Source organism: Somniosus microcephalus, chromosome 33 (genome assembly GCF_052327205.1).
Source record: "Somniosus microcephalus isolate GS21.2 chromosome 33, FLI_Smic_1.0, whole genome shotgun sequence".
NCBI lineage: Eukaryota > Metazoa > Chordata > Chondrichthyes > Squaliformes > Somniosidae > Somniosus > Somniosus microcephalus.
In genome coordinates, this window is record NC_141019.1 from 30953078 (window position 1) to 31241435 (window position 288358).

Genomic DNA, 288358 nt, shown 5'->3' on the forward strand with positions numbered 1-288358 from the left:
CCTATTCTCGTACTGTATACCATACGAAATCGAGTATTTTCTCTTTCTTTAGAAGGAGACTTCAATGTTTCATCTTGGCCCATTCACTGTGTGTTGAATGGTTTACAAAATTGTACCACAAGTTGGAGGTACGTAGCTTGCACTGGAGTGGAAACCATTTTGTGGATGTCAGCACTATGTAAACGACCATTTCACAGCTTGTTCCTGCACATTGAACCCATGGAGCAAAGGTCAAAATTAACCTTTTCTTAAGCACATGGATCACTGTGCTGTATGATATAATTTCTCCTATAAACAAGCTATTGCCTGCTGTCCTATAACAGCCTAACAGAACGTCACCACAGTCTAGTTTACTACGTACAGTGCTCTGTTTACTACACACAAAACCGGTGACCTCACCAGAAAATCATTTGTTTTTTAGCTCGACAAAGTGTACCATCCGAATTCATGAAGACACGTTCTTCGCCTGTCTGGCATTTTTTAACTGTTTACTGACTGGTGACTCCAGGATCCCATTCCAAGGCGAGGATTTCCATTTTGACCTAAAGAGAGCCTATTCATTGTTGAATATATTTGCCCTCGGGGGAGGTGGGCAGTGCTGCTCAAGGCCGCATTTACTGCCCTTCCCTAGTTGCCTTGAGATGGCGTGGTGGGCTACTGCCTTGAACCACTGCAATCGTTGTAATGATGGTGCTCTCACGATGGTGTTGGGTAGCAAATTCAGGATATTGACCTAGTGACTATGAAGGAACGACTATATATGTTTAAGTTAGGGGGATGTGTGACTTGGAGGGGAACTTGGACCAAAATGAGTGGGATTCCTGGTAATCTACTTTAAAACCAGCCTTTTTAAAGTACAGTAATAGTTCCAATTAATCTGGCTTTGCCATGAAGGAACTGCACATTCTGTAAAGTGCTAACATAATATTTGTGCCTCGGAGTTCTGTTACTCCAATCTGATGCTTTGGAGATTAACCTCCAACAGGTTCCGACTGAATTTTGTGATTGTGGGTCTCTTGGACTGATGGTTATGTTGTGGATCCCCTGGAACAGTTTAACCTGGCTGCAGCAGCACCTCTTTAACGGAGCAATCCAATGATCGGGATGCTTCTAGTTCCAATGGTTTGGTTGTATAGTTTTTAGGTTGACGCAACACCTTGAGTATTGTGCACAGTTTTGGTCGCCTTATCTGAGGAAGGATGTTCTTGCCATGGAGGGAGTGCAGCGAGGATTCACCAGACTGATACCTGGGATGGCAGGAATGACTTATGAGGAGAGATTGGGTCGATTGGGCTTATATTCGCTAGAGTTTAGAAGAATGAGAGGGGATCTCATTGAAACATAAAATTCTAACAGGACTGGACAGACTAGATGCAGGAAGGATGTTCCCGATGGTCGGGGAGTCCAGAACCGGGGTCACAGTCTAAGGATAAGGGGTAAGCCATTTAGGACTGAGATGAGGAGGAATTTCTTCACCCAGAGAGTGGTGAACCTGTGGAATTCTCTACCACACAAGGCAGTTGAGGCCAATTCATTAAATATATTCAAGAAGGAGTTAGATATATTTCTTAAGGCTAAAGGGATCAAGGGATATGGGGAGAAGGCAGGGACAGGGTACTGAATTTGGATGATCAGCCATGATCTCATTAAATGGCAGAGCAGGCTCGAGGGGCCGAATGGCCTACTCCTGCTTCTATCTTCTATGTTCGTGGGGTTTGACTGCATTGTAACATGAATATGCCAACACTTTGAATTATTCTCTGTAAACCTCTCTGATGTCCTGTTTATTCCTGGAAAAGATCCAACTTTCAAGAGTTGAAATGGCCTGTGTTATGCAAAATCCTAGTCCTCAAAGGGGAACAAAATGATACTCTCTCTCAAAAGCGAAATACTGTGGATGCTGGAAATACTCAGCAGGTCAGGCAGCATCTATAGAGAGAGAGAGAAACAGAGTTAACGTTTCAGGTCAATGACCTTTCATCAGAACATTCTGACCAAAGGTCATCGACCTGAAACGTTAACTCTGTTTCTCTCTCTACGGATGCTGCCTGACCTGCTGAGTATTTCCAGCATTTTCTGTTCTTATTTAAAATGATACTCTTACCAGGTATTTGTTATATTTTTAAAAAAAAACATCAGTGCTATGAAGATCCTCTGGTCCTAATTAGGGCCATTCTGGTGACATCCATTCTTGTGTTCATTCCTGTGTGTCCTGGAATGGCTCCATTGCAGACAATTCGAGTGAGCTTCAACTGAGTCTCAGGGCTGCTCTGGAGCTGCCCAGCCAGCCCTGGGAACTACACTACAGGTTGGCAGTGCTGATTTCCTAGCCTGTAATGTGCTTTCCTGGCATTGGGTCAGTCCAGAGCAGCTCTCCAGGTTCTCCTGGAAATAATAACATTGACGTTTTTTAAAAATAAAGTGGTTAACGATGTTTGACTGAAAAGTCCCCCCCTCCGCACGCACTTTCCTTTCCCCCTTTTAATGTGACTTAAAAGGGATCCTGACAGTGTTACACTCTTTAAACAGTCAAATGCTTACAAAGGGTTTACAAAAGTGAAGGTTGATTTGTGTTTTTTTTTTCATTTTCAGGATTTTAAACACAACACTGTTTGAAAGTTGGGAGATCATTGGGCCATACCCGTCTTGGTGGTTCTTCAATTTTCTGTTGCTCACACTACAGGTTCTACACGGCATCTGGTCATATCTCATTATACGCATCGCATTTAAAGCTGTCGTCAAGGGAAAGGTAAATTTTAAATCTTTGAAAGTCGACTATTTTCTCTTCAGCCGCCTCTTGCGAGAGCCCTCAGCTCAGGTTCATGGTAACCCACCGTACTCCTGACCATCAGTTGCTGCTTCAAGTCCCAGGCCTGGACTGCTGAGAAACTCCTGTGCTGCGACCAACTCTACTTCTCAAATTCCCCTAAGCTTTGCCACTTACTATAAATATAAAATCCAAATATTGTATTAAAACACCAGAATATATGACTAAAATGGGGTTTGAATTACATCTGTGCACACTGGTCCAATTATCCCCCATACTCTAACCCCATTTTACCTGAAGACTATATTTGGTCTGGATTCTCTGTCTACAATGCCACAGGAAGTATCTTAAAAAAAGAAAAAAAAGTTCTCCCATCTTTTCCAAAATAAAATCACATTTCTTACCTCAGTGAAGCCCTTCCCTCTTGACTGCCCCAGTGACATTACTGAGCTGGTGGAGCCATCTGCGCAGTTACTCTGTGCATTTCCCATTGTCCAGTGACTCTCTGCTGGAAGTGTGCATGTCTGGCCAAGATCTGGCTCCGTTCTGATTTACCCCCCCCACCCCAATTGATTGTTGCAGCCTGCCTGACCCCCTCATTGGGCTCACACGTCTCAAATGGCCACATGGATGAGGTACCAAAGGAGTGCCAGCACCCATTGAATCATACTCCGTCAAGAGTTGGCCTACAGGAAAGGAGGAAGGGAAAAAAAAACGATGTACGTTCAGATTGGGTTTCAGCGCGAGTTTTTTTTAAATTAATGGGTTGAGGTCTCTGCTTTCTCTGCAAATCCTGCTCAACCGATTGCAGAATCAATAAACTTCGAACCAGAGTAACAGCAGCCTGGTTCTGAATGGTATGTTGAGGGAGTATTGCGCTATAAATGTTGTTAATACTGTCCTGTGCGCTGACGGTTCATTCATTTTCAATTGTAACTTCATTAGAGAAATCTCTCCACTTTTAGGTGACGTTTAATTTTTGTTGCATTTTCTGGAGGTATTAATGATGGGTTTGGGTGAAAACTGACCGTCTGTTATCATGTGACCCAATTATGATGCTGATTTAAACACTGGAGACTTTTGGGTTTGTGATTTAACGTTCCCTGACGTTTGATACAATCTTGGCCTTTAGCGGGTACATAAAGTACAGGGCTAAGAAGCCGCACCTTTTGCATGAATTTAGCACTGAAATGAGCAGGCAACTGTGGGCATACTCTCCATGTGAGGTACTCCTAGTTGCTCTGTTAAAGTTGTGCCTTTACTTTAGTTTTCCTCTTTTTTTAAGGATCTGCTTCAGTGACATTGTACGGGGGCTGAATCTCCAGCAGAATGCACCTGTTACCCAACACTATCGATTGTTTCTTCCCTCAGTGGACAAGTGTGTGTGTGTGTGTGTGTGTGTGTGTGTGTGTTTAAATATTGGACAAGAACAGGATGGGGCTTGGCTACGATTGCCCTCGTGATTGAGTTCTTCCGCCGTCCACTATCTAGGCCGAGGTACTGCAGAACCGTTTGTACCCATCCTCAGCATGGTTCTCCCTTCAGGAGAGATGGGGAGAAAAGTGGAAAGAGCAAACTGGGGGCGGGGGGGGCATATTCAAGAATGTTCTAGAACACACTTGCCCTATAGTTAATGTGCAAGATATTTTCTTTGTGATGACATTTGCATGTTTGTGTTCCCGCCGCATAAGTAATGGTGTTTCACTGATTTCTTAACTTTCTAGTTCCCTGGAGGATAGGGTAGGAGGGGTGTGATTCTTTCTCAATTCCACTTTCACCAAATAATGACATCCAGCACTCTCGTAAGATATTTAGAACCCGGATCTGACTTGAGAAAATCCCCCCCCAACCCCCCTGATGATAAATCGCAGCTGAACACCAACAGCCATATGACTGTTGCGTCTCTCACCCCTCTATTCCTCCATCTTTTCTGAGCTCGGTTTCTCAGTCTGCCAATTGGATGAACTGTTTCGTGTGGTGGACTCGAGTCCACTGCCAGCTCGAGTGCCAACATTTTCTTCAGTTCCGATGGCTTCAGAGAGGGGATGGAGGTCTCTCGCGCTCTCTCTCTCTCTCTCTCTCTCTGGCCTGGCGGGTCATGATTCGAAGGGGCTGGGGTGGGGGGGGGGGTCTCGCTCTGGCCCGGAGTATAATGATTAGAGACTCGAATTTAGTTTTGAATTTGAACTGATTCACCTGGATGTCAATTGGTGATTTTTGCAGTTACTGAAAGGTAATGTATTACAAGTTTTCGAAGCGAAACGCGGGAGGGGTGGAAGCTATAGAGAATGAGCTCGATGGTGACTGAATTAGTGATACACCACCTGTGCGTCCAGATCCTGGTGCTGCTGCTGTTCTTGGTGTTGTTCTGTTCCTCCTGTGTGTCTGTATCCATGTATGTGTGTATATGCTCAAACAGTCCAAATGAAGAATTTCTTGACTCTTTTCTGTGGTACAAGATTTGGTTTCATTTTGTTTCTTGTATTTTTTTCCCCTTGTCTTTTATTCTTTCTGTCTCTGTACACCGGGAAGTCTGGGAAGTGGGACCTTTTGCTTGTAAGTGTTGCAACTGTTGGAGTCAGTCGTCCGACACTTTGCCTGATTTATTTCACGATGTGCAACCCTTTCTGCTTTTGCATGGGCTCGTATGCTCTACGATGCCATCACCCCCTTTTGCTTTGCATGATGTCAATAACCTACGCATCGCAGCCTGAAATAATCGCACGATAACCACTTACCTGCATATTGTGCACGAAGGGGCTGCAATTATTGCCAGTAAATGACATGCTCCCTACCACTTGCTGCCTTAACCAGCCAGCAAGAATGAAATCCTGCAGATATTCCAGCCCAAGGCCATAAAAGGCATTCAATATACCTTTATATACTGTCATGCTGTAAGTTCAGGAAAGAAAGGCTTTAACTGCAAGGGATGTTCCGCACTTGGGACTTACTCATCCATTAAAAAAAAATACTCCTTGTGAGCTTTCCCGGGTCTTGGTTGATAATTCCACTGCCTCTCTCTCTGGCGTAGTCCTGTCTCGCACACACCAGGAAGGCTCCAGATTCAGCTCCTAGTTTATACTGTTAGCTGATCGCCAGTGAGGCAGAAGGCACGGAGATATGATGCGAGTGGGTAAACTTGGCCTCCGTTCCTGGAGATGAAGACGGTTAAGAGGTGATCTGATCGAGGCATTTAAAATAACACACGGAGTTGACCGGGGTAAATGGAGCAATGACTCTGCCCTCTAGAATCGAGAACAAAGGGACAGAATCTTCGAATTTGAGCAAAAGTGAATTCAGGAAAAACTTGAGAATGCGGAGTGCATTGTTCCAGAAGGCCACAGATGCAGAATCAATTGTGATGTTTACTCGGGAAGAAAGGCTATTGGGGTGGGGTTGGGGGGGAGGCGAAAAGGCACGGATTTCAGATTACAAGCAAACAATACTAATTTGGCTAACACCGTAGCAGTCAAATGTTCTACTCCTGTTGTTAGATTAAGAATGTGCGTCAATCTGGAGCCCCCAGATATAAAGGTACATGCCGGAGTCAAGCGATCAATCAATCCCTAAATAAAACATTGTGCAAGCAATTCATTACCTCCCTCCTGCCTCCTGCCTCCATGCTTCTAGCACTGTTGGGCAGCACATGTACAAGTCATTGGAGAGTTACGGAAGAGAAGAGTGCTTTTATGGTGATTTATTTACAATGGAAAGGGTGCCTGTTCTGTTGGGACGTGTGAACCATTGCTTGTTCACCCCGCTCTTTCAGTTGTTGGTTCTCTTTAGGTGTTTAAACTCACCAGGTGATCTGTCTGTATTGTGCAGCCACCATCCGGTGTGATTTGAACAAATGGGCCTTGAACTAGTGAAAGCACTGGCCAGCTGGTTTAATCTGCTGTCATAACATAGAAACATAGAAGATAGGAGCAGGAGTAGGCCATTCGGCCCCTCGAGCCTGCTCCACCATTCAATGAGATCATGGCTGATCATCCAAACTCAGTACCCTGTCACTGCCTTCTCCCCATATCCCTTGATCCCTTTAGCCTTAAATATATCTAACTCCTTCTTGAATATATTTAATGAATTGGCCTCAACTGCCTTCTGTGGTAGAGAATTCCACAGGTTCACCACTCTCTCTGGGTGAAGAAATTCCTCCTCATCTCTGTCTTAAATGGCTTACCCCTTATCTTTAGACTGTGACCCCTGGTTCTGGACTCCCTTGCCATCGGGAACATCCTTCCTGCATCTAGTCTGTCTAGTCCTGTTAGAATTTTATAAGTTTCAATGAGATCCCCTCTCATTCTTCTAAACTCCAGCGAATATAAGCCCAATCGACCTAATCTCTCCTCATACGTCATTCCTGCCATCCCAGGTATCAGTCTGGTGAATCTTCTCTGCACTCCCTCCATGGCAAGAACATCCTTCCTCAGATAAGGCGACCAAAACTGCACACAATACGCAAGGTGTGGTCTCACCAAGGCCCTGTACAACTGCAGCAAGACATCCTTGTTCCTGTACTCGAATCCTCTCGCTACGAAGGCCAACATACCATTTGCCTTCTTAACCGCCTGCTGCACCTGCATGCTTGCCTTCAGCGACTGGTGCACAAGGACACCCAGGTCTCGTTGCACTTCCCCTTCTCCCAATCTATTGCTGTTAAGATAATCTGCCTTCCTGTTTTTGCCACCAAAGTGGATAACCTCGCATTTATCCACATTATACTGCATCTACCATGCATCTGCCCAATCACCCAACCTGTCCAAATCATACTGGAGTTTCTCTGCATCCTCCTCACAGCACACACGCCCACCCAGCTTTGTGTCGTCTGCAAACTTGGAGATATTAGATCTAGTTCCCTCGTCTAGATCATTAATATATATTGTGAATAGCTGGGGTCCTAGCACCGATCCCTGCAGTACCCCACTAGTCACTGCCTGCCACTCGGAAATAGAGCCAGAAAAGAAGCTGTTTTAACTTTCAACTTGACTAAAAAAAAATCTCCCTCTCTTTCTCCGCTCCGCCCCCCCCCCCCCCCCCCCAAAAGAAAGTTCTATGTATTTGGGGATGGGGAAAAGTGAAAACCCTGAGGTTTCTAAATGTGATCTAATGTTTAATTTGAATGACTACTTTTTTGGTTATCTTAATATATCATGTGTAAATATATTTTCTCTCGTATCTTAACATTGCTAACAAATGTAACTAGGCCGGTTTTTTTTTTTTAAAGATAATTTTATTTAATCTGGATTGCAAGAACTAATACACCAGTACAAATATTCACTGATTGGGAGGGGATAGAGAGAAAGGTACCTTTTGCAGTAGCTTACCTTTTTTTGTGGGGATGCCATCCCGCTGTTCTATCTCCTTCCCCCCCCCCCTCCTTCCCCGGGCTGTTTGAGCCAGGCACTGAGTACGGGCGGGGCTGACAGCCCCAGCTCGCCACCCACCCTTGGGCCGTGCCGAATAATTCATGCCCTCCCTTTGCTTCACCTTTTGACCTTTACCCTTCCTGTACTAAATGTTGACCTGCGTTTCTGAAATTAAAAAAAAACCACGAATTGTACTGTATTAATGAATAGAACCTCCTTAGCTCTTCAAAAGGAGCACGCTTCCCAAAGGCAGATCGTATCCCAGCTGTTGTCTAACAGGGCTGGTAAGCTACTCTCTTGACCAATGTTTTATGCATCACTTTTTTTTAAAAATTTGTAAATCAATAGTTTTGTGCTTGGTGCCTGCATCTCAAAAATTTGCTCATCCAAAACTAGATGATGTGCACGGCTGTGGTATATTGGCGTACGATTGGATACAGAGCCCTCTGCCGTAATTTAAAATCACCGCATTTTCTTGATTGTTACGCTCAGACTATATGTTTTTACATTTAAAAGAAACTTTGAATATGTTCGCGTGGTGGTAACAGCCTCTTCACTGTTCTAAAGATAGCTTTCAGGAACTGGTATGCTATTCATGCAGGTTCTTTTCTGAAGCAAATTTTTTTTTTTAAGTTTCCCTTCCGCTGAGGAGTTGGAAGTTTTAACATTAACTCTTCATTTCTTATTTATTAAGAAAAGACATGAAGCATTCGTTCCTTCGAAACTGGGAGATTGTGCTTCATGTTGTGCAAACCAGGACATTTTGCAGTGGGTTTTCCGATTGCTTGCAAGAAGCGCTGTTTATATATTCGGTCACCAGTAAACCAGAAACACATGTTCCTGGAGGCAGGATGACCAAGAACCAAGAGTTACAATTATCAGCAGGGGGAGGGGGAGAACCACTTCCCACAAGCGGGGCCTTTTGTTGTACCTAGTTTTATTCAAAGCAACTTCTGAGATGCTGACTCTTGAGGCGCGCTTTCTTTGCAGCATTGCCACTGTACTGTTGACCAGTTTTAGAGTGCCACCTGCTGGGTTATCTGGGAGTTACGACAATGGTGGAAAAGTACCAAACAACGGGTGGGGACTCTATGTACTGCTTAACGATTTGCTGTGGTTCGTGTTTGCCCTTTCAGGAGCCAGCGGTGACATGAATTAATGAGGGTTTTGAGCTGCAAACTGTTTATGACCTTTTCTGTTTCTCATCCTGCCGAAAAGCAAACCGAAGCTGACACATTGCAGACTTCTGCCATACCAACTTCAATGATTTGCTCAGAAGTCGGTTTGCACTTTAAGTGACTAAATTATATATTTTTTAAAAAGTGGTCTGATTCCACTTCATCATCTTTTGGAAAACTGGCTTTGTCTCCCTACTCTGTAAAGGATTATATATTCCTGGGTTTTTTTGGCTGGTTTTGCTTATTTCAAATCACCGGATTCCCAGTAATCTTAGCTGAGCCACTAGGGACAGAGGAGGAGCTCTGCACTGGGCAAGGTAAATATTCCGAGGGCAACTTGTCGCAAAGCCTCGCTGGCAGAGGCTCGGGAGTAAAGCATCCACTCGGGCTCTCGGCTGGCAATTGCTGGGTGTTCTCCCCTGAGGGTCACCCTAGACCTCGCAGCCCCGTGTCCGAAAGGGAAAGCGCATCGTGCTCTTGGGGCCTCTGCTGCTGTGACGTGGTTGCTAGGAGACGGGCAGCATCAGCTCTGGGCCATTGTTCTTTAGGGGGGAAAAAAAGCCAAAATATAAAATGAGAGCAGCTGTTGGAAACTGAAATCCCACGGAACAACACGGGCAGCTTCCAAAGCTACTACATTTGGGGAGAAAGTAGGTCAATAATCTGTAGTAATTATAGTAATGACTTCTGCAATGGAGAGCTTAACTTTTGCCAAGTCTGGCAGCAGAACTTCAGGGCCTCCCATCACACCAGTACGTAACTTGTATGAACTATTTAAAAGGGTGTGAAAGTGTCCCAGAGTTGACCTGCCCTCAACACCCAAGCACATCTAGTGGAAGAGCGCCCCTTCCTATATTATATATATCCAGTAACATCACCAGAAAACCACAAGCTTTTTTCAGCGGCAGTCTCGCCATCGGTATTACTTCTTTAAAATTGCAGTATTTACAAAGAAGTCTGATTTCATTTCTTTTGACGTTCTGTCTCGTTCATTCCATTTTTTGTTTGAGGCCAAACCCGGCAAAGGGAGCTGAATTAATGTCGTTTTGCAAGGACCCCCTTTGCTGAAGAACAGCCCAAGTCCCTAAAGTTAGACTTGGTAGCTCCTGCAAAGTTCCCCGATGTCATCAGCGCTTGCAAATTCAAACACAAGAATTCAAATTGAACAGAATAAAAGTTTAATCTTGGTTTTCAATTGTGCAACTTTTAAAAGGGGTCCTGATGGTGAGACTCGATCTTTAATTTACTTATGCGTAGTCTTGTCATTTATTAACATTGAGTTCTGACTCTAGTCAGATTTATTATACAATTAAGCACTTCATCCCTGTCCAGGAGAAGGTATTTTCCCTTGTTTTTAACCACTTTACCTTGCATACCTAACCTTTTGCAGAGCCCGAACACTAGAATTTATTTAGTGATTTACTGGCGTGAGGCTGGGTTTTTATTCAGAGTCTGCAGATGGTGGTCTGGAGCTAATAGATGGCACCACAGAGTGGATGAATACAGCTTCAAATCTCCTTCACTCTCCACTCCACTGAGCTCCTGATCTCAGTCATGCTGCCACAGCCTGAAGCCAAATCCCTCCCCACAGGGGGTCATCACAATGTCACCACTCGGCGTACACCTCCAACCGTCTGCCGGACAAACTACCAGTCGGCGAGACCTTGGAGCAAGGCAGCTACTTGCTCTCTGTGGCACCGTCCGTACGTGGCCTGGGGAAAAACACAATTCTGCAGAAATCCATTGAAGGATTAATGGGAATTACATTTTACAGTTCCTAGCTTCTGAATGTAGCAACTCTGCATTTGGGGAATCTTGGAAGTTTAAGTTTATCCTTTTCCCTATTTTTTTTCTTTTGATGTATGTTTTCAGTTAATCCTGCCTCTCCTTGAGCTTTCTGATCTTGTGCGCCATTCCCAGAGTCAGGCGGTGACCGCCTCCCAATGGACCAGTGCTGGGGACATGAAAATCTCCAGGGTGACTTGCCCTCTTTTTCTCTTTTTTTCTTTTGGGGAGGGAGGGAAAGTGCCTTGTCTCAAGCTTAGCTCAGCACCTTCCCAGCATGGACCTGCTGTGATCAGGAACTTGTAGAGGATTAGCCCAGACCACTAACTGACCCTGTGTGGTGCTACATAACTAACGCAACATTCTGTTTTCAACACACCTACTGCACTGGGTGGGGAGACAGGAGTTTGACCCAAATGAGAGCTGTGATTTTGTTATACGATTCCAGCTTTGAAAGTGAGAGTGACGGGCAAGGAGGCAAAGTGCATCGCTACCTGATGATGCGTAAATATAATGTAACTTTTCTCTTCAATCCAGGTCTCTAAGGATGATCGCAGTGACATTGAGAGCAGCTCCGACGATGATGATTCCATAACTAACGGCACAAAACTCCATCACCACAGTCCCTCCAAAGGCGCCAACAGCACGAACGGGACCAACGGGCACCTAACCACTGGAACATGGGCGGGGGATCATTAGATGCTGTCTCCGTGAACTGTGTAACATGGGTTAGGCACAGACAGGACAACCTTACGGAAAACAACCGAGCACTGGACAGTTTAAAAATAAATAAATAAATAAAAATAAAAATAAACTGGGTGTTGCTGCATGGGATCTGAGACGGCCTGCCTGCTCAGTAACTTGCACCTGCAAAGCACACAGGCATTTTTCTTTTTGTTTGTTCTATGTGCTTTAGCAATATGAGAAATTGAAGTGCGGCTTTGAATGGGAACGGATGGAGCTAGACTGTGGATTCTATAGACCCATCCGATTCCATTTAACAACCTGGCACTGCTTTAAATGGGTTTTGTGCAATTTGTCGAATTGCTAAAGGTGTGGTTTACATTTCAGGCCTGTGTTATTGTCGTGTTTCCTCGTCCTATATTTTGTAATTCGTTGGCACAATAGCAAAGTGACATGGAGCCGAGTGAGCGAGACGGAAGACCGCTAAAACCAAGAGGATTGTGTAATCAGTCTTTTGGGGGGGGGGGGGGGTGCGGGGCGGTGGGGGGGTTTCAAATTCATTGAAGGAGTAAAGCAGGTAACTTCAGATGGGAGAGCTATCATTTGGTGTTTGAATCCTCACCATCCCTGGCACGTTGGGTATTTTATATAAAAGAAATTGAGTAATCTGTAAACCCAAAGAATCAGGAGTTATGGGCAAGGTTCCAAATTGTCATTTTTGTGGTGTCATTCCACTGTTGACCCAAGTATTGAAGCGCAGCTTTGTATTAAAACACTAGGTTCTAGTGAGTAGCTGAGTGAGTGTGTGGTGTGTGTGTGTTGTAAACCCTCTTTAGAAATTGGATGTTGAGGGAGAGAGTTTCCCTGTTAGCCTCTATATGGTATTTTGAGTGGTCAGTTCATTTATTGCTGTTTAATACAAAGTAATTGCATTTGTTAACGAGCTGGTTTGCAGCTTACTACATTACTGAAATCGGGCAGTCGACAGCGGGCAAATTCCAGGTGGCCTTCATTTAGCCATTTGTGAGCGAAAGCCGGCAGTCCTTGTGTTACGGCAGTGGATTGAAGTGCTGATGACAATCCCTTTCTGTTTTGAGGAGCAGAAGGAGGGGATCCTCTGAAGTAAATGTTTTAGTTTAGTTTTTATTGATGGGGAGGGATTGAAAACTAAATCCCTCCCTCCCCAACCCAGTGATGGCTCAAGGTTAGAAAGTTATAAAGGCCCTACATTGTTTTATCCCTCTTCTTGTAGGAAAGCAGAGATTGTCTTTTTTTTTGGCTGGTTAGGTTCCAGTCAAATTAAAGCTCAATGAGTTGGACTAAATTGTTTCTTTTAATTACATTGATTTTTTAAAAAATTGCCTTGCAAAGTAAACCACCCAAATGTCTCTGATTTTTTAGAGACGGTGTTGGACGATGCTTTAATCTGTTGCTGGGGCTTACTGAACCCTGGTGTGTTCCTGGAAACGAGACTGCTTTTAAACTTTTCCAGATTTCCTGCAAAAGCTGTTAACGGGTCTCGCTCCACGAAGGTTGTCTCGAACGAGAATTTGTGTGGAAACCGTTCCGAAAGGTTTGTTTACAAGTTGCAGAGTTTGTCTTTTTTAAACTTTAAAAAAAAAAAAATTCAATTTTTTGTGCAGTAGTTTCAGCTACACAAACTGTTTTTTCTTGAAAGGAAAAAAAATTGTCTTTTACCTATGATGGTTCTGTGGAGATCCTAGTGGTATACCTGACAGGGCCTGTGTAAATACTGGTTCAAGGGAGATGTTTCAGTGAGTTGAATTTCTGAGCCCTGAATGTTTTTTTTTATTTTAAAGACATTGATTATTATATTGATGTAAAGCAAATTCACAATACTATGTCATTTGGTGTATTTTTGTTGTGTGTTTTTTTTAAATTCAGAGTCGGGCTCTGGAAGCCCAGGAGCAATTTTTGAATCTGTTGTCCCCGGCCCACCCTCGCAGCCTTAAGCTTCTTTAGATTTTTCCTCTTCAAATTTTAAATTTTTACGTGAGACTAAAATCCTCCTTTTTATTTCCCCCTCCCCTCCAAAACCGGTCTGTTGGTTTGCAGCTGAGAGAATGGGAGGGTGAGCGCGATTGCGCCCACAACCCCTGGCAATGACGCTGTGCTTTGGGGAGGGCTGAGGCCAAAGTTCAAATGGTCAGTCTGTAGCTGACATTTGGCGCAACCTTCCACGTCCATTGTTTCATCACTTCCCCCCCCCCCCCCTCCCCCACCGATTTTTATTCTGTCCTGAAGCTGCTGGCTCTTGCTGGGGGCACTGTTCCATGGGTGCTAGCAGCCTTTGTGTATGTCGCCCAAGTAGTCCCATTTCTTTTCTGGACCTCGGGTTCGGCTGCATTGCTCTCCTCCTTCCCCCGCCCCCCCCCCCCCCCGCCCAAAACTTTGACCTCGCCTGCTGTCCACATGCAGGGGTCACTGGAAGTGCAGTTAGGAACAGGGAACTTTCCTTCCCCCTCTAGCCTGGAAACTGAAGCCAGTTGCAGTGTTTCTCCCCCCCCCCCGCTAATCTGGCTGAGATCTGCTAACTCAGCACAGATCTCCATCCTCTGGAGACTCCTTTTGTCGTTGTCAGAGAAAACCTTCATTTCTCTGAGGGTTCGATCTTTTAACCAAGCTTTTTTCTCGCGGTGGTAAAGTGTTGGTCAGAACATACTTGATGGTAATAGATACATCTTGTTCACTAATGGCGTGTTTGATTGCATGATTTAAAGCTGGCCAGTAGCACAGCTAATGTACAGGGCCAGTACACTAATGAAGTCACCTGTGCCAACAGTGTTGTCGATGGTTTGTAAGGGTTTTGGTGCAGGCACTTGCTCAGTAATGATCTCCCCTACACTGCTATTCAGTTAGATCGATCTTTATTTTTAAAGCACAGGATAACACAATATAAACATGACTTCTGGCCAAATGTTGTGTCCACGTTATTCAAGCAATGGGTCATTTAACCAAGAGGGATGGCATCTGAAGTGTTCTGAGTTAAGGGATTGTTGCTTACCCCTCTTGCTCTCTCTTACTCCTTTTTTGTCTGTCTCCTCTTCCCTCCCCAGTCCCATCATTCATTTGGAAACGGGAGACTTTTTGAGTAACTGTTTGTTTGCAGACCTCCACCAATGTCATTAGCTACTCTGAGGTATAGGGTACTGCCCCTATACACCCCCTCCCCACACCAGACACGGTGACACCACAGCCTGATGACTTCTTGCCTGACAGCTCAAATTGATGATGGCTGACTGGTGGATTGAATCTCCATCCTGGTGCTGTGCATTACTGCCCAGTGCTCACTGTGTCTAAAAATAGGTCTGTGGCAAAGAGTAGGGTAAAAGTCTGAATTAAATTGGCACAGTTAAGTACTGAAGTTTATTAAAAGGATGTAATCATCCATATTGCTTAAGCAATCTGAAGCCCTCGATATTTTCTTGTAAACCATGTTATTTGAGTTCAGGGCTGAAGATTTAATTGTAATCGCTCGCACCCACACACTCTTTATTGTAACAAGCAGTGTAACTCACCGATACTACCTGATCTGGAGACTTGGACTGTTAAAGCACCGAGACCCTGTTAACAGTGATTTGGCTATTGGGTTCTTGAGGTTGTAGAAGGGGTGCGGGGAGGGATTTTATTTTTAAAATGATGTGGGTTAAAATGTTGGTCTAAAACCGAGCAGGATTTATTTTAGAACACTGTTTATGCAGCAACGATGGGTTTATACATTGAGAAAGAGAGAGAATGTTGTTTGTAAGTCAAATTTGTCTCGAGTGGCTTGTGCTATATTTAAACCCTACAGGCCGAGGTGCCGCCTTTAAGGATGTGACCTCCGTGTCCAGTTTGTGTTGATTCCTGGAATTTGAAGTCTGTTGAAAGGTCCCTAACGTGGAATGACCATAAAGGTGCCAGTCTGAACTTTTCAAAGAACTTTTCCTTTTTTTTCCCTACAGAAAATGAGACTCGAGTGAGTTCCATACTGTTTGACCCACAAAACGATTCTTTTTCGAATCTGCCTAAAAATCCTTCCCATCTGCTGTTGCTCTTGCTGACAAACTGCAGGGGATTGTGGGAGATCCATGTGCGGCTTGGCCGGAACTTGGAGCTGTGTCCACTGGTTCTACTTCCATTTCGATTGGTTAAGACTGCACTTTAAATGGTCTTGTCCCGAACACACGATTATTAAAGTACATGTTCTAATCAGCCCTCTTTTCTCCCCCCTCTTTCCCCCCCCCCCCCCCCCCCCCCCATGTAACCTAGGGGATTCTTTTTCTTTTTCTCACATGGCATAGCTTTCTGCCAACCAGGTTCGCAAGTGTCACAAAATGGTTCTTAAATAATTTAATCTTCAATACATGGGGTATAAAATGAATACACTGTAAAGGACAGAGGTTCCCTGAAATATACAGCCTCCCATAATGTTGAGATTCCATAATCACCCCCTGTCAGAGGTATGGTATAGTTGTCGCATCTCTCTGGGCTATATTGTAGCAAACCCCATACTCTGGTTTATCTTGAACTGTAACTAGAAGTGATGCTGCGAGGCCGGTTCGTGAATAGCTTACTGGAGAGGTGGGAAGGGAGCTCCGAGACCATAAGTGTAGTTGAGGGCATTTTGAATTCTGTCATGACTTACTGAGGCTCGAGCTGTACACATTCTTCATTTTAATATTCTCCATCGGCACTGGTGAAAGTGCCAGCGCCAAAACTGAATCGTTGCAAACCACACCAGTCTGCTGAAGTGGGATCAGCAGATCTCTGGCCAGCAGAAATGTCGCACAAGTCGCCCAAAGGCATGGACTGTGTTTGTATCTTTAAAGGGGAATGTCATTCTAGGGGAGAGCAAAAAGTACTTTCAGTGTGAAGTACTCCTCGAAATACTTCTAAATTTGGTATATATCCTGCCTGCACTGAGATTTTTTTTCAGTGCAAAAGCAGCCTAGTAGGGACCTGCATGGTCAGGTTTTTTTTCGTCTAGCCAGAGAAGACCCAAAGAGAGGATGTATCCCTGGTCTAATTTGAGGCAGGCTGCCAGCTCGGCTTAGTCCTAGGTGGTGCCAAGCTTTTGAAGTAGATTCATCAGATCCATAATCGATGCGTTCTGGCTGGGAAGCCTACTTTAGCAGGCCTGACTAGGCTGACATAGACTGGCACAGCTAGGAGCCTCCCCTCTGAGGAAAGACATAAGTTAGATGTATATCTTTGCTCAAGCAGTCTTTTGGGAGGAAGAAGAGAATAGTACTTGAATACTTTTTTTTTTTCTCCCCTCACCTCAAAATTCCTTCTATCTCTTTTTATAATGTATGTACAGAATGTTGCTGAGTTGTACAAGGGAGGGGAGTGGTATTGCAGTAGCAGTCAGGTGATGCTATAATCTTCAGTGTGTCTTTCACTTTTTAGTACCCTTTCAGCCTCTATGGTTCTCATTGCATTCTTTGTATTTTTATTAAACTGCTGACTATTGTAAAAGTAAAATGTCTGAGCTTAAAGAAATAATTAAATCGGAGTTCTGCTAATCGAAGGGGACTGGGAGGGAAACCCAAGTCTGAATTAATACAAAAGCAAGATACTGCGGATGCTGGAAATCTGAAATAAGAACAGAAAATGCTGGAAATACTCAGCAGGTCAGGCAGCATCTGTGGAGAGAGAAACAGAGTTAACGTTTCAGCTCGATCAGGACTGGTCATCGACCTGAAATGTTAACTCTGTTTCTCTCTCCACAGATACTGCCTGACCACCTGAGTATTTCCAGCATTTTCTGTTTTTTATCCCAAGTCTGAATTATTGTCTTCCCTTCACTCTCGTAGTTTCGGACTTCACCTGAGCCACATTGCTTGAACTTTAGCCTCGTAACTCTCTGCCAACCATTTATTACCGTGTGTGTCTATTTATGTTTGAATACTAGGAAATTCCCATGACCTTCACTTCCACACTCATTCTCTGGAGGATTAGCAAGTTCACAGACATCAATGATGTCAGCAAGTGTATATAGGTGTGTTTTATGACCTACGCAGATGCATGTTGGTTATTGCATCACATGACTGATCAAGTATTATGAGGATATTTTTAAAGTTTACAGTGAGATACTGAGCTACTCACTGCATTGTATAGTCTAAAGTTTCCTCCGCACCCTTTGAACATGATGCCCTCGTCACTGGCATGATTGTGTGACAGAATATGTTCACTTTTATTCTTTAATTTTGGCAACTGTTACTACATGCCACTTGATTACCACTGTCTGGCTCCGCTGTCTGGTCAACTCACCCAGGGTGTGACTCCTGTTGGTTTTCCTTTAGCTTGTGGGGTTGGGAAGGGGGAAAAAAGTACCCCTTATATATTCTACAAAGTCATTGTTGTTCCAGGAATTCACTCGAGCCATTTTTTTAGTTCTGGGCATGACCCAGCACTTCTGCTATGCCACTCTTGTGCCTACACTGGCACAGATACCAATGTGAAGAGCCTGTAGACATCCAAGTCATTATTCTATGTATAATGAATTTGATTCGGGTAGACTACACTGACTCAGATGCTCGCTGTGTAATGCAACAAAATGTGTGCAGGCTAGAAAAGTTGGGATGGGGTTAAGACCAATGGATCCTCTGGCTGTGCTGGCGATCACAAATACAGTGGCGTTGATTTCAAAATTGCAAACTGGATAGAATTTTGAATAAAGTGACTTTGTCTATGTAACATTGCTTACTTTATTAAAAGCTTTGCAATTTCCATCATTCTATTGAATGGACTGATCTCTCTTTCTTTTTTTAATTTTTGGAATGCCACACCGGACCAGTCATGGAATGTGTAAAGTTATTTGAGAGATAACTGTACATGATGTGTAATATTTACCTCCTCTTGATAGTTTGTTATCATTCTGGCTGTGCTGTTTCATGGTAGTTAACTGTGGTTTAGCACTGAATAAACTTGCAGCAATTATGTTCTAATCGTTGATTCTTCAGTGCCGGTATTATGGCATCAATGACTCCCCACTAGAGTCTGCGGTGCCAGAAATTTAAAAAAAAAAACCAAATTGATCCAAAATGGAATGAACGAGTGAAATGTGCTGATTATGTCCTTTTCTTAAATAAAAAGCAACCCTAATGACTCAGTTGGTGACATTACTACCTGGTGTGGAACTGAGACACAGACCAGGAAGATCCCAGGTTCAATCACTGGGGGTGAGTTTGCTGATCTTATTAGTGGGGGGGGGGGGGGGCACTACAACTGGTGTCTTCTGGCCTACAAAGGAGACCGAGGAACACAGCCAGTGTTTCCACTTGACTGGTAACCTTTGAGCCCGGCTGGCAATTCCTGCGCGTGAGGAATGGCGACTTGTGTGAGGTACTGGAGGGTGGGTCCATTGTGTGAAACTGTACCCGAGCGAGAGTTGTCACCTTCTGGTGGTGGGGCGGGAGAAGAGACCAACACCCACCACCCTGGAGTCCTCAAAACAGACATCCTGGAGAATTTGCTTTTTATGGGGAGGTGCTAATTGTTGGGAGCATCAAGAAATCATCTTGTGGTGAGACTCCTGTCTTGCTGTTGGACAGTTTAAAGTGATTGACTATAATGGGTGCCTGAACTGATGCATGGGGGAATGCCAATGGGGCTTTGTCTTTCAAGATTGTTTTGTTGGATGAGGCACCCCCCTGTTTCGGTTTGTTTTCATGTTGAACTGTTATTACTGTAGAATGTTATGTTGCAGCTTGATTGTGCTTTTTTCAGACAAACCCTGCAGCGTTGTGGCTGAGTTTTTCAGTCCCGGCCAGGGACTAGATGGAAGATCGAGAGAGGCTCTGCCCCAGAAGGAGGCAACGCCGAGCCACAAACATCCCAGTGATTAGATCTGAGTGGCTTTAGCAACGGGAATGATTTAGGGGAGGAGGACAACCTTTAATTAATAATTACCAAAATAAACTTTGTCTTGCATTTTAAATCAATGCATCAAAATTTCTGTCAATACAGACTGTTTGCAGGATGACAAGCTGTGGATGTGTTAGTGGAGGTTCTTCTGTTTGTTCTTGTTAATTCAATGTGTTTTTTACTGGATACACTGCAATAAAGGTGTCATTAAATATTTTTAATGGAATTTCATTTCACCGTTGACTGAAGTGAAGGTGGCACAGACCCCAGCCTGCGATTCTGTATGTTTGAAAGCCCAGTTAATGTGAATCGAGACAGGTGTAGGTGCCCAAGCCTTTTAGAAGGAATATAAAGTCAGTTCAACTTCTAAAGAAAGACTTGCATTTTATGTAGCACCTTTCACGACCACTGGATGTTCCAAAGCGCTTTGCAGCCAATGAAGTACTTTTGAAGTGTAGTAATGTAGGAAACGCAGCAGCCAATTTGCCACAATGTGATAATGACCAGATAATCTGTTTTAGTGATGTTGATTGAGGGATAAATAGGACACCTGGGAGAACTCCCCTCATGATCTTCAAAATAGTGCCATAGGATCTTTTACATCCACCTGAGAGAGCAGATGGGGCTTCGGTTTAACATCTCCTCCGAAAGACAGCACCTCTAGACGGTGCAGCGCTCCCTCAGTACTGCACTGGAGTGTCAGTCTAGAGTTTTGTGCTCAAATCCCTTGGAGTGGGGACTTGAACCCACAACCTTCTGACTCCGAGGCAAGAGGGCTACCCACTGAGCCCCAGCTGACACTTGGCTTTCATGAACTTCTGTCATGAAATGTAATTTCAGAATCTAGCTCGCCCAAGCTCTGCAGTGGGTTGGACATTTAGGTAGATTTTGTGACCTGGACGACTGGCTGATTTTAATATAACATTTACTTTGAGGAAAAAAGCAAGTTTAGAAAATCTGCTCTAAGTTTTCAGTAACTGAAATCAGCAGGGGCTTTGGGCACATAGTGATGTGACGCTGCTTGTGCACATGACTCAACCTCAGGTTAGAGTCGTGCTTGTTGAGATTCAGTTTCTCTTTATTTTCTGTTCCACAGTTCAGGTCCTTTCCTCCCCCTCCGAGTGCTTTATATTAAAAAGTGAGTGGCAGCTTCAATAAATTCTGAAACCAGAAAATGCTGGCAACAGACAGGGCAGCCAGCATTATAAAGCAACAGGTTAATATTTTGGATGTGTACCCTTTTATCAGAACTAAAACTGAAAGGACTCACTGGGGCTATAATGAATATTTATTGAGGTATCAAAGGGTGACCTGGAGCCCACAGAACGGCGCACGAGCAAGGAATCTGCTTTGAGGGTGGGGAGATTTTTATCAAAAGGTTTATAGCCAATTACAAGCCTTGGTCTTTAACCTGCACATAAACGATTACTTGGACACTAATACTTCTGGAATCATTGAATAGTACAGCATAGGAGGCCCAGCGAGCCTGCGCTGGCTTTTTCGAAGGATATTTATCGAGATTTACAATTAATATTGTGCAGCTAGGTGAAATACACACCAGTGCCAATGTGTCTGTACATGAGCAGTAATACTCCAGATTTTGGAGCAGGCTACAATGCTGTATATTTTTGATTTTCAGTATGAGTAAATAGATCCCTGCTGCCACTGTCCTTGGCAATTACAGAAGCACAATCAGCAGGTTTGTTTTCCAGGCAAAATTCCTCTTCCACTGCCAGTCAGTGATCAAGGGAAAATCCAGACTGCCACACACACTACCTGCAGCACTGCCATTTGAGGTGGATAAGTGGTTTTTAACTAGAAAAAATATAAATTTATTGTGGCGGGCATAATCTCGTCACTTCACAATCCTCTCCAACTGCAATCTAGATCCTGTACAGATCAACAACCAGGCCTCTGTAAATGGGATTGTTCATCTTATCAGTTATTTAGGTGTTAAATGAACAAGTCTCGCTCTATCACACCAGCTGCTGAATTTACCTGCTTGGGCACCAGGGGGCAATTATTTTAAATTGTGATCTTGTTCCAGTCAAAACAAATTGGAGAGGGCGGGGGGGTGGAGGAGGAAAGAGGTAAGGGTAAAAGAAAGGACAGCCGATTGTGTGGTGGGGGCATGTATCTCAAACTAACAAACTACTCGGGTCATTCTTTTAAAAGAACATTTACGGAAATGTATTACCTTTTCAAGTGCAGGGAATCAAGGCTGCAATTCAGTATTCTGGTTAAAGAAACATTAGCCAGCTAAGCTATCAAAACTTAAATAAACTAATGACAAAAGATACACCACACAAAAAGCTCAAAGCAGAAAATAATTTTCAAACAAAACTATTTATCCACATCTTAATTTTCTAATGAATGGATTAAAAAAAAAACCAGTTGATTCACCAAAAGTCTGGTAGTTACATACTCAATGTTAAATATCATTCACTTTTGTTTGCCAGGGTAGGGATGGCCGTTAGTCCTTTATCATTTCACTGGCAAGACCTTCAGCCACTGGTTTGATCTTCAGCTGCTGCCTTTATGGCCCTTTTCTTCTGGAAGAAGCGGTACGCACGGACACTGCACAGATAACCACCGTATACCGTCAGTAACATCATTGATCCAGAGAACATCTTGTAACCCACGTCGGCCAGCCTCTTAGAGGACATCATTGTGACAGCTGAAACACAAATACACCAGTGATTTTGATTGGGGAAAAAATACGAGAAACAAACTGTTACCCATCTACTTGCCATGGCATATGCCAGTCCCTCATCAAGAGGGAGGTCGACTACTTTTTCAGGTGGGTAAGAGTTGCTGGTACATACTGCTTTGTTTTCCAATTGTCTGCTCCTTGCCAGGAATGCACTTCATCTGTACTGAATACCATAATGTCCCATGTGAGAGATTATGTGCACAAATCCACAGTGCACTGGTAAACCAACACACACGAGCCAGAGTGCGTGTCAAAAATGAATCTTGATTTTAATGACTGGCAGGAGATAAATGATTACAAGCACAAGACAAAACCAGGGCAGTCTGACTTCAACAATACCCATGCCCCGCCCCACCCTGCAGGTGCTGAATCTCACTGCTTCCCTGGAGGGGAAGGGGGAATGTGGAGACCCTCCATCACCTCACTAAAATGGCCATGAACCCAGACAGTGAGAGTGGGGAAAATCACAGCCACAGGGTACAGTGGCCTATTCTGTGCCCCTGTCACAGGCAAGGTACTGAGGCCAACTGCAGTGCCCCGGATCAGTGACTCCCGTCACAGGCAGGGTACTGAGGCCAACTGCAGTGCCCCGGATCAGTGACTCCCGTCACAGGCAGGGTACTGAGGCCAACTGCAGTGCCCCGGATCAGTGACTCCAGTCACAGGGAGGGTACTGAGGCCAACTGCAGTGCCCCGGATCAGTGACTCCCGTCACAGGCAGGGTACTGAGGCCAACTGCAGTGCCCCGGATCAGTGACTCCAGTCACAGGGAGGGTACTGAGGCCAACTGCAGTGCCCCGGATCAGTGACTCCCGTCACAGGCAGGGTACTGAGGCCGGAATCGCGGGCTGAGCGGCTGTATAAAGGCTCCAGAGACCCAGGTAAGGCCTCAGTGCGAGAATCGGCGGGCTGAGCGGCTGTATAAAGGCTCCAGAGACCCAGGTAAGGCCTCAGTGCAAGAATCGGCGGGAATCGCGGGCTGAGCGGCTGTATAAAGGCTCCAGAGACCCAGGTAAGGCCTCAGTGCGAGAATCGCGGGCTGAGCGGCTGTATAAAGGCTCCAGAGACCCAGGTAAGGCCTCAGTGCGAGAATCGGCGGGCTGAGCGGCTGTATAAAGGCTCCAGAGACCCAGGTAAGGCCTCAGTGCAAGAATCGGCGGGAATCGCGGGCTGAGCGGCTGTATAAAGGCTCCAGAGACCCAGGTAAGGCCTCAGTGCGAGAATCGCGGGCTGAGCGGCTGTATAAAGGCTCCAGAGACCCAGGTAAGGCCTCAGTGCGAGAATCGGCGGGCTGAGCGGCTGTATAAAGGCTCCAGAGACCCAGGTAAGGCCTCAGTGCAAGAATCGGCAGGAATCGCGGGCTGAGCGGCTGTATAAAGGCTCCAGAGACCCAGGTAAGGCCTCAGTGCGAGAATCGCGGGCTGAGCGGCTGTATAATGGCTCCAGAGACCCAGGTAAGGCCTCAGTGCGAGAATCGGCGGGCTGAGCGGCTGTATAAAGGCTCCAGAGACCCAGGTAAGGCCTCAGTGCAAGAATCGCGGGCTGAGCGGCTGTATAATGGCTCCAGAGACCCAGGTAAGGCCTCAGTGCAAGAATCGGCAGGAATCGTGGGCTGAGCGGCTGTATAAAGGCTCCAGAGACCCAGGTAAGGCCTCAGTGCGAGAATCGCGGGCTGAGCGGCTGTATAATGGCTCCAGAGACCCAGGTAAGGCCTCAGTGCAAGAATCGGCAGGAATCGTGGGCTGAGCGGCTGTATAAAGGCTCCAGAGACCCAGGTAAGGCGTACCAATCTCCAGTCTCGGACCTCAGAGGGAAGGAGAGAGGTAAAAAGTAATCCAAGTGTGACGTCACCAGAAAGCGGGTAAGTGATTGGTTGGTGAGTATTTCTCTCTTTTTTAAGCTTAAACTCTGTGGTTTATAGTTTCTAAGGTGCGAATCGGGGCAGAGGGTATTTAAGAATAATATTAATAAATTTAATTAATTACATAGAATGGGAGATCAGGTGATGTGTTGCTGCTGCAATATGTGGGAGCTGGTGGACACCATTGATGCTCACGGTGATCACATTTGCAGTAAGTGTTGGCTGCTCGAGGAATTCCGGCTCCGTGTTGAAGAGCTGGAGTCCAAGCTTCAAACACTGAGACACATCAGGGAGGGGGAGAGTTACCTGGACTCTGTGTATCAGGAGGTAGTCACACCAATTAGATTAATTAATTCAGATGTAGTCCGTGGCCAGGGTCAGGATGGTGTGACTAGAAGTGAGGCAGATACGGGGATCGAGGAGGTAGTGTTGGAGGAGCCGCAGCCCTTGCTCTTGTCCAACAGGTTTGAGGCTCTTACTCCCTGTGAGGATGGGAACGGGGACTGCGGGGAGGATGAGCAACCCGGCCACAGCACCGTCAAGTGGGGGGAGATAAAAGAAATGTAGTGGTAGGGGATAGTATTGTTAGGGGGATAGATAGAGTTCTTTGCAGCCGAGAGCGAGAGTCCCGAAGGTTGTGTTGCCTGCCCGGTGCCAGGGTTAAGGACATCTCCTCTGGGCTGGAGAGATACTTGGAGTGGGAGGGGGAGGATCCAGTTGTCGTGGTCCATGTTGGTACCAACGACATAGATAGGACAAGGAAAGAGGTTCTGCTGAGGGAGTTTGAGCAGCTAGGGGCCAAATTAAAAAGCAGAACCACAAGGGTAATAATCTCTGGATTACTACCTGAGCCACGTGCAAATTTGGCTAGGGTAAATAAAATTAGAGAGTTAAATGCGTGGCTCAAAGACTGGTGTGGGAGAAATGGGTTTTGCATCCTGGGACACTGGCATCAGTACTGGGACAGGAGAGAGCTGTTCCGTTGGGACGGACTTCACTTGGCCAGTGCTGGGACTAGAGTCCTGGCGAATCGAATAACTAGGGCTGTAGAAAGGGTTTTAAACTAATTAAGTGGGGGGGAAGTTTTAGGAGAGCGAAAAATAAAAATGACAGCGGAGAAGGCAATAGAGCAAGGTAGCAGTGGGGGAATTAAAAACCAGAGCGTGTCAGGAAGGGACAGAATGTATAATGATAAAGGTAAAGTAGTAAAAGCAGGAATAAATTGTCAGAAAACATATTTGAAAGTTCTTTATCTGAATGCACGCAGCATTCGTAACAAAATTGACGAGTTGACGGTACAAATAACTACACATGGGTATGATCTGGTGGCCATTACGGAAACATGGCTGCAAGATGATCATGACTGGGAACTAAACATACAAGGGTATTTGACAATTAGGAAGGACAGACAGGAAGGAAAGGGAGGTGGGGTTGCTATGTTAATCAAGGATGGAATCACTGCAATAGTCAGAAATGATATTGGGTCAAAGGATCAGGATAGTGAAATAGTTTGGGTGGAGATAAGGAATAATAAGGGGAAAAAGTCACTAGTGGGCGTAGTCTATAGGCCTCCTAACAGTTGCAACTCTGTTGGTCGGAGTATAAATCAGGAAATAGTTGGGGCTTGTAATAAGGGAACAGCTATAATCATGGGGGATTTTAACTTTCATATTGACTGGACTAATCAAATTGGGCATGGCAGCCTTGAGGAAGAGTTCATAGAGTGTATTAGGGACGGGTTCCTTGAGCAGTATGTAACTGAACCAACCAGGGGGCAGGCAATCTTAGATCTGGTCCTGTGTAATGAGACAGGATTAATAAAAAATGTCCTAGTAAAGGATCCCCTTGGAATGAGTGACCATAATATGGTTGAATTCCAAATTCAGTTTGAGGATGAGAGAGTTGGATCTCAAACCAGCGTACTGAGCTTAAATAAAGGAGACTATGAAGGTATGAGAGTAGAATTGACTAAAGTGGACTGGGAAAATTTGCTGGAGTTCTTTGAGGAAGTAACATATAGGGTGGATAAAGGGGAACCAGTGGACGTAGTGTATTTAGACTTCCAAAAGGCATTTGACAAGGTGCCACACAAAAGATTATTGCTTAAGATAAAAAAATCACGGGATTGGGGGTAATATTCTGGCATGGATAGAGGATTGGCTATCTAACAGAAGGCAGAGAGTTGGGATAAATGGTTCATTCTCAGACTGGCAATCAGTAACTAGTGGTGTTCCGCAGGGGTCAGTGCTGGGTCCCCAACTCTTTACAATCTATATTAACGATTTGGAGGAGGGGACCGAGTGTAACATATCAAAGTTTGCAGATGATACTAAGATGGGAGGGAAAGTAGTGAGTGAGGAGGACATAAAAAACCTGCAAGGGGACATAGACAGGCTAAGTAAGTGGGCAGAGATTTGGCAGATGGAATACAATACTGGAAAGTGTGAGGTTATGCACTTTGGCAGGAAAAATCGTAGAGCAAGTTATTATCTTAATGGCAAGAAACTGGAAAGTACTGAAGTACAAAGGGATCTGGGGGTCCTGGTGCACGAAACTCAAAAGGTTAGTATGCAGGTGCAGCAAGTGATTAAGAAGGCCAATGGAATGTTGGCTTTCATTGCTAGGGGGATAGAATATAAAAATAGGGAGATAGATGCTTCAGTTGTACAAGGTATTGGTGAGACCGCACCTGGAATACTGCGTACAGTTTTGGTGTCCATACTTAAGAAAGGACATACTTGCTCTCGAGTCAGTACAAAGAAGGTTCACTCGGTTAATCCTGGGGATGAGGGGATGGACATATGAGGAGAGGTTGAGTAGATTGGGACTCTACTCATTGGAGTTCAGAAGAATGAGAGGCGATCTTATTGAAACATATAAGATTGTGAAGGGGTTGGATCGGGTGGATGCGGGGAAGATGTTCCCGATGATGGGTGAAACTAGAACTAGGGGGCATAGTCTTAGAATAAGGGGCTGCTCTTTCAAAACTGAGATGAGGAGGAACTACTTCACTCAGAGGGTGGTAGGTCCATGGAATATGCTGCCCCCAAAAGCTGTAGAAGCTACATCATTACATAAATTTAAAACAGAAATAGACAGTTTCCTAGAAGTAAAGGGAATTAAGGGTTACGGGGAGCGGGCAGGAATTTGGACATGAGTCTAGGTTCGGAATGGTCATGGCCCTGTGGGTAGCGGAGCGGGCCCAGGGGCCGTGTAGCCTGATCCTGCTCCTATTTCGTGTGTCTAATTCTGTTAGATTCAGGAGATGGTTCTGTGATAGTGGATTGGCGGTTAGGATCAGATCAGCCATGATCTTATTGAATGGCGGAGCAGGCTCGAGGGACCGATTGGCCTACTCCTGCTCCTATTTCTTATGTTCTTAAAACAGATTAAAGTGTAAGACGGTACAAGAGCAGTGGTCTACATTCAAGGAGATATTTCACATCTTTCAAGATAAATATATTCCACTGAGGAAAAAGGGGAATAAAAGAAAAGATAGCCATCCGTGGCTTAGTAAAGTAATAAAGGATAGTATCCGACTGAAAACAAGGGCATATAAAGTAGCCAAATCTAGTGGGAGGATAGAAGATTGGGAAGCATTTAAAAGCCAGCAAACAATAACTAAAAGATTAATTAAGAAAGGGAAGATAGATTATGAAAGTAAACTAGCAAAAAATATAAAAACAGATAGCAAGAGTTTCTACAGCTATATAAAAAGAAAAAGGGTGGCTAAAGTGAACGTTGGTCCCTTAGAGGATGGGACCGGGAAACTAGTGGTGGGGAACATGGAGATAGCAAAGACGCTGAACAAATATTTTGTATCAGTCTTTACAGTGGAGGACACTAAAAATATCCCAACACTGGACAAACAGGGGGCAATGGGGGGGGGGGGGGGGGGCGGGGGGGAGCTAAACACGATTAAAATCACTAAGGAGATGGTACTCAGTAAAATAATGGGACTTAAGGCGGATAAATCCCCCGGACCTGATGGCCTACATCCTAGGGTCTTGAGAGAAGTGGCGGTAGGGATTGTGGATGCATTGGTGATTATTTTCCAGAACTCCCTGGACTCAGGAAAGGTCCCGGCAGATTGGAAAACTGCTAATGTAACACCCTTATTTAAGAAGGGAAGTAGACAAAAAGCTGGAAACTATAGACCAGTTAGCCTAACATCTGTGGTTGGCAAAATGTTGGAGTCCGTTATTAAGGAAACAGTAACAGAGCATTTGGATAAACATAATTTAATAGGACAGAGTCAGCATGGTTTTATGAAGGGGAAGTCACGTTTGACAAATTTGCTCGAATTCTTTGAGGACGTAACATACAGGGTGGATAAAGGGGAACCAGTGGATGTAGTGTATTTGGACTTCCAAAAGGCATTTGACAAGGTTCCACACAAAAGATTACTGATCAAGATAAGAAATCACGGGATTGGGGGTAATATACTGGCATGGGTGGAAGATTGGCTATCTAACAGAAAACAAAGAGTTGGGATAAATGGTTCATTCTCGGGCTGGCAATCAGTAACTAGTGGTGTTCCGCAGGGGTCAGTGCTGGGACCCCAACTCTTTACAATCTATATTAACGATTTGGAGGAAGGGACCGAGTGCAACATATCCAAGTTTGCCGACGATACAAAGATGGGAGGGAAAGCAGTGAGTGAGGAGGACATAAAAAACCTGCAAAAGGACATAGACAGGCTAAGTGAGTGGGCAGAGATTTGGCAGATGCAATATAATGTTGGAAAGTGTGAGGTTATGCACTTTGGCAGAAAAAAATCAAAGAGCAAGTTATTATCTAAATGGAGAGAAACTGCAAAGTGCTACAGTACAAAGGGATCTGGGGGTCCTGGTGCATGAAACACAAAAAGTTAGTATGCAGGTGCAGCAGGTGATCAGGAAGGCCAATGGAATCTTGGCTTTTATTGCGAGGGGGATGGAGTATAAAAGCAGGGAAGTCTTGCTGCAGTTATACAGGGTATTGGTGAGGCCACACCTGGAATACTGCGTGCAGTTTTGGTTTCCATATTTAAGCAAAGATATACTTGCTCTCGAGGCGGTTCAGAGAAGGTTCACTCGGTTGATTCCGGAGATGAGGGGGTTGACGTATGAGGAAAGGTTGAGTAGGTTGGGACTCTACTCATTGGAGTTCAGAAGAATGAGAGGCGATCTTATCGAAACATATAAAATTGTGAGGGGGCTTGATCGGGTGGATGCGGTGAGGATGTTTCCACTGCTGGGTGAGACTAGAACTAGGGGGCATAATCTAAGAATAAGGGGCTGCCCTTTCAAAACTGAGGAGGAGGAGAAACTTCTTCACTCAGAGGGTAGTAAATCTATGGAATTTGCTACCCCAGAGAGCTGCGGAAGCTGCAACATTAAATAAATTTAAAATGGAGATAGACAGTTTCCTAGCAGATAAGGGAATTAGGGGTTACGGGGAGAGGGCAGGGAAGTGGACGCGAGTCTAGATTCGGATCAGCCATGATCCTATTGAATGGCGGAGCAGGCCCGAGGGGCCGTATGGCCTACTCCTGCTCCTACTTCTTATGTTCTTATGTAACTGCAGTGCCCCGGATCAGTGACTCCCGTCACAGGCAGGGTACTGAGGCCAACTGCAGTGCCCCGGATCAGTGACTCCCATCACAGGCAGGGTACTGAGGCCAACTGCAGGGCCCCGGATCAGTGACTCCCGTCACAGGCAGGGTACTGAGGCCAACTGCAGGGCCCCGAATCAGTGACTCCCGTCACAGGCAGGGTACTGAGGCCAACTGCAGGGCCCCGAATCAGTGACTCCCGTCACAGGCAGGGTACTGAGGCCAACTGCAGGGCCCCGGATCAGTGACTCCCGTCACAGGCAGGGTACTGAGGCCAACTGCAGGGCCCCGAATCAGTGACTCCCGTCACAGGAAGGGTACTGAGGCCAACTGCAGTGGCCCCAGATCAGTGACTCCCGTCACAGGAAGGGTACTGAGGCCAACTGCCGTGCCCCGGATCAGTGACTCCCGTCACAGGCAGGGTACTGAGGCCAAGTGCAGGGCCCCAGATCAGCGACCCCCTCACAGGCAGGGTACTGAGGCCAACTGCAGTGTCCCGGATCATTGAACCCCGTCACAGGCAGGGTACTGAGGCCAAGTGCACTGCCCCAGATCAGCGACCCCCTCACAGGCAGGGTACTGAGGCCAACTGCAGTGTCCCGGATCATTGAACCCCGTCACAGGCAGGGTAGTGAGGCCAAGTGCACTGGCCCGGATCAGTGAACCCCGTCACATGCAGGGTACTGAGGCCAAGTGCACTGGCCCAGATCAGTGAACCCCGTCACAGGCAAGGTACTGAGGCCAAGTGCACTGGCCCGGATCAGTGAACCCCGTCACAGGCAGGGTACTGAGGCCAAGTGCACTGGCCCGGATCAGTGACTCCCGTCACAGGCAGGGTACTGAGGCCAAGTGCAGAGGCCCGGATCAGCGACCCCGTCACAGGCAGGGTACTGAGGCCAAGTGCAGTGACCCGGATCATTGACCCCTGTCACAGGCAGGGTACTGAGGCCAAGTGCACTGGCCCGGATCAGTGAACCCCGTCACAGGCAGGGTACTGAGGCCAAGTGCACTGGCCCGGATCAGTGAACCCCGTCACAGGCAGGGTACTGAGGCCAAGTGCAGTGACCCGGATCAGTGAACCCCGTCACAGGCAGGGTACTGAGGCCAAGTGCACTGGCCCGGATCAGTGAACCCCGTCACAGGCAGGGTACTGAGGCCAAGTGCAGTGACCCGGATCAGCGACCCCGTCACAGGCAGGGTACTGAGGCCAACTGCAGTGTCCCGGATCATTGACCCCTGTCACAGGCAGGGTACTGAGGCCAAGTGCACTGGCCCAGATCAGTGAACCCCGTCACAGGCAGGGTACTGAGGCCAAGTGCAGTGACCCGGATCAGTGAACCCCGTCACAGGCAGGGTACTGAGGCCAAGTGCAGTGACCCGGATCAGTGAACCCCGTCACAGGCAGGGTACTGAGGCTGAGGCCAAGTGCAGAGGCCCGGATCAGCGACCCCGTCACAGGCAGGGTACTGAGGCCAAGTGCACTGGCCCGGAACAGTGAACCCCGTCACAGGCAGGGTACTGAGGCCAAGTGCAGTGACCCGGATCATTGACCCCCGTCACAGGCAGGGTACTGAGGCCAAGTGCAGTGACCCGGATCAGTGAACCCCGTCACAGGCAGGGTACTGAGGCCAAGTGCACTGGCCCGGATCAGTGAACCCCGTCACAGGCAGGGTACTGAGTCCAAGTGCAGTAGCCCGGATCAGTGACTCCCGTCACAGGCAGGGTACTGAGGCCAAGTGCAGTGACCCGGATCATTGACCCCTGTCACAGGCAGGGTACTGAGGCCAAGTGCAGTAGCCCGGATCAGTGACTCCCGTCACAGGCAGGGTACTGAGGCCAAGGGCAGTGACCCGGATCATTGACCCCCGTCACAGGCCCGGGACAGAAGCCGAACCTCTCCCGGGCTGGTGGGGGACCAGCGGAGCCGCCACTGCGGGACATTGAAGTTGTTTGACCGGCGCACAATCACCGAGAGCCCCAAGGCCAAGGCCCCGGAACCGAGACAGAGTCAACCCGATCCAACCGAGGCCAAGGTTACTGAGTCCGAGTCCAGGCCCGACTGCTGGAGTCCCGGCCTCAGGCCCCGGCACTGACCGAGCTCGAAGGCCGCGATTCCCGGGGTCGGTGAGACAAAGAACGAGCGGACACTGGGGTTAAACCGGCGGCTGCGGCTTGTTTCCCGAGAACTTACCGCGTTTCTGAAGGAAAATCCTGCGGAATCTGCGCCAGATTCTTGAGAGAGGAAATAAAATGGAGAGCGCGAGAGGTGAAAGGTCAGAGCGCTTTAACATTAACATTAATATTAACCCTCTCGCCACAGAATCTGCGGAGTCTTTCCAGCATTTTCTGTTACTATTCCAGATTTCCAGCATTTTCTGTTTATTTTCCAGATTTCCTGCATTTTCTTTCCAGCATTTTCTGTTACTATTCCAGATTTCCAGCATTTTCTGTTTATTTTCCAGATTTCCAGCATTTTCTGATTATTTTCCAGATTTCCAGCATTTTCTGTTTATTTTCCAGATTTCCAGCATTTTCTGTTAATTTTCCAGATTTCCAGCATTTTCTGTTAATTTTCCAGATTTCCAGCATTTTCTGTTTATTTTCCAGATTTCCAGCATTTTCTGTTAATACTCCAGATTTCCAGCATTTTCTTTCCAGCATTTTCTGTTAATCCAGATTTCCAGCATTTTCTGTTCATATTCCAGATTTCCAGCATTTTCTTTCCAGCATTTTCTGTTTTTCCAGATTTCCAGCATTTCCTTTCCAGCATTTTCTGTTAATACTCCAGATTTCCAGCATTTTCTGTTAATACTCCAGATTTCCAGCATTTTCTTTCCAGCATTTTCTGTTAATACTCCAGATTTCCAGCATTTTCTGTTAATACTCCAGATTTCCAGCATTTTCTGTTAATACTCCAGATTTCCAGCATTTTCTGTTAATACTCCAGATTTCCAGCATTTTCTGTTAATACTCCAGATTGCCAGCATTTTCTTTCCAGCATTTTGTTTTTCCAGATTTCCAGCATTTTCTGTTAATACTCCAGATTGCCAGCATTTTCTGTTAATATTCCAGATTTCCAGTATCCGCAGTGTTTTGCCTTTTTCTAGACCAAGGACTGGCCCGCCTCTCCGAGTGCTCACTGTCGCTGGTCTTGCTGTGCTCCCGGTCCCGGTTTGAAAAGTGCAGAATAACAAGACTTTGTATAGAAGGATATGGTGCTAAACCAGCATGGGCCTGAGGGGCCGAAAGGCCTGTTTCTGTGCTGTAAAGACTATGTAATTGTCTCTTCCATTCTGATGCAGCTAACCTATATATTGTGAACTAGTTGTAATCTGTTAACTGTTTAATGTTGCTTGTGCAGTAACAACTGGCGTTGCCTGGGACGTTTTACGACGTTAAAGGTGCTATATAAATGCAAGTTGTTGCCTTCAGCTATGTCAGATCACACTACTAAAGGTAATAATCCTGAACTGCAGTTTCACATCTCTGAAAAATAAAGCTTTTCTTTTTATGATCAATAGTTTTAAAGGAGTAGATTTTAAGCACTTTTTAATCAACTTACTTCCTATGCTAATGTTCAAAAATGAATCTAAATTTTTCCATTTGCCAAGGCCTGTCATCAGTCATGGTTCTCTGGGCTGCTGCCAATGACTGACTAGTCCAGTACCTTTCTAACAAACCCGTGAGGGGATCATTAGGGTTTGACCTAATGGGCTCTAATAAGGACCCATGGAGGTTGGAAAAGCTGGCGGAGTGTGCTGCACAGATTGAAAGTTTTAATGAACTAGTTCAGTGGGAAGAAATAGACTCCACATTGTGCCACTTAGTTAAAGGTTGGGCAGTAGGTATGGACGGTGTTCAAGTCCGATTCCTAAAAGTTGCTCTAGACGAACAGTACAGGGAATCGACTCACTTCGGAGTCGCCCCTCTGAAGAATAGGATTCTGTTTGAGGCACGCATACCCTCAGTGTTCCAGAGTGCAGTTATGATTTCCATCCACAAAAAAGGGGATAGGAGCAGGAGTAGGCCATTCGGCCCCTCGAGCCTGCTCTGCCATTCAATGAGATCATGGCTGATCATCCAAATTCAGTACCCTGTCCCTGCCTTCTCCCCATATCCCTTGATCCCTTTAGCCTTAAGAAATATATCTAACTCCTTCTTGAATATATTTAATGTATTGGCCTCTACTGCCTTCTGTGGTAGAGAATTCCACAGGTTCACCACTCTCTGGGTGAAGAAATTCCTCCTCATCTCTGTCCTAAATGGCTTACCCCTTATCCTTAGACTGTGACCCCTGGTTCTGGACTCCCCCGCCATCGGGAACATCCTTCCTGCATCTAGTCTGTCTAGTCCTGTTAGAATTTTATAAGTTTCAATGAGTTCCCCTCTCATTCTTCTAAACTCCAGCGAGTATAAGCCCAATCGACCCAATCTCTCCTCATACGTCATTCCTGCCATCCCAGGTATCAGTCTCGCGAATCTTCGCTGCACTCCCTCCATGGCAAGAACATCTTTCCTCAGATTAGGTGACCAAAACTGCACACAATACTCAAGGTGTGGTCTCACCAAGGCCCTGTACAACTGCAGCAAGACATCCTTGTTCCTGTACTCGAACCCTCTCGCTACGAAGGCCAACATACCATTTGCCGCCTTAACCGCCTGCTGCACCTGCATGCTTACCTTCAGTGACTGGTGCACAAGGACACCCAGGTCTCGTTGCACGTCCCCTTCTCCCAATCTATTGCTGGTCAGATAACAATCTGCCTTCCTGTTTTTGCCACCAAAGTGGATAACCTCGCATTTATCCACATTATACTGCATCTGCCATACATCTGCCCAATCACCCAATCTGTCCAAATCATCCTGGAGTTTCTCGGCATCCTCCTCACAGCACATACGCCCACCCAGCTTTGTGTCGTCTGCAAACTTGGAGATATTACATCTAGTTCCCTCGTCTAGATCATTAATATATATTGTGAATAGCTGGGGTCCTAGCACCGATCTCTGCGGTACCCCACTAGTCACTGCCTGCCACTCGGAAAAAGAGCCGTTTATTCCAACTCTTTGCTTCCTGTCTGCCAGCCAGTTCCCTATCCTAGTCAGTATCTTGCCCCTAATCCCATGTGCTTTAACTTTACACGCTAATCTCTTATGCGGGACCTTATCGAAAGCCTTCTGAAAGTCCAAATACACCACATCCACTGGTTCTCCCTTATCTATTCTACCAGTTACATCCTCAAAAAATTCCAGTAGATTAGTCAAGCACGATTTACCTTTTGTAAATCCATGTTGACTTTGTCCGATCCTGTCACTGTTTTCCAAGTGCTCTGCTATTACATCCTTTATAATGGACTATAGCATTTTCCCCACTACCGATGTCTGTAATTCCCCGTTTTCTCTCTACCATCTTTTTTGAATAGTGTGGGTAACATTAGCTACCCTCCAATCCATGGGAACTGTTCCAGAATCTATAGAATTTTGGAAGATGACCAGCAATGCATCTACTATTTCTAGGGCCACTTCCTTAAGTACCCTAGGATGTAGATTATCAGGCCCTGGGGATTTATCGGCCTTCAATCCCATCAATTTCCTTAATACCATTTCCCTACAAATACTGATTTCATTCAGTTCCTCCCTCTCATTAGACCCTATGTTCCCTGACATCTCTGGGAGGTTATTTGTGACCTCCTTTGTGAAGACAGAACCAAAGTATGTATTTAATTGGTCCGCCATTTCTTTGTTCCCCATTATAAATTCCCCTGATTCTGACTGCAAATGACCTACGCTTGACTTCACCAATCGTTTTCGCTTCACATATCTATAGAAGCTTTTACAGTCAGTTTTTATGTTCCCTGCAAGCTTACTCTCATACTCTATTTCCTCCCTCTTAATTAATCCCTTTGTCCTCCTTTGCTGAATCCTAAACTGCTCCCAATCCTTAGGTTTGCTGCTTTTTCTGGCCAATTTATATGTCCTCTCCTTGGATCTTATGCTGTCCCTAATTTCCCTTGTTAGCCATGGTTGAGTCACCTTTTTTGTTTTATTTTTATGCCAAACAGGGATGAACAAATTCTGTAGCTCATCCATGTGATCTTTAAATGTTTGCCATTGCCTATCCACCGTCAACCCTTTAAGTAATCCATCCTACCCAACTCGCGCCTCATACCATCGTAGTTTCCTTTATTTAAATTCAGGACCCTAGTCTCTGAGTCAAATACTTCACTCTCCATCTTAATGAAGAATTCGATCATATTATGATCGCTCCGCCCCAAGGGGCCTTGCACAACAAGATTGCTAATTATTCCTTTCTCATTACATCATTACAGCTATTCACAATATATATTAATGATGATCTGGACGAGGGAACTAGATGTAATATCTCCAAGTTTGCAGATGACACAAAGCTGGGTGGGCGTGTGTGCTGTGAGGAGGATGCCGAGAAACTCCAGTATGATTTGGACAGGTTGGGTGATTGGGCAGAAGCATGGCAGATGCAATATAACGTGGATAAATGCGAGGTTATCCACTTTGGTGTCAAAAACAGGAAGGCAGATTATTATCTAAATGGCAATAGATTGGGAGAAGGGGAAGTGCAACGAGACCTGGGTGTCATTGTGCACCAGTCGCTGAAAGTAAGCATGCAGGTGCAGCAGGCGGTTAAGAAGGCAAATGGTATGTTGGCCTTCGTAGCGAGAGGATTTGAGTACAGGAACAAGGATGTCTTGCTGCAGTTGTACAGGGCCTTGGTGAGGCCACACCTTGAGTATTGTGTGCAGTTTTGGTCGCCTTATCTGAGGAAGGATGTTCTTGCCATGGAAGGAGTTCAGCGAAGATTCACCAGGCTGATACCTGGGATGGCAGGAATGACCTATGAGGAGAGATTGGGACGATTGGGCTTGTACTCGCTGGAGTTTAGAAGAATGAGAGGGGATCTCATCGAAACTTATAAAATTCTAACAGGACTGGACAGACTAGATGCAGGATGTTCCCAATGGTCGGGGAGTCCAGAACCAGGGGTCACAGTCTAAGGATAAGGGGTAAGCCATTTAGGACAGAGATGAGGAGGAATTTCTTCACCCAGAGAGTGGTGAACCTGTGGAATTCTCTACCACAGAAGGCAGCAGAGGCCAATTCATTAAATATATTCAAGAAGGAGTTGGATATATTTCTTAAGGCTAAAGGGATCAAAGGATATGGAGAGAAGGCAGGAACAGGGTACTGAATTTGGATGATCAGCCATGATCGCATTGAATGGCGGAGCAGGCTCGAGGGGCCGAATGGCCTACTCCTGCTCCTATCTTCTATGTTTACATAATACCCAGTCTAAGATGGCCTGATCTCTAGTTGGTTCCTCGACATATTGGTCCAGGAAACCATCCCGTATACACTCCAGGAATTCCTCCTCCACAGTATTGTTACTAATTTGGTTAGCCCAATCTATATGTAGTAAATTAAAGTCACCCATGATAACTGCTATGCCCTTATTGCACGTGTCTCTAATTTCCCATTTAATGCCATCCCCAACCTCGGCATTACAGTTTGGGGGTCTGTATACAACTCCCACGAACGTTTTCTGCCCCTTGGTATTTCTCAGCTCTACCCATACAGCTTCCACATCATCAGAGCTAATATCCTTCCTTACTATTGTGTTAATTTCCTCTTTAACCAGCAATGCTACCCCACCTCCTTTTCCTTTTTGCCTGTCTTTCCTGAATATTGAATACCCCTGGATGTTGAGTTCCCAGCCTTGGTCACCCTGGAGCCATGTTTCCGTAATCCCAATCATACCATATCCATTTACATCTATTTGCGCAGCTAATTCATCCACGTTATTACAAATGCTCCTCGCATTAAGACACAAAGCCTTTCAGGCTTGTTTTTTTAACACTCTTAGACCTTTTAGAACTATTATTTACTGTGGCCATGTTTGATTTAAACCCTTGACTTCTCTGCCTGCCACTTTTGCTTTTCTCCTTCCTGTCTTTTGCTTCTATCCTTGTTTCCCATTCCTCTGTCTCCCTGCACAGGTTCCCAACCCCCTGCCATTTTAGTTTAAAGCCTCCCCAACAGCACTAGCAAACACTCCCCCTAGGACATCGGTCCCGGTCCTGCCCAGGTGCAAACCGTCCAGTTTGTACTGGTCCCACCTCCCCCAGAACCGATTCCAATGTCCCAGGAATTTGAATCCCTCCCCCTTGCACTATTCCTCTAGCCATGTATTCATCATAAATATCCTTCTATTTCTACTCTGACTAGCACGTGGCACTGGTAGCAATCCTGAGATTACTACCTTTGAGGTCCTATTTTTTAATTTACCTCCTAGCTCCCTATATTCAGCTTTTAGGACCTCGTCCCGGTTTTTACCTATATCGTTGGTACCTATATGCACCACGACAGCTAGCTGCTCACCCTCCCCCTCCAGAATGCTCTGCAGCCACACCGGGACATCCTTGACCCTTGCACCAGGGAGGCAACATACCATCCTGGAGTCTCGTTTGTGGCCGCAGAAACGCCTATCTATTCCCCTTACAATAGAATCCCCTATTATTATAGCTCTCCCACTCTTTTTCCTCCTGTCCTGTGCAGCAGGACCACCCACGATGCCAGGAAGTTGGCTGCTGCTGTCTTCCCCCGATAAGCCATCGCCCCCAACAATATCCAATATCTGTTTGAGAGGGGGATGGCCACAGGGGACCCCTGCACTACCTGCCTGCGCCTACTACTCTGCCTGGCGGTCACCCATTCCCTTCCTGCCTGTGCAGCCTTTACCTGTGGTGTGACCAACTCCCTAAACGTGCTTTCCATGACGTCCTCAGCATCACGAATGCTCCAGTAGATCCCAGTGAGCTTGAAAACTATTTGGTACCAGTGGCTTTTAAAGTGATGGCAACAGACCTATCAGCTGCTTTGGAGACCCACTCAGTAATCAGAAAGGAACAGGCTGGGTTAAACTCTCATGAGAAATGTGCAGGACAGGTTGTGGCTTTATAAAAGATCACAGAGCATTTCGGGCTCGGGAACCCCATTTACGTTGCTTTCATTAGTTTACAAAAGGTAGTTGATCGCGTTTCTCTGCTACCCTCGTGATGAAGCTGGGAACTATGGGCGTACATGGCCAAATCTTGGATTTTATGAGATGTGTACTCCAGCTCTTCGATGCTGGCCTGAGCGAGAACACTGACGTTGGTGCGCCTATCCTGCCATTGGATTTGCAGGATCTTGCGGAGGCAGCGTTGGTGGTATCTATTGAGGGAGGGGAGGGAGGGAGGGGGGGAGGTGGAGGGCAGGGCAGTACTGTGTGGCGGGGGCAGGTTGGTAGAGGACCTTTGTCTTACGGATGTTTAGTGTAAGGCCTATGCTCTCGTACGCTTCGGTGAAGGTGTTGACGATGGTTTGGAGTTTGATCTCCGAGTGAGCGCAGACGCAAGCGTCATCTGCATACTGTACCCCAGCATCGAAGCTTTGACCACGCTTGATCAGCTCCGATGGACGGGTCACATCGTCCGCATGCCCGATACGAGACTCCCAAAACAAGCGCTCTACTCGGAGCTCCAACACGGCAAGAGAGCCCCAGGTGGGCAGAGGAAACACTTCAAGGACACCCTCAAAGCCTCCTTGAAAAAGTGCAACATCCCCACCGACACCTGGGAATCCCTGGCCCAAGACCGCACAAAGTGGAGGAGAAGTATCCGGGAAGGCGCCGAACACCTCGAGTCTCTTCGCCGGGAGCAAGCGTAAGGAGCGCACGTCAACCCAAGCACCCCACCCACCCCTTCAACCACCGCCTGCCCCACCTGTGACAGAGACTGTAGGTCCCGCATTGGACTCATCAGTCACCTGCGAACTCATTTTTAATGTGGAAGCAAGTCAGTCTCGGTTCTGAGGGACTGCCTAAGAAGACGACGACTCCAGCTCTGTGTAGAGGTCGACGGTAGGCTCACTGAATATACTTCTCTCAAGTGTGAGGCAAGGTTGTCCACAGGCACTCATCCTCTCCTCAGTTTTTACGCTTTGCAAACCATTCCCGAGGGTGATTAAACCTTGGTAACATAACACGGCAAACACAAGTTTAAGCATTCACCCAAACCTTTGTGTTTGGCAAATTAGCTACAAATTACAAGCCATTGAGTGTGCTCAAAGTTAATTGATGAGAAATAAATGTTTAAATTTGATTAGTCCTGTAAGCTCTCAATATTGTTGTATAACTTTAGAGGATTGAGGTACATTTTGCAAAGAAATTCATTACATAAAGAACAACATCTGAAAACCGCTTTAAAGAGCTCTGTAGAAATGTAAGTTGTTTAGATTGCTTCCCTCAGTGTTTAGAAACCCTGAGCATCTTTGGAGTGTACAGAACAAGCATGGGCAGCAGTCATTCTTCCAATACACAAAATCTTTTAATGAGATTATAGAAATGGAAAAAAACAAAGTCTTATTTAGATTATTCCCGAGGGGTTGCAGAGATGCCCTTCACCTGTTCTGCCTCGGAGCAGGTAGTTGCTGTAAATATCACCTGTGTCTGGCCACACATTAATGTAATAAACACCTGGGGGGGAATTTTGCCAGTCCTGGGGAGGCGGGACTGCCGGGAAAATGGCAGAAACTGGGAGCGGGTACCGAACCCACCCCAACCCGCCTCCGTGTCATCTTCCCAGGAGGTGGGTCCCCGACTCGCGCTGGGACCCGTCTCCTCGAGGCGGGAAGGGGATTACAGCCAATTAACTGCCTGTTAACAGGTAGTTAACGGGCGGTTAAGAAGTTTATCCCCATTTTACCCACACAAGTGCGGGCTTCCCGACGTCGAGAAACCTCACCAGGGTCAGCGAGGCGAGCAGTGGGTCAGCGGGGGTGAGAGGGGTCTAAAAGTGCGCTGTGGAGGTGAGTGATGGGTGCAAGTGTGGAGAGGTAAGTATGGGAGGTGAGTGAAAAGTGTTAGAAAAAGTTTACTTACCTTTGCTTCTTCCTGCAGGCTGCAACCGTTGGGGATCCGGAGGTGCCTCATCTCCACGGCAGAGATGACAGACTGGCTGCTGCATTCTCCGATACAACAGCCATCTGATTTCTGCTCAGGAAAGAGGTTTGGTGAGTCTCGAGTACAAGGACTCACCAAAGAACAGAGAATGTCAGTGTTTGACAGCTTCTCTAAGCTGTCAAACGATGACAATTCATTTGTCAAAAAATTGACAGATGAAACGTCATACGCTGACGTTCTGGCACCGGCTTTCCCTTAATTGACCACAAGGTGGCTTAACAAGGTCAGTCAAGGGAAAATAGTGCGGGCTGGCTGGACGTTGTTGGGGGCGGGACTGAAACCTGACAACCAGCAGTCCCGCCCCCCAACGATAAAATTCCCCCCCTAGAGACCGATAGGGCAATGGGATCAGCAGCCTCCAAGATAAAAGGGAACGAACGGGTGAGCACCGGTATCTCCTGCCCTGGTGGGATGTGCTCTTGTTCCAGAGCTAGAACTGTATCCACTAACTCCTCCAAAGTGGCTTCCGACTGCATTTAAAGATCTGCCCAAACTCTGACACACATTTATTTACCGAGCCATACAAGGGAGGGGTACGAGAGCTTTCTAACCCAATGTGCCATCCCGCCTGCTCCCAACCAAAAATAATAGATTTCTACCTGTGTAGGCCACTGAGCTAAAATGGTGCAAAGAATAACATTCAAAATATTGAGCCCCAGACTCCACTTGTTTCTCAGTATAATGTGACTTTATTTAACTCACAATATATTCTACAGTTGCACTTGCATTACAACACCCGTCACAGCATGATTCAGAGAGGTTCTCTCTTTTAATAGCTTCTTTTTAGAAAGGTTGTTGGTCCTAAAAATATATAGAAACAAATGAACTTTCAGTCACAAAAAAAACTGTACATTATAAAACAGTCTCAACAGCAAACGTGGTCATATAAAAGGGTGTTCCTTTAGGTCAAAGGAATAAGGAATGGGTTCTTCCATATGCAGACCAGTCCAGTTTCTGTAAGTGACTGATCCTACTGGCCTCATTTCCGTGTTGACTCTTAAATTATTGTTTTTGAATATCGTTTTTGATGGGTTTTCTCAGTGAAGGTTGATAGTGTTTGAGAATGAGATATTTTCCCGCCCTTCTCTTGCCCCTCACTGTTTATTAAGTGTTGCTTACACCCAGAGGTCAGCTGAGAGTATGGATGGGTGTGAGAGAGAGAGAGAGTGGATGTGTCAGAGAGAGCGAGAGAGAGGGAGGGAGAGTGTGGATGGGTGTGTGGCTGGGTCAGAGAGAGAGAGAGAGAGAGAGAGTGAGTGTGGATGGGTGAGTGAGAGAGAGTGGCTGGGTCAGAGGGAGAGAGAGAGAGAGTATGGGGTGTGAGAGTGTAGATTGGGGTGTGAGAGCGAGCGAGAGTGGATGAGAGAGAGAGCGAGCGAGTGTGTGGATGGGGGGGGGGAGGGAGAGAGCGAGCGAGAGTGGATGGGGGGGAGCGAGCGAGCGAGAGTGGATGGGAGAGAGAGCGAGCGAGCGAGAGTGGATGGGAGAGAGAGCGAGCGAGAGTGGATGGGAGAGAGCGAGCGAGAGTGTGGATGGGGGGGGAGAGAGAGCGAGCGAGAGTGTGGCTGGGGGGGGAGAGAGAGCGAGCGAGAGTGGATGGGAGAGAGAGCGAGCGAGAGTGTGGATGGGGGGGGGGAGAGAGAGAGCGAGAGTGGATGGGAGAGAGAGCGAGCGAGAGTGTGGATGGGGGGGGGAGAAAGAGAGCGAGAGTGGATGGGAGAGAGAGCGAGCGAGAGTGTGGATGGGGGGGAGAGAGCGAGCGAGAGTGGATGGGAGAGAGAGTGTGGCTGGGGGGGGAAGAGAGCGAGCGAGAGTGTGGATGGGGGGGAGAGAGCAAGCGAGAGTGTGGATGGGGGGGGAGAGAGCGAGCGAGAGTGTGGCTGGGGGGGGGAGAGAGCGAGCGAGAGTGGATGGGAGAGAGAGCGAGCGAGTGTGTGGCTGGTGGGGGAGAGAGAGCGAGCGAGAGTGTGGATTGGGGGGGGGGAGAGAGCGAGCGAGAGTGTGGATGGGGGGGGAGAGAGCGAGCGAGAGTGTGGATGGGGGGGGAGAGAGCGAGCGAGAGTGTGGATGGGAGAGAGCGAGCGAGAGTGTGGATGGGGAGAGAGAGAGCGAGCGAGAGTGGGGCTGGGGGGGGAGAGAGAGAGCAAGCGAGAGTGGATGGGGGGGGGAGAGAGAGCGAGAGTGTGGATGGGGGGGGAGAGAGAGAGCGAGCGAGAGTGTGGCTGGGGGGGGGAGAGAGAGCGAGCGAGAGTGTGGATGGGGGGGAGAGAGAGAGCGAGAGTGTGTGGATGGGAGAGAGAGCGAGCGAGAGTGTGGATGGGGGGGGGGAGAGAGAGCGAGCGAGAGTGTGGATGGGGGGGGAGAGAGAGAGCGAGAGTGTGTGGATGGGAGAGAGAGCGAGCGAGAGTGTGGATGGGGGGGGGAGAGAGAGAGCGAGCGAGAGTGTGGATGGGGGGGAGAGAGAGAGCGAGAGTGTGGATGTGGGGGGGGGATTGGGGTGTGAGAGCGAGCGAGTGGATGGGAGAGAGTGTGGATTGGGGGGGTGTGTGTGTAGGTGTTTGTGTGTCTATGTGTAGGCGTGATGCATTTCCAATCGTGGAAACACTAGTCAAGGACCAAACAGATCCCAAAGTGTTCACGTACGTCGACAAGTTCATGTAGGGGCCCTGTCCATGACTGTCTATTTTCACCAGTACGCTGGAAAGGGAGTTAATGCTTTTTGTATACCACCTGATATATTTATAAAATGATCAGCTTTCACCATTAGCTACATACACATATGGGAGAGGGAGGCAAAGAGAACATTGCTTGCACTCGTGTTAAATAAAAGACTGTTTCTGGAGGGCTTCTTGCTGCTGTACTGTCACTGCCCACAATACCTGCTCTCGAGTGGGATGGGATGGGACTTTAATAAAGCTTCCATTGCTATTGAGCGTACACATTATGACGGATCCTTTATGGGGTTAAATATCGCACATTATTTTGGCCTTTGCAGGGCTGAATCCTACTGGTTGAAACTCCCTCCTCTACGGATAATTCATAAATTCTTAAACGTTCAGCCTTTCAGCCAATAGAGACCTTCAGCAGACACCTTTGTCTGGGCATTGGTTCTGAGAGGTGAAAGGCCAGAGTCTAACCCACCTCCTTTAACCAGATCGATCACGGAAACTGTGTTGGAACGACCTGATCTCTCCTCTAATCTCTCCGACTGACTTGCCACTTTTTATTTTCCAGATCCAATAATGGGCAGTCAGTTGCCATGTACAATAAATGATTGTTTTCCATGTCCCCATCTTAAACCAGTGGAATTTTCACTCACCATCTACTGCCACAAGTGTGTCACACAAGCACAATCGAGATGTTCACTAAAAACACACCTACTCCAAAGCAGATAACGCAATCACATCGATTTTGCAATATGCGTCAAGCGGTGCGACACAGATTTAATCAGGAGCAGTCTGAAAAACCTACAGGAAGTTTACGGCGCACATTCAAGCTTCCTTTTATTAAACCGGTTTCCCTGCTCCCAACAACCTGGCAGTCACACACGACCTAATCACCAGTAAATCGCACAATGGCCGAGACCTATTGAGGTCCAATGTTGCCACAGTTTGGCCTTTCCGGCAACCTGTACTGAATCCACCCTAGTGAGTATTCTGAGGAGCACAAGAGGGCTACATGTTGTGATTCAGTACAAGGGGCCCGGCTCAGTGTCACTGCACCACTCTCTCATTCAGTTTGCTTTTGTTCATTTGCAAAAGGGTGGGGGGGAAGAAAATGTAGTGAAAGAAAAGAACATGGATTCCACTACTCCTGTATATATCCAACGTTGAGCGTGAGGTATGGCATTCATATTCATCCCTGGGAGAAAAAAAATTATTGCTATATTGCTGCAGATGAAGCCTGGTCAATCTATAACTAAGTTTCCAGGAATGGTTATGGTTGGCCCAGGATTTCAATAGAACGGGAATTACTGGCTGTCATTTTGATGCCTGGATTGGGAACTCATCAGTCCAGACTCCCCTTGAGCATATAGTACAGTACTGTAGCTCAGTGCAAAATTAAGAAAAAACATAAATAATATTTACTAAAGGTCACAAATATAAATAGATAATAGTGAAGTCTGGACGCTACAGGTAGATACGTCCCTTACAAGTCTTTGTACTGCTTATGTCACTTGAGTGATGATGTCTGTCTCATTTGTGAAATACACAAGGTGTGGGGCAGGGAGAGAGGGTCAGAACACCAGGAAGATTCAATGAGTTTCTGGAATGCTGTTTTTAGATGAGTTTTTATGGGGCGACTCTGTTCCGCAGAGGTGGAATGCTTCCTGCATGACCTTGGGCAACATGAGTTAAGAGTCAAACTATGTCTATGGCACACAGCCCCTGGCTGTCACTGTATTGTACATTTGATTCGTCACCTCCCTGGCCCCTACGTTTACTCACAGGAGGAAGCTTTGTCCCGGCCAATTGAACAGCCCACGCTGTTCAGACTAAACGAGTGCTGAGCTGCCATGTTCCCAAAATAGACACAACGTCACTGTCATGAGTCAGCACAACAAACATTTCAATGGGGAAATAAGTGATTCTCTTGGGTTGAGGGGGCAAGTACTTAAACAATTTAGTGAAAGCTCGTGGGGCTGAGCGCTGGAGCGGGAGCGGGAGAATGCAGCTTTAAATCCCACTCTGCACTAATTGAGGAAATATTTGAGGAACTGCAATGAACATTTAATATAATTAACCTGCTACTTTCCCAGTTTGAAATAGCTTGCCCCCAATTGTTCTCACCCCTATTGAAATTAATGAGTGGCTGCCTTACACCAAATGCTGATGAACTGCGATGATCTCCAGCAAAATCTAATGGTATCAGGAGGTCTATAGAACACCCCTTGTTGTCCTGTCCATTCCCCACATATTCAACCTCGGCATCTAAAAGCTAAGACTGACACATTAAGGATAGGGTTTTTTTTTTTTTTTTTTAAATACTGTGGATTCAAATCCATCACAGAGCCAACAGAAACTGCCAAAACCTATTTTGTTTCCAGTCCTGAGCAGCCAACAGTCAAAGGTGGCTATTGTCAATTCACACCGAGCTCGGATCATACACAGAGCTCCAGTGGTGAGGGGCAATGTTACTGGGCCTTAGCATTAACTACAGTGTCTCCTTTTGCCCCAATTTCCTGGTGACTCTAGCTCGAATGATAAAACTCGGCCCATCGACTCTCGAAGAATTTCCTCATCACGTATCCTGCCCGTCCGACCTCGGAGTCATCTTCGTTGAAGGTCACGCAGTTATCGAACACCAAGGTAGTATCTGCGGCAAACTCCTTGCAGCTCAAGTATCTGTGCGGAGAAACCATTTTGAAACATTCAGTACGCTTTGAAAAAGAGCCATCAGCATTCTCCATTATTTTCCGCTGTTCCACTCTATGGCTGTGTATTTCGCGGCTCAGTTGGCAGTGTGGTACTAAGGCACACAGATCAGGACGGGTCCGAGGCTCAATCCCTGGTCTAAGCTGAGTTAGCCAATTTCTGAAAGGGCAGTGATCAGTTGGCCTCAGCGTCACCAAGCCAGGGAGAGGGGGGGGGGGGGAAATCAGTTGGTCCTTTGCAGATCTCTGTCCAGTGACCCCTGCTGGAATGTGCATGTGTGTGGCTAGAATAGCCTGCTGACACTGTCTAGGTTCGCAGATGTAGACTGGCCACTTGCTACTGGAAGGTGACCAGTGCCTATAGAACCAACCGTACCCGAGCAAGAGTCAGCAGCTTCAGGACTGGAGAAAACTGTAGTAAAGAAAAACAGACTGCTCCCGAGTGAAAATATGATGTTCTCAACCAATTTTCACCCTAATTTTTTTTTTGGTGCGTGGCCCCTTTAAGGGGCTGCAGGACCCATTCACAATGGGAAAAGTCGGTCCTGCGCAGAGAGCTGCACAGTCGCGCACCTTCGAGGGAACGTTGTTCTCAACTAGCAAAACTAAAACAGATTATCTGGTCGTTACCACATTGCTGTTTGTGGGAGCTTGCTGTGCCCAAATTGGCTGCCGTGTTTCCTACATTACAACAGTGACTACACTTCAAAAAGTGCTTCATTGGCTGTAAAGAACATAAGAATTAGGAGCAGGAGTCGGCCATTCGGCCCCTCGAGCCTGCTCCGCCATTCAATAAGATCATGGCTGATCATCGACCTCAACTCCATTTTCCCGCCCGATCTCCATATCCCTCGATTCCCCTAGAGTCCAAAAATCGATCGATCTCGGCCTTGAATATACTCAAAGACTCAGCATCCACAGCCCTCTGGGGTAGAGAATTCCAAAGATTCACAACCCTCTCAGTGAAGAAATTTCTCCTCATCTCAGTCTTAAATGGCCGACCCCTTATCCCGAGACTATGACCCCTGGTTCGCGACTCTCCAGCCAGGGGGAAACAACCTCTCAGCATCTACCCTGTCAATCCCCTTCAGAATCTTGTATGTTTCAATGAGATCACCTCTCATTCTTCTAAACTCCAGAGAGTACAGGCCCAGTCTACACAATCTCTCATCATAGGACAGTGCTTTGGGATGTCCTAAGGTCGTGAAAGGTGCTGTAGAAATGCATGTCTTTCTTTTTATCAGCTGTCCTGTGCTAGGGGGTGCCACAGGAGCACTGGCAGTGGCTGAGATGCAGTCAACAGATGGCTAGTCCTCCATGGCAGCATCACACCAAGCGTGATCCTGTCCTCCCCTGACGTCTACACACATGCACGTCTGGGAGAGCCAGTTGTCGAACGGTCAGGAGCGAGAACTGCGGCTGATTTTAACCCCTGGCTCGCCCAGGGATGCCAAAGCCAGTTGCAGGAGGCCAGCCGAGATCAGCTAACACAGCGCAGGCTGGGGATCAAGCATGGGACACTGGACTCTGCACTCACGCTAACTCAGCAATCTGTGGAACCCAAGGCAGTTCATTCTTAGTCAATTCTTGGACTTTTACAAATAAAAAGGCGCCTCTCACATTTCCGTTCAATGAAAGAACAAAGCCTTGCATTTCTATAGCGCCTTTCACAACCACTGGGCATCTCAAAGCGCTTTACAGCCAATGAAGAACTTTTGAAGTGTAGTCACTGTTGTTATTTGCCAATTTGCACACAGCAAGCTCCCACTAACAGCAATGACCAGATAATCTGCTTTATTTGGTTGAGTGAAAAGTATTGGCCAGGACACCGGGGATAACTCCCCTACTCTTCTTCAGAATAGTGCTACGGGACCTTTTATGTCCACCTGAGAGAGCAGACGGGGCCTCGGTTTAACGTCTCATCCGAAAGACGGTGCAGCACTGCGCTGGAGTGTCAGCCTAGTTTTATGTGTTGAAGTCTCTGGAGTGGGACTTGAACCCACAACCTTCTGACTCCGAGGCGAGGGTGCTGCCCACTGAGCCACAGCTGACACTTAGATCAGGAGACAAACACAGATGCGATCCACAGGCTGGTTTACACTGTTGGGACATTTTCCATTCAGGAACTTACAATTATTGGAGAAAAATCATTCGGCAACTGATCACATTCATTTACACACGTGTGGGAGTTAAAAACATTAACAGTAGCCAGCAATCCCAGTCATATTAGTGTCAATAATCTTGCAAATATGTGACAGACATTTTGAACAGATTTTTATCCTGTTTTATATAGCAGAGAAGTGGAAAAAGATCTCATTCCAGAGATTCCTGTTTGACATAGCTCGCCGCCCACTTACTCTCAAAATGGCCGCTTCCAGCTCAAAGCTATGAAGTCAAAAAATTTATATTGTATTTCCTCTGTGTGATCTGTGTATGTGTTCCACCCAGGGATGCAGGGGGTATATGTTAGTATATGGGATTAGTTTCTGATTTCAAAATAGTATTTCACATGGGAACTGTCAAGTTGACCAATACTGGGCTCTCCTGATGGATCACCTAGTATAGTGCTGAGCCATTTGGGCCAAAATTGTCCCACTTGACAGGCCCCAGTCTCTAACAGAGGTTGTAGAGAACTGGGCTAGAGTTTTCCGAATGCTCATTAAGAAGGTCTAGTCCGTCAGTGGGCATCAGCTCGGGAAAGTAAGAATCCTCTCATCAAACAATCGTAAAGACTAGGTCCACCTGGGGCATACCCTGCTCCAACATCAGTGACTTCTGATAAATTCCCACCCACAAATACAGGTGACGAGAAACACAAGGTCTCTCTCTTCCTGTTAACCCGCCCCAAAAAAGCCCCACCCAGACACCATTACATTTGACTGTTACTCCCTTTAACCTCCAACCATCACTGACCCTCTAGACAATGATACTTACTTCCCACTAATGAGCTTTCCCCTGATGGTGGCAAAGTCCATGGGTTTTTTGATGATCTTCCTGTAGCCAGGCACCAATCGTGGGTTCACCGGATGCAGGAAGGGCCAGGCATCCTCGTGGGATTCCATTTCCATGAGGATCACCCTGCAGGGAACAATTCTCAGCATTAGATACAAGATTGCAGAGTGTGCCATCTTCTGTTGGGCAGTAAGGGGCAGATGGGATTACCCAGCGTGGCGAGTGCCAGTTCTTGCCTGGAGCTTGGGGGAAGGTCACAGTGTGGGAGGAGCTCCTTCTCTATCTCCAGCTCCTGAGACAGAGAGAAAGTCACACCAAGCCACAGTCACACATACAACGGTCAATTATAGAAAGATAGTGGCAGAGGTCCACACGTCCATGACTTGGGCACAGCCTGGACAAAGAATAGCACCTGAATCCTAGAATGGTTACAGCACAGAAGGCGGCCATTCGGCCCGTGCCGGCTCTCTGCAAGAGCACTTCAGCTAGTCCCGTTCCCCCGCCCTTTCCCCGTAGCCCTGCACATTTTTTTCCTTCAGGTACTGATCCAATTCCCTTTTGAACATCACGATTGAATCTGCCTCCACCACCCTCTCAGGCAGTGCGTTCAGGATCTTAACCACTCGCTGCGCAAAAAGTTTTTCCTCATGTCGCCTTTGGTTCTTCTGCCAATCACCTTAAATCTGTGTCCTCTGGTTCTCGACCCTTCCACCAATGGGAACAGTTTCTCTCTATCTACTCTGTCTAGACCCCTCATGATTTTGAACACCTCTCTCAAATCTCCTCTCAACCCTCTCTGCTCTAACTGAAAATATCAGTTCAAGCCCTGATCTGTGCTGAGTGCTGATCACAAATGGCAGCAGCTGGTCTCAGCGTGCGGGGGGCAGGGGAGGGGGGGGGAGAGAGAATCAGCCAGGGTTCCCACTCCTAATCACTAGCTGGTGGCAGGTGGGATTTGGTGCTAATGCCTCCCACAGTTGAATAGGCTGGTAACACTCGTGGTCTAAGCTCATGCATGAAGGATGACCACTAAGATGAGGCAATGCAGGGGGTCTGGTGCTGTGGAACCATAGCCCAGCACAGACACGATGGGCCAAATGGCCTCCTTCTGTGCCATAACTTATGATTCAATGAAGACAACACACCTTCAGGAGAGGAGAAAAACTGGAAGAAGAAAATCAATGTTATTTTACTGACATCATGGAACATAAATCAGGAACGGTAGTGTATTGTGACTGGACTAGTAATCCAGAGGCCTGGGCTAATGATCCAGAGACGTGAGTTCAAATCCCACCGCGGCAGCTGGGAATTTAAATTCAGTTAATTAAATAAATCTGGAATAAAAAGCTAGTATCAGCAATGGTGACCATGAAACTATCGGATTGTCGTAAAAACCCATCTGGTTCACTAATGTCCTTTTAGGGAAGGAAATCTGCTGTCCTTACCCAGTCTAGCCTATATGTGACTCCAGGCCCACAGCCAATGTGGTTGACTCTCAACTGCCCCCACCTTCGAGGGCATTTAGGGACGGGCAATAAATGCTGGCCATGCCAGCGACACCCACATCCCATGAACGAATAAAAAAAAATATGGAATTAGTTGAAGGGGTCTGTAACGAATCAGCCTTGTGCAGGGTGTCAAGGACCCCGACCCCGACCCCTCCTGGTTCTTACTCGCATAGCGTGAGGTCACTGGACTGGTTTCTGGTTAACATTTTCTTCCTCTTGGCAGCCGGCGTCCCTCCTCGCGATAGACACTTTCTTCTTTGTTTCTTCATGTATTTTCTGGGGCAGTGGACGACAAAACTCTCAGCGCCACTGACTCTGTTTGCAGAACGCCTTCCGTCTCTTCTCGGTTTGCTTGGTCTCTGGAACGCTCCACTCCTGACAGACCGGCTGCTCGCCTGGAAACAAAAACAAAGCCCCCGTCACAGTGTCCCCAAAGGCCGTCACAGTGACCAGCACCACGGAGAGCAGGACGCAAGTCCCTACAATCTTGAACGCGTTAGCTGCTAGATGGCACAGAGGGGGCGCGGGAGATGCTATCCCAGTGGGTCCAGTCACCCTGGACGTTCTTGCACTACGTTTGAGTGTCCATAGCGGTATTAGCAGATGCCTGGCAACAGGTTGCCTGGATACCTTCTCAATGTATGAGGGAAGTATAAAATAAGTTTCCCCCCAAAATGTGGTGCTGGGCTCAGATTGAAGACCGACTCAGTCAAAAGTCAACTGAGTTCTTGTTTCTACGAGTGAGAGTTTGCCTCCACAGTATCTACTGTCTCAGCTCTCCTCCAGCACAAAATTCAATCCATGGCCTGCCCGGTGTGGTAGTGAGCCACACAGATCGGACGGTCCTAGGTTCGGGATGGCTGGGCTGAGTTCGCTGGTCCAAATGGTAGAATTCTCTTCAGCATCCCTGGGTTCTGAAGACAATTAGAAGGGAGGCCAGGATTCCTCCTCTTGATCACTAGCCAATGATTCCTGGTGGAAGTGTGCGTGTGAGGGCGTCGGGAGAGGACAAGGGCGGGCCTGGCTCGGGTTTCCTCTGAAGAATGGGCCCCTGGCCGAGGTACTGGAGGTGGCCTGGTGTCCATGGAACCGTTGCCCAGGAGAGCTCGATGCCTTCAGGAGAGGAGGGGGGGCGGAGGGGCAGATTGGATTACCCAGGGTACTGCACTGGATACTACAGCAATAAAAGGAATACTATAACTTTAAGTGTTTTTTTGAAGGAATTTACTAAAAGACAGTGTCTGACCCTGGGAACCGACTCAGAATCTAGGTCCCATCAAACTGTAGCTCCTTACCTCGGTGATGCAGATCGGACAGAACCAGTCTCCCTCCGGGATCTCAACAATCTTGGGCTTGAGGCAGTAGGTGTGGCATCCTTGATCACAGTTGTCACACAGCAGCAACAACTCATCTTTGTCTCCCTTTCGACAAATCTGACATGACTGCAAAATAATAGATTCATAGCATCATAGGAATTTACGGCACAGAAGGAGGCCATTCGGCCCATCGTGTCTGCGTCGGCCGACAAAGAGCTATCCCAGCCTAATCCCACTTTCCAGCTCTCGGTCCGTAGCCCTGCAGGTTACGGCACTTCAGGTGCAAATCCAAGTACTGTTTACCCCGGCAAACAAAGGCAGGAAAGGACAGGGTTTCACAGTTTTAATCCAGTCGTGGATCCGGGCTCAACACGAGGCATTAGTGAACGAGGTGTTAAAGGGGACCGGTCGTCCTGATCCAGGGATTTGCACATTAGTTTCCCCGGCCTGGGAACTGAGGTTGTCTCCAATACAGATTCAGTACCTGCTACAGCGCGAGTTTTCAAAGCTTGGATCTGCTTAAAGACGCCCCAAGGATCAGTGGGTAAACACAGTGTGCACTTGGGCCACACATACCAGCAAGGTCCCAGGTATGACTTCTGGTCTGTGCTGAATTAGCTCATCTTGGGCGAGGCAGCAGGACAACCCAGGGCTGGGCTTGGGGGGGCAAACTCCTCCAGTGACCCTGCTGGAAGGTGTGCGTGTGCAGGGCAGTATCAGGTGAAGGCAGGATCAGTTTTAATCCCCCTTCCAGTCAGATCCAGCACTCGGTATCCAAGGTCACACACAATAACCGTTCAGGAAAGGTGAGCCTGCGGAATCATATTCCAGCACCTGAGTCAGCGCCTTCAGGAGAGGAGGGGAGAGAACTGAAGGAGAAGGGGCTACAGTATAACGTGACTAACATGATCAGTTTCTCAACAAGCAGCACAAAGCGAGAAGCCTCGGTTATCCATCTCCTGTACCGGATGGGTAGGCGACCACTCCGATTTACAACAGCAGTGACCGTGTGAAGAACATGGACACACTGCCGTGCACAGTGGTGGGACCCAGGCCAACCCCGGGTACCCAGCCTGGTGAGTCTCAATATCAGCCATGCTGAAGGAGTGCCAAAATGGAGGTGTGCTCCCGAGGAGGGAGGCAGCAAGGGATGATCAGGTGATTTGCTGTTGGCAGAGGCCTGAAACAGGTTGCCCGCCCACGTGTCATTTTGGGGGAATAAAAGATACAAGTTAGAGAGAGACAGAGAGAAGGCATAATGGTAGATGGGCGGGTAGAGGCTGGTGATAAAGATAGACAAGTAGGTAAATGGATAGAGACAGGGAGACAGATGCAACAGTGTGTCATTAGATAGATGTTAAGATGAGCTGCATTTACTATAGCACTGAAGTATCACGCTTACCACTTTCATTACAGATTTCTCCCAGGCAATGGCCCTCTCGAGCTGTTGGATGCACATGAATACCTGAGCAGCGTTTGTGCACTTCAGTAAGGTTTCCCGCCACACACTCAATCCAGGAGAGGTGTGACCTTCATTACTGTTTGAAAGACACAAAGAAAGCCACTCAGAATAAGATTGTTCACAGTATGCTGCCCACAATGGTGCCATTCTTGTACCACAGAACCAATTTGAAGGTCCACAAATGACAGCAGGTTAATGATCTCCCCTCCAATGATTTGAAGCATTATTATACAACCTCCACAGCTCTCCAAAAACAGGCGTGTACAACGATAAGAGATCCCTGGGGTGGCGGGGGTCCCGGGGCGGGGGGGGGGGGGGGTCCCTGGGGTCTCTTGGGGGGGGGGGGGGGTGGGTCGGGTCCCTGGGGCGGCAGGGATCCCTGGGGTGGTGGAGGACCCGGGGGTGGTGGGGATCCCTGGGGTGCCAGAGGTCCCCGGGGTGTCGGAGGTCCTTGGGGTGACTGAGGACCCGGGGGTCCCTGGGTGGCGGGGATCCCTGGGGTGCCGCAGGTCCCAGAGGTCCCCGGGGTGGCAATCTCCCTACTTGGGTGGTTGGAGTGAGGCGGCCTAGGAATGTCCTCCTCTGCCTCTATAATGGTCTCACAGACTTACCTACAGAAGGTTTCAGCCCAGTCCGAGGCCTTTGGTCTCTGGGGCACTTCTGCCCCTTTAATTGTGACTCCTTCCTCTACCGGTGCTGCAGCAAGGCCACATTCCCCTCCTTGGTAATGGCAGGGGAAAGTCTGCCGGGAGCCTTCCCTGCACATTTAATGAGGGCCTAGGAGGAAACAGGGTCGGGGAGGGGTGTGGGGGGCAGGAGATGGAAGCCAAGCTCTGAACCTCCTCCGGGAGGCAGGAGGAAGATCCAGGCCATAAAGTCAGCGAACTCCTTGAAATATCAGAGCTTCGAACACACCCTGAGGTTGTTATCCGACAGTGAAATGGTGAGAAACTGCAGACAGGGCTCACAGTGACTGTCCCATACACAGTGGGCAGCAGGTGGGGTCCTGCACTGCCAACACGTACTTGGGAAATTTAGGCCAGAATGTAACTACATAATTGTGGCCAATCAGAAACCCAATGCAAGTAATTACAATGTAAATTACCAGTACTGTTCAGCATCATTGGCACACTCTTCAGGAGCAGAGCTCACTGTCCCTGTGCTCTCCAGTTTCCCCGGGACCGGGATCCACAGCGGTTCCTTCAGATATCGCCGCTCTACGTTTAGCTCCAACATCGCCAAGCGCGTTACGGCCAAATCCAGGGGGTTGTTATTCCGCCGCATTAATTCCATCTCTTCCTCGTCTTTCATTTTCCCGTCGCCCAACATGAGCCACTGCTGATCGAAATACACCAGGTCGTCCCGGGTGGAGTCAGTGTCGGGACTGGTCCAGCCCTGTGCAAATCAGAGGCATCGCTCACTGCTTATGTGTAAATACAGTGGAGGCCAGCGAGTGTGTTATAGGGACAGTACAATCCAATGACATCATGTACTGCGAGAACAAAGCTCAAACCGGTCTCAGTACCTGACCCATGGCATCATGTTCCAGTTACAGATCGTACTCCGCACTTGGGGAATTGATGGTGCAAATCCATGTCCTGTAACGCCATATAATGTGAACTCATAATAGGTGCCTCCATATTTTTCTACCCACTCCATTCCATCATGTCAAGGAGTGACCAACTCCCAGAGTCCTGCAATCATTGCAGCATCCCCTACTCTAATAAATTCTTTCCCAGGGCCTCTAAACTGTGGAACTCTTCACCTCCCTCAGTCTTCCCTACAGTCCACAGGCTCTTAAAATCATGCTTGCATCACATAAGCACTATTTCCTCATTGACTTTATCTTCTGTTTATTCACTAGGACACCAAGGGCTTTGACCCTTCAACTAGAACACCAAGGGCCTTGACCCTTCAACTATGACACCAAGGGCCTTGACCCTTCAACTGGGACACCAAGGGCCTTGACCCTTCAACTAGGACACCAAGGGCCTTGACCCTTCAGCAGGACTTGTCATCAACAAATTACTGCTGGGTGCTCGTCTGGTTGATTCGCCTTCACTGTGCACAACCTCATGGTGCAGTGTGGTTGAACCAGAACTTTTTGCAGCTCAACGTTGTCAAGACTGAAGCCATCTTGTTTAGACAACTTGACCAGAAACTCTGCACCTCAGCCCCTGATTCCATTCCCCTTCCTGGATGCCCACTCAAGCTCAATCTAACGGTGCACAACCTTGGTGTCCTGTTTGACCAAGAGCTGAGCTTCATCCATCAGCAATATCCTATTCATCAGTGATATTGTCTACCTCAGAGACATTGCCCATCTTTTTCCTACCTCACCTCATTGTCACTAAAACCATGCCATTGTGACCGTCACACTCGACAGCGCTCTCCCTCTGTCCTCCTGAGCTCCACCCTACACTACTCAACTCATGCAGAACACCGCCGACCCCATCCTATCCTGCACCTATCACCCTGATCCTTGTTGACCTCCATCCCTCACTACATCGACTTCAAACCCCTAAGCCTGGTCTACAAATCCCCTCACAGCCTCACTCCGCCCCACCTCTGCAACCTCCTCCAGCCCTACGTCCTTGCTCGCACCCTCTGCTGTGTACCCTTGCTCCCCTCCACTATTGGGGCAGAGCCTTCAGCCATCTTATCCCCTGCACTCTGGAACTCCCTCCTCCTAAACCCCTCCGCATTGCTACGTCGCTCCTCGGCTTCAAAACCCTCCTTTAAACCTACCTGCGACGGTGCTTTTGGCCACCTCCCTCCTCCTGCTGGGGTCTGACCCTCAAACTGTGAAGCACCGTGGGATATTTTGCTACGTTAAGAGGTGCAAGATAAATGTGAGTTCTTGCCGTGTGGGGAACATGTAACTTCTAAACTGGAATTCCCAATTACAGTACTTAACGGTTTCATTATCTCTCTGTCCGAGTGCAGCAGAAAGACTTTCATTCCGTACACTGGTATGAGGACAGCACAGTGTCAGTCAGTGTGTGACTGTTCTGTGTGCCCATGGGCACAGTCTATTCTCCACTCGATGATACCCAGTGATTGTCAGCACTTTCTTACCTTCACCTGCAGACTTGCGGATATCACCCTCTGCTCCAGCGCCTCAAGGTATCGCAGGGCCTCGAGGTCGACTGGAAACGCCCACTTCTCCGGCTTCCACTTCTCCACCATTTCCTTGGTAACTGACTGCTCCTTATTATTGCTAAAGATGGAGTCTGAGAAAGGAGAGAAATCGGGGCAATCAGCACGGAGTTAACAGAGCTCAGAGGGGGCGACTATTGAACTCAACACCTGCGCGTTCGGGAGGGGGGAAATCAGCTAGGAGTTTAGCTACTGACTGCTGTTCAGTCCCCCCTGCTGGAAAATGCATAGTGTGGGTATCAGCTGCGTACAGGACTGGACTCAGCTGTGATGCCCTCCCCAGTCAAATAGGCTGCCAACACTCACTGTCCAGATTTGCATATGAACAATGGGGAGTTACCCGAGACACTTGGCAGCTGCGGAACTGTAGCCCGTAATAGTCAGCACCTTTGGAAAGCTATATATAAAAAAACTGCAGAGACAGAGCTTGCAAGCTATATGGATACTTCTGCTGGTTGAGGCAGAAATAGCAGCCAACAAGTAGGAAAATGTAAAGCTTGCCCTCAAGAAAATGGCACCTTTTATCATCACGGTAAACCTCTCTGTTTTGCGGGAGAATTTCAGTGCAACAGGCCCTCTACAATCCCGCCCGGCAGTCAGATAAACAGAACCCTACCTGTTTTCTCTCTTGTACAAGCTTGGCTGACGTAGTCCATGTGTTTGAGGATTTGTTTGTGCAAGGCCTTTTCCCGTACCCCCCGGGGATGGAGTGCTTTGAGCAGGAAATTTAGCTCCTCCAGGCTGTCAATGCACCACCAGCCTCTCTGCATCTCTACAAAAGATTTTAAAAAACACATAATTAGTGAATGATTGTAGCGGCAGATCCGAGCTCTTCGAATCGTGGGACAAGCGTTGAAATGTTGCCCTTCAATCCTAATGCTTCTGTGTGCTGTTTAAATTGTAAATAAATACTACAGTCATTTTAGCTTTCAAAATCAAATGTATCTCAAGTTAAAACAGGTTCTGCCCAGTTTTCTGTAACATCCAAGATGGCTAACAGGCTCCAGTCCATCTATCAGATGTTTTCAGAAAATGGGGTAGAGTGTGAACTTATGTAGGGCTGTCCTATGAGGAGAGATTGAGTAGATTGAGCCTATACTCTCTGGAGTTTCGAAGAATGTGAGGTGATCTCATTGAAACGTACAAGATACTGAGGGGGATTGACAGGGTAGATGCAGGGAGCGTCTTTCCCCTGGCTGGGGAGTCTAGAACCAGGGGTCACAGTCTCAGGATAAGGGGTCGGCCATTTAGGACTGAGATGAGGAGGAATTTCTTCACTCAGAGGGTGGTGAATCTTTGGAATTCTCTGCCCCAGAGGGCTGTGGAGGCTCAGTCGTTGAGTATATTCAAGGCTGAGATCGATAGATTTTTGGACTCTAGGGGAATCAAGGGATATGGAGATCGGGCGGGAAAGTGGAGTTGAGGTCGAAGATCAGCCATGGTCTTATTGACTCGAGGGCCCGTATGGCCAACTCCTGCTCCTGTTTCTTATGTTCTTATGTATAGTAAGGGGGAGGAGTTGGTGAATGGTGAGTAGTTTAATTATTGGCTGTCACAGCTAAACAAACACACGAAGGTCCCTGATGAAGTTCCACATTAGCACTCTAAAGTGTTTTTTTGTAACATTGTACAGTATTTTAGGGTAATATTAGGAGGGATCGTATCATTGTTACATGTAAAAATCTGATTGTTTCCTGGCTATGGCATTAAAGACAATTTGAGCTTAATGGCCCTTTGGCTGGAGAAGAGATGATCTTGTAGTCATAGAATCACAGAATCAAACAGCACAGACGGAGGCCATTCGGCCCTGTACCGGCTCTTTCAAAGAGCGATCCAATTAGTCCCACTCCCCTGCTCTTTTCCCATCACCCTGTAAATATTTCCCCTTATCCAATTCCCTTTTTCAGTGTAGGTGGAGTTTTGGAGATACTTTTAAAAAACACAAGACTATTTCTGCTGGAGAAAAGTGTTCACAGCTGCTCAGTGCTTTAATGGACTTTTGATGTTATACATATGAGGGAAGTATTTTGCTTCGTTTCAGTCCTGATGCTTCTGTGTGTTGTTTAACTTAGAAATAAATACTGCAGGAAGTTTAGCCTGTAACTGCGTTGTTCCGTATGTTTGGTTACTGAGCAAACTGAAGACATATTGCTGTAGACAATTTACTGCAATTGTGTTCATTGCATGGACTCTGCAAGGGAAATACTGTATGACATTCGAAAGAGAAAATGATCCTTTAAACACCAAAGTCATAACCAGTGGCTTAGTGGTAAATAGCACCAGGTGTGGTGCTGAACCGTACAGACCAGGTTCGAGCCCCAGTCTGCGCTGCATTCGTTGATCTCAGGCAGGACAGCAGCTGGGGCACTGCAATCGACCTCAAGTATCCCTGGGATAGGGAGGGGGAAAAAATCAGTCCAAGTTCCCCCTCCTGATCACTACCGGAAGGTGCATGTGAGGGCCTAGTGTTTCCCAACTGACATACATTAGGAACAGAAGGAGGACATTCAGCCCCTCAAGCCTGCCCTGTCATTCAATGAGATCATGACTGATCTGCGATCTAATTCCATATACCCGCCTTTGGCCCATATCCCTTAATACCTTTGGTTAACAAAAATCTATCAATCTCAGATTGAAAATTAACAACTGATCTAGCATCAATTGCCATTTGTGGAAGAGAGTTTCAAACTTCTACCACCCTTTATGTGTAGAAGTGTTTCCTGATTTCACAGTCCTAGAATCCCCAACCAGCGGAAATAGTTTCTCTCTATCTTCCCTATCGGTTCCCCTTAATATCCTGAAAACTTCGATCAGATCACCCCTTAACCTTCTAAATTCTAGGGAATACAACCCTAATTTGTGTAATCTCTCCTCGTAACTTAACCCTTGAAGTCCGGGTATCATTCTAGTAAACCTACACTGCACTCCTTCCTAAGGTGTGGTGCCCAGAACTGCTCCCAGTGCTCCAGGTGTGGTCTAACCAGGGCTTTGTACAGCTGCAGCATAACTTCTACCCCCTTGGATTCTACATTGTAAATTCTGTACTGTTTCTCGAAGCTCTGAGCGACTCTCCTGTTTCCAGTCAGTGTCAGAACAGCTGGCTGTTAAAGCGCTGCAGTACCACTGCTGTCCAGTAGAGAGAGTTCCAACAACAAGTATTTCCAGTGATTGCAGTGCTGGGCTTGGCATGAAGCATTAAGTTGGGCTATTTTTGAGAATTAAGCAAATTCATTTCAAGCAAGGCAGATTAAAGAAATAACTCCATATTTTTTTGTACAAAATTCTGTTCTACTGGCTGCAAATTTACAGCGATGCCGAAAAGTGCAAATAGATTTTTCAAATATATATTTATGTAATGTATACCAGATGATCACCCATGGCGATGCTCACAGTGAGTCAGAGGATACGCTGTTATATCATAACAAAGTATGAAGGATAGTGTGACACAGGAAGTGCGTGTTAGGTGCCAGTTGTGGCTTAATGGGGAGCACTCTCGCCTCAAAAGGTCAAAAGGTTGTGGGTTCAAGGCCCACTCCAGAGGGCAGAGCACAAAATCCAGTGCAGTACTGAGGGAGTGCTGCACTGTCGGAGGGGCATCACTGAGGGAGCGCCGCGCTGTCGGAGGGGCAGTGCTGAGGGAGTGCCGCGCTGTCGGAGAGGCAGTGCTGAGGGAGCGCCGCGCTGTCGGAGGGGCATCGCTGAGGGAGCGCCGCGCTGTCGGAGGGGCAGTGCTGAGGGAGCGCCGCGCTGTCGGAGGGGCAGTGCTGAGGGAGCGCCGCGCTGTCGGAGGGGCAGTACTGAGCGAGCTCTGCACTGTCGGAGGGGCAGTACTGAGGGAGCTCTGCACTGTCAGAGGGGCAGTGCTGAGGGAGCGCGGCACTGTCGGAGGGGCAGTACTGAGGGAGCGCGGCACTGTCGGAGGTGCCACCTTTCGGATGAGACATTAAACCGAGGCCCCGTCTGCTCTCTCAGGTGGATGTAAAAGATCCCATGGCACAATTTCGAAGAAGAGCAGGGGAGTTCTCCCCGGTGTCCTGGGGCCAATATTTATCCCTCAATCAACATCACTAAAACAGATTATCTGGTCATTATCACACTGCTGTTTGTGGGAGCTTGCTGTGCGCAGATTGGCTGCCACGTTTCCTACATTACAACAGTGACTACACTTCACAAAGTACTTCATTGGCTGTAAAGCGTTTTGTTACGTCCTGAGGTGGTAAAAGGCGCTGTAGAAATACAAGTCTTTCTTTTAACATAGATAGCTACAGTCATTCTACAAGGCTCTGCTCCCAGTCTGCAGCCTTGCCCTTGTCGGATGTGAGTGCAGGTCACAGAATTGGCACTATAGTGTTATACCCCTATCTCTGTCCCATGCTCCTGTCTGGAGAGGCCCTACGCTCTGAATGGAGCCGTGCAAGATTACTCCCATTATGTAGACTCATTAGCCATAGAGCGTAGCTGAATAGCAGCATAATTCCCTTATCAATCCTTTGGTTAATAATTGCTTTATTCTGTAGCCTCTTAGTCCTTAGCGTGATTTTCTAACTTGTCATTTTAGTGAAACCACGATATATTTTAATCGAAGATATCGAGTGGCTGGGAGTGAGCAAAAGGCTGTAATTTAATGTCACAAGTTGTCTACAAAGCAATCGACAAGTGTTCTCATTGTTTATGACACCATTTAAACCCTGAAGTTAAATGATACCATAACTATTGTTCACTCTCAAACAGAAGGACAGGGTGGGTTGAGTTGAAGGAGGAGGGCAGTGTAGGGCACGGATGGATGTGGGGCAAGTGGGCAATATTGAGGTATTCAAGAGGCAAATGGATCTGTGCAAAGAATAAATTTATGTCTAATTGGGAGATTTGTAAATTGTGGAAATAAGTAATCGATATAATCCCTGGGGTCACCTGTAAGGGACACTCTCATAAAATGGCCTCGTATCTCTTTCTTCCTTGTGGTCTTTTGACCTCAGTTTATTTAGTAGCTGAGTTCAAAGGTTGGAATTAGAACAAGGTCTACAGGCCCACGATTTCCTCTCCAGCGCTCCACACAAGCACCACTCCTTACTGGGAGCGCTCGGCCCGCGAATCAGCCCTTGAGTTTACAGCAATCTGACTTTGTGGCCTTAAAAGGATACGGCAGAATAATCCATCCCGCATTTCATGGTGTAACTCCTCCCCTAATAAAACAGAGTATTGTTCAACTTAGTGTGAGCACTATTATTACCAACGAATCTCACCTGCTGGAATAGGCTTCAATTGCCGCTGATTAATCTCTTTCAGCAATTTTGATGGTCGCCCACGGCGCCTAGGTATCCGTGGCAACGGGCTTTCATTCTGAGGAGCACCGTCAGACTGATGAGATTTGACCTTTCCTTTGGTTGCAGTGGGGCCAGCTCGGAGAGATGCTGCGATTGAGGTCCCATAGTTAGCAACGGGATTCAGTGAGCCCGCGGATTGCGCATCAAACGGAATGTCCATAAATGGCATAAACTGTAAGAAAAAGGAGCGAATGAAGAGAAGTTATGTTAAACCTGTATCGAACCTTGGTTAGACCACACTTGAAGTACTGTACACAGTACTGGTCGCCATATTATAAAAAGGATATAGAGGCACTGGAGAGGGTGCAGAGAAGATTTACAAGGATGATACCAGAAATGCGAGGGTATACATATCAGGAAAGGATGAACAGGCTGGGTCTCTTTTGAAAAAAGGCTGAGGGGTGACCTAATAGGTCTTTAAAATGATGAAAGGCTTTGATAAAGTAGATACAGAGAGTTTCCACTTGTGGGGAAGAGCAAAACTAGAGGCCATCAATATAAGATAGTCACCCAGAAATCCAATAGGGAATTCAGAAGAAACTTCTTTACCCAAAGAGTGGTGAAAATGTGGAACTCGCTACCACAGGGAGTGGTTGAAGCGAATAGTATAGATGCATTTAAAGGGAGGCTGGATAAGCATATGAGGGAGAAGGGAATAGAGGGTTATGCTGAGAGTTAGATGAGGAAAGACGGGAGGAGGCTCGAGTGGAGCATAAACGCCGGCATGGACTGGTTGGGCCAAATGGCCTGTTTCTGTGCCGTATACCCTATGCATGAGACAGTCAAGCAGAACCATGCACTGCTTGAATGCACTCTACGGAAAAACTAGGCTGAACCACTGAGCACAGGCCCCAGACAAGGGGCCATCAGAACACTCAGTCATACAAACCAGAGGGCCCCAGGTTCGGTTCCTGTTCTATATTGAATTTCAGTCAGGGCAGCAGTTGAGGCCTCAGTGCTCTGGGCTGGGAAATGGAGAGGTCAGCCAGGGTTGCCACTCCGGATTGCTACGCAGTGACCCCTGCTCAAGGTCTGCCATGGCTCAAGAAGGTGGCATTCTTCAGGCAACTAGGGATGGGCAATAAATGGGATTTGCCAGTGTGGCCCATATCCTTTTTAAAAAGTGGGTGTGGGTCAACGTTCCCGCTAGCAGCGGTCTGGAGGAACCGCGCATATGCGAAAATTTGAATGGATCGTGCAGGCAGTTAAAGGGACCGCGCACAAAAAAAAAATTCGAGGGAACATTGCTGTGGGGGAAGGGCAGGATCAGCCATGACTGCGAAGCTGTCCATGGTGTTATAGCTTGCTGACACACACTGCCTGAGGAACTGGGGCTTGGGTGAATGATTGTGGAACAGCCAGTGCCTTTGCAACCACTCTTCAGTAGGGAGTCAGCCTTCAGGAGACCAGGAGAAAACACTGTCAGAAAGAAAGCAAACCATCAGTCATTACTGGGAACTGTAACACTTTCCAATTCCTTTATCCCAGTGCCAGCATGAAGCATTCCCAGGCCAGGTGTACCACGCTTTGATGTAGAGTACACCAGCAATGGGCCAACCCCATTTTCACACGAGCACTCCCTGCCTCTAATGTGAACAAACTACTTAACAAGCCTTCCAAATCAGTCTTGCATTTCCACCCCTGTCCCCTCTTCATCTTTTCCTGTCAACTTTCTCCCCTTCCTTCCTCTGCTCGAGGCGCGGCTCTTTGCTGGGTTCCTGCGCCATGGTTGATCGGTTCCCTCCTGTACTTTGCTCAAGTGGCCATTCTTCATTTGGGACCTTACACAGTGAGGGGTCGGCAGACAACTCGAGGGGTGACAGGCTCGTAGCCAGCAACAGAGCGACAGAAACCGGAGGTCATGAACATTAATTAATTAATCACATTATAGGAAGGATGTGATTGCACTGGAGAGGGTACAGAGGAGATTTACGAGGATGTTGCCTGGACTGGGGAATTTGAGCTATGAGGAAAGATTGGATAGGCTGGGGTTGTTTTCTTTAGAACAGAGGAGGCTGAGGGGAGAGGGGCCGAGATAGAGTGGATAGGAAGGACCTATTTCCCTTAGCAGAGAGGTCAATAACCAGAGGGCATAGATTTAAAGTAATTGGTAGAAGGATTAGAGGGGAGTTGAGGAGAATTTTTTTCACCCAGAGGGTGGTGGGGGTCTGGAACTCACTGCCTGAAAGGGTGGTCGAGGCAGAAACCCTCACCGCATTTAAAAAGTATTTGGATATGCACTTGAAGTGCTGTAACCTACAGGGCTACGGACCAAGAGCTGGAAAGTGGGATTAGGCTGGAGAGCACTTTGTCGGCCGGCACAGACACGATGGGCCGAATGGCCGCCTTCTGTGCTGTAAATTTCTATGATTCTACGAAATCCTCTCATCACCCAAAGAGCTGGCATAGGCACGATGGGCCGAATGGCCTCCTTCTGTGCTGTATCATTCTCTGATTCCATGATCACCCAACATCGCACACACTTTCCAGCAGGGGTTGCTGGATCGCGACCAGGAGCTGGAACCGTGGCTGATTTTCGGTTCTCAGTGTGCTGAGTGCTGAATCCAACCAATAGGTCCCCGTCCTGGCTGAGACCAACTAACTCAGCAGAGGCTGAGGATCGAATCTGGACCTTGTATTGCTCAGGTATTCACTGCCTTAACCAGCTGGACCATCAAGATAGACACCAGGCAGTCTTACTTACATAACAGAATTCCCCATGGCAACAGTTGTTACCCATACTCCTTTGTGGTTGTGCAACTGCCCTATAATCCTGATAACGCACTGGCCTATTTAGACTTCAGCACTGCTATTAATATTTTCTCATAAAATCCCAGACTTGACAGCTTTGAAATGCTGCACTATGTACTGTATGTGATCATTTCTATTATAAGTAACTTTTTTGGTTTTTTTTGTTCCAATTAAGGTAAAAGGCGTCAGTGCTGGGGGTATGGAACACTTTCCATTTTTTGTCCCCCATGTCAGTCTACATCAATTACGTCCAGGTTAGGTTTGTACGTCACAGTTACGCAGAGTAGAGCTCCCTGTACTTTGTCCCAACAATGCACCAGTGTCAGCCGTGGCTCAGTGGGCAGCACCCTCTCCTCTGAGTCGGAAGGTTGTGGGTTCAAGTCACACTCCAGAGACTTGAGCACAAAAATCCAGACTGACACTCCAGTGCAGTGCTGAGGGAGTGTTGCACTGTCGGAGGTGCCGTCTTTCGGATGAGACGTTAAGCCCAGGCTCCGTCTGCTCTTTCGGGTGGATGTAAAAGATCCCATGGCACTATTCGAAGAAGAGCAGGGGAGTTCTCCCCGGTGTCCTGGCCAATATTTATCACTCAATCAACATCACTAAAACAGATTATCTGGTCATTATCACATTGCGGTTTGTGGGAGCTTGCTGTGCACAAATTGGCTGCCGCGTTTCCTACATTACAACAGTGACTGCACTCCAAAAAGTACCTCATTGGCTGTAAAGTGCTTTGGGATGTCTGGTGGTCATGAAAGGCGCTATAGAAATGCAAGTCTTTCTTTTTATCCTTTACAGTCCCGCTACGGATTTTCCAGTTCCTGCCATCATTCTGGCTTTTCTGAGTGGGATTGGTCACTTAGTGATATTTGTGCTGAAGTATGGGTGATTAAAGCCCACTAGGAACTGCATTGAGACAGCCCAAATTCAGTTTACCTGGCACTCTGGCAGCCATCAGTCTGTGTGGCTTTCAATCCAAGACCTGGAGGTGAAAGGGCACCTCTGAAAGAGTCAATATGATGAAGTGCATAGTTTAAAAATCCCAATTTAACCTTTTCCCTCTGCCACCCAAGAAAACAAATCACATACCTGTGACGCTGCAAAAGCAGCTGAGGGAGGCAGCTTTAGTGGACTGCGGCTTAGTTGATTCAGATCTGAATCCAGTCTCTGGGATTGATTCAGCAATGTCTGTTGTGAGGAAAATGGAAGCTGGGTAATCGAAGAGGAATCACAGGGCATTCTGGGTAGAAGGCTGAACCACTGTCCGTGTTTTTCGGCACAATCTTTGACCTTTTGCTCCGAGTTGGGGACACTGAGATCAAACAGCTTCCGATTGCTGGCCAGCAGCATCTCTGGGGAGATGGCACTCGGGCCGTCTTTGCTGGTGCTGCACTGAGGTGTAGGAAGCGGGAGGTTTGGCACAGAGTTCTGTAGGAGGCTCAACCACGCTAAAAAAACCGCCGACTGGTCAACGTTATGATGAGTCTGATTGGTGGAATGTGTGTCTTGTGCAGTGCCACTGCAATGTTTGGCATTCGCAGCAGCTCGGTGCCGCTTTGGGTTCTCGGGGTTGACCAGTTCTGCCTCACACTTCCTACGCCGGTTATCCTTTGGCCTACCCGGAGTGTTTGGTTTCTCATTCGGTACGTCCCTCGGCTCCACTTTAACTGGGGCAGTCTCAATGGGCTTGAGTTGGTTCTTTTCTGCATCCAACTCTTCAGTACCTGGTGGAGAGGAATATCAAAATTGAAGTACAACATTTCCTCATCAAAAATACGTTGTACAGATCAGAATGCTGAGAGGTGAATATTCTCTATTCAATATGCCCAATAAATGTAGAGTTTCAAAACCCCAAACTTCTCCCCTCCCAAGCCTCCCATTTCTTTCTGTTCCTCTTGAGTAGATTGGGCCTATACCCACTGGAGTTTAGAAGAATGAGAGGTGATCTCATTGAAACGTATAAGATTCTGAAGGGGATTGACAGGGTAGATGCTGAGAGGCTGTTTCCCCCCTGGCTGGAGAGTCTAGAACTAGGGGGCAGTCTCAGGATAAGGGGTCGGCCATTTAGGACTGAGATGAGGAGGAATTCCTCCACTCAGAGGGCGGTGAATCTTTGGAATTCTCTGCCCCAGAGGGCTGTGGAGGCTCAGTCGATGAGTATATTCAAGGCTGAGATCGATAGATTTTTGGACTCTAGGGGAATCAAGGGATATGGAGATCGGGCGGAAAAGTGGAGTTGAGGTCGATGATCAGCCATGATCTCATTGAATGGCGGAGCAGGCTCGAGGGGCCAAATGGCCGACTCTTGCTCCTATTTCTTATGTTCAATCGTCTTCCCTCCTCTCCTAAAAGCAGTGACTCATGCTGGGGCACATTTCCATGGGCAGAGTTCTTGGAAAATACGTGTGTGTGGAGATTGGTTGCAGTCAGGATCAGGCTCACTCTGATGCCCCCCACAGTCGAGTATTCTGCCAACGCTCACCGTCTTTCGACCCACATATGGAGAATGGGCAGAGGGGTGAGGTGCTGGAGGCCTGAGGAACCGTACCTCAGCAGGAGTCCGTGCCTTTGGCAGGGGGAAAGAGAGGAGGAAAGGAGAGAAAATTGGGGGGGGGGTGGGGTTGGGGGGGGGGTGGGGGTGGGGGGGAAGTTAGGGCTGGTGAAATTATGGATTTTGGTGGGGAATTTACAGAAATGCATCCAACAGCATCAAGGTAAGAAATTCCCTAAAACCAGTATGCATTATGGGATTGCACTTACTTGACCGTTTACCACAGAACAGTTGGCATTGTTAGTCTTACCTAGTGATCCCTCCGAGCCTTCCACAAACACCCCGCTAAGGTGTGGGAAAACCCAGTAGCGACGCCTGAACCGGTCCTGCCCCAATAACAAGGCACGTAGTGTCTGGGAGACTTGAAGCAGCTTTCGTGCAAAAAAACTTTGTCGCTATGGAAACAAGCAGTCGAGGCATTGGTTACCAAACAACAACGACATACAGTGCTATTGCGCTCCTGTGTAAACATCTCAGAGCACTTTACAGGGAGGAGAAGGTGGACAACAGGCAAGAGAGATAAAATTCAGTGTGTGTGGGGCGGGGGAGCATTTTTAGGAAGCTCATGGAATTTAGGGGAATGCAGTCACATGGATCAAGAGATGGTCAGAGGGCAGATAGCAAAGGGTAGGGATAAAGGGAAGTGTTTCAGACTGGAAAGATGTGACGAGTGGTGGTCTGCAGGGCTTTGTGTTGGGCCTGCTGTACTGTAGTCATTTACTGTACACACAATTGATCTAGATTGAGAACTAAGGGAACAATATCAAAATTTGCTAATGCTACCAAAATTGGGGGATTTGGCAAATTGTGACCATGACTATTAAAGCTTGTAGAGGACATGGATAAATTAGCAAGATGGATTATATGGAGTCATCCATTTTGGAAGTAAGAATAGAGAAAGGAAGTATATCTCAAATGGTAAAGAGGAGCAGATACACAGGTCATTAAAACATTGCAGCACAAGTAGATAAGGCCACAAAAAAGACAAACACAATCCTTGGTTTTATATCTAGAGGTATAGAATACATAAGCAAAGAGATGATGCTGAACTTGTACAAGACCGTAGTCAGGCTGCAGTTGTAGTTTTGGACACCCCATTATAGGAAGGATAGAGAAGGTGCAGTGTAGATTTACCAGGGTTGACGGGTTACAGGTATGAAGAGAGACTTGAGAAGTTAGGGCTGTTTTTTTTTCCACTGGAGTGTTGAGGGGTGACCTGATAGAGGTCTTTAAGATTATGGAGGGCTACAATAGGGTAAACACTGAGCTTGTTCCTCTGGCTGGGTGATTAGAATGTGGAATTCTCTGTCACAAACCGTTGTTGAAGCCGAGTCCATGCATTCTTTTAAAAGGGAATGGGATAGCTGCTTGAAAAAGAGGAATATTAAAGGGTATGGACAGCGAGCAGGAGGGTGCGATTAGACTAGGTGGCTCACATGAAGACAAACACAGACACAGATTTAAAGGGCCAAAAGGCTGGTTTTTGTGCTGGACCATCCTATGATTCTACGATCACTCACCTTACTGAGCTTCTCAATCTGCCGATTTAGTTCAGCCACACTGGCAGAAGGGTGATCATCCGCCTAAGAAGGGCACAGCGTACGTTAACAGCAGGAACTAATACCCACACCAGCTTATTCATTGTTTTTACAATCGATTATTTTGCTATAGGTTTTTATTCTTATTCTCCTGACCTCTTCTTTCTCTGGACCATGTACCAACTATGACCAAGAGGCCAAGCAGGTAGCCTGCTCCCCAATCTCCATCTATGCTGCTCATGAACTGACCATGAAAAAGTGGCCAGAAATTCAGATTAAATTTACAATCTCATTCCCGCAGGCCAGAAGGATGGTTGGTGTGTGCACAGGAAAAATATTACATTGGTGCATGTGGGGGTGTCCTTATCAGGTTAGGCTTCAGGCACATTGTTAGGACAGTGTAGAGGGAGCTTTACTCTGTATCTAACCCGTGCTGTACCTGCCCTGGGGGTGTTTGATGGGACAGTGTAGAGAGAGCTTTACTCTGTATCTAAGCTAGTGATGTACCTGCCCTGGGAGTGTTTGATGGGACAGTGTAGAGGGAGCTTTACTCTGTATCTAACCCGTGCTGTACCTGCCCTGGGAGTGTTTGATGGGACAGTGTAGAGGGAGCTTTACTCTGCATCTAACCCGTGCTGTACCTGCCCTGGGGGTGTTTGATGGGTCAGTGTAGAGGGAGCTTTACTCTGTATCTAACCCGTGCTGTACCTGCCCTGGGAGTGTTTGATGGGACAGTGTAGAGGGAGCTTTACTCTGTATCTAACCCGTGCTGTACCTGCCCTGGGGGTGTTTGATGGGTCAGTGCAGAGGGAGCTTTACTCTGTATCTAACCCTGTGCTGTACCTGCCCTGGGAGTGTTTGATGGGACAGTGTAGAGGGAGCTTTACTCTGTATCTAACCCGTGCTGTACCTGCCCTGGGAGTGTTTGATGGGACAGTGTAGAGGGAGCTTTACTCTGTATCTAACCCGTGCTGTACCTGCCCTGGGAGTGTTTGATGGGTCAGTGTAGAGGGAGCTTTACTCTGTATCTAACCCGTGCTGTACCTGCCCTGGGAGTGTTTGATGGGGACAGTGTAGAGGGAGCTTTACTCTGTATCTAACCCGTGCTGTACCTGCCCTGGGAGTGTTTGATGGGACAGTGTAGAGGGAGCTTTACTCTGCATCTAACCCGTGCTGTACCTGCCCTGGGGGTGTTTGATGGGTCAGTGCAGAGGGAGCTTTACTCTGTATCTAACCCTGTGCTGTACCTGCCCTGGGAGTGTTTGATGGGACAGTGTAGAGGGAGCTTTACTCTGTATCTAACCCGTTCTGTACCTGCCCTGGGGGTGTTTGATGGGTCAGTGTAGAGGGAGCTTTACTCTGTATCTAACCCTGTGCTGTACCTGCCCTGGGAGTGTTTGATGGGACAGTGTAGAGGGAGCTTTACTCTGTATCTAACCCGTGCTGTACCTGCCCTGGGAGTGTTTGATGGGACAGTGTAGAGGGAGCTTTACTCTGTATCTAACCCGTGCTGTACCTCCCGTGCTGTACCTGCCCTGGGAGTGTTTGATGGGACAGTGTAGAGGGAGCTTTACTCTGTATCTAACCCGTGCTGTACCTGCCCTGGGAGTGTTTGATGGGGACAGTGTAGAGGGAGCTTGCCTCTGTATCTAACCTGTGCTGTACCTGCCCTGGGGGTGTTTGATGGGACAGTGTAGAGGGAGCTTTACTCTGTATCTAACCTGTGCTGTACCTGCCCTGGGAGTGTTTGATGGGACAGTGTAGAGGGAGCTTTACTCTGTATCTAACCCGTGCTGTACCTGCCCTGGGAGTGTTTGATGGGACAGTGTAGAGGGAGCTTTACTCTGTATCTAACCTGTGCTGTACCTGCCCTGGGAGTGTTTGATGGGACAGTGTAGAGGGAGCTTTACTCTGTATCTAACCCGTGCTGTACCTGCCCTGGGAGTGTTTGATGGGACAGTGTAGAGGGAGCTTTACTCTGTATCTAACCCGTGCTGTACCTGCCCTTGGGAGTGTTTGATGGGGACAGTGTAGAGGGAGCTTTACTCTGTATCTAACCCGTGCTGTACCTGCCCTGGGAGTGTTTGATTTGAATCGCTCCGCCATTGGTGGCCGTGCCTTCAGCTGCCGAGGCCCGAAGCTCTGGAATTCCCTGCCTAAACCTCACCTCCTCTCTACCCCTCTTTCCTCCTTTAAGACGCTCCTTAAAACCTCTCTCTTTTGGTCACCTGCCCTAATATGTCCTTATGTGGCTCGGTGTCACATTTTTGTTTGATAATCGCTCCTGTGAAGGGCCTTGGGACATTTTACTACATTAAAGGAGCTATATAAATACAAGTTGTTGTTGTTGTTGATGCTGACACTGGGTGCCCAGTGGAGAGTGTTCCATTCGCAGCCCGAACATCACTTACCTTGATGAGCGGAAAATGCATATTTATTTTTAAAGATTATCCGGCCATTATCACATTGCTGTTTGTGAGAGCTTGCTGTGCGCAAATTGGCTGCCGCGTTTCCTACCTTACAACAGTGACTGCACTTCAAAAAGTACTTCATTGGCTGTAAAACGCTTTGGGATGTCCAGTGATCGTGAAAGGCGCTACAGAAATGCAAGTCTTTCTTTTCTTTTTTTAAGATCGAGATTGAATTAAAGGAAAATGGCTTAATCAAATCTAATTCTCAAATGCAGCCCACATTTGATGTCTGGTCGTCTGACGTTGTATTACCGGAGTTACTGAGCTTCTAGCCCTCATCGCTGCCAGAGTTCTCCAGTGCAAAGACCAACATTAACAAGACTTTGAATCACCAACGTTTGGAAGAGGCTAGGGCACCAATGGACTTGCGTCATGGAGTGGCACGGGTCATGGGTCGGCATAGGTCATGGGTCGGCACTTGTTACACATGTGGCTGAGCATCAAATATCTGCCAGAGTGATCTGCAGAGAACGATGACTTTCGGGGTCGGGAGAGTGGCTTTACTTCACTCTTGCATACCTCACAGCATCAATCACAGAGGGGCACACTTGAGGAAGTGCTCCTTTATTTGCTGGATCAGGTAGGGAATATACATGACACATACTGGGAAGTTAGACAAAGGGGAAAAAATAATTGGTGGTTAAAAGAAATAGCCTGAAACATCATTTACCTTAATTCCTTCTGTCCTTCTTTCTGATGATTTCTCTTTCGTTTCCTCCTTCACACTCTCCTCGTCCCCATTGGCCACTGCAATACTGTTGTGGTCTTCTTCGGAACTGAGTCCTTGTTTCCTTCTCCTGCCCTCCACAATGCCTTCGGGCTCTCTAATTCCTTTCTTCTTTGCCAGAGCTCTCTTTAACCTACCGATCACCAGGAGAAAGAAACCACACAAAATAAATGCCTTTCACCTCAGTTTGTGTCCCCTTAAAGATCTGCAGATAGTCATAGCCCAGAGCGGAGAGATTCTCCTCAGTAACACCTCCTGCAGCTTGGCAGGAGTGAACAAGCCTTTTACTTGTAGCGAGGCTGAGAAACAAAGCAATTTGCTGTATGCAAATAACTCCCACACAATCTTAGGCCAGAGAGAGGAATCTCATAAAAACCTTAAATCTGGTCCCAGGTTAGGGGCAAATCGTCCACACCTGGAGGATGTACAGAGGTTATTAGACTGCGGAGGGCATCACAGTCAAACCCAATCTTTGGTCACCTGATGCCAACACACACCAAAATAATTATAAACCCTGGCTGGTTTCTCTGTCCTGACCCAGAGGCTGATTGTATACACCCACTCCTGCCACCCTAGCTGAGATTAGGTAACTCAGGACAGACCTGGGATTGAGCCAGGAACCTTTTGGTGTATCTGGCTCAGTAAGCCACTGAGCCAGCAGGAGCACAGTGATTGTGATTTACACTTTGATGACATCCTGGGGAAACAATGGATTGGAAGGGTTACCGAGCCTATGAAACAGCCAGTCTTGCTTGGTTAAGGAGTGTGTACGTACTAAAGTTAGTTCAGCTCCCTCACAGTGAGCTTTCAGAATACCTTGATGATGTCAGCATTCACAGCTTGAAAAACAAACAAAAAATGGCCAGAATGAACAATGCCAGGCACCAGAGTACGATCCAGGTTCATATTCACAATTCACCACTCTGCTAAGGCACAATCTTAGTTGTGTCACTGTGGGAGCGGTATGGAGTGCCAGAATGTTTCCCACACCAAGGGGTTGGGGGAAGATTTTTTTTGTAAATCAGAGGAAGAGTTATCACCACCTCACTCTCGCACGTCCTTCTGATGAGCTCAGACACCTGGGTGTGTACCACTCGTTCACCTGCTGTTAATGCCACAGTTGCCATGTTGCCTGGGGCGAACAGGAAAAAGGGATGGAGGAGATTAACATATTTGGTCTCTAGGAGGAGTCCCCGAGGTCCAGACTCGCTCTTTAAATTAAACCTTCTTTTGCTTCAAGTCAACAGGAAGTGGAATGCCTTACCTCCTCAGTTTGCCTTCCACAATCCACTTGTTCTTCCGAATATTGGCTCGATGGTCTATGTTTTTATCGATTTCCCTGCACAGAGTTAAAACAAGTTGAGAGACATGCTTTAATATCAGCGATTTCTTCACAGGAATGTTTTGTATCTTGTCTTTGAATCCTTTTATCCTGGTTATTTGCTTTCTTTTAGGTTCTCCATTCCCATTGGTTGGTTCAGAGGGCAAGGTGACCTGGTGCAAGGCCTCTGCCAAGACTGCCCCCAAAACAGCTACGAGGAGTGCGGCCCAGGCTGACTCATCCTTCAGTTTGCGCCTACCCCAACTCACGTTGGAAAAGGATACGGGTTCACACCAATGTTCCCTCTAATTTTTATTTTAGGTGCGCGGTCCCTTTAACTGGCTGCACGGCCCATTCAAATTTTTTGCGCATGCACGGTTTCTTCCATTGAAAAGCCGGTGAGTGGCCTGGGCAGGACCTCCAGACCGCTGAGCGGCCGCGCAGCTTAGCGAGAACGTTGGTTCACACCCTCAATTTTCCGCTCCGATTAGTTCCCAATCTTAACCGTATTGGCACCAACTCGGAGACAAAGTGGAAAATCAAATGAGTCACCCTGAGCCTGGTTTTAGACACACATGAAGAAAGATTCACAGCTCCACAGTTGTGGTAAGTCATGTCAGAGCCAGAGAGAGAGAAAGCGACTGAGATCAGCTAACTCAGCACAGGCCAAGAACTGACCATTCCTCTTTTCAGTGTTTCAGCGGAGCCAGTATTAACTACATTCGATGGCGGTCTCTTCTGTAAGTTAAGCATGTTGCATGTTTTGTCGCTTACCGTATTACCACGCTGCTCCCCAGCAGCTCATTGACGAGGAAGGCCAACACTGCTGCCTTTTTGTCAGAACAATGTGCCTGGAATGATTTGCTTTTCAGACCTTCACACAACTCGGTTTCAGCACCATAAGCCTCCAGGAAAATCCGCAGCACTTCTGACACATTCTCCCGGTTAATTCCAATGTCACAGATTCGCTCCCCGAGAAATGTTACTGACTAGAAAAGTGAAGGATTTGATTGGTTATCTTTTGCTCAGGATTGTAGAGGTATGGTAACAAGCAACACATGTCAGTAACACACACGTCAGTGACATACGACACGTGCAGGCGACACGCATGTGCAGGCAACATGTAACATACAAGGCTTTTTCCAGTTCTACAAACAGCAGTGGTATAGCAAGATTCTACTGTAAAGAGATTGCACAGAGGATAACACATAGGGTGGAAGGCGTTACATGTGGAATAACACAGTTTGAAGATTGCTATATAGAGGATAACACACAGGCTGGTATGTTATATTGGATCATACACAGACTGTTTCACACAGGCTGCAGTGTTTTATATACACAAAGCCCAGAGACAGATAGGGAGACAAAGAGACGTACATTTAGACGCTGTATTTCACAGCCTCAGGATGCTCCAAAGCACCCCACATGGATTGATTGCTTTTGAAATATAGTCAGTGTTGTTAAGTCGGCAGTCACACCTTGATGTGTTGTTGCCTTGAAACATATTCTTCCAGCCCAGGTTATTCTTTCTAATGCTGGAGTTTGTGAAGGGTACAGTTTCATTCCAGATTCAGCAAATTGTTTTTATTTTCCTACTGGAGGGGTTTGTGAGTGCAGTCTGCTGACTTACACAACAACAACTTGCATTTATACAGCGCCTTTAATGTACAAAAATGTCCCAAGGTGCTTCACAGGAGTGTAATCAGACAAAAATTGACACCGAGCCAAAGGAGGAGATAGTGGGAAGGGTGACCAAAAGCGTGGCCAAAGAGGTGGGTTTTAAGGAGGGTCTTAGAGGAGGAGAGAGAGGCGGCTAAAGGCACGGCCACCAGTGGTGGGGCAGAGGGAGCCGGGGGGGGGAATGCACAAAAGGCCAGAGTCAGAGGAATGGAGAGTTCATGGGGTTGTGGGGCTGGAGGAGGTTACAGAGATAGGGAGGCGATTTGACTCCGTGATTTGAAAATTCCCAATCAGAGGGAATAATCTATTCACCTGTCAAAACCGTTCATAATTTTAAAAACCTCAATAAAATCTCCCCTTAGTTTCTCAAGTCTCTCCTCACAACTATAGTTTCTCATCCCTGGCATCATCCTGGTGAATCTACGCTGTACACTCTCTATGGCTTTAATGTCATTTCCATAATGGGGTGGCCAAACTGCGCACAGTAATCTAGCTGTGGCCTAACCATTGTCTTCTACAACATATTACTTTTTTTGCCTTTGTACTCTATGCCTTTATTTATAAAACCTAAAATGCTAAGGTTTTTTATGGCTTTACCTACCGACACACTAGGGAGTGATGGATGTGAATCTCTAGGTCTCTCTGTTTATTTGGGTCATCCACCCCCTTTCCATTGATGGTATATTCCCCATCCAAAATGATTTACCTCACACTTCTCCACATAAAACTGCATCTGCTACCTGCTCGCCCATTCTGTTAAACCTCTCTATGTCTTTTATAGTCCTTCTCCCTGTTTGCCAAACCCCCTACCTTTGTGTTGTCCGCATATGTCAATATCATACTCCCTACACCCAGTCCAAATCATCTGTATATATTGAGCACAAAAGTGGACCCAGCACTGACTCCTGGGGTACAACACTTCCAACCCATCTCCAATCCGAGCAACGCCCATTAACCCTAACCCTGGTTTTCCTGCCCGTCAACCAACTTTCTTTCCGTGCCGCTCCATTTCCCCTTGTATGGTTTTCGCGGAGCATTTGGAGCACATTTGTCAGCACTGGTTCAGGTTCCGTACCTGGTATTTATGAGGCAATCCTGGATCGACCACTGCAATGTGGAGTAATCTAATCAGCAGGTCCTGGAGATCACCCATATTGTCTCCAACGTTCAGCAGACCTTCCTGGAGTGTGTTCAAGGTGGGCACATCCTTGCTGGTATCGAAACCGAGCACCTTGCCATAGTTGTGCAGAAACTCAATGACCGTGAGACAGTCGGAAAAGGCACGGCCAGAAAGTACCAGGCCTGGAATGGGGACAAACTCTGGTAAAGGCTGTAAGAAAAAATGGCAGGAATACCTATTAACATAGCGGAGTTCCACCCACCGTACCCTAGTTATTATAGCATCTGCATCACAACATTGCTAGTTGCCTGGGGCAACCTACTGTAATATATAAAGCCAAGTTAAACAGCTACCTAACTAGTTTGACTTCCCCGCCGCCCACCCCTGAATTTACTCGTCCCCTTTCTCCCCTCCTTCCCTGAAGGTGCTGACCTTTGCTGGGGTACAGCACTCTGGATTGCTCAGGAGTCTCCAGGAATGAAAGATTAATCTCCAGGACACTGCAACACGCACCCCTGGAGAAATATCCTAGCATTAAAACAATTGTGGGTCGTTTTTTTCTCCATTTTCTTAGAAAAATGTCATTTATTAGTTATCAAAAGGGGGATAAAGGCTGTTTGACTGGATGGGGGGAGGGCTGGAGGTCATGTGAGGAAATCTCCAGTTAGCAACTACCTCTGGTACCTCACCCAAGTGGCCATTCTCCATATTTAGGCCTCGATAGTGAGTGTTTACTGAATTCTCAACACGGGAGCGTATCACAGCCAGGCCCAATGCTGGCCTCACGTGCATAGCTTTGAGCATTGGGCCAGTGGGTGGTAATCAGAGTGACTTGAGTTTTTCACTCCTGAGCTCCGGGGCGCCGAGGTCACTTGTACCACCCCAGATCAGCCAACTCAGCACAAAGCAGCGACTCAGCGACTAAACGCACTGCCTGGTGTGATACTAAAACCCCATTAACTAGAACGCACCCAGGTTTGATTCCCTGGTTTGTGCAGAGTTACCTGATCTCAGCTGAGATGCCAGTGCGGGTACGACATCCTCATTACTATAAAGTGACTCTCACTGGGAGTGTGTGAGTGTGAGTGTGTGTGTGTGTGTGTCTGTCTGGGGGTGTCTGTGTGTGAGAGTGTGTGTGTCTGTGTCTGAGAGTGTGTGTGTCTGTGTGTATATGAGTGTGAGTGTGAGTGTGAGACAGGATCAGGCTCAGTTGAATGGCCCAGTGACACTGCCTATCTAAGCTCCCAAAGGAAGCACGGACACTTGGTTGAAGTACTGGAGGGTGGCCGGCTCCCAGAATAGCACTTTGTGGAGAGGTGAGAAAGTTGGGGGTGGATGGGGGAATGAACGTTGGGATCTATCGAAGGAGTATTGTGTGTATTAAATAGAACGTATTGTGAGCCTGGGGGGAAAAATTCGGTTGGTTTGTGACATGAATCTTGTCCTTCATGTGGAAATGACTTATGAAATGATACTTGGCGGCCTGCTGGTGGCGCTGTCCAGGGAGAGTGTAAATACTCGGGCACGGGCCCAGCTTGCTCAGGACATTCTTTAACAGGAACTAGTGAAGGACACAACTAGATCTCCATGTTGAAAAACAGTTGATTAAAGCCTTGTTTAATACTTAGACCAAGTGCCTAGTAGTTTTCTTAAGAGGGCGCTAATGGGGCGCAAAGCAACTAGCGCCCGTGCGCGATGATGTTTGCGCCGCTCACGAAATTAACTAGACATTTTGCGGCGGCGCTAAACACTACCGCCACGATCTCCTGCGCCGGCAGATCATGACGTCAGTCGAGTGTGCAACGCCCCGGACCGGATATTGAGTGGCGCTCCCTGCCTTACCGCCTGCCACTAGCAACGACAGGTTGAGGGGAGCGTTTTGCAGTTGGGATGGGACTGGGGGAGCGCTATTTAAAGGCAGCCGCTTCCTGCCTTTTTTTGTCGGCGAAATTTTTGCACCACGCATTCTGAGTGAGAGAGTGAGAGAGAGAGAGAGACTGCAGGAGATATTCAAAGCTGTGTTGAGGAGTTTTGGGTACTGAGCAGCACTTTGCAGGTTCATTCTGATTTGATCTTCCTTGCATCGATTTAGAAGAGACTATGGGGGCTGCACTCTGAGCTCTTTCCCTGGGCCTCTCCATTGTTCTTTCCAGCAGATTTGATGTACAGGTCTCTCCAGGCTGAGATTCAAGGCTGCAATGAGTAGGGTGTGGATGGAGAGCAAGATCGACCCTCCCCTCTAAGAACTGGCCGGCGCCAGTGTGTCTGTGTTCCATTGCTGACTGACATCACATGAGCTTCGCCAGCGCTCTGAGGTAGCGCCTCGCTCCTCGGCCTTTGCGCGTTAAGACAGGTGTGTAGCGCCTGATTTAGCGCTCCAATCATCTCCAGGGGCGATAAAAGCTAAGTTTGTAGTCGGAGGCGATAATTAGCGCCAGGCGCTAAACTTTGCGCCCGGCCGATAATTGCGCCCCAAATGGGGCGATACTGAATTTCTCCCCCCTGGCCTTTTCCTTTAACAGTTACTCTTTGGGTTTGGCCCGTGGTGATGGCTTACCTTGTGATCAGTCAAATACAGGTCTTCGGTGGGTTTCCTCATCTCCTGTAGGAGCTGCAGCCTCTGCTGCTTCTGTTTCAGTCTCTGCTGCCTCTTCACCTGCTTCTCCTTCGGATTCTTTTTCACCCTTTGTGCTCTTTGTATCTTCGGTCCTGGTTTGAGTTTGGCCTGTCCCTGTTGTAAAGGAGGGTAAAATGTCAGGGGAATCATGGCATCTTTATCTTGACAATTTTCACCCTCCCGAGGGTGTTGGCTCCTGCTGGTGTACAGTTCCATGCACACTCTCTGGCCATAAGTCATAAAATTTAGACATAAAATATAGGATTAAATTGTATGTGGAGTTTCTTGTTTTTTTCTCTATAATGGTTTTGAGTAGCTGAACCAACCAGCTGAAAATCTTAACTTGAAAGTGCACTGATTTTAAACATAAAAATCTGTTTAATTGCATTCCTTAATTTAGTGGTGGGAATATTAATGGTGTGTGGGCCTAGACAGTGAGGCTGGAATTTTACCAGCGCTCAGAGGGCGGGTTTGGAGGTGGGTCCGCAGTCAAAAATCACAAAGATTGACAGTGGGTCAGTATCCCGCTGTAAACCCGCCTCCTCGTCAGTTTCCCAAGTGTCGGGTCTGTCATCCCTGAACAGACCCGACACCAAGCGGCGGGTCAGCCAATTTAGTTACTTAAAAGCTTGTTAAAAGGTAGTTAAGCACCATTTTCCCATGTACTTACCATTTTACCAGGTTTTTAACAAGGTTCCCGGAGAGCGGGTATCACGTCAGGTAAGTATGTCATGTTCTCAATGACTCTCCATTGCTCTGAATAGGTGACAGCTGCAAAAGTGGTATAAAAGCTACCATTTCACAGCTGTTCACTTTCCAATCTTAGAAACTTGAGCCTTCAGGATTTGGAATACACTTTTCAGCTTTATGCAGGTTGGAAGTGTTTGGAGTAAACTCTCTATCCATTGTCACCTCCTTGCAGCAACCTCTCTCACCACTGACAGATCGCTTCTGTCATCTCAACCTCACCTGCCATCTATTCCAGCAGCATCGGTGCCCTTGAAAAAATCTCACCTCGGTCCTCAGAATCCCACCACAATCAGCCCCAACACCAACATCACCGGGCACACCAGCATCACCAACCTGCTCCGCAATCACCTAATGCTGCACAGGACACAGGGCATCAGCACCCGACACCAAGGATGGCCTTGCCATGGCCAGATTTACTTCACTTGACGCTGTACACCCTGGCTGCCACATGATGCGCCAGGTTGGCACCACCCCACACCAGCACCATAAAGCATCCCTGCAAAGCCCAAACCATTCCTTTCACACTCATCACCATTGCGGAGGGCACTGTTATGTCTCACCATTCACTGCAACTCACTAAGCCACTTCCAAAGGTGCACACAAATCTGCCCAAGAAGGCAAAGTGTGGAAAATAAAGATTTCAATGTTTAGCAACACATTAACAGAAACTTTACATGAACATTGGTGAAAATACCCAAGTGCCTACCTTTGTGTGTTGTTAGTTGGTATGATTGGACAAGGATGAGGGCGAGTGAGAGGAGTGGCTAATGATGATGTAGATAGAGAGAGGGGGATGGGTGGAGGTGCAAAGTAAGTTGGTGTGAGTAAGGATGTGCAGGAGTAGGGTAAGGAAGGCAGAGTGATGGGGACGTGACGAGCAGGATGAGGTTGAGTGTGGGTTTGCAGTAACGTTTCGTGATCTACTGAGATCATTGAAAGGTTTGTGCCACTGCAGCCTGGTCATCCTGACCACATCCCTGCTTGTGTCCTCCTGTGCAATGTATAACCAGGCTGTGTTGATTTCCTGGGGAGGTCTCTTCCGCCCATGGGAAGGGAAGAGAACCTGCCTGCGTGCTGTGACTCCCTCCATAAGCATATGCAGAGAGTCATGGGAGAACCTGGGTGTAGCCATGCACCTTTGTGCAGTGCTCGTCAGTGTCTGCAGCACCTCAATGCAGTAGAACAATGACAGCACAAATATCAAAATGAATGTGGACGCGGCCCCTTTAAGGAAACCGGCTGATGACGCGTCATCAGACCTGCTTCCTTTATAATTGGCCGGGATCCTCGCAGGTGGGCTTAACAAGCCCAATCAATGGAAAATTCTTCTCACAGAGCGCAATGGAACCGGGGTCACCGTCTGCCACCTACCTCGGCCACACTTAGCCCGCCTCGGTAGGCAAAATCACGGCCCGAGTGTCAGCAGGCTACACCACACTTCAAAGCCAAACCCAATGCTGTCCTTACTTGACATCCACACACATTCTCACGTTGCAGCATGAGTCATCAGGAGCAGGAACATTAGCCGATATCCCCTCTTCTTAACTCAAGGGGAACTTGGAGGTGGTCGTGTTCCCACGAGCCTGCTGCCCTTGTCCTTCTAGGTGGAAGAGGTCGCGGGTTTGGGAGGTGCTGCCGAAGAAGCCTTGGCGAGTTGCTGCAGTGCATCTTGTAGATGGTACACACTGCAGCCACGGTATGGCGGTGGTGGAGGGAGTGAATGTTTAAGGTGGTGGATGGGGTGCCAATCAAGCGGGCTGCTTTGTCTTGAATGGTGTCGAGCTTCTTGAGTGTTGTTGGAGCTGCACTCATCCAGGCAAGTGGAGAGTATTCCGTCACACTCCTTACTTGTGCCTTGTAGATGGTGGAAAGGCTTTGGGAAGTCAGGAGGTGAGACACTCGCTGCAGAATACCTAGCCTCTGACCTGCTCTTGTAGCCACAGTATTTATGTGGCTGGTCCAGTTAAGTTTCTGGTCAATGGTGAGCCCCAGGATGTTGATGGTGGGGGATTCGGCGATGGTAATGCTGTTGAATGTCAGGGGGCGGTGGTTAGACTCTCGCTTGTTGGAGGTAGTCATTGCCTGGCACTTAAGTGGCAAATAACATTCGTGCCACTTAGCAGCCCAAGCCTGAATGTCGTCCAGGTCTTGTTGCATACGGGCATGGACAGCTTCATTATCTGAGGAGTTGTGAATGGCACTGAACACTGTGCAATCAGCAGCGAACATCCCTTATGATGGAGGGAAGGTCATTGATGAAGCAGCTGAAGATGGTTGGGCCTAGGACGCTACCCTGAGGAACTCCTGCAGTGATATCCTGGGGCTGTGATGATTGACCTCCAACCACCACAACCATCTTCCTTTGTGCTAGGTATGACTCCAGCCAGTGGAGCGTTTTGCCCCCCGATTCCCATTGACTTCAGTTTTACTAGGGCTCCTTGATGCCACACTCGGTCAAATGCTGCCTTGATGTCAAGGGCAGTCACTTACCTCACCTCTGGAATTCAACTCCTTTCTCCATGTTTGGACCAAGGCTGCAATGAGGTCTGGGGCAGAGTGATCCTGGCGAAACCCAAACTGAGTATCGGTGAGCAGGTTATTGGTAAGTGCCGCTTGATAGCACTGTCGACGACCCCTTCCATCAGTTTGCTGATGATCGAGAGTAGACTGATGGGGCGGTAATCGGCCGGGTTGGATTTGTCCTGCTTTTTGTGGACAGGACATAACTGGGCAGTTTTCCACATTGTTGGGTAGGTGCCAGTGTTGTAGCTGTTGTACTTTGGTACGACACAGATTTTTTATTAGGTAAGGGTATCGAGAGATATGGAACAAAGGCGGGTAAATGGAGTTTTAGGTACAGATCAGCCATGATCTAATTAAATGGGGGAACAGTCCCGAGAGGCTGAATGGCCTCCTCCTGTTCCTATGCCAATGTTCTACTGGGCCTCTTCAACTATGACATTATGCCAGCAAATGCAACAGGATCAGCAAGGTAAAACCAGCCAGCAGTATATTCCACTTTCTACAATTGTTACAGGGCTAATGAATGATTGTTACAGCAATGAAATGACATCGAATGTACAGCACAGAAACAGGCCATTCGGCCCAACCAGTCCATGCCAGCGTTTATGCTCCACTCGAACCAAATTCTCATCAAAGGTAATCCTCTGGATCTCCCCGAGCCTCAGGGGGGTTACTGCTGTGGTCGATACACTGTCTGGTACAGTACTGAGCCACAGAGAGCAGGGAAGTCCCCAGGTCAATCCCTGGACTGTGCCGAGTTAACTGATCTCAGCCGGCGTGGCGGTGGGGAACGCTTCAATTGGCCTTAGTATCTGTACACTAAAGGAGAGGGAGAAACAGCCAGAGTCCCTGCTCCTGATGCAGTAACAAGTACACATGTCCAGGCTCATACATCAAGAATGGACCCTTGAGTGAGGTACCAGGGAACTGCTGGCACCCGTGGACCTGTATCCCAGCAAGTCAGGACCTTCAGGAGAGAAGGTAAAAGGTAATCCTTATTTAAGGTGTCTAGGTTCTGTCAGCTCCTGCTTACTGTTTAATTTTCTCACTGTGCATATGCCAATCAAAACTCTTGAGTGGGGAAGAGAACTAACAGCTAAACATTCTTCCTCTTTGCACCCAGTGTCAGACCCAGGCACGGGTTAGATGCAAGTCAGAGCTCCCTCTGGACTGCCTTAACCCCAATCTCAGAAAACGCCAACATCAGTGTGGCAATCTACTGCACAAGCCGCCCTTGCAGCCTCTCTGACGAGCTTGGCCAATTAGTGTCAATTAGCACTGAATTATGTTTTATTTCCAGCGTACTCAGGTCTCCAGGCAACTGGGTTGAAAACCCACCTAAGCTCATTTCATGTCGAACTTTTAGCAGCTGTCAGCTGAGAAGGCCTTTATCCCCAGCAGCCTAGGCCGCACTCAAACCCACTACCAGCCCCCTGTGTCCTGTATCCCTGCTGGCTGAATTCAAATGACATTTTAATGAGGTTTTCCATTTCAAATACCTTTTGCTTCAATTTATTCATCAATGCTTTCAGCTTCTGCTTCTCTTTTTCATTCAGAACAGCTAAAAGTAAAATCACAAAGAGAAGTGGATTAATCAATCAGCTTTCAATTATACTGTGTCCAATCGAACCAGAAAAAAACAGGGGGAGCAAGTAAATTCAACTCTGGCAGGGTAGGGTGAGGGGGGGCAAAACGGGCAGCCTCAGAGCTGCTGCCAGTTATACACCCGCCCAAATCGGATAACGGGCAGCCGATCTGATAACGCCTGTTTTATGCCCCCCGCTGTGCAAAAACATCTGCTTCCCGTGGCAAAACACAACTGTTCTATAGGAGGAGTGGGGGAGACTGCCCTATTTAAAATGTCACGGGTCTGCGCCACTCGCCAGCTGAGAGGGCTGGGCATATAACCTGCTCCCAGCCCTCGGTGACCAGTCTCAAAAAGGTGGAAGGGAGTGGGCTACACCCAATGCCTCTTCCCCCTCTGGGCAAGCAACTCACCCTAATCGCCCTGGTAAGATAATGAACAATCAGGAAGCATGTGAGTGTAATAAAATGTGAGCTATATTTCAGCAAAGCCAAACCACAATTCAAATCAGCCTTAATTATAAATAATCTATTTACTGGGCTTCATTGTGAAATGCTGGACAGACTGCGGAAGGATCCATTATTGAAACCCCCAAGGGAGCCTCTCAACACTCAATACAGTTTCACCTTTACCCTGGTAAATGAGCAGAAACCCCACAGGATTAGCAGGATCATTCCTGCGCCTAGCATTAAAGCCTCACTTGCCAGGCGCTTATTGGCTTGCAAGCAAGAAAAGACAGGGGAGCGGCGCAATCAGCGTCACCGAAGGCAACATTGTTACATCAGCTTCCTTATATGGCTAGCCGTGCATTCCTAGTGCGGTGGATGACACTTGGCCTGTCTCGATATGGGAACTGTAACTTGGGTTGTTGCAGGTCCTGTACACCTGCGACAAAATGACGGACAGGATCACACGGAATCTTTCAAGGAATTCTCCAAGGTAAGGCTCTATTCCCACAAAAATACACTTGCACTTATTTAATTTTTTAAATAAAAATAAATCGTTCATAAATTAAAAGTTACAAATCTTGTCATGCACCAGCATCTTTGCATCACTTATGAAGCGGGATTTTTTTTTTTTTTTTAATTCATTCACGGGATGTGGACACCGTCGGAGAGGTGGTGAGCCGTCTTCTTAAATACAACCGAGTGGCTTGCTCGGCCATTTCAGAGGGCAGTTAAGAGTCAACCACATTGCTGTGGGTCTGGAGTCACATATCGGCCAGACCAGGTAAGGACAGTAGATTTCCTTCCCTAAAGGACATTAGTGAACCAGATGGGTTTTTACAACAATCCACTAGCTTTTTATTCCAGATTTAATTAAACTGAATTTAAATTCCCCAGCCCTCTGGATTACTAGCCCAGTAATATAACCACTATGCTACCATGCCCCTAAAGGTGAAAGGTGATGTCTCAGTGGGCAGCTTTGCCCCTCCCAGTCGCTCTACTGAAATCAATGAGCAGTGCAGGGTGCTGGGAACCAAGGCTGTGTACCAAAACATCCTGTTACAGAATGTCTCGGCTCGCCAACAGTGTAAAGATGGCAACTCTGGAGGCCAGCAAGAATAGTCTTCAAAAAAAAGGAACCAAGAGCTTGGTAGGATTCAGATTTTGACTGTAATTCTGCTCACAGTGAAAGAAAGTCTTGCATTTCTATAGCGCATTTCACAATCTCAGGACGTCCCAAAGCGCTTTACAGCCAATGAAGTACTTCTTGACGTGTAGTCTGTTGTAATGTAGAAAACGCGGCAGCCAATTTACACACAGCAAGCTCCCACAAACAGCGATGTGACAATGACCAGATAATCTGTTTTAGTGATGTTGGTTGAGGATAAATATTGGCCAGGACACCGGGGAGAACTCCCCTGCTCTTCTTCTAAATAGTTCCATGGGTTCTTTTTATGTCCACCTGAGGGGGCAGACGGGGCCTCGATTTAAGGTCTGATCTGAAAGACGGCACCTCCGACAGTGCAGCGCTCCCTCAGCGCTGCACTGGAGTGTCAGCCTGAATTTTGTGCTCCAGTCTCTGGAGTGGGACTTGAACCCACAACCTTCTGACTCAGAGGTGAGAGCGCACAGTGACTTCCCAGTCCCAGTCACTTCATCAGGGGACGAGCTGAACAGAGACAAACAAACAATCCGGGCCTGTTGACAAACACCCCGCCTAAGGTCCGCTCAAGGATAGAATTGGTGGAAGCTTGGGAACAGGACACTTAACTACGCTCTTGAATGGGGAATGGTATGTGGCCAAGAGAGACATAAACAGAAGAGGAGAAGGGGATCCTCCAACGGTTCAATGAATAATCTGGTGTGGTACTCGTTGAAACTTATAAAATTCTAACAGGACTAGACAGACTAGACAGACTAGATGCAGGAAGGATGTTCCCAATGGTCGGGGAGTCCAGAACCAGGGGTCACAGTCTAAGGATAAGGGGTAAGCCATTTAGGACAGAGATGAGGAGGAATTTCTTCACCCAGAGAGTGGTGAACATGTGGAATTCTCTACCACAGAAGGCAGTGGAGGCCAATTCATTAAATAGATTCAAGAAGGAGTTAGATATATTTCTTAAGGCTAAAGGGATCAAGGGATATGGGGAGAAAGTAGGGACAGGGTACTGAATTTGGATGATCAGCCATGATCTCATTAAATGGCAGAACAGGCTCGAGGGGCCGAATGGCCTACTCCTGCTCCTATCTTCTATGTTTCTATGTACTGAACTAGGAAGCTTCGATCCTCGGCCTGTACGGAGTGGCTGTAAGAGGACACTAATTGGCACTGAGCTAGGGAGGGGGACAAATCAGCCAGGGTTCCGACGCCTCATTGACATCTAGTGCCCACGATGCCAATCACTGCAACGTGCACACACGTGGAAGGTGGGTGAGAACAGGATCCAGCTGTGATTCACTGAGTTCACATATGAAGAATGGCTGGGGTGAGATACTGGACCGCACTGGCACCTTTGGAACACCGCCCCAGCATGCGTCAAGGACCTTCAGGAGCAGAAAGGAGGAAAATGGAAAAATAAAGTTGGGAGAGGAGTGGGAACTGGGAAGGATTAGAATTACAAAAATGTAAAACATGCACTTTATATTGATAAATAGTGTCACGAAGGAACTAGAAACGGGGTTATATTGCTTTAAAAAAAGGAATGAAATCAGATTGTACCTTGAGATTCGAGTTTTTTCATGAGTTTGGCATCCGTGTTGTTTAGCAATGTCACGGTCTTGACCTTTGGTGGCCTTCCTTTACCTCGCTTGACCTTTGGCTGTTTTTGGGCTCGCTGCTTGTTCGGATTTGGTGGCCGCCCCCGCCTGCCCATCATGGCTTTAATCCGTAAAGGGATTTCTTCCGCATTGAGCTTACACCACTGCCCATCCTGAATAAGTAAGACAAAGAGCAATCGCTGCTTCAGACGGACACAAAAAGGGACAAGGCGGAGAGCTTTGTGTGAGGAGCGCGACAAAAATGCAACTTGTTGTGCTGCCCTTTAAGGTATGTTCAATAGGGGGAGATGCCAGGGGTTTGCAATGCCAATGGGCAGGGAGTGGCAGGATATGGGCTCATGCCAACCATTCCTTGCATGTCCTGTTCCCAATCTTGACTGTCAGGGAGAAGTGCCAGGTGATAGGCAAATGGTTCGACAGAAGGAGAGGGAGGATCAACAGGCAAGTGACCCGCCTCCGAGTTCCCCAAGCTGAACTGCACAGGCACATGGGCTGAATCTTGGGTGAAGACTGCATCTTCACTCGTAACATTGGGGAACAGTAGGTGGTGTAGAAATCTTCCTCAAAGGCTCTTGCTGATGTAAATTTTTGGTTAAAGTTGGAAGCAGGGCACTAAAACCTGAATGAAGGTAAATAAATGAATGAATTTCCATTCTGGAACAAAAGCCTATACAGACCTCAGAGGAATCTCGTGCTTCAAAAAACTCTCCCACGTTCATCCTGGGACTGAAGCTGAAATGTTCCCGACTGACTTCAGTCACTGCGTTTCGGACCAGGTACTGAAAAAGAACAAAAATAATCCTCTTATCGGTTTCCAATTGACAGTTCGTGGCTTAACTCTGTGCCGTGAAATGAAGGGTAACTAGATAGAATCTGACAGGGTTAACTTTTACAGCCTTTCACTTCTGCTCAATCACTCTGCTGTTAGAATTCTCACTAGAATAAGCACAAGCTTTCTACAATTTGTAAAATGTCAAAACCCCAAGAGGTTTAAAAGACCTCGTCACATTACAATTTAAAGCAGGAAGGCCTGGTGATCTCCTTGGGGAAGGCTGGTCATTAGTCGAAAGACACTGAAATACTTTTCCATCACTAACAGGGTTTTAACACTCTCCAGTAAAGGACATAAGAAACAGGAGCAGGAGGAGGCCATTTGGCCCCTCAAGCCTGCTCCGCCATTCAATAAGATCATGGCTGGTCTTCTAACTTAACTCCACTTTCCTGCCCGATCCCCATATCGCTTGATTCCCTTAATATCCAAAAATCTATCGATCTCTGTCTTGAACATACTCAATGACTGAGCCTCCACAGCCCTCTGGGGTAGAGAATTCCAAAGATTCACCACCCTGAGTGAAGAAATTTCTCATCTCAGTCCTAAATGGCCGACCCCTTATTGTGAGACTGTGACCCCTGGTTCTAGACTCCCCAGCCAGGGGAAACATCCTCCCTGCATCTACCCTGTCAAGCTCTAAGAATTTTGTAATTTCAATGAGATCACCTCTCATTCTTCTAAACTCTAGAGAATATAGGCCTATAGTCTACTCAATCTGTCCTCATAGGACAATCCCACCATCCCAGGAACCAGTCTGGTGAACCTTCGGTGCACTCCCTCGATGGCAAGTATATCCTTCCTTAGGTAAGGAGACCAAAACTCTACACAATACTCCAGGTGTGGTCTTACCAGGGCCCTATATAATTGCAGTAAGACGTCTTCACTGTTATACTCAAATCCTCTTGTAATAAAGGCCAACATACCATTTGCTTTCCCAATTGCTTGCTGTACCTGCAGGTTAACTTTCAGTGATTTGTGTACAAGGACACCCAGGTCCCTCTGAACACCAACATTTCCCAATCTCTCACCATTTAAAAAATACTCTGCTGTTCTATTTTTCCTACCAAAGTGGATAACTTCACATTTCTCCACATTATATTCCATTTGCCATGTTCTTGCCCACTCACTTAGCCTGTCTATATCCCCTTGCAGTCTCTTTGCATCCTCCTCACAACTTACATTCCCACCCAGCTTTACACCATCAGCAAACTTGGATATATTACATTTGGTCCCCTCATCCAAATCATTGATATAAATTGTGAATAGCTGAGGCCCAAGCAGAGGACTGCTAACGTGGTACCGTTATTTAAAAAGGGAGAAAAGGATAGACCGAGTAATTACAGGCCAGTCAGCCTAACCTCGGTGGTGGGAAAATTATTGGAAAGAATTCTGAGGGACAGGATAAATCTTCATTTAGAAAGACACGGATTAATCAAGGGCAGTCAGCACAGATTTGTTAAGGGAAGGTCGTGTCTGACAAACTTGATTGAATTTTTTGAGGAGGTAACAAGGAGGGTCGATGAGGGTAGTGCGTTTGATGTAGTTTATATGGACTTTAGCAAGGCTTTTGATAAGGTTCCACATGGCAGACTGGTCACGAAGTTAAAAGCCCATGAGATCCAGGGCAAAGTGTCAAGTTGGATTCAAAACTGGCTCGGAGACAGGAAGCAGAGGGTAATGGTTGATGGGTGTTTTTGTGACTGGAAGGCTGTTTCCAGTGGGGTTCCGCAGGGCTCAGTACTGGGTCCCTTGCTTTTTGTGGTATATATCAATGATTTAGACTTGAATATAGCGGGTATGATTAAGAAGTTTGCAGATGATACTAAAATCGGCTGTGTGGTTGATACTGAAGAAGGAAGCTGTAGACTGCAAGAAGATATCAATAAATTGGTCAGGTGGGCAGAACAGTGGCAAATGGAATTCAATCCGGAGAAGTGTGAGGTAATGCATTTGGGGAGGGCTAACAAGGAAAGGGAATACCCATTAAATGGTAGGACACTGAGTAGTGTAGAGGAACAAAGGGACCTTGGAGTGCATGTCCACAGATCCCTGAAGGTAGCAGGCCAGGTAGATAAGGTGGTTAAGAAGGCATACGGAATGCTTGCCTTTATTAGCCGTGGCATAGAATACAAGAGCAGGGGGGTTATGCTTCAACTGTATAAAACACTAGTTAGGCCTCAGCTAGAGAACTGCGTGCAGTTCTGGTCACCATATTACAGGAAAGATGTGATTGCACTAGAGAGGGTACAGAGGAGATTTACAAGGATGTTGCCGGGAGTAGAGAATCTTAGCTATGAGGAAAGACTGGATAGGCTGGGTCTGTTTTCCTTGGAACAGAGGAGGCCAAGGGGAGACCTTATTGAGGTGTATAAAATTATGGGAGGCACAGATAAAGTGGATAGAAAGGACCTATTTCCCTTAGCAGAGAGGTCAAAAACCAGGGGACACAGATTTAAAGTAATTGGTGGAAGGTTTAGAGGGGATTTGAGGGGAAATTTCTTCACCCAGAGGGTTGTGGGGGTCTGGAACTCACTGCCTGAAAGGGTGGTAGAGGCAGGAACCCTAACCACATTTAACAAGTACTTGGATGTGCACTTGGGATGCTGTAACCTGCAGGGCTACGGACCAAGAGCTGGGAAGTGGGATTAGGCTGGATAGCTCTTTGTTGGCCGGCGCGGACACAATGGTCCGAAATGGCTTCCTTCCGTGCTGTAACTTTCTATGATTCTACGATAAGCACTGATCCTTGCGGTACCCCACTAGTTACAGCCTGCCAACCTGAAAATGACCCGTTTATTCCTACTCTCTGTTTTCTGTCCGTTAACTGATCCTCAACCCATGCTAGTATATGACCCCCAATCCCATGAGCCCTAATTTTGTTTAATAACCTCTTGTGTGGCACCTTATCAAATGCCTTCTGAAAATCCAAAAACACCACATCCACTGGTTCCCCCTTATCTACCCTGCTACTTACAACCTCAAAAAACTCTAACAGATTCGTCAAACATGATTTCCCTTTCATAAATCCGTGTTGACTCTGCCCAATCATATTATTACTTTCCAAGTGCCCTGTTACCACGTTCTTAATAATATTCTAGCATTTTCCCTACTACTGATGTCAGGCTAACCGGTTTATAGTTCCCCATTTTCTCTCTCCCTCCTTTCTTAAATAGTGGGGTTACATTTGCTACCTTCCAATCCGTGGGAACCATTCCAGAATATATGGAATTTTGGAAAATGACAACCAATGCATCCACTATCTCTATAGCCACCTCTTTTAAAACCCTAGGATGTAGGCCATCAGGTCCAGGGGATTTATCGGCTTTCAGTCCCATTAATTTCTCCAGTACTATTTGTTTACTAATACTAATTTCTTTTAGTTCCTCATTCTCACTAGACCCTTAGTTCTCCACTATTTCCAGAATGTTTTTTGCATCTTCTTCCGTGAAGACAGACACAAAGGGCTGGATTTTCATTGGGCCATGGAGTTGGGATTGGAGGCGTGTGGGGTTTAAAACCCCGAAATCGGGGGTCCCGACCCCATCCCGCCCCCAACCTGCCTCCATGCCAGTTTCAAGGGAGGCGGGTACCCGCCCCGCACTGGGACCCGCCTCCCCGAGGCGGGAAGGGGATTAGTGCCAATTAACTGCCTGTTAACAGGTAGTTAACGGGCAGTTTTTAGCCTAATCCCTATTTTCATTGTTGAAATGTGGGATTCCCAACGGCTCCAAACCACGCCAAGTTAGCGAAGCGGGCCGTCGGGATGAAGGGGTCGAGTTGTCCGGTGTTCAGGTGAGTGATGGGTGCATGAGTGCAGAGGTAAGTGTGGTTAGTCTGTGTAAAGTGTTTCAAGAAGTTCTACTAACCTTTACAGCCTTCCTTCCTTCAGCTCTCGGGAGTCCCTCATCTCACCGGCACAGAAAGCAGAATGGCCGCGATCTGTCAAAATCTGCAGCCTCTACTTTCTGTTCTGGGGAGATCTCTAAATCATCCTGAGAGGAAGGAATTAACCTGGAGTACAGATTGTCAGTGTTTGACAGCTTCAAACAGCTGTGAAACGCTGATATTTCATCTGTCAAAAGGTCTTGACAGATGACATTTCAATCTGTGACGTCACCTGTTGCCGGGTGGCCCTTAATTGACCTGCTGAGCCTGGTCAATCAAGTCAAAATCACGTGGGTTGGCTAGAACTCGATGGAGTTGTAGTCCCGCCTCCTCAATGAAAATCCAGCCCAAAGTATTTGTTTAATTTCTCTGCCATTTCCTTATTCCCCATTATAATTTCTCCTGTCACAGCCTGTAAGGGACCCACATTTACTTTCACTAATCTTTTCCTTTTTACATACCTATAGAAGCTTTTATGTCTCTCGCTAGTTTACTCTCATTCTATTTTCTGTTTCTTTATCAATTTCTTGGTCCTCCTTTGCTGAATTCTAAAATCCTCCCAATCCTCAGGCTCACTACTCTTTTTGGCAACATTATAAGCCTCTTCCTTTAATCTAATACTATCTTTAATTTCTCTGGTTAGCCACAGGTGGACCATTTTTCTCCGTGGTGTTTTTATTCCTTAAAAGGAATGTATATTCGTTGTGAATTATGAATTATTTCTTTAAATGTTTGCCATTGTTTTTCTACTGTTGTATCTTTTAATCTAGTTTCCCAACCTACCTTAGCCAACTCGCCTCTCATACCTACGTAGTTTGCTTTGTTCAGATTTAGGACCCTAGTTTCGGACTGGGTCCAAAAGCGCATGATGGGCCAAGGCAATCCTGGACATTTTAGCCATGCAACATTGGGCTCATTAAAAGGAGACGGTCAAATGTCAGCCACTGAACGAGGTAGCCTCTTGGGAAAGTCTTGCTGATTCTCGGTCGCACCATTACCTGGAGTGTCTCCCACAGGGGGACCCCCCTCCCATGGGGGTACGAGTGCCGCCTGGTGGCCAAAAGCAGCAGCACTGACAGTGAAGATGAAAAAGTCTGCTGTAGTTAGTTCCACCTTCCTGGCTAAGGAAGGACAACATGGCAGTGGCGAAAATATAAAAGGACCAATCCAGTTATTGGTGAGAGGCAGGTACACCACACTTTGGAATGATCATGCTCAGAGATCAGTCTCAGTCTGCCTGCTAAAAAAAATTCTCAAGAATAAAATAAAAATAAAGGTGGGAACCAATTATCCATGAAGCTTCTTATGAGGGTAGAACAATGTTCTCTGGAATGAAACTGCTTTTTAAAAAATAATTCCCTTTATTTTTCTCAACAATTTTTTCCCCTTCCTTCCTGTTCCTACGTCTTATGTTCTTATGTTCCTCACATGAAGGCCCAGACTCCTTGCTGGGGTCCAGTTTCATGGGTGCTGGCTGCCCTCTAGTATCTTGTCCAAATGGTCAGTATTCATATCCAAACCTACAGAGTGAGTATTGGCAGGCTATTTGACCATGGGGGGGATATCATAGCTGCCCGATCCTCTCCTCACCCAATGTCTACCTGCCAACTTTCCAGTAGGAAGCACTGGATAATGAGCAGGAGCGTGAATCCTAGCTGGTTTTCCTCTCTCTAACCCAGGGGGGCGTTGAGGCCCATTGTAGCATCAATACCACCCTGGCTGAGATCAGCAAGCACAGCACAGACCAAGGATCAAACCTGGGAATGTCCAGTCCTAGTCTGTATACCTTCTACTGACAGGATTAAGAGCAGGACTGACAGACAGAGGTCTGCAAACAGTGTGAGCATCCCTACCCGCACACCAAAGAATGGCAACTAGTAGAAAACAACGCCTCCAATGGCTCGGTGTGTAACTGCACCATCTGGTGTGGTATTCAGCCAGAGGTGCTGAGTTAACTGATCATGATTGAGGCAGAAATTTAGGTGCTTCAGTGTCCCTGGGCTAGGGAGGGGAAAATCAGCCATCGTTCTTGCTCCTGATGACCTCTGCATGTGTGGGGACATTGGGCGAGGACAGGATTTGGGCTCGGGTGTGCTCCCCCCACCATGTTCAAACAGCCCCGTGGCACTCACCATCTAGGCTCACAGAGGAAGAATGGCAGAGTTAATAAAGGGTGGCACCAGTGGAACCACATTCCAATAACAAGTCAATGCCCTCAGGAGAGATGAGGAGAAACCCAGGCAGGAGAAAAACCTTTATTGTTGTATCTCCCAAAGGCAACTTAAGTTATTATACACTAGAAAGTTTTTCACATTGTGCAGTGTTTTTTTTTTAGGTAATTACCTTAATAACTTCAGGGAACTGACGTAACCTCTTTCCACAGGGGGCGTAATATGTGGTTTCCCCGTGCAGGCGGCTCCCCACAGTCTTTATTCTGATCTCACGCTTCCACCTGACAAACACAATATCTTTATCATTTGGGAATCAAAAATCAAATTGAAATTTATTTTTAAAAAAGGCATTTATCTTTTTTTTCCGCCCCTTTCAGCTTATGATGTACCTCTGAATCATGAACCATTCCAGTTGGAAGGGGCTGGGCAGACAGCTTGACCCCTGACCTCTGCCTAGGTCGCTCTTCAACTGCCTGCTAGAGCCTGGATGTGAACGGCCCCTTCTGGAGGTGAAAGAGGTTGGCCCCTCGCCTCGACTTCATAGAATCAGACAACACAGAAGGAGGCCATTCGGCCCATCGTGCCTGTGCCGGCAGTAATTTGCCCTCCTTTTCGATGGGGAAGTGCCTGGCCTTCGCTTGCCACCTCCTCAAGGTGAGATTAAAAAAATGCACCAGCAACCATTTGCATTTCGGGTGGCTCTCCTTGTGTGCAGAAAGAGCTCTCAGAGAATTGAACAGTGCAGAGAAAAAGCTGCACATTGAGCAGGGGGACGAAAGGAAGGAAGTGAAAGCATTGTTGAAGTGAAGGATTTTTAAGGAGGCTTTTGAAAATAGGAAGGGGAGGTGGCAGGGCGGGTGGATACAGGGATGGAATGCAAGAGGATGGGGAGCTAGTAGTTCAAAGAACAACCAGTAAAGTGGGAAGTGAGGAGCAAACCGGTAATGGCGGAACAAAAGGTACTTGTGTGGCCATTTGGTTGGAGTAGATCACGGAGGTGGGGTGGGGCAGGGCGAGGCCACAGGAGATCTGAATGCAAGAATGGGCAACTTAAAATCAAGTGACTGTGGCACAGAGAGCTAGTGCAGCTTAGCAAGGGCAGGGGTGAAGGGACTCCAGGACTTTGTGCAGACGGATACAGGCCACAGAATTCTGGATGAGTTGTAGTCTACGGAGGGTATAGGTGGGTCACAGAAAAGGAGAGTGTTGGCGCAATTCAGCTCCTGCAGGTCTTAATGTCGTTTGGGTAGTTTGAAAGCGCAGCGACAGCCTTGGAGTTGGAGAATTGGAGCCGGGGGGGAGAACAGTGTCAAAGGCAGTGGAGCAGTTGAGGAGGCTGGGAAGAGACAATGAGTCCCATCCAATGCCATGCGACTTTGACCGGTGCAGTCTCAGTGGTGTGAGCCGGGCAGAAGCTGATCTTGAATAGGGAAGAGATGGGAGTGCCATTCTGAAGCATTGATGTGTTCCAGGACTTTGGAAAACAAGGGGAAGTTGGAGATAGGGCAGTAGTTGGAGACAATGGAGGGATTGAGCTTATTTCTTTTGAGGTGGGGGATGACAACAGCAGTTTTGAAGGAATTAGGGGCAGTGCCAAGAGGGTAAAGATAGGTTAATGATGGCAGTGAGCATGGGACTGAAGAGGGAAAGTAGAGAGAGGATCGAGGGAGCAGGGGGTAGGCTTCATGGACAAGATGAATTTAACACAGGCTGAGGGGTTTGGGACAGGCCGGGGTTCATTTAATAGAAAGATGAGGAAATGATTGGAGAGAACCCTGTGGGTGACAGACAGCTCTAATGTCAAGGCCATACGTTGAAGGAGTAGGTGTGTTGTAGCGATCAATGTGGAGAGCGAGACTGAGGGATGAGGAAAGCGGAGGTGGAGGAGGATGAGCTCAGGTGAAGCTAAAACTTTTGAAAATAAGGAGTTGTTCAGTGTAGAGGCTGAGGGCAGACAAGGGGCAGGGGAGAGATTGCAGTGAGGAAAGTGCTTGGAGGTTGGCGAGTGGAGGTGGCAGACACAAAGTATCTCAAAGGAGAGGTGGAACAGAGTGAGGTGTTTGAACATGGAGAAAGAAATGGAGGAATGAGGAGATAGGCTAAGGCTAAGGTGGGATCTGGGGATACGCATGACACACCACCAGTGATTTGGACAAAAGATATAGTGGAACGTGAAGCTGGGAAGGAGGGTGGCCAGTGATGGAGAAGGAGGTGCCATTGGTGAGTCAGGTTTCAGTCAAGCCCAGTATGTGCATGTGTTTCTATAGGAAAAAGGGGCAGTGGATGGGGAGGATCTTGTTCGTGAGAAGCAGACATTTTTAAAGGGCGTTGCAGAGAAGAAGGGTGACTGGAGGTTCAGTAAGGGGGTGGGAGCAAGAGAAGACTCGCTGGGGCTAGAGGGAGATTCAGAAGCGCACAAGAGGAAGGAGGTTGTTGGGGGAAAAGTTTGAGAGATTAATCCCCGAGAGTGCCTCTCTCTGGGACTCTGGTCGTTGCGAGAGAGGAATACAGCAGTTGGGCAACGACTAGGGTAGAGGTACCAGTATGTGCCATGATGGGGGTGGTGAAGGATGCCCAGTTTGAGGCAGAGGAAAGCTGTAAGCCTGTTTGGAAGGGGTGAGTGCACTGTGCCAGCAGAGAGAAAGAAGTGCAGCAGGGGTTGGTGATAGATTGGGCTGGGGAGCAAGGAGAGAGTCGTTTTCTTTTAATGAGATGGGAACGTAGAGGAGAGGAACTGGAAAATGGGAGGAGAATGAGGTAAGTAGGGTAGAGAGGCAGAAGAGCTTTGTTCAAGGGCAACATCCATTATGTGTGCGCAGGGGAACAGAAGCAATAGTGGTTACAGAATTAGCAGAGGGTGGTGACACAAGTTGTGGTTGATGTTTCAGGTCAAATAGGAATTGAGTTAGGCCTGGTGGGAGGTCGAAGTGCAAGGCCTGGTGGGAGGTCGAAGTGCAAGGCCTGGTGGGAGGTCGAAGTGCAAGGCCTGGTGGGAGGTCGAAGTGCAAGGCCTGGTGGGAGGTCGAAGTGCAAGGCCTGGTGGGAACAACTGCAAATGCCAAGGTCAACAACGTTCGAAGTAAAGAGTATATACAAACCATAAGAATAACCTGTACATGGCTACAAAGTCCTTTGAATAGAGGATCGAGAAAGACAACTGGAGTCCGGGGCCAGTCTGACATTTAAGGTCTGGGGGTTGCCAGGCGATTGGGGTGGTCCTGGGATGGGCCGGAGAGTGTGGAATTAGCCTGGGGATTGGAGGGACTGATGTCAGTTTGGGGGGACAAAGATCTGGGTGTAGTCTGGAGGTCAGCGATGTCCAGGCTTTGGCCTGGAGGTTAGAAAATTCTGCTGATAACACTGGAGGTCAGAGCACCTGGGATTTGCATGGCAGTCAGACAGTCTGTGTTGAGCAAGATGGGCCAGGGCAGCAGCAGCAGGAGAGCAGCCATGGCCAACAGCACCAGCAGCAGGAGAGCAACCATGGCCAACAGTACCAGCAGCAGGAGAGCAACCATGGCCAACAGTACCAGCAGCCGGAGAGCAACCATGGCCAACAGCACCAGCAGCCGGAGAGCAACCATGGCCAACAGCACCAGCAGCCGGAGAGCAACCATGGCCAACAGCACCAGCAGCCGGAGAGCAACCATGGCCAACAGCACCAGCAGCCGGAGAGCAACCATGGCCAACAGTACCAGCAGCAGGAGAGCAACCATGGCCAACAGCACCAGCAGCCGTAGAGCAACCATGACCAACAGCACCAGCAGCCGGAGAGCAACCATGGCCAACAGTACCAGCAGCTGGAGAGCAACCATGACCAACAGTACCAGCAGCTGGAGAGCAACCATGGCCAACAGTACCAGCAGCCGGAGAGCAACCATGGCCAACAGCACCAGCAGCAGGAGAGCAACCATGGCCAACAGCACCATCAGCAGGAGAGCAACCATGGCCAACAGCACCAGCAGCAGGAGAGCAGCCATGGCCAACAGTACCAGCAGCAGGAGAGCAGCCATAGCCAACAGTACCAGCAGCAGGAGAGCAACCATGGCCAACAGCACCAGCAGCCGGAGAGCAACCATGACCAACAGCACCAGCAGCAGGAGAGCAACCATGGCCAACAGCACCAGCAGCAGGAGAGCAACCATGGCCAACAGTACCAGCAGCAGGAGAGCAACCATGGCCAACAGTACCAGCAGCAGGAGAGCAGCCATGGCCAACAGTACCAGCAGCAGGAGAGCAGCCATGGCCAACAGTACCAGCAGCAGGAGAGCAGCCATGGCCAACAGTACCAGCAGCAGGAGAGCAGCCATAGCCAACAGTACCAGCAGCAGGAGAGCAACCATGGCCAACAGCACCAGCAGCCGGAGAGCAACCATGACCAACAGCACCAGCAGCAGGAGAGCAACCATGGCCAACAGCACCAGCAGCAGGAGAGCAACCATGGCCAACAGTACCAGCAGCAGGAGAGCAACCATGGCCAACAGTACCAGCAGCAGGAGAGCAGCCATGGCCAACAGTACCAGCAGCAGGAGAGCAACCATGGCCAACAGTACCAGCAGCAGGAGAGCAACCATGGCCAACAGCACCAGCAGGAGAGCAACCATGGCCAACAGCACCAGCAGGAGAGCAACCATGGCCAACAGTACCAGCAGCAGGAGAGCAACCATGGCCAACAGCACCAGCAGCCGGAGAGCAACCATGGCCAACAGCACCAGCAGCCGGAGAGCAGCCACGGCCAACAGCACCAGGAGCCACAGCAGCACGACCAGGAAGCAGTTTTTAGTACAGACTACTTGCAATTGGAAAGAGAAAGATTTTCTCCTTTAACTTTTTAGTTTCCTGCTGGGTCTTGTAGCAGGAGATTCCTTAGGAGGATTTAGGCGACAGAGTAACTCACTGCCTTTGGAGCCACATCATTGCAGTTCTTGAGAGGAATGCTGAAAGGTGCTGGAGGAAGAAGAGCAGTCTGAAGGAGCTATTATGATCATTCCATTGAAACTGCTGGCAAGAAGGATTACGGAGTCTGGTACACAGAAGCAACAGGAGGAATGCCATCTCTGACAGCCAGATGGCAATGGATTTTGGAAATCCACTCCAGAAGCCGTACAGTGCGCGCTAATCAGAAAACCCTCATCCAAAAATCCATTTCTCCCTCTCATTGCAGGTAGCTTTATTCTAGTAAAACACAGCAAAAGATTACGCCCCCCACTGCCGCAATTGGTAAATACGGTGCATGGTGCGGTACTGAGCCATATAGACCAGGAAGCTCTCGGGGACGATTCCTGGTTTGTGCGGAGTTCGCTGACCTCAGTCGGGAGGATAGCAGGGGTGCCACAATCCGCCTCCGTGCCAGACTGAGGAGTGCATTTACCTATTGTACCAGTGGGGAAGAACAGGCCTGTTCTGAACCAGTGCTGCAGGCGATGAGCTCCATTGCTGAAAGCAGATGATCAGTAAAGATCCGAGGGCAAGGACACACTCGTAGCTTCAATGCCCTGGCAGAGCCCAGGTAGCTGAATGCCAGTCCGATCGCCCAAATGAAAAATGGTGTGTGTGTGTGTGTGAGAGTGTGTGTGTGTGGCAGGGAAATAAAATTAAAGCAGAGAAACCACTTAATAAATAGGGGGGTATTTTATTTTGAAATGAACTTACATACAAATCATTTTATCAGAAACAGAACTGCATAGGAATGGATTACAGCTGAGCTGGAATGTTAAAGGGAGATGGAGAAGGTACAGCCCAGGGAAGCAAGAAAATCAGCCAAAGGACTGAAACGGGGGCATCATCATCCCGACATCCAGGAAAGCAAAGGAGCCACAGGATCCACAGGGCAGGATCCTGTCAGCCACCCCAGTAAAAGCCTCTGGGCCATTCAGACCGTACGGGATCAGAGATACAACGGATACCGAACTGTTGAGAATCAGCCTTCGATTGGGGAAGTCATGTACAGATGCAATCTTTTGCCCGGAGAGGAGAGAGAAGAGGCTGTAGTATCCGCTATCAAGAACATGAGCACAAGGCAGCAACTGATAGTGCGAGCCTGGTGAAAGATCGAGAGACTGTGTGGGTTGTCTCCAAAGACCAGAAATGAAGTGGGCTCCATAATATTGTGTTGCTAAGCCGTCCAGACCAGTGTTGTCCCAAGTTCAATCCCCTGATTTGCGCTCAATTACCTGATCTTGGCCAGGGATGTAGTAGGGAAGCTATGACTGGCCTCAGCGTCCCTGGGCTAGAGAAGGAAACAAAAAACATCAGCCAAGGTTCTGGCAACTCAGCACTGTCCAGTGACCCCTGCTGGATAGTGTATGTGGGTGTACATTGCGTGAGAACAGGACTGGGCTCAGCTGTGATGGGCCACTTGGTAAAATAGCCTGCCTCACACGCAGTGTTGAGGCTCAGACATTTGCGCAAGGTACCATGGGACTGCTGGTGCCCGTGGAACCATATCTCAGCGTGCGTCAGCGCCTTCAGGAAAGCAGGAGAGAGAAAAAAAATGATCACCAGGAGTAAAGATGCTGAGTAACCAGAGGTGTGTCGGAGCAGTAGCAGGATCTCAGGGGTTTTTGCATCGAGAATGAAGAATGGGGTTTTTGCATCAAGAATGAAGAAAGACAAAGGACAGTGGGGTCACCACTACTGTGTCACATTCTCATCAACTGGTCACTGTGGCATTACTTTGGAAAAGAAGCAGGCATTTTGGCTGGAGACCATCTCCTTTGGAGTTTCAATTAACATCATGGGGGTAAAATTCCTCCCTTAAGCTAACAGAGTTAATATGTTGATTTTAAATAGACTTCATAAAAATAGCGCAGACAGGAATTTCATGCAACTGTGTTAACCAATGCTGTAAAATTAGCGCAGAGAGGAAATGAGACCCTTTGATAAAAATACTTGTGTTTATATAGTGCCTTATCACATCAAAATGTCTCAAAGTGCTTCACACAATGAATTATTTTGAAGTGCGCTGACAGTTCTTACGCAGAACGCGAGAAGGTGACACATTCTGACTGACGTCGACAAAAATTATAGTTCACGATGAAAATATCAGAACTAGAGAAATAGGGAACCAGTTGCAGGTGACACTCACATAACTGTGGGAGGGAGCCCGGAAGATAGGGAGACCCGCCGTTACCCTAATTTAATTGCTACACAGAATGAGTCAATAAGAGAAGCTTGTCATGAATCTTATCATCATGAAGAAATGACTCATGAAGTAACACTGGGCGGCCAGCTGGTGGCGCCGTCCAAGGAGTATAAATACTCGGGCGTGGGCCCAGCTTGCTCAGGATGTTTCTGTAACCAGGAACTAGTGAAGTAACTAGAATCTCATGGTTGTGAAACAGTTGATTAAAGCCTTGTTTTATACTCAAACCAAGTGCTTAGTAGTCTTTTTACATCAAAGCTTATGCAATGTTAGGCAGATGAAGCGTTTGGAGTGTTATGAAAGGTCTGGGAACAAGAACTGGCCATTACCAATCTAATTCAAGACCTACAATGCACGGCATTGCTCTAGCTCAGGGACAACGGCTTGTTGCTTTTGATCAGAGATGTCTCAAAGGACCTTTGAGATTGAGAGGCCAAGAAATGATGTTATCAGGGAAAGAAGATAGTTGGAATCAGTGTCATCAGGGAAAGAAGATAGTTGGAATCAGTGTCCCAGATAACCAAGCCCAAGACATTGACGTGGTTTAGTCAGACTCTTAGAATATCTGGTCCTCAGCAGGTCTGCCTAGGAACTACAACAAAAAAGATCCCAGGCTGGATAGAGAGACAGAGCCACCAAAGACATCGAAAAGTAAGCGACCATGACATTTACAGTTGGGGATTTCAGTAGGTCCTGAAACCAACAGCTGGTAGAGATAGAGATCCACGCAGTGATCAGACGGGCCTTTACCGAAGACCTGATTCTTTGTGCGAGTTGCTCGCAATTGGGAGCTGCCTCTACTCTTAGCAAATGTGTTACTGGGTCCGGTGTCTGACAGCCTTAATAAACATCAGAGAAAATTACCCGTATTGCAGTGGAATGCGCAACTCGCGTTCGTCAGTTACTCTTCTACGTATGCATTCGCCTGTGGGGGAGAAAAGCAAGAGGACATTTTACTTCCACATACAAGCCGTTCTACTGCTAGCACGTGGCGTTTATGACATACCCTGTCAGAGTCCTAGCCCTTTATGCATTGCTCCAATATACACCACACTCACTTAGGTAGCATTGCTAGAAGATACCAAAATTCTGTAAGATTCATTATTTGTAAATGCTCTCCCCGCCCTCAATCAACATCCACACTATGCTGTCTGTCTTTTGCCTTGGTCTTCGGGACTTTACTGTTAAATTCACCGAGCAATAAACGCTCGAATGATTACAGGTATTTGCCCAGGATGCACCAAAGGATAAAGGGCCCCATTCTGCTCAAAGCTACCCCTCCCCCCTCAGCATGGTCACAAGCACAAAAGTAGGGGCAAAACCAATAATAAGCAGTGTTGAGTTGTGTCTCTAGGCAACACATTTCCTCGCTGGGCACTAGAAAAAGCAGCAATTTGTAATTTTGTTTGTTGTGGGCGTGACTGCTTTTCTCTCTCTCCTTTGAAAGGTATTTTTTGACTCTCCTCACATAAGTACTGACCCCAGCCAACTGGGTGAGTGTACATCCCATTACTCTGAAGTTGGCCACCCCAGGAGGTGGACAAGAGCAGCCCCATGTGACTCTCTCACAGCAGTGCAATTGACAGTAGCATCAAATCTGCCTCCCATCACTCTCTGGGGCATTGGTGCAATATTGATTGAAAACTATTTTTTTCGCGATGCCACCCAGATTGCCTATTTCTCGCGTTACACACAGGAAGACACAAAGGCCGTCTGTCAAAGCAAGCCATTGAAGGAATCAATGCCTTTGTGTTTAAACAATTATATTAAAAATGTGCTGATAGCCATTGGTGACAGGTACGAGACACTCCAGGTGGATCACAGCTACACGTGGACCCAAAGCCTACTTAAAGCCCCTGGGCGGAAGTTACCCTGCTGCCTGCTCTCAGCATCGCCCCTTGTCCTCCCTCAGACCTGGTCACTTGTGTGGAGAATGTTGGTGGGAACAAATAGTGATCAGGACACCTGGAAAATAGCCAACCTGCAACTCCCTTCCAGTTAAAATTACACCAGCATTAGCATCCAGACCTGTTGACACTTTCACATGAAATTCCTTTGACTAGCTCCACAAAGATGTTCACACCAAAGAAACCGGCCAACGCCTTTGTTGAAATAGCGGACAAAGGGATTTCACACACCGCGGTCTTATGCTAATATCGCACACTGCAATTGCACCTCACCTGGGTGGAGGTCCTCAACTTCACCCTCACAACTGCCTCAATTACACGAGAAAATGGAGCCTTACACGGTTAGATGAGCGAAGTCACTTTTTCCACTCCTGCCGTCTTAAAATAATCGATTGCTGCCACTTCCCAACTGAATGATCCTTACCCCCATTACTTCTTACACACACTAGCCCTCACTCTGCTGAATAGATATAAACTCCACAATATTAGCACAACAAATACAGTGGCCAGAGTCTTGAGGGTTAACCTGGTTGTTAATGATAAATATCTTAGGAATGATTAGTAAATGCCTGGCGGTGTATTCGAATGTTTCAGGGTTGGCCTCAACTTTTGGGAAATGCTATTCGCTCCTTTTAAGGAGTTCTCTCCCCTTCCTCTTGGCGTGCTGTCTACCACTCCTGGCCACAAGGGCCGGTCGGCCACGAAGGGATGTTTTGAGAGTTGCTCAGAGCGACTCTCCCTCTCCGTTTTCCTTCCTTCTTGCGGGGAAGCTCCCCGCAGCACTATGGCGAGACTGGGCGCACGAGGCAGGCTGGGCACAAACCGCCTCACCCGACTGCTTTGTGGTTGCAATGTGTTGGAGCGCGGTGCCACCCGGAATTTGCATCTTTAGTTTGGCATCAATTGTTCGCGAACCAGACAAAGAAGTTGACCTCAAGTTGTCATCGGGGTTGCCGAGTCTCCAGGGTCGCCCGGGAGTCTCTAGGAATTAAAGACTAGTCTCCAGCACATTGCTGTGAGCAAACCAGGAGAAAAGTAATCCGGGTGTTAAAAAATTGTTTGAAGAAAAAAAAATTCTTTGGACACATTCGTTTATTAGTTCTAAAAATATCGGACACAGGAAAAGGGGCTGTTCGACCGACGGTGAAGGATCACCCAATCGGGTACTGAAGAGCCTACTGACTTTCCGATTGGTGCGGGAAGGCGGGGCACCGTGAGGATGGACATGTCGGGCGACCAATGGCGGGAGCGTGGGGGCGGGGCGGCTGGGTGCAGGAGGTCACGTGACAAAAGCTCCAGGTATACGTCCAACCAGAGTTGGCGACCCAAGAGAAAATCAGAGTGAGGCCAACCCCCCCCCCTAACAACCTGCAAACAACCAGCTCAAGAGTGACACCGACAGAGGCCTTGCAGTCGCTAGGCCAGCATGCCCTTCTGGCTGGGACCTAACCAGGGCCCCAGAGAGCTCTGTGATGCCACGGCTGCAGAAAGTGCCCCAGAATTTCTCCCCCACTGTCGCACAATTTCTCCCTTGCCACTTGTTTCCTTCCCCAAATCGTTTCCTCGCATTGCAACTACACTGGAACCAATGCCTGGTGTATCAATACCAACAGCTGGTGTTGAGTCAGAAAGGTATCAATTGACACCAATATTCTAATCCCCATTGATGTGCAGCTGAAGTGTTCAAAGTGTGAAATATATGGGGATTAACAAACTACAAATCAATGAGGATTGCAAAGAAAAGGAGAGAGAGCGAGCGAGCGACAGGAAGAAAGAGAAAGAAAAGATTTGCATTTATATTGCGCCTTGTCATGTTTCAGAAACGTCTCAAAGTGCTTCACAGGCAATGAATTACTTTGAAGTGCAGTGACTGTTGCTTTGTAGGCAAGCGCAGCAGCCATTTTGCGCACAGCAAGATCCCACAAACAGCGGTGAAATAAATGAGCAGTTAATATTTTTTGGTGCTGTGGGTTGAGGGACGAAACGTTGGCCAGGGTACCGGGAGAACGCCCCGCTCTTCTTCCAATAGTGCCGTGGGATCTTTAATATCCACCTGAACGGACAGATAGGGCCTCGTTTGAACATCTCATCCGAAAGACGGCACCTCCGATGGTGCTGCGCTCCCTCGGTACTGCGCTGGGAGAGTCGACCTAGATTTGGGGCTCAAGTCTCTGGAGTGGGGACTGAACCCACAACCTTCTGACTCTTATGCAAGAGTGCAATCAACTGAGTTATCCAATGAGCCACACTGGCACACAGTTGAGACCATTTGGATTTGTTACACCAGGTATTGGTTACCCGCTAGGCAGGTGAAGTGTGCAAGGTGTGAAACGCATGGAGATGATCTAACCCCATTAATTTCAGCTCCTTAATCAGCTGGCGTTGTAGCAGGTCTGAGCCCAGCCTCTTGTCCGCTGTGTTTAATGTGCTGGTGAGTTGAGCGCATGTTGCTGAATGTAACACCAGGTAGTGACTGTATCTGGTCAGTCAATAGGCCCTGGGCTCACCGGCACTTTAAACACATTAGTATTATACAATCTTGCCATTTTAAACTCTCGAAAGGGAAACTGCAGTTTGAACATGCTGGGGCTCTGCATGCCAGACTAGAAGATGCAATGTCGTAAGTACTAACATTTCAATCAAAAAGCCGCCAGTTTAGCTAGCTGCCACTTAGCACCTTTGCTGTCTCACTTAGCTAGGTGAAGGGTCAGGCGAGATGGCTAGGCGTTAAGTGGTTGCTATTACTGTAAATAGCTAAGCAATACGTGGGCTTTGAGGCTGAGCACAGCAAACTGCTTTGAAACACTTTTAAAATCCCAATTTTTCCTAACGTTTTAAATTAATGCCCCCAAACCGTGGACGGACTTGCTGCTGCGATCTCCTGCCGCAGAGCTCTAGGGGCCCTGGATTTAATGCATTGCCAGGGAGACCAAAATAAAAGAGGGAGAAAAAAATAAGAGATTAAAAAGCACGGTGGGGGTTGGGGGGGGGGGGGGGGGGGTGGCAGGGGGCAGTAGCCTCGTGAGTAAATGCGCTTCCTAATGTGAAACGGAGCTACACAGACCAGAACGGCCCCTGATCTGTGTGGTGCTAGCTGATTTTAGCCAGGGTGGGTGGAAGGGGGGTGACAGTCGGGCCCTCAGTGCCTCCTCGGAAATGGAGGGAAAATTTCGACGCAGAGTCAGCTCGAGACAACCTCGCACACCTTACGGAGCCCCGGTGACCGAAAGCTTGGGAGCCAGTCACCTGCCTGCTCTCTCGCCTGTGGAAATAGGCATTGGGCGAGAAGTAACCCGAGAGAGAGAGGGAGAAATCTCTAAAGGAGGAATGCAGGTGCACTGATTTCGGAAGCCTCGGCTCTATTGTGTTGCTATATTATGGGTTCAGGGAGGCCTCTTTAAAAAGCGAGGCAATTATATCTTGACAGAATCTGCCGAGGCGTGACTCACCCTTACTTGTGGCAGAGGATGATGGCGTGGGAGGCGTCACCGGGACAGCGACCTGCTTCTTTGCCTTCTTCACCGGGGTTTTGAAGAGCGTGGAGGAGTCCAGCGAGCGGGTGCTGGCACCGTCGGGGGCCACGGCGCTCTCGCTGTCGGCATCAGACAGCGTGAGAGTCGACATGACCAGCTTGGAAAGGATTTTCACGGCTGCAGCATCGGGGTCCTCACACTCGTCGGTTTCACTGTCCGAAACACTTAAATCTGCAACAGAATTACAAGGTTAAATTCGAGAGAAGAGAGCTTTTCACAGATGCACAACAGTAAATCTCAAAGGACACCAGTAACATTTTTTCCTCCAAAATAGAAAAGTGAGTAACACTCGCTCAATTCGCAAACCGCCCCCCCCCCCCCACACTCCCTCCAGTAAAACAAGTGCTGACTCATAGCTCAAAGCCACCCAAGGATTGGTTCCAGGTCGAATTATTGCTGTGGCCCTCGGAGTAGGCAGGTCTATCCTGGCCCAGTTGCCTACCTGGGCACTCCTTTCTTCAAATGGATTTGTGAATATTGTTTGCTGCTAAATGATTTTATCAGCTTTGATATCTAATATTGCTAATACTGGGAGCTTTGGAATAGCAGCTGTGGTAGCCATTTGGGAATTGTTGTTGATGCATCATGTTTTTCCCTTCATTGTTCTGCTTCACTCCGCCTCAATCTTATTTTGGCTCTTGGGCGAGGCACGACAGCAGCAACTTGCATTTATATAGCGCCTTTGACGGAGCAAAAAGTACCAACCGAGGCGCTTCCCAGGAGCGTTAATCAGACCACAAAATGGCGCTAGTAATTTTAAAGGGAGGCGTTGCACTTCTGCGCTCCCAACATCTCGGGAAATGGTGCAACCCCAGTCCGTGATTATTTTGTCCACGTGACAAAGAAGTTGAGGGCAGTGATGCTCGGCATTGCCACTGCGAGGGCATGGCAGACGGTTAGCGTAGAATCAGACATTTACGGCACAGAAGGAGGCCATTCGGCCCATCGTGTCCGCGCCCGCCGACAAAGAGCTATCCGGCCTAATCCCACTTCCCAGCTCTTGGTCCGTAGCCCTGTAGGTTACGGCACTTCAAGTGCATATCCAAGTACTTTTTAAATGTGATGAGGGTTTCTGCCTCTCCCACCCTTTCAGGCAGTGAGTTCCAGACCCCCACCACCCTCTGGGTGAAAAAAGTTCTCCTCAGCTCCTCTCTAATCCTTCTACCAATTACTTTAAATCTCTGCCCCCTGGTTATTGACCTCTCTGTTAAGGGAAATAGGTCCTTCCTATCCACTCTATCTAGGCCCCTCATAATTTTATACACTTCAATTAAATCTCCCCTCAGCCTCCTCTGCTCCAAAGAAAACAACCCCAGCCTATCCAATCTTTCCTCATAGCTAAAATTCCCCAGCCCAGGCAACATCCTCGTAAATCTCCTCTGCACCCCCTCTAGTACAATCACATTCTTCCTGTAATGTGGTGACCAGAACTGCACGCAGTATTCTAGCTGTGGTCTAACTAGTGTTTTATACAGTTCAAGCATAACCTCCCTGCTCTTATATTCTATGCCTCGGCTAATAAAGACAAGTAGCCTGTATGCCTTCTTAACCACCTTATCTACCTGTCCTGCTACCTTCAGGGATCTGTGGACAAGCACTCCAAGGTCCCTCTGATCTTCTGCACTTCTCACTGTCCTACCGTTTATAGTGTATTCCCTTGCCTTGTTAGCCCTCCCCAAATGCATTACCTCACACTTCTCTGGATTGAATTCCATTTGCCACTGTTCTGCCCACCTGACCAGTCCATTGGTATCTTCCTGCAGTCTGCAGCTTTCTTCTTCATTATCAACCACACGGCCAATTTTTGTATCATCTGCAAACTTCTTAATCATACCCCTACATTCAAGTCCAAATCATTGATACATACCACAAAAAGCAAAGGACCCAGTGCTGAGCCCTGCGGAACCCCACTGGAAACAGCCTTCCAGTCACAAAAACACCCTTCGACCATTACCCTTTGTTTCCAGCCTCTGAGCCAATTTCGGATCCAACTTGCCACTTTGCCTTGGATCCCATGGGCTTTTACTTTCATGACCAGTCTGCCATGCGGGACCTTATCAAAAGCCTTGCTAAAATCCATATACACTACATCCAACACACTACCCTCATCGACCCTCCTTGTTACCTCCTCAAAAAAATTCAATCAAGTTAGTCAGACACGACCTTCCCTTAACAAATCCATGCCGACTGTCCCTGATTAATCCGTGTCTTTCTAAATGAAGATTTATCCTGTCCTTCAGAATTTTTTCCAATAATTTTCCCACCACTGAGGTTAGGCTGACTGGCCTGTAATTACTCGGTCTATCCCTTTCTCCCTTTTTAAACAACGGTACCACATTAGCAGTCCTCCCAGACCTCTGGCACCACACCTGTAGCCAAGAGAGGATTGGAAAATGATGGTCAGAGCCTCTGCTATTTCCTCTCTTACTTCTCTTAACAGTCTGGGATACATTTCATCCAGGCCTGGGGATTTATCCACTTTCAAAGATGCTAAAACCCTTAATACTTCCTCTTTCACTATGTTCATTTCATCTAATATTTCACACTCCTCCTCACTGATTACAATGTCAGCATCGTCCCTCTCTTTTGTGAAAACAGACGCAAAGTATTCATTAAGAACCATACCCATGTCTTCCGCCTCCACACACAGGTTACCTCTATGGTCCCTAATAGGCCCTACTCTTACTTTAGTTATCCTCTTGCTCTTAATGTATTTATAAAACATCTTTGGGTTTTCCTTGCCAATATTTTTCATGCCCTCTCTTTGCTTTCCTAATTTCCTTTTTAATTTCATCCCTGCACTTTCTATACTCCTCATGGGTTTCTGCAGTATTGAGCCCTCGGTATCTGTTATAAGCTTCCCTTTTTTCTTTATCCTACCTTGTATGCCCTGCCCCTTGACATTGAGGGGCTCGAGATTTGCTAGTCTCAGTTAATATTAGGGAAGTTGAAATCCCCTACTATTACTGCCCTATTTTTGCACGTCTCAGAAATTTGCCTACATACTTGCTCTTCTATCTCCCTCTGACTGTTCGGAGGTCTATAGTACACTCCCAGCAGTGTGATTGCCCCTTTTTTGTTTTTCAGTTCAATTCATAGGGCCTCATTTGATGGTCCTTCTAAGATATCCTCCCTCCTCACAGCTGTAATTGTTTCTTTAATCAATACTGCGACCTCCCCTCCTTTTTTTCCCCCCTCTCTATCTCGTCTGAAAACCCTGTAACCAGGAATGTTGAGCTGCCATTCCTGCCGTTCTTTCAGTCATGTTTCAGTAATAGCTCCCACGTGTCTATCTGTGCCCTCAGCTCATCTGCTTTATTCCCTAGACTCCTTGCGTTGAAGTATATACCAGTTAGCACTGCCAAACTCCCTTGTTAATTTCCTAGCCTTTGTTTGCTCTGCCTTCTGAACTCACTTACTAATTTTCTGCCTTCCATTTCCAGCTTTGCTTCTCTCCCTTCTGAATCCACTCTCAGGTTCCCATCCCCCTGCCAAGCTAGTTTAAACCCTCCCCTACAGCACTCGCAAACCCCCCCACAAGGATATTGGTTCCAGTCCTGTTGAGGTGCAACTTGTCTGGCTTAAACAGGTCCCACCTCCCCCAGAAATGGTCCCAATGCCTCAGAAATCTAAAGCCCTCTCTCTCCTGCACCATCTCTCCAGCCACACATTCATCTGCTCTATCCTCCGGTTTCTGTACTCACTAGCACGTGGCACCGGGAGTAATCTGGAGATTACCATCTTTGAGGTCCTGCTTTTTAATCTCCCTCCTAGCTCCCTAAAATCTGCCTGCTGGACCTCATCCTTGTTTCTGTCTATGTCGTTGGTACTGATGTGGACAATGACCTCTGGCTGTTCACCCTCCCCCCTCAGAATGTCCTGCAGCCGCTCAGTGACATCCTTGACCCTGGCACCAGGGAGGCAACATACCATCCTGGAGTCACGTCTGCGGCCGCAGAAACGCCTGTCTGCTCCCCTAACTATCGAATCCCCTACCACTATTGCTCTTCCACTCTTCTTCCTCCCCCCTTGTGCAGCTGAACCATTAATGGTGCTGTGGACTTGGCTCTGGCTGCACTCCCCAAAGGAACCATCGCCCCCACCAGTATCCAGAACTGAATACTGGTTAGCGAGCGAGATGTACTCAGGGGATTCCTGCTCTACCTGCCTGGTCCTCCTCTTCTGTCCGGCGGTCACCCATTCCCTCTCTGGCTGCACACTCTTAAGCTGCAGGGTGACCACCTCCTGAAACATGCTAACCACGAAGTTCTCAGCCTCGCGGATGCACTGCAATGACTGCAGCCGCCGCTGAAGCTCTGAAACCCGGAGCTCGAGCTGCTGTAGCTGGCGACACTTCCCGCACACGTGGTCGTCCAGGCCGCGAGAAGCGTCCAGGACTTCTCACATGGCACAGGATGTGCAGTCCACGGGGCTGAGCTGCCCTGCCATGCATTTACTTTGTAAACTATTAACTAGAAACACTTACCAGCTACTCACCAATCAGCTCCTTCCCTAGTTGTGACGTCACTATAGCTGTTTTGCAGTAGTTGCTTTTGTTGTTGTTTTCGCTGGTGGTTCGCTGCCGCTGCCTTTATCCTGCTCCGCTCCCGCTCCTTCTGGTCTCGGGCCTCCTCGCTCCCGCTCCTTCTGGTCTCGGGCCTCCTCGCTCCCGCTCCTTCTGGTCTCGGGCCTCCTCGCTCCCGCTCCTTCTGGTCTCGGGCCTCCTCGCTCCCGCTCCTTCTGGTCTCGGGCCTCCTCGCTCCCGCTCCTTCTGGTCTCGGGCCTCCTCGCTCCCGCTCCTTCTGGTCTCGGGCCTCCTCGCTCCCGCTCCTTCTGGTCTCGGGCCTCCTCGCTCCCGCTCCTTCTGGTCTCGGGCCTCCTCGCTCCCGCTCCTTCTGGTCTCGGGCCTCCTCGCTCCCGCTCCTTCTGGTCTCGGGCCTCCTCGCTCCCGCTCCTTCTGGTCTCGGGCCTCCTCGCTCCCGCTCCTTCTGGTCTCGGGCCTCCTCGCTCCCGCTCCTTCTGGTCTCGGGCCTCCTCGCTCCCGCTCCTTCTGGTCTCGGGCCTCCTCGCTCCCGCTCCTTCTGGTCTCGGGCCTCCTCGCTCCCGCTCCTTCTGGTCTCGGGCCTCCTCGCTCCCGCTTTTATCCTGCTCCGCTCCTGCTCCTTCTGGTTTGACGGTTGACGGCAGATCTCCGTGGACCATGGGAGACGACGCAGTCACAGCCTCCTGGTGAGCTTGGGCCTCCTCGTGCACTTTTCCTTGGCCATGGCCAGACAGCTGACTCTGTTGCGCCACACCCTCGCCAAGATTTTAGTGAAAGTGTAGACACAAGTAAAGAGTGATGCAATGTATAACAACAACTTGCATTTATATAGCACCTTTAATGTAGTTAAACGTCCCAAGCACTTCACCGAGCCACCAACATTCCCGGTAAGCTGCGTGGCCGTGCAGCGGTCCCGCGCAGGCCGCTGATCGGCTTCTCAATAGAAATAACCGCGCATGCACGAAAATTTGAATGGGCCGCGCAGCCGGTTAAAGGGACCGCGCATCAAAAAAATAAATACAGGGAACATTGCGAGCCACATAAGGAGATATTGGGACAGGTGACCAAAAGCTTGGTCAAAGAGGTCGGTTTTAAGGAGCGTCTTAAAGGAGGAGAGAGAGGCGGAGTAGGTAGAAAGCACTGCTGGACTATTCATCAGCGTTTCGTGCTACTCTGAGGATTCCTACCCTCCAAAAATGAGTTAAGAAACACTGGAAATAAGTTGAGGAAAAGCCGATTTTAACTTGTTAAAGTCCATCATTTTGCAATTGCACAGTCAAACCAGAAAGTGAGGAATAACAACAGAAAACGCTGGAAAAACTCAGCAGGCCAGGCAGCATCCGTGGAGAGAGAAACAGAGTTAACGTTTCAGGTCGAAGACCTTTGTCTTTGACCTGAAACGTTAACTCTGTTTCTCTCTCCACGGATGCTGCCTGGCCTGCTGAGCTTTTCCAGCGTTTTCTGTTGTTATTTCGGATTTCCAGCATCCGCAGTATTTTGCTACCAGAAAGTGAGGATCGCACTCCAACTCAGACCTGGGTTTAATGAATTTAACAAAGGGGAAGGTTTGGAAGGGCCACCACAGTGGTGATAGGAGCGAACGTACAGAGCCATTTTTTGCCCCAGAGCACGGGATCAATGGCCATTAGCAAGTTTCTTGCCGTTGCCCGAACGAGAATCACAGATTACCTTTTCCTGGCGACGATGTGCATGGAGTCATCAGAAGGGAGGTTGAGGTCTGCGTTTCATTGAGTGAAGATTTGAAAAGATTCAAACTCTCTAGAGAAGGAGCAAGCGTCGAGTCGGAGAGGGAGAGGGCGGAGACATCCTGCTTCAGAGACATTTTCACTTCTGCATCATGACAGTCACTCATTTCATTATCCGACTCACCGGTGAGCTCTATAGAGTTCGTGAAAAAAGAAAAGCATTAGATCGTGAGCAAGTTTAGAAAGTGATTAGAAAGTGACATCTTTGCCATTTAGACCCCAGGAGTAACAGCTTTCAAATGTTATGGGGTAAAGACTTGCATTTCTATAGCACCTTTCATGGCCACCGGAGGATGTCCCAAAGCGCTTTACTGCCAATGAAGTACTTTTTGAAGTGTAGTCACTGTTGTAATGTGGGAAACATGGCAGCTAATTTGCGCACAGCAAGCTCCCACAAACAGCAATGTGATAATGACAAGATCATCTGTTTTTAGTGATGCTGATTTGAGGGATAAATATTGGCCAGGACACCGGGGAGAACTCAGATGTTCTTCTTCAAAATAGTGTCATGGGATCTTTTACGTCCACCTGAGAGAGCAGACGGGGCCTCGGTTTAACGTCTCATCTGAAAGACGGCACCTCTGACAGTGCAGCGCTCCCTCAGTACTGCCCCTCCGACAGTGCAGCGCTCCCTCAGTACTGCCCCTCCGACAGTGCGGCGCTCCCTCAGTACTGCCCCTCCGACAGTGCGGCGCTCCCTCAGTACTGCCCCTCCGACAGTGCGGCGCTCCCTCAGTACTGCCCCTCCGACAGTGCTGCGCTTCCTCAGTACTGCCCCTCCGACAGTGCGGCGCTCCCTCAGTACTACCCCTCCGACAGTGCTGCGCTCCCTCAGTGCTGCCCCTCCGACAGTGCGGCGCTCCCTCAGTACTACCCCTCCGACAGTGCGGCGCTCCCTCAGTACTGCCCCTCCGACAGTGCTGCGCTCCCTCAGTGCTGCCCCTCCGACAGTGCTGCCCCTCCGACAGTGCGGCGCTCCCTCAGTACTGCCCCTCCGACAGGGCAGCGCTTCCTCAGTACCGCCCCTCCGACGCTCCCTCACTACTGCCCCTCCGACGGTGCGGCGCTCCCTCAGTACTGCCCCTCCGACAGTGCAGCGCTCCCTCAGTACCGCCCCTCCGACAGTGCGGCGCTCCCTCAGTATTGCCCCTCCGACAGTGCGGCGCTCCCTCAGTACTGCCCCTCCGACAGTGCGGCGCTCCCTCAGTACTGCCCCTCCGACAGTGCGGCGCTTCCTCAGTACTGCCCCTCCGACAGTGCGGCGCTCCCTCAGTACTACCCCTCCGACAGTGCTGCGCTCCCTCAGTGCTGCCCCTCCGACAGTGCTGCGCTCCCTCAGAACTGCCCCTCCGACAGTGCGGCGCTCCCTCAGTACTGCCCCTCCGACAGTGCTGCGCTCCCTCAGTGCTGCCCCTCCGACAGTGCTGCCCCTCCGACAGTGCGGCGCTCCCTCAGTACTGCCCCTCCGACAGGGCAGCGCTTCCTCAGTACCGCCCCTCCGACGCTCCCTCACTACTGCGCCTCCGACGGTGCGGCGCTCCCTCAGTACTGCCCCTCCGACAGTGCAGCGCTCCCTCAGTACCGCCCCTCCGACAGTGCGGCGCTCCCTCAGTATTGCCCCTCCGACAGTGCGGCGCTCCCTCAGTACTGCCCCTCCGACAGTGCGGCGCTCCCTCAGTACTGCCCCTCCGACAGTGCGGCGCTCCCTCAGTACTGCCCCTCCGACAGTGCGGCGCTCCCTCAGTACCGCCCCTCCGACAGTGCCGCGCTCCCTCAGTACTGCCCCTCCGACAGTGCGGCGCTCCCTCAGTACCGCCCCTCCGACAGTGCGGCGCTCCCTCAGTACTGCCCCTCCGACAGTGCCGCGCTCCCTCAGTACTGCCCCTCCGACAGTGCGGCGCTCCCTCAGTACTACCCCTCCGACAGTGCTGCGCTTCCTCAGTACTGCCCCTCCGACAGTGCGGCGCTCCCTCAGTACTACCCCTCCGACAGTGCTGCGCTCCCTCAGTGCTGCCCCTCCGACAGTGCGGCGCTCCCTCAGTACTACCCCTCCGACAGTGCTGCGCTCCCTCAGAACTGCCCCTCCGACAGTGCGGCGCTCCCTCAGTACTGCCCCTCCGACAGTGCTGCGCTCCCTCAGTGCTGCCCCTCCGACAGTGCTGCCCCTCCGACAGTGCGGCGCTCCCTCAGTACTGCCCCTCCGACAGGGCAGCGCTTCCTCAGTACCGCCCCTCCGACGCTCCCTCACTACTGCCCCTCCGACAGTGCAGCGCTCCCTCAGTACCGCCCCTCCGACAGTGCGGCGCTCCCTCAGTATTGCCCCTCCGACAGTGCGGCGCTCCCTCAGTACTGCCCCTCCGACAGTGCGGCGCTCCCTCAGTACTGCCCCTCCGACAGTGCGGCACTTCCTCAGTACTGCCCCTCCGACAGTGCGGCGCTCCCTCAGTACTACCCCTCCGACAGTGCTGCGCTCCCTCAGTGCTGCCCCTCCGACAGTGCTGCGCTCCCTCAGAACTGCCCCTCCGACAGTGCGGCGCTCCCTCAGTACTGCCCCTCCGACAGTGCTGCGCTCCCTCAGTGCTGCCCCTCCGACAGTGCTGCCCCTCCGACAGTGCGGCGCTCCCTCAGTACTGCCCCTCCGACAGGGCAGCGCTTCCTCAGTACCGCCCCTCCGACGCTCCCTCACTACTGCGCCTCCGACGGTGCGGCGCTCCCTCAGTACTGCCCCTCCGACAGTGCAGCGCTCCCTCAGTACCGCCCCTCCGACAGTGCGGCGCTCCCTCAGTATTGCCCCTCCGACAGTGCGGCGCTCCCTCAGTACTGCCCCTCCGACAGTGCGGCGCTCCCTCAGTACTGCCCCTCCGACAGTGCGGCGCTCCCTCAGTACCGCCCCTCCGACAGTGCGGCGCTCCCTCAGTACCGCCCCTCCGACAGTGCCGCGCTCCCTCAGTACTGCCCCTCCGACAGTGCGGCGCTCCCTCAGTACCGCCCCTCCGACAGTGCGGCGCTCCCTCAGTACTGCCCCTCCGACAGTGCCGCGCTCCCTCAGTACTGCCCCTCCGACAGTGCGGCGCTCCCTCAGTACTACCCCTCCGACAGTGCTGCGCTCCCTCAGTGCTGCCCCTCCGACAGTGCTGCGCTCCCTCAGAACTGCCCCTCCGACATTGCGGCGCTCCCTCAGTACTGCCCCTCCGACAGTGCTGCGCTCCCTCAGTGCTGCCCCTCCGACAGTGCTGCCCCTCCGACAATGCGGCGCTCCCTCAGTACTGCCCCTCCGACAGGGCAGCGCTTCCTCAGTACCGCCCCTCCGACGCTCCCTCACTACTGCCCCTCCGACGGTGCGGCGCTCCCTCAGTACCGCCCCTCCGACAGTGCGGCGCTCCCTCAGTACCGCCCCTCCGACAGTGCGGCGCTCCCTCAGTATTGCCCCTCCGACAGTGCGGCGCTCCCTCAGTACTGCCCCTCCGACAGTGCGGCGCTCCCTCAGTACTGCCCCTCCGACAGTGCGGCGCTCCCTCAGTACTGCCCCTCCGACAGTGCGGCGCTCCCTCAGTACTGCCCCTCCGACAGTGCGGCGCTCCCTCAGTACTGCCCCTCCGACAGTGCCGCGCTCCCTCAGTACTGCCCCTCCGACAGTGCGGCGCTCCCTCAGTACTGCCCCTCCGACAGTGCGGCGCTCCCTCAGTACCGCCCCTCCGACAGTGCGGCGCTCCCTCAGTACTGCCCCTCCGACAGTGCCGCGCTCCCTCAGTACTGCCCCTCCGACAGTGCCGCGCTCCCTCAGTACTGCCCCTCCGACAGTGCCGCGCTCCCTCAGTACTGCCCCTCCGACAGTGCCGCGCTCCCTCAGTACTGCACTGGAGTGTCAGTTTGGATTTTTGTGCTCAAGTCTCTAGAGTGGGACTTGAACCCATGACCTTCGGACCCAGAGGCGAGGGTGCTGCCCACTGAGCCACAGCCGACACAATTACCTTCACCACACGGACTGCAGTGGTTCAAGAAGGCGGCTCACCACCACCTTCTCAGGGGCAACTAGTAATGGGCAATAAATGCTGGCCTTGCCAGTGACGCTCACATCCCTTAAGTGAAAAAAAAAAACAATTGTAGTGCCCCAACCTCTGCCCTGGCTGAGATCGGATAACTAAATAAGGCCAGGCAAGGAACTTTTGATCGTCCTGCGGTGTATGGCTCAGTAATACATTGGACAGTGCATTTACCAACCGAACCACTGGGGCGGTTCTATTTCCTTTCTCGCGATGGCAGTGTGTAGCACGATAGAGAGCAGCACAGGTTCACAGCCAGGCTTCCTCCCAGGTAAGCTCACAACGCTGACTGTACTGGCAGCGAAAGGCTCGGAGGTTATGGGATGTTTACTACAATCCACACCTAGCGGTAAGGTCCAAACCCTGTAGGGTAGAAATGCAATGATATTCCATGCAAAAACACACAAGGTATTGGGGATGTTGAATTAGGCTGCGCCTCTCATGGAGTGGGCAGTAGAGCAGTCAGCGAGAGGAACGGCAGCGCTTTGCACGCCAGGAGCCTCCAGTCCACTCTTATCAGCGTCATCGCTTTCATTATTTGACGGTCTTCTAGACTCTGCCGAATATGGGAAAGGTTTGATTTGACAGACTTATGAAGGGGAGTTAATGGAGGCAGTACCCTTTTAACAAAGTGACCAATTAAAAGGGAGCCTGCGCAGTGGCTCAGCGGATAAATGCACTACCTGGCTTACTGCCAAGCCATTCAAACCCAGGTCCAATGTAGATTGGCAGAGCTCCCTGGAGTTCAGTCTCCAGTCTGTGTTGAGTTGGTTGATTTCAGCCAGGGCAGAATTTTAGTCGCTGCAATGTTCTAGTGCACCAGATTAGGAAGTTGAGGGGGGCGGGGGCGGAGAATATCAGCCAAGTTCCTCATTTCTGATCGCCATCCAGTGACACCCCCCCACGTGTGTGTGTGTGTGTGTGTGTGTGTGTGTGTGTGTGTGTGTGTGTGTGTGTGTGTGTGTGTGTCTCGGAGGAGAGCAGGATCAGGGTCGGCTATGGTGCTCTCCACAGTTAAATGCCCTCCCGACATTCCCGGCCTGTGGTCGCACGTGAAGAACGGTCGCTTGCCCGAGGCACCAAAGGGCTGCTGCCACCCATGGAGCCTAGCGCAGCATAAATCAACACCTTCAGCAGGGGAATGGCAAAAAGAGATAAAACGTCCCTCTGATTCTTCTCCCACTGATTGATTGGTAGGAGGAAACCTTTGATAGTAAGAGGTCTGCAGTGAAAGTCTGCAATAACAAGGATCCACAGCTTCAAAAGACAGCAGCGCAGAGAGAATATATTCAGTAAAATGCGAGGCTTCACCCCATTTAGAATTAATCTCGTACACATCTAGACTGCAGAGAACGCTGCCTTGGATCAACGTGATGTTGTGTGGTACAAAGTCTAATTACCCATGAAATATGATGAGGTATACGGCGCCACGACTACGGAGGCGGGATCATGAGGAAATTCCTTGAGTGGAATGTTGAAGGTTATCGAGTTTTCTAGAGAGTGGTCGCCATCATAGTCAAAGAACGGATGGGTCGAGATGTCTTGGTTTGAGGGCATTTTCAGTTCCTCCATCTTTGACTCGATGCAGCTGTTGTCGGAGCTCCGTCTGGACTCTGTAAAATATACAAACCTCCTCTGATTCTGCAGCATCCCATTTTTGTTTTTTTAAATAACTGACAGCACAAGACACAACTCACGGGGCTGGCCTGGATTGAAGCCATTACATCTCACTGCGGGGCGGGGCGGGGCAAAGCAGTACCTTTCAAACAGTTCATTTTAACTTGGGAAATATAAAGGGTTGGAAGGCAATTTACAACTTTGATAACGCGACGAACTCGAGGTGTTACGTTACAAACACTTAACACTGCCACTATTTTAACAGATGTGTTAACCTTTTTAAAATAAACATTGAAAGCTGGTTAGCGTGGCCTGCTTATATCCCCATGAGAGACACACACATCCTGCCTCTTTCAGTTCAACACAACCTGAAATGTCCCATTTGAACATTTTTGTTTCTTCCCCAATGTTCTCCTCATCCCCTGCACCCCCCCCCCCCTCCACCTTGAAGGCGTCGACTCTTGTTGGGGTATGGTTTCACGGATAGAAATTACAGCACAGAAGGAGGCCATTCAGCCCACCATGGGCTGCTGGTGCTACTTCTCCAACTGGAGCGGTCGACTCCAATTCCATTTCCCTGCCCTTGCCTCACATCCTTTTATATTCTCCTTTTTCAAAAACTGATCCAATTGCCTTTGAAATGAGGTTACAGTCTCTGATAATCCTCAGGATCATCACTGGAAGAACAAAAAGGGGAAAGTTAGAAGGCATTTCTTTCCCCCCATCCAGAGGGTTAGTAGAACACAGAATGCTTTGCTACAAGTGCTGACTGCGCATCACAATATGCCTGCTCTTAGCAGTCGACCCACAATGGACCTAAAACTAACTGGCCTATTATTTTGTGGCTTATCCCATTCCTCCTCTGAACAGGGGTGGAACACATGCCATCCTCCATTCCCTTGGCACAACCCAGGTTTGCAAACGTTCTTGCGAATGGATGTTTAGTACCTCCGATATCTCCGCCCTGACCTCCCTCAGCACGTCAGTGGGGCTTGGTGACTTTTCTGTTTTCAGTCCCATTCACACGTGTGCTTTTGACAAAGCGTCAGTCCCTGAAATGCTATCATGTCCTTTCTCTTTTACAGGTGCTGACGGATCTGCTGTGCATTTCCGGGATGTTTCGGTTCTATTTCTTGGCAAACCAGTTGTGTGTCTATCAGGAACCAGTGCAGCAGGGCCGTGCCCTCCACATCACGACTGATTATTGTACCGAGTATGGAGTAATCACACCATCCATTTTTCCACACTCCCGCTGCACCCCCCCCCCAAAAACCCCCCAACACTCAAAATGAAAAGTGAAGGTCACTGGAGAGCAGTTCCAGCGATTGCAAAGGATGCCCGTTTCCTGCCTGCGGTCTTGCACAGTTTCTCTTGAACGGATAAGAACATAAGAAATAGGAGCAGGAGTAGGCCATTCGGCCCTTCGAGCCTGCTCCGCCATTCAATGAGATCATGGCTAATCTTCTGTCTCAATTCCATTCACCGGCCCTATCGCCATATCCCTTGCTGCCCTTACTAGTCAGAAATCTATCAATATACCCAATGACTGAGCCTCCACAGCCCTCTGGGGTAGAGAATTCCAAAGATTCACCACCCTCTGTGTGAAGAAATTTCTTCTCATCTCAGTCCTGAATGGCCGACCCCTTATTCTGAGACTATGGCCCCTGGTTTTAGACTCCCCAGCCAAGGGAAACATTCCTCCAGCATCCACCCTATCAAGCCCTGTAATAATTGTGTATGCTTCAATGAGATCCCCTCTCATTCTTCTGAATTCAAGAGAATACAGGCCTAGTTTACTCAATCTCTTCTCATATGACAGTCCCGCCGTCCCAGGAAACAAGCCATTTTGATGACAAAGGGCCTGTTGCCTTGTGGGTTTTGTAGGTAAACTATCCCTCCTCGTCCTGTCTGCAGCCTTCAACACAGTTGCTGGCTTTTCAATGCAAAAGACTGCGTGTGCGTGGGATTTTGAATGGCCCACACAGCCACTTAAAGAGGCCGCACGGCACCAAACAAAGTGACAGGGAACATTGCCAACCACATGTCCGCACCATCACCAAGACCGCCTATTTCCACCTCCGTAACATTGCCGCACTCCGCCCCTGCCTCAGCTCATCTGCTGCTGAAACCCTCATCCATGCCTTTGTTACCTCTAGACATGACTATTCCAACGCACTCCTGGCCGGCCTCCCACATTCTACCCTCCGTAAACTTGAGCTCATCCAAACCGCGGCTGCCCGTGTCCTAACTCGCACCAAGTCCCGTTCACCCATCACCCCTGTGCTCGCTGCCCGTGTCCTAACTCGCACCAAGTCCCGTTCACCCATCACCCCTGTGCTCGCTGACCTACATTGGCTCCCGGTTAAGCAATGCCTCGATTTTAAAATTCTCATCCTCGTTTTCAAATCCCTCCATGGCCTCGTCCCTCCCTATCTCTCTAACCTCCTCCAGCCCTACAACACCACCACCGCGCCCCCCCCGACCGAGATATCTGCGCTCCTCCAATTCTGGCTGCCTTGAGGATGAGTTCATTGAGTGTATTAGGGATGGGTTTCTTGAGCAGTATGTAACTGAACCGACCAGGGGGCAAGCAACCTTAGATCTGGTCCTGTGTAACGAGACAGGATTAATTAAAAATGTCCTAGTAAAGGATCCCCTTGGAATGAGTGACCATAACATGGTTGAATTCCATATTCAATTAGAGGGCGAGAAGGTTGGATCTCAAACAAGCGTGCTAAGCTTGAATAAAGGAGACTATGAAGGTATGAGAGCGGAATTGAGTAGAGTGGATTGGGAAAATAGATTGAAGGGTAAGACGATACATGATCAGTGGTGTACATTTAAGGAGTTATTTTACAACTTCCAAAAAATATATATTCCACTGAGAAGAAAAGGGTGTAAAAGAAAAGACAGCCATCCGTGGCTAAGTAAAGAAATTAAGGATAGTATTCGACTAAAAACAAGGGCATATAAGGTAGCCAAATCTAGTGGGAGGATAGAGGATTGGGAAAACTTTAAAAGACAGCAAAAAATAACAAAAAGATTGATTAAGAAAGGGAAGATAGATTATGAAAGTAAATTAGCAAAAAATATAAAAACAGATAGTAAGAGTTTTTATAGTTATATAAAAAGAAAAAGGGTGGCTAAAGTAAATGTTGGTCCCTTAGAGGATGAGACTGGGAAATTAATGGTGGGAAATATGGAGATGGCAAAAACACTGAATGAATATTTTATATCAGTCTTTACAGTAGAAGACACTAAGAATATCCCAACACTGGACAAACAGGGGGCTATAGGGGGGGGGAAAGAGCTAAACACGATCAAAATCACTAAGGAAGTGGTACTCGGTAAAATAATGGGACTCAAGGCGGATAAATCACCTGGACCTGATGGCTTACATCCTAGGGTCTTGAGGGAAGTGGCGGTAGGGATTGTGGATGCATTGGTAATAATTTTCCAAAACTCCCTGGGCTCAGCAAAGGTCCCGGCAGACTGGAAAACTGCTAATGTAACGCCCTTATTTAAAAAGGGCAGTAGACAGAAGGCTGGAAACTATAGACCGGTTAGCCTAACATCTGTGGTAGGTAAAATATTGGAGTCCATTATTAAGGAGACAGTAACAGGACATTTGGATAATCATAATTTAATAGGACAAAGTCAGCATGGTTTTATGAAGGGGAAGTCATGTTTGACAAATTTGCTGGAGTTCTTTGAGGAAGTAACATATAGAGTGGATAAAGGGGAACCAGTGGACGTAGTGTATTTAGACTTCCAAAAGGCATTTGACAAGGTGCCACACAAAAGATTATTGCTTAAGATAAAAAATCACGGGATTGGGGGTAATATTCTGGCATGGATAGAGGATTGGCTATCTAACAGAAGGCAGAGAGTTGGGATAAATGGTTCATTCTCAGACTGGCAATCAGTAACTAGTGGTGTTCCACAGGGGTCAGTGCTGGGTCCCCAACTCTTTACAATCTATATTAACGATTTGGAGGAGGGGACCGAGTGTAACATATCAAAGTTTGCAGATGATACTAAGATGGGAGGGAAAGTAGTGAGTGAGGAGGACATAAAAAACCTGCAAGGGGACATAGACAGGCTAAGTAAGTGGGCAGAGATTTGGCAGATGGAATACAATACTGGAAAATGTGAGGTTATGCACTTTGGCAGGAAAAATCGTAGAGCAAGTTATTATCTTAATGGTAAGAAACTGGAAAGTACTGAAGTACAAAGGGATCTGGGGGTCCTGGTGCACGAAACTCAAAAGGTTAGTATGCAGGTGCAGCAGGTGATTAAGAAGGCCAATGGAATGTTGGCTTTCATTGCTAGGGGGATAGAATATAAAAATAGGGAGGTATTGCTTCAGTTGTACAAGGTATTGGTGAGACCGCACCTGGAATACTGCATACAGTTTTGGTGTCCATACTTAAGAAAAGACATACTTGCTCTCGAGTCAGTACAAAGAAGGTTCACTCGGTTAATCCCGGGGATGAGGGGATGGACATATGAGGAGAGGTTGAGTAGATTGGGACTCTACTCATTGGAGTTCAGAAGAATGAGAGGCGATCTTATTGAAACATATAAGATTGTGAAGGGGTTGGATCGGGTGGATGCGGGGAGGATGTTCCCGATGATGGGTGAAACTAGAACTAGGGGGCATAGTCTTAGAATAAGGGGCTGCTCTTTCAAAACTGAGATGAGGAGGAACTACTTCACTCAGGAGGGTGGTAGGTCCATGGAATATGCTGCCCCAAAAAGCTGTAGAAGCTACATCATTACATAAATTTAAAACAGAAATAGACAGTTTCCTAGAAGTAAAGGGAATTAAGGGTTACGGGGAGTGGGCAGGAATTTGGACATGAGTCTAGGTTCGGATCGGTCATGGCCCTGTGGGTAGCGGAGCGGGCCCAGGGGCCGTGTAGCCTGATCCTGCTCCTATTTCGTGTGTCTAATTCTGTTAGATTCAGGAGATGGTTCTGTGATAGTGGATTGGCGGTTAGGATCAGATCAGCCATGATCTTATTGAATGGCGGAGCAGGCTCGAGGGGCCGATTGGCCTACTACTCCTCCTATTTCTTATGTTCTTATGTGAGCATCCCTGATTATAATCAGGGAACGGTAGCATAGTGGTAATGTCACTGGGCTAGTAATCCAGAGGTCTGGACTAATGATCCAGAGACGCAAGCTCAAATCCCACCACGGCAGCTGGGGAATTTAAATTCAGTTAATTAAATAAGTTTGGTATAAAAAGCTCGTATCAGTAATGGTGACTATTGGACTGTCGTTTAAAAACCCATCTGGTTCACTAATGTCCATTAAGGTAGGAAATCTGTCGTCCTTACCCGGTCTGGCTCCAGACCCACAGCAATGTGGTCGACTCTTAACTGCCCTCTGAAATGGCCTAGCAAGCCACTCAGTTGTAACAAACCGCTACAACAGTAAAACAGGACGGACCACCTCGGCACCAGACACGACACTGGCACACCCAGCCCAGTTGACCCTGCAAAGTCCTCCTCACCAACATCTGGGGACTTGTGCCAAAATTGGGAGAGCTGCCCCACAGACTAGTCAAGCAACAGCCTGACATAGTCATACTCACAGAATCATACCTTTCAGCCAATGTCCCAAACTCCTCCATCACCATCCCTGGTTATGTCCTGTCCCACCAGCAGGACAGACCCACCAGGGGTGGCGGCACACTGGTATACAGTCAGGAAGGAGTGGCCCTGGGAGTCCTCAACATTGACTCCGGACCCCATGAAGTCTCACGGCTTCAGGTCAAGCATAGGCAAGGAAACCTCCTGCTGATTACCACCTACCGCCCTCCCTCAGCTGATGAATCAGTACTCCTTCATGTTGAGCACCACTTGGAAGAAGCACTGAGAGTAGCAAGGGCACAGAATGTACTCTGGGTGGGGGACTTCAATGTCCATCACCAAGAGTGGCTCGGTAGCACCACTACTGACCGAGCTGGCTGAGTCCTAAAGGACATAGCTGCCAGTCTGGGCCTGCGACAGGTGGTGAGAGAACCAACACGAGGGGAAAAACCTACTTGACCTCGTCCTCACCAATCTACCTGTCTCAGATGCATCTGTCCATGACAGCATTGGTAGCAGTGACCACCGCACAGTCATTGTGGAGACGAAATCCCGTCTTCACAGAGGGCACCCTCCATCGTGTAGTGGCACTACCACCGTGCTAAATGGGATAGATTGAGAACAGATCTAGCAGCTCAAAACTGGGCATCCATGAGGCACTGTGGGCCATCAGCAGCAGCAGAATTGTATTCTACCATAATCTATAACCTCATGGCCCGGCATATCCCTCACTCTACCATTACCATCAAGCCAGGGGACCAACCCTGGTTCAATAAGGAGTGTAGAAGAACATGCCAGGAGCAGCACCAGGCGTACCTAAAAACGAGGTGCCAACCTGGGGAAGCTGCAACACAGGACTACATGCTAAAAAGCGGAAGCGGCATGCTATAGACAGGGCTAAGCAATCCCACAATCAATGGATCAGATCAAAGCTCTGCAGTCCTGCCACATCCAGTCGTGAATAGTGGTGGACCATTAAACAACTAACGGGAGGAGGAGGTTCCATGAACATCCCCATCCTCAATGATGGTGGAGCCCAGCAAGTGAGTGCAAAAGACAAGGCTGAAGCGTTTGCAACCATCTTCAGCCAGAAGTGCTGAGTGGATGATCCATATCGGCCTCCTCCTGAGGTCCCCACCATCACAGAAGCCAGTCTTCAGCCAATTGGATTCACTCCACATGATATCAAGAAACGGTTGAGCGCACTGGATGCAGCAAAGGCAACATCCTGGCTGTCATGCTGAAGACTTGTGCTCCAGAACCAACCGTGCCTCTAGCCAAGCTGTTCCAGTACAGCTACAACACTGACATCTATCTGACAATGTGGCAAACTGCCCAGGTATGTCCTGTCCACAAAAAGCAGGACAAATCCAACCCGGCCAATTACCGTCCCATCGGTCTACTCTCAATCATCAGCAAAGTGATGGAAGGTGTCATCGACAGTGCTATCAAGCAGCACTTACTCACCAATAACCTGCTCACTGTTGCCCAGTTTGGGTTCCGCCAAGACCACTCGGCTCCTGACCTCAGTACAGCCTTGGTCCAAACATGAACAAAGGAGCTGAATTCCAGGAGGTGAGGTGAGAGTGACTGCCCTTGACATCAAGGCAGCATTTGACCGGGTGTGGCATCAAGGAGCCCTAGTAAAACTGAAGTCAATGGGAATCGGGGGGGAAAACTCTCCACTGGCTGGAGTCATACCAAGCACTAAGGAAGATGGTTGTGGTGGTTGGAGGCCCCAGGACATCGCTTCAGGAGTTCCTCAGGGCAGTGTCCTAGGCCCAACCATCTTCAGCTGCTTCATCAATGACCTGCGCTCCAACATAAGGTCAGAAATGGGGATGTGACTGATGACTGCAGAGTGTTCAGTGCCATTCACAACTCCTCAGATAATGAAGCAGCCCATGCCCGCATGCAACAAGACCTGGATGACATTCAGGCTTGGGCTGATAAGTGGCAGGTAACATTCGTGCCACACAAATGCCAGGCAATGGCTATCTCCAACAAGAGAGTCTAACCACCGCCCCTTGACATTCAACGGCATTACCATTGCCGAATCCCCCACCATCAACATCCTGGGGGTCACCATTGACCAGAAACTTAACTGGACCAGCCACATTAAACACTGCGCCAGCAAGAGCAGGTCAGAGGCTGGGTATTCTGCGGTGAGTGTCTCACCTCCTGACTCCACAAAGCCTTTGCACCATCTACAAGGCACAAGTAAGGAGTGTGATGAAATACTCTGCACTTGTCTGGATGAGTGCAGCTGCAACAATACTCAAGAAACTCGACACCATCCAGGACAAAGCAGCCCGCTTGATTGGCACCCCATCCACCACCTTAAATATTCACTCCCTCCACCACCGGTGTACCGTAGCTGCAGTGTGTACCATCTACAAGATGCACTGCAGCAACTCGCCAAGGCTTCTTCGACAGCACCTCCCAAACCCACGACCTCTTCCACCTAGAAGGACAAGGGCAGCAGGCGCATGGGAACACCATCACCTCCAAGTTCCCTTCCAAGTCTCACACCATCCTGACTTAGAAGTATATCGCCGATCCTTCATCGTCGCTGGGTCAAAATCCTGGAACTCCCTCCCTAACAGCACTGTGGGAGTACCTTCACCACACGGACTGCAGCGGTTCAAGGCGGCGGCTCACCACCATCTTCTCAAAGGGCAACTAGGGATGGGCAATAAATGCTGGCCTTGCCAGCGACGCCCACAACCCATGAATGAATAAAACAAATACATTTTTAAAAATCACTCAACCATTGGCAGCCACGCCTTCTGTTGTCAGGGCCCCTAGCTCTTTGAATCACTCCCTAAACCTCTCCACCTCTCTCTCCTCTTTTAAGACGCTCCTTAAAACCTCCCTCTTTGACTAAGCTTTTGGTCACCTGCCCTAATTTCTCCTTATGTGGCTCGGTGTCAAATTTTGTTTGCTAACGCTCCTGTGAAGTGCCTTGGGACGCTTTACTGTGTTAAAGGCGCTATATAAATACAAGTTGTTGTTGATAAAACACTATCTCCTTTTAGTGCAGATCAGTCTTGTATATATTAATAAGAAAAGGCTGAGTGTTGCTGGGTAGAACACCCTTTTACTTATTATATAACAGCCCATTATGTTTGTGGGTATAATGCTCTTTTAGTTATTGCATCTCTTGCGGCATTGCTCACAGGCAGTCGCGGGCCGGGAGCACAGTTATGATGTCTGATTGCTAACCTGCCCTGTTCCTTTAATGTAAGAAGTCTCACAACACCAGGTTATAGTCCAACAGTTTTATTTGAAATCACAAGCTTTCGGAGCGCTGCTCCTTCGTCAGGTGAAGTGGAGAGATGCATAAAGACACAGCTTATATAGTCAGAGAATAATGCCAGATGATTACAGGTAATCTTTCTAACTGCCATTTATCACACCTCGGCAGAGAGATAATCACAGCAATCAAAGGTGTGAATGGTGTCCAAACAGGTTAGTCAGGAAAACATTGCATCAAAGAACAATGAGGTGGGGTCACAAGGGGTCAAATGTTTTTGTGCTGTGGTTTCCAGCAAAAAAAAGTTTTTTCGTCTGTTTTTTGTTTTTCATACAGACCCCAGCATCTGCAACATTTGACCCCTTGTGACCCCACCTCATTGTTCTTTGATGTAATGTTTTCCTGACTGACCTGTTTGGACACCATTTACACCTTTGATTGCTGTGATTATCTCTCTGCCGAGGTATGATAAATGGCAGTTAGAAAGATTACCTGTAATCATCTGGCATTATTCTCTGACTATATAAGCTGTGTCTTTATGCATCTCTCCACTTCACCTGACAAAGGAGCAGCGCTCCGAAAGCTTGTGATTTCAAATAAAACTGTTGGACTATAACCTGGTGTTGTGTGACTTCTTACATTTGTCCACCCCAGTCCAACACCGGCATCTCCACACCATGACTGTTCCTTTAAGGCTACTGCATTTGATAGATTAATCTAGGTGACTGCAGGTAACTGCTGCGGTCAGAGGGCAGAGGAATTGGCTTGTAAACTTCAAGCTCCAGGTCAATGACGGGCTTTCCTGCTCTTGTGATTATTTTGCATCGAGAAGGTGGTGATGCTTTGAAACGTGGCAGCAGCAGTGTGACAGACAGGTGCTTGATGCAAGATTTTTATATTGCCATTGTATGAATATGAAATTTGAGAAAACCGAATGAAAACGTGACACAGAAATATACATATAGACAGCGTGACACCTGAAAGATCCAAGGAGAGGACATATAAATTGGCCAAAAAAAGCAGTAATCCAGAGGATTGGGAGCAGTTTAGGATTCAACAAAGGAGGACAAAGGGATTAATTAAGAAAGGGAAAATAGAATATGAGAGTAAGCTTGCAGGGAACATAAAAACTGACTGTAAAAGCTTTTATAGATATGTGAAGAGAAAAAGATTGGTGAAGTCAAGCGTAGGTCCCTTGCAGCCAGAATCAGGGGAATTTATAATGGGGAACAAAGAAATGGCAGACCAATTAAATACATATTTTGGTTCTGTCTTCACAAAGGAGGACACAAATAACCTCCCAGAAATGTCAGGGAACATAGGGTCTGATGAAAGGGAGGAACTGAAAGAAATCAGTATTTGTAGGGAAATGGTATTAAGGAAATTGATGGGATTGAAGGCCGATAAATCCCCAGGGCCTGATAATCTACATCCTAGGGTACTTAAGGAAGTGGCCCTAGAAATAGTAGATGCATTGCTGATCATCTTCCAACATTTGATGGAATCTGGAACAGTACCCATGGATTGGAGGGTAGCTAATGTTACCCCACTATTCAAAAAAGGTGGTAGAGAGAAAACGGGGAATTACAGACCGGTAAGCCTGACATCAGTAGTGGGGAAAATGCTAGAGTCCATTATAAAAGATGTAATAGCAGAGCACTTGGAAAACAGTGACAGGATCGGACAAAGTCAACATGGATTTACAAAAGGTAAATCATGCTTGACTAACCTACTGGAATTTTTTGAGGATGTAACTGGTAGAATAGATAAGGGAGAACCAGTGGATGTGGTGTATTTGGACTTTCAGAAGGCTTTCGATAAGGTCCCACATAAGATATTAGCATGTAAAGTTAAGGCACATGGGATTGGGGGCAAGGTATTGACTTGGATAGAGAACTGGTTGGCAGATAGAAAGCAAAGAGTTGGAATAAACGGGTCTTTTTCCGAGGGGCAGGCAGTGACTAGTGGGGTACTGCAGGGATCGGTCCTTCGACCCCAGCTATTGACAATATATATTAATGATCTAGACAAGGGAACTAGATGTAATATCTCCAAATTTGCAGACGACACAAAGCTGGGTGGGCGTGTGCGCTGTGAGGAGGATGCCGAGAAACTACAGGATGATTGGGACAGGTTGGGTGACTGGGCAGAAGCATGGCAGATGCAATATAACGTGAATAAATGTGAGGTTATCCACTTTGGTGTCAAAAACAGGAAGGCAGATTATTATCTGAATGGCAATAGATTGGGCGAAGGGGAAGTGCAACAAGACCTGGGTGTCCTTGTGCACCAGTCGCTGAAGGTAAGCATGCAGGTGCAGCAGGCGGTTAAGGCGGCAAATGGTGTGTTGGCTTTCATAGCGAGAGGGTTTGAGTACAAGAACAAGGATGTCTTGCTGCAGTTGTACAGGGCCTTGGTGAGACCACATCTTGAGTATTGTGTGCAGTTTTGGTCGCCTTATCGGAGGAAGGATATTCTTGCCATGGAAAGAGTTCAGCGAAGATTCACCAGGCTGATACCTGGGATGGCAGGAATGACGTATGAGGAGAGATTGGGTCGATTGGGCTTGTACTCGCTGGAGTTTAGAAGAATGAGAGGGGATCTCATTGAAACTTATAAAATTCTGGCAGGATTGGACAGACTAGATGCAGGAAGGATGTTCCCGATGGCGGGGGAGTCCAGAACCAGGGGTCATAGTCTAAGGATAAGGGGTAGGCCTTTTAGGACAGAAATGAGGAATTATTTCTTCACCCAGAGAGTGGTGAACCTGTGGAATTCTCTACCACAGAAGGCAGTAGAGGCCAATTCATTAAATATATTCAAGAAGGAGTTGGATATATTTCTTAAGGCTAAAGGGATCAAGGGATATGGGGAGAAAGCAGGGACCGGGTACTGAACTTGGATGATCAGCCATGATCGCATTGAATGGCGGAGCAGGCTAGAGGGGCCAAATGGCCTACTCCTGCTCCTATCTTCTATGTTTCTAAACGTGGTGGACAAACACGCACTATACATATCGGTTTTATTATATTATTTAGAGACACTAACAATCTCCTATTATGTTACTCCTGGCAAATCAGATTGTAAGGCCAGGCGTATTGTACCTTGGAATGTACTACTGTATATACTATTCTGCTAAAGTGGAACTGTTTCCTGTTAAGGCCACAAAGTCTCACTCCTGTTAAGTAAGCATAGGGTGAGGTCATAGAGTTATACAGCACAGAAAGAAGCCCTTCGGCCCATCGCGTCCGTGCCGGCCATCAAGCCCTGTCTATTCTAATCCCATTTTCCAGCACTTGGTCCGTAGCCTTGTATGCTATGGCGCTTCAAGTGCTCATCTAAATGCTTCTTGAATGTTGAGGGTTCCTGCCTCTACCACCCTTTCAGGCAGTGAGTTCCAGATTCCAACCACCCTCTGGGTGAAAAAGTTCTTCCTCAAATCCCCTCTAAACCTCCTGCCCCTTACCTTGAAACTATGCCCCCTGGTTATTGACCCCTCTACTAAGGGGAAAAGTTCCTTTCTATCTACCCTATCTATGCCCCTCATAATTTTGTACACCTCAATCAGATCCCCCCTCAGCCTTCTCTGCTCTAAGGAAAACAACCCCAGCCTGTCCAGTCTCTATTCATAGCTGAAGCTCTCCAGCCCAGGTAACATCCTGGTGAGTCTCCTCTACATCCTTCCTATAGTATGGCGACCAGAACTGCACACAGTATTTTAGCTGTGGCCTAACTAGCGTTTTGTACAGCTCCATCATAACCTCCCTGCTCTTATATTCTATGCCTCGGCTAATGAAGGCAAGTATCCCATATGCCTTTTTAACCACCTTATCTACCTGTCCTGCTGCCTTCAGGGATCTATGTACATGCACACCAAGGTCCCTCTGATCCTCTGTCCTTCCTAGGGTCCTACCATTCATTGTGTATTCCCTTGCCTTGTTAGTCCTCCCAAAATGCATCACCTCACACTTTTCAGGGTTAAATTCCATTTGCCACTGTTCTGCCCATCTGACCAACCCATCTATATCGTCCTGTAGCCCGAGGCTTCCCTCCTCGCTATTTACCACTCCACCAATTTTCGTGTCATCTGCGAACTTACTGATCATGCTTCCTGCATTCATATCTAAATCATTAATGTACACTACAAACAGCAAAGGACCCAGCACCGATCCCCGCGGTACACCACTGGACACAGGCTTCCAGTCACAAAAACAACCTTCGACCATCACCCTCTGCCTCCTGCCACTAAGCCAATTTTGGATCCAATGTGCCAAATTGCCCTGGCTCCCATGGGCTCTTACCTTCTTGACCAGTCTCCCATGCGGGACTTTGTCAAAAGCCTTACTGAAGTCCATGTAGACTACATCAACTGCACTACCCTCATCCACACACCTAGTCATCCCCTCGAAAAATTCAATCATATTGGTTAGACATGATCTCCCCCTGACAAAGCCATGCTGACTATCCTTGATTAATCCTTCATTCAGAGTTTAATTGCTTGGGGAGGGAACTTTGAAGATTGGGATAACGTCAGCTTGAGGCTGCTGCTCAGAAGGACACAGCATTTTTAGAGGGTTTTGCATCTGTAACAAGTGCGATGTCTGTAGGTGTAGACACACTTGTTATTAATACTTTAATTAATACACAGATATAACATTTGGCATGTTACCGAGTAGAACGTCCCTATATTTATTATATAATAACACAAGTGCTATTTATATATAAACTTTCCCATCTTCCATGCCCTACCGAGCCTCATGACTATCCCTGACCTTGAGTGCATCCTCTTCCGATCACTTACTGCCAGGCCCAGCCCACCCAGCTGCAGCTCAACTTAAGCATGCACGTAGAAAGTTTAGGATTCCCTCTCTTGGCTTGCTGCCTTTTGTTTCAGCATGAGTAACTAATGTGTGAAAGAATGATCCCAGGTCACACATCCCATTGATCAGAAACTTAACTGGACCAGCCACATGAATACTGTGGCAACAAGAGCAGGTCAGAGGCTGGGTATTCTGCAGGTCAGAGGCTGGGTATTCTGCAGGTCAGAGGCTGGGTATTCTGCAGGTCAGAGGCTGGGTATTCTGCAGGTCAGAGGCTGGGTATTCTGCAGCGAGTGTCTCACCTCCTGACTCCACAAAGCCTTTCCACCATCTACAAGGCACAAGTAAGGCGTATGATGGAATACTCTCCACTTGCCTGGATGAGTGCAGCTCCAACAATAGAAGCTCAACACCATCCAGGACAAAGCAGCCCGTTTAATTGGCACCCCATCCACCACTTTAAACATTCACTCCCTCCACCACCGGCACACCGTGGCTGCAGTGTGTACCATCTACAAGAAGCACTGCAGCAACTCGCCAAGGCTTCTTCAACAGCACCTCCCAAACCCGCGACCTCTTCCACCTAGAAGGACAAGGGCAGCAGGCGCCTGGGAACACCACCACCTCCAAGTTCCCCTCCAAGTCACACACCATCCTGACTTGGAAATATATCACTGATCCTTCATCGTCACTGGGTCAAAATCCTGGAACTCCCTCCCTAACAGCACTGTGGGAGTACCTTCACCACACGGACTGCAGGTGTTCAAGAAGGCGGCTCACCACCACCTTCTCAAAGGCAATTAGGGATGGGCAGTAAATGCTGGCCTTGCCAGCAACGCCCACATCCCAGGAACGAATTTAAAAAAAATCCACACCGCGTGTTCCTGGGTCTCACACCCACTTGAGTCACTGCACCAAGCCCACGCCAGCTATTTTATAGTGCTCACCTAACCAATGCGGTTTGTTTTCCAACATGTATTTATTCATTATCATTTATTTTGTGGTTGCTGTTATTTTTCTCTTCCAAAAAACATATGCTGTCCTCAAAATGGGTTGCAGTAAAAGTCCTCGGCAAAACCACCTTCAGCTGCTTGATCGTCCCTCCATCATAAAGTCAGGAGTGGGGCTGTTCATTGATAATTCCAATATTCAGCTCCATTCACAGCTCCTTCAACAATGAAGCAGCTCATGCCAGCCTACAGCAGAATGTGGAAAGCATCTAGGCCTGTGCTGACAAGTGGCAGGTGACACTCACACCACTTAAGTGCCAGGTAATGACCATCATGAACAAGAGAAAGCCCAGCTATCTAGAATCATAGAATCGTACAAACTTACGGCACAGAAGGAGGCCATTCGGCCCATCGTGTCTGTGCCGGCCGACAAAGAGCTCTCCAGCCTAATCCCACTTTCCAGCTCTTGGTCAGTAGCCCTGTAGGTTACGGCACTTCAAGTGCATATCCAAGTACTTTTTAAATGTGATGAGGGTTTCTGCCTCTACCACCTTTTCAGGCAGTGAGTTCCAGACCCCCACCACCCTCTGGGTGAAAAAAATTCTCCTCAACTCCCCTCTAATCCTTCTACCAATTACTTTAAATCTGTGTCCCCTGGTTAGTGACCTCTCTGCTAAGGAAAATAGGTCTTCCTATCCACTCTATCTAGACCCCTCATAATTTTATACACCTCAATTAAGTCTCCCTTCAACCTCCTCTGTTCCAAAGAAAACAACCCCAGCCTATCCACTCTTTCCTCCTAGCTAAAATTCTCCAGTCCTGGCAACATCCTCGTAAATCTCCTCTGCACCCCCTCGAGTGCAATCACATCTTTCCTGTAATCTCCCCGACTTTCAATGGTACCACTATCGTTGAGACCCCACCATCAACATCTTGGGACTCAGCATTGTTGATGATAATGATAAAAAGGTGTTTTAGTCCCCTACCAAAATGTGTTCTATATCTCAAAAACAAAGCTTGAGGTGCATGTACCAGGATTTTGTAATGACTGACAGTTAAAACTGGCCAGTCACAGGCCACCACGTAACTTCTTGCTTGCAAGCCCTGCCCCTGACAACTTTGACTGAGCATAATGTGGCAGCCTTAAGTGCATTCTTAAAGTTCTAGTGCATGTAGAGAGCGTTTGGAGTGTTGTAATCCGCTATCTAGGTGAGCCTTGACTACTTCAATACTGAAGACAACGCAAGCTTTAGAAATGCTGCAGAACTCAAGTCCCAGGCCTCACAGAGAGAGGGAGACCTGCTTGAGAGTAAATGATTGGAACCACTTCTAAATTACAATGGATAACTTTAAAAATAATTCTAATAAAACACAACTTATGCATAATGTAGTTGGGACTAGGTGAAAACCAATATGGCTGCTGAAAGGCAATGGCGAAAATCTTGAGGAATTGGATTGGTTTTGTGGTGGTTGCCAATTGGTGATTGGCAGCTTTTGTAAATAAAAGCGGGTTTTGATTTGATTTTCATCAATGGAATTTTTGAGCCAAACAAATCAACTGGCACGGTTAAAAAAAGGAAATCATGATTCTGCTTTGCCATGTAGACACTTGGGGCTGGATTTTATGAATGGAGGCGTGTTGGAGGCGGGACTGCTGCTTGCCCGGTTTCAGTCCCGCCTCCATCAGCTTCTGGCCAACCAGCAGGATCTTCCCCTGATTGACCTTGTTAAGCCCGCCCAGCGGGCTCAGCAGGCCAATTAGGGGGAAGTCACTGACAGAGCACGTCAACGTACGACGCGTCATCTGTCAAGAACTTTTGAAAGAAGAAATGTCATCGTTTGACAGCTCTGTGAAGCTGTCAAACACTGACATTCTGTGCAGTTTGATGAGTTCTTGTGTTCAGGACTCATCAAACCTTTCAACTTTGCAGAAATCAGCTGGCTGTTGTATCGGAGGATCCAACAGCCAGTCTGTGATCTCTACAATGGCGATGTCGGGGACTACGGCTCCACAGCGGCTGAAGGCTGTAGGCAGAAACAAAGGTAAATGAACATTTTCTAACACTTTACACTCACCTCACATACTTACCACTCCACACTTGCACCCATCACTCACCTCTACATCGCACTTTCAGACCCCTCTGACCCCCGCAGACCTCCTACCCGCCTCCTACACCCTGGCGGGGTTCCCAGAGGTCGGGAAGCCCGCACTTCAGGATGAAAAATGGGGATAATCCCATTTCTGTCTGTTAACTACCTGTTAATAGGCAATTAATAGGCTTTAATCCATTCCCGCCTCCAAGGAGACGGGACCCGGGGCGGGACAGCTTCCCGCTTCTTGGCAAGAGGGCACGGAGGCGGGTTGGGGGCGGGTTTGCCACCCGCCCCCAAATTCTGCAACTTTCCCGGCAATCCCGCCTCCTTGGGACTGGTAAAATCCAGCCCTTGAATTGTGAGACATTTTTGAACGTGTTGGACTCTGCAATATTTTGAACTGTAGTAGCAGAGTTCTCACTGTGCTATTTACAGTAGGGCCAAGATTATGCTATAAGGACTGGAGCATTAAATGTAACACACAATGGGCCAGAACTTCGGGTCCCCACGGGTGAGTACGCGCTGGGTACTCACGCGTCGGCCCAACGAAAGTGCCGGTTTCGTACATGCACTGCGCATGCGCGGGAAACCGGAACTTCCGTTCCCTTAAAGGAAGGGGTTCACAGGTCGAACACGCGCGCCGGAGAGGCAGCGCGTACGCCTGGAACTTCCAGGTTTTTTTTTAAAACAGGTTTCTCCGGGAGGGTAAATCTCCAGCAGCTACGCTTTTAAAAAGCAGTCGCAAGGCCTGCTTTTAACAAGGTAAGTGGTGAATTAAGTAAAATTAAAACATTTTTTCCACAGGTTTATTATTTTTAAATACTTTAAAGAAAGGGAAGTTTATTTTTAGCCCCGTTAAAAACTGTAATTAATTTTTTCAAAAAGATAAATTATTGTTTAAAAGTTATTTTATGTAATTTATAGTTATTTTAAAAATGGGATTTAAAAAAAATGTATTTGAAGTTTTAGTTATGTTTTGGGGCTGAACTATATTCATAGATTTGACAGGTCTTCCTGTCAAATCTGAATAGAGAATCCCTGCTACCATTGGCTCTCCATGGCCCACGTGATCCCAGGGGACGCTTCGAACTAACTGCGCCCCTGGGATACGCAAGCACTGCGCGCCGGCACTTGGAGCAGGCCCAGGATCGGAATCCCACGCGGGCCCACAGCTCAACGGCCGGCGTGCTAGGTAAGTGCAGGTCGGGGCTTGCACCCGTGGGAAGCCTCCGACCCGAATTTCTGGCCCAATGTATTATTCGGTTGCTGAAGTGCAGCTATGTGTAGCTTAGTACACCCCTACAAGTTCAAAAAATGTATTTTCTGTACCAGCCTCAGGTCAATTAAAGGGTAAATGCTCTCAGAGATCATAATAAATAAGAACAGGAGTCGGCCATTCGGCCCCTCGAGCCTGCTCTGCCATTCAATAAGATCATGGCTGATCATCGACCTCAACCCCACTTTCCTGCACGATCCCCATATCACTTGGTTCCACTACAGTCCAAAAATCTATCAATCTCTGTCTTGAATATACTCAAGCTCTCTGCGGTAGAGAATTCCAAAGATTCACAACCCTTTGAGTGAAAAAATCTCTCCTCGGTCCCAAATGGCCGATTAGATCAACTAGAGGTTAAACTAGCTTTCTTCTTACACTTTGTTTTTAAATAAAGTGTGACACAGAAATTTGGATGTCAGTGTGACATGTGAAGTGTTAAGGACAGGTCTTAAAACATATATACGCTGGCAAGTCGCAATGGCACTACTTGTGGGAAGTTAAAGGGTGTTGTCTTTTACAAGGACAAGATTATACCAGGTAAAACACAATGGGGGAAAAATTGGGTGAGTAGCGCCACCTGTTAGCACCTAAAGAGGCAGTCAGTGGCTGTAGCGCCACTGGCTGCGCCTCCCGCGATATTCAGCAGGGGGGCTAATGGTGGCGTTAGCCTTTTGCGCTGCGCCGCCACCAATGACGTCATCAGTGTGCGCAGCGCCCCATTCGTGCCCCGATCGCAATATTTGGTAGCGAACGCCGCTGTAGCGCCGTTCGCTATCCGCGCCCGGTTCACGGGGCCTTGCTGCACCGGCAGAGGCGCAAGTTAAGGTGGAGGTGCGGGGCGGCCTCCTGGTCCCCCCCCCCGACTGTTTCCCGAGAGCCCGGCACTTCTCCTTGGTGCCGGGCTCTTTTGCCGGCGATCGGGGCTCGCGCTGTTGCAGGCCCCTCCCCCTTAACAGTGGGAGGAAGGCCTGCAGTACCGCAACGTGCCGTGCCGCAGCGTGTGGCGCTGCGGCACGTAGCGCTGCGAAATTCACTTTCAGCGCCCTAAGAGGGACGCGGAGCGCCTCGAGCCGTGCCCAGTCTCCCTCTAGGGGCACTTCAACTGAATTTGCGGCGATCGCGGCGCAAATTCCAGCGCCCAGGCGAACCTTGCGCCGCTTGGGCGCCTCAGGCCAATTTCTAGGCCAATATATTATCCTTCTGCTAAAGTGTAGGTGTGCCTTTAAGATTACAAAGTCTAATTGCTGTTAATGAAAACACTGGGTAGGGTCATAGCAAGGTCAGCTAAGAAGCTGCAGACATTCTGGGTCTAGCATTTTGCTTCCGGGCGAGTTTTGCGTGTGTCTTTATACTTTCCTTTGAAGTGTGACACAGACGTTTGAGTATGGAACCTGAAGTGAGACAGAGAAGTGAAACGTGTGTGAAATGTTTAAGCTTTCAGAATTAAATTGGTTTGTGTGTTTGGGGCAAAATGCTCAGGAGAGATGTGGAAAAATAAAATATTGTACTAACTCCAAAATTCTATTCGTGCTCTTGGTTTACAATTTCTGGTATCTATCTGTAAAGAATAATTGTTCTTGAATTCTAACAAAATAAAGCACAGGGGGTGGTATAGCACCCTTCTGTATCTCTCAATGACTGGCTAGCTGTCTCCGACATATGAACCACAGTGGACGTGGGTCAAAAATTGGGCGCGAATTCTCAACGCACCTCATTTTCCAAGCAGGCACTCTCCAGGCATGAGCAGGCCTCATTTAAATGGCTAAAATATCAAAGCACATCATCAAAAACTCCTGCTCGCCTATATGGCTTAGTGCATTTACCAACCAAGACAACTGAGAGCTGATCAGGTAGATATAGTTATGAAGGGGTTAACTCTGGTTTAGCTCCCAGCTGTCTTTTAATTATGTCAAGTAATTTTTTTCCGCTGCTCTTCAGTCCATATAAACTGTACCTGACTCTTTATCCTGCATCTCCACGACTTCTTCATAATCTTTGCTGCAGAAGAGGTCCAGGTCAGCATCTTCTAGGTCTACTATGTCCGGCTGAGAGTTACAATGTTCATACTGGTGATCATAGGGATATGTGAAGGACTGAACCTCTTCAGACATAGTCCTAGTGAGCTCATGGTTTGGGGAGAAAGATGATGTTTCTTGGACCATATCAAAATGAATTTTCTGAGGAGAACATAAGCCGTAGGGATCAAAATCCAAACCAGTGGAATTGTGAGTCCTCTCATCGCACAGCTTCAGATTTTTGGGCATTGTAGAAGGCTCAATTGGGACTTCTTTGATAGCAGCTTCAAAAGGACCATTTGACTGATGTTGTCCTTGAGAAGGCAGCTGGGAGAGCATCACCTTTTCTTTGAGTTTCTCTACACTTGTAGACTGGTACTGTCCGCAGTCCCAGAAAAAGTCATACCCGCTCATTGAGTTGGGGTGAGAGTCTCTCACCTCGAGGGACGGCGGCGCTGGAGCAAAGGCCTCTGACGTACTGGCTCCTGAGTCAAGGGTTACACCGTTAATGTTCAGTTCACCGTTCATAGCTAGAGCACACAGAAAGAAAAAGTGTTTTATATAAATCCATATTTAGATGTAACATCTCTAACTTGCCAATAGACAGCGCCAATGTATCACAATACTATAATACATGATACAGTGTACCCTGGTTTTAATCCCAGTTACCAGAATGTCTTTTTTTGTCAATAGCTGAATACAGTCACTCAATTTTCAACTCCTGACCTATTCAAATACAGGAGCTGATTTAGGTCAAAAAAATAATTGGTTCACTTTTGCTCATGACATCATGGGCACAGATCCCAGAATGAATTTGGATCACAAGAGTTTACACTTGATCAGAATTCCCTTCATATCTCTATGACTTCTACCAACAACAACAATTTCTAGTTGTATAGCAGATTTAACGTAGAAAAAAGTCCCAAGGAGCTTCATAGAGGCATAATCAGAGAAAACTGGATGCCGAGCCAAAGGAGATATTAGAAGGGCTGAGCAAAATCTTGGTCAAAGAGATGGGTTTTAAGGAGAGTCGGAGAGGGAGGTAGAGAGGCGGAGACAATTCCAGAGTGTGAGGCGTAGGCGCTTGAAGGCACAGCCACCAATGGTAGGCCGAAGAAAAGAAGGAAGGGTGCATAAGAGGGCAGAGTCAGAGGAATAGAAAGTTCGGGGGGGGGGGGGGGGGTGGTGGGAGGTGGTGGTGCTGTCGGACTGGAGAAGGTTACAGAGATAGGGAACAGCAAGGCCATGAATGGATTTGAACACGAGGATGAAAATTTGGAATCTGGAACTTGACAGCATGCCTGTGGATGATGTTGCCGAGGGGCAGGATGTAGATGAGGGGGAAGCCAAGAGCAGAACCTTGGGGGATTCTGGAGGTAACAGTACGGAAGTAGGAAGAGAAGCCATTGCTGGAGATTCTCTGGCTACGATTGGATAGGTAAGAGTGCAACCAGGCAAGGGCAGTCCCACAGAGCTGGACAACGGAGGAGAGGTGTTGGCAGAGGACGGTGTGGTCGTCTGTGTCAAAGGCTGCAGAGTGTCAAAAGAGGACGAGAAAGATGGCATTGGTAACATTTCTTAGGGCCAGTTCAGTGCTGTGGCAGGAGTGGAAACCGGACTGGAGAGATTCAAACATGGAGCTGTGAGAAAGATGGGCACGGATTTGGGAGGCGATATCACAGAAACCCCACAGTGCAGATAGAGGCCATTTCGGCCCATCGAGCCTGCACCGACACATATCCCACCCGATCCCCGTAATCCCTACACCAACACATATCCCACTCTATCCCCGTAACCCCACGTATTTAATCCCCCTAACTCTAAGGGTCAATTTATCATAGCCAATCAACCTAACCCGCACATCTTTGGACTGTGGGAGGAAACCGGAGCACCCGGAGGAAACCCACGCAAACACGGGGAGAATGTGCAAACTTCACACAGACAGTCGCCCGAGGCCGGATTCGAACCCGGGTCCCTGGTGCTGTGAGGCAACAGTGCTAACCACTATGCCACCGTGTCACCATATGTTCAAGAACTTGAGAGGAAAGAGAGGTTGAAGATGGGGCGGTAGTTTGCAAGGACAGCGGATGGTCAGCAGTTTAGTGGGAATGGGGTCAAGCGACAATAATACAATTGCAGCAATCTCAGAGCACTGTAATGCATCATTACAATGATCAATACCATGCTCACCAGACAAGCTTTTAAAAAACTGCTATTCTCACATCATGATCACAGCAGCACATCACTCAGTGACTCGCTTTTCCAACTTAAACCATTGCACGTTTATCTGCTCTCGGTGACGGTTCTTAAAGGGACACCATTTCACAAACTTCCCTCATTTGTTTGCCAACGGTGATGTAAACTATGTGGTCAAACATTATCTCGTCACTTGCACAAACCAGGATGAGAATCAACCATTGCTCTTCTTGGAAAAGGTGACTAACAGTGCAACGTCCCACCTGCCCTGCGCTCCCATCAACAGGAACCACAGGATGCCCAAATCTGCTGAAAATGTGATTGTAGAAACTTGTATGCAATGTCAACATTTACCGCAACATTTCTCTCGAGTTTTTGCCATGGGTGGGGGGAGCAGGAGGGAGAACCAGGGATCTCAATCGGGTGGTCTTTGTCAGTCTTGCTCGGGGGGGGGGGGGGGGGGGGAATTGTAGAACGGGCCAGATCAAGGTGGGCATGCCCGTTGAGTGAGGGGAGTGGTGCCTCACAAGATTTACCCTTATATTATACCATACCACAGGTTAGGGGGATACACACCATCCAGCACATTTGCACAGCAAGACTTTTACTCAAAACACACCTGTAAAATACGGAAGCGGCTTATAAAATCGGCCCAATTTACACACTGAATCTGACATCGTTCATCTCCCACTGCATTGCCCCAATAATGAATGGCACCCCAAAGGCACCAGCGTGACATTCCCCAGTCCCCCACGCCATGAATCCCGGCTCTCTCGGGGGAAATTTTCATTCCCTTCTGCCGATGCAAACCAGCCAGGACAGGAGTTAACTTCCAAGCGGTAATCTTGCTGCTCGTCTCCTGCCCCGCGGCCATTTTAACGCCGATGTTTCCACGGGCGATTGAGACGCCCGCCTGACTCGGGAGGGAGCCTCGTGACTAAATGTATATCGGGGTACTATGATGTCATTCGGACCCGAAGCAATTTTAGCGGCCCGCTCAGAACAACCTTGCCGACACCTGGCGGAGGTCCTGTCAGCTAAGTTTAAAACTTATCTTTGTGGGGTCAGGAGGTGCAGGAGTGCTTCTCCGTGCCCCACAAAGGTGGTTTGGGCCACTGCCGCCTCAGGCCCCCACCACCCCCCGACCATCTACCTAACAAAACCCTCCTGAACCCACTGTCCGGCGACTTACCTGACTGGTGGCCTGGTTTTGACAGGCCGCGTGCTGCCGAGCTGCCTGTGGACCCCCGTTTATGATGTGGATTGTTAATCAGGCCCGGCCTCCCACTGCAGCTCCTGGGCGGGGCAGTTTTCCATCCGGGAGTTAAAATTCCCCCTTCTGAGTGAGCGCGCCAATTTAGTGCCAAACTCGGGGCCAGCTTTCGACTGTGGGTCCAGGTTGAGACTCCCCCACAAACCCATTTTATTTAGACCCCTATAGCTGGGAGAGAAGACTTTCTTCCCATCAATCTGGGCAGATTCAAACTCACCCACTGCACCATCAAAGCCCTCACCCTTAAGCTGCCTTCACCAAAATTGAGCATCTACACACCCTCGCCATCAAGATAGCAAAAAGCCTCCAATTAACTCAACAACAGCGACGACACTCCAAAAGCACTTCATCGGCTGTAAAGGGCTTTGGGACGTCCGGTGGTCGTGAAAGGCGCTGTGCAAATGCAAGTCTGTCTTTTTTTCTTTCAAAAGGCAGCCGGGACAGTGAAATTACCCTGCAGCACCCTGGGCCAGGGAGGATGAACATCAGCCAGGGTTCCCACTCCTGATTGGTACCCAGTAGGTGTGTGTTGGCTTGGGTGTTAGTGTATGTGCACATGCGACAAGGCATCAAGGGGCTGCCGGTGTCCATGGAACTGTACCTCAGCATCAGTCAGCACCTTCAGGACAGGAGGGGAGAAAAATGAAAAGGACAAAAAGGACAGGAAGGAAGGAAAGACTTGCATTTCTATAGCGCCTTTCACGACCACCGGACATCCCAAAGCACTTTACAGCCAATGAAGTACTTTTTGAAGTGTAGTCACTGTTGTAATATAGGAAACGTGGCAGCCAATTTGCGCACAGCAAGCTCCCACAAACAGCAATGTGATAATGACCGGATAATCTGTTTTTTTTAGTGATGTCGATTGAGGGATAAATATTGGCCAGAACACCGGGGAGAACTCCCCTGCTCTTCTACAAAATAGTGCCATGGGATCTTTTACATCCACCTGAGAGAGCAGGCAGGGCCTCGGTTTAACATCTCATCCGAAAGACTGCCCCTCCAACAGTGCGGCGCTCCCTCTGTACTGCCCCTCCGACAGTGCGGCGCTCCCTCAGTACTGCCCCTCCGACAGTGCAGCGCTCCCTCAGTACTGCCCCTCCGACAGTGCGGCGCTCCCTCAGTACTGCCCCTCCGACAGTGCGGCGCTTCCTCAGTACTGCCCCTCCGACAGTGCGGCGCTCCCTCAGCACTGCCCCTCCGACAGTGCGGCGCTCCCTCTGTACTGCCCCTCCGACAGTGCGGCGCTCCCTCAGTACTGCCCCTCCGACAGTGCAGCGCTCCCTCAGTACTGCCCCTCCGACAGTGCGGCGCTCCCTCAGTACTGCCCCTCCGACAGTGCGGCGCTTCCTCAGTACTGCCCCTCCGACAGTGCGGCGCTCCCTCAGCACTGCCCCTCCGACAGTGCGGCGCTCCCTCAGTACCGCCCCTCCGACAGTGCAGCAGTCCCTCAGTACTGCCCCTCCGACAGTGCGGCGCTCCCTCAGTACTGCCTCTCCGACAGTGCGGTGCTCCCTCAGTACTGCCCCTCCGACAGTGCGGCTCTCCCTTAGTACTGCCCCTCCGACAGTGCGGCGCTCCCTCAGTACTGTCCCTCCGACAGTGCAGCAGTCCCTCAGTACTGCCCCTCCGACAGTGCGGCGCTCCCTCAGTACTGACCCTCCGACAGTGCGGCGCTCCCTCAGTACCGCCCCTCCGACAGTGCGGCGCTCCCTCAGTACTGCTCCTCCGACAGTGCGGCGCTCCCTCAGTACTGCCCCTCCGACAGTGCGGCGCTCCCTCAGTACTGCCCCTCCGACAGTGCGGCGCTCCCTCAGTACTGCCCCTCCGATAGTGCGGCGCTCCCTCAGCACCGCACTGGAGTGTCAGCCTAGATTTTTGTGCTCAAGTCCCTGGAGTGAGACTTGAACCCACGACCTTCTGACTCAGAGGCAAGGGTGCTGCCCACTGAGCCACGGCTGACACATAAAACAAATAAAACTATTGATTGAAGTTAACCTTTAGCAGTAAAACTAATAATGTGCGGGTGTTGACTCAGATTTTCTGCTTTAATAATCACATAAAGACTGATGGAAGGATTGGAATGAGCAACTTAATGAGGAGCTATCATTTGACAGAGCTAGGGGGTGTGGGGGGCGTGGTGCGGTGAAGGACAATCTTTGTTCCAGCCCACTCTCTACAGTAGCTGCGCACCAGTGTTATACAGAGCATAGATGACATATTCCAGCCCAGGCTCTGCCCTTACCTCTGCCTAGCTGTGCCGAGCTCATTGTGATCCCATTAGTGTGCAAGCTATCTTCCTGATAAGATGAAGACTTAAGGACTGAGGCAGCAGGAGTCGACATGCGGCAGGCAAAATGGAGCTGATCATTGACCTCCATATCTGGAAATTTAAAAAAGACAAAATGGAGATATAATAGCAAAATACTGCGGATGCTGGAAATCTGAAATAACAACAGAAAATCCTGGAAATACTCAGCAAGCCAGGCAGCATCCGTGGAGAGAGAAACAGAGTTAACGTTTCAGGTCTGGGACCCTTCATCAGAACTGGAAAAAGCTGGAGATGGAACAGATATTAAGCAGGTGCAGAGACGGGGGGGGGGGCGGTGGGGGGAGGAAGGAATTGAAAGAACATGCTGTGAAAATGTTGCAAATGGGAATGGCAAAATCATACTGCATGAAAAATGGGAGCAGGGATTATTATCTGACATTGTTGAACTCTATGTTGAGTCCGGCAGGCTGTAAAGTGCCCAATCGAAAGATGAGGTGCTGTTCCTCGAGCTTACGTTGAGCTTCATTGGAACAGTGCAACAGGCCGAGGACAGAGAGATCAGAGTGGGAGTGAAGCGGAGAATTAAAGTGACAGGTGACCGGAAGCTCAGGGTCACCCTTACGGACTGAACAGAGGTGTTCCGCAAAGCGGTCGCCCAATCTGCGTTTGGTCTCCCCAATGTAGAGGAGACCGCACCGTGAGCAGTGAATACAGTATACTAGATTGCAAGAAGTACAAGTAAATTGCTGTTTCACCTGGAAGGGGTGTTTGGGGCCCTGGACAGTGGGAAGGGGGAGGTATAAGGGCATGTGTTGCATCTCCTGCGCTTGCACGGGACGGTGCCGGGTGAAGGAGAAGGGCTGTTGGGGGTGATTGAGGAGTGGACCAGGGTGTCGCGGAGGGAGCGGTCCCTTCGGAATGCTGAAAGGGGAGAAACATAGAACATAGAAGATTCGGCCCCTCGAGCCTGCCCCGCCATTCAATGAGATCATGGCTGATCATCCAAATTCAGTACCCTGTCCCTGGCTTCTCCCCATATCCCTTGATGCCTTTAGCCTTAAGAAATATATCCAACTCCTTCTTGAATATATTTAATGAACTGGCCTCCACCACCCTCCGTGGCAGAGAATTCCACAGGTTCACCACTCTCTGGGTAAAGAAATTCCTCCTCATCTCAGTCCTAAATGGCTTACCCCTTAAGCTTAGACTGTGACCCCTGGTTCTGGACTCCCCGGCCATCGGGAACATCCTTCCTGCATCTAGTCTGTCCAGGCCTGACAGAATTTTATAGGTTTCGATGAGATCGCCTCTCAATCTTCTAAACTCCAGTGAGTATAAGCCCAATTGACACAATCTCTCCTCATACGTCATTCCTGCCATCCCAGGTATCAGCCTGGTGAATCTTCGCTGCACTCCTTCCATGGCAAGTACGTCCTTCCTCAGGTAAGGCGACCAAAACTGCACACAATACTCAAGGTGCGGTCTCACCAAGGCCCTGAACAACTGTAGCAAGACATCCTTGTTCCTGTACTCGAACCCTCTTCCTTCGAAGGCCAAAGTACCATTTGCCTTCTTAACCACCTGCATGCTTACCTTCAACGACTGGTGCACAAGGACCCCCAGGTCTCTTTGCACTTACCCTTCTCCCAATCTATTGCCATTCAAATAATAATCTGCCTTCCTGTTTTTGCCACCAAAATGGATAACCTCACATTTATCCACATTATAGTGCATTTGCCATGTTTCTGCCCAATCACCCAACCTGTCCAAATCGTACTGGAGTTTCACGACATCCTCCTCACAGCATACCCTCCCACCCAGCTGTGTGTCGTCTGCAGATTTGGAGATATTACATCCAATTCCCTCGTCCAGATCATTAATGTATATTGTGAACAGCTGGGGTCCTAGGACCGATACTTGCGGTACCCCACTAGTCACTGCCTGCCACTCGGAAAATGACCCGTTTATTCCAACTCTTTGCTTTCTGTCTGCCAACCAGTTCTCTATCCAAGTCAAGTCAAGGGAGGTGACGCAATAAAGACTCGCTACACACTTGGTTGTACATAAAGCAAGGCTTTAATCGACTTGTAACAAAACATGGAGGTCTAGTTAATAGTCACTAGCTTCCTGTTTCCAGATTGTCTCTGGCCAAGGTGGGCCCATGCCCGAGTATTTATACTCCTCGGACGGCGCCCTCAGCTGGCCGTTCAGTAGTACTTCCCGAGTTACTTCTTGTAGAAGTTGCGATTTATGACATTCTTCCTCCCTAAAAGGTTTGGAAGTCCAGTCTTCCTTTAACGGACTAGGCGGAGCAAAAATAGCCGTAGTCGTTTAGCTTTCTGCTCGTGACCGGAAGGCACGTCTCCCCGGACCGTGTCCTGGTCCCTGGGTCGCTTGGCCCGTACCGGTAAGTCGGTAGAGTCCGCGTCGTCTTGATCGTCCTGTGGAGGCCTGGGAATATCATGACTCCGGGTGCAGGTCCCCACAGGCGCAGAGCTGGCCTCATCCTGGGTCGTAGCCGGAGATTGTCCGGCGTCCTGATTTCGGGTGGCCATCCTACGGGGAGCGTTCGGCTCCGAGTTGATCCGGTAGCACTGCCGGCAGATCCCTCGATGTCCCAGGTAGGGCGTCATCTTCATAGGGGTGCGGAGTGTTGACATCATCGTCGTGGGATCCTTCATCATTCGGGCCCATGTGACCGGTTGGGCAGGGAGCCAGATCTCTGAGCGAGACGGTGGACTCCCGGCCATCGGGGTACCGCAAGTGCGCATACGTGGGGTTTACCTCCATTAACTCCACCTCGTCAACGAGAGGGTCGTTCTTGGCAGACCGGACGAACCTCCGGAGTAGCACAGGGCCTGGAGCCACCAACCATGACGGTAGAGATGTCCTGTGTGTAGAGCGACGCCGGAACTTGAAGAATCGCTCAGGAGGTGTGACATTAGTGGACGTGGAGAGAAGAGACCTGATAGAGTGTAACACGTCGGGGAGCACAGTTTCCCACTGCTGGTCTGGTAGGTTGCGTGACCTCAGTGCCAGACGGACAGCGTTCCAGATGATGGCATTGTATCGTTCAACCTGTCCATTGCCGATTGGGTGATATGGTGTCGTCTTACTCGAGGCGATTCCGCGTTGGGAGAGGTAACTTTTAAGTTCACTCGACATAAAGGAGGGACCCCGATCCGTGTGGATAAAATTGGCCGTCCCGCAGAGGGAAAAGACCTGATCGAGGCATTTAATTACCGTAGAAGTAAGCATATTAGGACAGGGGGAAGGCAAAAGGAAAGCGTGAATACTCGTCTACCATCGTAAGTAGGTAGGTGTTCCGCGTCGACGAAGACAATGGCTCTTTAAAGTCTATGCTGAGCCTCTGCATAGGCTGATGGGCGGAAGAATTGTGGTTTCAATTCTGCACAAATCCTACAGGAGGAGCATGTTTTCTTTACGTCCCCCGTTGAGGATGGTAGATTTTTGGAGCGCACAAAGTGCAACATACGGGTAACGCCAGGATGGCATAAGTCCATATGCAGATCCGCCAGAGTCGATGTTGACATTGAAGAGCAAAATGCCCGTGTGAAGGTATCTGGGGCCACATTCTGTTTGCCGGGTCGGTAACGGATAGTATATCCAAAGGCGGCCAGCTCCATCCTCCAGAATTGAATTTTATTATTTTTGATTTTTGTACACTTCCAGTTATCCAACATGAAGGCCACGGAGCGCTGGTCAGTTATGAGCGTGAAATGACGCCGAGCAAGAAAATGACTCCATTGGCCTACAGCCTTGATGGTGGGGGGGGGGGGGGGGTAATGGAGCTCGCTACCCTGTAAGGTTCTGGATAGGAATACCACGAGCCAACCACCTTGATTCAAGGTAGCCGAGATCGCCACCTCCGATGCATCGCATTCGACCACAAAAGGAAGGTTTTCGTCAATGGAGCGAAGCGTGGCTTTCTCCAGCTGTCGTTTGAGGAGGTTGAAGGCAGAAATAGCCGTTGCTTCTAATGGAAAAGACTTCGCATGAAGCAGGGGCTGTATTTTATCGGAGAAGTGAGGTATCCACTTTGCGTAATAAGCAAACATGCCAAGTGCCCGACGAAGAGAGCCGAGATTTGTAGGGGGAGGGAGCTCCTGAAGTGGACGAAGTCGCTCTGGGTCCGGTTTAATAACACCATTGCCCACCCAGTAGCCGAGAATGTTCACTGATGGCACCGATTTCACCGATTTGGATTCGTTTAACGTTAAGTGGCGACGACGGAGAACGTCAAAAATTCTCTGAAGATTGGCGTCATGCTCCTTTTGATCATGGCCGACAATAGTGATATTGTCTAAATACGGAAAGGTATCCGTCAAGTTCTCTTGCCGGACTAAGCCATCCATTGCCCGTTGGAAGACGGCCACCCCATTGGTGACCCCAAATGGAAGGCGACGAAACTGATAAAGCCAACCATTGGCCTCAAAGGCCGTATACTTTTTGTCAGAGTCTTTCAGCGGTACCGGATGGTACGCGCTCTTTAAATCGAAGGTTGAAAATACCTTGTATTTGGCAAGGTTGTTGACCATGTCATCTATGCGTGGTAGCGGGTAGGCATCCAGATCGGTATATTGATTAATAGTCTGCGAATAATCAATACACAGACGTTTCTTATGTTGTTTTAAAGGGTTTTTCACAATGACGACTTGAGCCCACCAGGGGGATGAACACGGCTCGATAATAACGTCAGCTAAAAGGTGAGCGATTTCTGCCTCGATAAATGCTCGGTCGTCTTGGCTAAAGCGCCGCGATTTGGTGGCTATGGGTTTACAGCGGGGGAGAGATTGGCAAACAGGGAGGGCTCACCGAGTAAGGCCGCCGAGAGCGCACAAAACGGCACCTTAGAAATGGTAAGCTCCAGCTTCGACCCTCCAAACTCAAAAGTGAGTCTTTTGTGCTGCTTCTGGAAGTCCTGTCCCAGAAGCACATCGCTACATAAGTTTTCGAGTACTCTGAGCCGGGTGGAGGGATACGTGCGACCATTGAGGATGAGGTTGACAAGACAGAAGCCAGAAGAATTGGTGGTCAGAGTCGTCAGAGCCATTGCAATCTCCCTGTCCGAGTGATAAATGCGCAGTTTTAACCTGCTGACAGCCCGCTTACTAATGAAGCTGTCAGAGCTGCAGGAGTCGATTAGCGCGCTTAGAGTGTGCCCATTTACTGAAACCTTCATGGCTGCATGGGACAAACTTTGGGGAAAAACAGCTGTGATGGGAGGAGGGGTAATTTTTCCTTCGGCAGCTGTAGCCTTAGCAGTGGTTCTTGGGGGAGGAGCAGCTCCGTAGATAGCAGCGGTGAAGCTAACAGGAGCTCTCGACCGGTATACTTTAGAGGAGCGGCCTTTCTTGTTAGCAGAGGCCCGTGACTGGCATACCTTGGAAAAGTGTCCTTTCTTGCTGCAATGATTGCAGGTCGCATTACAAGCCGGGCAAAATATTCTGTAATGGAACGTACCTCCACAAAAGAAACACTTTCTTCCTGATTGCCAGGATGCTGCTAGGGCGGGGTCGTCATCAGCAAAGGCCTCTAGGGTAGGGTCGTCGTCCGTTAGAGTAGAGTCATCATCAGCGGGGGCATCCGCCCGAGACCTATCGAAAGACTTATTAAGGGTGATAGCCGCCGCCCGTGCACGTGGTGGGAGATAAGTGTCTGCATTCTTCTTGGCCAAGTCCAGGGAACACGCCTGGTCATAAGCAGCCCATAAATTGAGGGTTTTATTTTCCAGCAGGCGCGGACGTATAAAAGGGGACGCAATCCCATTGATAAAGGAATCGCGGATTAGTTCCTCTTGATACTCAGCTGTAACCGCTTTAAGGTTACAATCTTTGCCGAGCCTGCGAAGTTTCTGGAGGAATTCATCGAGTGATTCCCCAGGCTGCTGCCGAGTTGTGGCCAGTAGGTGTCGAGCAAAGATTTCATTCGGGGACTTGACATATAGCTGCTGTAAAATTTCGATAGCAGCGTCGTAGTCTATACAGTCCTCAATATAATCATACACATGAGGGGATACGTAGTTAATAAGCATTCGTAACTTATTAGAGGCACCCGCCCCACATTCTTCAAGAAAGTTGCTAAAGGTACGAAACCAATGCTTCCATACCTTCGCTGCCGCAGGTGCATTCAGGTCCAGGTCGAGACGAGCGGGCCCAAGGAGTTTTTCCATGATGGATCAGTTTCTTGCCCAGGTCCCTTTCTGCAGTTCGAGTTGCAGCTGGTTGTTCCGAATCACCCAAGGCATGGAGACGACAACAAGTCGATTAAATTGACGTCATAAAGACTCACGACGCACTTGGTTGTACATAAAGCAAGGCTTCAATCGACTTGTAACAAAACATGGAGGTCTAGTTAGTAGTCACTAGCTTCCTGTTTCCAGATTGTCTCTGGCCAAGGTGGGCCCACGCCCGAGTATTTATACTCCTCGGACGGCACCCTCAGCTGGCCATTCAGTAGTACTTCCTGAGTTACTTCTTGTAGAAGTTGCAATTTATAACAGGTGGTGAGGGGAAGATGTGTTTGGTGGTGGGATCACGTTGGAGGTGGCGGAAATGGCGGAGGATGATCCGTTGAATGTGGAGGCTGGTGGGGTGAAAGGTGAGGACAAGGGGAACCCTATCGTGGTTCTGGGAGGGAGGGGAAGGGGCGAGAGCAGAAGTGCGGGAAATAGAACGGACACGGTCAAGGGTCGTGTCAACCACAGTAGAGGGGAATCCTCGGTTGAGGAAAAAGGAAGACATGTCGGAAGCACTGGTATGGAAGGTGGCATCGTCAGAACAGACGCGGCGGAGACGGAGAAACTGGGAGAATGGAATAGAGTCCTTACAGGAAGCGGGGTGGGAGGAAGTGTAGTCCAGGTAGCTGTGGGAGTCGGTGGGCTTGTAGTGGATGTTTGTCGAAAGCCGATCGCCAGAAATGGAGACGGAGAAGTCAAGGAAGGGAAGGGAAGAGTCGGAGATGGACCATGTGAAGGTGCATTCCGAAGGGACCGCTCCCTCCGCGACACCCTGGTCCACTCCTCAATCACCCCCAACAGCCCTTCTCCTTCACCTGGCACCTTCCCGTGCAAGCGCAGGAGATGCAACACATGCCCTTTTACCTCCTCCCTTCCCACTGTCCAGGGCCCCAAACACCCCTTCCAGGTGAAACAGCGATTTACTTGTACTTCTTGCAATTTAATATACTGTATTCGCTGCTCACGATGTGGTCTCCTCTACATTGGGGAGACCAAACTCAGATTGGGCGACCGCTTTGCGGAACGCCTCCGTTCAGTCCGTAAGGGTGACCCTGAGCTTCCGGTCGCCTGTCACTTTAATTCTCCGCTTCACTCCCACTCTGATCTCTCTGTCCTCGGCCTCTTACATTGTTCCAATGAAGCTCAACGTAAGCTCGAGGAACAGCACCTCATCTTTCGATTAGGCACTTTACAGCCTGCCGGACTCAACATAGAGTTCAACCATTTCAGATAATAATCCCTGCCCCCATTTTTCATGCAGTATGATTTTGCCATTCCCATTTGCAACATTTTCACCGCATGTCCTTTCAATTCCTTCCTCCCCCCCCTGTCTCTGCACCTGCTTAATATCCGTTACATTTCCAGCTCTTTCCAGTTCTGATGAAGGGTCCCAGACCTGAAACGCTAACTCTGTTTCTCTCTCCACGGATGCTGCCTGGCCTGCTGAGTATTTCCAGCATTTTCGGTAGACAAAATGGAGACTTCAGGCGTATCTGTACCGCAACGCGCATTTCGGAGTAACAAAGCGCAAAAGAAGAACCTGCCAGTCACACGTCCCCTTCCTGTCACATGATACTACCTCACTAAAAGTAGGGCAGCATGAATGGAGCGGAGTCTGGGAGATTCCATGAAAGTCATCAATGGATCTTAGTGCTTTACAATCATTTCAGGAGCCATTGCTAAATTTCATGAAGTTTCTGTAACTGCAAGAAACCAATGCCATGACCATCTTTCCTACGAATACGAGAACACCAATAAACAGCAGTGTGGTATCTGGGGGCTTTCGAGTAAAATGCCTCTTATCTTCTCCTTCCAGACTATGCAGTGTGGCCAAGAGATTAGGTGGGGCACCCTGCCAACAAACGGGCCAGACCAAAATGTGGCTCTCCCTCTGATTTTTGCCTCCCTCCCTGTCTGGGGAGCACCTAGAAGGAACCCACTCAACACACACCCCACACCCAACCTCTAAAACATTGACTTTCACGGTGCGTTCAATTGCGGTGGTGAAGGCATTTAGTCTGAAGAGCCTTCACGGAAAGCACACGCCTCCTAAACGCTGACCACTTTGGTTGGTGCACACATCTGGTGGCCGGTGTGGCCACTGGAATTTCAGCACAGGGTGGCTGATATTTTTGTGCCCACTTGAAACAGTGGCAAAAAAAACACCCAGCAGTACAGCTGGAGATTCTGTCCTTCAGAATCGGGTGATGCCTGGGGGGGAGAGGGTTTTGACCAACACCAGGGGGCAGTCCTGGTGGTTGGAGATCTGACTGTGGGGGTGGGAGTCATTTGAGGTGATGAATTCAGAGTATCACACGAGGAGTGGATCATCCACTGGAACGTATTGGGTTAACTGGGACTTTTCCTGTAGTGTTTTGTACCTGTACACCAAATAAACCCAGTGACAATACTGGACTGTTGGTCCTTCTTCACCACTGTTAAGGGCACATTTGAACTATTCAGGGAGAGTCCAATGCCCAAGGCAGTTAGATCTCCCTCCTGGAGCTGCACGATCTGACTGTTACAATTCGTCATCTGGTGAAGCCTGTCGGTTGAGGCCGAGATTTTAACTGCAGTCTCTCAAGTAGGACTCCAGCATCGCAGCTACCAAGCAGCACCCCCACCCCACCCCCCCCCGCCTCGGTGCTGTCCAAAACCCTGGCAGTGACGTAAACCAGACCCATCCCTGGGGGACATCTCACACCAGTGTCAATTCAGTGCCATAAAACAGGGGGACAAGGGAAGGGGCCTACAAATTGGCAGCAGATTCACAGCCCCAGTCCCCCTAGGCCAGATGTTGCAATCTGCCTCCCTTAGTTGTCCACCCATCCAGTGCCTCCTTCTCCCACGCACCCACCCCTCCAAAACCACCTTACCACCATCTCTACTCTTAAGCAGCGCATACTGATTTTGTTTGTCAGTCAATGGAGATTTCTCAATAGATAATTCAACTGTCCTCTCCTGACCGATCAAAATCGGATACGACACATCGATTCTTTCCCAAGACCTGGGGAGGGGAGAAAATCAGCCAGGGTTCCCGTTCCTGATCGCTATACACTATTCCTGCTAGAGGTGTACCTGCGTGGATGTTGGATGCTCAGGAACAGCTGTAATGCCACCTGAATAGTCCTCCGACACTCTTTGTTGAGGTTCATATGTGGATGGAGTAACATCGGGTGACCAGCACCTATGGAGCCCCAGCAAGTGTCAGAGCCTCCAGGACAGGAAGCACGAGGAGGAGAACAGGGAAAATAAGGTGTCTTTTATCTGCAAATTTAATGCAGCTTAATAGGGGTACTGATCACAACAGAGCCTTGGGTATGAATGCTATCATCATGCAGTTACAAGTTGTGAATAACTACAGTTCACCAGGCCAATTTCACACAGCAGGAAATACAGTATGTAATTTCCTAATCTATATTTTATGATAAATGATAATTACTCTACATGGTCTGTGGGAATCAGAACTCCCAGAGCCACCATTAGCAGCAACTAGCAAACACATAAAACCATCGGTGCTTTCTTTACGAATAGAACAAAACTGGTTTTGCCCCCTTCAAAGGATAGTCCGACATTTCCAATTTTACCCAGCGACATCATAATTAAATACATCAGGACTGTTCTGGGTTTCAAAGACTCTAACCTGGGAATCTTTTTGGCGGGCTTTGTGCCCCTTGTTTTTGAGGGTTTTAAAAAATCCATTCATGGGATGTGGGCGTCGCTGGCAAGGCCAGCATTTATTGCCCATCCCTAGTTGCCCTTGAGGAGGTGGTGGTGAGCCACCGCCTTGAACCGCTGCAGTCCGTGTGGTGAAGGTACTTCCCACAGTGCTGTTAGGGAGGGAGTTCCAGGATTTTGACCCAGCAACGATGAAGGATCAGCGATATATTTCCAAGTCAGGATGGTGTGCGACTTCCAAGGCAACTTATAGGTGGTGGTGTTCCCATGCACCTGCTGCCCTTGTCCTTCTAGGTTGGGGAGGTCGCAGGTTTGGGAGGTGCTGCAGTGCGTCCTGTAGATAGTACACACTGCAGCCACGGTGCGCCGGTGATGCAAGGGATGGATGAAATACCAATCAAGTGGACTGCTTTGTCCTGGATGGTGGTGACCTTCTTGAGTGTTGTTGGAGCTGCACTCATCCAGGCAAGTGGAGAGTATTCCATCACACACTCCTTGTAGGTGGCGGAGAGGCTTTGGGGACAGGTCTTCAGCAGTACAGCCGGGATACTGTTGGGGCCTGTAGCCTCTGCTGTGTCATTTCTTGATGTCACGGGGAGTGAGTCGAATTGGCTGAAGACTGGCACTTGTGATGGAAGGGATCTCCACTCGGCACTTCTGGCTGAAGATGGTTACACACACCCCCACATTCTAACACTAGTCACCAGATAGCAATCAGGAGCAGGAACCAGTAATTTATGCCCTCCCTATCCCAAGGGCAAACCTACCTGAGATCAGCTAACAGACTGGGATCACACTCGGGACTTTCTAGCAGGCTTCACACAGAAAATCACAGAAACCCCACAGTGCAGATAGAGGCCATTTTGGCCCATCGAGCCTGCACCGACACATATCCCACCCGATCCCCGTAACCCCTACACCAACACATATCCCACCCTATCCCCGTAACCCCACGTATATAATCCCCCTAACACTAAGGGTCAATTTATCATAGCCAATCAACCTGTTCTGAAAACTCCACTGCCGGCTCGCACTGCAACAATCCCCAACAGATACCACTGGGCTGGGGGGTGGTGGGGGCTGAAGTTGTATTTGCCCCTACAGTCAGCAGAAAGCAATAGGATTGCCAGGCTTGACTTACACATGGCTAAGCAGGCAACTGGCAGCACTAAACGGACACATTTAGATGGACAATGAAGAGATTAGTGTTCGTAAAGGTGAAACTAAGGTTATTGCGGAATAAAACCAACCCCTTTGACCGAGCTTTTGGCCACCTGTCCTGATATCTCATGTGGCTCAGGTCAATGTGTGGCTGATAACGGTCCTGTGAAGCAGCGCCTTGGGACATTTTTTTTAAAATTCGCATATGGGATGTGGGCGTCGCTGGCAAGGCCGGCATTTATTGCCCGTCCCCTAATTGCCCTTGAGAAGGAGGTGGTGAGCCGCCTTCTTGAACCGCTGCAGTCCGTGTGGTGAAGGTGCTCCCACAGTGCTGTTAGGGAGGGAGTTCCAGGATTTTGACCCAGCGACGATGAAGGATCGGCGATATATTTCCAAGTCAGGATGGTGTGTGACTTGGAGGGGAACTTGGAGGAGGTGGTGGTGTTCCCATGCGCCTGCTGCCCTGGTCCTTCTAGGTGGTAGCGGTCGCGGGTTTGGGAGGTGCTGCCGAAGAAGCCTTGGCGAGTTGCTACATTAAAGGCGCTATATAAATGCAAGTTGCTATTGGTTATATAAAATGCACAGGCAGAGAACAATACTCTTAACCCTATCATGCACTGAAAGGTGCCAACTGAGGATCGGGTAAGATGCCACTGGTGCCAGCAACTCTCCGATGCCTTACCCAAATGGCTATTTCTCATGTATGGCAGTGAGTGATCTGCTTGACTGGAGAGTATATTACAGCTGAGCCCGATTCTGTCCTCAGCTGACCTCCCCGCAGAATCACTCAACAGCAATCTGGAGCACAAGCCCGAACTGGTTTTACCCTCGCTAATCCTGGGATACGAAGGCCAAGTGCAGCAACCCACCACTGAACCGCCCATGGTGAGGTGACTCCGCCCAGATCAAAAGGTCAAACCTGGGTCCTTCTGGTCATTATGTGGTCCATTTACTTGCTGAGCCATCACAGGAGCCAATGCGAAGCGGACTTTCAGCCACCCAATGTTCTGATGAATTAGTATCACCGGAAGAACCTGTTTGACATTATTCCAATTGGCTATAAGAACATAAGAAGTAGGAGCAGGAGTAGGCCATACGGCCCCTCAGGCCTGCTCCGCCATTCAATAGGATCATGGCTGATCCGAACCTAGACTCACGTCCACTTCCCTGCCCGCTCCCCGTAACCCCTAATTCCCTTATCAGCTAGGAAACTGTCTATCTCCGTTTTAAATTTATTTAATGTCGCAGCTTCCACAGCTCTCCGAGGTAGCAAATTCCATAGATTCACTACCCTCTGAGTGAAGAAGTTTCTCCTCATCTCAGTTTTGAAAGGGCAGCCCCTTATTCTAAGATTATGCCACCTAGTTCTAGTCTCACCCATCAGTGGAAACATCCTCACCGCATCCACCCGATCAAGCCCCCTCACAATCTTATATGTTTCGATAAGATCGCCTCTCATTCTTCTGAATTCCAATGATTAGAGGCCCAACCTACTCAACCTTTCCTCATACGTCAACCCCCTCATTTCCGGAATCAACCGAGTGAACCTTCTCTGAACCGCCTCGAGAGCAAGTATATCTTTTCTTAAATATGGAAACCAAAATTTTACATGAAATATTTGAGCTGTCTCCAGTTCTATCCTTGAGACATTAAGGCGTGCTCGCGATAAGCAACATGTTACTTAACAAGCTGATGTCTTTACACAGTACAATAACCCCCTGGATCTCTTTGCTGATCGGCATGGGGTATAACTATTCCACACCGGTTCCTTACACCGATACTCCTCGTGGATCCGATTTTGAAAGATCCACAGCTGGAACCGCTCAGGGCGGAAAGTGAGAGCTCGCGAGTTTGCTGACAATTACTGACTTTTGGAAACCCCATTTCCTCCCTTCCTCTCCTAAAGGCATCGACTTACTGAAGGTGCAGTTCCACAGGAGCCTTGTGGCGGTCTGAGCAGTCATTCTTCATGCAAGAGCCTCGGCAGTAAGTGTTGGAAAGTGATTCGACTGCAGAGGGCATTCACAGCAAAATTCGATGCCCTCCTCACATAAGAACATAAGAAATAGGAGCAGGAGTGGACCTTTCGGCCCCTCGAGCCTGCTCCGCCATTCAATAAGATCATGGCTGATCTTCACCCTCAACTCCACTTTCCAGCCCGATCCCCATATCCCTCGATTCCCCTAGAGTCCAAAGTCTATCCATCTCGGCCTTGAATATACTCAAAGACTCAGCATCCACAGCCCTCTGGGGCAGAGAATTCCAAAGATTCACAACCCTCCGAGTGAAGAAATTCCTCCTCATCTCAGTCCTAAATAGCCGACCCCTTATCCTGAGACTGTGACCCCCGGTTCTAGACTCTCCAGCCAGGGGGGAAACATCCTCTCAGCATCTACCCTGTCAGTTCTTCTCAGAATCTTGTATGTTTCAATGAGATAGAAACATAGAAAAAATAGGAGCAGGAGTCGGCCATTCGGCCCTTTGAGCCTGCTCTGCCATTCAATATGATCATGGCTGATCCTCTATCTCCAATACCATATTCCCGCTCTCTCCCCATACCCCATGATGCCTTTTGTGTCTAGAAATCTATCTATCTCCTTCTTAAATATACCCAATGACTTGGCCTCCACAGCCTTCTGTGGTAGAGAATTCCACAGGTTCACCACCCTCTGAGTGAAGAAATTGCTCCTCATCTCAGTCCTAAATGTCCTACCCAGTATCCTGAGACTGTGACCCCTCGTTCTAGACCCCCCAGCCAGGGGAAACATCCTCCCTGCATCCAGTCTGTCTAGCCCTGTCAGAGTTTTATACGTTTCAATGTGATCTCCTCTCATTCTTCTAAACTCTAGTGAATACAGGCCTAGTCGACCCAATCTCTCCTCATACGACAGTCCTGCCATCCCAGGAATCAGTCTGGTGAACCTTCGCTGCACTCCCTCTATGGCAAGTATATCCTTTCTTCGGTAAGGAGACCCAAACTGCACACAGTACTCCAGGTGTGGTCTCACCAAGGCCCTGTACAACTGTAGTAAGACATCCTTGCTCCTGTACTCAAATCCTCTTGCAATGAAGGCCAACATACCATTTGCCTTCCTAACTGCTTGCTGCACCTGCATGTTTGCTTTCAGTGACTGGTGTACAAGGACACCCAGGTCCCTTTGTACATCAGCATTTCCCAATCTAGCACCATTTAAATAATACTCTGCCTTTCGGTTTTTCCTACCGAAGTGGATAACTTCACATTTATCCACGTTATACTGCATCTGCCATGTATTTGCCCACTCACTCAACTTGTTTAAATCGCCTTGAAGCCTCTTTGCATCCTCCTCACAACTCACAATCCCACCTAGTTTCGTGTCGTCAGCAAACTTGGAAATATTACATTTGGTTCTCTCATCCAAATCATTGATGTGCATTGTGAATAGCTGGGGCCCAAGCACTGATCCCTGCGGTACCCCACTAGTCACCGCCTGCCACCCCGAAAAAGACCCATTTATTCCTACTTTCTGTTTCCTGTCCGTTAACCAATTTTCAATCCATGCCAGTATATTACCCCCAATCCCATGTGCTTTAATTTTGCACACTAACCTCGTATGTGGGACTTTATCAAAGGCCTTCTGAAAATCCAAATACACCACATCCACTGGTTCTCCCTTATCTAGTCGACCAGTTACATCCGCAAAAAACTCCAGTAGGTTTGTCAAACACGATTTCCAATTCATAAATCCATGTTGACTTTGTCTAATCCCGTTAATCACCTCTCATTCTTCTAAACGCCAGAGAGTACAGGCCCAATCTACTCAATTTCTCTTCATAGGACAACCCTCATCCCAGGGATCAATCTAGTGAACCTGGCCATCCATACACATGCACTTCCCAGCAGGGGGGTGGGTGTTGGTGGCCACTAGACAACGATGAGGAGCGAGAACTCCGGCCGATTCCCCCTCACCCCTGCTAACCCAGAGGCGCTGAGGACAATTCCACCACACGGGTCTTTTTCCGAATGGCAGGCAGTGACTAGTGGGGTACCGCAGGGATCGGTCCTTGGACCCCAGCTATTGACAATATATATTAATGATCTAGACAAGGGAACTAGATGTAATATCTCCAAATTTGCAGACGACACAAAGCTGGGTGGGCGTGTGTGCTGTGAGGAGGATGCCGAGAAACTACAGGGTGATTTGGACAGGTTGGGTGACTGGGCAGAAGCATGGCAGATGCAATACAACGTGGATAAATGTGAGGTTATCCACTTTGGTGGCAAAAACAGGAAGGCAGATTATTATCTGAATGGCAATAGATTGGGAGAAGGGGAAGTGCAACGAGACCTGGGTGTCCTTGTGCACCAGTCGCTGAAGGTAAGCATGCAGGTGCAGCAGGCGGTTAAGAAGGCAAATGGTATGTTGGCCTTCATAGCGAGAGGGTTTGAGTACAGGAACAAGGATGTCTTGCTGCAGTTGTGCAGGGCCTTGGTGAGACCACATCTTGAGTATTGTGTGCAGTTTTGGTCGCCTTATCTGAGGAAGGATATTCTTGCCATGGAAGGAGTTCAGTGAAGATTCACCAGGTTGATACCTGGGATGGCAGGAATGACGTATGAGGAGAGATTGGGACGATTGGGCTTGTGCTCGCTGGAGTTTAGAAGAATGAGAGGGGATCTCATTAACTTAGAAAATTCTTGCAGGACTGGACAGACTAGATGCAGGGAGGATGTTCCCGATGGTCGGGGAGTCCAGAACCAGGGGTCACAGTCTAAGGATAAGGGGTAGGCCTTTTTAGGACAGAAATGAGGAGGAATTTCTTCACCCAGAGAGTGGTGAACCTGTGGAATTCTCTACCACAGAAGGCAGTAGAGGCCAATTCATTAAATATATTCAAGAAGGAGTTGGATATATTTCTTAAGGCTAAAGGGATCAAGGGGTATGTGGAGAAAACAGGGACAGGGTACTTAACTTGGATGATCAGCCATGATCTCATTGAATGGCGGAGCAGGCTCGAGGGGCCGAATGGTTCTTACCATCACCCCAGCTGAAATCAACTAACTCAGGACAGACCAGAGATAGAATTTGGGACCTTTCTGTTGTGTGTGGCTCCGCTGTACATTTAGAGGTGCATCAATCCACTGAGATATCGGGGGGAACTTTGCATTCCCTCCCCACCCCACATACAAAAGATTCCAGAATTTGATAAAACTATTTCTGTTAATCACGGAAATGGTGGAGGGGGTAGAGAGGAGGGGGGCGAAAGTGTTCAAATCCTATAAATCACAGCCAAACTAGCCAAATCAATTGCCACCGAAAGGAATGGAAATTCCTGAAATCCTTACAGATAAAAGGGATAAATGACTGGAGTGGGTCTTTCCTTTTAAAAGCCTGCGTTGAAAGAGAAGAAGAAAAAAAAAAACGGCAAAAAAATGATTTACACTTAATTATGCACTCCTTATATTAAAAAAAACTGGTTTAAATATTCATTCCTCTTTCACAAATAGGGCCAGACTGTCAGTAAAAGTCAATCCAAGGACAGTGGGGAGTGCCAGCCAGGCTTCTGAATCTGTGGAATAAATCTCTTTGACAGGGGGAACTGCATCTTCAGAAGGACTGCATTGCATTGTGCAAAAATAAACAAACTGGTTAAAAATATACAATATCATTCATTTATCCCCCCCCCCCCTGGGCCACTGAAATTATATTAAAGGGTTATTACAAAAGATTAATATGGAGAAATAAGATGGGGGGGGCAGGGGGGAGGTCTAGCCTCTTTGCACACAATGTAAAGGGAACAACAGTACTGGGCCTGTAAGCAGGAGATGTCACAACAGTAATGGTGGAAGGCAAAGAGCATCTGATGATTTGTCACATTTGCATCAATAAAGTTTTATTCAAATGTCCACTTAACACTGCTTATGAGTGATGGGGGAGGGAATTGCTGGGAGACGAGGACTCGAAAGAAAGCATTGAAACAATGAGCATTTCTGTCCAGATCAATAATGTCATAATTCAGGAGCGTGTTGCTATATACTCCATAGATTCATTTTCCACTGTGACAAATGAAACAATTCCAGGAACTTTGGGGAGGGGGGAGGGGGGGGGGGGAATGTATAAATAAACTAATTCCTGGTAAAAGGTTGCTCAGTTCGGTGTCTGTTGAGTGGGAATAGAACATAAGAGGGATTTACTGAAGTGCATTTGAAGCAAAAAGCATGACAGATAATCCATCTCATTCTGCTCCGAGACTGAGAAACATGGTTCGTGTTTCACTGCAGCCATGATCATTCAAGGATAAAAACAGCAAGAGAGGAAATGAGTGGATCCCAACAAGCTGAGGTGTCCTCTGGGTCCTAAAACCTGTCCGGTCTAGCCACCACACACACTAACTGCTCAGATAACACAAACCACACTTCGTCCTGAGCATTCCATACTGCATATTTCTTAAACAGGTTTGATCTTGATTTAGTAAAAGCTCCGAATACCAGATATTGCTGACTAGAGAAAATGTGGCCAAAACAGGGACAAAACTAGATATTCTCCCTCCATTACAAATTTAGGGACGAATTTCACTCAAATCTATATTCACCAATTTAGAAAAAAAAATTTGTATATCCTGTTGCCTGCCTTTTTACAATCGGTTGTGTTTCCTTGATTCACAGGCGAATTCTGGTTTGAGCACAGAACCAGGAGTACTGATCCTTAATTCACTTCTGCTACAACAACAACAACTTGTATTTATACAGCGCCTTTAACGTAGTAAAACGTCCCAAGGCGCTTCACAGGAGCGATTATCAAACAAAATTTGACACCGAGCCCCATAAGGAGATATTAGGGCAGGTCAAAGAGGTAGGTTTTAAGCAGCCTCTTATATGGAGGAAAGATGTAGAGAGGTGGAGAGGTTTAGGGAGGGAATTCCAGAGCTCAGGGCCCAGGCAGCTGAAGGCACGGCCGCCCATGGTGGAGCGATGGAAATCAGGGGATGCTCAAGAGGGCAGAATTGGAGGAGCTCAGAGACCTCGGAGGGTTGTAGGGGCTGGAGGAGGTTAGAGATAGGGAGGGTGTAGGGGGCTGGAGGAGGTTACAGAGATAGGGAGGGTTGTAGGGGATGGAGGAGGTTACAGAGATAGGGAGGGTTGTAGGGGGCTGGAGGAGGTTACAGAGACAGGGAGGGTTGTAGGGGGCTGGAGGAGGTTACAGAGACAGGGAGGGTTGTAGGGGGCTGGAGGAGGTTAGAGATAGGGAGGGTGTAGGGGGCTGGAGGAGGTTACAGAGATAGGAAGGGTTGTAGGGGGCTGGAGGAGGTTACAGAGATAGGGAGGGTTGTAGGGGGCTGGAGGAGGTTACAGAGATAGGAAGGGTTGTAGGGGGCTGGAGGAGGTTACAGAGATAGGGAGGGTTGTAGGGGCTGGAGGAGGTTACAGAGATAGGGAGGGTGTAGGGGGCTGGAGGAGGTTACAGAGATAGGGAGGGTTGTAGGGGGCTGGAGGAGGTTACAAAGATAGGGAGGGTTGTAGGGGCTGGAGGAGGTTACAGAGATAGGGAGGGTGTAGGGGGCTGGAGGAGGTTACAGAGATAGAGAGGGTTGTAGGGGGCTGGAGGAGGTTACAGAGATAGGGAGGGTTGTAGGGGGCTGGAGGAGGTTACAGAGATAGGGAGGGTTGTAGGGGGCTGGAGGAGGTTACAGAGATAGGGAGTGTGGTAGGGGCTGGAGGAGGTTACAGAGATAGGGAGGGTTGTAGGGGCGGGAGGAGGTTACAGAAATAGGGAGGTTTGTAGGGGGCTGGAGGAGGTTACAGAGATAGGGAGGGTTGTAGGGGGCTGGAGGAGGTTACAGAGATAGGGAGGGTTGTAGGGGGCTGGAGGAGGTTACAGAGATAGGGAGGGTTGTAGGAGGCTGGAGGAGGTTACAGAGATAGGGAGGGTTGTAGGGGCTGGAGGAGGATACAGAGATAGGAAGGGTTGTAGGGACTGGAGGAGGTTACAGAGATAGGGAGGGTTGTAGGGGCTGGAGGAGGATACAGAGATAGGAAGGGTTGTAGGGGCTGGAGGAGGTTACAGAGATAGGGAGGGTTGTAGGGGGCTGGAGGAGGTTACAGAGATAGGGAGGGTTGTAGGGGCTGGAGGAGGTTACAGAGATAGGGAGGGTTGTAGGGGCTGGAGGAGGATACAGAGATAGGAAGGGTTGTAGGGGCTGGAGGAGGTTACAGAGATAGGGAGGGTTGTAGGGGGCTGGAGGAGGTTACAGAGATAGGGAGGGTTGTAGGGGCTGGAGGAGGATACAGAGATAGGAAGGGTTGTAGGGGCTGGAGGAGGTTACAGAGATAGGGAGTGTGGTAGGGGCTGGAGGAGGTTACAGAGATAGGGAGGGTTGTAGGGGCGGGAGGAGGTTACAGAAATAGGGAGGTTTGTAGGGGGCTGGAGGAGGTTACAGAGATAGGGAGGGTTGTAGGGGCTGGAGGAGGTTACAGAGATAGGGAGGGTTGTAGGGGCTGGAGGAGGTTACAGAGATAGGGAGGGTTGTAGGGGCTGGAGGAGGTTACAGAGATAGGGAGGGTTGTAGGGGCTGGAGGAGGATACAGAGATAGGAAGGGTTGTAGGGGCTGGAGGAGGTTACAGAGATAGGGAGTGTGGTAGGGGCTGGAGGAGGTTACAGAGATAGGGAGGGTTGTAGGGGCGGGAGGAGGTTACAGAAATAGGGAGGTTTGTAGGGGGCTGGATGAGGTTACAGAGATAGGGAGGGTTGTAGGGGCTGGAGGAGGTTACAGAGATAGGGAGGGTTGTAGGGGCTGGAGGAGGTTACAGAGATAGGGAGGGTTGTAGGGGCTGGAGGAGGTTACAGAGATAGGGAGGGTTGTAGGGGCTGGAGGAGGTCACAGAGATAGGGAGGGGGGGGCGAGGAGGCCACAGAGGGGTTTGAAAACAAGGATGAGAATTTTAAAATCGAGGCGTTGTCGGACAGGAGCCAATGTAGGTCAGCGAGCACAGGGGTTCTGAAGCTTGGATTACAAAGATCCCAATACTGCACTCACGTGGGCACGGTTCTTTGGTAAACCATCTTGCAAAAAACAGGGAATTGTCTGTGGGTATGAAGCATGTGATAATGTGCCCTCCCGAAAGCTAATCAATTTGTTAAGACTGTGCAATTTTTTTGTTTAACCTTAAATTTAGAATAAAGTTTTCCCGATGGCTCAGTTGTCAGGTGTACTGTCTGATGCGCAATTGAACCGTATACACCAGGAAGATCCTAGGATCACGTTTTGATCTCGACTTTGAGCAGAGCTTTCACTGTGGCCTACCTCTGGATATTCCCAGAAGTCACCCTCCTGGAATTTCCAAAGCAGCAACACCTCTTTTAAATGACACACACGCTGGGAAGTGGAGGAGCTGGTACGTGGCTGCATGATCACCTGTCTGACTGCGGTAGTCTCAACCCACTCACTGAAAACAGGCCCTAGATGACTCAGAGTATGACACATCCCAAAGCAGTCAATAACTAAGACTACATCACGACAAGCTGCATCACACCTACTGTATACAGACCCAGTAACTCTGTCCGCAGTTCCACTTAGAAATGCCCCAGAGATACCAGCCAAAGCTTCAACACTCAGACTAAAAGGATCTGCTCAACTCAGCGGTTTAAAGGGTGTGCTGAAATTAATTCCACCTCCCCCAATTTTCTTCCCATCTCTCGAAGGTGCAGACACTCGCAGGGGCGTCAGCGGTCTCACCAAGGTGGCCATTCTTTATTTTGCAAGCTCAGACAGCGAGTGCTGGCAGGCTATTCGACTATGGTGGGCGGGTTATCAAAGCCAAGCCGATGCTTCCTTCACCCAACATCCACAAACTCGCATCTCCAGCAGGGGGAACGAGATAGGAATCAGGACTCGGAGCCTTGGCTGATTTTTCCCCTCCCCAGCCATGTGAAATTGAAGCCAGGTTCAGTGTCCACTGCCACTCTGACCGAGATCAGTTAACGGTGTGGAGACGAGTGACTGATCCTGGAGCCTTCCTGTTCTGCATGGCTCAGCATCACACCAGGTGGTGCATTTACTCACCGAGCATTTGGGACAAGCTAATTTTGGTTTTTTTTTAAATTTAAGTTGATTTTTGTCAGAAACAAAATCAGATTTCGGGCTGCCGTGACATGACGCTAACCTTCAACTGAACTTGTGAATGAATGGAACTCGGTGAAGAATCACTCCGAAACTCACACGATCACAATCTGTAACCAAGTGATTAATTATGGCTGTTACTACTGGATTTTTGCCAAGAGCCATACACAGCGAGAGAAGCAATTTAGATCAAACATGTCTTATCAACTGTAGGTGTTGGAAACAGGTTCTTTAACACTCCAGAGACAGTCAATGCTTTAAAGGAGTCCTGCTGTTAGCAATTCGATAATTTGTAGAAATCGTGAATGTTCTGATCTCAAGTCAGGGTGGCACCATTGGCCTAAGCATCCCTGGGCTGGGGCAGGAAAAGCAGACCTGCCACTCCCTACTCCAGGTAGGGGGCCACATGTAGTGCCTGCCCGATCACCACTCCAACTCTAGACAGCTGCTCTTGCACGGTTCAGCTACTCACTTGGGAAAGTTGCTGAACCATTGAGACCTCTTTCTTTAGGTTCTCCAGCCAGTTCCCAGGCTTCTACCTTATGCATCTCTACCAGTTACAGATAGGCTGACATTGACACAATCCTCAGATTTCCCTTTCCAGCTAGCGGGGCACTGCCTCCGTTTGGGTACTTCACCCAAATTATATATTTCTTCCAACCCGCCCCAATCTTCGCCCTTCCTCTACTATACGTGTTACATAAGAAACATAGAAGATAGGAGCAGGAGTAGGCCATTCGGCCCCTCGAGCCTACTCCACCATTCAATGAGATCATGGCTGATCATCCAAATTCAGTACCCTGTCCCTGCTTTCTCCCCATATCCCTTGATCCCTTTAGCCTTCTAACTCCTTCTTGAATATATTTCATGAATTGGCCTCAACTGCCTTCTGTGGTGGAGAATTCCACAGGTTCACCACTCTCTGGGTGAAGAAATTCCTCCTCATCTCAGTCCTAAATGGCTTACCCCTTATCCTTAGGCTGTGACCCCTGGTTCTGGACTCCCCCACCATCAGGAACATCCTTCCTGCATCTAGTCTGTCTAGTCCTGTTAGAATTTTATAAGTTTCAATGAGATCCCCTCTCATTCTTCTAAACGCCAGCGAATATAAGCCCAATCGACCCAATCTCTCCTCATACGTCATTCCTGCCATCCCAGGTATCAGTCTGGTGAATCTTCGCTGCACTCCCTCCATGGCAAGAACATCCTTCCTCAGATAAGGCGACCAAAACTGCACACAATACTCCAGGTGTGGTCTCACCAAGGCCCTGTACAACTGCAGCAAGACATCCTTGTTCCTGTACTCAAACCCTCTCGCTATGAAGCCCAACATACCATTTGCCTTCTTAACCGCCTGCTGCACCTGCATGCTTACTTTCAGCGACTGGTGCACAAGGACACCCAGGTCTCGTTGCACTTCCCCTTCTCCCAATCTATTACCATTCAGATAATAGTCTGCCTTCCAGTTTTTGCCACCAAAGTGGATAACCTCGCATTTATCCACATTATACTGCATCTGCCATGCATCTGCCCAATCACCCAACCTGTCCAAATCATACTGTTGACTCCTCGCTGCGTGTTCCATGAGTGCCAGTAGTCCTCCAGTATTTACCATCATCACCAATGTCTATGACAGTGGTTCACAATACTCCCGTGGAACCCTGCTCCTCCTGGCTCCACAAACAGAATGCTTTTTGGGCCTTTTCTGCTTTACCACCCGGTAAAAACTGGGCAGCGTGTATACGGCTCACACTCAACTGTCCCTCGAAATTGCATCGGGGTCCTATGTACGTCAGAAGACCCTGCTTTGCAAGCAGTAATTAGGCTCCTGTCTGATTCAGGCACATGCCCGGGATACTCAGCGGAAGGCCCTGGGATATATGGTAACAGGCGGAATCCGAGCGGGAATGTAACAGCAAGTGCAGCACAGCTATTTTGTAGACCGCCGGGAAGGCTGAGCTAATATCGGCCCCATTATCTCCACACTAACCCATTCTTTCCCAGAGCCTCAATACTGTCGAGCTCCTCACCTCACTCAGTCTGGCCTTCCATCTGCAAGCTTTATAATCGAAGCTTGGCACCACGTAACCACGACTTATTAAATGACATCTTTTCAACCCTGGCGGTTTCATATACTCAATAACAAAATCAGACTCTGCATAGAATAATAAATTGGCACCTTGTACAAGGCTATGTAACACAATCAAGGGCTTCAGAAAAGATAATTTGCAAGAGCATAACTTGAACAGCTTGTGAAGGTCATTTACAGCTGTTACAGCTTATACCTTCCTCCAACGTATCGGATAGCTTATAACATGGAAAATATCGGAGCATAGCATATGGTGATTGGTATTTTGTAAAGACTTGAGAGGCAACGTTGCTTTAAAGACCAGCATTATCTGCAAAAGTCTGTGGTAGGTGTGTGAGCGGTCCAAGTGGATGTATCCATTATGCAGAATAACAGGTAGACAGGTCATGTATCTTGGGGTTCACATGACATTCAAAGACTTCATGATGTCATCTGAATCCATCGATGTGTGATACAACAACCTACACAGCGCCCTCAAGATAGGACACAGGCAGCAACAAAGAGGATTCTAGGTTGAGGAATTATCAGGAAAAGTTAAGGAAATTGGGCACATTTTCTTGGGAAAAGAAAATTTCAAGGTGACCTAATTGAAGTTTTCAAAATTATGAATGGGATTGATACAGCTGATTTCAGGCAAATTTTTTCACCTTGGTGAAAGGCTCAAATACCAGAAAACAATGGTGACCCCCAAGATGTTGATGGTGGGGGAGTCGGCGATGGTAATGCCGTTGAATGTCAAGGGGAGGTAGTTAGACTCTCGCTTGTTGGAGAGAGTCATTGCCAGGCACGAATGTTACCTGCCACATAGAAACATAGAAGATAGGAGCAGGAGTCGGCCATTCGGCCCCTCGAGCCTGCTCCGCCATTCAATGAGATCATGGCTGATCATCCAAATTCAGTACCCTGTCCCTGCCTTCTCCCCATGTCCCTTAATCCCTTTAGCCGCAAGAAATATATCCAACTCTTTCTTGAATATATTTAATGAACTGGCCTCCACCGCCCTCTGTGGCAGAGAATTCCACAGGTTCACCACTCTCTGGGTGAAGAAATTCCTCCTCATTTCAGTCCTAAATGGCTTACCCCTTATCCTTAGACTGTGACCCCTGGTTCTGGACTCCCCAGCCATCAGAAACATCCTTCCTGCATCTAGTCTGTCCAGGCCTGACAGAATTTTATAGGTTTCGATGAGATCCCCTCTCATTCTTCTAAACTCCAGTGAGTATAAGCCCAATCGACACAATCTCTCCTCATACGTCATTCCTGCCATCCCAGGTATCAGCCTGGTGAATCTTCGCTGCACTCCCTCCATGGCAAGAACGTCCTTCCTCAGGTAAGGTGACCAAAACTGCACACAATACTCAAGGTGCGGTCTCACCAAGGCCCTGTACAACTGTAGCAAGACATCCTTGTTCCTGTACTCGAACCCTCTTGCTACGAAGGCCAACATACCATTTACCTTCTTAACCGCCTGCTGCACCTGCATGCTTACCTTCAGCGACTGGTGCACAATAACACCCAGGTCTCTTTGCACTTCCCCTTCTCCCAATCTATTGCCATTCAAATAATAATCTGCCTTCCTGTTTTTGCCACCAAAGTGGATAACCTCACATTTATCCACATTATAGTGCATTTGCCATGTTTCTGCCCAATCACCCAACCTGTCCAAATCGTACTGGAGTTTCACGACATCCTCCTCACAGCTTACCCTCCCACCCAGCTTTGTGTCATCTGCAAATCTGGAGATATTACATCCAATTCCCTCGTCCAGATCATTAATATATATTGTGAACAGCTGGGGTCCTAGGACCGATCCTTGCGGTACCCCACTAGTCACTGCCTGCCACTCGGAAAACGACCCGTTTATTCCAACTCTTTGCTTTCTGTCTGCCAACCAGTTCTCTATCCAAGTCAATACCTTGCCCCCAATCCCATGTGCCTTAATTTTGCACGCTAATCTCTTATGTGGGACCTTATCGAAAGCCTTCTGAAAGTCCAAATACACCACATCCACTGGTTCTCCTTTATCTATTTTACCAGTTACATCCTCAAAAAATTCCAGTAGATTAGTCAAGCATGATTTACCTTTTGTAAATCCATGTTGACTTTGTCTGATCCTGTCACTGCTTTCCAAGTGCTCTGCTATTACATCTTTTATAATAGACTCTAGCATTTTCCCCACTACCGATGTCAGGCTTACCGGTCTATAATTCCCCGCTTTTTCTCTACCACCTTTTTTGAATAGTGGGGTAACATTAGCTACCCTCCAATCCATGGGTACTGTTCCAGAGTCTATCGAGTTCTGGAAGATGACCAGCAATGCATCTACTATCTCTAGGGCCACTTCCTTAAGTACCCTGGGATGTAGACCATCAGGCCCTGGGGATTTATCGGCCTTCAGTCCCATCAATTTTCCTAACACCATTTCCCTACAAATACTGATTTCTTTCAGTTCCTCCCTTTCATCAGACCCTATGTTCCCCGGCATCTCTGGGAGGTTATTTGTGTCCTCCTTTGTGAAGACAGAACCAAAGTTTGTATTTAGTTGGTCTGCCATTTCCTTGTTTCCCATTATAAATTCCCCTGATTCTGACTGTAAGGGACCCACTTATCAGCCCAAGCCTGAAGGGCTTGCTGCATGCGGACATGGACTGCTTCATTATCTGAGGAGTTGTGAATGGTGCCGAACACTGTGCAGTCATCAGCGAACATCCCCATTTCTGACCTTATGTTGGAGGGAAGGTCATTGATGAAGCAGCTGAAGATGGTTGGGCCTAGGACACTGCCCTGAGGAACTCCTGCAGCGATGTCCTGGGGCTGTGATGATTGACCTTCAACCACCAGAACCATCTTCCTTTGTGCTAGGTATGACTCCAGCCAGTGGAGAGTTTTCCCCCCCCCGATTCCCATTGACCAGTTTTACTAGGGCTCCTTGATGCCACACTCGGTCAAATACTGCCTTGATGTCAAGGGCAGTCACTCTCACCTCCTACATTACAGCAGTGACTACACTTCAAAAGTACTTCATTGGCTGTAAAGCGCTTTGGGACATCCTTGGGTCGTGACAGGCGCTGTAGAAATGCAAGTCTTTCTTGCTAAGTTACCAGGGAAGGCCATTGAAGCAGACAGTATAAATAGGTTCAAAAGGCAATTGGATGGGTTTTGAGAGAGAAATGGGGTTGAGGGCTATGGTGAGAAGGTTAGTAGGTGGGGTTGGTTCTGAAAAAAGAACGTGTTGAGCATAATGTCCTTTTCAGTCCCTAAAATGCTTTTATGTTCTTGCATATCAAAAAAAAATTGATCCCGCTCCTGCCACAGACCATTTGTAATCAGCACAGTCCTAACAATCAAACCTATTTAATCTTCCGAGGTGCTAGAAGGAAACTACAGGCAACACCACCAAGAGAAAGTGTCGAGATTTCTCTAGCCCCAAACATAATTGAGCAAAAACAACAGGATTTTAGTCTAATGTTACATTACGTGGCCTTGAAGTGTAATCTCAGCGACAGGTTGTCCTAGATTGTACTGAAGATTGATACTGACGTAAACACAGCTAATGTTTCATTAATGCGTTCTAGATTTTTGAGGGCCACGTGCATTCAGTCGGTAAAGCAGGCATCTCATCGTGAAACCTTTTTGAGGACAGTTTTGGACTGAAGGTAAAAGCTGTACAATGCTCCACAAAAAAAATGCACTAACTTACGTCTTTCATTGGAACACAGCGGCACGTACAAATATACAGTATTTTTCTATCAAATTCACTTAAAACATATAACCTCGTTCCTCCCAATGGACTAATTGGATGCACTGCTTGGTATGGTATTGAGTCATTGAGACTCAGGTTCAATCGCCAGTCAATGTTAAGTTGGATGATCACATCTGGAGTGATGGTAGGGGTACCACAATTGGTTACAAGGTCCCTGGGCTACAGATGAGGAAATATCAGCCTGGGTTCCCACTCGGCAAGTGTGTGGGCATCAGATGAGGACAGGATCAGGCTTGGCTCGTATACAGTGTTACCGCTATAGGATAAAATCCCCATTATGCCAATACACTTTAATATTAGTGTTGCAGTTCAGACTTCCTTCAACAGGGCACAATTTCAAAATTTGCAGATGACACAAAACGTGGAAGTATAGTGAACAGTGAGGAGGATAGTGATAGACTTCAGGTAGACATAGACAGGCTGGTGAAATGGGCGGACACGTGGCAGATGAAATTTAATGCAGAAAAGTGCAAAGTGATACATTTTGGTAGGAAGAATGAGAGGCAATATAAACTAAAGGGTACAATCCTAAAGGGGGTGCATGAACAGAGAGACCTGGGGGTATATGTGCACAAACTGTTGAAGGTGGCAGGGCAGGTTGAGAAAGCGGTTAAAAAAGCATACGGGATCCTGGGCTTCATAAATAGAGGCATAGAGTACAAAAGCAAGGAAATTATGATGAACCTTTATAAAACACTGGTTTGGCCTCCACTGGAGTATTGTGTCCAATTCTGGGCACCGCACTTTAGGAAGGATGTGAAGGCCTTAGAGAGGGTGCAGAAAAGATTTACAAGAATGGTTCCAGGGATGAGGGACTTCAGTTACATGGATAGACTGGAGAAGCTGGGGTTGTTCTCCTTAGAGCAGAGAACCTTGCGAGGAGATTTGATAGAGGTGTTCAAAATCATGATGGGTCTGGACAGAGTAGCTAGAGAGAGAAACTGTTCCCATTGGTGGAAGGGTCGAGAACCAGAGGTCACAGATTTAAGGTGATTGGCAGAAGAACCAAAAAGGACATGAGGAAAAACTTTTTTCACGCAGCGAGTGGTTAGGATCTGGAGTGCACTGCCTGAGGGGGTGGTGGAGGCAGATTCAATCGTGGCTTTCAAAAGGGAGTTGGATCAGTACCTGAAAGAAAAAAAATTTGCAGGGCTACGGGGAAAGGGCGGGGGAGCGGGACTAGCTGAAGTGCTCTTGCAGAGAGCCGGCACGGGCTCGACGGGCCGAATGGCCTCCTTCTGTGCTGTAACTATTCTGATTCTATGATTCCAGCACCTTTCTCTTGTGTAAAAGGCTTGCTGACACCTTCTGTAAACTGACCGCATCCCCTACAAGCTCTTTCACTTTCTGTTGCACTGAGTTGGCACAGCACAAGTCTAATGATTAACCACAATCGTGGTAAACTGCTTACTGGAGAGCGTGGCACCGGTCAATCAGATGGCAGATTAGATAATGCTAGACCACTTTGGACAGGTTGAAATGCTGATCAAATGTACAATTTTTTTTTTTTTAAATCACTCACAGAAACAGAAGAGTACAAGGCTAAATATTACACAACATAATACCTGTATAAGAAACCTGGAAACAGTCCACAAGATTGCCATGATCGGTTTCCTTAGCTGAATCAGATCACCCTTGCCTCATTCCGTGGTATAAAGTGTACCTTTCGGATGGGAGATTACACGCGAGATGTATAAGCCTCCAAATGCTCAGAGATTAAGAAAGACTTGCATTTATAGAACTTTCACAACCTCGGGGAGTCCCAAAGCGCTTTACAGCCAATGATGTACGTTTTTTGAAGTGTAGTCACTGCTGTAATGTAGGAAACGCAGCAGACAATTTGCGCACAGCAAGCTCCCACAAACAGCAATGTGATAATGACCAGATAATCTGTTTTAGTGATGTTGGTTGAGGGATAAATATTGGCCAGGACACCGGGGAGAACTCCCCTGCTCTTCTTCGACATAGTGCTGTGGGATCTTTTACATCCACCAGAGAGGGCAGACGGGGCCTCAATTTAACATCTTATCTGAAAGACAGCACCTCTGACAGTGCAGCACTCCCTCAGCACCGCACTGGAGTGTCAGCCTCGATTTTTGTGCTCTGGAGTGGGACTCGAACCCACGACCTTCTGACTCAGAGGCGAGAGTGCTGCCCACTGAGCTGCGACTAATGTGCTTTGAACGTCTATTCAGCCTCTAAGATGGAACTAAAGGTTAGCAGCCTGACCTGGGACATTTATCCATTTGCTTTCCTTTAATGTAAAGCGGCTTCTTTGAGGAAGTGAAGCAACCAAATGTTAACAGTCTTTACACCATGGTAGAGAATGGGATATTGGCCTGTAACTGTTGTATTTGCTTTCCTGAATTTCACCCAAATGCTACTTGGCAGCTGTCCCTACCAGGCAAACCCCAGTTCCCAGAAATAGCCTGGAATGGCTTCACACTAAAAACCACATTGCCAGCAGCAACACTTAACTCATGGTTTACTTTCTTATTTTTAAATTGTAACTTGATATCCCTGCACACACGCAGAAGATCATATAAAACTGCAGAGGGCCGGTGAAGATTGTAAAGTGGTATCCTGGGTCGTGTGGTGGCACAGCGTGCTGGCAAGATGTTTGCTCCCCTTCTCCTGCTCCCCCACCTCCCCAGGCGACCACAAAAGTCCCAAACTCGCCCACGCCTACTGGGAGAGATACAAAGCGCAGACGAATGCCCAAAGAGAACACCCATCTCGAACAGAACCAGGCAGCCTGTTTAAGAGTCTGCCAGTCTGCTCCTCAAGGCACAGCCTGTGATGTCGTGCAGGATGCTAGCCCACAAGACAAAATCATTGGAGATTTATGAGCCAACAGTCTACGGAAGATGACAGCATGTACTGGCAAGAGCGTATGCCATTGCACGTGACATCATCCTAGCCAGCAGACATCTTACGGAAGCATAGTAACAGTGCCCGTGCTGATGAGAAAAATCAATGGAAAAGACTCATTTCGCAACCATGCCACATCACATGCCTCAGTTGAAGAGTTTAGTAGATACTGAACTGTCGCATTTTTCGTTCAGAAATGGAGGAACCACCTTGCCCATTGTTCACCAGTATGTGGCTAGCTTTGAACAAACTCCTTTAGCACATTTGCCCATATTCAGGTTGGCACGGCTAATCTAGATTTTTGTTTTGCATTTGAAGAAACAGAACACAAATTTAATGGAATTCACCAAAGCAAGCGGTTACTCAAAGCCTGAATTTGGTTCCTTTACCCATTTAAGAATTAATGTAAGCGCTGGAATTAATGAGATGCTTCACTTATACCCTCTGATGAAGAGCTTCATTCAGCTTTTGTTGTGAACACAACTCCCTAACTTGCAATCTTTCTTCATGCGGAAGCCACTTTGACTAGTAAAACATTAACCAGACTGTTGCCACCGAGTTAAATACTCAAACACATGAAACCACAATTTAAAGTAATGACAGTAATAACGTCACTCGACTTCTACTGTCTCTTGAAAACACCGTCTCCCCACTTTAGCTCCACCCACCTCCTGCAACATTCCTGAACCAAGGCAGCAGTCAGGAAACCAGCTTCCTGTCCTCTACCAATGTTCTTCAGCCAGCTCGGAGGCCACTCTCTCCAATTCACCCACCTCCAGGCAACCACTGAAAACTCTGACGTAAGAAAACTACTAGGCACTTGGTCTAAGCGTTAAACAAAGCTTTAATCAACTGTTTTACAACATGGAGGTCTAGTTGTGTCCTTCACTAGTTCCTGTTAAGAATGTCCTGCGCAAGCTGGGCCCGTGCCCGAGTATTTATACTCTCCCTGGACAGCGCCACCCGCAGGCCGCTCAGTATTATTTCAAAAGTCTTTCTTTCATGAATGACTGATTCATGTCACTCACCATGTTGGGAGTTTTGGACATGTCCTCTATAACGCAGTAAGTTTGGGTAGCACCACAAGGTTGGTTTCACACTGAACATCTCCAAATGAATCAGAGCCACGAACTGCACTGTAGGAGAAAACTAATCCTAAGCAGAAGCCAAGTTAAGGGCCGGGCACAGTAACTTCACGTTGTGTCCAAGATAGAATAATGGAAGGTTGGAAGAAGCAGTCGCCATAATACCACAAAGAGGCTTCAAGAGGATATAGACAGGCTAATTGAGTGGGCAAGAACATGGCAAATGGAATATAATGTGGAGAAATGTGAAGTTATCCACTTAGTACGAAAAATAGAACAGCAAAGTATCTTTTAAATGGAGAGAGATTGGGAAATGTTGGTGTTCAGAGGGACCTGGGTGTCTTTGTACACGAATCACTGAAAGTTAACATGCAGGTACAGCAAGCAATTAGGAAAGCAAATGGTATGTTGGCCTTTATTACAAGAGGATTTGAGTATAAGAGTAAAGACGTCTTACTGCAATTATATAGGGCCCTGGTGAGACCACACCTGGGATATTGTGTACAGTTTTGGTCTCCTTACCTAAGGAAGGATATACTTGTCGTAGAGGGAGTGCAACGAAGGTTCACCAGACTGATTCCTGGGATGGGGGGATTGTCCTATGAGGACAGATTGAGTAGACTAGGCCTATATTCTCTGGAGTTTAGAAGAATGAGAGATGATCTCATTGAAACATACAAAATTCTGAGAGGGATTGACAGGGTAGATGCTGGGAGGATGTTTCTCCTGGCTGGGGAGTCTAGAACCAGGGATCACAGTCTCAGTATAAGGGGTCGGCCATTTAGGACTGAGATGAGGAGGAATTTCTTCACTCAGAGGGCGGTGAATCTTTGGAATTCTCTACCTGAGGGCTGTGGAGGCTCAGTCATTGAGTATATTCAAGACAGAGAGTGATAGATTTTTGGACTCTAGGGGAATCGAGGGATATGGAGATCGGGCAGGAAAGTGGAGTGGAGGTCGATGATCAGCCATGATCTTATTGAATGGCGGAGCAGGCTCGAGGGGCCGAATGGCCGACTCCTGCTCCTAATTCTTATGCTCATATGTTCTATCCATATTAATCAGCACTAGGTTAAAATACGTGCTGTGGAAACTATTTTGAGGAGGTGTTCTACCTTCGCCATCTGTACTTCCAGACCAGGCCACTAGGTTTGCTGAACACAACAGGCCCAATTTTTTTTTTGAGTTCTGGTCCCACCATCTGTACAAATGGAGGTCCATGTGGAGAGTGAAGAATTACTTCTTTCTTAATTTCTTACTGACTACCTGATCCAAATCTGAGCACAGACCATTTAAGAATGGGGGGAGCCAGGGAATCAATAATAGCACTATTGCCAAGAAGAGCAGGGGAGTGCTTCCCGGTGTCCTGGCGAATGTATATCTCTCAGCCAACATCACTAAAAACAGATTATCTAGTCATTATCACATTGCTGGTTGTGGGAGCTTGCTGTGCGCAAACTGGCTGCCACACTGGCTACAACAGTGACCCCACTTCAAAAAGTACGTCATTGGCTGTAAAGCGCTTTGGGACATCCTGAGGTCGTGAAAGGCGCTATAGAAATGCGAGTCTTTCTTTCTTACAGTTAGTGAGTCCGAAACCATGTGTTAGAATTCAATGTGTGGTGCATCAGGGATTGATATAAAGAGCCAAATCCATATAAAAGCCTGACCCACTACCGTAATAGCTCAGCGAGTTTATCCTCCCCCCCCAGTCCGTGCTGCACTCCCCTCCCCCAGTCCGTGCTGCACTCCCCCGCTCCCCCAGTCTGTGCTGCACTCCCCCCCTCCCCCAGTCCGTGCTGCACTCCCCCCCTCCCCCAGTCCGTGCTGCACTCCCCCCCTCCCCCAGTCCGTGCTGCACTCCCCCCCTCCCCCAGTCCGTGCTGCACTACCCCCCCCCCGCCAGTCCGTGCTGCACTCCCCCCCCCCCAGTCCGTGCTGCACTCCCCCCCTCCCCCAGTCCCTGCTGCACTCCCCCCCTCCCCTAGTCCCTGCTGCACTACCCCCCTCCCCCAGTCCGTGCTGCACTCCCCCCCTCCCCTAGTCCCTGCTGCACTCCCCCCCCTCCCCCAGTCCGTGCTTCACTCCCCCCTCCCCCAGTCCGTGCTGCACTCCCCCCCCCCCCCAGTCCGTGCTGCACTCCCCCACTCCGTGCTGCACTCTCCCCTCCCCCAGTCCGTGCTGCACTCCCCCCCCTCCCCCAGTCCGTGCTGCACTCCCCCCCTCCCCCACTCCGTGCTGCACTCCCCCCCTCCCCCACTCCGTGCTGCACTCCCCCCCCTCCCCCAGTCCGTGCTGCACTCCCCCCCCTCCCCCACTCCGTGCTGCACTCCCCCCCCCCCAGTCCGTGCTGCACTCCCCCCCTCCCCCACTCCGTGCTGCACTCCCACCCCCCTCCCCCAGTCCGTGCTGCACTCCCCCCCTCCCCCAGTCCGTGCTGCACTCCCCCCCTCCCCCAGTCCGTGCTGCACTCACCCCCCCTCCCCCACTCCGTGCTGCACCACCCCCCCCAGGTCCGTGCTGCACTCCCCCCCTCCCCCAGTCCGTGCTGCACTCCCCCCCTCCCCAGTCCGTGCTGCACCCCCCCTCCCTCAGTCCGTGCTGCACTCCCCCCTCCCCCAGTCCGTGCTGCACTCCCCCCCCTCCCCCAGTCCGTGCTGCACTCCCCCCCCTCCCCCAGTCCGTGCTGCACCCCCCCCCCCCCAGTCCCTGCTGCACTCCCCCCCCCCCACCCCCCAGTCCCTGCTGCACTCCCCCCCTCCCCCAGTCCGTGCTGCACTCCCCCCCCCGCAGTCCGTGCTGCACTCCCCCCCTCGCAGTCCGTGCTGCACTCCCCCCCTCCCCCAGTCCATGCTGCACCCCCCCCTCCCCCAGTCCGTGCTGCACTCCCCCCCCCTCCCCCAGTCCCTGCTGCACTCCCCCCCTCCCCCAGTCCGTGCTGCACTCCCCCCCTCCCCCAGTCCGTGCTGCACTCCCCCCCCCGCAGTCCGTGCTGCACTCCCCCCCTCCCCCAGTCCCTGCTGCACCCCCCCCTCCCCCAGTCCGTGCTGCACTCCCCCCTCCCCCAGTCCGTGCTGCACTCTCCCCTCCCCCAGTCCGTGCTGCACTCCCCCCCCTCCCCCAGTCGGTGCTGCACTCCCCCCCTCCCCGCTGCACTCCCCCCCTCCCCGCTGCACTCACCCCCCCTCCCCCAGTCCGTGCTGCACTCCCCCCCCCTCCCCCAGTCCGTGCTGCACTCACCCCCCCCTCCCCCAGTCCGTGCTGCACTCCCCCCCCCCCTCCCCCAGTCGGTGCTGCACTCCCCCCCTCCCCCAGTCCGTGCTGCACTCCCCCCCCTCCCCCAGTCCGTGCTGCACTCCCCCCCCCCCAGTCCGTGCTGCACTCCCCCCCCCCCCCCCAGTCCGTGCTGCACTCCCCCCCTCCCCCAGTCCGTGCTGCACTCCCCCCCTCCCCCAGTCCGTGCTGCACTCCCCCCCCCCAGTCCGTGCTGCACTCCCCCCCCCCCCAGTCCGTGCTGCACTCCCCCCCTCCCCCAGTCCGTGCTGCACTCCCCCCTCCCCCAGTCCGTGCTGCACTCCCCCCCCTCCGTGCTGCACTCCCCCCCCTCCCCCAGTCCGTGCTGCACTCCCCCCCTTCCCCCCCCCCACCGAGTCCGTGCTGCACTCCCCCCCCTCCCCCAGTCCGTGCTGCACTCCCCCCTCCCCCAGTCCGTGCTGCACTCCCCCCCCTCCCCCAGTCCCTGCTGCACTCCCCCCCTCCCCCAGTCCCTGCTGCACTCCCCCCCCTCCCCCAGTCCCTGCTGCACTCCCCCCCCTCCGTGCTGCACTCCCCCCCCCCCCAGTCCGTGCTGCACTCCCCCCCCTTCCCCCCCCCCCACCGAGTCCGTGCTGCACTCCCCCCCCTCCCCCAGTCCGTGCTGCACTCCCCCCCTCCCCCAGTCCGTGCTGCACTCCCCCCCCTCCCCCAGTCCGTGCTGCACTCCCCCCTCCCCCAGTCCGTGCTGCACTCCCCCCTCCCCCAGTCCGTGCTGCACTCCCCCCCTCCCCCAGTCCCTGCTGCACTCCCCCCTCCCCCAGTCCGTGCTGCACTCCCCCCCTCCCCCAGTCCCTGCTGCACTCCCCCCCCCTCCCCCAGTCCCTGCTGCACTCCCCCCCCTCCCCCAGTCCCTGCTGCACTCCCCCCCCCCTCCGTGCTGCACTCCCCCCCCCCTCCGTGCTGCACTCCCCCCCCTCCCCCAGTCCGTGCTGCACTCCCCCCCCTTCCCCCCCCCCCACCGAGTCCGTGCTGCACTCCCCCCCCTCCCCCAGTCCGTGCTGCACTCCCCCCCTCCCCCAGTCCGTGCTGCACTCCCCCCCCTCCCCCAGTCCGTGCTGCACTCCCCCCCCTCCCCCAGTCCGTGCTGCACTCCCCCCCCCCCCCCCAGTCCGTGCTGCACTCCCCCCTCCCCCAGTCCGTGCTGCACTCCCCCCCTCCCCCAGTCCCTGCTGCACTCCCCCCCCCCTCCCCCAGTCCCTGCTGCACTCCCCCCCCCTCCCCCAGTCCCTGCTGCACTCACAATTCACAATTCACAATTCAAATCGCTTTATTGGCATGATAAGTTACATCTTATGTTGCCAAAGCATCAAAATACATTTATGGTTTAGCACATAAACGCAGTTCTATTCATACAGTGTATAAACAGGTATATCCCTGAGTGTATAAATATACATTTGCATTGTTTATATGTATTCTTTTCTTAGTTTACTGGTTGTCCCTCTGTTCATGGCAAGCTGTAACATAGTGTGCCGCCAGTGTTATACAGCTTCTCTCCTCTCCCAGTAGGAATGGGAGTTTTTGGTTGTCATTCAGATTTCTGAAATCAGGGCATATTTGTGAGAATTTTTGGTAGAAATTCTCCCTGATGCCCTGATATTTTCCACAAGCTGTGAGGAAGTGCATCTCTGTCTCCACCACTCCCTGACTGCAGTGAGAGCATATCCTGTCCTCTCTTGGCAGCCTGGTCTGCCTGTGTCTGCCTTTTTCGATCGCTAGGCTATGTTCGCTAAGTCTGTACCTTGTCAAGGTTCTTCTCAGTTTGTTATCCTTTACCGTGGTCAGGTAATCAGCTATGTTGTATTGTCTGTTTAGGGCCAAGTAGCAATTGAGTTTGCTTTGGGTTTTTGTTGTTTCTGCCCAATATGTCAGATATTTTTCCTTTTGCTTAGCGACGATTGTGTTGGGTCGAATTCTTTGTGTTACCCTGTCACTGTCCTGGGGCTGGTTATTGTTAGTATTGTTAGTAGTTACTTCACTGAGTCCCAGGACTAGTTGACTGAGGGTATTCTTCTTTATGGTCAGCTCTTGGCATTTCAGGGCGTCGTAGTGATAGCATTGGGGATTGCTCATTTGTAGGTGATTCCAAAATTTGGTGGCTCTTTTTTGGATAGTGATTATTAATGGATATTGGCCTAGTTCCGCCCTGCATGCATTGTTTACTGTTTTCCTTTGAGTCCGGAGGATACTTTTACAGAATTCTGCATGTAGGATCTCAATTGGGTGTTTGTCCCATTTTGCAAATTCTTGTTGAGTTAGCGGTCCCCATACCTCACTGCCATAGAGTGCAATTGGTTCAATTACTGATTTGAAAATTTTGAGCCAAATGCTAATTGGGATTTCTATTTGGATTGATTTTTTGATGACATAGAAAGCCCTTCTTGCTTTCTCTTTCAGTTCATTCACAGCCAGTTTGAAGTTTCCCGTAGAACTGATTTTTAAGCCCAAGTATGTGTAGTTAGTGGTTTGTTCAATTTTGGTTGTTCCTACTGTGAAATTTATTTTGGGTCCCTGATGTTTGGATCTTTGCTGGAACACAAGGACTTTGGTTTTTTGGGGATTTATTGTCAGGGCCCAAGTCTGGCAGTACGACTCCAGCAGGTCCAGGTTTTGCTGTAGCCCCTCTTTAGTAGGTGACAGCAGAACCAGGTCGTCTGCATAGAGGAGGAATTTAACCTTGGATTCATATAGGGTGAGGCCGGGTGCTGTAGATTGTTCAAGTAGTTTTGCCAATCCATTTATATAAATATTAAAGAGTGTCGGTGAGATTGGCGAGCCCTGCGTCACCCCCCGCCCCTGTGGGAAGTATTTTGTTTGTCTCCAATTTTAACTGCACATTTGTTGTTTGTATACATTGATTTAATTACATCATATGTTTTCCCTCCTACCCCACTTTCGATAAGTTTCAGGAATAAACCGTCATGCCAGATGGAGTCGAAAGCCTTCTGGAAATCTACAAAGCATGCGTAGATTTTGCTTTTGTTATGGTGAACGTGTTTGTCAATTAGGGTCTGTAGGGTGAAGATATGATCGGATGTTCTATAGTTTGGCAGGAATCCAATTTGGCTTTTACTCAAGACATTGTGCTCCTCAAGGAAGTTTATAAGTCTTTTGTTTATGATGCTACAGAATACCTTCCCCAGGTTACTGTTTACACAGATGCCTCGATAGTTGTTTGGGTCGATTTTGTCCCCACTTTTGTATATGGGTGTTATGAGTCCTTTGTTCCAGATATCAGGGAAATAACCGACACTCCCCCCCCTCCGTGCTGCACTCCCCCCCCCTCCCCCAGTCCCTGCTGCACTCCGCCCCCTCAGCTCACAAGAACATCCTTCTGGCCTCCTCACCCTGACACTTCCTCCCCTCAAGAGTTCACACTGGTACCATTCTCGCTCCCCCCACTGTCCTTCTCCCAGTCCAGGCGGACACTCTTCTCCAATTTGGTCCGCAGTGTTGCTCCCAGCTCCAACTGCTTCTGCTGCTTTGATCCAGGAGTCAAATTCTGCGGTAGCTTGTGGACGGGAGGCGTTATCAAGAGATGCAGAATCCCCCCCCCCCCCCCCACAGCCAGCAGCAGGGGTCTAACCCCAGAGCAAAACAGCAGGAACCCAGGAATGGTGGCGAGGGGCAAATTGGGGGAGTGGAGCAGGATGACTTTCATGGGACGGTGCAACCGTCATGTATTCCACAATATAAGTGCAGCCGTGATTTACCAGGACCCTGTTTAATCACTATCCAGTGACCCCGGTTAGATCTGCACACGGGCAGAGTCGCTTCTGATGTCAATGGAACAGCCTGCTGACACACTGACTGGCTCGGCCCACAGATGTAGAATGGCCACTCAGCCGAGGTACTTGAGGACAATCAACACCCTCGGAATAAATTGCTGTGAAAAGGGACAAAAAATGATTCAGAGCAAAGAAACCGATAGCCTGTTTGCCTTGATCAGGGTGTACAGAATGGGATGAATTCAGACAGAACTCTCAAGAAATGTCACTGACCTATTACAGGCTAACTATCAGGAAACTGAAGTACAATCCAGAGCTTCTGTGCTCTAACTATTACTGACGTCATCTGGTCTAAAAGCTATTTGGACTGGAATTCTATTCTTGTACCAGACCTGTGGCTGAGTCAGACGAGAGTTGAGTCAGGCCTTCCTGTAAAATACATACTGAGGAAATGAAATCCAATTATGTTCAACTCTTGACAGCATCAAACCCCTTTTATAAAATAAAAAATATCCCAGTGCACAACATTTCAATCCTCTGCATTGAAAGAAAAGATGAGCTGAACTAACCAAAGGTCCTAACATTTGAGGACTCGCAGACGGCGCGGTACCTCGCAGACGGCGCACTCACATCGCAAAATCGGCTGCAGTGGGCCTGTGAGTTTCCAATGCTCACTTGTGAGACGAGGAGTCAGCAAAATCGACCCTTCGCATCATGAATTTCCTCCATTCCCGTGAGGTTTCCCCCTTTTTTTGTTTCAAATTCCAATCGAGTTTTTATCTCCCATTCTCTTCTCCTCTCCCCCTGCTGGGGTTCCACAGGCAGGTGCCACTCTCCAGCCTTAACATCAATCCCAGATCAAATGTTTCAGAAGTGTCATTTCAGACCATTCTCCGCCCGCGGAGCTTTCTTGATCAATTCACTGGGTGAACAGTGCAGCTCAATAACAACACTTCCAATATGTTGACAGTACCAACAGAAAAGACAATCACTCCACTAGATCTAGGGCCTAGCCAGTAATATCCTTCTCCACAGTGTTTTAACTCACTAGAGTATAATCTAATCAAACCTCATTTACTTTATCCTGCTTTATACCATTACAATTTTATACCTCTTCATTGTAAATGCTTTACATGAAGTACCTTGTTGTGAAAAAGACTTGCATTTATATAGCGCCTTTCACGACCACTGGATGTCCCAAAGTGCTTCACAGCCAATGAAGTACTTTCGAAGTGTAGTCACTGTTGTAATGTAGGAAACGCAGCAGCCAATTTGCACACAGCAAGCTCCCACAAACAGCAATGTGATAATGACCAGATCATCTGTTTTAGTGAGGTTGGTTGAGGGATAAATATTGGCCCCAGGACACCGGGGAGAACTCCCCTGCTCTTCTTCGAAATAGTGCCACGGGATTTTTTACGTCCACCTGAGGGGGCAGACGGGGCCTCAGTTTAACGTCTCAACTGAAAGACGGCACCTCGGACAGTGCAAGTCCCTGGAGTGGGACTTGAACCCACAACCTACAGACTCAGAGGCGAGGGTGCTGCCCACTGAGCCACAGCTGAAGCCAGTATAAAAACTCTCCCCACAGGCTGTGTAGTGTCAGAGCCACATCCCAAGGGTCAGTTACAGGATGCGACTGGTAAAGATCAGGGGCTACCCGGGGACAGACGGTGAAGGCTCCCACCCAAAACATGAACCGATCTTTCGGATCTCCTGAAGGGACTGACTTTTGCTGGTTACGGCTGCACAGGTGCCATGCATCCTTCAGTAGCTCGTCCCGAGGTGGCCATTCTTCACGTGTGACAACAGGCTATTCGATCAAGAGGGGAGCACAGTAAAGCTAGTTCCCGACAGCCACAATTTCCAGCAGGGGTCAAGGGATAGCAATCAGGAGCCTGGACCCTAGCTGATATTTCTTCCGCTCCCTAGCCCAAGCACACTGAAGCCAATTGCAGCGTCCCACCCAATGCACTCTGGGAGGTCCCAGGTTCAATCCTCTCATGCCGAGTTATCGGATCTTAGCCAGCATGGCAATAGGCTGCTACAATTGGCCTCAGCACTCCTGGGTTAGAGAAGGACAAAAACAATCAGCTAGGAACATAAGAATTAGGAGCAGGAGTGGGCCATACAGCCCCTTGAGCCTGCTCCACCATTCAATAAGATCATGGCTGATCTTCGACCTCAACTCCACTTTCCTGCCTGATCCCCATATCCCTCGATTCCCTGAGAGTCCAAAACTCTATCGATCTCAGTCTTGAATATACTCAATGACTGAGCCTCCACAGCCCTCTGGGGCAGAGAATTCCAAAGATTCACCACCCTCTGAGTGAAGAAATTCCTCCTCATCTCAGTCCTAAATGGCCGAGCCCTTATCCTGAGACTGTGCCCCCTAGTTCTAGACTCTCCAGCCAGGGGGGGGAAACATCCTCTCAGCATCTACCCTGTCAATCCCACTCTGAATCTTGTATGTTTCAATGAGATCACCTCTCATTCTTCTAAACTCCAGAGAGTACAGGGTTCCTGCTCCCAAGTGCGAAGCGGTAACACCTGTTGTAAAGTGCTCGTGGATGGTTGTCAAGCGAGGACAAGATCAGGATCAGCAGTGTAAGCCCTCCGAACAGCCTGCCGACACACAGGGGGAAGTTTTAAGCTAACTGGCCCAGCGGGAAACCCCACGGGATCGGGTGGAATGCGGGATATACACCCCACCCGCCATTACTTTCCACTGACTTCAAATGGAGAGTCAAATCGGGCGGGTGTGAAACCGGTGTTGAACCCGATCGGGTCAAAATTGCCCCCAGACACAGTCTTGACTCAGTCATGAAGAATTGCCATTTGGTTGTGGCCCTGGAGGGCTGCTGACAGCTGTGAAAATTTACCCCAGCCCTAGTCAGCAGCTTCAGAGGAGGAGGGAGGGGGTGGAGAACACTGGGGAAAAAAAACATTTCTCTTCTTTGGTTTGCTCTTGCTGTTTAGAGCACTTGTCAATCACACAGCTGGGCTCAGAAGGCTCGCCTTTCATTTTCCCTCGTCTCACTGTGAGGAACCATCTGTCCGATTTTATTATAGGGGCAATTTTACGATTTTGTGCACCTGCGGGAGGGCATACCGGGAATTCCGGGAGTCGGGCCCTACAATTTAAAAAGAAAGACTTGCATTTCTATAGCGCCTTTCACGACCTCTGGCGGTCCCAAAGCGCTTTACAGTCAATGAAGTATTTTTTGAAGTGTAGTCACTGCTGTATTGTAGGAAACACGGGAGCCAATTTGCACACAGCAAGCTCCCACAAACAGCAATGTGATAACGACCGGATAATCTGTTTTTAGTGATGTTGATTGAGGGATAAATATTGGCCAGGACACTGGGGAGAACTCCCCTGCTCTTCTTCGAAATAGTGCCATGGGATCTTTTATGTCCACCTGAGAGAGCAGACGGGGTCTCGGTTTAACGTCTCATCTGAAAGACGTCAAATGGATGGAAAATCGTAGGGAGCATGTGCCTGATTTCCTGGTGCACCCTCCCAGCGGGGCAGCACTGCACCGGGAACACAATTCCGTAAAATTTTCGGCTTTCTGTTATTCTCCTTATGGTTTTGCGGCTCACGTGCCAGTTTTTCTGCAAGTGCCATGATGTTGGTGCATGGACTTACACCGCGTATACCAGAGCTGTAGACAGCCATACAAGTGGAGCTTACTCGAGATATCAACTAAGTGGGGGCACACACACACAACCCTTCTAAAATATTCACACAAGGGGAAGTTTTGCTGGGGTTTCTCTGCAAGCAAATAATATTTTACAATAAAAAGTCAACATCTAAAGATTAGGCACAAGAGAGTTTTACTGGAAAAGAAATGTGTGGGGTCTGTTTTTTTCTTGCGTCCCTGCCTTGTGTCTCCTCACAGCAAAACAGCTACGATCGGGAACTCATGGTGGATTGAAGCTGCATCGCACCACCGCCGTGACACTGTGTTGTTGCTCCAAAGGACTATGTAGCCACATGGCCATTATTTGCAGCCATTTTTTGTTCTCGAGGTACGCGGGGCAAAGCTGGGTGGGCGTGTGTGCTGTGAGGAGGATGCCGAGAAACTCCAGTACGATTGGGACAGGTTGGGTGATTATACTGCATCTGCCATGCATCTGCCCAATGTGGATAAATGCGAGGTTATCCACTTTGGTGGCAAAAACAGGAAGGCACGTTATTATCTGAACGGCAATAGATTGGGAGAAGGGGAAGTGGAACGAGACCTGGGTGTCCTTGTGCACCAGTCGCTGAAAGTAAGCATGCAGGTGCAGCAGGCGGTTAAGAAGGCAAATGGTATGTTGGCCTTCGTAGCGAGAGGATTCGAGTACAGGAACAAGGATGTCTTGCTGCAGTTGTACAGGGCCTTGGTGAGACCACACCTGGAGTATTGTGTGCAGTTTTGGTCGCCTTATCTGAGGAAGGATGTTCTTGCCATGGAGGGAGTGCAGCGAAGATTCACCAGGCTGATACCTGGGATGGCAGGAATGACGTAGGAGGAGAGATTGGGTCGATTGGGCTTATACTCACTGGAGTTTAGAAGAATGAGAAGGGATCTCATTGAAACTTATAAAATTCTAACAGGACTAGACAGACTAGATGCAGGAAGGATGTTCCCGATGGCAGGGGAGTCCAGAACCAGGGGTCACAGTCTGAAGATAAGAGGTAAGCCATTTAGGACAGAGATGAGGAGGAATTTCTTCACCCAGAGAGTGGTGAACCTGTGGAATTCTCTACCACAGAAGGCAGTTGAGGCCAATTCATTAAATATATTCAAGAAGGAGTTGGATATATTTCTTAAGGCTAAAGGGGATCAAGGGATATGGGGAGAAAGCAGGGACAGGGTACTGAATTTGGATGACCAGCCATAATCTCATTAAATGGCGGAGCAGGCTCAAGGGGCCGAATGGCCTACTCCTGCTCCTATATTCTATGTTTCCAAGGGAACCCATCTGGCAAATGGTGCAAATTATACCAGAATAGCTGTAGACATCCATACAAGTGGAGCTTACGCGAGACATCAACTAAGTGGGGGCACACACACAACCCTTCTAAAATATTCACACAAGGGGAAGTTTTGCTGGGGTTTCTCTGCAAGCAAATAATATTTTACAATAAAAAGTCAACAGCTAAGGAAGTGACTGGAAAGGCGGCCCAGTATATCTAGATGTTCCGCTGCACTGTACAACAGAGCAGAAAGAAAGACTTGCATTTCTATAGCGCCTTTCACGACCACCGGACATCTCAAAGCGCTTTACAGCCAATGAAGTACTTTTGAAGTGGAGTCACTGTTGTAATGTGCGAACACATTAGGACACATATCCACATGCAGGGATTCTCTGCAAGACTATTTCCTAATCTCAGATGAATTTGCCCGGTAAACATAAAACAATTTCTCACAGCGGGGGGGAAAGGGAGTCAAAGTTAACTTGGACAGCTCTCCTGAAGGCTGTTTATAGGAGATTATCGGAAGAAACAAGACAGCCAGACAGTTGTCCGAACTTTCAGTGGCAAAGTCAAATGAGGGACCAGGGTGCGATCAAAGAAAATGTGAACAAATTATGACTCTATTTTCACAGGATAATCCTAATTCCAGAATAAAGCAGAGGAAATATCCTGGTTCCTTCCCCTCCCCACCCACCTTTTCCAATCTCCCATAGCACAGAGCATACTTGGTTAAGAGTGCAGCCAGGAAACCTGCCGCCAGGCTTTGCTGAGGCTGTTCTACAGAACCCTGTTGGAAAGCCTACAAGAGTGAGTGTTATCAAGTGTGCAAGAGTGCGGTGACTGTCCCTCACTCAGTGTGTGTAGTTGCCTGGCCTCCACTTGGCACGTCACCGCCGCAACACAGTCGAGATTGGGAATTCAGCATGCGTGTGAACTACTCTGTACAGCACTGTGCTGCTACTTTTAACGTGTCATATTGTTCCACTCACTTCCAATATCAAACAGCAGGAGGCTGGCTCTGCTCGCACTTTCTCTTTGCTTCTCTTGGGTTTGTTTTGGTCCTTTTCGCTGCTTTAACAACAACAACCACCACACCGTCAACAGAGGAAACCATTGAAGGCTACGGCAACCATTCCACAGGTGACCTCGCCTCGTAACCCACAAACAACGTCACGAGTGGGTTATCTAAGTCAGCCAGGAGAGTAGTTTCCGATCCCGCTGCAGTCTATCTGTGGCATCAAAATACTGGCAGTTGCCACAATTTATATATATATTTTAAGTCAACAATGGGCTCCCCCAGTGGCAACTTGAGGCAATCTGCAACATAGAAACATAGAAGGTATATGCAGGAGTAGGCCATTCAGCCCCTCAAGCCTGCTCCGCCATTCAATATCATGGCTGATCATCCAAATTCAGTACCCTGTCCCTGCTTTCTCCCCATAGCCCTTGATCCCTTTAGCCTTAAGAAATATATCTAACTCCTTCTTGAATATATTTAATAAATTGGCCTCAACTGCCTTGTGTGGTAGAGAATTCCACAGGTTCACCACTCTCTGGGTGAAGAAATTCCTCCTCATCTCTGTCCTAAATGGCTTACCCCTCATCTTTAGACTGTGACCCCTGGTTCTGGACTCCCCCGCCATCGGGAACATCCTTCCTGCATCTAGTCTGTTTAGTCCTGTTAGAATTTTATAAGTTTCAATGAGATCCCCTCTCATTCTTCTAAACTCTAGCGAATATAAGCCTAATCGACCGAATCTCTCCTCATACGTCATTCCTGCCATCCCAGGTATCAGTCTGGTGAATCTTCGCTGCACTCCCTCCATGGCAAGAACATCCTTCCTCAGATAAGGCGACCAAAACTGCACACAATACACAAGGTGTGGTCTCACCAAGGCCCTGTACAACTGCAGCAAGACATCCTTGTTCCTGTACTCAAACCCTCTTGCTACGAAGGCCAACATACCATTTGCCTTCTTAACCGCCTGCTGCACCTGCATGCTTACCTTCAGCGACTGGTGCACGAGGACACCCAGGTCTCGTTGCACTTCCCCTTTGAGCCACATAGACTAGAAATGTCCCAGGCTCTATTCCCAGTCTAGGCTGAGTTAGCTGATTTCAGCCAGGGGGGCAGTAGTGATGCTACTGTTGGCCTCAAGTGTGGCCATCAGATGAGGACAGTAAAGTAAAAAAATATCCCTGTGTTCCACATTACGTAGAAAATTGCCCCTGTGTCTACTTGGCAGTGCTCGAACCGCCGAGGCCGAAGGCTGTGGGTTCGAGTCCCGCTCAAGAGCTTGAGCACATAATCTAGGCCGACACTTTACAGCTGTTTGTGGGACCTTGCCACGCTCAATGCGGTTGTTGTATTTGCCCACGTCACGACAGTCACTGGGATCCTTCAGAAATAGGAGCAGGAGTAGGCCATTTGGCCCTTTGAGCCTGCTCCGCTAATTCGTTGTATGTGAAGCAGCTTGAGATGCAGTCAGGGGCTACATAAATGCAAGCCTCGCTATTATAAAATGCCTAGAATATTCAATGTATAGTGCATTCTCTACATTAGATCTGACAACGTTAAGTTATATAGCATATTTCCTATCTTATGCACTATATATAATATGCATTGTACAATATACAGCATTTTCTCTGCTGAAATTCAGTAATACTGTAGTATGACATGGAATAGAATAGTACAGCACAGAAGGAGACCATTTGGCCCATCGAGTCTGTGCCGGCTCTTTCAAAGAGCGACTCAGTTAGTCCCACTCCCCCGACATTATATATTACTTCAGAGGAGATGGGGGAGAAGACTGAAAAAAAGGGGGGAGAAACAAGACTTTTACATATAATAACTAATGTCTGTCAGTATGCGGTTGTGATTTTAATGTCCTGGCTCTCCAGAAAGAAGGCAAAGGAATGCGACTATGCTGCAGGGTTACCCCAGCTTCTGTACAGCAGGGGAAAAGGACCCTATTAAAAATAGACCTGTTGCTCCAGCAGCTTTTCCCTCTTCGGGTGGGGAAGAGCCCGACCTCCACTTGGCTACTGCCCACGGTGGAATGATGGAAATCAGGAGCTTACTCTGTGGGGAATCACAAGCCACAGACCCGTGCCCCCTCGCTCAGTGCTGCAGTGTCCCCGAGAGTGGCTCTCGGGTAAGTAAGACATGTGTTGGGATTGGGAGCATGTTAGAAACACGGATAAGGACAATAACCTCAATCCCACTTCATTCCCGACATGCTGGAACTGAGAGTCTGGTTGTAAGGAAGGATCTATAGTGTTCTGCTCTTCCCAACTACACAATTCTACTTTTTTTTTTTTTAAATTTGACTTTTTGCTTTCTATTAACAAAAAAATAATAATTCCTTAAGTTTCCTCAAAGTATCTGCAATGTTTCCCAATCGATGTCTGTCAGTCCTGATGCTCCCACGTATTTATCATAAATAGATCGATTAGGTTAAGGAGATAGGTTACAGCCCGAGGGAGCAAGGAGCAGGACCAGCGAGCTCCACAGCAATGGAACCTATTTGATTCCAACCCATGTGGAAAGCATAGGTAGATCATATTAGATGTTCACAGTAACTTTCTTAATAGGATACAACTTTGATAACTATACAACAGCTATTGCCTCAAAGCAGATTTCGAGACTGCTGCTAGAAAGATCAATGATGTTGGTCGCCTACCGTACAATGTTCCCTGTTGCCAAGTTGATACAATCGAGGCCCAATAAATGCAAAAAACAGTTTGCAAAATAAAAGCCACATTTGCTGGAGTCTGGAGTTATGCGCGGACCAAACTATCTGTTGTTACTTATGGATGAACGAACGCTCAGATCGAGTGTTAGTCGATGCGCCACGCGAACAGGACGGTTCCTAGGATCCTGCGGGCTCTCTTTGTATGTACGCGAGCGTGCGGACTCTAAGACCCAGTGGGATGCCCAGGAGCCGGCCGCAGGAGGAAGTGATACAAGCACCAAGAAAAAAAAAGATACAAAACTGCACAGCAATCACACGCACGCACGCTGATCCCCCAAACTGCTGCCGGCCCGATCTGGGGGGGTTTTAAAGCCCGATCGGAGCAAGGACCCGGGTCACATCACTCACCTGGCCATCCAGCTCATCCCCAGCCCGGCGCGGAGCTCTGCGGCCAGCCAGAAATGGCAAAGTTTGGTGGATTTCGCAGAGAGTCAGTTTCACCCCCTCTTCAGGCAGGTGGCTGAGACTAATGACGTCAGTCAGCTCTGACCCACAGCATCATCTGCATAAATTTGACTTTGTAAAGAAAGATTACCATCTACTCATTAACATGCAGCCATTGTACAGCATCCTCCGCTGGTACACATCGCGACAACCTTCATAATTGTTGCAATTAAATGCCTCCATTTTCCCTTTAACTTTATAGTGCAACTATTAATAAAGATATTTATATTCATATTTTTGAATTATATAGAGGAAATCCTAATCAAAATTTACAGAAACTATATTTTGCGATTACATTATATCTATGCATTCAAAAAACTTGCTGAACATTGCCAAATTTATGTTTTATTTATTTTAATTGATTACAGTTCCATTTTTATGTTCAATAACTAGAAATACTATTCAGATATTTTATGCAAATATAGATTTTTTTAAATTAGCACCAATGGTTAGATGTAGGTTCAAATTAATAATTTTCATTAATCATCAATTTATGTATCATTTGCATTTTTGATTTTTTTTTCCTACTGAAAGTGTCACAAAGATGGCCTTTTGTTTTGATTGAATTATTAGGATTTAGAGAGGGGGCCTGCACCAACAAAATGCTAAATAATCATAAAAGGGTAGCTAGTCCCTATCTGGGACCTTTGTAGGACTTTATAGAGAAACGGGTGGTTCTATTTCCTTAGACCGTTCCCTACCCCCTCCCCTCCCCTCCCCAAAGGTTGCCATTATCAGAGTTAGGCCGTGAAGAAACACAATAAAGAACTGATGGGGGCATCGGGATCCAAAGACTATATTGCAGGATTGCAAAAAAGAGCCTCCCAATGTCATAGTGGGCCAACTGGCCATCCATAGCCAGAATTGATGCCTGGTCTGGGCTGGATTTATTAATAGCCAGGGCAAGCAGTGGAGGTGTTACAATAGGCTTCAGAACGTCAGAGTTAGGAAGGAGAAAAAGCAACCTCAACAGTATCCAGTGACCCCTGCTCAAAAGTGCTAGTGTGTGGACATCAGGTGCAGACAGGGCATGGCTGATAGCTCCCCTACACTCACTGTCTTCTCGGCTTCTCCCACATGAAAATAGCCATCTGAGACACCAGTGGGCTGCCAGTGTATATATATATTCCCCCTATTTTCTCACTTCCTCTCCTACTGGTGCTGATTCTTGCTGGGTTCTGGTTCCATAGTGCCTGGGCCAAGTGACCATCCTTCATGTGTCAACTGTTGGCAGGCTATTTGTTCATGGACGGAGGAGGGGGGGGCATCATAGTAAAAGCAGAAGCTGTCCTCACCCAGCATCTGAACATATATTGTCCAGCAGAGGTCGCTACAAAATGATCAAGAGTGGGAACTCTGGCTAATTTGTCTTCTCCCTAGCTCAGGGGCACTGAGATTACTGATAGCACCGTCACTGCCGCCTAGCTGAACTCAGCACAGATCAGAAATAAAATGCGCGACTTCCCTAGTCTGCTTGGCTCGGTTCCACGCGATGGGAGCGTACTTCCCAACAGAGTAATTGAAGGAGCGTGGTAAGTAAATGATCCTAACTGGCTAAACATTCTAGGGGGAGGGAGGAGCACGCGAATCCATAATATGCTGCAAATGCCCTAAGAAAATAGCATGATCTAATTAAAGTTGCAATTTGTAAAGTTAGATATTTTAATTTTTAAAATCGCTGAGCACAAAGTATATGTAGTCACCATCAAAACCCCTGTTAGGAATCAAATATGAATTCAGTTAATGTTTGGCCATGTTTTTGAATATTTTTGTATGGGAGTGCTGATGACATCACTCGTGACACTGGTTTGGAGGAGTTACAGAGCCTGGCGCTGTGGGGGTGTGAATTAACCAGTCTCACAGTCATTAATCAGAGATTCTTCAGCTCAGCTCGAATTCTGTGTGTTTTGCCACGACATGCTCATTCTAATATCCCAGGGCAGAGCTGACAGGACTATTCTAGCACCAGTGGGACTGGGTTGAACTGATCTGAGCTCTGTCTCTCTCTGATCGAAAGTCTAGCTTCAATGTTGGACAATTAATTGACTGTACATTTTTATTTCCCCCACCCACCCAACCAACCAACTAACTAACTTTTGTTTTTACAAATTCAGCTGTTATTTCAGCTCCCTCACATGGTTGGGCTCAGTAACTCCTCTGTCAACATGTCTGCCTCACAGAAGTATTCAAAACAAAACACAGAGACATTGAGTAAAACAAAAAAGGATGTTCAGATTTAGTAAGTGATTTCCCCCAGTGTGGCATCCCACAAGAAATCCCGCCAACTTCTACACTTTCCACGTGTGGCGCGATTTGAGGCCCGAGAACCACAATTTTGATACAAAAAACCCCGGAGGCAGCAGGAATGTTGGTCTCGGAGTGGTTCAGAGCCATAAACATCAGTCGCCATAATTATTATTTTCACCTTTTTTTCATTTAAATATGAGCTTTGCTTTTTTAAAAACGACAATCCTCGCATACAGAATTCCTTATTAAACATGTACTATAATACCTCCCTTTTTAACTTTTCCTGACTGTAACCCTCTCTATTTTACAAGTTCCTCTGCCCAGTTGAGTCTCCATTGGCCACCCATAATCCCAGCCAGTACTCGATTGCCAGGCCTCCCTCCCCCCTCTGATCCTGGTTGTGGGCGTTGTCTGGAGGGATTCTTCTGCAAGCTGCCTGCAGACAGAGAAAATGGTGGCCACCCAGCAGTACTTAGTTTAGCTGTCAGTGATGTGGTCACCTCCAGCGCCGCTGGAGGGAGAGAAGCTGCCCTTTCTCACCACCTCATTTACTTTACAGCACCTTCCCCTGAAGCACTGCCACGCAAATGGGGGGGGCCAAGGAATATAACTTGTGGAGTTGTCTCGTCAACAAAAGGGGGAATTTGTGTCTGCCCAGCTCATTTACGAGATGTTTCGGTCTTATTTTTGTTTTAGTAGACGGGGGAGTGGAGGTGAAGGTGAAGGGAGCTTTGCTCTAGAGATCTGGGCCTGAGCTGGGAGTGCTGAATGCTGACACTCAGTCCCTGCACGAGGGAAGGATTTCTTGGCTGGGCCGTGCTTGCACGAGTACCTGCTGTCCTCCGGTTCCTTGACTGAATGGCCTTTCTGCTCCATGGCCGGTCCCTGCTCGCTCTTTCACAGCCACCCTTCTCCCGGGCAGAATGTTTTTGCCACAACAGGCTCCTTCCAACATCCCAGGGCAGAGCTGACAGGATTATTCGAGCAGCACTGGGACTGAGTTGAAATGATCTGAGCTATTATGATCGAAAGTCCAGCTTCCGATGCTAGGCTGGACAATTGATTGTAAATCCTTATTTATTTTTTTCCCAGCCCCTTTTTTTTTTACGAATGCAGTTGCTGCAAAGGGTCTGTTTGTTCTTCCTCCTGGGTGATGATACAATTAGGCACTAATGAACGAGCAGGTGTCCATTTATAATGGGAAGGGCACACACCAAAGAAAGTGTTGGCACAAGGTGGAGCCGAGCATTAATTGTGAAGGTTCACCCCTTCCAGAGTGAGCCACAAGCCCGTTATTTTATCCAGTTACAGAGAGGGGTGTTTTTTTTTCCCCAATTGAGGATTTTAACAAGATTTTCCATTTCTCTTCGGTTGCTGGCCCAGATTCTCTTGATTTCACAGGAGCAGCGCTGATGCAGAACACTGAGCGGCTGGGAGACAGGGAGAAACCATGCATTTATTATGGATCTCGCCAATTGGAAACCTCCTCTGATCAAACTATGATCAAGTGGTTCATTCCTGCACCTGTGGCTGCAGAACGTGCTGTTCCTCTCTGCATCATATATATTTTTTTTTACCGAATTATAAATCCTGTCTGCCTGCTCGCTGTGCTTAAACGGGGCTGGCTGCTGATTGCAATTTCTGCCCAGGCTCTTTTGTGCATCTTACGGTCCTGATGTCGCTCGCTACTTGTTCTGAGCTATTCCCCCGTGCTTCCTCGCAGCTGTTGTACTTTCTTAAGTCGCGCTGGGTCCAGGCTTTTCTTTTTGTTGCTCGGAGGAACAGCCAGCCAGTGAGTGACGTGCCGTGACTGTGTTGGTTGATTTGCAGTGCAGCCTCTGGAGTGCATGAATTAGAAGAGCCAAGCAGAGCAGTGGCTCGGTCCCAACAAAATAAGCAGCAATATTCCGTTTCTGGGGCACAGCACGAGGAAGCAGGGCAAGTGGTGCCCTGCCCAGTGTGTTGAGGTACTGTTCCATGGGTGTCCTCACCACCTTATGTGAGGCGAGGCAGTGAGTGGTGGTGGGCTATTTGACTGTGGGAGCCTCACAGCGACGCTCAGTCCTGTCCTCGTCCCATAGAAACATAGAAGATAGGAGCAGGAGTCGGCCATTCGGCCCCTCGAGCCTGCTCCGCCATTCAATGAGATCATGGCTGATCATCCAAACTGCCTTCTCCCCATATCCCTTGATCCCTTTAGACTTAAGAAATATATCTAACTCCTTCTTGAATATATTTAATTAATTGGCCTCCGCTGCCTTCTGTGGTAGAGAATTCCACAGGTTCACCACTCTCTGGGTGAAGAAATTCCTCCTCATTTCTGTCCTAAACGGCTTACCCCTTATCTTTAGACTGTGACCCCTGGTTCTGGACTCCCCTGCCATCCCAGATCCATATATGCGCACTTCCAGTAGGGATCACTGCACAGCGACCAGAAGCACGAGCCTTGGCTGAGTTTTCCCTTTTCCTATCCGAGGGGTGCGGAGGCGAGTCTCGGCTCCCCTGCAGCTGCCTATCCGCTAACTCAGCCAGCAGAACCGGAGGAGCAAACCTCGGACCGACTCGCTGCCATTACCGGCCGGGGAGCTGCTATTCACTGCCTTAATAATAGACTCGTTTAACTTTAAAATGTATTTCATCTATTATTTTCTTCTTCTGTTTCCACGACATGGGAACGGTAGCATAGTGGTAATGTTACTGGCCTCATGCTCCGGAGACGAGCGTTCAAATCCCAGCACAGCAGCTGGGGAATTTAAATTCAGTTAATTAAATAAATCTGGAATAAAAAGCTCGTATCAGTAATGGTGACACAAAAACTCATCAGGTTCGCTAGAGGGCTTGCCATTCCATGAATGCATAAAAGTCTCCCTTTGCAGCTAGCCAGGAGAAGTTGTGTTGCCTGATCTGCTGAGTTTTTCCAGCATTTTCTGTTGTTATTTCGGATTTCCAACATCTGCAGTATTTTGCTATCGTACATGTGTTTGGTTCACTGCCACACCTCTTCTAGGAATGCCTACCTTGAAGAAGTTCTGCTCTTCTCTTCGACGGGATCTCCGTTTGGCTCTTCAACCTTGTTCATCTTCATTACTTTCAGTTTCCCTTCTCGTGTTTGACCATCTCGTCTAGCTTCTAATCTCTTTTACTTCTTTTGTTTCTTTTATTCTTTTGTCCGATCGCAGCCCTGCCTTCGATCTAGTTTCTTTTCTTTCCAGCTTTGAAGAAGGGTTCGACCCGAAACGTCAACTCAAATTTCTCTCCACGGATGTTGCCTGACCTGCTGAGTTTTTCCAGCATTTTCTGTTGTTATTTCGGATTTCCAACATCTGCAGTATTTTGCTATCGTCGAAGTTGTGTAGCAGTTTGGTTCTCTGATTTTTTACCTTGCTTCCTGTGTGAAGGCCCATCAAATCTATGTGTTGGACCTCCAGCTCACCAGGCCAACCTCTTACAGTACTGTGCTTCACTACATTTATTGGGGCAGCTCAGTGACTCAAAATTAGGTTATCTTAGCTAGCCCATTTTGGGAGGCACAATAATGGAGCTGTCTGCCTCCACGAAGGTTGGGGAATAATAATATTAAAATAAAAAGCTAGTATGAGTAATGGTGACCATGAAATTAAAAGGTGTCCTTGTACACCAGTCACTGAAAGCAAACATGCAGGTGCAGCAAGCAGTTAGGAAAGCAAATGGTATGTTGGCCTTCAGAGGATTTGAATACAGGAGCAAGGATGTCTTACAGGGCTAGACAGACTGGATGCAGGGAGGATGTTTCCCCTGGCTGGGGGGGTCTAGAATGAGGGGGTCACAGTCTCAGGATACAGGGTAGGACATTTAGGACGGAGATGAGGAGAAATTTCTTCACTCAGAAGGTGGTGAACCTGTGGAATTCTCTACCACAGAAGGCTGTGGAAGCCAAGTCACTGAATATATTTAAGAAGGAGATAGATAGATTTCTAGACACAAAAGGCATCAAGGGGTATGGGGAGAGAGTGGGAATATGGTATTGAGATAGAGGATCAGCCATGATCGTATTGAATGGCGGAGCAGGCTCGAAGGGCCGAATGGCCTACTCCTGCTCCTATTTTTCTATGTATAGAAATATAACTAATACTTGATTCCACTCTACTCTGCCTGCTATCACCCACCCTCACTAACCTCCTTTAGCGTCCTGCCCTCTAACACATCAAATTCCAACTCCTTGTCCTGGTCGACAAGTCTCCACCCCAACCTGCCTCTGCAGCTCCATCCCGCTCTATGTGCCAGAGCGCACCCTCCACATTCCCGACTCTGGCCTCCTGTGTATCTCTCTCTGCTCCACCGTCAGTGGTGGAACCTTCAGCTGTCTTGGCCCCATGCTCTGGAACACCCTTCCTAAAGTCCTTTCTCCTCTCCTTCAAAGCCTATCCCGCTGACCATTCCTTCAGTAACCGCTCCTAATTCTGTTCCCAACACTGCTTGGCATCTGTTTTTGCCTCTGTGAAGCACTTTGGGGTATTTTATTTCATTAAAGGCACGATAAAACTGCAAGTTGCTTTTCTTTATTCATTGAAGGTCTTCATCGCTAAGCTCACAGAGGCAATCTGTGGGTGCAATACAAATTAGCAGGAAGTGATATTGGGATTTAATTTCCATACATGTCAACCTAGAAAGAACTCCAAAAAAAAAAAATGAGAACTCAAAAACCGCCCTGAATATAGGCCAAGGCCAATGCTTTTAAGGTGACTGAATAAGTTCCTTTTTTATTACATGGGATTTCAGGATTTTTACCAATAATTTGGGGATCTTGTTCCAGAATAATCTTTTTTTCGGTAAAAACTGAAATTTAGTGGCCGTACCGAATATATTTGGAAACAAATGGTTAGAATGAGAGTGCAGTAAGACATGAGCTTGTAATTTAAGCTGCAGGTATACACCCAATATTCCATCAATTGTATTATACGGGGAAAAACTACAATATACTAAAGATAGAAAGAAAGAACGATTTGCCTTTCACAACCTCAGGACGTTCCAAAGCACTTTACAGCCAATGAAGTACTTTTTGAAGTGTAGTCACTGTTATAATGTAGGAAACGTGGCAGCCAATTTGCACACAGCAAGCTCCCACAAACAGCAATGTGATAATGACCAGATAATCTGTTTTTGTTATGTTGGTTGAGGGATAAATATTGGCCAGGACACCGAGGAGAACTCCCCTGCTCTTCTTCAAAATAGTGCCATGGGATCTTTTATGTCCGCCTGAGAGAACAGATGAGCCTCGGTTTAATGTCTCATCCGAAAGACGGCAACTCCGACAGTGCAGCACCCCCTCAGCACTGCCCCTCCGACAGTGCGGCGCTCCCTCAGTACTGCCCCTCCGACAGTGCAGCGCTCCCTCGGTACTGCCCCTCCGACAGTGCGGCGCTCCCTCAGTACTGCCCCTCCGACAGTGCGGCGCTCCCTCAGTACTGCCCCTCCGACAGTGCGGCGCTCCCTCAGTACTGCCCCTCCGACGGTGCAGCACTCCCTCAGTACTGCCCCTCCGACAGTGCAGCGCTCCCTCAGTACTGCCCCTCCGACAGTGCGGCGCTCCCTCAGTACTGCCCCTCCGACAGTGCGGCGCTCCCTCAGTACCGCACTGGAGTGTCAGCCTAGATTTTTGTGCTCAAGTCCCTGGAGTGAGACTTGAACCCAAAACTTCTGACTTAGAGGCAAGGGTGCTGCCCACTGAGCCACGGCTGACACATAAAAGACATGCATTGAGGCACCGCTGAGATTTTTTTGCAGGGGTGAATTTACAAATTTCTGAAGGGGGAAGTAAGCAGATGACGCACAATTTATTTTCGGGAGGTGGGGGAGTTTTGGATCTGGGGCATGCCGGGCAGAAAACATTGTAATTTTGCCTTTGAAGCCAAAAATGATGATGAGTGGAGCACACTAGCTTCCCCAGATGAGTTTGGCAACAACACACTATCATTATGAAAAGGATGCATTTGAGAAATACCCAGAACACACACTCCAAGGCTGTCCTTTATGATGCCATCTAACACGTCACTGATGAAGACATTAAATACGATGGGTGACACCGACAACCTTGTCTGGCTCCTCTTTTGAAGAAAGTTGACTCAGTGAGTCTCTTGTCTATCCTAGGTAGAGCTGGACAACACATCCCAGATAATATCCAAGATTTGGCCATTTTTCCCCACAGCTTCCAGCTTCTTCATGCAGGCTGCAGGAGGCACCAGAATGAAAGGCTTCTGAAAATCAATGAACGCAGTATGAGGGTTTCCCTAAGCCTTACAACCTGTTCTACAACATTCCTCATGAGAACAAAATGTAGACTGTTCTTTTCTGATCATTCCATAAGCTTCAATTGCATCCAATATGCGTGCCATGACAACATTAAAATATTCCTCTGTAGTTTTCAGGGTCATTAGGATTCCCCTTTCTTGTCGATAGAAACTGCTGCACTCTGGAACACTGAGGGCATCAGTGCCTCAAACAGAATCCTATTCACCAGCCCCAGAAAAGTGATTCCAAGGTAAGTTGGTGATTTCTGGCACTGTTTTGTAAAATCATTTCCATTCTCCTCTTCCACGCCTAGAGCAGCAGTCAAACACTGACAGTTGGAATGTATCACCTCCCTAAGTCTTCATTTTACATCATTTTCTCCAGGATATTTTACATCAGTTTCTGCTGCATATCTTCGCTTGATACATTTTATGTCACTTAGCCTCTCCAGTGCAATTTCTATTAACAATCTCTGGGAATGATGTCCTTCTGAAGGCTTGGGGTACTTGGATGCCACTGGCTATTTCATCACAATGCCAGATCCTGAATGTGCTGCTGTGCATGCACACGAGTTCTGTGCATGTGTTCAGGTTCTCTGAGGAGAGACAGACTGCTGGTTGTCCGTGGCAGCAAACCTGTCAAATAGGTCACTCGTGCCACCTGGAGAGAGCGGGCACTGCCAGAGTGCCAACTCTCTCACCCTCAGGACTGCAGACCAGCACCATAAAAACTTCAGTGACTTGACCAGGGCAGGCAAGGTAACACACCAGCCACTCTCCCTTTTCTACTTTGGGCACCAGCACACTCTTCAACCTCTAAAAGTAACAGCTGTACAACTAACCCTTCACAATGTACTCTGGGCCAGGGGGAGCACTAACTCTGGATCTTATAGTATGGCCACTCATTTCCCCTAACAGCAAATACTTGTATGCACAACCCTAAAACCCCTTCCTCCACTTTAACAAGGCGATACCACCACATCACTTACTTCAGCTCTTCCATGCCACTTGACAAGAGTCCTCGGCTGCTAACCTTCCCCTCGTTTACTCCATCTTGGTGCAAGATAAAATGGCACACAATGCCCATGAGAGGAGGGGCATCCCCAACCTGAAACACCTCACGCTCTTTGAGGAGAAGGCCACAGAGCTCGTGGGGCGTCGCGGCTCTTGCTGTGGGAGATGGTGAGATTGGGGGCAGATTGCTGGTGCCAGGTTAGTGACTGAACACCTGCACTGTCATCCCTTGCATGTAGTCACACACTATCTGTACGTTGAGGGAGTGCAAGCCCTTCCTGTTGAGGTAGCTGAGGAGGTTTCTTGTAGTAGCTCACAAAGCAACGTGGGCGCCAATGTTCCCGCTAAGGTGTGCGTGAGGCTGCGCAGTAATCTGCAAGGTCCCGCGCAGGCCGCTCACCAGCTTTTACATTGTAAATACCGCACATGCGCAGAAATTTAAAGGGACCGCGCATTGAAAGAAACAGGCCGCGCAGAATAAAGCACAGCTTACAGGGAACATCGGTGGGGGCCACCAATTGCACCCTGGACCTTAGGAAAGCCAGCAACCCCGTAAAACTGAATGGCCCCCTCTCGCTGCTGCTGTGATGCCAACGGCTATGAATGCTCCAGCTCTCCTGTAAAGTGCGTCAGTCGCCTGATGAATACACGGCCGCACTGCACCCTGGCTGATATTACAGAGATCGCCCGTGGCTGCCTGAAGTGAGCCTGTGCCATCAAAGTTGAGTGTGGCCGTCACCTTCGTAGCCACAGAGACAGCAGTGCGGCCAAATGTGCCTGGCTGTAGGTCCTCTTGCAGCAGGTGGCAGAGCTCCCCTGTGGCTTCACTGGTGAAACACACTCTTCTTGTGCACAGCGCCTCACCAATGCTCCCTCTAAATATTACCGTGGGTGTGCGGCCTGATTATTTAAATGCGCGGTGCCTTTAAATTTGCAGTGCGGCCGCGCATGTGCAGTATCTTCAACGGGACAACTTGTGTGCGGTACCTTCACAGATTGCTGCATGGCCACGCACTCGCACAGCTTACAGGAAACATTGCTCCTCACCAAGATCCTCATATGACCTATGGTGCCTCTACACTCTGTGGGGCGGGGGGGGGGGGGGGGAGGTGGTAATCCAGTACACCAGTCACCGAAAGCAAACATGCAGGTGCAGCAGGCAGTTAGGAACCCAAATGGTATGTTGGCCTTCATTGCAAGAGGATTTGAGTACAGGAGCAAGGATGTCTTACTACAGTTATACAGGGCCTTGGTGAGACCACACCTGGAGTACTGTGTGCAGTTTTGGTCTCCTTACCTAAGAAAGGATATACTTGCCATAGAGGGAGAGCCGCAAAGGTTCACCAGACTGATTCCTGGGATGGCAGGACTGTCGTATGAGGAGAGATTGGGTCAACTAGGCCTGTATTCACTAGAGTTTAGAAGAATGAGAGGGGATCTCATTGAAATGTATAAAACTCTGACAGGACTAGACAGACTGGATGCAGGGAGGATGTTTCCCCTGGCTGGGGGGTCTAGAACGAGGGGTCACAGTCTCAGGATACAGGGTAGGACATTTAGGACTGAGATGAGGAGACATTTCTTCACCCAGAGAGTGGTGAACCTGTGGAATTCTCTACCACAGAAGGCTGTGGAGGCCAAGTCACTGAATATATTTAAGAAGTAGATAGATTTCTAGACACAAAAGGCATCAAGGGGTATGGGGAGAGAGCGGGAATATGGTATTGAGATAGAGGATCAGCCCTGATCATATTGAATGGCGGAGCAGGCTCGAAGGGCCAAATGGCCTACTGCTGCTCCTAGTTTTCTATGTAATATCTGGTGGACTGCATCCTCCTGAAATGCTGCCTGCTCCATCCTGTGCTGCTCCTCCATCACAAAGCACACGAGGATATGCCCATAGGGAATGGCACACCTGCCTTTGGGAAGCCCTCATTGTGGGTGTGGGGAGGATATTTCTCGGTGGTCTCGCACCGTTCGATGCGGTGAGAAGCCGATTCAGGTATGTGCAGGCAGAATGCCAGAAAGAAAACGCTGCAGAAATCGGATCCCAGCTGCAGAACTCGCGACTGGAACCCCCTCACCTCCATCCGTTTCAGCTGATCCTGAAAACAGCGGCGCCTTACAATTCTACAGTCTTAACTTATCCCGAGTGCTTTGGGAGTGTAAAAGCAGGAAACTGGGAGCTGCTGAGGGACTCGGCAGACAGATCGCAGGAAGGGCTAAAAAGCAAAAGGGAATTCGGGAGGGGGAGAGAATCGATTTTGAGGTAGAAAACCGGCATAGACGTCTTCTGCCCTATTTCGCTGCCAAAAAAAGTTACTCTCCCCGATTATGCACAAACTCCAGTGAAAAACGGCGGAAATGCTATGCCCTACTCAACACAGTCACTATTGGGCCTTTTTTGGCAGCGGGATATGGGTGAAGAACCAACAAGTCAATCTGCTTTGCTCATATGCACCATCTAGTGACCAGTTACAGAGTAGCAATGGTGGAGGTCTGGGAGAAGGGTGGCCCCAAGAGGAACTAAAGGGAATTAAAAAAAAAAAATATATATCCTTGTAGTTTGGTATCCTGAGCCTTTTTGTAGAAACTGGACTATTTAATTGCTAACTAAAGAGTGTGCTTTGAAAGAGAATCTTTGTCGGGAGATTAGGAACCAGAGGGAGGCCCTCTTTGTCAGCGCAGGAAGAAGTTTAATGATTTTACTGGGTCAGGCGAGGTACATTATGGACATAACAACAGAAAATGCTGGAGAAACTTATTAAATCCGTGAATCTTAAGGTATGGTGTTCTTCAATAAATAGACGGAGACTGCAGATCAACAATCAACAGGTGTTTACTGGATGAGGGTAGTCTAAAAACAGTACAGATGCCTGCTCAGGGCTTATATACAGGTGTGGTCACTGCCGGTACTACAGTATGCAGGAGCTATAAAAGTAGTTCTCTCTTAAAGGTACATACACTACAAAACTCAGCAGGCCAGGCAACATCCGTGGAGAGAAATTAGAGTCAACGTTTCGGGTGAAAACCCTTTATCAAGACTAAAGAGGCACAGGGAATGAAATAGATTAAGAGGCCAGGCTGGGAGAGAACAAAAAAGAGACATTAAGAGGTATTCAAAACGAGACGAGATGGTGATAGGACTAGTGGAGACAAAAGACAGCTCTAGATTAGGTGTGAAATGCGCTGGCAGAATGGGAGACAGCTGCCATGTGGGAGAGAGAAAAAAAAGGAAAGGGGGGAGGAAACCAAAACAAAGGTGTGGATAAAAAATATAAGTAAAAATATAATAGGGGCCGAGGTTATGATCTGAAATTGTTGAACTCGATATTGAGTCCGGAAGGCTGTAAAGTGCCTAATCGGAAGAAGAGGTGCAGTTCCTCGAGCTTACGTTGAGCTTCCGTGGAACAATACAAGAGGCCAAGGATGGTGAGGTCCGAGTGGGAATGGGGCGGTGAATTAAAATGACAGGCGACCGGAAGCTCGGGGTCACCCTTACGGACTGAACGGAGGTGTTCCGCAAAGCGGTACATTATGGGCTGCACATTGACACCTGGGTGTTACTACATGCTATGCAGCCACACGTTCCAAGAATGCACTGTACTAAGTATGTCTGCCACTGCCAATGACATTCCCCTCGAACTGAGTTATAAATTGTGTGCACTGAAACTGGCACTTTGTCAGAAAACGTTTATTGAATTAATAACTATACATTGGGGTCACTAAGGACCTCTTGTGCCATCCATTGGGTCAGTGCAAACTAATAATTCTGCTTTTTTAAAAAGTTTTTTTTCCCCTTAAGTTTTACTCTTCTGTTCTGAAGGCACCGACTCTGATTGGTGCAGTCCCACAGGCACTGGCTCCTCACCCAAGTGGTCATCCTTTATAAGTGAGCTTAGACAGAGGAAGCTGCATTTTGCATGGGGGTGCAATCCATGCCAGAAGTGGGGCAAGACCTCTGTCAACATGATGGGGGCCCCAGGAATTGGAATTGCCTCTTATTGGGAGTTCTTGCATTTAGGGTGGGTTTTAGCATGCTGCTGCAGGATTTAAATGTCTGCAGCAGCTTAAAGGGGCAGGAACTATCAGAAGACTGGTGACCACGACAAATAACTGTTTCATACAATGTCTGAAACGTCTGCTACAGAGTCCCCAGTTTGCTGATGTATATATAGAAGTGCTCCTGCAGCAGGATAGGCACAAGAGGGGGGCCCTCTTTGGACTGGAGAGACAGGGCATCAAATGAGCTCAGCTTAGGGCTACTGAAGGGAGGTGGCCAGGACAGTCAGTGTGAATCCATGCACTGCCTCTCGGTGCAGGAAGAGGTTTAACGACCTTACCGGGTCAGGCAAGGTACGAGGAGCCAGCCACACATTCCACACTGACAGCGATATTCCCCTCACACTGTGTTAAAGTGTTTGAATTACTTACCATCAATGCTCAGGGGGCAACACGGTGCCCTAAATGTCCCCAGCCTTCACCTGAACATGTTCTTTTATTCACATCCTTACATGCATTCACCCCACTGAAAGCCTTGCAATGGAATGTAGGGGCTTTCTGGATAGAGGAACTAAGATGGGCTGATGGCTCGTCTCATCTGTAATTATCTTGTGACCTTATGAATGAATTTACTTGTCCTCACACTCTTCATGGGCTGCATGTTATGGGAACTGAAGGTAATTTGGTCCATTTTGTCTTTCTTTTCTAGGATAAGAAAGCATATAACAAGCAGGGAGCGATCAGCCACAGGTGTCAGCCCCCACCCCAAGCTCAGACTGCTTACTCCCTATGAGGAGGAAGGCCTGCACAGCTTGGGGAGCGGGGCCATTGTCAGTGAAGTCAGTGTTGGAGATGGGGAAGTAGGAGGGTATGTGACCGCTGAGGGAGGGTCAGGACACACTGCTTCTTTTCCTATTGTGCCCTTCATTAATTGTCAGTGAACTATCAGAAAACCAAGATCAATGATTAAAAAGTAGCACTGCAGCCAACAGCATGGCTGAAAAATGTGGGTGTGTTCGTGGCGAGCCAAGAGCTGATGGAAATCAGCTGCGATGCGGCGTGTGCAGATCTGCTGCCTGAACTATTGGAAGTAAGCACAAGCTGCCTTTTGTAGTCCTCTATGTAACTGCAGGCCAATGCTGGCGTCGAAAGCCACGGGGTTGACACCCTCACAAGTATAGCCTTTGCAGAATAAAATTGTACACCGTGGCATACATGGCACGCATCTGCCAATGCTGCTGGCAGAGAAAAATATTGGGGCATCTGTTGATCGCTGTTTGAACTTCCTGATAGCAGTCCTAAATTTGCCGTTTACTAGTTTGAACCTGTGGCCCCCTTATTCTACTGTTATAGTTTAGCACGTTCCGGATTTACCTTTGCTGTATCATTTACTATCTTTATTGTGTACCTGTATAAAATCCAATCCTTGTCATTTCCTTTCCAGGCTGACAGGCCCAGGTTTCTCCAGTCTTTCCTCAGAATTCGCTCTTCTGATTGTAGGGATCAGCTTTGTAGCTCTTCTCTGCACTGGCTCCACGACTTGAAGTGCATGATGTTATTTTGCTGCGATTTTTGAAGTCTGCTCTTAGCTGACTTTAATAATTTAACTTATTTTTATCTCCATCATTATTACATCGCCTTTGAGTCATGTGTAGATCATTCACAGAATGCCACACCGATGGATGGATTACATTGAATTTTGCAAAGAAGGGAAGATGCTGTACGTCTGTGTGTAGTGCAACCACTTATTAAACTGTTTTATATTGCAATCCACTTATCGTAATAGCATCCCACAATATCAAACCATCTCCTATCAATTGTGATAGAAATCATCCTATTTTATGTCACAATTGCGTATATTTCATGTAATCTTTTAAGGTTAATGTGTCTGAAATAACTGCATTTAACCTGGATTTCTTTTCTGTTGTCCTTCTTGCAGTGTCTCCTCTCCCAAAGACATTGATTCCTTGTTAGGGTTCCATGGGCGACGACTGTCCCCCGGTACAGCACCATGTCTGAACCTACATAGTGAGGGCTCGATTTTCGGATTTACTAACCAGGGCAGACGAGGTAGGAAAATGGGGCAGAGAGGCATGCAAGGTGTGATAGACTGCACTAGTGTGGCCACACCTTCCCTGCCCCCACTAGGTTCCCCATACCCTGCTGACTTTTAGTCACCCACTCCTCTTTCTGTACCTGTATCTCGCTATGCGGCGTGACGGTGTTCTGGCGTAAACTATCCAGATATTCCTTCACGCTCCCTTATGTGTCCGAGAGTCTCTAACCTTCGCTCCTGCTCAGTGACTCTAACCAGACTGAGTCGGGACATAGACATTTCCCACAGGTCATGTGGAACAGTCTCCTTATCCACAAATTCCCACATTCTACAGTCCCGACACTCTGCCTGTGCTGCCATTATTTTAAAAACATTCTTTCTTTCCAAATGATTCACCCTTCATACTAAATTTTGATTATCAGATGGATTTAATTTGATTTTTTTAGGTACTTCTTATTGCTTAGTTTAGTTTAATTAGCCTATTTCTTTCTCTTATTGATGTCAGCTTTTATTTATTTAATTTTTATTTGATAATTTAATTGATACCTGGGATGGCAGGAATGACATATGAGGAGAGATTGTGTCGATTGGGCTTATACTCGCTGGAGTTTAGAAGAATGAGAGGGGATCTCATTGAAACTTATAAAATTCTAACAGGACTGGACAGACTGGATGCAGAAAGGATGTTCCCGATGGTCGGGGAGTCCAGAACCAGGGGTCATAGTCTAAGGATAAGGGGTAAGCCATTTAGGACAGAAATGAGGAGGAATTTCTTCACCCAGAGAGTGGTGAACCTGTGGAATTCTCTACCGCACAAGGCAGTGGAGGCCAATTCATTAAATATATTCAAGAAGGAGTTAGATATATTTCTTAAGGCTAGAGATCAAGGGATGTGGGGCGAAAGCAGGGACAGGGTATTGAGTTTGGATGATCAGCCATGATCTCATTGAATGGCGGAGCAGGCTTGAGGGGCCGAATGGCCTGCTCCTGCTCCTATCTTCTATGTTTCTATGTCTATGTTTCTATTACTTAAAGCTGCTAGGTAGGTTTTTGCCCTTGCCCTCTTATTTATTCATGTCTATTTAAGTTGAGTAGACCCTCCGTTAAGTGTTCAAGGATGAGTAAGTAACTGAACGCATTAGCTTTTGTTTCTTAGCACCTGCGTCCCTCTCCGCCGCCACACCAAATTCCCACCCTCACCAAATACCCGTTTTAAAGTCCGTTACCAGCTTATTCTGCTGTGCTCTCTAATCGAGCTCTGGTCTCTCGCAGGTATTTACCCTTTAAATGCCTTTCAGTCACAAGCCTGTTTCACCTGGTCAGTCAGTCCCCAGTCATACAGTATCTAATTAACACCCAGTCAGTGACCTACTTACAGATGACTGACAGTTAACTGCTAACTGACTGTCAATTTTGTAAGTTTAAAAATTAAGCTCAAATTGCAGTTTGATTTTGTTTAAAAAACACAATTTCGGTACTACTTACCACTAAATTCCCACTCTCACCAAATTTCCCAGCTCACTCTGCTCGAGTTCACTTAGACACTGATCAGTGGGAAAGCTGCTGAATGGTATAAATCAGATTGTTGAAGTCCGTAGGTACACTTGTCTGAGTTCCAGACCCAATTGCTTGTAGGCCAGAACAGACAGCTCTCTTCACTCTGGTACCCAAGGTGTCCATGGCAGCAGTCACAGCTAACATGCCAGAAGGTGCGACTGTCCTTTGGTTCTCTGTTGGTGGCATCTCTGCTCCAGGTCATTCTAGAATTGCCACGTGCTCCAGGGTTGACTACAGTAATGTACACATATCCATCATGGTTCCAGAAATGCGGCTGGTGAGCACCTCCAACTGAGCTGCTATCTACAGTACATTCTGGGGCACCGCCCCCAGTGCCTGTACATGTGTTAGATGCTCTTAAAGCATCTTTCTTTTAAGTGCAGGATGCCTGGGTCCCAAGGCTTGTGACGCAAGGGCAGATGTCTCCTGAACCTCCAGTCAATATGTATGCCTCTTCATCTTTCACCCCAGCTCCTGCTGGCCACTCGGGCTCTGTGTACCACCTTGCACACTCCATTCTGGCTTACTTACTATTCTCCCTAGGTTGCACGTCTCTGGGCTGGTGCTTGGGATGGCGTGTGTGAAGAGGTGCTGACCAGAACTGAAGCAGAGGGGCCAGGTTCCTCTTTCTGCCCTTTGTCTGCTTGTTGCTGTGGAACACCTATGAAGGCACAAAAAGAAAACCTTTGCAAAGGGAACTGAGCAGCGCAATGGCTACTGAACTTTCGATATAAGGTGAAGGAGAAGGAAGTGGTGGGGTATTGTGGTACCTCGTGCTGGAAAGTTGTATATGATGTTTAACACAGCAAGGGCAAAGTGGGTTGAAATGGGAAACATGTTCATTACAGTGCACTGTTACAATGTCGGACTGCCTCTTCTTACCTTGTATGCCCTGGTGAGGTCATTGAACTTCTTCCAGTATTGATCGCCATGCTAGGTTTGGTAAAGGCAGCACTGACTGCCAGGGCCACCTCCTTCTACTGTTCCTGCACTATTCCTTTGGTTGGTCTCCTTCCCTCTGTCCCAAATATTTGATCCCTCCTTTCCCTTATTTGCGATAACATCTCTACAGAGGAGTCTGTGAACTTGGGGAGCTCCGAGCCCTGATGCAGAACCCTCTGGTCCCATCTCTGGTCCATGGCATTGAACCGAGGATCTCCCCGGTCTGTACGGCAGGTCCACACCCTGCAGTGCATTTACCCATCGAGATATTGAGGGAGCTTTTTCATTTGCAAAACACAGAAGCACACATTTAATGCTAATTAATTAATAATAACTTTATTTATAATTTACTCCAACAGCATGTGCAGTGTTCCGTGTCTTATCTACTGAATCATTTATTTATTTCAACCTGTCATGGAACCACCTTGGGGTCAGGCCTTACTTTTGTATCACCATTACCCTGGATAAATGTCCCATCCCACATGTTTCGTAAGCCAGTTTCTTTTTCAGTTTAGAATCTTCCTTGGTGCCACCCATTCACTGATGGAACAGTGGCAGATGATTTCACTTGTTGAAACATGCGGCGGGTAGAAGGACCTGTATGGTTTCGCTCAGCCTCCAACTTTTGACTCGCCTCTCTCGGCGGGTTGCATCTTACCTCCTGCATGGTACCCTCCTCAGTCAGCCCGGCTTAGAATGTAAATCTCACTGAGCGTACTTGCATTAGGTCATTGTGCTGCGACAAATCTATCGTTGTTTCGATGTCAGCCAGTGGCTCAGTGGGCAGCACTCCCGCCTCTTGAGTCAGAAGGTCGTGGGTTCGAGTCCCGCTCCAGGGACTTGAGCACAAAAATCTAGGCTGACACTCCAGTGCAGTGCTGAGGGAGTGCTGCACTGTCGGAGGTGCCGTCTTTCAGATGAGACGTTAAACCGAGGCCCCGTCTGCTCTCTCGGGTGGATGTAAAAGATCCCATGGCACTATTTTGAAGAAGAGCAGGGGGAGTTCTCCCCAGTGTCCTGGGGCCAATATTTATCCCTCAACCAACATCACTAAAACAGATGATCTGGTCATTATCATATTGCTGTTTGTGGGAGCTTGCTGTGCGCAAATTGGCTGCTGCATTTCCTACATTACAACAGTGACTACACATCAAAAAGTACTTCATCGGCTGTAAAGCGCGTTGGGATGTCCTGAGGTCATGAAAGGCGCGATAGAAATGCAAGTCTTCCTTTTTTTTGATGACTTCTGCTAGTAGTGGGTGCTCTAGCCATTTTTTAACAAAGTTCCCTAACAGGATTTTTTTTCACTATTCATTTCTCAATTCCCCTACGCCCCCCCGCCCCCCCACTCTCCTGGAGGTACTGGTGTTGTTGGGTTACGGTTCCACTGACACAGAACATGCTTCAGTACCTCGCCCAAGGGGCAATTCTTCACATGCAAGCCTAGATTTTAAATGCTGGCGTGCTAGGAGGAACTAACCTAACACAGACTGGGGATTAAAACGTTGATCTTTTCAGCATAGCTCAGTTCCACACCCATAATTCATTTACAGGCTCAGTCCCCATCTGTGCTGAGTTGCTGATCTCACGCAAGCCATAAAAGCACAGCTGTGGTTGTGGTTGTACATAGCTCCGTCTCCTCAGGCACTGTACCCCTCCCTTTCAAAACCACCGTCATCACCCCCACCCCTCAAAAAAGCCATCTTCAACTCTTCTGCCCTCGCATCTGCCACCCCACCTCCAACCTCCCTTTCCTCTCCAAAGTCCTTGAGCGTGTTGCCACCTCCCAAGTCCGTGCCCATCTTTCCCGCAACTCCATGTTTGAATCCCTCCAATCAGCTTTCCGCCCCTGCCACGGTACCAAAACGGTCCCAACCAGAATCACCAATGACATTCTCTCTGACTGTTACTATGGTGCGCTATCCAGTGGGACCAACATCCACGGTCTCTTTAAGCTGCGCGGCCCGGGCAGCGCTCCGGGGTCCTGCGCAGCCGGTGAGCCGGTTTTCAAATTGGAAAAAAACCGCGCATGCATGGCCACGCGGCCCCCAAAAAATCAGCGGCAACATTGGCCATCAGCTGATATTATCCACGCTCAGTATTAATTCAGCCAGAAGATGGCGCTAATGTATATTTTTTACACACTGCAACTCTATTGATGTAAATTCAGCAACACACAAAATATTTCATTCTCCATTTGTAACCAGATTACGATAAATGCTTCTTTGTCCTTTGGACTGAAACAAAAGAGTAGAAATGGGGGAGTGAAACCAGGTTCGGGATAGTAAGAAAACTGGGAGAGGGCTATAAAATTAAAGACATGGGGGGAAAAATTCAGCGGTTTGTGCCTCCCGGAGGACGCTAATGGGGCGCAAAGCAACTAGCGCCCGGGCTCGGCGATGTTTGCGCCGCTCGCGAAATTAACTAGACATTTTGCGGCGGTGCTAAACACTACCGCCACGATCTCCTGCGCCGGCAGATTGCGACGTCAGTCGAGTGCGTAGCGCCCCGGACCAGATATTGAGTGGCGCCCCCTGCCTTACCGCCTGCCGCTAGCAACGACAGGTTGAGGGGAGTGTTTTGCAGTCAGAAAGGGACTAGGGGAGCGCTATTTAAAGGCGACTGCTTCCTGCCATTTTTTTGGTCGGTGACATTTTTGCACCACACATTGTGAGAAAGAGAGAGAGAGACTTCTGGAGAGATTCAACGCTGTGTGAAGGAGTTTTGAGTACTGAGCAGCACTTTGCAGGTTCATTTTGATTTGCCCTTCCTTGCTTCGCCAGCGCTCTGAGGTAGCGCCTCGCTCCTCGGCCTTTGCGCCTTAAGACAGGTGTGAAGCACCTGATTTAGCGCTCCAATCACCTCCAGGGGCGATAAAAGCCAAGTTTGCTGTCGGAGGCAATAATTAGCGCCAGGCGCTAAACTTTGCGCACGGCCGATAATGGCGCCCCAAACGGGGCAATACTGAATTTTTCCCCCATGGACTAGAATACCGTGCCAGAGGAGCAACAGGGTTAGAGTTTGCAATTCCAGATAATCTGTTGTTATCCCAAGTTTTCAGGTTCAATCTTGTATTTGTAAATATAAAATGATACCACGATTCCTCTAGTCAGCTCTGCATGACTTTCTTTCAATTTAATTCAGACTCAGCACATTCTACACTGACAAGTCTCAGGCTGAGTGACGAGAGTCACACGTCCATCCACTTTTCCGCTCCAGTTCCACAACACTCGGTGGCTCTGTATCCACCGCCAGTACCTTTACCAGGCTAGAAAAAAAAATCCACCATCAATCATTAACAAACATAATATGTCGGCCATGGCTCAGTGGGCAGCACCCTCGCCTCTGAGTCAGAAGGATGTGAGTTCAAGTCCCGCTCCAGAGACTTGAGCACAAAAATCCAGGCTGACACTCCAGGGCAGTGCTGAGGGAGCGCCGCACTGTCGGAGGGGCAGTGCTGAGGGAGTGCCGCACTGTCGGAGGGGCAGTACTGAGGGAGCGCCGCACTGTCGGAGGGGCAGTACTGAGGGAGCGCCGCACTGTCGGAGGGGCAGTACTGAGGGAGCGCCGCACTGTCGGAGGGGCAGTACTGAGGGAGCGCCGCACTGTCGGAGGGGCAGTACTGAGGGAGCGCCGCACTGTCGGAGGGGCAGTACTGAGGGAGCGCCGCACTGTCGGAGGGGCAGTGCTGAGGGAGTGCCGCACTGTCGGAGGGGCAGTACTGAGGGAGCGCCGCACTGTCGGAGGGGCAGTACTGAGGGAGTGCCGCACTGTCGGAGGGGCAGTACTGAGGGAGCGCCGCACTGTCGGAGGGGCAGTACTGAGGGAGCGCCGCACTGTCGGAGGGGCAGTACTGAGGGAGCGCCGCACTGTCGGAGGGGCAGTACTGAGGGAGCGCCGCACTGTCGGAGGGACAGTACTGAGGGAGCGCCGCACTGTCGGAGGGGCAGTACTGAGGGAGCGCCGCACTGTCGGAGGGGCAGTACTGAGGGAGCGCCGCACTGTCGGAGGGGCAGTACTGAGGGAGCGCCGCACTGTCGGAGGGGCAGTACTGAGGGAGCGCCGCACTGTCGGAGGGGCAGTACTGAGGGAGCGCCACACGGGCGGAGGGGCAGTACTGAGGGAGCGCCGCACTGTGGGAGGGGCAGTACTGAGGAAGCGCCGCACTGTCGGAGGGGCAGTACTGAGGGAGCGCCGCACTGTCGGAGGGGCAGTACTGAGGGAGCGCCGCACTGTCGGAAGGGCAGTACTGAGGGAGCGCAGCACTGTCGGAGGGGCAGTACTGAGGGAGCGCCGCACTGTCGGAGGGGCAGTACTGAGGGAGCGCCACACTCATAGAGTCATAGAGTTATACAACACAGAAAGAGGCTCTTCGGACTATCGTGTCCGCGCCGGCCATCAAGCCCTGTCTATTCTAATCCCATTTTCCAGCACTTGTTCCGTAGCCTTGTATGCTATGGCGTTTCAAGTGCTCATCTAAATGCTTCTTGAATGTTATGAGGGTTCCTGCCTCTACCACCCTTTCAGGCAGTGAGTTCCAGATTCCAACCACCCTCTGGGTGAAAAAGTTTTTCCTCAAATCCCCTCTAAACCTCCTGCCCCTTACCTTGAAACTATGCCCCCTGGTTATTGACCCCTCTACTAAGGGGAAAAGTTCCTTTCTATCTACCCTATCTATGCCCCTCATAATTTTGTACACCTCAGTCAGGTCCCCCCTCAGCCTTCTCTGCTCTAAGGAAAACAACCCCAGCCTGTCCAGTCTCTCTTCATAGCTGAAGCGCTCCAGCCCAGGTAACATCCTGGTGAATCTCCTCTGCACCCTCTCCATTGCACTGTCGGAGGTGCCGTCTTTCGGATGAGATGTTAAACCAAGGCCCTGTCTGCTCTCTCAGGTGGACGTAAAAGATCCCATGGCCACTATTTTGAAGAAGAGCAGGAGAGTTCTCTCCGGTGTCCTGGCCAATATTTATCCTTCAATCAACATATCTAAAACAGATTATCTGGTCATTATCACATTGCTGTTTGTGAGAGCTTGCTGTGCGCTAATTGGCTGCCGTGTTTCCTACATTACAACAGTGACCACACTTCAAAAAGTACTTCATTGGCTGTAAAGCGTTTTGGGACATCCTGAGGTTGTGAAAGGCGCTATAGAAATGCAAGTCTTTCTTTTACTTTCTTATACTCAGTGTGGGTCAGTAACATACCCAGGCCCACCTATCAAACTTTAACAGGCCATGAAAGATCTGCCATTAGAATCATATAACACAGGGTAGCTGGTCATTTTGCAACGGTGTGAAAAATATATATTGTAAAATAGTTTCCAGCAACGGAAAATACATGCCCAGTCACTGCAGAAATTGGATATCTGGGCAGGCCGTTATATAATCACTGTGGACAGGATCGCCGTGTCGGACCACCACTTGCTTCAAAGAAATGATACCTTTCGACTCAGCATTGTCTGACGATTGTCGTGTTCAGCACAGCAGAGGCCTGAATCACCAGCTCCCGCTCCTGTTTGAGTGACTGGGGCTTCTGTCGGACTCTCAGGTGTCAGCATTGCCACGATTGCAGTACCTGCAGGTGTTGTCCAGAGAGACCAAGGCGGTTTTCTACCTGCTGCTCCAATTATAAAATGTTAACAAGAAAATATTATCCCTATCTGGGTTCAGCAGGTACTGGACACGATGGGCCAAATGGCCTCCTTCTGTGCTGTACATTTCTATGATTCTATGGAGTCGGCCATTTAAGTTACTGGGGCAACGCTCCTTTATGTGTTACTCGTGGCAGCATCAGCCATCAGAAGGCTGGCCGCTCTCTGGCATAAAGTCTCTGACATGACTCAGTCATTCATGAAAGAAAGACTTATGAAATAATACTGAGCGGCCTACGGGTGGCGCTGTCCAGGGAGAGTATAAATACTCGGGCACGGGCCCAGCTTGCGCAGGGCATTCTTAAACAGGAACTAGTGAAGGACACAACTAGACCTCCATGTTGTAAAACACTTGATTAAAGCTTTGTTTAACGCTTAGACCAAGTGCCTAGTAGTTTTCTTATGTCAGTCTCCACAGCCGAATCGATTGGATCAAGTGAAACCACTCTTTCTGCAAACTGATCAAACTCTTCAGAAGGGAGGACCCTGTCCAATGGCCATTTCAGATCAACAACACCCTCTAAATGGAGGGCTTTAGAGCTGGTATGTGTCCCAGTGTAGAAAGAAGGTTGTCTCACCACACAATACAATCCAGAATGATCCCCTTTTCTTATCCACATTCCTCCTGGGGCTCATCATTTTTCACAGGAGACTTGTGAAATGGAGAGATGACATTTCTCGCCTTTTTAATCGTCGGCTGGATATCATGTTCCAGTATGGTAATGGCAGGTTGGAATAAGGACCTTCTTCATTAACACCAGTGTCCTGACCCTCATCAGATTCACTATTGTTGCTGTCACATCCACTTCTTCTTCACCTTTGCAGTTGGATTTGTTGAGTAAATTAGGAATGGGATGGGGCCAGGTTTCTTGTACAGTACGGCCAGCAGTGCAGGTTGGATTGCAATAGCGGAGCAGAGAGCTGCTGTTCAGCTTTTACTATCATACTGCGGCTGTCAGTTGTAAGGAATATGTCATTCAACAGTGAGACACCATGGCCTAGAAATTCGGTGGGCTGCGCCACCAGTTAGCGCCTAAAGAGGGCACTCAGTGGCTTTAGCGCCACTGGCCGCGCCTCCCGCGATATTTAGCTGGGGCGCTAATGGTGGCGTTAGCCTGTTGCGCTGCGCCGCCACCGATGATGTCATCGGTGTGCGCAGCGCCCCGCTACCGCCCCGATCGCGATATTTGGCAGCGACCGCCTCTGTAGCGCCGTTCGCAAATGGCGCCCGGTTCACGGGGCCTACCTGTGGCGGCAGTGGCGCAAATTAAGGTGAAGGTGCGGGGCGGCTGTTTTTTTCGGCGGCCGCCTGCCAGCACCTCCGTCCCCAGCCTCCTGATCGCCCCCCGCGGCAGTGCCGGCTGTTTTCCAAGAGCCCGGCACTTCTCCTCGGTGCCGGGCTCTTTTGCCGGCACTCGTGACCTCCGATCGTGCTGGTGCAGGCCCCTCCCCCTTAAGAATGGGAGGAAGGCCTGCAGTATCGCAGCGCGCCGTGCCGCAGTGTGTGGCGCTGCAGCACGTTGCATTGCGATATTCAGTTTCAGCGCCCTAAGAGGGACGCGGAGCGCCTCGAGCCTCGCCCCGTGTCCCTCTTGGGGCGCTCAAGCTGAATTTCCGGCAGTCGCTAATGCTCCAAACGCTGCGCTAAATCCGGCGCCCAGGCGAGCTTGGCGCCTCGTTTGCGGCTCCACTCAATTTCTCCCCCCATATATTTCCAGCTTCACTTCCAATAACTGGGTACATTTCTCAACTGTATAGCGCCCGTGAACTCGAATCAATCCAAGGCTCCAAATCTTTGCACCCATTCCATGGACATTTATTGTCTGTTTCTTTGCTGAAGCCCATTAATCTAAAGGCAGGCTGAACTTTCCACATTTCTCCTTGTGAGCCACCATATCACTCATTACAAAAGATCTCCCTGGCTTGCCCTGGTCCATCTCTATTTTCTTGATATCATTAACTGACTTTGGCAAAGTGAGTCCTTTTGTTTGCAGTGCCTCGCAAAGGTCAGGTGAGGAACAGAACACCCTGAATGACAAACTGTCCCTTGCGCTCATGCGTGCAGATGTTGCTTGAAGACTATTTTCATCAGTGCCAAAGAAATCACCTTTGCGGTTGCAGTACCGGGCAGATCCCCAACCTTCAGTGCGCCAAGCGATGGTAAGTTGAGGTCAATATTGTGCGGTAGCTTAAGATGTATGTGCAAACCTTTGGTAGGACTGCCAAGTCTCTTCATTATTTGCTGGTATATTTCCCTTTGCATAACTTGTCTGTTCTTCTCTTTTAAAAAGAACGACACTATCGTATCTGACTTGTGACATGAATCAGTCATTCATGAAAGAAATAATACTGAGCGGCCTGCGGGTGGCGCTGTCCAGGGAGAGTATAAATACTCGGGCACGGGCCCAGCTTGCGCAGGACATTCTTAACAGGAACTAGTGAAGGACACAACTAGACCTCCATGTTGTAAAACAGTTGATTAAAGCTTTGTTTACGCTTAGACCAAGGGCCTAGTAGTTTTCTTATGTCAACTTGTATTCTTCAAATGAAGCAGGCATCACCATCAATAATCGAGGGATCTGGGGATCGGGCGGGAAAGTGGAGTTGAGGTCAATGATCAGCCATGATCTTATTGAATGGCGGAGCAGGCTCGAGGGGCCGTATGCCCAACTCCAGCTCCTAATTCTGATGTTCTTAATCTTCGAAATCTCTGTACCATCAGTACTTTTGTACACTTGGAAAGCAGCGACAGGATCGGACAAAGTCAACATGGATTTACAAAAGGTAAATCGTGCTTGACTAATCTACTGGAATTTTTTGAGGATGTAACTGGTAAAATAGATAAGGGAGAACCAGTGGATGTGGTGTATTTGGACTTTCAGAAGGCTTTCAATAAGGTCCCGCATAAGAGATTAGCGTGCAAAATTAAGGCACATGGGATTGGGGGCAAGGTATTGACTTGGATAGAGAACTGGTTGGCGGATAGAAAGCAGAGAGTTGGAATAAACGGGTCGTTTTCCGAGTGGCAGGCAGTGACTAGTGGGGTACCGCAAGGATCGGTCCTAGGACCCCAGCTGTTCACAATATACATTAATGATCTGGACGAGGGAATTGGATGTAATATCTCCAAATTTGCAGACGACAGAAAGCTGGGTGGGAGGGTATGTTGTGAGGAAGATGTCGTGAAACTCCAGTACGATTTGGACAGGTTGGGTGATTGGGCAGAAACATGGCAAATGCACTATAATGTGGATAAATGTGAGGTTATCCACTTTGGTGGCAAAAACAGGAAGGCAGATTATTATCTGAATGGCAATAGATTGGGAGAAGGGGAAGTGCAAAGAGACCTGGGTGTTCTTGTGCACCAGTCGCTGATGGTAAGCATGCAGGTGCAGCAGGCGGTTAAGAAGGCAAATGGTATGTTGGCCTTCGTAGCGAGAGGATTCGCGTACAGGAACAAGGATGTCTTGCTGCAGTTGTACAGGGCCTTGGTGAGACCGCACCTTGAGTATTGTGTGCAGTTTTGGTCGCCTTATCTGAGGAAGGACGTTCTTGCCATGGAAGGAGTGCAGCGAAGATTCTCCAGGCTGATACCTGGGATGGCAGGAATGACGTATGAGGAGAGATTGTGTCGAATGGGCTTATACTCACTGGAGTTTAGAAGATTGAGAGGGGATCTCATCGAAACCTATAAAATTCTGTCAAGCCTGGACAGACTAGATGCAGGAAGGATGTTTCTGATGGCCGGGGAGTCCAGAACCAGGGGTCATAGTCTAAGGATAAGGGGTAAGCCATTTAGGACTGAAATGAGGAGGAATTTCTTCACCCAGAGAGTGGTGAACCTATGGAATTCTCTGCCACAGAGGGCGGTGGAGGCCAGTTCATTAAATATATTCAAGAAGGAGTTGGATATATTTCTTAAGGATATATTTCTTAAGGCTAAAGGGATCAAGGGATATGGGGAGAAGGCAGGGACCGGGTATTGAATTTGGATGATCAGCCATGATCTCATTGAATGGCGGAGCAGGCTCGAAGGGCCGAACGGCCTACTCCTGCTCCTATCTTCTATGTTTCTATGTTTCACTACCTCTGACTTTGCCATTTCAACTTGACACACAACAGTCTTCTGCCATCGCAGCCGTCAATAATCTGGTAACTGTCTGCAGCGGCGGCACTTTATCCATTTCTGCCTCTTCAGTTTTCCACACGCAATCTGCAATCCCTGCTGTTGTTGAGCAAGAATGCAGAATGTAAATGACCCCGACCTCGCAATGTGAAACCGGGTTGGACTTGGAGTCCTTAATTATTTCCACTGGCAGAGAGCAATGCCATCAGAATTTCAGGCCCAAAGACTTTGGGCAGGATTTTCATTGGGCCATGGAGTCGGGATTGGAGGCGTGTGGGGGGTTAAAATCTCGAAATCGGGGGGCACGAACCCATCCCGCCCCCAACCCGCCTCCATGCCAGTTTCAAAGGAGGCGGGCACCCGCCCCGCACTGGGACCCGCCTCCCCGAGGCGGGAAGGGGATTAGTGCCAATTAACTGCCTGTTAACAGGTAGTTAACAGGCAGTTTTTAGCCTAATCGCTATTTTTATTCCTGAAGTGTGGGATTCCCGACGGCTCCAAACCACGCCAAGTTAGCGAGGCGGACCGTCGGGCTGAAGGGCTTGGAGGGTTCGAGATGTCCGGTGTTCAGGTGAGTGATGGGTGCATGAGTGCAGAGGTAAGTGTGTTTGGTGTGTGTAAAGTGTTTAAAGAAGTTTTACTTACCTTTTCTTAGCTTTACAGCCATCCTTCCTTCAGGTCTCGGGAGTCCCTCATCTCACCGGCACAGAAAGCAGAATGGCCGCGAGCTGTCAAAAGTTGCAGCATTCAGCTTTCTGTTCTGGAGAGATCTCTAAATCAGCCTGAGAGGAAGGAATTAACTTGGAGTACAGATTGTCAGTGTTTGACAGCTTCAAAGAGGTTCGAATCCGGCCTCGGGTGACTGTCTGTGTGGAGTTTGCACATTCTCCCCGTGTTTGCGTGGGTTTTCTCCGGGTGCTCCGGTTTCCTCCCACAGTCCAAAGATGTGCGGGTTAGGTTGATTGGCTATGATAAATTGACCCTTAGTGTTAGGGGGATTAAATACGTGGGGTTACAGGGATAGGGTGGGACATGTGTTGGTGTAGGGGTTACGGGGATCGGGTGGGATATGTGTTGGTGTAGGGGTTACGGGGATCGGGTGGGATATGTGTCGGTGCAGGCTCGATGGGCCGAAATGGCCTCTATCTGCACTGTGGGGTTTCTGTGATTCTGTGATTGTGATTCTGTGAAATGTCAATCTGTGACGTCACCTGTTGCCAGGTGGCCCTTAATTGGCCTGCTGAGCCCGCTGGGCGGGCTCAACAAGGTCAATCAAGTGAAAATCGCGTGGGTTGGCCACAACTCAATGGAGGCGGGACTACAACCCCGAAAGTTGTAGTCCCGCCTCCTACACGCCTCCAGTATCAAAATCCAGCCCTTTACCTCTGAAGAATGGGTGAGTCTTGCCACTCTAATAATTATTATACACAGCTTTTTAAAAAAATGATGATTCATACCAATGTTTATACTAGGCTTGTCAATAATATTTTTAGAGGACACAGATTTAAGGTGATTGGCAAAAGAACCAGAGGCGACATGAGGGGAAACTTTTTTACGCAGCGAGTGGTTCGGATTTGGAATGCGCTGCCTGATAGGGTGTTGGAGACAGATTCAATCGTGGCTTTCAAAAGGGAATTGGATAAATACTCAAAGGAGAAAAAAATTGCAGGGATATGGGGAAAGAGCGGGGCAGTGGGACTAACTGGATTGCTCTTCGAAAGAGCCGGCGCAGACTCGATGGGCCGAATGGCCTCCTTCTGTGCTGTAGGATTCTTGGACTCATCTCAGCATGAGTCAGCATCTTCAGGAGAGGAAGGGAGGAAAGGAAACAAAGGGAACATCTACGCAAGCCAGTAAGTTAAAATTCTATTCGAGTGAGATAAATTCATTATGTGAGAAGAAATGGACCAAAAAAAAATGAAAGGCTGTTGAAGTGAATCAGAATTTAATGCTACTGTTTGATGCCTTTTAGAAGGCTCATTTGTGATTTACCTTCCTGGGACTAATATTCTGCCAACATTCACAGTCTAGGCTCACACATGAAGAATGGCATGTTGGGCAAGGCACTGGAGGAACTGTCCCCCAGCGAGGGCAGGCCTCTCTCTTTAAGTACAATCCACAGCTGGATACAGCAGGCTTATACCAGCAAGTCGCTTCTCCAAAGTCTCTGCAATAGTAAAGTTGTTACCAACCGCTCTGTTGCTGGCAGGATTGGCTATGACATGACCTAATAGCAACAGTGATATCTTAAGGAAAGCTGCCAGGCTCCAGAGTTACATCAGGGCTACACACTGTTCTTACCACCCCCATAAACGAAAAAAAAACACACTGCCATCACATTCCGTCCCACAGCTCTTGATGTGTCAGTTGGATCTCATACGAGTTGCAGTTTCCTCCAGAGACAGATTTCTTCTGGATTCAGATCAACTGGCTGTCCTTTGGCAATGCTACACTCACACTTATTATAACTCCCTGTTACAATTTCAGCTTTCATTCAACAGTCTTTATCCATGCTCATAGCAACAAAGCAGTTTCCATTGGCAGACCCTTGCTTTCCTATAAACCGAAACTTAAAACCTTATGCCTAGTATGCTGCAAGATTAATAAACACCCATTTACTGAGATATTTCACACTTGAAGATACTTAGGATGGCCACCAGGCACTCTTGACCTCTTCAATGGGTGGAAAAGCACCACACTGTCAGACCATAGCGTTCAGGCTAAAACTACATGTAGAATTTATTTTAAAAAAAAGATTTATTCAGAAGTAAAAATGAATATAGTACAACACTGTTAATTGTAATCCTCTTAATAGCTGTGTCAATCACAGACAATGAGCTCCATTTCTTTTCCCGGTGTCAGCCTTGCCCACATTATCATTTCATAAGCTGCAGTACCACTCAGACAACCTTGACCTGATTAAGCCTTGTTTGTAGACATAATAAGATAAACAAAGGTGAGTCGCCTCCCCTTGAGCGAGCAGCTATTATCCAGATAGCATTGTGTATTGCTTAAAATTTGTCCCAAAGGCAAAAACAAAAGAAATTCCTTCAGCAGCAACTCAATTTTAAACTCGTAGTACAATGGCCTGGCTTCAACTTCATATGAACAAGATATAATACAGAAATATGTTATGATATGACATTGGGCAAAGCCCATGTCCATCACACTCCTCTAAACTGGAATTCAGAGGATACACTCCTCGCCATCTTTCATAGTCACCTTTTCCCAATTGACCTTTTCCTGTTCATTTTTCCCCAGATCCCTGTTCATTTTTCCCCTTCTTCTCCTGAAGGCAGTGACTCATACAAGGGTACGTGGCATGGCCATTCTTCATGTGTGAGCCTAGAAAACACCTTACAGTCGCGATCACTGAATAGCGATCAGGAGCAAGAACCCTGGCTGATTTCTCCCTCCCTGCACGGACCCAACTTATATAAGAATATAAGAAATAGGACCATTCGGCCCCTCGAGCCTGCTCCGCCATTAATAAGATCATGGCTGATCTTCTACCTCAACTCCACTTTCCTGCACTATTCCCATATCCCTTGATTCCCTTAGTATCCAAACATCTATCGATCTCTGTCTTGAATATACTGAACGACTGAGCCTCCACAGCCCTCTGGGGTAGAGAATTCCAAAGATTCACAACCCTTTGAGTGAAGAAATTTCTCCTCATCTCAGTCCTAAATGGCTGACCCCTTATTCTGAGACTGTGACCCCTGGTTCTAGACTCCCCAGCCAAGGGAAACATCCTCCCTGCATCTACCCTGTCAAGCCCTGTAAGAATTTTATATGTTTCAATTAGATCACCTCTCATTCTTCTAAGCTCTAAGGAATATAGGCCTAGTCTACTCAATCTCTCCTCATAGGACAATCCCCCCATCCCAGGAATCAGTCTGGTGAACCTTCGTTGCACTCCCTCAATGGCAAGTGTATCCTTCCTTAGGTAAGGAGACCAAAACTGTACACAGTACTCCAGGTGTGGTCTCACCAACTCTGTCCCAACTGAAATCAGCTATGTCAGCAGAGACTGGGGGCTCAAACCCGAGAATCTTTCTGGTCTATGGCTCAGTATTATACTATTTACCCTCTAAGCCATGGGGGAGCATCTTTGTTTGGATCTAATATACAAGCTCCTTTTACTGCCAATTTCTGCCAGTTATCCCCTTTAAAAGAGGTGGTGTGATCAGCAACGATTGCATCTCCAGTTGCCTCTGGGGACACACGTTAACTTTTACTGTCGTTTTAATATGAAGAGAACAATCTGAAAGCTACCTTGAAAAGGTCTGTGCTGACACAATGTTGCTGCAGGACATGGTGATATTGAATCATAGAATCATAGAAATTTACAACACGGAAGGAGGCCATTTCGGCCCATCGTGTCTCTGCCAGCTGAGAACGAGCTATCCACCCTAATACAACAGCAAAATACTGCGGATGCTGGAAATCTGAAATAACAACAGAAAATGCTGGAAATACTCAGCAGGCCAGGCAGCATCCGTGGAGAGAGAAACAGAGTTAACATTTCAGGTCTGGGACCCTTCATCAGAACTGTTCTGAGGAAGGGTCCCAGACCTGAAACGTTAACTCTGTTTCTCTCTCCACGGATGCTGCCTGGCCTGCTGAGTATTTCCAGCATTTTCTGTTGTTATTTCTGCTATCCAGCCCTAATCCCACTTTCCAGCTCTTGGTCCGTAGCCCTGTAGGTTACGGCACTTCAAGTGTATATCCAAGTACTTTTTAAATGTGATGAGGGTTTCTGCCTCTACCAGCCTTTCAGGCGGTGAGTTTCAGACCCCCACCACCCTCTGGGTGAAGAAATTTTCCCTCAAATCCCCTCTAAACCTCCGACCAATTACTTTAAATCTGTGCCCCCTGGTTATTGACCCCTCTGCTAAGGGAAATAGGTCCTTCCTATCCACTCTATCTAGGCCCCTCATAACTTTATACACCTCAATCAAGTCTCCCCTCAGCCTCCTCTGTTCCAAAGAAAACAACCCCAGCCTGTCCAATCTTTCCTCATAGCTAAAATTCCCCAGCCCAGGCAACATCCTCGTAAATCTCCTCTGTACCCCCTCTAGTACAATCACATCCTTCCTGTAATGTGGTGACCTGAACTGCACGCAGTATTCTAGCTGTGGCTTAACTTGTGTTTGATACAGTTTAAGCATAACCTCCCTGCTCTTGTATTCTATGCCTCGGCTAATAAAGGCACGTGTCCCGTGTGCCTTCTTAACCACCTTATCTACAGCAGCAGTTGAGATGCGACAAGTTGCCCTTGGAACCCTTAGGTTAAGGAGGGGGGTGGGAAGTCGGCCTGGTTTCCTGCTCTTGAACGCTATCCAGTGACCCCTGCTAGGAGGTCCACGTTGTGTATACATGGTGTAAGGACAGGATTGGGCTTGGCTGTCACGCTCTCCACTGTCACATATCCTGTCAGCCCTCACTGTTTCGGCTCACATACAAAGAACGGTCACTTGGATGAGGGACCGAAGAGATACTGGTGCCCCTGGAAGCCACGCCCCAGCAAGAGTCAACACCTTCAGGAGAGATGGGGAGAGGATTGCGGCGGGGGGGAGTGGAAACAATGAATAACTTTTTGTACAAAATTGCACATTTTACTGTTTGCAGCCCAAATGACATTTACCTGTTGCATGGATTCTGATGCTGTGATGACCCTCCCGATTGCAGGAATATTCAAGCTGGTCAGGACCACACAAACATACAGAGGCTCGTTTGTCTGACCACACACCAAGAGAGCAACTAGAAAAAAGAAAAAGCATTCATGGACACTTTGTAAGAAAGCTACATCCCAAGCTGAGGTAATAAATATACACAATAATTTTTCCTTAGAAATCATAGAAAATCATAGAAATTTACAGCACAGAAGGAGGCCATTCGGCCCATCGTGTCCGTGCCGGCCAACAAAGAGCCATCCCTCCCTAATCCCACTTTCCAGCTCTTGCTCCGTAGCCCTGTAGGTTACAGCACTTCAAGTGCATATCCAAGTACTTTTTAAATGAGATGAGGGTTTCTGCCTCTACCACCCTTTCAGGCAGTGAGTTCCAGACCCCCCACCAGCCTCTGGGTGAAAACATTTCTCCTCAACTTCCCTCTAAACTTCTGACCAATTACTTTAAATCTATGCCCCCCTGGTTATTGATCCTTCTGCTAAGGGAAATAGGTCCTTCCTATCCTTGAGCCATCTTATTTTGCAACTCCTAAGGTTCAGTAATTGGACTGTTGAGAATTTTATTTCTGAATTTATTATGAATTATTTTCTCCCCATCGCCCCTGAAAGCGCTGACCTTTGCTGGGGTACCGTTCCAAGTGACCATTCTTCACGTTTGGGCCTAAACACGTGAGGGGAAGAATTTCCATGGGGTTTCTCCTGATCTTCCGCCATAGCTTCAGCGGAAACCCCAGGGAAACCGGGGGGGGGGGGAAAGCCCATTTGTGCCGTTGCTCTGGGACTTGTGCCGATGTTACAGTAGGAGATTGGGAGAATTTCTGCGGATATTCTACCCGCATGTTTGCATGTTATTTGACCATGTTGGGGGGGGGCGGAGGGCATCAGAGCTGAGCCCAATCCAGCAGGGGTCACTAGAGAGCAAACAGGAACATAAGAATTAGGAGCAGGAGTCGGCCATTCGGCCCCTCGAGCCTGCTCCGCCATTCAGTAAGATCATGGCTGATCATCGACCTCAACTCCACCTTCCCGTACTAGCCCCATATCCTTTGATTCCCTTAATATCCAAAAAATCTATCGATCTCTGCCTTGAATACACTCAATGACTGAGCATCCACAGCCCTCTGTGGTAGAGAATTCCAAAGATTCACCACCCTCTGAGTGAAGAAATTTCTCCTCATCTCAGTCCTAAATGGCCGACCCCTTATCCTGAGACTGTGACCCCTGGTTCTCGACTCTTCAGCCAGGGGGAAACAACCTCTCAGCATCTACCCTGTCAAGCCTTGTAAGAATTTTATATGTTTCAATGCGATCATCTCTCATTCTTCTAAACTCTAGGGAATCTAGGCCTAGTCTACTCAATTTCTCCTCATAGGACAATCTCCTCATGCCAGGAATCAGTCTGGGGAACACTGGCTGCACAGTAACAGCCTACTGTGTGGCTGGGCTGTACGCGCTTTGGGAACGACTGTTGAAAGGGGTGCTTGCTATGGGCGTTGCCTGGGGACCGTTGTGCAGCTAACATGGGGTGGGCGAGAAGAGGTGACCAATATAGGAGAAGATTTCCTCTTTGCACGTCATGTAGCCTAAATCATAAATTGTTCTATATAAATGCATTTAAGATTAAATGTTATTGAGCGCGGGAGGCCCACTCTCTGAGAGAGGCTACAGAATGAGGTAGCTGAATTTACAAGTGAGATAGTCCTGAAAACCTGGGATTCTGCAGTGCCAACAGTAGGAGCGATGACTTGTGAATGGGAAAGAGAAGGCACATCATCAAAAGTAAGTGACAATTTGGCTCCTATTTTAACCAGGTTAATGACTGTGTATTAAAATAGTACAGACAGGAATTTAATACAAGTGTGTTCCCCAGTGCACTAAAAATAGCACAGAGACAAAATTAAATCTCTGGTGATTTAGAGATTGGAAGATGAACTAAATTCACCTTTTTCCTGTTTCAGATAACCCAGACAAGGCTTTTTTATGTTCCATTTAGAAATTTAAGAAGTCCTCTCCTTTTGGGTTCTCTCATTACACATTGTTGTCTTGCTGAGAGAGGCCAGCCAGATGATTCGCTCCTTGACCCCACCCTATACTATGCTCTAACTGGTCGCCGGGAGATACACAAGAGTGACCAGGGGCAATCACCCTATCCCCACTGTAGGGAAATCACGAGTACAAACCCCTGTCCACACCAACCCACCGAATCACTGGGCTGGCCAGACAGACACTTCTTAAAATTAGAGCTGCTAACTGATGTAAGAAAACTACTAGGCACTCGGTCTAAGCGTTAAACAAAGCTTTAATCAACTGTTTTACAACATGGAGGTCTAGTTGTGTCCTTCACTAGTTCCTGTTAAGAATGTCCTGCGCAAGCTGGGCCCGTGCCCGAGTATTTATACTCTCCCTGGACAGCGCCACCTGCAGGCTGCTCAGTATTTCATAAGTCTTTCTTTCATGAATGACTGATTCATGTCACTCACCACTCACGAATCAAAACAGACCAATTAACAGCTGCCGAGGCTGCCACACTATCAGGCCCAATACTGTCAGAAATCAAAGTGCTTGAGCGCGCCTGATGTATTGCATTGCCCCATATTGAGCCATATAGATGAGGACGATGCCAGATTCAAGCTCTGATCTGTGCTGAGTTAGCTGATCTAAGCCAGGATGGTGATAGGAGAGGTGACCAATGTGTCAGCCGTGGCTCAGTGGGTAGCACCCTCTCCTCTGAGTCAGAAGGTTGTGGGTTCAAGTCCCACTCCAGAGCACAAAAATCCAGGCTGACGCTCCAGTGCGGTGCTGAGGGAGTGCTGCACTGTCGGAGGTGCCGTCTTTTGGATGAGATGTTAAACCGAGGCCCCGTCTACTCTCTCAGGTGGACGTTGTTATAAATCTCATCATCATGAAGAAACTACTCATGAAATAACACTGGACGGCCAGCTGGTGGCGCCGTCCAAGGAGTATAAATACTCGGGCGTGGGCCCAGCTTTCCAGGGACATTTTGTAAGACAGGAACTAGTGAAGTACAACTAGACCTCCATGTTCTGAAACAAGTTGATTAAAGCCTTGCTTTATACTTGAACCAAGTGCGTAGTGAGTTTTATTACGTCAGACGTAAAAGATCCTATGGCACTATTTCGAAGAAGAGCAGGGGAGTTATCCCCGGTGTCCTGGGGCCAATATTCATCCCTCAATCAATATCACTAAAAACAGATTATCTGGTCATTATCACATTGCTGTTTGTGGGAGATTGTTGTGCTCAAATTGGCTGCCGCGTTTCCCACATTACAACAGCGACAGTACTTCATTGGCTGTAAAGTGCTTTAGGACGTCCGGTGGTTGTGAAAGGCGCTATAGAAATGCAATTCTTTCTTTTCTTTTATAAAAGTGGCTTCAGTAACCCATGGAAGGTGAAAACCAGCCAGGATTGCTGCTCCTGATCGTTATCCAGCAACCTATATTGGAAACTGGGTGCCTGCAACAACAACTTGCATTTATATACCGCCTTTAACGTAGTAAAACCTCCTATTGCACTTCACAGGCGTGTAATGTCAAAAAATGAAAACTGAGCCAAAGAAGGAGATATTAGAACGGGTGACCAAAGCTTACTCAAAGGGGTAGGTTTTAAGGAACGAATTAAAGGAGGAGAGGTTTAAGGTGGGAATTCCAGAGTTTAGGGCCTAGACGGCTGAAGGCACGGCCGCCAATGGTGAGGGTGAAGGGAGTGGGGGATGCACAAGAGGCCAAAGTTGGAGGAACGTAGCGTCCTTGGAGTGTTGTACGGCTGAAGGAGGTTACCGAGATGGGGAGGGGCGAAGCAGGCATCAGATGAGGACAAGATTGGGATTAGCTACGATGCCTCCCCCAGTTGAATACCACCCTGAAGCTCAGTCTCTAGGTTCGCTAATTAAGAATGACAAATTGGGCGACACACCCAGAAGGTGCCCCTCCTTGTGGAACCATATCCCAGCAAGAATCGTCACCACCAAGAGAGGGGGGGTGGGAATAAAGTGGAGAAAATGGACAAAAAAACTTTTCCCATTCGATATACAATGATTTTATGCCAAAAATAGTCTTGTTATAAACTTTAAAAAAATAGAATTTTGCACAGGATAAGATCAGGCTGTTCTTGGAAGTACTGAAATATCTTACAATTTAAGATTAGGAATAGTACATTTTATCTCACTGTTGACATAACTTTTATGAAAACACTGTGGTGGTAAATTTTTAACACGTGCTTTGCTTCTGGTTCCCACTGTAATCCTTGGGCCACAGCTGCAGTTGACCATTACCCTGTGTCGACAGCAGGTGAGGACAAGAACAGGCTCGACTAGAATGGCCCACGTGGCAGAGTATTCACGGTATCCTGGGCTCGCACAAAAAGAATGGCCACTTGCGCAAGAGATCATTCTGTGTGGGCAGCCAAAATTCCCTTACTCAAAGTCTGAGCAATCCTGGGAGGACTGGATTGTGTGAAAATGGGACTTGTGGCTGCTCCCACTCCGGGGGAAGAGGAGCGGGAAGTTGGGTGTGTACAGCAAAAGCGGTTATCTGGTGCTTAGTGTTCAAACTAAAACTGAATAGACAAAACACACATTAATAATAACATAGTTCTCACGTAGTGACTTGCCATTATCATTAGAATATCCAGAGGGGTCACCACATGGGACGGGGGAAAGAACAATCTGCAGGTCAATTCGATCTGTTCATTTCTCCACTGCTTTTTGGCCTACGAACAAAATCTGGCTTACGTACTAGATCTGGCGGAGCCCCCTGAAAATTGAGATAGCTGCAGCAACTTGGTATCAAGCTTGTTAAGGCCAACTGAGACAAAAAGAAAAAGGCCGTTGGAAACCGGGAGTGAAAACAGCAAATGCTGGAAATACACAAGTCTGCCTGCATTTGAAAAGAGTAAAGACAGGTTAAAGCGCTGGGCGAAGACCCTTCATCACAACTGGAATCTGGAAAATAAATGAGTCCCAGAATGGGAGTGAACAAGACTAAGGGCGCGACCTTGCCAGCCCTGGGGAGGAGGGTTTGGAGACGGGACTGCCGGGAAAATGGCAGAATCTGGGGGCGGGTGCCCATCCTGCCCCCAACCTGCCTCCGTGCCATCTTCCCAGGAGGCGGGTAGCCGACCTGCGCCGGGTCCCGTCTCCTGGTGGCGGGAAGGGGATTACAGCCACTTAAAGAGGATTATCCCCATTTTTCCACCAGAGGCGCGGGCTTCCCGATGTCGGGAAACCCTGCCAGGGTCACCGAGGTGAGCAGTGGGTCTGCGGGGGTCGGAGGGGTGCAAAAGTGCGCTGTGAAGGTAAGTGATGGGTGCAAGTGTGGAGAGGTGAGTATGTGAGGTGAGTGAAAAGTGATAGAAAATGTTTACTTACCTTTGTTTCTTCCTGCAGGCTTCAACAGTTGGGGATGCGGAGAGTCTCGCATCTCACCGGCCGAGATGACAGATGGCTGCTGCATTCTCCAATACAACAACCATCTAATTTCTGCTAAAGAAAGAGGTTTAATGAGTCTTGAATACAAGAACTCATCAAACTACAGAGAATGTCAGTGTTTGACAGCTTCACAGAGCTGTCAAACGATGACAATTCATCTGTCACAAATTTTTGACAGGTGAAACGTCATATGCTGACGTTCTCTGTAACCGCCTTCCCCTTAATTGGCCTGCTAAGCCCGCTGGGCGGACTTAACAAAGTCAATCAAGGGAAAATAGCGTGAGTTGGCCAGAAGTCGATGGAGGCGGGACTAAAACCTGACAAGTAGCAGTCTCGCCTCCAACGCGCCCCCATTGGCAAAATCGCCCCTTTAGAAGCTGGCGGTTGGCCAGGGAGATCACTGAGTTGTGCCATCTCATGGCATCCCAAATGGAGAGCCAATCCACCATGAGCACAGCACTTTAGGTAACCACAGCCCTGAACTTTTATGCTTCAATGTTCTTCCAATCTGTCATGAGATATTTGACAAAAGCAAGCCATTCCCTTGGTGCCCCAATGTATCCACAATGCCTCCGAGGTTCTCCTAAGGCATGCAATCCGGAACGTGCATTTTGTCACTGAGCCACAATAGCAGGTTTTACAGTATTTGATATTGACATTTTTTCCTAGATTGTAGGGCATATTGAGTAGATTGGGCCTATATTCTCTGCAGTTTAGAAGAATGAGAGGTGATCACACTGAAACATACAAGATTCTGAGGGGGATTGACAGGGTAGATGCTGAGAGGTTGTTTCCCCCTGGCTGGAGAGTCTAGAACCAGGGGTCACAGTCTCAGGATAAGGGGTCGGCCATTTAGGACTGAGATGAGGAGAAATTTCTTCACTCAGAGGGTGGTGAATCTTTGGAATTCTCTGCCCCAGAGGGCTGTGGAGGCTCAGTCGTTGAGTATATTCAAGGCTGAGATCGATAGATTTTTGGATATTAAGGGAATCAAGGGCTATGGGGATAGTGCAGGAAAGTGGAGATGAGGTAGACGATCAGCCATGATCTCATTGAATGGTGGAGAAGGTTAGAAGGGCCAACTGGCCGACTCCTGCTCCTATTTCGTATGTTATCATTCTGGATTATGTTTTGAGTGATTTTTGGACTCTCAAGGGATATGGAGATCGGGCTGGAAAGTGGAGTTGAGGTTGAAGATCGGCCATGATCTTATTGAATGGCAGAGCAGGCTCGAGGGGCCGAATGGCCTACTCCTGCTCCTAATTCTTATGTTCTTATGTATCATGGTTTGCAGACAGGTGCTCCATCAGACCAAGCTCTGCACTACAGAAATAGAAAAGGGTATTGACTTAGTCAATGTGTGAGGTCAACCTGAGCACCCTCCACATTAATGTCAGGTGTCCTGGGAGTTGCAATGACTCGTACATCCTGCGACCGCCCAACATTCGAAACCTCTTCCAATTCAGTATCAAGCTGGATGGAAGGTTTCTGTGGAAATCTGCCTATCTTCTTCAACCTTGGCTGACAGTATCAGTCACCCTTGAACTATGGGGACCACTCTGTGAAAGTGATAACAGTGGGGGTGACTGTCCTTGTGAAATCTGTGTCCGCTTCTTCATTTCCAGTCTCCAGTGCAGCGGAATCTGCCTGTTGGCTGCAGAGTTTTATGTGTGAAGAGTTTGGACAGTCTCAGCTAGTTCCTAATGAGCATAGGTCCACAGCAAAATACTGTCACTAATTTGGCGCTAGCTTCAATTTCACTGAGTGACGCTACAGAATGGTGATTTGGAAAATGGAAAAAAATGATCCACTGGTGAAAAAGGTTGTTGGGGCAGTGTAGAGCTTTACTGGGAATGTTTGATGGGGACAGTGTAGGGGGGGCTTTACTCTGTATCTAACCCGTGCTGTACCTGCCCTGGGAGTGTTTGATGGGGACAGTGCAGAGGGAGCTTTACTCTGTATCTAACCCGTGCTGTACCTGCCCTGGGAGTGTTTGATGGGGACAGTGTAGAGGGAGCTTTACTCTGTATCTAACCCGTGCTGTACCTGCCCTGGGAGTGTTTGATGGGGACAGTGTAGAGGGAGCTTTACTCTGTATCTAACCCGTGCTGTACCTGCCCTGGGAGTGTTTGATGGGGACAGTGTAGAGGGAGCTTTACTCTGTATCTAACCCGTGCTGTACCTGCCCTGGGAGTGTTTGATGGGGACAGTGTAGAGGGAGCTTTACTCTGTATCTAACCCGTGCTGTGCCTGCCCTGGGAGTGTTTGATGGGAGAGTGTAGAGGGAGCTTTACTCTGTATCTAACCCGTGCTGTACCTGCCCTGGGAGTGTTTGATGGGACAGTGTAGAGGGAGCTTTACTCTGTATCTAACCCGTGCTGTACCTGCCCTGGGAGTGTTTGATGGGACAGTGTAGAGGGAGCTTTACTCTGTATCTAACCCGTGCTGTACCTGCCCTGGGAGTGTTTGATGGGACAGTGTAGAGGGAGCTTTACTCTGTATCTAACCCGTGCTGTACCTGCCCTGGGAGTGTTTGATGGGACAGTGTAGAGGGAGCTTTACTCTGTATCTAACCCATGCTGTACCTGCCCTGGGAGTGTTTGATGGGACAGTGTAGAGGGAGCTTTACTCTGTATCTAACCCGTGCTGTACCTGCCCTGGGAGTGTTTGATGGGACAGTGTAGAGGGAGCTTTACTCTGTATCTAACCTGTGCTGTACCTGGCCTGGGAGTGTTTGATGCTGACAGATGGTGCCCAGATGGCCTTTAACATGAATAAATAAAAAGCAGATCCTATCCCCTTTTCAACAGAATTTACAAACTCACTGTGTGGTGCAGTAATGTTTCCCATGTTTAAGTTGTCCTTGGGTTTCCCTGACGACTGCAGACAAGTGATTGGCAAATGTGGGGAGGGATATATAGTCTGCTTCCTGCACCCACCGATCACAGCACTGACATCCCTCATCTTGATGACCACATAATTCACAAAAAAAAATTCATATTCAGGTGACTGAATAATCATAAACCATTTTTAGTATATGGGATTCTGGAACTTCTCCCAGTGTCTTGGGAAGCAAGTTCTACAATTCCGTTTGTTTATAATTAAGCCCACTGCTTAATGGTGACTGAGTGAGTAAAATATTGTTTTTGTTGCACAGGATTACAGGGGACTGTTTACCCGAGTTTTTGGGGATTGTATTCTATGATTCCTTCCATTTTTTCTGTGTAAAAAAGCAAAGTTAGTGGCCTTGCTCATCATTTTTGTATGCAGGTGCAATCCCCAAAACAATGTTCCGTTTATCCAGGACTTTCTGTACTTTGTGGGGTCCCAACACCAAGTGTGGATACAGGGATCTGGTTCTACCACATTTCGCATGGTGGCCGCTTCCAAAGGAATAAACTGGCAGTGAGTAACACACAAAATAGCTGCCCCATATAGTGCATTGTGCATGATTCAAGCACTCGTTTCTATATAGTGTGCACTGTACAGGACTGACTCACTCGGAGCCTTTCAGACTCCGAGAAAGGGAGGAGAGAAACTGGAAAGAAACAGAAGAGCAATAAAATAACAGAGAAAAAAAATGACAGGGAAGTGAAACAAAAGGAAAACAGTAAACAACACTGGAAAAAAGACAAAGCAAAAATATTGAGAAAGATATTTCTCCTCCTTCTTAAAAACCTCTCCAACTATGCTTTCAGTTTCCCCTCACTCTCCCCCCGCCTGCCTCAACAACAACTTGCATTTATATAGCACCTTTTAACATAGTAAAACATCCCAAGGTGTTTCACAGGAGGGTTAGCAGACAAAAGTTGACACCGAGCCACATAAGGAGATATTAGCACAAGTGACCAAAAGCTTGGTCAAAGAGGTGGGTTTTAAGCAGAGTGTTAAAGGAGGAGAGACAGAGAGATTTGGGGAGGGAATTTCAGAGCTTAGGGCCTCGGCAGCTGAAGGCACGGCCGCCAATGGCGGGGCACAGGAAGTGAGGGATGCGCAAGACGTTAGTTGGAGGAACATAGAGTTCTCAGACGGTTGCAGGGCTGGAGGAGGTTACAGAGATCGAGAGGGGGCAAAGCCATGGAGGGATTTGAACACGAGGGTGAGAATTTTATAATCGAGGCGTTGGTGGACTGGGAGCCAGTGTAGGTCAGCGAGCACAGGGGTGATGGGTGAACGGGACTTGGTGCGAGTTAGGACATGGGGGCAGCAGTGTTTTGGATTAGCTCAAGTTTATGGAGGGTGGAAGATGGGGCACGGGCCAGGAGAGCGTTGGAATAGTCAAGGTTGCAGTTAACAAAAGGCATGGATGAGAGTTGTCATGAATCTTACCATTCATGTAGAAATGACTCATGAGATAACACTGGGCGGCCAGCTGGTGGCGCCGCCCAAGGAAAGTATAAATATTCGGGCGTGGGCCCAGCTTGCTCAGGACCTAGTGATGTAACTAGAACTCATGGTTGTGAAACAGTTGATTAAAGCCTTATTTTATACTCAAACAAAGTGCTTAGTAGTTTTCTTACGTCAAGGGTTTCAGCAGCAGTTGGGCTGAGGCAGGGGTGGAGACCGGCGATATTACAGAGGTGGGAATAGGCGGTCTTTGTGTTGGAAGCTCAGCTCAGGGTCAAATCGGATGCCAAGGAGGCAAACAGTCTGGTTCAGCCTGAGACAGTGACCAGGGACGGGGATGCAATCAGTGGCTGGGAAACAGAGTTTATGGTGGGGGACCCTCCTCATAATCTCCCACTCGTTTGGCATGGTGCCCTCTTTCTTCTCATTACGTGCTCGGAGATGTTCTCCTACATGAGGAACATTGTACAAATGGAAATTGCTGCTGTTTGATGTGTAAAATCTTCTCTGAAGCTGTTTTTCGGCAATGAAAACCCAGTTTTTCCAAAACCTGGATGGTGATAGCCAGGGAAAAGAAGAATCCAAAGGAAATAAAAGATTTAAAACAAAGTTATAAAAGATAGGTTGCATAGAGGGGAAAGTAAAATTAAAATTTCGACAAAGGGAGACTGAGAGAGACTGGGGAGAAAGTTGTGTTTTTATATTTTTATTTAAAATTGTGTTCTTGGTATTTATGCCCTTACTTCTCAATGGGTCAGTGTTACAGTGATAAAGCTTTGCTACTGAATCAGAAATATTATTTTCAGTTTCACAGTGCATGAGCTGAAAATTAAGAAAATCAGCCAGCCCAGGGAGACAGGAGTCTCCACCAAGTTGACTTCAGTTCAGTATTTTTCCTTCACAAACATGAATAAGAACAGATCAAGAAAACCATTGTCGCAACTGTTATTTTAGCTTTTTTCATATTTTTAAAATACATTGAAAAATGTTGGTGGACAGACGGCAGTCTGGTCACGATAAGGGAGCAGCAGCTAAAACTGCTTGTTCGGCATCACATGACACGGAACACTTTGGGCCAATGATTATTGCAAGCTGTATGTGTTGTACATTGTTAAACAGAATTAAAACTGAAGTCAAAAAGGAAAACATGGAATATTTATACCCCAAAAAATTGGGAATATGGAAGTTCAAAGTAAGGACATTTTTTCCTCGTCTTAAAGGAAACTATGCAAGAATCTGTGCCTTATAAAAACTCTTCCTAAAATTATTTAATCACAAAAAATAACTGCACCTTTACCTCAAAAACCAGGGAACTGTTAAGAGTGTTGCAAATGGCCTCTCACTCCTGAGCATAAGCCAGTAATGCCTGCTGTGGGCTCAGCGATGATGCCCTCTGCAGCCAAATAGCCCACCACCTCGGCTCACACACGAGGCGTGCTAGTTGTGTGCGGTACCGGTGGATGTCTGGTGTTCATGGAATTGTACCCAAGCAAAGCTTCAGGGGAGGGTTGTTTATTTTTTGGTGAGCCAGTGGCTCAGTGGGCAGCACCATCGCCTCTGAGTCAGTCCCACTCCAGAGACTTGAGCACAAAAATCGAGGCTGAAACTCCGGTGCAGTGCTGAGGGAGCGCTGCACTGTCGGAGGTGCCGTCTTTCGGATGAGATGTTAAACCGAGGCCCCGTCTGCACACTCAGGTGGCTGTAAAAGATCCCAGGGCACTATTTCGAAGAAGAGCAGGGGAGTTATGCCTGGTGTCCTGGCCAATATTTATCACTCCATCAACACCACTAAAACAGATTATCTGGTCTCATTATCACATTGCAGTTTGTGGGAGCTTGCTGTGCGCAAATTGGCTGCTGCGTTTCCTACATTACAACAGTGACGACACTTCACAAAGTACATCAAGTAGATCCAGTAAGTAATCAAGAAACTACTGTAAACTAAGTTACCTAATTACAAATTTAATTAAACAAAACAAGGCCATATAGAGATGGCAGTGCAGGCGGTGTGCCACAACTGCAGCATGTGGGAGTTTGTGGAGAGCATTGTGATCCCGGACAACCACGTTTGCAGTAAGTGCCTGCATCTTGAGGAACTTCAGCTCAGAAATTTTGAGCTGGAGTCTGAGGTGCAGACACTGCGGGGCATCAGGGATGGGGAGAGTTACCTGGGCACTTTGATCCAGGAGGCAGTCACAGCCCTTAGGTTAGGTAGTGGTCTGGTTCGTGGTCAGGGACAGGAGGGTCTGACTGCAACTCAGGCAGGTAAGAGGACCCCAGGTGCAGTGCTGGAGGAGCCTCAGCCTTTGCCCTTGTCCAACAGGTATGAGGTTCTTGCTGCCTGTGTGGATGAGGGAAAAGCCTGCAGGATGGATGAGCAAGCTGGCCACGGCACCATGGTGCAGGAGGCCATTCAATTGGGGGGAGTGAAAGGGAATGTAGTTGTGGTAGGGGACAGTATAGTCAGGGGGATAGATACTGTTCTCTGCAGCCGCGACCGAGAGTTCCAAAGGTTCTGTTGCCTGCCCGGTGCCAGGGTTAAAGACCTCTCCTCACGGCTGGAGGAGAACTTGGAGTGGGAGGGGGAGGATCCAGTTGTCGTGGTCCACGTAGGAACCAACGACATAGGTAGAACTAGGAATGAGGTTCTGCTGAGGGAGTTTGAGGAGCTAGGATCCAAATTAAAAAGCAGAACCTCAAAGGTTATAATCACTGGATTGTTACCCGAGCCACGTGCAAATTGGCACAGGGACAAACAGATTAGAGGTTTAAATGCGTGGCTCAGAGTGGTGTGGGAGGAAGGGGTTTCAGTTTATGGGGCACTGGCACCAGTACTAGGGAAAGAGGGAGCTGTTCCATTGGGATGGGCTCCACTTAAACCGGGCTGGGAGCAGTGTCCCAGTGAACGGAATAACTAGGGCAGTAGACAGGGCTTTAAACTAATGAAGTGGGGGGTGGGAGGATTCAGGAAAGAGTAAATTTAAAAGCAGCGAGAGAAATGTCAAGGCTCGAGAGCAGAGTAGAGTTTTGGGTAAAAATAAGCAGAGTGGGTCAGGAAGGGACAGAGAGAGTAACAAAGGTAATAAGGCATCAGTGGCTAAGGTGACATCAGGGAAAAAGAGAAATAAGTCAAAGCTAAAGGCACGATATCTGAATGCGCGAAGCATTCACAACAAAATAGATGAATTAATAGCGCAGATAGACATTAATAGGTTTGATCTAATAGCCATTACGGAGCCGTAATTGCAATGTGGCCAAGGTTGGGAACTAAATATTCCAGGATACTTAACTTTTAGAAGAGATAGGCTAAATGGAAAAGGAGGAGGGGTAGTCCTGATAATAAAGGATGGGATAAAGACAGTAGAGAGAAAGAATCTTAGCTCTGAAAATCAAGAAGTAGAATCAGTTTGGGTGGAGCTAAGAAACAGCAAGGGGCAGAAAACATTGGTGGGAGTTGTTTATAGGCCCCCAAGCAGTAGTTATAATGTAGGGCAGAGGATAAATCAGGAAATTAGAGGCGCATGTAACAAGGGTAATACAGTAATCGTGGGGGACTTTAATCTACATATAGACTGGGCAAACCAAATTTGCTGTAATCGTGTGGAGGACGAATTCATGGAATGTCTGCAAGATAGTTTTCTAGATCAGTATGTTGAGGAACCAACTAGGGAACAGGCTATTTTAGATCTAGTATTGTGCAACGAGAAAGGGTTAATTAATAACCTTGTAGTAAAGGGGCCTTTAGGGAAGAGTGACTATAATATGATAGAATTTTATATTGAGTTTGAAAGTGATTTAGTCAAATCCGAAACTAGGGTCTTAAATCTAAACAAAGCAAACTATGTCGGTATGAGGGGCGAGTTGGCAAAGGTAGATTGGGAAACTACATTAAAAGGTATGACAGTGGACGAGCATACCTAGCATTTAAAGAATTAATACATAATTTACAACAAATATACATTCCCTTAAGGCACAAAAACCCCACAGGAAAAGTGGTCCATCCGTGGCTAACAAGAGAAGTTAAAGATAGTATTAGATCAAAGGAAGAGGCTTATAATGTTGCCAAAAAGAGTAGTAAGCCTGAGGATTGGGAAGATTTTAGAATTCAGCAAAGGAGGACCAAGAAATTGATAAAGAAAGGGAAAATAGAATATGAGAGTAAACTAGCGAGAGACATAAAAACAGACTGTAAAAGCTTCTATAGGTATGTAAAAAGGAAAAGATCAACAAAAGTAAATGTGGGTCCCTTACAGGCTGAGACAGGAGAAATTATAATGGGGAATAAGGAAATGGCAGAGAAATTAAACAAATACTTTGTGTCTGTCTTCACGGAAGATGACACAAAAAACATTCCGGAAATAGTGGAGAACCAAGGGTCTAGCGAGAATGAGGAACTGAAAGAAATTAGTATTAGGAAAAAAAATAGTACGGGAAAAATTAATGGGACTGAAAGCCGATAAATCCCCATGACCTGATGGCCTACATCCTAGGGGTTTGAAAGAGGTGGCTATAGAGATAGTGGATGCATTGGTTGTCATTTTCCAAAATTCCATAGATTCTAGAACGGTTCCCGCGGATTGGAAGATAGCAAATGTAACCCCACTTTTTAAGAAAGGAGGGAGAGAGAAAACGGGGAACTACAGACCAGTTAGCCTGACATCAGTAGTAGGGAAAATGCTAGAATCTATTATTAAGGACATGGTAACAGGGCACTTAGAAAATAATAATAGGATTGGGCAGTCAACGCGGATTTATGAAAGGGAAATCATGTTTGACGAATCTGTTAGAGATTTTTGAGGTTGTAACTAGCAGAGTAGATAAGGGGGAACCAGTGGATGTACTGTATTTGGATTTTCAGAAGGCATTCAATAAGGTGCCACACAAGAGGTCATTAAACAAAATTAGGGCTCATGGGATTGGGGGTAATATACTAGCATGGGTTGAGGATTGGTTAACGGACAGAAAACAGAGAGTAGGAATAAATGGGTCATTTTCGGGTTGGCAGGCTGTAACTTGTGGGGTACCGCAAGGATCAGTGCTTGGGCCTCAGCTATTCACAATCTATATCAATGATTTGGATGAGGGGATCAAATGTAATATATCCAAGTTTGCTGATGATACAAAGCTGGGTGGGAATGTAAGTTGTGAGGAGGATGCAGAGGCTTCAAAGGGATCAAGGGGCTAAGTGAGTGGGCAAGAACATGGCAAATGGAATATAATGTGGAGAAATGTGAAGTTATCCACTTTGATACGAAAAATAGAAAAGCAAAGTATTTTTTAAATGGTGAGTGCGGTGTATGTAACCGTTCCACCTTTAAGAGAACTATTTTAAGAGATGCACTACTTTATCTTGGCTGCTGTATACTGTAATACCGGTGGTGACCACACCGGTATATAAGTGCTGTGTAATGATTTATTGGGCAGTTCAGCCTGACCTCCGACTAGTAAAGACCTGTTGAATTTACTCTTGTGGTCTGTGTGCAGTGATTCTTATTAACAATAACTAGAACACACAGACTTAACAGTGGCGACGATGACGATCTTACCCTGCGGCAGAGATATATCCAAGGCAGTTTAACGGGCGTCGAGAAGAGGCATCCGCCCTCATCATCCTGCTGAGAAAAGACTCGGGTCTGAAGAGCAAGGAAGAATCCTGACACGAAGCCTTCCATCGGCAACAGGCAGTGATCATCCCTTCTATCACGGTGGTGGGTAAGCCGATGAGCGACGAGCAGCAAGTCGGCCACGTTGGCTGTGAAGTAGGGGAGGGAAAAACGGAGGATATAAGGGCGGAGAACTCGACCACGGCCGGGGAAAAGAGCCGGACAGAAGTCGGGGCCAGAGGCGCTGAGACTGGGACAGCGTAAGGCACGGGAGCCGCGGTGAATGCAAACGCAGCCGGTGTAAAAGACCGGGCTGCAAGCGGGCTGGGAGACGCAACAGCGTCGAGAGAGAGCTCGACCGCGACCGGGGAAAAAGGCCGGGCAGCTACCGAGGCCGCGAGGCGCGGGATAAAATAAAAATAAAAAAACGTGGAGAACTCAGCCGCAGCCGGGGGAAAGGACCGGACTGCAAGAGGGGCTGGGAGGCACGATTTGAGAACCGCTGGGGAGGGCGAACGCAGCAATACGGCAATCGCCATTACAGCCAGCGGGGGAGAAAGGCAAACGCGGGAAGCCGCCATTTTCGTAGGCGGGGGAAGAAGACGAGCGCGGGAAACCGCCATTTTGAAAAAAAAAAAAAATTTCTTTTTGTTTCTCAAGAAGATTGTAAGGATGCCTAAGCGTGGTAACATCAACGATTTCAATCCCGATGTTGAAGATTGGGCCACGTATGTAGAACGCATAGAGATTTATTGTAAGGCAAATAAAATATCAGATGAAGATAAAGCACTAACCTTACTAAACTCAATGGGTGCGAAGACATACGGGCTATTGAAGCATCTTCTATCACCAGCTAAACCGGCGGATCAGGCCTTCGCTAATATTGTTGCTGTCCTGAGAAATCATTTGAACCCCACACCGCTGATGTTAGTGGAACGATTTAAATTTTATGCGAGAACGCAACTGAAAGAGGAAAGCAACGCGGAGTATTTAATTGAACTGCGTAAGCTAGCGAAATACTGTCAGTTTGGGGAAAGACTGACAGAGGCACTGAGAGACAAATTCGTGTGTGGATTGTCGAAAGAAGGAACACAAAAGCGGCTGCTTGAAGAGAATGATCTTACACTTGATAAGGCTGTCACTATTGCAGCATCGCACGAAGCCGCAGCGAGAGGCACTGCGGAAATGCAGCTGAAGGCAGCGGTACTCAGCGTAGATCAAATGGCTTTGGGTACAGCGAAATGTTATCGTTGTGGAAAGACAACACACGATCAGAACCAATGCTGGTTTAAAAATCAGGAATGTAGAAAATGTGGCAAGCTTGGTCACATAGCTAAAGTATGCCGGTCAGGAAAGAAGACCAGCAACAAAAAGTCACCGCAGGAAAAGTGCAGAAAGGTACATAAGGTGGCTGAGAAGAGTTCGGATGAACAGAATTCGGATTCAGACTCCAACAGCAAGGAACTGGGTAGTCTGAGAATTCACAATGTGAGTAAGGACGCTGACCTACAAACTATCTGGGTCACACTTCAGATAGCAGGAGTCCAAGTGAAGATGGAATTGGACACCGGATCGGCGTTGACGGTCATGAATAAGCAAGATTACAAAAGGTTATTCACACATATTCCCCTACGGGATACGGAGATAGTATTGCAGACATACACGGGGCAAAGAGTATACCCCATCGGAAAGATAAAAGTCAAGGTGGTACACAAGGGCAAAGAACACCAAGGAATGGACTTATATGTACTACCTGAGGGAGGTCCACCACTTCTGGGACGGGAGTGGATCAGGAAAATAAATATGGACTGGCACTCCCTAAAAGCAATAACGGTAGATTCCGGAAAAAAAAGATGTCAAACCTGAACGATTGTCCAGAATATTGGATGAGGTTAAAGAGGTGTTCCAACAGGGACTGGGAACACTGAGAGGAATTACGGCAAAAGTCAAGATTGCAGAACATGCAAACCCAAAATTTTTCAAAGCCAGACCGGTACCTTATGCGATACGACCTGCTGTGGAAGCTGAGCTGGAAGGGCTAGAACGTTCAGGAGTACTGTCTAAGGTGGACTGGAGTGAGTGGGCCACGCCCATTGTTCCCGTCATGAAGCGTTCATCGAGTAACAAGCCAGGGGAACCGGGGAAGGTCCGCATCTGTGGAGACTTCAAGATCACGGTTAATCCGGTGCTTCACACGGTGCAATATCCGCTTCCGCGGATTGAGGATATCTTTGCTTCATTGTCTGGCGGGAAACACTTCACCAAGATAGACCTGGCGCAAGCGTACTTACAGATGGAAGTTGAGGAAGAGTCGCGCCAGTATCTCACAATCAACACGCACAGAGGCTTGTATCGATATAATAGACTGGTTTTTGGAGTGGCTTCGGCTCCAGCAATTTGGCAGAGGGCCATGGAGCAGGTATTACAGGGAATTCCAAGCACTCAATGTTACTTGGACGATATCCTGATTACAGGAGATGACGATGAGGAACACCTTGCAAATTTGAAACTGGTGCTCACCAGATTGAAGGAATATGGACTTCGAGTTAATCGCCAGAAGTGTGAGTTCTTTCAGAAACGGATCTCGTACTGTGGTCATGTCATTGATCAGGAGGGGCTGCACAAGCCACCTGACAAGATCGAAGCTGTTGTGAAGGCTCCCGCTCCGGAAAATGTATCCCAGTTGAGGTCGTTCCTAGGGTTGATTAACTATTACCATAAGTTTCTGCCAAATCTATCCACGGTGCTGCACCCGCTGAACGCTCTTTTGCAGAAAGAAGTACCATGGAAGTGGAGCGAGGACTGTAAGAAGGCCTTTCGCAAAAGCAAGGCATTGATCACCTCAGAGGAAGTGTTGGCTCACTTCAACCCAACGCTACCTATTCGTTTAGCTTGTGATGCTTCTCCTTATGGTATTGGAGCAGTACTCTCACACAAGTTGCCAAATGGCTTGGAAAGGCCAGTCGCATTTGCATCCAGATCATTGACCTCCGCTGAGCGCAACTATGCTCAGATAGATAGGGAGGCTCTCAGCCTTGTGTGGGGAGTAAAGAAGTTTAATCATTACCTGCAGGGCCAGAAGTTTACACTGCTGACAGACCACCAGCCGTTGGTATCCATTTTTAACCCTAAGAAGGGTGTTTCGGTGATGACAGCACAGAGGCTCCAGAGATGGTCCCTTTTCCTAGGGGCACATCAATATCAGATAGAATTCAAAGGTACAAAGCAGCATGGTAATGCTGATGGGCTGTCGCGCCTGCCACTACCTACTGAGGAGGAGGCACTGACGGTTGACCCGGTGGAGTTATTTCACTCGACCATCATCGAATGTTTACCTGTCACCAATGCAAATATTGAAAGGGAGACTAGGAATGACCCGACACTGTCCCGGGTCTACGAATTGACAGTAAAGGGATGGCCAGCCCATGGTGATCCACTGTTACCGGCATTCTCAGCAAGACGAGAACAGCTGTCCATCTGTCAGGGAACATTGATGTATGGAACAAGGGTGATTATCCCTCCTAAGTTAAGAGAGAGAGTTCTAAAAGAACTACATGAAGGTCATCTGGGGGGAGTCAAGATGAAAAGCCTTGCTAGGGCTTATGTGTGGTGGCCGGGTATCGACCAACAGATAGAGGATCTGACGAAAAGCTGCTCAGGGTGCCAAAAAGTCCAAAATGCACTTCCAATTGCACCGCTGCATCCATGGGAATGGCCTTCAACCCCATGGCAACGTGTACATATTGACTTTGCTGGTCCATTCATGGATTCCATGTTTTTAATTGCGGTGGACGCACATTCTAAATGGCCAGAAGTGATTAAAATGACTACCACTACCTCGGAGAAGACGATCGCGGTGCTAAGAACGATATTTGCAAGAAATGGATTGCCAGAGCAAATATGTTCAGACAACGGACCACAGTTCGTGCCAGAGGAATTCCAGAAATTCCTGAAGAAGAATGGGGTGAAACATTATACCTCTGCCCCATATCATCCAGCTACGAATGGGCTGGCCGAGAGGTTTGTACTGACCTATCGAAACGCCACCCATGCAACAACAAACCAAAGTCCTGCCATGATGTTCTATAACAGGAGGTTGCGGTCCAGGTTGGACTTGTTAAAACCAAATGTGCGGAGGGAAGTCGAAAACAAACAGTTCCAGCATATCAATAACAAGCCCACTCGGAGTTTTGAAATAGGACAACCGGTGTTAGCCAGGGACTATAAAAACGAGAAATGGCAATCTGGAACAATTCGGGCCAGACAAGGACCCCTGATGTACACGGTAGATGTTGGTGAAAATGTAATGCGACGTCATGCTGACCAACTGGTGGGATCGAGAACAAGGGTCGAGCCCATGGTTACGACAGAGACAACCGTGGAGGAAGTTAGTGAACCTGAAGCATCTACCTCAGAAGTGAATATACCTGATGATGATGTCCTATCCATAGGGGATCAACTAGATGAGTCACCCCAGCAACGAGAACCAGAGACCCCTGAAAGGCGTTATCCGTCTCGGATCAGGAGGCCTCCTCAGAGACTGAATCTGTGAACTGTTTTTACATGAAGTTGTGTATATATGTTATTATGTTATGTTTAATGGGGAATATATACTGTTAAGCTAAAAAGGGAGGATTGTGGTGTATGTAACCGTTCCACCTTTAAGAACTATTTTAAGAGATGCACTACTTTATCTTGGCTGCTGTATACTGTAATACCGGTGGTGACCACACCGGTATATAAGTGCTGTGTAATGATTTATTGGGCAGTTCAGCCTGACCTCCGACTAGTAAAGACCTGTTGAATTTACTCTTGTGGTCTGTGTGCAGTGATTCTTATTAACAATAACTAGAACACACAGACTTAACAGTGAGAGATTGGGAAATGTTGGTGTTCAGAGGGACCTGGGTGTCCTTGTACACGAATCACTGAAAGTTAACATGCAGGTACAGCAAGCAATTAGGAAAGCAAATGGTATGTTGGCCTTTATTACAAAAGGATTTGAGTATAAGAGTAAAGATGTCTTACTGCAATTATATAGGGCCCTGGTGAGTCCACATCGGGAGTAGTGATACTTGTCATAGAGGGAGTGCAACGAAACATAGAAAAATAGGAACAGGAGTAGGCCATTCGATATGATCTTGGCTGATCCTCTCTCTCAATACCGTATTCCTGCTCTCTCCCCATACCCCTTGATGCCTTTTGTGTCTAGAAATCTATCTATCTCCTTCTTAATTATATTCAGTGACTTGGCCTCCATAGCCTTCTGTGGTAGAGAATTCCACAGGTTCACCACCCTCTGAGTGAAGAAATTTCTCCTCATCTCAGTCCTAAATGTCCTACCCCGTATCCTGTGACCCCTCGTTCTAGATCCCCCAGCCAGGGAAAACATCCAGTCTGTCTAGCCCTGTCAGAAGGTTCACCAGACTGGTTCCTGGGATGGGGGGATTGTCCTATGAGGAGAGATTGAGTAGACTAGGCCTATATTCTCTAGAGTTTAGAAGAATGAGAGGTGATCTCATTGAAACATACAAAATTCTTACAGGGCTTGACAGGGTAGATGCTGGGAGGATGTTTTCCCTGGCTGGGGAGTCTAGAACCAGGGGTCACAGTCTCAAAATAAGGGGGCGGCCATTTAGGACTGAGATGAGGAGACATTTTTTCACTCAAAGGGTGGTGAATCTTTGGAATTCTCTACCCCAGAGGGCTGTGGAGGCTCAGTTGTTGAGTATATTCAAGACAGAGATCGATAGATTTTTGGATATTAAGGGAATCAAGGGATATGGGAATAGTGCAGGAAAGTGGAGTTGAGGTTGAGGATCAGCCATGATCTTAATGAATGGTGGAGCAGGCTCGAGGGGCCAAATGACCTAATCCTGCTCCTATTTCTTATGTTCGTATATGCTTCTTGGCTGTAAAGCACATTGGGGCATCCTGAGCTTCATGTTTCATCTATGCTTCAGTTATACAGGGCATTGGTGAGACCACATCTGGAGTACTGTGTACAGTATTGGTCTCCTTATTTAAGGAAGGATGTAAATGCGTTGGAAGCAGTTCAGCGGTTTACTAGACTAATACCTGGAATGGGCGGGTTGTCTTATGAGGAAAGGTTGGACAGGCTAGGCTTGTATCCGCTGAAGTTTAGAAGAGGTGACTTGATTGAAACATGTAATGTCCTGAGGGGTCTTGACAGGGTGGATGTGGAGAGGATGTTTCCTCTTGTGGGAGAATCTAGAACTAGGGGTCACTGTTTAAAAATAAGGGGTCGCCCATTTAAGACAGAGATGAGGAGAATTTTTTCTCACAGGGGGTTGTGAGTCTTTGGAACTCTCTTCCTCAGAGGGCAGTGGAAGCAGAGTCTTTGTATATTTTTATGCAGAGGTAGATAGATTCTTGATAAGCAAGGGGGTGAAATGTTATGGGTAAGCGGGAATGTGGCGTAATCGGATCAGCTATGATCTTATTTAATGGCGGAGCAGGCTCGAGGGGCCGAGTGGCCTACTCCTGCTCCTAATTCGTATGAGGTCGTGAAAGGTGCTATAGAAATGCAAGTCTTTCTTTTATTATTCCCCGGGAATTTCTTACTCTTGTTAAGTACCTACATCAATAAAACACAGCCAAGTCTCCTTCGCAGCCGGCTGTATCAGGGCGGCGAGCTACATCTCTCCACCACCCTTCATGTGGCGAGTCCGCCTCTCGAGCTCAGCGCCGTCAATACAAAGGCCAACGCCGCCGAGCGGCTGGCCCTCCCAATCACTGATTGGCTGCTGGTGATGCGGGGCGAAGTGCGGAGCTGTGTGATTAGGCCGTTTCGCCGCGGTCACTCCCCGCTGATTGGCTGATGAAGACCCGAAAGCCCCGCCTTCCAACCTTGCGTGACCCGATTGGTTTCTGGCTTGATACGACTTTGCTCCGGTGGGAGGGGAAGCCAATCACAGCCCGCTACGCTGAGTAATAAGCTGGATGAGCTTGAAAGTCACGGACAAAGTCAATGCTTTGAACTAGAAGTGCGTGGATTGCAGGGAGGGTGAGTGCCAGTCTCGAAAGCGTGCAGGTAATAGATTTTAAAGGTACAATTAAACGGCAATTTCTTTCATTTGTCCAATTTGGCGGCAGCTAAAAATACAACATTAAATATTCGGTAAGTGCATATTTAGTATCAACTTAACGAAATAAAAAGATGAGCTAAAATAGCAATTAAACACAAGCCAGCCAAACACAAATAAACAGAGAGAACTAAATGCAAGTGAAATGATACAGTATGAGCACTCTCACTGCTCGTCCCCTATAGCGAACTAACCAAATTCAGTTCTCTCTAAGGTCTCCAGCATAGCGCAGTTAGAACACTTTCAACTGACTGGCTCCAGATCAAATCTGGGAGTATTTGACAGCATCACCACCTGGGACGTTGAGAAAATGTTTCAATATCATTAGTATTCTTCAACACGTCCCAAATACTTTAGTTCATATTTGCAATTATCATTCCTCGTCCTCGGAAGGGACTGACCCTTAAATTGGGGACTTAAGGGATTCTACAGATTAAAATAATTTAATTTAGGTGTTGCATATATTATTTCCCAGTAATCAATTCTTCACCTTGCTGTATTAGGTTAATTTTAAATTCTGCAGTGTGGGTCATTTAACCCAGCGCATACTAGTTGTTGGGAAGGGGGGGGGGGGGGGGGCGGGGCCCTTCACAGTACATTATATAAACAGTGCATAAATTGATTAATAATTCACTCCCAGGTATCTTTAATTCTGTTCAGTGTTACATTAAGTGAATTGGTACCGGAGTAGAACAGAAATGGACCTTGAATTTGACCACTGAAGTATCTACCTCAGTCTAATATAAAAGATCACAAATATATTTACCCAATACTATGTCCAAGTAACAAAACCTAGAGAAACTGATGCCATTCAAACAGCTCTGGATCAATTAAGCAAATACGTTAAATATTAGGTTATGCACACAGGAACAGGAAGTGTATACACAGGGAACAGATGTCAGAGGGCAATGGTGAAACGGTTGTTGGTGCGACTGACTATTCAGAAAGGATCTAGTCTAGTCACTATGAAGCTGTCATTGACAAAGCCCCTCAAGAGCACTTGATTGTTAGGACAAAAGTAAAGATGAAAGAAGGACCAGTGATTCCAAAACTTGGAGCTTGAAGTGATCCATGTTTTTAAACTAAGGCACAAAACAAAAATCATTCCTTTCCTCCCACACCAGAAAAATAGGGCATGTAGTTAATGCATTTAAATAAAGATGGATGACTCTGATTAGTAACATAATAGGTACAAGAATAAATACAGATGCTTGACTGTGATGCAGAACATAAATGGAATGTACTATTTTGCATTAGACTGTTTTTAAAATGGAGGTCTGCGAGGGGTTCTCACAGGGTCCACAAGGTCTTGAGCGCCAGAAGGGAATAGAATGGTAGCAGAGCAATAGCGGAGGCAGTGAGCCAAGAGAGTTGCACCATTTTGAGGAGTGTTTGAACACTCTGCAGTTGTAGGGCATTGCCCCAATTACATTTCCATGGCTTGAGCTCAACAAACAGTCCTCAGCCTTTCAAAATAGGTGCTCCAGTTACATGCCCATCAGACAACCCCGTGGCTTGAACTTCAGAAGGCAAACTTTGATGAAATAAAGAGGCCATGGATTTCAGGTGACATTTTGAATGCTGTAAAATAAATATTGCAGTTTTGGAACCTTCATTGCTTCCAAATTGCACCACAGACTTTTTCCATCAACATGGGGAAATAAATACCTGTCAATTTACAATAATGTACAACCCCAAAATGGAGATATTGATTTTATTTTATTACATTAAGCACCCCTGTAGATCAGCAGTGTCTGCAGCCCAGGCAAAGCAGTCCTCTTTTGCCGTTATACTTTATTTGGTGGTTTTGTGGCTGAGTTTTCAAAGGGCTGTTTTTAGTGCTATTGCCTCATTAGAGAATAAATCCTAAATCAGAACAGCAAGATCAGTTAACAACTTGAGATATACACAAATTAACAGGAACATGGATTTAAAAATGAACACTCAATGTGTGCACCAAAACAACACAAAGACTAAAAGCGGTGGTAGAGAAATAGTAGAAATTCAAATCTCATTACCATAGAGCACAAGTGGTGTTGCATTGTGCTTTTTGTAAGTTTGAACAAAATTTGAAAACCATTGGATGCCAAATTATCAAACACTCCCACTCCTTTTACAGGGAGGACACCACAAATAGTTTAAAGAGAGCTCTATCCAAACTGAAGTTTTAGGATTTAATGAAAAGTCATTTTAATTACATTGGCATGTCAGATCCAAAAACAAAACATTTAAGACCCACCAGGGTGAAGGCTTCTTAAAGACATTGCATACAAGAATTCCAAGGTCGTCTAGGCACACATTAAGGACTGAAACATAGGTAATCACACTCTGCAAAACCTAGGAGCAAATCACCAGGCAGTCCTCGAACCTGCTCATTCTTGTGTTTTTATTTTATACCAAAGGAGATAGCTGGTCAAATATGGATAATGTAGGATGTAATGGGTAGGTAACTTGGGGATGCCTTGATGGCTCAACTGGCAAAGGCACAAAGTAGCTGAGCAACATAGGCCAGGAAGGTCCCAGGTTTGATCCACGCTTTGAAATTAACATGTCAGTCAGCACAGCAGTGGGACAATACAATTAGCCTCAGCATCTCTGGGCTACAGGGGGAGAAATTGAGTTCCTTTCTAGGTGACCCCTGATAGAAATTTCTGAACAGTGAACTTGGCTGTGTTGCCCCATGTCAAATATCCTTCCAAACTCTGTCTGACCTTGCATGAAGAATGGTGGATAGGGCAAGATACGAGAAGGCAACTGGTGTCTGAAACCGTACCCCAGAAAGCAGTTAATGCCTTTTGTAAATAGCCGGGTGGTGAAATCCAGGAAAGAAATTAAACTCCCCACCCCCACTGCCAGGGAGAAAGAAAAAAAGGCAAGGCATGGAGAAAACCATGTAGAGCCTTTCCTCAGGACCCAATAAGCTAGTTGTTGCAGATTGTACATGGTATAACAGACTGACGTGTACATGGTATAACAGACTGACGTATGGGTTAGATCAGGAGTGCCTCACCCTCTGGAGTAGTGGACCAGGTCCTCGTAAGCAGGCCGCCTGTTTAAGGATATCTAACTTTAGCATAGATGCAAAGTGGAAAACTGCTTTGCCAGAATGTAATGTTTACTGTGAATATACCCCAAATTGCTCTCACCACCTTAACTTCAATCACCTCAAATTGGGCCCAGCAGTATTGTGGATAGCAGAGGCAGGTTCCAAATGAAGGAGCAGTTCTGCTAGGACCAGAACCTACATGTTTAATCTGGTGCATTCCTGCCGATAGCCAGTAATGCGGAGATTATTAAAAAAAAACCATAAACCCACCAGATCATCTGTTTCCACCTGCAGGACGGATCAAAACACAGCTCCATGAGCAGGATCAGAAAGTAGGCTGGATAACAACCACCGAGCTGGATGGTCTAATTGCATTCCACCCTTGATGAAAACTCATGCAATTTTGAAACATTCACTTCATGGTATTAATGGAAAGCATCAAATTGAGTTTGTACAGTTCCAATTTTTGAGAATACAGGCAGCAGCTAGTCAAGGGTTAAAGGAAAAAATGCTTAGTGCTTGGCTTTGAAGTTTCTCTAGTTCAGTTTGTGTCCTTGATCAATTGTTAAGAGTTTGTTGTCTCAAATCTAATTAACACCATTGTACCTTTGAAAGAAAGGATGTCCCTGGAACAGTGTGCAAAAGTTCTTATACAGGATTTGGCACTATATTTTAAAAAGGTACATATTGTACAGGATGTGGCAATTTAAAAACAATTTTTCATACTGTATTTTGCATAATTCACTGGACAACACAAACTTCCTCTGGATCAAATAAATCAACCTTGAATGCCCACCTATCACTTGTGCTTGCTGACCTCCACTGGCTCTTTGTCCCCAACAACTTAAAATGCTCATCTGTATGTTTAAATCCCTTCACTGCCTCATCCCTCCCTACCTCAAACACTCCAAGAACTCTGCATCTTCCAGCTTTGGCCTCTTGTGCATTGTCTTCCCCCACCCATTGACAGCAGTACCTTCAGCTATCTAGGCCCCATGCTCTGGAATTCCTTCCCTAAACCCCTCTGCCATTCTCCAAGCTTTTGGTCACCCCTCATAACTTCTTTGGGATAAATGCAAGTTGTTGTTTAGGGTACAAGTTCTGTCCCCTTGATGCAGCTTTCATTTTCATTGCTTTGACAGTTTAGCTCAGATTAAAAATGACAAGTGAGGAACTCCTCAAACGTCATCCTTGCCAGCCTCCTGATTTTCTCTCTGCCCACCCCCACTACTAACTCAACTTCCCTTGTGCTTGCTGATCTATATCGTCATCTCACACCCTAAATTTAAAATTCTCACCCTAGTCTACAAATTCCTCCACAGCCTTTACTCACCCTATCTCTGCAAATCATGGTCTTGTAGCCCCTCCGACTTTCCGACTCTCGTGTATTCGCTCCACCCCACATTCCATTTTTATAGTAGAGCCTTTGGCTGCCTTGGCTCCACTCGAGTAGTCCCTTCCCAACCCCCACCCACCTTTGAAAGCCTCCTCAAAACCCAGCTTTGTCTAAGCTTTCCAGTCACTTCTCCTAACTCGTCAAAGGCTTTGCACCTGTTCCTTTTCTCCTGTGAAGCACCGTGGAACATTTTCTACATTAAAAAAGTGCTACACAAATGCAAGTTTTGTTGCATTTCAAATGAAACTTTCTGCACGAAGGATACAAATCGAGACACGAAACAGATGCCGAAAATCAAACGTTCACGTTTCACTGTGCTAGTACATGACTGTTTAATCCTGCAGAAGAGCTGCGAAAGCAGTTAGTTTGGATGGGACCACGTGATGTTAAATATAGGATTATTTTGGATTCTGTATTAATTCAACTCAGACAAACAGGCCAAGGCAATGTTTCTATATATTTACTGGGCAATTGCACTTTAAATTATAAGCACAGTTGGAATTTTAGCCTGTACAAACTCAGATCTAGGTTTTGAATACATCAACTGAGGCAACTGCGAAAGAAGTCACGTCTAAGTAAACTCCAGTGTGCAGTTTACTTCAGTTGGGGTAATTGTTAGCCAAGTGGCATGCTGTCTATACAAGGCCATAAAAAAATATAGCCTTCTGGATTTTTGAGAGAGCAGGGAAGGAAAAAGAGATGACGACATCCACATGGGAATTGCTGTGATACTACTGAAAGAAAAACATTGGTCCGTAATTTGCGGTTAGCGGCGAAGCAAAGGCGTTCGCCACTGGCCCCGAAGAAAGCTGCCTACAAAGATCGCGATCTCTGGCAAGAAATTTGCCTTTTGCGACACGCAATTGATTTCAGCGCTCTGTAGTGGGAATGCCTTGGGTGGTGCTGCTGTGATGTCAACAAGCTGTCTATGCAGCCAATCACATTGCAGAATTCTCAGACAAGCAACCAGGGAACGAGAAGCTTTTAAAAAATGTTAGAGCGGAACAAAGATTGGGACTCTCACATGGGGAGAAGGTAAAAATATAATGAACAAACTAAGAAAAGAATCGTGCTTTAAAAGTTTTTTTTATTGTAATTTTTAAAATCATAATGGAGAAATTTGTCACTCCACAAATATAAAAATTTGTTTTTTCAGGACCAGGACATTTGTTCACCAGTCAACAGGCTGTTAAAACCCCAGTTACACCTATTCCATCAAGGCTTAACATTTAATGGGGTATTGACCAGCGATATTAGCACGGAAAAGCCCAAGTTTTCAATCCGTTTCACGGAGTACACTGATTGCCGGCTATTTTTGGGGGGGGGGGGGGGGGGTGGCACAGCGCATCCAGTGTCGGAGCAATGAATGACCGACCGCAACGTCAGGATTTTCACGTTTAGATGCACAGGCGCTACACCCTGAAGTTGGTCAGTTTCAGAGGGGTAATATCTGCCGGCAGAGTTCGCTATTACCCACTGCAAATTCCGGTCCAATATTTGTAAAAGAAACATGTCAATAAGTGTAACCCGATCTATTTTAGTGGACTGATAGCTCTTCAGGGATTCTTCACATTCCCCTCTTGCCTATTTTTGAAAAACCACACACCAAACACAGCATGTTTAAGTGTTAACAGTTTATTAGAAAGATATTGTAGGCTTAAAAAAAATTCCATTGCATTTGACATAAATTGAGGTTTTCAGCTTGTACTGAGCAGATTTCACAAAATACATCCTAAAGATAGTGTATTAACATTTTCTTCAAACTTGCATTCATACTCAAGACAGTGCAAATACACTTTTGGTCATCTAAATGTACAGCCACTTAAGATCCACAAGCGACAATGTACAGCTTTATCACTCATCATACTAACAGATGTAGAAGCTTAAGGGTCAACCAATACCATTAACATAGTTTTAACCAATTCTTAGGGATGAAGCCACTTTGAAAACTTATTAAAACCTCAGCATCCTAACTGCTGCAGAATTAGCTAAGGTGGCTTTATTGATACTGAAAGAATTCAGTAGGAGATTGTATAGGAACTTCGACTGCAAGGTTTAGTACTAGTCAGTACAAACTCAGATCACTATAAATAACTTAATTTTTTTTTGCGAAGTCCTGGCAAATTGGTATCTGTACATAATGGCATGTTTTATATTGTACTGTACTGGTAAGCAATTTTGTCCAATACTCTGGTATGCATCGACCCCTAGAAAAGCCTTTAAACAGGTTGAAAATGGATTGAAAGATGCATCACTGCCCTCAACAGCTATCAACTTATAATTGTTTTGTTAAAAATTAACAGTTTAATGAATGCTTTTTCTTCCAATTCCCTGAAGCCTTTTTCCCCCAATTCATTTACTCTAGATCTGGCATTTCTGGAAAAAAAGATAAACACACTGAGTAACAGTCAAAATTTAAAATTAATCACTTCAAAAAAGACAAAATTCTACTTACTCTCATCATCGCTATCCTGCGACCCATCCTAAAGAGCACAGGGAAACAGTTATTAGTCATTTATTAAAATGTTGCAAATATGACATCAATTCACTGTTGAAGGTGGGCAAGTAACACCTCAATACCAGAGAATTACCCCCAGGCAGTATTACAAGAGGAACCACAGGGGCAAACTTTTGTTGCAATTGTACCCCACCCCCAATTATGGAATCCCATAGCTACATAGTCCAAATTGAAAATTCACTTAGCTGATGGGGAGAAAAAAAATTGCAGGCTTAAAACCCACATGTCCCAGTTATTTATCAAAACACAGCCATGCTTCACCAACTTAACTAAAATTGTATTAAGTATTGCTTTCCAATAGTCACCACATTGTCACAAGGCAACATACAAGCCCAAGAGCTTGAGTTAGAAATGCAAAATTAAATACCACAAATACATGCAGCACAAAAATCTATTAAGATGCTGCAGTGGGGACTATGCATTACCCTTTTAAACAGTGGAACAAACCTACATTAAATATACTTTATGCTTTAGATCCACTTTGAAGACAAATGTATAGGTTCTATTAAATGCCAATTTTGCTGTAGCACTATTAAAGTGATTTTTCTACTCAGCAGGATTCACCCATAACCATTGAATTCATAAATGACTCATTGAATTTGTAAATTGCCAACACCCAAATGTCTATGGCAACAGGGATCTGATGTGTTTTTTTAAATTGACCACTTTTCCCCCTTCCCTGGCTATGCATCTTGCACGGACCTGGTTCCAAACCTCTAACTATGTCTATACTATACCATCCCGATCAGTTGAGTATCGCAGCTGTGCTTGCACCTTTCAATTTCCTTCCTGGCCTTGAGAAGCACAACTTATTGCATTACAAGAATCTTCAGCAAAACAGATCAGCAACTGATTCCTGGGGAAAAGTCAAATTTCCACCCCATGGTTATAATTAGCCATAGCACCCCTTGGTTAGATAGGGACAAAAAAAAACAAGGTCACTAGAAAATGCATTTGTGCACTTATCACAATAGGGCCCAACTATGACAACCCCCACAATTGACTGGTCTGCTGACACTAAGAGTAACTTGCATTTATCCAGCACCTTTTACATAGAAAAAGGTCCCAAGACACTTCATAGAGATGCAAGGGGGAAAAATGGACATGAGCCAAAGGAGAGATTTGGAGAACTAACCAAAAAGGTGGGGTTTAAGGAGGGGAGGGAATTGGAGCAGAGGGGTTTAGGGAGGGAATTCCAGAGCTTGGAGCCTAGATGGTTGAAGGCACAACCACCAACAGTGGGCTGAAGGGAGGTGAATACACAAGAGGCCAGAGAAACAGAGTCAAGCATGAAGAATGGCCATGGTACTGGAGGACTGCCAGTGCCTGTAAAAACCAGAGTTAGCAATTTCCAAGGAGGGGAAATTTTGGGGGGTGGGGGGAACCCTGTGTGAAACACCCAATGTGGCAACATACAGATCCAAGTGTTTCTGACTCAATTCTAAGATTGTGGGCCTGGAACAAAGACAAAACAAGTGCTAGCAATAGAACTGCCAAAATCATATACCTATTATCAATTTGTCCTTTTCCAACCAACTCCTTAAATTCCTGCCTTGACCTATGCGGTTATATCTGAAGAAAGCAACTGGTCTTAAACAGCGGTCCATGTCAATTTTCTGGCACCAGAACGTTAAGGAAATGGAGTTTCACTTTTTTTTTATACAAAAAAAGAATGAGCATGAGTAACATTGCGGGAATGTGGACAGCACAATGCGCCCATAAATGTTACTTATGCTCGAATTTTCCGTTTAAAGTGTCATTTTTATTCCCTTCCACAAGCTGGGATGGCCTGGACCATGAACTTCTCTAACAGACAGCAGTTAACGGGACAGGCTCAGTTTGATATTTATGCACTCAAAAGCACATTTAGCCATGTTGCCACATGCAATGCACCAGACTTATCGATAGAAAACAGCAAAATTTGAAAATGGGGACCTGAACCCTCGAGAGTCTAGTTATAACTGCTATAGTTACTGGGCTGCCCCATAATCACATTTCCATTTAACAGAATTAACTACTGAAAACACACAGAATTCAGTAAGCCAGTATCTTCATACTTACATCATCCATTCCATCTACGTCTGGGATGTCTCCATCATCATCTCCTCCCATATTGTTCATCATCTATAAAGAAGTTGTTTTTTTTTTTTTAAATTATTAAAGTTATTTAACTCTAAGCAGTACAATGATGAATACACCTTAAAAAAAGGGGATGGGGTGGTGCCGAGTTATACAGACCAGGATGGTTCCAGTTCAATCCCTGACCAGTGCTAAACTAATCTCAGCTGGTTCACGTGTCATAATTCCCAGGGAATGAAAGAAAGAGAGACGGAGGACGACGAGCCCAAATTCCTTGTCTTCATCACTCACCAGTGATCTTATTAGAAAGAGCACTTATAGGGCCAGGCGGTAACAACTATATCAGTCACATGTGCAATACCCTCCACAGTCCAATGGCCTGATGACACGATCTGCACTCTCAAAATGAACAGCCATTTGTTTAAGGTACTAGAGGGTGGTGGGCAGCCACAGAACTGTACTCAATACAATCACCACTTTCCGAGGGGAAAATAGTTTGTCACGTATGGTCACCAATGCCAGTTCATTCAAGTTTTAGGAACTTTTTAAAAACGGTCTTACCCTACCTGAAGTGGCTACACACAAAAAATACTTTGTTGGTAAAGCGCTTTGGGATGTCTGGTGGTCGTGAAAGGCGCCGCAGAAATGCAAGTCTTTCTTTTTTCTAATTCCACATTAAACATGCAGTTTAACAAAAAAATTACAGTATGGTTTAATGGCACAAAAAACATTGTTTTATATTTCCTCACAGGAAAAATGTTGGTGTCTTTCCTGCTGATCCCACCAAATTCAAAATATCACAATTCACACCCAGTGCCATTGTGCAAGGAACACTAGTTTAGAGGTGTTTTGCCCATTGCACTCGGTGATAATAGTGTATAAATGGTGCTTACCATGTTATATGTAGGTGATATTTTCTTGCATTGGTTAGATGTCACTTGTAGTTGCATGCTCTGGGGCGTTAACCACACATGGAGACATGGTAAAATGAACAGCAGAACCCAACCTCAGAAGGAAGTGAAGCTCGAGATTCAGTGCAAGCTTGGGTGGTTTAACAAGATACTGGAGTATGGTTCAACTTTTTCCAGGACTTTTCTTTCCAAAACATCAAGTCTCCTCCTTCATGTATTTATTAAAAAGGGCATCCATTTTCCAGAAATTGCAATATATTGACCTTCATCACTCGACAAATGTCACAACTACCCTTTGAGGTTCTGCATATCCAAGTGGAGTAATGTACGTTAGCTCCTAATTCCAAAAACATAAATGTCCCTACCTGCGAAAACTTTTCAAAGCTGGACAGATCTTCTTCTTCTGGATCATCATCCCAGTCTCTCCAGTTATTGAAATCCACTTTGAGCCAGTTTAACTGTGCAAAAGTGATCAGTCAGTAATTGAAAGCAAGCGATATGGATATTAGAGAACAACAAACATTGCAATGATCCCAGTTACCTTTGGTTTTTCTTTGGTTAACCGTGGCCATGCTTGACCAGATTCTCCTTTTCGTAAATAGCACAAGACAGATCTGTCTGTCCGCTTGTGTCTGGAATCCTACAGAATACATTAAGGGAATACAGATCAGCATTAAACAGATCTGCATAATTACACTCAATTGCAACAACAATTTCTATCACAGCAAATTTGAATAGGTCGGTCTAATGAAAAATAAAAAAACTATCAAGTTTTTGTTTCTAGTTGCACTGCTGTCGGGAGATATTTTTCCAAACGAAGGACAATGGGAAGTAAATTGTCCACGAATCTACTTTAGCACACCTCCTAGCAGTCAGCTCAGGTCACCTAACCACAAGAGGTGCATCGCTGTTTGGGGGGGGGGGGGGGGGGGGAAGAAGGGGAAAGAAAAATCACAACCCATCTGTAAAAACTTAGCCCCAACTATGGTAGATTTTATGCCACAAAAGCAAGGCTACTCCCCAAATACTGCAACCCTTTCAGAGATGTATTAAAAAATATTCAACATTTAGAAAGCAAAAGAATTTCAATATTCCAAGGATTTGACGAAAATCTCGACTAGGTTGTTGGAATGAAAGTGGTCACCAAGGAGACAGTGAACCACTGTTGCTTTTTTAGTGACAAAATGAACAACCGCACTGGCAGAGGTTGGGAATGGGTCATCGGCATGCTTTCCTGGCTAAGAATTGGTACAGGGATAAAAAAAAGGACATTACTTATTTGGCTCATTTATGCTCAAGATCACCAATACTTACACTTGGGTCAATTGCATTATAAAGGTCAACTTCATTAAAATGCTTTACGTTCTCGGCTCCTCCAAGACAGCTACAGGGAAAGAGAGTCATACAAAAAATGAATCTTAATATCCTGTTCTCAAACAGATTACAGAATAGAACTAAACAATAGATTAAAGAAGAAAATGCTAAGCACCATTAAGTTAATGTTTGCTCAAGATAATGTTTTAATTTACTAACATGCTAGACTTTATGGCTCACATCCCAAAACAATTGTTCTAAAAAAAATTCTGTGCTGAAGGTCCGGTGTGGCCTTACAGATTCTGTAACAGCATAGTTGAAAGAAAAACATCCTCATCCTAGCTGGACAATCATCTTCCAGGTTTCAGGTATAAAATCCATCATCAGAACTGAAAAAAATAGCATACAAGAGACTCCTAGGCTAACAGAGCCTGCTCCACTAGTTTATGATGCATCCCCCATTCGACTTACATGTCGTCTCATGTCTTCGAGTTCTCTCATTTTACTGCCTTTGGTCTTCTACACATCACTTCTGCCCTTTGACCATTTCCTGATCCCCACCATAGTACTTTACAGGTAATTCGATGTCTTGGTATTTTTCTCCACTTCCCCTTAATTTTCTATTTTAAAAATGCTGTTCATCTGTAATATCTGAGAAAAGGTTTATACCTGAAACATGAACAGATTTCTGCTCTCAGGTCAGGCAGCATCCGTCGAGGGTCTTCAGCGTTTGTTGTTTTAGTATCTGCAGTATTTTGCTTTTTAACTCGACTCAATTACTGGAGAAGCTGAGCCCAATCCTCTGCCCCAATGCTAACACACATGGACTGGTTAACAGTCGTCATTGGGCAGCCACCGCAATGAAACCCTGGCGGTTTCCCCCCCCGCCAATCGGAGGACACTTGGGTTAACTGTGGTGTTATCCCAATGCACCAGGTGGAAATCAGCCAACTCTGCACAGGCCAAGGAATCGAATCCCAAAGACCTTCACGGCCTGTATGGTTCAATGCCACACTCAGCAAACTGAGCCATTACATTTTCATTAGGAAATAATTGAACGAGACCAGAAAAAAATAATGGTGGAAAGATAAAAGTCTGAGCACGTTCATTTAATTCTTGTGGTTTGTCACTTAATATTGCCTTCTTGTTTCATTTATATTTAAATCTGCAGAGAAGTAATTCCATTAACACATGTAGGTTAAGGCTGCTAATTATTTGAAATGAAACCATTTCCAGCAAGTTGGTACCTCCAGGAGATGAATGGAGGGGGAAAAAAACCCTCGGGCTCTCAAGCAACTCACAGTCAGTTATGAACTACTTTTATATTGTGCTGGTGCTGCTGGCTCCTGATGTACAGGTTGCACAACCAACTGCAACACCAAAGTAAACTTGCTGCATTCACTAAGGCCCAACAGACAAACTGGAGCCTTCAGCACCAACAATTAAAGGGCAGGAGGAACTCCCTAGCCTGCATAAGGAACAGTGCATGGAGATGATCTCCCCTTTCACAAATGTGTTTTTTTGGGGGGGGGGGGGGAAGGAAAAGAGGGGAAGAGAAGAGGGAGAAGAGAGAAAAGGAATTAAGATTAAAACAAAAAGAAACCTACAGAAATTGGGACTATCTGCAATCATATAAGCTCTAAAAAGGGTGAATCATGAGATCAAACTTTGATTTATCTGCCTAAAGTACACTGATCAAGCAAATTTCCTTCCTCACTGGTCTCAAAATGAAACTAGGATATGCAGGCAACAAGGTTAAAATCTGTAACTCCCCATATAGCTCAATTTATGAAAGAAATATGCAGACACACAAAGTCCCAGGTTTGATTCCCAGTCTGTGCTGTTAGCTGAGGAGCCAGGATAGCAGTTGCAGTTGGCTTCAGCATGCGAGATTGGGGCAAAATTTGCAAGCTTTTGCGCGAAGATGTTGCTTCACATCCATATGCAGCTCTAGGTTTACGCTGTGATTTTAATTATGTTCTCATTATACTTACTGATCTAGCCTCCATCTTCAGGAGCTCACTGCATCAAACATGTGCTGCCACCTCCCTAACTTACACTGGAGTGCACAGCAGAAACTTAATCACGGATTAAAAAGTTAAGACAAATGTTGATGTCTGGGCATATTGTATTCTCGATTCAATTTGCATTAAGAGAGGATATCAAGGTGTGAAAATACTTTAGACCATGTTTTCAGAGCATCAGTACAGGCTCAAATGTTGCTAGTTCACTCAATACACATTACTTCTTTGCAACAGCTGTCCAAAGCGCCGGGGGGGGGGGGCTAATGGGAAGAGGAGAACAGAAAAATAAGGGGAAGGGGAAGCAGAAATAACTGGCTTCCTATTTGCTGTAACTCTAGGGTAACCAACAACTTGTATGCAACACTTCTGAAAAGGATAGCCATGGCATCCATTGGAGCATAATTGGTATCGCTCCCTGGGCTGGGGGTGGAGACTTAGGATCCAGCCCTAATCATTATTTGGTGACCACTGCTGATATCAGGGAAGGAAGGTCACGGAGGATTGGTCTTAATGCTCTCCACAGTCAAATAGTCTTCCAATAGGCACTGACCATGATCATTTGAGCAAGATACCAGAGGGCCCCAAAGGCCTGTTAAACCATAGAAGAGCTGGGTCAGCAACTCTAGGTGGTCAGACAAATTGGTGACCTTTAAAAGAAAAAATGTCAGCACCATTGCCAAGCAGGATTAATTCTTCACCCGCAGCAATTTATTGCAAAACAGTTACCCTCCAGTCTCTAAATTTACAGCATGCACTAGTTTTAAAATGAAAACAGTGATGAAACGATTACAACCGTTTGCCGAGTTAAGAAGCGGTGTGTATTTCCACTTGGTTGACGAGCATACGATTGAATGGTAATCCTCTGCAAGCCGCACGCTCACAGAATCGCATGCTCATCCTAGTAAAAGGCACAACTACTCTTTATACTGTGGCAATAACCATATGACAGCATCCAAATAAAAAAGTGAAATTGGAACACTATCAGCTCCCCTGAGATTATTCCCAGATCTCAGATTACCTGGAGGAAGGAGGACAGAACGCGTGAACAGGCACTTTCCCAAGGCGGCGGCAAGTTGGCCTACCCTGCTCTTGCACACTTCCTAGGGAACCAACTCAAAAGTAGCATTGGCAGAAAGACCTGGAAGCCCAATCAGCTGCCTGCTCAAGGTTGAGGAGGGCTGTACATTAAAAGCACAAACTAAATTGGCTGCTTCTGATCATTAATGCACATTTGTTATGTGGCAATTTTCATACATCTATAGTCAGAAACACTTCAAAAATCAGTTAAACATAAAGACAAGCCACAGTTTCCTTCCAGAGCTCAGTAGCCAATGTTACCCAGTTGTGGTGTTCAAGTCATCCTCAATCGCTGGACCCAGAATTCAGCACAGGCAACATTTAGTGAAAAACCACAAGGTGGGCATACTTTTCCCCTGTGTGCATGGTCCCTGTGGTAGCCTCACGTGCCATGCTCAGTTCCCAAACGACAAAGATTCCAGTTTGCAACAATATTTCAGCCTTTCCCCAAGAATGTTGAGAAAGGAATTTTGGTCAGTATATTACTTTCACGTCAGTTTGCCCTGGTGTTACAGCATTTTGACGCTCCAATTTTGCGCTTAGAGAGAGCAGCAGGATGCAGATTCTCCACAGTGATGTGCCAGTCTCAAGCTATGCTAAGTGATGGCCAGGCGCATCCACACAGAGGAGAAAATATTTTAAAAGGGGAAAGCCCCCAGGCTACAACCGCATACCCCTTGGCAGCCAGTAGAAGAACAGCACTGGTATGCCCACTTAGCCAAGCAACAGTATGTGGCATGGGAAGACCATAAAAGGAAAACAGATGGGGGAAGAAGACAGGAGAGAGAAAGAAAGAAACACGCAAAATACATTAGTGCCGACTGAATAAGTCTCTTGCGCAGTGCCAAGGCGTTCTTTCATGGACAAAATGAGATTTTTTTTTTTATTTTTTTTTGCTGGCAACAAGTTAACAGTTAATGTTCTAAAATGGAAACGCTTAAACAAAATCCTGTAAACTCCAGCAGTAAAATACTGTAAAAATCCAGGAAGAGGTCAGAGTCAGTTTTTGTGACCAAGCCTCGGGAATACAGATTTGCAGAGGATGTCATTGGCACTTTTAAATTAATTACAGTAATGAAAAATACCACCCAACTGTAAAACTCTTGGATTTATGGGAACAGTGCGAATATAAAAAAAGGTATTATAGCTAGATTAGAGCCTAAATTCTTTTCAAATGCAATTTTAAGATGTGAAAAAAGCTGTCCCTAAGCTTATGACAGACATTGATACAAATGGGATTGAATATCTACTACGTACCTGAATGTAAACTTCTCTTTTTCAAAATTTATTTCAACATCCTTACTGTCTTCTACACAAAATTCAACAAAGACGTAGTCTCTTCGGTCATACCACTTTGCAGAAGCTGGCTGCCTAAAAGCATTATGGGAGTGAAAACAATTACAAAGTTTGTGTGAAAAAAGGCTACAAGTTCTCAAAGCCGCATGCAAAAAAGTATTTACATTCCAATAGTGTGTGACTTTAGTACAATTCAGTCTGGGCTCTGCTGCTGTTGCAAAACAATAAGCTAGGTCAGAGGTTCCCAAACTTTTTTTTTGGGGGGGGGGGGGGGGGGGGTGGGAAGGAGGAAAGAGAAGAGCCAAGAACAAGAGCTATCGATGCAGCCTTGTATAGCCAAAAGGTGCATTATAGGGCGATCTCAGCACAGCAGAGATGTTTGAATTGCTGCCAATTTCTAGAAGTGGACATTGGACCCACCAGAGATGCTGCAGCTGATGAGGTCCAGTGTCCACTTCTAGAAATCAGCAGGGATTCAAACATCTCTGCTGTGCAGAGATCGCTGCTTAATGCACCACCTCTGGTTACGAGAGGCTGTATCAATTAAAAAGTGAGATATTTCTGTGGCATCTCCTGATTGCTGCATGAAAGCAGAAATCCTGTAAGCAATTGGCTATGAGGCACACAATCCCTACATGACTGAAAGCAGGGTGAGCATTTTGAACTTCTCAATTCTCCGCCTCCCCCAGTTTTTGAAATCAATAGGACTGAACTCTGCCATCTTCTTGGACACCACAAAATACTAAAAATGGGGGGGGGGGGAAGAAAGCATGTTCAAAGTGTTCAGGATCCTCTGAACTAGGTAATCAGAATCAGCTTCACAACCCATTGCAAAAGTATCTATTACCCTATAGAAATTAACCACACCATTTAAGCAAGCAGTGTGAATTTTCTTTTGCTTGTATACAGCACCTAGGCCCCATGCCTGAGATGATGTACTAACATCCTGCACAATCAAATGCAGGATTGCATGAAAAGCAAAAGAAAACTGTTAAACATGGGGCAATGTAGGAAAGAAAGGTAAAAGATAATGGCAACACTTAACCTAAGGTGCCAACTATTATATCACTAGTTTTGGAATTCCACAAAGAACTAATGACAAAATAACAAGCAAATCGTGAAAAATCTTCCATTTCCTGGATTTCATACAATTTGTTCTCTCCTGCTCCATACTATTGCCTATCTGAAAGGAACAAGTGACCAAGCTTCTGCCGACGTAACTAGTTCCTGTGTGGCCGCGGGGCTTCTCTGATCAACTATCCTTCAGTTTTCTTTACATCAATGCCTGGCAGAATAACAACTCCACAACTTTGTGGTGGTTACGGGCACAAAGCTAACATTTTCTGTAGTAACTAGCAATCTCGTGGCATGTCTCAGCCTCTGACCTGGAGTGCAGCTGTGATAGATAACCTGGGCTCAATATACATATTAAATTAGGATTTCTCCCCCTCCTCCCCCAGGTGCTTCAATGCTCAACACTAATCTCTTGCCTTTCTCTAGAAATAAATAGAATTCCCTTCAAAAACCAAGTCTTCAATACAGGTCCAAATAATACTTTGAACCACTAAGTTATGGAGCCAATTTTATTTTCGACTTTGTCACAGAAGCGAAGGACTCCTGCATGGAACTGAAGGCGTTACAGGAGTTTGAAAGAGCAAGGCCATTTGACCAAGCTGATCGGGATTTTTATTTATTTTTCCATTAAAAAAGAGGGGGGGGGGAAACAAAGAAAAGTAGCACCTATGGCTCCATGGCTTGTGTCATAGAAATGGGATGAGCACATGCAATGTGTTGTTTCTCACCACAGATGGTCCCCCCCCCCCCCCCCATCCATGTTGCAAAAAACTGTAAATTTCCAATATCTATTCCATATTTGGAAGCTCCCTCGATAGTTCCGTGAATGTATCCAGTACCTAGCTGAGCCACAGGCTCAGAAGGCCCCAAGTTTCTGCGCTTGATCACTATCCAGTGACCCAATTTTAAGTGCGTATGCGACAACCGAATCAGCATTAGCTGGGCGCATTGTAGCCATCGAATGGTCTGCTGACACTTACTGTTAAAGCTCACTCGTGAACAATTGTCACCTGGACAATATCAGACGTCAGCCACTGCTGGAACTGTACCCCAACAAGACGTCAATGCATTCAGCAAAGTAAAAGGTAGAGAAATGGATGGCTAGAAAAAAATCATGGAACCACAGAGAGGCAGCAGCACAAGACTGAGGAGAGTCAGGTTTTTATTGGTGGGGAAAGGAAAGAAGGAACATTCAGAGAACAGCCAGATTGCAGAGGATTTTGTGCACCAGTTTCTGCATAGCTCTCTGGTACTCGTATTACAGGAAAGAGCTCAAGTTTAATAACATTAGCAGAATCTATATTAATTCAGGACTCTCAATCTGAAAGATGAGGTGTAGAACACGAAGAGCCAGTGCAATGGGACAGCATGTTAAGCACGTGCCACGTCACAGAACTAAGCTTCCAGTTAATTTGAGAATCCTTTACAGCAACCTTATTCCTAAAACCATTTGTAGACACTGCCAAGCGGAGAAAAAAAAAGAGAAAGTTGTCTTGCATTGTGTACACACTCGCACACATTTTATTGGATAGTGAAAACCAGAACTACCAGGCATGCATTTTTGTTGCATTACTGTCTAATTCAACACCTGTAAGGATGGTCAAATGAGCAATTTTTAATGTCCAGAGATGATCAGGCCTCTGACTGTGGATAGCATGGATGGTGAAAAAGTAAAACAGCTTTGGTTAAACAACTTTTGTTAGGAAAGTTTTTCCATTTAAGAGAATGGTCTTGTGAAAATACAGCACTTCAGTTCGAGTAGCTCGGTTGCACAGAGCTAGAAAGTCTCCAGTTTGTTCCGGGGTCTGTACAGAGTTAATGCATCTCAACCAACATTCCCACTTCTGATCACTGGCCAGTGACCTCTGCTGAAATATACACGTAGATATCAAGTAAGGAGGCGGCTCAGGTACAATGATCCAGATTGGTGCCATGCTATTCGATTCTCAGCATTGAGGCTCAGATGAAGCATAGCTAGGCTTCATCTAACAGCAGAAGTACCAGAATTCTGCCAGGACTTGTAGGAATGACTAACCTTAAAAAAAATGGATGGTTTGGGGGAGAAAAAGGAAACAAATGAAATGCTGTGCTCAACCAGCTTCATTTGCCTGTGCTGCCATCACAGCAATTAAACAGCTCAGTGTTTAGGTCAACACCAAAGCTGCTTTCAAGGACAAGACTAGATCTAGGCCATTTTCTCCATCTCACCCCTACACAGGAGACATGCTCTCAATGCATATCTGTAACCAGACACCAGGAAGTGCACAACAGTAGTCCGGGTTGACACTTCCAATAGATTAGGGGGAAGAAAGGAGGAGGAGAAAAGAGCAAGCACCTGTCCACTGCTCTCCATCTCAACACAGGTTTCATAAGAAATTGTACTTGCAGCACAATCACAACACTAAAGCAGAGTGCCGAAGCATTTCATCTTCACGGGCTGCACGGACACACATCATGGTGGCTCTCAAGTTACTGATACGAACATAGCTTGATGTTCTGATTTAGGCTGTCACGACTGAGGCAACAGCACTAAAAACAGTCTTTTCTAAATCCACAAAATTCAAATAGGTCAAACCAGCAAAGGGAGACAGAGCAAGTCCAGGGAACTATAGATCAGTTAGCTTAACGTCAGTGGTAGAAGAGATAATGGAATCTTTACTCAAAGATGCAATAGAAAAACATCTAGAAACCAAAAACTAAGTAGTCAGTGCAGACTTCAAAAGGGAAGGTCATGCTTGACCAACCTTATTGAATTCTTTAAATTAACAGAAAGAGTAGACAAGGGTAATGCAGTAGATGTAATATATTTGGATTTTCAAAGGCCTTCAATAGGAGACTCATGACTAAGGTCAGAGCAGAGTCAGGAGACACGTAGCAGAATGAAAGGAAAAAAGATTTGCGGCAGCCAATTTGCGCACACCAAGCTCCCACAAACAGCAATGTGGTGAGACCAGATAATCTGTTTTAATGATGTTGGTTGAGTGATAAATATTGACCAGGACACTGGGGATAACCCCCCAGCTCCTCTTTGAAATAGTTGCATGGGATCTTATAACTCCACCAGAGAGCAGATGGGGCCTCGGTTTAACATCTCATCCTAAAGACGGCACCTCCAACAGTACTGCACTGGAGATTTAACCTAGATTTTTGTGCAAATGGATAGCAAGCTGGCTATAAAACAGAAAAGATGGGGTTAAGGGCAGCTACTCAGACTGGCAAAAGATGGGAAGGGGTGTTCCACAGGGATCAGTGCTATGACCACTGTTGTTCACAATTTACATTTAATAATTTGGACTGAAATCGGAAATACAATTTCTAAATTTGCAGACGACACCAATTTTTTTGGGGGGGGGGGGGTTGCAGTTAATACAAAGGAAGATTACAAGGAGGCATGAATAAACTTGCAGAATGGGTGTTTAATGGCAAATTAATTTCAGTATAGATAAGTGCGAGGTGGTGCATTTTGGTAAGAATAAGGAGGCCACATACTGCTTGGATAACAAGAGTCTAAATGGGGTAGAGGAGCAAAGGGATCTAGGAGTACAGATACACAAATCACAAAGTAACGACGTAGTTTAATAAGGCCATAAAAAAGCAAATCAAGCACTGGAGTTCATTTCTAGGGGATAGAATTGAAGAGCAGAGAAGTTATGTTAAACTTGTACAGAACCTTGGTTAGACCACACTGGGAGTACCGTGCAGAGATCTGGTCTCCATATTATAAAAAGAATATCAAGGCATTGGAGAAGGTGCAAAAAGAGATTCACAAGGTTGATACCAAAACGGAGAGGTTATAACTATCAGGAAAGACTGAACCGGCTGGAGCTCTTTTCTCTAGAAGAGAGAAGGCTGAGGGGTGACCTGATCAAGGGCTTTAAGATTACGAAAGTGTTTGATAGGGTAGATGTGGAGAAAACATTTCCACTGATTGGGAGACCAAAACCAGAGGCCATAAATGTAAAAGTCACTAATAATTCCAATAGGGAATTCAGAAGAAAGTTCTTTACCCAGAGTGGCAAGAATGTGCTAACCCAAGGAGTAGTTGAGGCAACTAGCATAGATGCATTTAAGGGGAAGCTAGATAAGCACGAGGGAGAAAGGATTAGACAGGTATGCCGATAGGGTTAGATGAAGGAGGATGAGAAGAGGCTTGTGTGGAGCATAAACACCGACATAGACCAGATGGGCCGAATGGCCTGTTTCCGTGCTGTAGACTCGATGCAACTGGCTTTTTGAGGGGGTGTGGAGAAAAGAAAGAGAGGTTATTAAAAAAGGGTGGATGCTTTTCTGCTCAGATGTGTGAACAGAACTGGAAAAGTCACCTGCCTCTTGACTAAAGGAAGGAGTAGAACAACATTTAACACTTTAAAGCCCTTCACTTACCAGGCTCTTAAACCCATTGATTATAGTTACTACATTTTGCAATGCCTGACAACTATATGTTCATAAATCACAACAGATCCAATATTGAAAATGCCCCTTTAGAGAGTAGGATATTTGCAAACAAAACCCAAGTGTCACATTACATTGAAAGAAAGCAATTATAATTAGCATGAACACCATCTGTCATAGACACCAAGAGACTGCACCCTGATCACTAATACAACACTGGCTCATAGTGTACTCACAGAAGAACAGTTTCCACAAAACTGGCTCCCAGTATTGTAGAAACCACGTTGAGATTGTGGGCAGCTTCTACAGCAATCAGTTCCACTTAAACAAATGTGCAGCTGTAAGTTTACACACAAGTCATTTTAAATTTAATAGCTTGCACTGTTAATGCCTTTGCCATTGGCTAGGGAAGGGTTGCAGAGGCCAGAACAACTGCCCAATACCACCAGCATCCCCTAACATGGCTAAATACACTAGCCCCAGAAGAAACCTCAGACAGGAACACCTTTAAGTTGCCAGTTTGGCACCAAGGGAAAAACTCAGCAAGAGAGGACTCAAACACCAACTGTTGCTGGTTACAACAACTGCTTGGCTGGTCAGTTTTTCTGAAAAATATGTATACACCATGCTACCCATTGACTCCTGTTACTTTTTCTCTCCAGTCTTGTACATTACTTCCCAACTACTGACAGTACACAAATAGATTTCCCATCAGCTTATATCCACCCACTCCCTCCTTTTGTCTGAAGGCACGGTTTCAGTTTTCTTTGCAGTCTCCTTTGCTAATCTGAGATATCATTCAGACATGGAAAAACACATGCAGCCTTATTTTCTAAGCGTGCGAGCATTATGCGCCATGAGATATTGGTAACTAAACGCATCCGGGTTATTGATGTGATTAATGTTACATCATTTTCTGGATCTTCCACTGGGGGGCTCTTTGCACCCAGGAATGAGCCATTTAATGAACTTCTTGGTGTACGAAAAGGTGATTTCTTTATGGTTGAAAGGTGCATATATGGTCACCTTGAAGGGGGGGAAAAAAAACAGCATTTATACAGTGCCTTTATCACATCTTAGGTGTTCCAAAATGCTTCATATACAACAAATTACTTTGAAAGGTTATTGTAGGCAAACACAGGAGGCATTTTTTGCACTCGGCAAGATTCCAAACAGCAATGAGATGATTCACCAAATTTTTTGGTGGTGTTGGTTGATGTTGAAATATTGGCACGGGCAGCAAACAGTACTTGCCATCTCAAATCTCTGTTGCGGCAAAGATGCTTGCCACGATCTCCTGAACCAGCACATCTCAATGTTCTTCCCAAGACCCTGCGTAGATTTCAATCCAAGGAAAGCATCATGGGCATGATCCTAGTTGCAAGACAGATTCAGGGCAAATGCAAATAAAAAGGCCTGTTCATGGTCTTCAATGACATAGGTCTTCGACACTAAGCAGAAAGGGATTCTGGAAACTTCTGGCCAATCTTGGTTGCCCAGAAAATATATAAAATAACAGAAGATATATCCTACTCAGCAACTCATTCAAGATACACACCATGATTGTTAATTGAGATAATATAGCAGAGCTCAATCCAACAATTTACCTACCAGGAAAGCCCAGACATCTCTGAACAAAAACATTTAATCAATTGAAGGTTTGCTCAACTCTGCCATCTTAGGAAGTGCATATGGGACAAACAGGAGCTGAAAATTAAAGATCAAGTATAAAAGTGCAGTGATCCGGTCAGTCATCTCTTCTCTAGGGCTGCAAGACTTGGACAGTTCAGCCTCTAGAAACATCTTGAAAACTTTGACCGTTAGTTTTTTTGCGCTATCACGCACATCAGAAGGCAAAATGAGATTAATGGTTCTGACTCATGCGCTTGATCAAGGCCATGCTAATTGAGGCCCAGGTAACATGGCACACCTTGCAACTCAAATGGCAAGTTGCCCAAGATTGTGTTCTACTCTCAACTAAAAGGCCAAGCATTCCCACTGAAGACAATTTTAAACTTGTAAGTTCACATTGAAAAGGAACCCTGAGAACTTCAATGTCATGTTGAATCGTGGGAACAACTTTGAAAAATGACTAGAGCTGCACAGAAAAATAAAGCAGGCGGCAGACAGACATAATGGCAACATGGAACAAAACTCTGAACTCACCTGTACCAAATGCAGTTAGATTAGCCTCTTGCACAGTGGACAAGTAAATTAGACAAGCACTTGAGAGGAGATACCACCCCAACACTCCAGGCTATGACCTGATTGAGGGGCAAGTCCAAAAGGAATGTGTCCTGGCTCACTGGCACGGAACGGAACCACCAATCCCATATGGCATGGCACCAAACAAATACCAACCCACACACCCTAAATTCAGAGACCAGGCAGGTGGTTCAATCTTTTCACCTTAACCAAATTTCCCCATGACTACTACAAGCAATATTCAGCTTGCTCTGCAAACCTTCATTTAATTGTGCTCTTGCCTCCCCATTTCCCCCCTTGGGCCCTCGCGTCACTATGCCAAGGCGATACCCCTAGCACTTGCTACAACCTTAAGGAAATCTGAACATTGCACCCAGTTGTAACAAATTATCACATACAAGCTGAATATACTTGCTCCACAGCTGGATGTGTAATGCTTTAAAAATGCATACATTAGGGTACAAAACATTAAAAGATCTAATCTGCTGCAGCACAACTTTCCCTGCAGCTAGAAACTGGAACTTACTCTAGTGAGATGTGTCAGAAATCTCTATAGCAATGTATGTATGAGCAATAATAATCTGGGAGCTCAGAGTTAGTTCATAAGCACATAGACAATGCAGAGTTAATCTCATCCCTAGTTCTTTAAAACACACTGGTTTATTCCAGATCAAAAATGTGCCACTTTCCTGTCAACTGAAACTTCCTTCACCATATGTCCATTGCATCAGTGTCACATGTCCACTGTTCATAGAAACATAGAGATAGGAACAGGAGTAGGCCATTCGGCCCTTCGAGCCTGCTCCGCCATTCAATGAGATCATGGCTGATCTTCGTCTGAGATCATAGCTGATCTTACCAGTTCAGTACCCCGTCCCCGCCTTTTCTCCGTAACCCTTAATCCCCTTAGCCTTCAGAAATATATCCAATTCTCTCTTGAAAATATTTATTGAATTAGCCTTCACAGCCCTCTGTGGCAGGGAATTCCACAGGCTCACCACTCTTTGAGTGAAGAAATTCTTCCTCATCTCTGTTTTAAATGATTTGCCCGCTATTTTTAGACTGTGGCCCCTGGTTCTGTGCTCCCCGGCCATTGGAAACATTCTCTCTGAATTCAGCCTGTCCAGGCCTGCCATAATTTTATATGTTTCGATGAGATCCCCTCTCAATCTTCTAAACTCCAGTGAGTACAAGCCCAAACTATTTAATCTCTCTTCGTAGGTCATTCCTGCCATTCCAGGTATCAGCCTGGTGAATCGCCATTGCACTCTTTCCATGGCAAGAACATCCTTCCGCAGATGGGGCGACCAAAACTGTACACAATACTCCAGATGCGGTCTCACCAGCACCTTGTACAGCTGTAGTAAGGTATCCCTATTCCTATACTCGAACCCCCTTGATATGAAGGCCAACATACCATTTGCCTTCTTAATCGCCTGTTGCACCTGCATGCTCTCCTTCAGTGACTGGTGCACAAGAACACCCAGGTCCCTCTGCACTTCCACATCTCCCAATCTATTGCCATTTAGATAATAATCTACCCTCCTGTTTTTACCCCCAAAGTGGATAACCTCGCATTTATCCACATTATAGTGCATCTGCCACGTATCCGCCCATTCCCCCAACCTGTCCAAATCGCACTGTAGCCTCCTGACATCCTCATCAGAGCCCACCCCTCCTCCTAGTTTAGTGTCGTCAGCGAATTTGGAAATATTGCATCCAATTCCCTGATCCAGATCATTTATATATATTGTGAACAGCTGGGGTCCCAGGACAGATCCTTGCGGCACCCCGCTGGTCACTGCCTGCCACTCCGAAAACGAGCCGTTTATTCCAACTCTCTGTTTTCTATCCGCCAGCCAGTTCTCTATCCACGTTAATACTTTGCCCCCAATCCCATGAGCCTTAATTTTGCATGATAATCTTTTGTGTGGAACCTTATCGAAGGCTTTCTGGAAGTCAAGGTACACCACATCCATTACTGATTTTCTTACCTTAAGGTAACAAGGCATGACTCAGCTATGCAAAATGAAGTGAAGCAAACTTTTGGGTCCTCTTCCCCACCTCTCCCCCTGCACACTTATGCTGGGGTATAGCTCATTAGATTTTCCATTGTCTCATTCATTTTTTTTTTAGTGCAAGTCAGTCTAGCCACTTTGTTTTAAAAAACATTCAAGAAGCCAGCCCACCACTAGGGCAGCAAAAGCAGCCTTGCCAGGATCGCCCACACCCAGAGAACAAGTAAATCAAATGTTAATGGGCCATTAAGTCTTCGATCTGCCATTTTTTTCCTCCTCAAAAGGGAATCTTTTTGCAGCTAGTCTGTATCTGTATTTACAGCACAAGAGCTTGGATTAGCACAGTGAGGGGTACCAGAGGATTTATTATGCCAATAACCTAGTTAACAGCAGTCAGCATGAATTCAGGAGGATAAGATCCTGCCTGACCAACCTCCTCAACTTCTTTGAGAAGGTGACAAGCAATGGTTGACTGTGCAAGTCCAATGACATGATGTGCCTTGACTTCCAAAAGGCTTTGATAAAATTCCACATGAAAGGCCATTAAACTCAAAGCTACGAGGATTCAGAGCAAACCCTGGGAATGGATACGAAACTGGCTGAAAGGTAGGAAATGAGCAGCATGTGAGGGGAGTTATATCAGGGGTTGGGGAGAATAGAGAGTGGAGTGCCTCAGGGCTCGGACCATTACTGTTTCTAATTTAGATAAATGACCAGGCTACAGAAACTTATTGTGAGGTGATCAAATTTGCAGATGATATTAAACGAAGTGGAACAGTGGAAGCAAAAATGGCAGCTCAAACTACAGAGTTAATGAGTCAGAAGATATGCAAGCAGACAGAATGGCAGATGAAATTTAATGCAAACAAATGTAAAGTACTACACAAGCAAAAATAGGTGATACACATACTCCATGATTGGTGTTTAAAAAGCATAGTTGAAGCTGAAAAGCGAGTTAGGAGTCTTAGTAGACTCAACTCTAAACACAGCAAACCAATGCAGAGCACCAAGCAACAAAGCCAATACGATGTTAAACTACATAGCCAAAAACAGTTGAATACAAGTCAGATGAGGCAGTGATCAAACTTCATAGCGCTCTGGTCAGAAGATGCCTTCAACACCACGTCCAGTTCCAGTCGCCAAGAAACAAGACTGACGTCCGAGCGCTGATGCCAGTGCAGAGATAACAAAATCCAGGAGGCTTATCCCTAGTGTTGGAGATCTGATTTGACAAAATACTGCTGAAACTTGGGCTTTTCAGCCTACCAAAGAGACATCCGAGAGGTGATCTTAGAGCTATAGAAAATTGTTCAGCGTATAGATTAAAAAAATCAAGAATATTACTTAAATTAAATTGGAGAAGAACTTGGGGGACACAGGTTTAAACTAGAAAAAGATACTCGACCCACGTTCTGCCACAGCATCACATCACTCAACAGTGCAGCTGACTTTACTCGAGACCAGAACAATCTTATATCGAGTATTTTTAAGGAGTCAGGCATGTACATGTCCATCTGATTTACAAGAATGATTCCAGGGATGAGGGACTTCGGTTATGTGGATAGACTGGAGAAGCTGGGGTTGTTCTCCTTAGAGCAGAGAAGGTTGAGAGGAGATTTGATAGAGGTGTTCAAAATCACGATGGGTCTAGACAGAAGAGAGAAACTGTTCCCATTGGCAGAAGGGTCAAGAACCAGAGGACACAGATTTAAGGCGATTGGCAGAAGAACCAAAAGCGACATGAGGAAAACTTTTTTTTTATTTTTTTATAAACACAGCGAGTGGTTAGGATCTGGAATTCACTGCCTGAGAGGGTGGTGGAGGCAGATTCAGTCGTGGCTTTCAAAAGGGAATTGGATAAGTACCTGAAGGAATTTTTTTTTGCAGGGCTACGGGGAAAGGGCGGAGGACTAGCTGAAGTGCTGTTGCAGAGCCCCGGCACGGGCTCGACGAGCCAAATGGCCTCCTGTGCTGTAACCATTCTATGATGTTTTATACCACCTATCATACCCCATGACTTCACAAAACGCCATTCCCTGTTGAATGCGCTTCCAGCATCCTCTGCAGCCTGTATGAGGAACTTCAATCTAAATTGTATCTTCGGACTCCTGAGCGAGAGTCTGTGCCAGGATTCAATTTACTTACATCAGGATTTTGCGTCTTCTTCGCACAGGATCGCCCCTTGTACCCAATTCCCATCAATAACATTCTAGTTTCTCTCTTCTATACCCTGGATGGCTCCCAAAGTAGGGCTTTACACTGACTCACCCACTAAATATAGGCGAGAGACTTAAATTGTGCTGCAAAATTATAGGATTTCCAGACTTGTGTTACCCCGGGTGCTTAAAACCGTCACAAACACGTTGTCCATCGCAATGCACCATCTGTAACTGGATGGAATATTTAGCATCTTCTGAGAAGGGGTGTGCGTGTGTGTGTGTGACGGATCCTTCGACGTTTCTGGTTATAGCACAACGTGCACGGCAGGCCCTGGCAAAAAGAAAACTCAGGATTCTGTCATTCAAGCGGTTGCAGGAACAATTTTACCGCTTGGAATAAATGGTGGGAAGGAATCGAGAAGCTGTATTGGCACGAAGGGTGCGGTGTGAGGAGAAAGCCCGGGGGGGGTTGCGTCCGCTCAGACAGGCAGCGCTGCGCTAATGGCGGCTTCGCCCACATTGCGCAATCCCTAAAGCTTTCGCCGCCGGATCGTACGCCGTCAAAAAAAATTTTGCAAACCCCTCCCAGGCCGAACGCGACTGCATCTGAAAAAAAGCGGCGGCGAAAAAAAAGGGGGGGGGGGGGGAAAAAAACATCGACCAAACTCATTCAAATTCAAGAGAGCAAAAAAATGCCCGTGCGGGTGCACGTGCGCGCGCCAGAGAGAAATTTCTAGAAAGCTCCGCTCTTAAAAATCGGTCCCGAAGGTGTAGCGCCCCATTCGTGCTGCCGGTTGTTCGAGACAAGAAACAAGGTTTCTTTTAAAAAATCAGCTCTTCGTCGAAAAAACAATTCCGCAGGTTTAAGGATGGAAAAATGGAATTAATTTTGCGCTGGAACCCGATCCAGTCCCACAAGGCTGCGTGCGTTTCAACTCTCACGTGTAGCAAGCCGAGAGCCTTTTTTCCCCCCACCCACCATGACTACGTTTCCAAAAGATTATCAAGCGGCTACAAATCAAAATCAACGTTTTGGACAGCGAGATTCTAACGTTTCAAATCAATCGAGACAGACAAGCATCCCCTTCCAACCCGATGCAACGGCCAGCCGCAGAAAGCCGCCTGCATTCGGTTCAAATGCACCGTTTAAATAGACAAATTTAGAATTCGCTGAAGCGCATGCACGTTTCGTCTGCAAAAATAAAAAGCTGTATTAAAACTACACGTCGAGAATCCTCATCTTTTACCTTCGATTCCAATTTGATCCCGACAGCGGGGTTTCCCCCCACCACCTTCGTTTGTTAAGTGATTTTTTTTTTGCCTTGTAATAAGCAGCGGCCTAGCGTGGCGAAAAGGCGCCTAACTCCCACCATCCCGCCTATCCGTGTCCCCCCCAACCGCCTTCAGCAGATTTAAACGCCGTCGAAACGAAGCAGCCGAAGTTGAGCCGTCACTTACATGTTTTTGCTGTGGTTTTAATAGCTCGACTGGGTGTCGGGAGCTCGCACGAACAAGTGGTGCCTGGACAAACCGCGTTCTGGCTCGGGGTTTTTTTTTTGCTCTCGCGCTCTCTCTCCCCCCTCCTCTCCTACCTCGCCCAGACAAAGTGACGCAGCGCACGTCGAGCGCTGCTCGCTATGGTTACGACGTTAATCAGACGTCCGACGTGCCGAATAACCCCCCCCCCCCAGATCGTCCACCTGATTGGTCGGCTCCACGCACGCCGCTCAAGCCAAGGCGCCCGAGCGGAAGGTCCCGCCCACCCCTCCTGCCGAAGCGTCAATCAGGTAAATCCCGCTATTACCTCCGAAGTTAACGAGTCAGGGAAAATGTTTCCAGCAAAGTAAATTCATTTACCACCCCCCTCCTCCCCCCACTCTTTCCAAATTCATTTTTAAATGATCGTCTGCCAGCCATTCCGCCCGACTTAACCGAGCGACGGCGTCCATTTTAGCCCCACTTCAGCCATAATCTAAGCTGACACTTCAGTGCAGCACTGAGGGAGCGCTGGGTTGCCAGAGGGGTCGTCTTTTAGATTGGGGGGGGGGAGCGATGTTGAAGATTCTGTCGTATTATTTGAAGATCTGGGAGTTTTCTCTCACCCAGCGCCACCAACATTGATTGCTGATCTGTTTAGCATCTCTTTGCTGGTTGTGGCACCTTGCTGTGCTCAAAATGGCTGCTGTGGTCACCTCCATAATAATTATTAATGGTCGTTGTATTTCAATGATTGTATGAGGTGTGATCAGATATTATGTAAATGTAAATCTTTTTTATTTTTATCATAAAGTTGCTTCTGTCATGTACAAATTTATGGATTTGTTTGTGTCTTTAAGACTGCACAACTGTGGAGATCTTCAAGCCCTGCTGATTGACAGTACCACGTGTTATGCAGACCAGTCAGTTGGTTAACAGGAACTGATCAAATGAGAGCACCATAAAACAGGTGGTTAGGGACTGATCAAATCAAAGTAGGATTATAAAAAACAAAGTGGCCACTTTCCCCATCCTGCTCCCACCCAACTCTTCTCCATCCATGATAATACCCTTTTTCCGAGTGGCAGGCAGTGACTAGTGGGGTACTGCAGGGATCGGTCCTTGGGTTCCAGCTATTAACAATATATATTAATGATCTAGACAAGGGAACTAGATGTAATATCTCCAAATTTGCAGACGACACAAAGCTGGATGGGCGTGTGCTGTGAGGAGGATGCCGAGAAACTACAGGATGATTTGGACAGGTTGGGTGATTGGGCAAAAGCTTAGCAGATGCAATATAACGTGGATAAATGCGAGGTTATCCACTTTGGTAGCAAAAACAGGAAGGCAGATTATTATCTGAATGGCAATAGATTGGGAGAAGGGGAAGTGCAACGAGACCTGGGTGTCCTTGTGCACCAGTCGCTGAAGGTAAGCATGCAGGTGCAGCAGGCGGCTAAGAAGGCAAATGGTATGTTGGCCTTTGTAGCGAGAGGGTTTGAGTACAAGAACAAGGATGTCTTGCTGCAGTTATACAGGGCCTTGGTGAGACCACACCTGGAGTATTGTGTGCAGTTTTGGTCGCCTTATCTGAGGAAGGATGTTCTTGCCATGGAGGGAGTGCAGCGAAGATTCACCAGACTGATACCTGGGATGGCAGGAATGACGTATGAAGAGAGATTGGGTCGATTGGGCTTATACTCGCTGGAGTTTAGAAGAATGAGAGGGGATCTCATTGAAACTTATAAAATTCTAACAGGACTAGACAGACTAGATGCAGGAAGGATGTTCCCGATGGCGGGGGAGTCCAGAACCAGGGGTCACAGTCTAAAGATAAGGGGTAAGCCATTTAAGACAGAGATGAGGAGGAATTTCTTCACCCAGAGAGTGGTGAACCTGTGGAATTCTCTACCACACAAGGCAATTGCGGCCAATTCATTAAATATATTCAAGAAGGAGTTAGATATATTTCTTAAGGATAAGGGGATCAAGGGATATGGGGAGAAAGCAGGGACAGGGTACTGAATTTGGATGACCAGCCATGATCTCATTGAATGGCGGAGCAGGCTCGAGGGGCCGAATGGCCTACTCCTGCTCCTATATTCTATGTTTCCAAGGGAACCCATCTGGCAAATGGTGCAAATTATACCAGAATAGCTGTAGACATCCATACAAGTGGAGCTTATGCGAGACATCAACTAAGTGGGGGCACACACACAACCCTTCTAAAATATTCACACAAGGGGAAGTTTTGCTGGGGTTTCTCTGCAAGCAAATAATATTTTACAATAAAAAGTCAACATCTAAGGAAGTGACTGGAAAGGCGGCCCAGTATATCTAGATGTTCCGCTGCACTGTACAACAGAGCAGAAAGAAAGACTTGCATTTCTATGCGCCTTTCACGACCACCGGACATCTCAAAGCGCTTTACAGCCAATGAAGTACTTTTGAAGTGGAGTCACTGTTGTAATGTGGGAACACATTAGGACACATATCCACATGCAGGGATTCTCTGCAAGACTATTTCCTAATCTCAGATGAATTTGCCCGGTAAACATAAAACAATTTCTCACAGCGGGGGGGGGGAAAGGGAGTCAAAGTTAACTTGGACAGCTATCCTGAAGGCTGTTTATAGGAGATTATCGGAAGAAACAAGACAGCCAGACAGTTGTCCGAACTTTCAGTGACAAAGTCAAATGAGGGACCAGGGTGCGATCAAAGAAAATGTGAACAAATTATGACTCTATTTTCACAGGATAATCCTAATTCCAGAATAAAGCAGAGGAAATATCCTGGTTCCTTCCCCTTCCCACCCACCTTTTCTAATCTCCCATAGCGCAGAGCATACTTGGTTAAGAGTGCAGCCAGGAAACCTGCCGCCAGGCATGAATATTTCATAGAATCATGGAAATTTACAGCACAGAAGGAGGCCATTTGGCCCATCTTATCCGTGCCGGCCGACAAAGAGCTATCCACCCTAATCCCACTTTCCAGCACTTGGTCCGTAGCCCTGTAGGTTACGGCACTTCAAGTGCATATCCAAGTACTTTTTAAATGTGATGAGGGTCTCTGCCTCTGCCAGCCTTTTAAGGCAGTAGGTTCCAGACCCCCACCACCCTCTGGGTGAAACAATTTCTCCTCAAATCCCCTCTAAACCTCCGACCAATTACTTTAAATCTATGCACCCTGGTTATTGACCCTTCTGCTAAGGGAAATAGGTCCTTCCTATCCACTCTATCTAGGCCCCTCATAATTTTATACACATCAATTAGGTCTCCCCTCAGCCTCTTCTGTTCCAAAGAAAACAACCCCAGCCTATCCAATCTTTCCTCATAGCTAAAATTCCCAAGCCCAGGCAACATCCTCGTAAATCTCCGCTCTAGTGCAATCACATCCTTCCTGTAATGTGGTGACCAGAACTGCACGCAGTATTCTAGCTGTGGCCTAACTAGTGTTTTATACAGTTCAAGCATAACCTCCCTGCTCTTATATTCTATGCCTCGGCTAATAAAGACAAGTAGCCTGTATGCCTTCTTAACCACCTTATCTACCTATTCTGCTACCTTCAGGGATCTGTGGACAAGCACGCCAAGGTCCCTCTGATCTTCTGCACTTCTCAGTGTCCTACCATTTAATGTGTATTCCCTTGCCTTGTTAGCCCTCCCCAAATGCATTACCTCACACTTCTCTAGATTGAATTCCATTTGCCACTGTTCTGCCCACCTGACCAGTCCATTGGTATCTTCCTGCAGTCTGCAGCTTTCTTCTTCACTATCAACCACACAGCCAATTTTTGTATCATCTGCAAACTTCTTAATCATACTTCCTACATTCAAGTCCAAATCATTGATATATACCACAAAAAGCAAAGGACCCAGTGCTGAGCCCTGCGGAACCCCACTGGAAACAGCCTTCCAGTCACAAAAACACCCTTCGACCATTACCCTTTGTTTCCTGCCTCTGAGCCAATTTTGAATCCAACTTGCCACTTTGCCTTGGATCCCATGGGCTTTTACATTCGTGACCAGTCTGCCATGCGAGACCTTATCAAAAGCCTTGCTAAAATCCATATAGACTACATCAAATGCACTACCCTCATCGACCCTCCTTGTTACCTCCTCAAAAAATTCAATCAAGTTAGTCAGACACGACCTTCCCTTAACAGATCCATGCTGACTGTCCCTGATTAATCCGTGTCTTTCTAAATGAAGATTTATCCTGTCCCTCAGAATTTTTTCCAATAATTTTCCCACCACCGAGGTTAGGCTGACTGGCCTGTAATTTCTCGGTCTATCCCTTTCTCCCTTTTTAAACAACGGTACCACGTTAGCAGTCCTCCAGTCCTCTAGCACCACACCTGTAGCCAGAGAGGATTGGAAAATGATGGCCAAAGCCTCTGCTATTTCCTCTCTTACTTCTCTTAACAGTCTGGGATACATTTCATCCAGGCCCGGGGATTTATCCACTTTCAAAGATGCTAAACCCCTTAATATTTCCTCTTTCACTATGTTCATTTCATCTAATATTTCACACTCCTCCTCACTGATTGCAATGTCAGCATCGTCCCTCTCTTTTGTGAAAACATACACAAAGTAGTCAGTAAGAACCATACCCATGTCTTCCGCCTCCACACACAGGTTACCTTTATGGTCCCTAATAGGCCCTACTCTTACTTTAGTTATCCTCTTGCTCTTAATGTATTTATAAAACATCTTTGGGTTTTCCTTGATTTTACTTGCCAATATTTTTTCATGCCCTCTCTTTGCTTTCCTAATTTCCTTTTTAATTTCATCCCTGCACTTTCTATACTCCTCTAGGGTTTCTGCAGTATTGAGCCCTCGGTATCTGTCATAAGCTTCCCTTTTTTTCTTTATCCTATCCTGTATGCCCCTTGACATCCAGGGGCATACAGGGACTACATGCTTTCGGGTCCGGGATGCATTTTGTCGCCCGGATACGACTTCTGTGCGCTCCCACAGTGTGTCTAATTAATGTCAAAGGCTCTTTGACCGCCCTCTGGACATTGGGAGAGGAGTGTGTCAGGGATGCCCTATGTCTGGTCAATTACATGCAATCTGCGTGGAGCCATTCCTATGCCTCTTCCGCAAGAGGGAGCTGTGGATGGAAGTCGTGACAGGGTTACTCAGAGTGCATTCCTACAGAGGTCGAGCGCTGGTCATAAACCAACTGCTGGCCGCTATGTTATGGCTACTTTGATCCCTCCCCCTGAATTTGTCGCGATGATCCAAAGGAAGCTCATTGACTTCTTCTGTGACAAAAGGAAGCACTGGGTCTCTGCTGCGAATCTATGCCTCCCGCTTAGGTCAGGTGCTGGTGCGCATCCGCACCCAGGTTACGACTTTCCGCCTTCAGACCCTGCAGAGATACTTATAGGTAGAGGATCCTCCCAAATGGTGGACGCTGGTGACATTTTTCTTCTGCCAGGTGCATGGCCTGAACTATGACAGGCAGCTCCTTTTCATACATAGAAGACAGGCTGCTCCTGCAAGGACAAATATATTCCATCAGGACCTGATTTAGAACATAGATGCCTCAGCAGCAGCTCTCCCCCATCAGAGGTGTCGGCCATCCTGTCGGAACCGCTACTCCTCAATCCATGCCTCTGTGTTAGTCGGCTTTGGCAACACATGGCTGACGGAGCGGAGGGCCCCGGCTGTGAAGGTAACCAAAATCAGGGACGGTCTGGAGCGCAGATATCCCGGCACTATGCCCAGCCTGCGGCTAAAGCCATCCAGGCGCTGAAAGTTGCACTCTACCCTGGTTGTGGAGGCTCAAGCACGTGAAACGATTCCATCCGATCTTGCCCCCTTTCAGACGGGATTTTTCTTTGGCACGAGGCCCCAAAACCTCCATCGGAGGTTTCCGCCTCAACTTGAGCCACCTCTCAGAAATTCCCTGCGTGCCATTCCATTCAGCATGGCGAGATTTCCTATACAGGTTGCTCCTGCGCACTCCCCACTTCCTTGTTCTCGTCTTCTGTCCAGACACACCTTGGTGCACCATTTTTCTGTTCACACTAGAAAGCTTTGTATTCGGAGATCCTTCTCTGGACCAGAGTTTTGCATGGAGCAGTGGCGTCCAACCTACTATTTGAGCCGATTCACTGATACCCAGGCCGTGTGTCATTTCTGTGACATGAAAGAAACTGTATTCGACATATACATGGAGTGCGAGAGTTTGCAGCCCAGATTTTGCTATTTCAAGGGGCTGCTCCTCAACTTTTGGCTCCATTTCAGTCCCACACCCCTGATCTACGACCACCTGGTACGTGGTGGGGGGGGGAAGCAAGTGAGAGGACCTTCTTGTGGGTCTGCTCCTGGGTCTGGCCAAAACAGCCATCCACAGGTCCAGGATGCGTGGGATCTGCGGGGAGGGTCGCTCTGGCTGCATGCCTCTCTGCCACTGTGTTATCCGCACCTGGGTGGCCCTGGAGAGGGACCATGCAGTGTCCACTAGTACGCTCGAGGCCTTCCACGATGGGAGATGCACTAGTATCTGGATACTTCAGTCTTGCATCTACTGTGTGTACACCCACAGTTCTGCATCACCAATCATCAGTTACATTTTAAATGCATATACAGCACCGTCCTGATTGCTTAAATAACCACTATTTGTTCAGTGAACGATGCTGATTTGTTCAACTATCCAGACAGGAAAAGCTACCGCTATCAACGAGGAACAGTGACTCGCCTGTGACCAAGCAAATTGTGTTCAAAGCTACCAATCTGTAACCAGCAACGCCACAACACAATCGCATTACTCAAAGCAATTAAAAAAAAATTATTTTAGCACGATGTGGTTTCCTCAGTCAGCCAATTATAGGTACCTAAAAGATAACATAGCAAACTCATAAACATTTCAATAATTCACAAAAAAATTGAAACTTTTATATGTGAGGCTGTGAAATAATAACGTTTTATTTTATTGTTTGTATTGAACAATGCTGGAAGTAGCAACACACAAAGGTGGAGATCCCCAATGTGAGGTTCTTGCTGTCCATTGTTGTCCAATACATTAGCTACGAGCCCCATGTGGCTAATTGGGAATCCAGATATGGTTAATTGCATTTTTGATTAGAAATAAAAAATGAGTAATAGACACTGTCATTGGGCCCGTGATATGAATACTCGTATTCGCACAGCCTATGCATGTGAACTTTAACCTTTTTGTGCATTTGTTGGTAAAATGGTAAGATGAAACACAGAGTGTGTGTGTTTTTTGATTGTTGTGTGTGCTTTACTTCCTTGCTTACTGCTTATTGGTCATCTGCTATAATGGTGTGTAAAATGGGTGAAAATGCTGGGCCACAGCACCATGGTACAGGGGGCCATTCAAGTGGAGGGAGTAAAAAGAAATGTTGTAGTGGTAGGGGATAGTATCATTAGGGGGATAGATAGGGTTCTCTGCAGTCAAGAGCGGGAGTCCCGAAGGCTGTGTTGCCTGCCTGGTGCCAGGGTTAAGGACATCTCTTCTGGGCTGGAAAGAAACTTGGAGTGGGAGGGGGAGGATCCAGTTGTCGTGGTCCATGTTGGTACAAACGACGTAGATAGGACAAGGAAGACGGTTCTGTTAAAGGAGTATGAGCAGCTAGGGGTCAAATTAAAAAACAGAACCTCAAGGGTAATAATCTCTGGGTTATTACCTGAGCCACGAGCGAATTTGGCTAGGATAAATAAAATTAAAGAGTTAAATGCGTGGCTCAAAGACTGGTGTGGGAGAAATGGGTTTTGCTTCTTGGGACACTGGCACCAGTACTGGGACAGGAGGGAGCTGTTCTGTTGGAACGGACTCCACTTGGCCAGTGCTGGGACTAGAGTCCTGGTGAATCATATAACTAGGGCTGTAGAGAGGGCTTTGAACTAATTAGTGGGGGGGAGGTTTCTAGAGAGCAAATAATAGAAATGACAACAGAGAAGGTCATAGACTTAGGTAGCAGTGGGGGAATTAAAAAACAGAATGTGTCAGGAAGGGACAGAAGGTATGGAGTAAAAAGTAAAGTACTAAAAAGGGAAAAAACAGGAACTAAGTGTTACAAAACATATTTGAAAGTTCTTTATCTGAATGCACGTAGCATTCGTAACAAAATGAATGAGTTAACGGCACAAATAATTATGGGTATGATCTTGTGGCCATTACAGAAACATGGCTGCAGGGTGACCATGACTGGGAATTAAACATACCAGGTTATTTAACAATCAGGAAGGACAGGCAGGAAGGGAGAGGAGGTGGGGTGGCTATGTTAATAAAGGAAGGAATCACTATAATACAGAGAAATGATATTGGGTCAAAGGAGCAGGATAGTGAAACAGTTTGGGTGGAGATAAGGAATAATAAGGGGAAAAAAACACTAGTGGGTGTAGTCTATAGGCCTCCGAACAGTTGCAACTCTGTTGGACGGAGTATTAATCAGGAAATAGTTGAGGCTTGTCATAAGGGAACAGCTATAATTATGGGGGATTTTAATTATCATATTAACTGGACAAATCAAATTGGGCAGAGCAGCCTTGAGGAAGAGTTCATTGAGTGTATTAGGGATGGGTTTCTTGAGCAGTATGTAACTGAACCGACCAGGGGGCAAGCAACCTTAGATTTGGTCCTGTGTAATGAGACAGGATTAATTAAAAATGTCCTAGTAAAGGATCCCCTTGGAATGAGTGACCATAACATGGTTGAGTTCCATATTCAATTAGAGGGTGAGAAGGTTGGATCTCAAACAAGCGTGCTGAGCTTGAATAAAGGAGACTATGAAGGTATGAGAGCGGAATTAATTAGAGTGGACTGGGAAAATAGATTAAAGGGTAAGACGGTACATGACCAGTGGTGTACATTTAAGGAGTTATTTTACAACTTCCAAAAAAAATATATTCCACTGAGGAAAAAAGGGTGTAAAAGAAAAGATAGCCATCCGTGGCTAAGTAAAGTAATTAAGGATAGTATCCGACTAAAAACAAGGGCATATAAGGTAGCCAAATCTAGTGGGAGGATGGAAGATTGGGAAGTCTTTAAAAGACAGCAAAAAATAACTAAAAGATTGATTAAGAAAGGGAAGATAGATTATGAAAGTAAATTAGCAAAAAATATAAAAACAGACAGTAAAAGTTTCTATAGTTACATAAAAAGAAAAAGGGTGGCTAAAGTGAATGTTGGTCCCTTAGAGGATGAGACCGGGAAATTAATGGTGGGAAACATGGAGATGGCAAAAACACTGAACAATTATTTTGTATCAGTCTTTACAGTAGAGGACACTAAGAATATCCCAACACTGGACAAACAGGGGGCTCTAGGGGGGGAGGAACTAAATACGATTAAAATCACTAAGGAAGTGGTACTTGGTAAAATAATGGGACTCAAGGCGGATAAATCCCCTGGACCTGATGGCTTGCATCCTAGGGTCTTGAGGGAAGTAGCGGTAGGGATTGTGGATGCATTGGTAATAATTTTCCAAAACTCACTGGACTCAGTAAAGGTCCCGGCAGATTGGAAAACTGCTAATGTAACACCCTTATTTAAAAAGGGTAGTAGGCAGAAGGCTGGAAACTATAGACCTGTTAGCCTAACATCTGTGGTTGGTAAAATGTTAGAGTCCATTATTAAGGAGACAGTAACGGGACATTTGGATAAACATAATTTAATAGGACAAACTCAGCATGGTTTCATGAAGGGGAAGTCATGTTTGACAAATTTGCTTGAGTTTTTTGAGGAAGTAACATACAGGGTGGATAAAGGGGAACCAGTGGACGTAGTGTATTTAGACTTCCAAAAGGCATTTGACAAGGTGCCACACAAAAGATTATTGCTCAAGATAAAAAATCACGGGATTGGGGGTAATATTCTGGCGTGGGTGGAGGATTGGCTCTCTAACAGAAAGCAGAGAGTTGGGATAAATGGTTCGTTCTCAGATTGGCAACCAGTAACTAGTGGTGTTCCGCAGGGGTCAGTGCTGGGTCCCCAACTCTTTACAATCTATATTAACGATTTGGAGGAGGGGACCGAGTGTAACATATCAAAGTTTGCAGATGATACAAAGATGGGACGGAAAGTAGTGAGGAGGACATAAAAAACCTGCAAAGGGACATAGACAGGCTAAGTAAGTGGGCAGAGATTTGGCAGATGGAATACAATACTGGAAAGTGTGAGGTTATGCACTTTGGCAGGAAAAATCATAGAGCAAGTTATTATCTTAATGGCAAGAAACTGGAAAGTACTGTAGTACAAAGGGATCTGGGGGTCCTGGTGCACGAAACTCAAAAAGTTAGTATGCAGGTGGAGCAAGTGATTAAGAAGGCCAATGGAATGTTGGCTTTTATTGCTAGGGGGATGGAATATAAAAACAGGGAGGTATTGCTGCAGCTGTACAAGGTATTGGTGAGACCGCACCTGGAATACTGCGTACAGTTTTGGTGTCCATACTTAAGAAAAGACATACTTGCTCTCGAGTCAGTACAAAGAAGGTTCACTCGGTTAATCCCGGGGATGAGGGGGTGGTCATATGAGGAGAGGTTGAGTAGATTGGGACTCTACTCATTGGAGTTCAGAAGAATGAGAGGCGATCTTATTGAAACATATAAGATTGTGAAGGGGCTTGATCGGGTGGATGCGGTGAGGATGTTCCCAATGATGGGTGAAACTAGAACTAGGGGGCATAATCTTAAAATAAGGGGCTGCTCATTCAAAACTGAGATGAGGAGAAACTTCTTCACTCAGAGGGTGGTAGGTTTGTGGAATTTGCTGCCCCAGAAAGCTGTAGAAGCTACATCATTAAATAAATTTAAAACAGAAATAGATAGTTTCCTAGAAGTAAAGGGAATAAAGGGTTACGGGGAGCGGGCAGGAAATTGGACATGAGTCTGGGTTCGGAATGGTCATGGCCCTGTGGGTAGTGGAGCGGGCCCAGGGGCCGTGTAGCCTTGTTCTGCTCCTACTGTGTTCTAATTCTGTTAGATTTCAGGAGATGGTTTTATTCCTGTTCCTGGCTGGGGTGGAGATCGCCTTTACAGAAGGTAAGTACTGTAGAAAATATAGGGACAGAGTGATCTCCTGGAAGAATTTCGATCGCCTAGATGGGTCGGAGAGGAATTTCCCAGATTTTTTTCTCCCAAATTGGCCATTGGGTCTTTATCTGTTTTTTCGCCTCTCCCGGGACATCACATGGGTTCGGGTGGGATGCAGAGTGATAGAAGATTTGAGGTTAGGATCAGATCAGCCATGATCTTATTGAATGGTGGAGCGGGCTCGAGGGGCCGATTGGTCTACTCCTGCTCCTATTTCTTATGTTCTTATGGAAACACCAGTAGTATTGTATGGAAAGGGGAGCTGTTATTGTGGTCAGCTCGACTGATCAGAAGAACTGCTCCAGGTCAGCCGAGAAAAGCAAGTCCAGCCCCAACAGGGCACATCACTGCAACCGTATCTGGGCCGAGAGCAGGGGCGGTCTGGCACGTCTTGTGCGAGTCAACATTCTCAGCCAGCACGCTGATGAAGTCAAAGCGCTACGCGTAACTGCTGAACAAAAACCTAGGAGCTTCACTAAGCTGTGCTGTGTCTGATAAGTTCATGGCAGAATTCCAAGCTTTGGTGAAAGACTGCAAAGTTTCACACTGAATGGTGATAGATGTTAGTTGAGTAAATATACACCTAATATCTGTATTGAGTGCAAGAGGTTTTCTACTAAAATTAGTGCAAGTAGCTAAAATGGTGTCACTGTAGCCACACCTATGGCTCGTCAGCGATTTCTATTGGACAACACTGCTCCAGTGATGCAACACTGTGACCCCAATCCACAGCTCAAGGTCATGGCTGGGTAAAATCTACAAGTGGGCATGGAGGCCTGGCTTCAAAGCCTGTTTCAGGGCTTGAAAGTCAATGGTAGCAAGGTGTGGAGAAGAAAGCTATGTACTCAGTGGGCATCATACTTCAATATAGAAATTAAAATTCATAGTTTTTGAGAGTTTTAATAAAGCCTCACCCTTGCCTGAATTTTTTTTTAAAAAGATAGCAGGGTTGGGTAACAGTGGATGAGGGACTTGGGCTCAACATCTCACACACACTTTTTTAATGTGGAGGAAGCCTTATGCCAGA

At 47.5% G+C, this 288358-nt stretch overlaps 4 protein-coding genes and 2 long non-coding RNA genes across 12 annotated transcripts in view; 2 read left to right on the forward strand and 4 right to left on the reverse strand.

The window, feature by feature from the left end:
• The window catches only part of cers5 (ceramide synthase 5), a 146298-nt gene extending 126430 nt beyond the window's left edge, over positions 1-19868 (forward strand). The window contains exons 9-12 of one of the 3 annotated variants that reach the window (XM_085972900.1): positions 2593-2749; positions 5300-5323; positions 11634-13353; positions 19515-19868. In XM_085972900.1, coding sequence (XP_085829026.1) covers positions 2593-2749; positions 5300-5323; positions 11634-11795 — 343 coding nt within the window. In that variant the 3' untranslated portion in view covers positions 11796-13353; positions 19515-19868. The remainder of the gene's footprint in view (positions 1-2592; positions 2750-5299; positions 5324-11633; positions 13354-19514) is intronic. The other 2 variants (XM_085972901.1, XM_085972902.1) reach the window with 2 other exon arrangements.
• Positions 19869-21979: 2111 nt separating this feature from the next.
• cox14 (cytochrome c oxidase assembly factor COX14) lies at positions 21980-32121 on the reverse strand. Its single transcript, XM_085972907.1, has 2 exons — positions 32014-32121; positions 21980-22329 (listed from the first exon to the last, which is right to left on the reverse strand). Exons 1-2 carry the CDS (start codon positions 32117-32119, stop codon positions 22157-22159), a joined length of 279 nt encoding a protein of 92 aa, XP_085829033.1. The 5' UTR covers positions 32120-32121; the 3' UTR covers positions 21980-22156.
• A 13921-nt stretch (positions 32122-46042) lies between these two features.
• LOC147097089 (bromodomain adjacent to zinc finger domain protein 2A-like) lies at positions 46043-191251 on the reverse strand. Of its 3 annotated transcripts, none has more exons than XM_085972904.1 (27): positions 191118-191251; positions 138199-138789; positions 118032-118244; positions 112512-112721; positions 106196-106450; positions 101704-101764; positions 93868-93976; positions 87485-87586; positions 86749-86959; positions 83498-83559; positions 78666-78839; positions 76064-76318; positions 74083-74297; positions 73252-73326; positions 71931-72120; positions 68772-68834; positions 67502-67646; positions 65790-66424; positions 61869-62121; positions 57242-57397; positions 56545-56699; positions 54572-54861; positions 53407-53542; positions 51984-52130; positions 50854-51083; positions 49163-49306; positions 46043-46199 (listed from the first exon to the last, which is right to left on the reverse strand). In XM_085972904.1, exons 2-27 carry the CDS (start codon positions 138785-138787, stop codon positions 46046-46048), a joined length of 5229 nt encoding a protein of 1742 aa, XP_085829030.1. In that variant the 5' UTR covers positions 138788-138789; positions 191118-191251; the 3' UTR covers positions 46043-46045. The 3 variants fall into 3 exon arrangements, with proteins under 3 accessions (XP_085829030.1, XP_085829031.1, XP_085829029.1); XM_085972905.1 differs by lacking the exon at positions 191118-191251 and adding an exon at positions 143974-144111; XM_085972903.1 differs by lacking the exon at positions 191118-191251 and adding an exon at positions 143974-144109 and having other exon boundaries at positions 106202-106450.
• Positions 191252-212412: 21161 nt separating this feature from the next.
• Positions 212413-246904, reverse strand: LOC147097090 (uncharacterized). The gene is made up of 3 exons (XR_015074438.1): positions 246768-246904; positions 224724-224839; positions 212413-212565 (listed from the first exon to the last, which is right to left on the reverse strand). It is a non-coding gene; the product is annotated as an uncharacterized LOC147097090 (long non-coding RNA).
• A 6428-nt stretch (positions 246905-253332) lies between these two features.
• On the reverse strand, positions 253333-276382 carry ptges3a (prostaglandin E synthase 3a (cytosolic)). 2 transcript variants are annotated; one of them, XM_085972912.1, is made up of 8 exons: positions 276239-276382; positions 262894-263007; positions 258536-258605; positions 257763-257861; positions 257587-257679; positions 256293-256355; positions 254169-254196; positions 253333-254089 (listed from the first exon to the last, which is right to left on the reverse strand). In XM_085972912.1, coding segments are annotated over exons 1-8 (489 nt in total). In that variant the 5' UTR covers positions 276241-276382; the 3' UTR covers positions 253333-254069. The 2 variants fall into 2 exon arrangements, with proteins under 2 accessions (XP_085829038.1, XP_085829039.1); XM_085972913.1 differs by lacking the exon at positions 276239-276382 and adding an exon at positions 272049-272060 and having other exon boundaries at positions 262894-263003.
• A 24-nt stretch (positions 276383-276406) lies between these two features.
• LOC147097092 (uncharacterized) overlaps positions 276407-288358 on the forward strand; it is a 16981-nt gene continuing 5029 nt past the window's right edge. Inside the window, exons 1-2 of one of the 2 annotated variants that reach the window (XR_015074483.1) lie at positions 276407-276567; positions 277117-277226. This is a non-coding gene — a long non-coding RNA (uncharacterized LOC147097092). The remainder of the gene's footprint in view (positions 276568-277116; positions 277227-288358) is intronic. The other variant, XR_015074482.1, reaches the window with a different exon arrangement.

Coding starts and splice junctions, on each gene's coding strand:
- cox14 (XM_085972907.1), bottom strand. CDS start 32,119: ATGTTAATGTTAAAGCGCTCTGACCTTTCACCTCTCGCGCTCTCCATT. Junction 22,330..32,013: donor GATTTTCCTTCAGAAACGCG/GTAAGTTCTCGG, acceptor TTTGTGTTTCAG/CTGTCACAATGATGTCCTCT.
- ptges3a (XM_085972912.1), bottom strand. Junction 258,606..262,893: donor AAAGAGAAGTTTACATTCAG/GTACGTAGTAGA, acceptor CTTTCCCTGTAG/CTGTCTTGGAGGAGCCGAGA. Junction 257,862..258,535: donor ATAATGCAATTGACCCAAGT/GTAAGTATTGGT, acceptor TGTATTCTGTAG/GATTCCAGACACAAGCGGAC.
- LOC147097089 (XM_085972905.1), bottom strand. CDS start 144,109: ATGGAGGTCAATGATCAGCTCCATTTTGCCTGCCGCATGTCGACTCCT. Junction 87,587..93,867: donor AGTTCCCTGAAGTTATTAAG/GTAATTACCTAA, acceptor GTTCTTTTTCAG/TACCTGGTCCGAAACGCAGT. Junction 52,131..53,406: donor AGAAATCTGTAATGAAAGTG/GTAAGCGTGATA, acceptor ATTATTTTGCAG/TCATGTCAGATTTGTCGAAA.